This window comes from Balaenoptera musculus, chromosome 2 (genome assembly GCF_009873245.2).
Source record: "Balaenoptera musculus isolate JJ_BM4_2016_0621 chromosome 2, mBalMus1.pri.v3, whole genome shotgun sequence".
In the NCBI taxonomy this organism is placed as follows: domain Eukaryota; kingdom Metazoa; phylum Chordata; class Mammalia; order Artiodactyla; family Balaenopteridae; genus Balaenoptera; species Balaenoptera musculus.
In genome coordinates this window covers 12,787,573-13,075,930 of record NC_045786.1, presented here as the reverse complement: position 1 = coordinate 13,075,930, position 288,358 = coordinate 12,787,573, and the positions used below count along the sequence as shown (strand labels likewise).

At 41.7% G+C, this 288,358-nt stretch overlaps 1 protein-coding gene and 1 non-coding gene across 2 annotated transcripts; one reads left to right on the top strand and one right to left on the bottom strand.

Annotated features, from left to right (window-relative positions):
- Nucleotides 1–46,042: 46,042 nt before the first annotated feature.
- PIP4K2A (phosphatidylinositol-5-phosphate 4-kinase type 2 alpha) lies at nucleotides 46,043–221,885 on the bottom strand. The gene is given in 13 exon segments (XM_036843779.1): nucleotides 46,043–48,245; nucleotides 50,789–50,808; nucleotides 50,811–50,888; nucleotides 52,249–52,281; nucleotides 52,284–52,455; nucleotides 52,457–52,492; nucleotides 60,917–61,030; nucleotides 85,907–85,945; nucleotides 90,098–90,244; nucleotides 104,222–104,374; nucleotides 118,163–118,259; nucleotides 119,487–119,584; nucleotides 221,487–221,885. Coding segments are annotated over 13 exon segments (1,212 nt in total). The 5' UTR covers nucleotides 221,631–221,885; the 3' UTR covers nucleotides 46,043–48,164.
- Nucleotides 221,886–287,761: 65,876 nt separating this feature from the next.
- LOC118891398 lies at nucleotides 287,762–287,867 on the top strand. Its single transcript, XR_005018981.1, has one exon. It is a non-coding gene; the product is annotated as a U6 spliceosomal RNA (small nuclear RNA).
- The last annotated feature ends 491 nt before the right edge of the window (nucleotides 287,868–288,358 follow it).

Genomic DNA, 288,358 nt, shown 5'->3' with positions numbered 1-288,358 from the left:
TATTCTTCCTTACTTTTTAAAATTTATTTTATTGAAGTATAGTTGATTTACAGTGTGTTAATTTCTGCTCTGCAGCAAAGTGATTCAATTATACATATACATATTCTGTTCCATTATGGTTTATCACAGCATATTGAATATAGTTCCCTGTGCTATACAGTAGGACCTTGTTGTTTATCCATTATATATATAATAGTTTCCATCTACTAATCCCATACTCCCAATCCATCCCTCCCTCACCCCCCTCCCCCTTGGTAACCACAAGTCTGTTCTTTGTGAGTCTGTTTTTGTTTCGTAGATAAGTTCATTTGTATCATATTTTAGATTCCACATATAAGTGATATTATATGGTATTTGTCTTTCTCTTTCTGACTTACTTCACTTAGTGTGATAATTTCTAGGTCCATCCATGTTGCTGCAAATGGCATTATTTCATTCTTTTTATGGCTGAGTAGTATTCCACCGTATATATGTACCACATCTTCTTTATTCATTCATCTGCCGATGGACATTTAGGTCGTTTCCATGTCTTGGCTATTGTGAATAGTGCTGCTGTGAACATAGGGGTGCATGTATCTTTTCGAATTATAGTTTTCTCCAGATATATGCCCAGGAGTGGGGTTGCAGAATCATATGGCAACTCTATTTTTAGTTTTTTGAGGAAACTTCATAATGTTTTCCATAGTGGCTGCACCAATTTACATTCCCACCAACAGTGTAGGAGGGTTCTCTTTTCTCCACACCCTCTCCAGCATTTGTTATTTGTGGACTTTTTAATGATGGCCATTCTGACCAGTGTGAGGTGGTACCTCATTATAGTTTTGATCTGCATATAAAATGGTATTCTTGATACTGAGAGGTGTGTGTGTGCGTGTGTGTATGCAGCTCATTATTAAGGGATCTGAAATTCCAGCTCAGCTAACTGACTTCTTTGCCATCATTGAGAAATTGCTTAATTTGATGTGGCTTGCTTTAATCTGTCAAAAATGGGATAACATATGAGTCTTCATATATTATCATGCTTAGGAAATGCAGACGTGTCTAGGCAGTGATTCAGTGTTCAACAAATATTTATTTGTTAAATATTTACTCTTCTGCCTCAAAAATAATCATAGACGCTATTCCAGGTTCTGGGACCCTTTACTTCCTGACCCCACACCCCCTGATTCTGAACTCTGGGGTTCTATTTTAACTCAAGGGCAATAACCAGGCAACTAAAAATATGTATACTGAGCGCACAAGAAAAGTCGGGAACTGCAGAAGCCATAGTGACAGTCTCGTGTGTGAGAAGAAGGGGAAGCTTGCCTGCTGCCTCTCACAGGCCCTGCAGGATGCGTTGCTGTCAGAGAGCTTGAGAACAAAATTCTTGAGCTTGAGAACACTCCTCCTGGACCCTACACCCCAGGGTGCCCTCCTGAGCCTGGCCCACACTGGAAAGGCTCTGGCTTCCGTTGCAGAGTGGTGGTCCTCCTACAAGGCACAGCCTCTCACTGGCCTTGTCCCCAGATGTCTTCGCTCCTAGGCGTGAGCAGGCAGGGACTTTGGCCATACGTCATTGTTGCCAAATGCCAACTTTAACAAAATTGTTAATTGTGCTTTCCTTCGAAGCAGAGTTTTAGTGTGTCAGTGTCAGAGTTCAGAGAAGCAGCGTTTATACTTGTGTTTAACCAAAGCTCATGATGCTGCGCAAGTCACTGACACAAGCGCTGGCCTCACTTCCCAGTCTGCAGAGTTCACCCTTCAGGCCTTTTTCAGAAACATTGGGAGAGCAGGTGGAAAAGTCAACCAAACTGAAAGTCAGAAAGCATGGCCTTCATCTGAGAGGAAAAAAGCCTTTTGTTGCTGCTGCCATGATAGCTCAGGAGAAGCGTGGGGTAAGGTCTCAATTTTACCTAAGAAATGACACCTAAAACTTTATATTTGTTTTTATTGATGTAAAACTATAGTCTCTGAAATTGGTAAGGCCCTTCCTTCTGGTATCATTTATTCTAAATGCAGGCATAGGGACTTCCCTGGTGGCTCAATGGTTAAGAATCCACCTGCCAATGCAGGGGACAAGGGTTTGATCCCTGGTCCAGGATGATCCCACATGCCGCGGAGCAACTAAGCCCGTGCCCCACAACTACTGAAGCCTGAGCTCTAGAGCCCGCGAGCCACAACTACTGAAGCCCGCGTGCCTAGAGCCCGTGCTCCGCCACAAGAGAAGCCACCGCAGTGAGAAGCCCGCGCACCACAACGAAGAGTAGCCCCTGTTCGCCGCAACTAGAGAAAGCCCACACGCAGCAACGAAGACCCAACACAGCCAAAATTAAATAAATTTATTAAAATAAATGAATTCAGGCATAATTCTATGGACAGTAAATAGCAATTCCTGGGATGGTTTGTTGGAAGAAACCAGACTTTGAGAAGTAAAAAACCCAAGAGGTACCAACTTATTCTAAATAAGACATGACCCCAAGATAGTTAAGTGGGTCATCCGTAATAGCTAAATTTATTGAGACGTACTATGTTGCAGGTACTGTGCTAAGGCTATGACATGGATTACCTAGTTAAATCTTCATAATAAGTAGGAAAAGTACTAGTGTGGTATCCAGTTTTTAGAGGAGGAAACTGAGGCTTGGAGGTATAACCTTGCCCAAGGGCATACAGCTAGCAAGTAGTAAAGCCTGCCAGGATTCAGATTCCCCCCTCACTCTGTTGCCCAAGCTCTCACCTGCCGTGTCACACCATCTCTCTCTAGGCTATGGGTTTCTCTCTCCATCAGCACCCACCCCAATCAGGCCATCTGAGTCAGTAAGAGTGATTTCTTTGTTCACAGGTATTAAACTTAATACTTTGGCTCTTAGTGTGCCCAGAAGAATAAGCAAAGAAATTGGCAGGAGTGAAATGTATTTTCTATAATCCATTTTCACAATTCTTAAAACTCCTTGAGAAATTTTATAATAGTTAAACATCTTAAGCTAAATGAGGTAACTAATTCTGCACATACTTTATTTAAGGATTGGAATGTGTGTTCAATTTAGTTGTAAAGTGACGTTCCACAGAGTGAATGCTATTTTCCCACCATTAAGTCTATTTTTCACAGGAAATTTTCCTGACCTAAAAGTGTTAAGATTATAGGAATGATCATATAGGACACCCTAGAAAACCTAGAAATCACGCTTTCATCATGCTTCCAAGTTGGGTATCACCCAAGTATCCATCTGTAGACTGGAAATCTCCAAATTCATGTCCCCTGGATACCTCAAACTCTTGTATCTGAGATCAGACAAGACATCTTCCTCCGCAAACCTGCTCTTTCTCCAGGGTTCCCCCTCGGTCAATGGCTCTACCATCCATCCAGTCCCCCAAACGGAAACTTGGGGTCTTCCTTCCCCCTCATCTCTCCCTTACTCCCCACATCCAATTGCTGGCCAGGCTTTGTCTCTTCTTCCTCTGGAGCCTCCCTTCTCTCCGTCCTTCTCAGCTCAGCTCTCCTTATTACTCACCTGGATCAATGCCACATTTTTCCTCAATACCCACATTAGGCATCTTCTCTGGGAGGTTTTTTTGCCTCCCCGCACCCCTCAGTCTGGGCTCCGGTAAGTTCACTCTGCCTCTTGTGCCCTCCTCTATCAGCACTCATCCTGTCCCCTAATTGCATGTTTACTTTTGTATCTTGCCCCAGTGCACTGTAAGCTTCTCGAGGGTGGGGACTGTGTCTTATTTGTGAATAGCCAGCTCTGAACAGAGCCTGACACTTGGTCATTACTCATTAAAGTCTGTTGAGTAAGTGGAGGAGACTTTCAAGTGGTCCTGTCTTCAGCGTTCCTGGGGGAATCTTGTCAGGATCAGTGTGTGATCACACAGCTTATCCACTTGGGGCTTGGGGTAGGCTCGCCAGGAGTTAGATTTCCTTTTCGTTTATATCTCTTTTGTGATAATAAAGAAGAACACAGCAAAATCAACGGCATTTAGGACAATGTTATGAATATTATAGGCCAGAAAAAAGAGCTTGTTAAAGAACAATGGACAGGTCAAACAGGCTCAAACCTAGGGATTCGGTTTTTAGTCTTCATGCAGTAACACATCTGATTTTTACATTACTGAAAACCAGCATATAATACACTACCTGGCTACAGCAGCTATTCAAAAATTAATAACGATAAAAACAATAATAATAATATTTATCTCTTACTAAATGCTTCCTATTCTGAGTGTTATGTGCATATGTCATTTAATCCTCACAACAATTTTATAAAGCTCGTATTAATATCCCCATTTAATAGTTGAGGACACAGAGTTAAGTGACATGCTTAAGGTCACCTGCAAGTCAGTGGTGGCACCAGATATGGACCCAGCTGTCTAATTTCAGAGGCCACTTTTGTTAGTCACTGCTGCCTGACCCACTGCACACAGGACTCTGTAGTTCTACTCAGCCAAACTCTCAGCCATGAGTGACAGCTGCTGAAATACAATTTGTAAGCATGTAGAAAAACACAGACTGTTTCTGACATCCTTTCTGATAGTCACAGCTTACCCAAACTCAGGCAAATAATCAAATATCACACATGCTAACTTGTTCAACATTATGTCATTTCTTAGCTGTAAGTAAAGGTAGACTTCATTAAAAAGGCATTACTCCTCAAAAAAATTCATTCTCTTTCTCCACAGAATTATCTTTCTGGAAGATATTTGTTCATATTACTTGGTTTGGGTAGGAACTGAAATTTATTTTTTTTAGAATGGGTGGAAAATATATTTATGCTAATTACACGGATCTTTGAACCTTCTTTTTTCATGGTAAAGAATGAAAATCGAAAAAAAAAAAAAAAAAAGAATGAAAGTCATCTGCTCGCTGCTACCCACACCTTTTGAACAGTCTTCTACCCTAGCTGGCTTGGTTTTTACTTGTGGACTGGGAAAGATAACATGGGCCAGAATTGTGTTGGCACAAAATGGCCTGACTCTAAAAGCTATAATAGCCAACAATTTCTTCTGAAAGGCAGCTCCTGGAATTACTAACAGAATCATCCTCTGACATGACCAGCTTCAACTAAATGTGGTCAGGGCTCCAACCCCACTGGGCTTCTTAAAAATAGTCATGCATGAATAGTGAATAGCAAAGAGGAGAAACACAGCCATAAATTTTACATTTTCTCTCTGATGTCCATTCCTCTGTATTACCAGCCATAAAAATATGATCCACTGAGCCTGCTAGCATGAAATACCACTGAAACGAGAGGAAATTAGATTCTATTACAGGCATACCTCAGAGATATTGCAGGCTCAGTCCCGGACCACTGTTAATAAAGCAAATAACGCAATCAAGCGAATCACACAAATTTTTGTTTTCCCAGTGCATATAAAAGTTATGTTTACACTATACTGTAGTCTATTAAGTGTGCAATAGCATTATGTCTAAAAAAAAATGTACACACCTTAGTTAAAAAGTACTTTATTGCTAAAAAATGCTAACCATCATCTGAGCCTTCAGCAAATAGTAGTAGTAACATCAAAGATCACTGATCACATATCACCATAACAAATATAATAATAATGAAAAAGTTTGAAATATTGTGAGAATTACCAAAATATGACACAGAGACACGAAGTGAGCAAATGCTTTTGGAAAAATGGCACAGATAGACTCGTTTGATGCGGGGTTGCCACAAACCCTTGATTTGTAAAAAAAATGCAGTGGTGTCTGTGGAGTGCAATAAAGCAAAGCACAATAAAACGAGGTATGCTTGTAACTGAGTGCTTCACTCACCTGTTAACTCGCCTGTTACATGTTCTGGGTTATAGGGTCCATGCTCACAAGGGTATAAGACCTTTATTTCCTTTACCAGTTCTAAGTTTGTTAACATCACTTAAAATATATGTATTTGGGGGTTATACCATGTGTCAAATTCTCAAGGACTTAAATATGAAACACCTTTTTTTTTTTTTTTTTTTTACAATTAGGAGGATCAGTGAGCTATGATAAAATTGCTTAAATGTACATAAAAACAATTCCCCGAAGAGCTGTGCATGAATGAGTGCATTAATTATCACTTCAATATTAAGAACTTAAAAATGAAGAATCTGTTTTTTAAAATTGCTAAGCCACCACAGTAAGCGTCCTCAGATTGACTCATTGCCCCTCCCCTCCCGTTTGTCTGGTTTCTTAAGGAGCATGCTAGACCACTCTCCATAGAGAAGAAAACGTTCTAGAATAAAGAACAATCGGTAGCTTAAATTAAGATTGTTGAACAAACGGATCAACAGCTCATTAAGATAACAATAGGTAAATAACTCTTTAATATCCTTTGGAACTGAAAATTTTAAAATATTAAGTTGGAATTGAAAGATTTGGGGAAACATTTAGTAAATTGTGTATATATGTGGGAGAAACTATATATCGATGATATTTGTGTGACAACATTTCGAATGTAAGATTAGATGTTTTCTATGCAAAAGTGGATTATATTAGGTATATGCAATTGTCGAAACTCATAAAACTATAACTTGGGGTCTCTGCATTTCACTGTATGTAAATTACAGTATACCGCAATTTAAACAGATCCTCAGACTCTCAAGGTCATCAAAGACAAGGAAAGTCTGAGAACCTGTCACTGCCTAAGGAGATGTGAGGATTAAATATAATGTGATATCCTGGATGGGATCTAAGAACAGAAAAAGGAAAATTTAAAAATGAATGAAATCCAAATGAAGTATGTAGTTTAGTTAATAATAACGTATTAGTATTTGTTCATTAGTTGTGACAAATGTACCTCATTAATGGAAGATGTTAAAAATCGGGGAAACTGGGGCTGGGTATAGGAAAACTCTGCCACTTTTCTACGAGCCTAAAACTATTCTAAAAAATTTTAAGCTTATTTTTAAAAATAGAAAAAAAGCAGGATGAGAGGGAGTAGGGAATGGATAATATATATGGCAGTCACCCAAGACCCTACTGGAAGGTCAAGAAAATGAAAATGAAAACGTCTGTATACATTATCTATTTCAAGCAGTAAATTAGCCATAAAAAGCAAGTGTTTTTATTTACTGGACATTAGCATCGAATAGATGCCCTCCTACCAGATTTACTTTCCCATGATAAAACTGAAGATTATCATCATTACCATTATTTTTTTTAACTGGACTAACGTTAAAAAAGGTTGTACACATACAAATGGCAATGGACTGGATAAACACTATAGCTTCTATTTTCGATGTAGCAGATTCGTCATTGTAAATTATCTAGTGCCACTGTTCCGTCCTGTTTAACTCCACCACCCAAGACTTACACACATTCTTTATGTGGGTAAAGAGAAAAATTCATTTCGTGCCTGCCAAAACGTTTTCTTCTCAGGTGTGAGTGTGTATATAGAGAGAGATTGTGTGTAAAGAAAACTGGCTTACAATGCCATCCGTGTCTCTGATAAATATGCCTTTATGCTATAATCCATTATCATTATAATAAAATCCTGTTGATCACCCTTTTAATACGCTGTGAGTCTTCCTCATTTTTTGGTGTCGATGCTAACCAGCCCTAGAAGCCAATCGGATGGGCCGAACCCAACTGTGAAGCAATGTCTGGTGTCGCCACATCTGGGCCTGGGTGCCGGAGGCGAGGACTGCTTTGGTACCCGTAGGATGTAGCAGGTACCTTCCTTTGTGGCGCGCAGCTCCATCGGGAGCACCCCTTGCGACGAAAGATTCCTTTTTTCAGTTAACAGTTCTGGTACAGAGGCTGGTGGAGAGGCCCAGAGCCGACGTAGACCGAGACGAAGATGAGGAAGACCAGGCGCAGGAAGAGGCCGGCCCCCGCGGCGGCCCAAGAGAAGAGCTCCTTACGCAGCGCAGCCTCCCGCAGCCCGGACTGGCGGGCTGTTGCGAGCCCCCGCGTTGCCATGGGAACCGCGGCGGCTCCCCTGCGGAACCAGACGTTTATTACCTGAGAATCCGCGCGCGGACGCCGCCCCCACCCCCCGGGCCGGGGGACTCGCATCTTCCCCGCCCGCGTCAGCCTTGCGGGGAAAGCTGAAATCGGACGCGGCGCGAAGGACGCGTTGCAAACGCTTCGTAAGCGTTGCTTGGTGGCCTGGCCGGACGCCCCGGGTGGAGGCCCATGCGATATCGGCCCGCGCAGCCCCTCCTTCCCCGCCATTCCGGCGCGTCCCCCAGGTCCGGGGCGCGACGCGGGCCTCAGAGAGTCCCTCTCGCTCCGCCGACGCCCTGGGACCGGGCCCGGGGGAGGAACCGCAGCGCGGCGCCCCGCAGATGGAGACAGAGGCCCGACGTGGGCGTTTTAGCAGAACCGTCCCAAAGCCAGGCCGCGTATACTCCTCCTGGCCCTCGCCCCGCAGGCTCTCCAAGGGGAGGGAGGGGGCTTAAAAGACATTTACCCCCGAGTCCTAGCCTAGTTATTGGAACACTTCCCTAACACCCCGGCTGTCCCGGGAGCTAGAAACAGAAGGCAATGTGTGGGTAATTAATAGTGACAACAACGGGGCCCCGGGAACGCTCGCTGCCCGGGGCCGGGCCGAGGGCTGGGCGGGAGGCCCTGCGAGGTGCTCGGCCCGGCAGCCTTCGGGACGCACGGACAGCGGTTCCCGCGGGGCGCGCCCACACCCAGGCCCGACTTCCACCGTTCATATAATTAGGAGAAACGCAGAAGGCGGACGGTCTCCATTTTACCCACCACACTTTTTCCTCCCGGGTCACTGGCGAAGCCCCTGGCTCCGGAGACATCCGGGCTCCGCGCCTGGGCCTGAAAAATCCGCCTCCAGGGAGCGAAGGTCTTGTCGCTCCAGGCTATAAATATTAATAAGCTGAGAGGCCCGGTCATAATTATCTCCCATTAATTGCAACTCAACCAAAAATCCAGCCTCCTGCCACTCAGGGCCCACTAAGTCGGGGTTGCTGGGTTTTGGTGTCAGGCGACTTCCTCGGCGCAAAGTCGTTCTTTGTATCCTCCGCCCAACATGGAAACCGTATGCTGCGCTTGTCGGCGTGTTAAAATCACCCTCGGAGAGATTCGAGCCGACGGCCCTTCGCTAGCCTGCCTCCCCGGCCGCCTCGTGCGCCCTATTTGTCTCCCTGCCACCAGGCGACCTGGCCTCTATCCCCACCCCCGACCTTACGCTACTGAAGCAATAGTGTGAGGGATTTGACGAACGGGCGGGGCCGCTCCGGATCTGACCCGAAGGCACCTGTGGCGGCCCCGGCCCCGGGCGAGGCCTGCGGGCCGCGGAAGGGCTCGGCCCCGCTGCGCCTAGGAGGGCAGTCCTAGTGACCCGGGCGCTCCTGACGGCAGTCCCGGCCACACGGTGCCCCCGGGCGTCGGAGTCCTTCCGCCCCGCCAGCCCGCTCCTTCCCCGAGGGCTCCTTCCTGTACCCCCAAGGAGCCGAGTGCGGTGGCGAAGGGGCGTCGGGCTGCTGGGGGCTGCTGCTCCGTGGCTCAGCGCGCGCTCCCCGGGCTTGGAGGTTGGGGTGAGTACATGGGCTGCTGCCATTCACCGCGCATACTCTCATCGCGCCGCCGAAGCTGAGAACTGGGGTTTCGGCGCGACGCCGGGGATGCCCAGCCCCGCGCTGGCTGCGCCCATTGCCCAGGCCTCCCGGCGGCGGGCTCGCAGATGGCCGGGCGCTGGGAGTCGCCAGGAAAGGCCCGGGGTGAGGGCTCCCGTCGCTTCCCGGCCCGCGGGCCCACATTACGGCCCGTGCCTCCGCTCGGTGTCCCGGGGGCTCGCGGAGCCGAAAGGAGGCCCCTCCTCGCTCCCCAGGCGCAGGAACCAGCAGCGGGAGGAGGCTCTGCGGTACCCAAAGGGTCCGCGGCGCGGGAGCAGCGTAGCCGCGCTTCTCCTGGGAAAGCGGTGGAGGCCGGGCGCCCTGTCGGGAGGACGCACCACCCATCGGTGCCTCGAGGAGGCCCAGCCATCTGCGCGTGGATGTAGTCAGATTTCTAAGGCACCATGGTAGTCCAAGAGGAGCTGCCGCAATATTTCTCGTCCACTCATTTCCACTTATTCGAGGAGTTGTGTGCCAGCAAAGAGCTACCGGTGACAGAGAGGTGCGGTCCACTTCCCAGCGAGGATTATGAACATTTAAAAATATTAATGGTCATTTACTCGATTTATTCTCATTTAAACTGCATCAAGAGGAAAGTTCAAGATGTAAAATAAGGATTTAGGCAAAGCAACTACAGCAGTTAAATTAGTACCCATTTTATTTTAGCAATAAGTAAAAATGCAGACCCATCAGGGAGGCCCAATTAAAAGACGCTCACTACCTGTATGTGCTATTCAGCCGGAAGTGTCGATCAGGGTGACCTGTGGTGGTCACTGAGTTTCATGAATGTTAGCTGTCCACTACAAGGACAAAAGGAAATCCACCTCGGAGGTCAGATGCTTGGACTCTATTTGAACTGTAGGCAGTTTCTCCAAGTCACTCCAGAGGCAAGATCAGCTTTTTTGCTGATCAAATCAGTTTCCTGTAACAGTAACATAGGCGCCAGGGTCTGGCAGCAAGTAGTTAACTGAGGCTCAGCGTTGGGGAGGATCCCATTTTGGTGGTCAGGGCAGGGGGGTCAGTGCTACCACCATTAACACTGTGGTTTTGCATCTTCCCCTCTCTGCTTCCTCCATCCAGCACCCAGGTCACCTGTGTGGGAAAGTAAGCCTGGGAGGAGGAGGTGATGAGGGCACCGAGCTGCCAGACAAATGGAGGGGGCAGCAGTGGGCATCTGGACAGGCGTGGGTTTTATTATTATTCCTGCCCCCAGCAGGTGGCGAGTGATTGTAAGAGACACAGAGCTCTGTGAACACGACGTGCGGCTGGCCTTCTCTAAAGAGAAACTTTGCTTGAGTTGCTTGGCTTAGAATCAGGCCTAGAGGCTGCGCAGGGTAGCATTCATTCTGTCTTGAACTTTTCTTTCTGCTGTGGTGGGTGGAGGCAGGCGGTGGTGGGAGGTGGGCAGCTACAAGGGCCACCTGTCCCTAGAGCGCAGGAGGCCACCCGGAACTCTGCTAGTGGGAGTCTTTCTCCAGTTTTCTTGGAAACTCATCTCCACCAAGAAGGGTTTCACGAGGCTGAACAATGGGCATTTTTGACATTGTTCTTTGCTCATGGCAGTTTTGGAATCTTTCTTTTAAATAAATTTATTTATTTTATTTATTTTTGGCTGCGTTGGGTCTTTGTTGCTGCACGTGGGCTTTCTCTAGTTGCGGTGAGCGGGGGCTGCTCTTCATTGTGTGCGCGGGCTTCTCACTGCAGTGGCTTCTCTTGTTGCGGAGCACCGGCTCTAGGCATGCGGGCTCAGTAGTTATGGCACGTGGGGTCAGTAGTTGTGGTGCACGGGCTTAGTTGCTCCGCGACATGTGGGATCTTCCCGGACCAGGGCTCGAACCCGTGCCACTGGCAGGCGGATTCTTAACCACTGCGCCACCAGGGAAGCCCCTGGAATCCCTCCTCCTCTCTCTGTTTCTCTCACCGCTATGCCCCTACACTCACAAATCTGCCCTTTTTGTATTTTGTGGTAACTTTGTAGCTTGCTAAAGATCAAAGTCATGTACCAACTTGTCTGTCTGAAACCCTACACACAACTCTAAGTCCTCTCTGGCAGTAAAAGTCTGGAAGCTGTTTTTGAATTCTGCTGGCTCAGCCTCACCCTGTTCCTCCCAGGATGATGCAACACTAGAATAGGGCCCAGAAAGCTGCTGGTCTGTCACCAGCCAGCTGAGTCTGGCTTCGAGGTGCCAGACTGGACCAAACAAGAACTCTGTTGAGTGATCTTCCCTCAACCCCAGAGCTGTGACAGGAATCACAATATAACACCTTCCGTCTTTGTAGGGCTTTAGAGCCGACAGCATTCTTGCTAGTTCCTTACAACTCCTTATTATCTCCATTCACAGATGGAGAAACTGAAGCCCAGAGAGGTTAAGTGCTTAGGCCAAGGCCACATGGAGAGAATAGGGATCTTGTGAGTCTGACCTTGGGCTCTTGCTACCACACCTGTCACTTTAAAATCAGCAGTAGACACTGTGAACTCTAATCAGTATATCACCCTGGAATTCAAATTGCATCTCCGCTTTGCTTGGCAAACACATCTCTTAGCGGCAGAGAGACTAGTGGGTGCCTAACAAGAACCAGGGTGCATGCAGTGCAGCCAACAGGGCCAAAGACAAGCGGGAGCCAGGACTTTCCACAGTACGTGGCCTTCCAGCTGGAGGATGTTCCCTGAGTAAGAGGAAATCCCTTTTTATAAAGACAGCGGCAGGACAGGGGATTTCCCCCTGGTGGTGATGGGCCCCCCTGTTTCTCCTCTTCCCTCACCTCCACCCTTGCCTGACTCAGTGGACACTGGCCCGGGCAGCTGGCCTTGATTATCAGTGCAGGTCATGGACTGGGACTTTTTTTTCCTTCTCAGAAGTTACAGCGTGTGACGTTTCTTAGCACCAGACATTCAACAACCTCAGAACAGTAATGCGTCCTGAGTTTTATATAGCGTAGACACTGGGACACACCCGCCATTCCCAGTCTTGAATACGCAATCTAATCTACACCTCTCACCTGGCTAGGTCTTGAGACAATGAGACTGGGATCTACAAGAAGTGAATGTAGTCTTTCTCTTTTTTGCTTGGATTTCATATTTGCTACTTAGAGTACCTCATGTCCTCAGCCCAGTGGCATGAAAAATATTGAAATGAGGTAGGAAGGTGTATTGGAAGAAAGAAAATGGCATTTTTTGATGGATAGGGCTGGGGTTAATGAGCATTTGAAGATTTGTGTAAACTACTTATAAATGTATGAAAATTACAGCTCAGCTGCTATTCACCAAAGCAGTGAGCCTAATTATCTGGCAACTGTGCTAAGCACTTGACATGTACTGACTCATTTCACCTTCATGACCACCCTACAGGGTAGTGACTATGGCTGTACCCACTTTACAGGGGAGAAAACTGAGGCACAGAGCCATTCTGTAACAGTGCTGGTAAATAGCAGAGTCGGGATCTGACTAAATTTGGTTCACCTGTGAATTAATGCGAGCCATCAATCAAACAGGTTTAGCTGGTTTATCCAAAGCTGTGGTCACTAATGCCAAGTGGCTTCATTTGGAAAGTTAATTCTTCACTCTCTTAGCAAAAACACATTTCAAGTTTTCTTTCTCCTCCTTCCTCCCTGCCCCTTCCCCTTCCCCCTTGGAGCTGAGATTCCTGTGGTTGAGCCTGGAAGAAGGTGGCAAGTTGTTAAAATGTGATGATTTGTTGCCATTCATTCCTCTTCTAACCTCTGCCCCAAATGGCTCCAGAATGCAGCTGGGCTTAAGTGTTCAAAGAAAATACATGTTACCAGCCATTCAACATCCATTGTGCCTTAGGTCAGTGGTAACAGTGTCCTTTACACAATTGCATGTATCAATATTTAGTCTACAAAGCATATTCTCCCCCGGCCTCTCATTTTAGATGTTTCCTCTTGGCACTTGGGGCCTTATCTCGAAGTATGGAATGGAAGGCTGGTTCCCTGAAAGATCCCAGGCTAGGCCAGCCTGCCCCAGATAGAACCCAGTGACTCACTGTGCCCTCGGAAGGAGAAAATGTAAACGAGCCGGCCTCACAATCGAAAGGAGGCAGTTTTACCCAGACACTTTCTTCCAGGGTTTTCCCTTCATTACAACTTGTACTATCTGTTCACATTTCAACACGTTTTCCCTAAATTGTTCTTATCCTCTCCCCGCAAATCAGAGTTTGGAAACCCTACCATCCATGGTGCAGAGATGCTTTTCTGCCTCTTCATCTGTCCTAACAATCCATTTTGCTCTTGGGTGACATTCAGCCAAGAGACTGAATCCAGGATGTCAGAGTAATTTCTCCAGAAAGGGATGTGGGTTTGTAAAAATTTCAGATGGCTTTTTTCTCTTTCCCTCTTTATTCCCGTCTTTGGCAAGACAGAAGGTGGGATGGTCCACATGCAGGTTTCTTCCTATGAGTAAAAGAATCAAGTTAGGTTCCCATGTGCCTATGCGCTTTGCTGCTGTGTCTGCTCTATTAGGACAACTTCTAGCTTTCTGACCTCCCCCTGCCTTTTTTGCAGGGCTGGGACGAGGGTGAGGTGAATGAGGTATGTGCCTTGGGCACAAAATTTCAGGAGGTGCCAAAAAACTCAGTGATCAAGATGCATATTTCAATGCAACATTAAAATCAACATCAGCACAAAAAATCCACGATGAACAAATAATAAAAATTTTCAATAAAAACAGTATGACTGACATTTCCTTTTGCCTCAAGCTTCAGTCCATCTTGTCAGTGCACTGCTTTCTTATTTATCTTTCTCTTAAATCAGAGGAAATGAGAGAGGCAGCAGGGATAAAGCTGACTGAAATTGATGTAATAAACCAGAGAAAGGAGATGTGGACAAAATGAAACCAAAAGTAAAATAATGCGTTGAAAACAAGAAAAAGAGAATGAGAGGGAATGCCTAGATTAATATACACACAGCTTTTTACCGATGCCAATTAAAGATTTTCAGAGAGAACTGTTTGACTCTCAAGCTATCATCTTGTTTCAGTGATTATTAAAAACCTTGCTGTAGTTTAAAACGTTTTAGACACGTGTGTATTTTCCCTAGTCCTACGGACATATTTTTTTAGTAATAATACTCTGTGTTTTTAGAGTGCTTCTTTATTTTTCAGAGCACTTTTTTGCATATTATTTCATTTATTCTTCTCACATCGAAAGAGTTAGATAGAGCATGTTATCCTTTCTCAGAAAAAATGAGTAGGTGGGATTGGGGAGGAAAAGGAAAAGTTGTTTTCTGAGTGCCAGGCATTGAGCTACATGCTTTATGTATGTTTTCTTATTTATTTCCCATTTAACCCTGAGGTATGGATATGATCAGCTCCTTTTTACAGATCAAGAAGCTGAAATCCAGGGGGACTGGTTAATTAACTAGTAATATTCTCAGAATATTTATTTGCCAAAAAGCATATGGTATCATATTCTCGTGCTTTTGGTTGTTAGTAAAACTTTTAAAAGGCTGATTACACCAAGAAGTTACTGTCTAATAGCTCCAAATAATGTATAGCTCCAAAAGCTTTTTTATGCCTCTATATTTAGTAAGAGTAACTCTTAAGATTTTCTCTTTGCTTCTTCTGAATAGTTTGTATGTATCTATGCCAGAATGAGTCAACCTCTAAAGTGCTAGTTTGATAGAAATACAGAGACTCTCTTAAAGTGGAAATATTTTGAACTAAGTAGATGTAAATGATTGGTTAGGAAAGTGATTTAGTCTTTTCTCTTCTCTACAAAGTACATTTGGTTGATTTACTATGCTAAGTATAAGCTGAAGTATGGAATCATTCTTGTGTGCCCTGATCTTGGTATACAATTTATTTTATAAATAGAAGTGTGACAACATTAAAATCATGTTTAATTAACCACAATCCCCCTACCCTTATACAACTGTTTTATTTTTGAACACTGCATTCACATGAAGAATTTCAATAAGAGTAAGCATATTATTTTAGAGTTTATTTAATATATTATTGTATAAATATCTCATGATTTCTATAGACTTCATACTCAGAAAATATACACTTTAAAGTATATATGATTTCACTTTAGGCTTACAGAAGCCCCAGAAGATAGGTTTTATTCATCTTATTCCACAGACTTGGCATCTGAGGCGTTGAGTGTTGGCGGCAGACACAGAAAGGGGCTGAGCTAGGATTCAGTCGGCTCAGGGCACCCTCCCCGATGGGTGCTCAACCACTCTGTGACAGTCCAGGCTGCCACACCTCTACCTTTAGTCTTTTATTGATCAGTTTCAAGGCAAGGAAAACATCTTTATGGCGCTTCGTAGGCCCAGTCATATCGCTCTCTGAAGGGGTTGCAAGAGTATATAATCCTTCTAGCAAAGAAGAAGGGGAACTAGCCTCAACTTCACCCTGATAACCTTGGATGTTGTTATTACTTTAAAAAGATGCTCCCCAGGCAGGTGTAAAAATCACATTGTGGGGTTGTTTTAATGTGTATTTCTTTGATTACAAATGAGGACAGGTATATATACATATTTTTTTTACTCTACTTTATCTTTTTTTTTTTGAATTTTATTTTATTTTTTTATACAGTAGTTTCTTATTAGTCATCAGTTTTATACACATCAGTGTATACATGTCAATCCCAATCGCCCAATTCAGCACACCACCATCCCCACCCCCCTGTGGCTTTCCCCCCTTGGTGTCCATACATTTGTTCTCTACATCTGTGTCTCAACTTCTGCCCTGCAAACCGGTTCATCCCTACCATTTTTCTAGGTTCCACATACATGCGTTAATATACAATATTTGTTTTTCTTTTTCTGACTTACTTCACTCTGTATGACAGTCTCCAGATCCATCCACGTCTCAACAAATGACTCAATTTCGTTCCTTTTTATGGCTGAGTAATATTCCATTGTATATATATATATATATATATATATATATATATATATATATATATATATATGTGTGTGTGTGTGTATATATATATATATACACCACAACTTCTTTATCCATTCGTCTGTCGATGGGCATTTAGGTTGCTTCCATGACCTGGCTATTGTAAATAGTGCTGCAATGAACACTGGGGTGCATGTGTCTTTTTGAATTATGGTTTTCTCTGGGTATATGCCCAGTGGTGGGATTGCAGGATCATATCGTAATTCTATTTTCAGTTTTTAAAGGAACCTCCATACTGTTCTCCATAGTGGCTGTATCAATTTACATTCCCACCAACAGTGCAAGAGGGTTCCCTTTTCTCCACACCCTATCCAGCGTTTGCTGTTGGTAGATTTTCTGATGATGCGCATTCTAACTAGTGTGAGGTGATACCTCGTTGTAGTTTTGATTTGCATTTCTCTAATAATTAGTGATGTTGAGCATCTTTTCATGTGCTTCTTGGCCATGTGTATGTCTTCTTTGGAGAAATGTCTACTTAGGTCTTCTGCCCATTTTTGGATTGGGTTGTTTGTTTCTTTAATATTGAGCTGCATGAGCTGTTTATATATTTTGGGGATTATTCCTTTGTCCACTGATTCGTTTGCAAATATTTTCTCCCATTCTGAGGATTGTCTTTTGGTCTTGTTTATGGTTTCCTTTGCTGTGCAAAAGCTTTGAAGTTTCATTAGGTCCCATTTGTTTATTTTTGTTTTTATTTCCATGACTCTAGGAGGTGGATCAAAAAAGATCTTGCTGTGATTTTATGTCAAAGAGTGTTCTTCCTATGTTTTCCTCTAAGAGTTTTATAGTGTCTGGTCTTACATTTAGGCCTCTAATCCATTTTGACTTTATTTTTGTGTATGGTGTTAGGAAGTATTCTAATTTCATTCTTTTACATGTAGCTGTCCAGTTTTCTCAGCACCACTAATTGAAGAGACTGTCTTTTCTCCAGTGTATATCCTTGCCTCCTTTGTCATAGATTAGTTGACCTTAGCTGTGTGGGTTTATCTCTGGGCTTTCTATCTTGTTCCATTGATCTATGTTTCTGTTTTTGTGCCAGTACCATATTGTCTTGATTACTGTAGCTTTGTAGTATAGTCTGAAGTCAGGGAGTCTGATTCCTCCAGCTCCGTTTTTTTCCCTCAAGACTGCTTTGGCTATTCGGGGTCTTTTGTGTCTCCATACAAGTTTTAAGATGTTTTGTTCTAGTTCCGTAAAAAATGCCATTGGTAATTTGATAGGGATTGCATTGAATCTGTAGATTGCTTTGGGTAGGATAGTCATTTTCACAATATTGATTCTTCCAATCCAAGAACATGGTATATCTCTCCATCTGTTGGTATCATCTTTAATTCTTTCATCAGTGTCTTATAGTTTTCTGCATACAGGTCTTTTGTCTCCCTAGGTAGGTTTATTCCTAGGTATTTTATTCTTTTTGTTGCAATGGTAAATGGGAGTGTTTCCTTAATTTCTCTTTCAGATTTTTCATCATTAGTGTATAGGAATGCAAGAGATTTCTGTGCATTAATATTGTATCCTGCAACTTCACCAAATTCATTGATTAGCTCTAGTAGTTTTCTGGTGGCATTTTTAGGATTCTCTATGTATAGTATCATGTCATCTGCAAACAGTGACAGTTTTACTTCTTCTTTTCCAATTTGTATTCCTTTTATTTCTTTTTCTTCTCTGATTGCCATGGCTAGGACTTCCAAAACTATGTTGAATAATAGTGGTGAGAGTGGACATCCTTGTCTTGTTCCTGATCTTAGAGGAAATGCTTTCAGTTTTTCACCATTGAGAATGATGTTTGCTGTGGGTTTGTGGTATATGGCCTTTATTATGTTGAGGTAGGTTCCCTCTATGCCTAGTTTCTGGAGAGTTTTTATCATAAATGGGTGTCGAATTTTGTCAAAAGCTTTTTCTGCATCTATTGAGATGATCATATGGTTTTTATTCTTCAATTTGTCAATACGGTGTATCACATTGATTGATTTGCGCATATTGAAGAATGCTTGCATCCCTGGGATAAATCCCACTTGATCATGGTGTATGATCCTTTTAATGTGTTGTTGGATTCTGTTTGCTAGTATTTTGTTGAGGATTTTTGCATCTATATTCATCAGTGATATTGGTCTGTAATTTTCTTTTTTTGTGGTATGTTTGTCTGGTTTTGGTATCAGGGTGATGGTGGCCTCATAGAATGAGTTTGGGAGTGTTCCTTCCTCTGCAGTTTTTTGGAAGAGTTTGAGAAGGATGGGTGTTAGCTCTTCTCTAAATGTTTGCTAGAATTCACCTGTGAAGCCATCTGGTCCTGGACTTTTGTTTGTTGGAAGATTTTTAATCACAGTTTCAATTTCATTACTTGTGATTGGTCTGTCATATTTTCTATTTCTTCCTGGTTCAGTCTTGGAAGGTTAAACCTTTCTAAGAGGACAGGTATATTTTTGAAACATTTGTTAATTTGTTTTTCCTCTTATATGTAAATTGTGGTTAATATACTTTGCCCATTTATTTACTGGGGTCAATTTTTTTAATGAATTTGACTGATCTTTTATATTTTATACATAATGATCCTCATATTTCAGAGCTGATTAAAACATTATCCCAGCCTGTGGTTGACTTTGTGATTTTTTTGTAGCTGCATTTAAAAAGGATAGCTCCATGATTTAAATGATCAATTTTGTGGCACTGCCAGATGACTCAGTGGTGATTCTATTACACAGTATTATTTATCAAAACTAACTGAAGTTGATCATTTGAAGTTAATTAGGGGTGAACTTCCTCAACTCTAACAGGTCAAGCTCAAGCTTGGGTGGAATACAGAACATACTTCTGCCATTTTTTGTCCCTGAAACCAGAGGCCCTTAAATAGAATCATGTAACAAGTAAGCATATATAGCCTCTGTGTTTTTCTTTAAAAATAATAACTTACATTTATTTTAACAGAAACCTGCATAGCTATCTCTGATTTTTATGTTTTTAGCTGTAAAGACATTTTAAAGCAAAGAACAGAAACAGTATTTCATTCAGGTCAACATGACTGGCCTGAAAGCTTAGATCGTGTTAACTCAGATTGAGTCTTCACTTCCCTCTCCCTGTACTTTCCCAAAATGGAAAAGAAAAATTTTCTGTAATCTTACTAGGTAGTCAGACAGCCTCTGGGGACTACACATGATCGTTCTCCCCTAATTATATAGGCTTTCTGACGTGGAAATACCATGTATATCAGAGTTATTTTTCCCAGTTTAATATAATCTCTGCCTACATACCTTATATATGTGCATTTTAGCAAGCATCCTTTTCCCCCTGCCCCGCCCTCCCCACATTGAATCTTTTAAGACGCAGTCACCAAGGTTTTTTATTTTTGTTTTCATTTTGGTTTACAGATCTGCTCATGGGTAGTTACCAGGGCCCAGGAGCACACCCATGGGGTGAAGAGAAATGGCCTGACCGGAAGGTGTTACTCTCCCCAGCCAAGTTCCCCCTCCCTCCACACCTCCACCACACACAAACCCCCTGTTTTGTGAAGGTTCACCCCTGGATTATTCTCAGTTCTCCAGGGTCCCTAAGAGCAACACCGGCAGCTGGGCTCTAGCCACAACTGCACCAGGGATGAATCACAGTCCCTGTCTTTTTCCTTTTTAAGGTAGGAGAATCTGTGTCTGTGGCCGTCTTGAAAGTTTTCTTTTTTTTGTTTATTTGTTTTTTCTTCTTTTTTGTTTATTTGTTTGTTTTTTCTGCAAATCTAAGCATAAAAAAGAAATCAGGAAAATAAAACATTTCTAGAGCAGCACCTGTACTTGGTGGGGTTTCAGGCAATCATTGGTCACCGTTAGCGTTTGCCCAGCCACTCTTCCTTTCCAGAGAAGTGGCTGGAAGCAGGGGCCTCTTATTTCTCTTGGAGACCATCAGCTTCTTACCAAAGCTCTGAACCCAACACTGGGTTATGTACTCTTAGAACATCTGAAGGGCTTGCTGAGGCAAAGTTAAAGAAATACAAGTTAGTTGGTACAGGTTATATTTTACTTCCAACGGATGCTACAAAATTGTTCAAAGCACAGTAGCTTCAGAAAACAGGATATCCTTGAACCATGAAGTTAATTTGACCCATGTGGTGTCCAGACTACCAAGGAATCGTACTGAGGCAGGTTTACTGCCAATGTTCATTTCCCAACCGCTCCCGCTGCTGCCCCGTATTCTGATATGCTGCACTCTGTAATCTATTTATCCTTTGGCCTTCCGTTTGCAATTTTGATATCTTAACAGATACTTTTCTTCCTGAAATGTGTCAATGAGCTGACTGTATACCTGGGGCTTGAAATGTCTCTTTAAAATTCTCAACATTCGCCTATCAAAGCAGCTTACAAAGCCCTTCTTTGAGAAATAGGAGTCAGAAACTGTGTCCTCTGCTGGGTGGTGCATCTTCCTTTTAAAGAAAGCCAATTTATTTTAAACCAATGCATTGTTTATATTTTTAAAAACTCACCTGATCTTCTTCTTACATGAAGGGAGGGGGAGCCATTTATTGTAAAGACCCAGAAAAACGCTATGGGAGGAAAAAGGGGTTTAACTCATAATTCTTCAGGTTTGAATTTGGCGGCCAAATACTTGTCATATTAAGATAGTGGCTACGTTCTCTTGACTGCATTCCAGCTTCTCATGCTCATGGAAGACCTCTTCAGCAGTGCTTGGCAATTTGGGTAGAAGACCAGAACTATTGACTCATCTTCTCTGAGGTCAAGTAGATAAGAGCATTTTCTGTCACAGGTGTTCTTCAAAACAATTAAGCTCAAGGGTCACTGGAATATAAAATGAATGCCACATTGATTTAATTGTTAGAAGCTTTTAAATGGAATGGAGGAAGGGCCTTTGTTTCATGAGTTCAGTCATTCATTAAGTAAACATTTAGTACATGCCTGTCGCATGCCCCCAGTGAAAGAAGCATCTTTCTGACACTCCACTCTTGCTGCACCAGAGGAATCAAACCACTGTGGCTGCCATTTCCTGAGCTCATACCAAGGACTCCCCACATACAATTTTATTTAATATTCTGTACAGTCTGTCCAGGTGGGTGTTATGACCCTCATTTTACACACCAGGGAGCTGAGTCTTACACAGCTTACCTCTCTCAAGCTGGTAACAGTGGAGCTGGGTTTGGTCCTACTTGGCCTAACTCCGAGTTTGAGCCTGGAATCACTTTAGGTCCCTGACAAGTTCTCCTTCAAAAGAATACTGAGAATGGAATAAACATAAGATGGTTGAAACTGAGGAAATCAAGGAAAGTGCAAACTAAAGTCACTGGATGGCCTTTCCTGTCTGTTTGATGGTGGCTGTGGATTTATTTTAGGTCATGTTATTTCACCCTGTTGTTGCCTGTTTATTTACTAAGTCATCACTCTTTAATTTAAAATTGTAGTAAATGTATCATTCTAGGCCTCTGGTCATCAGTCGCCACTGGTCTCTAACACCTTGCAGCTTCGCAGGGCTTAGGGAAACCTGACCCACCTCCCCCAAGGAGCCCTCCTGGATCACTCAGCCTTTTACCACATGCTCCTCCTGAACTATTTTCCCCCTCACGACCAGGGCGGGCCCTCTCTCCTCCACTGATTTTGTATCCTCTCTGGTGCCTTGTGCATGGTATGTTCCTAATAAATATTTGCTAATATTTGCTAATAAATATTTGCCGTAGGAACACCACTTAACTGCTTTTGAGCAATCACAGAGGTGAAAAGGGCTGAATAGATTCATGGTGTGTCAAGTTCTCTGAGAATAGTAAGACCTTGGCAGGTGGAAAGGCTCTACCAAAAATCACTGTCAGTTTGTTGATCCCCCAAAGGGACTGGCCTGGTAGAAATGAAGTCCATGGTTCATAAAGACCAGATAAATGTTTTATATGGAAAATAAATTAGCAAATTCACTGTCAAATTCCAAATGGCCAGGAAGAACTGAAAGTCACAGTTTAACTTCCTTAAAAATCCTGTCACCAGCAGCCAGATGACAGAACCTGTCAGAAAAACCACGTGTCGCTTTGGAAACAGGTTGCTCTCTGATACACGGCATTCTTTCCTGGGCCCATCCCTGAAGACTGGAAGAAGAGTGAAATCTCGCAAAACCATTTGTCATTTGACTGTACAAAAGTTTCCCTTTAATTCTGAGGGTATTTTGAAGCTAGGTAGATTTCCATCTATGAAGAGGAGTGTCTGTCATGGGAGTCTTTTATAGGAAGTAAAATATATTTGAAAATTAACTCCGATTACATCATTTCATGTAATTTGGGGTTTTGCTCATGGCAGACATGTTATGAGTCAGATAGTGCAGACAGAGCTCATTTCTTTGTCATAAAGACTTCCCAAATCTGGCCCTAACTGCTAAGCGTATCACTATTTAATCAACATAATGGGGAAGTAAGAATTGCCGCACTAAAAATATGTCAAAATATTCCAAGAGGCTGATAGAGCAGTGATGAGAGAAAGAAAACAGTATGCTGGTAGAATGAAATGCCGGGTGGAATAAATGAAACTTGCTCACAGCCCATCTGTTCAACAACAGGCATCTATTGGGCACCTCCTATTTGCCAGTTGCTATGGTAGGTGCAAAGAAGCAATATGAAGTTGATCGACTGATTGATTCTTGGTGATGTTATCTTTCTTTTCTTCTTTCTTGGCTGCGTTGGGTCTTCGTTGCTCCTCGTGGGCTTTCTCTAGTTGCAGCGAGCGGGGGGCTACTCTTCGTTGAGGTGTGCAGGCTTCTCATTGTGGTGGCTTCTCTTGTTGCGGAGCACGGGCTCTAGGTGTGTGGGCTTCAGTAGTTGTGGCACATGGTCTCAGTAGTTGTGGCGCATGGGCTTAGGTGCTCCTAGGCATGTGGGATCTTCCCGGACCAGGGATTGAACCCGTGTACCCTGCATTGGCAGGAGGATTCTTAACCACTGCGCCACCAGGGAAGTCCGCAGTATGAAGTTGATGTAGCTGCTGTTCCCAAGAAGATGGTGGTCAGCAGAGCACGCCCTGCGTCGTGAGAAGTGCTTTGATGGATGTAAGTGCCCCACGGTCCTTTAAGTGTTCCCTAAGTTCACTTCTGGAAAATCAACTTCCTTGAGTCCCTCATTCATGATACCTCACACTGAAAAATCACATGCAAATAGAATATTGATCCTTTTAGTGCCGAAGAAACGGCACCTGGTGTCTCTGAGCAGCCCTATTTACTAAACGGAGCCCTACATTTTGGGTTTTTTGCTCAAATGAAACATCAGCTTACTATGGCTCATGGGTGAAACTCAAGGGGGACAAATGTCCAACTTAAAAATAAAACCTTACTAATACAAAAGAAAGCAGGGCATGATAAAAAGAATATAGGTATTAGAGGCCGACAGATCTAGGCGCAAATCCTTGCCTCAGCTGTGTGACAGAGGGTGGATTTCTCAGCCAGGCACATAGTAATTCGTAGCTAATGTTATTGATGATTGTATTATTAGTAATGAAAGCACTTAATTTATAGGAGCAACTGCCCCCAGAAGGAAGGGACTCAAACTGCTCTGATGGTACGTCTGGGGGCTCGCAGGGAAGCAGCAGCGCTGTGAGTGATTTGGAAGAAAGGATTTATTACAGAGATTAGACAATGGCAGGCTGCTGCCGCCCGAGCCTGCGGCGACCCCGAAGTCCATGAGGTGGGCAGGGCTGGCAGTTGGGAAGAAAATCTGGAGGCAGATGGGAGAGAGTGAGGACTGACTGGAACCCACAGGGCTCTGGAATCTGCATTCTCTCTCGCTGATGGAAACCTTGAGTCCCAGGAGGCCTGCAGAGGAGCTGGTCCTGCATGCACAGCTGCCCAGGCCCCAGAGGAGTGAGGCAGGAGCTGCAGGAGCTCAGTGGGAGCCGCAGGAGCTGCCGGCCCGGGGCTGCTCCACCCTGACAGGCCAGGCAAGCCAGCAGGTCACAGGCAGGCACTGCAGGGCCTCCGCTGTCCTACCCTGACCTTCAGAGTGTCCTGGCTGCCACTTCGCTCCTGCCTTCCAAGTCCAGTGCAAATTTCTCCTGGCCGAATCTCCTTGCTGGGGAGAGGGTTCAGGGGGACAGTTTCAGCTTAACTCAGGTGACGCAGAACAAACCTCCCCAGGTGGGAAACGTGCGTTGCCCTGCGGCTGCAGAACGGGCTTCTCCGCCTTCCTCCGGTTTCCTGTCCCTCCTCACTCTGCCCCCATCCCCCCCCCCGCCCCCGAACCCCGACCCTTCACACTTTCACAGGTCTCTGTGGAGGACTCACTTTGTTCCAGGGACTACATTAGATTCAAGGGATAAGATTGTGAGAGAAAACAGCTGTGGTGCCTACCCTCGTGACTTACCGCTGAAGGGTGAGAGACATTAATTGTATAACCACACACCTAAATGTAAAATTTCAACTATGGTTAATGCCAAGGAAGAGAGGGTACATGGTCTCTTGAAAAGGCACAAAAGGAGGATTTCCCCTAACCTAACAAAAACACCTGAAAACTCAGTGATTAAAGTATCACTTCTCTAAAACCTCCAGATTTATCTAGAAGCGCTGATAATGCTATTGATTCTCATCGACTCCTAAGGCCAGTCTCAGACCACCACCATCACTGATACACAACCATCATAGTGGACCAGAATAAGGGACGCCGAAGATGATATCAAGATCTGGAGAGGTTTCTCGAAGTTGTGTTATTTGGCAAGCTAACTTTTTAGGGAATTCCAGTTCATGTACCTACAGAAAGCTGAGTCACCGAGAAGGGGACTGGAATGGAAATTTCATGTAGCACCCCCACCCCCGCCATGTTGCTTACCCAAGGTGCCAGTAGGACATCCCATTGACTGAATCATTTTGCAATGGTAAGACCTGGTACAACTCAGATTACTGTACAAAAGTGGCACCTCAGTTGCTAAATGGACAATTTAAATGTGCTCCAACTTTTTGCAAATGATGAACTACTTTTTCCGAGGTAGCATCCAAGTACTGACATAATGCATGTCAGCAACTTGTTTTTCTTGTTCTCTAACTGCAGCACCAGGCATAGTCCCTGCCTCATGGTAGGTGCTCAGTATGTGTCCTGGTAAGCTCGGGCTGCTCTAACAAAATACCATATTCTGGGTGGCTTATAAACAACAGGAATTTATTTCTCACGGTTCTGGGGGCTGGCAAGTCCAAGATCCAGGTGTTGGCAGATTCAGTGCCTGGTGAGAGTCCACTTACAGGTTCTCACTGTAACCTAATAGGGAGGAAAGGGTGAGGGATCTCTCTGGGGTCTCTTCTGTAAGGGCACTAATCCCATTCATGAGGGCTTCACCCTCATGACCTAATCGTCTCCCAAAGGCCCCACCTCCAAATACCACCACATTGGGGATTAGGTTTCAACATATGGATCTGGGGGGAGAGGGACACAAACATTCTACAGCAGTAAGTATTAGCTGAATGAATGAATCCATCCAATGATTGGTTGGATGGCAGGGTCTGCCTGGCATGTCAGGTTGCTAAACTGTAGCAAGTGTTTCACCTTCTTCCAAAAATAGGAAGAGTATAAAAGTTTTCATACTTGAGTCAGGACTTGCCCAAATCAAGATCTTTCTGTGTCTGGGAACTACCTTTGCCCTGATTACTAATTTGTCTTTGACCTTCAGCTCTATAGTGGCCTTTGGGTTCTCTAGACCTGGGTGGGGAGAGTTGTCCAGTGTTGACTCACCCCTTAATCACCACCTCTGATTCTTTGTAAGCCCCCCAGCCTAGCTTGTCCCTTTGGTTTGCCCTGCACTCAGTTTGCAGAGATTCAGCTTTCTGTTTCTTGATTTTTGTTTTATCTCTGATTTTACTCCTGCTGCCCATTCCCCATGGACTACAGTTGTCAAACTTCCAGCATATGAGGACCAGTGTACCAGCTGAGGGCCAGCAGGCTGAAACACCACGTGTGGGTTGCCCGATGTCCACAAGGCGGCCACCAGCATGGTAGGTGCTGCCGAATGGTGCTATCACAGACGTCCCAGGAGTGATTTTCCAGAGCTACACTAGGTGCAGAGTGAAGAGGCTAGTCCTGGTCCTTAAAGTTCTTTTGAAATTTGATGCTAATTTTGGTAATATTTTTGCTTTAAGAAGAGAGAGAACTTTTCTGATTATAAAAGTAAAACATGCTCATTATAGATGATTTGGAAAACATAAAATGTTATAAAGAAGTCACATCATCCTTGACTTACTATCCGGAGATAATCACCGTTAACACTTAGACTTGTTTAGATGCCACAAGGTAGGAGTCTTGCCTTTTGGTGTACATGTCATACAAGCCACGGGGACCACTTCCTTCCTAATCAAGGGCACTGCCCCTCTTGCCTCCTGCATACAGCCCCAGAGCTGGGCATTACAGTCCCCGCTGCTGTCAGAGCATCTTCCTAGAGCACGAATCTCATCTTGTCACTCCCCTGCTTAGGTCTTCCGGTTCTTGAGAGGAGGACTTGGGCAAAGTTCTGCTCAGCAGCTCACAGATGCCTCGGTAGAAACTGGGTGAGGGCCGGGGGGCTGGGGCAGGGGTCTTTCCCAATGAGAGAACAAATGGTACCCTCCGCATCATTGCATTGTTAATCTGCCCTCATAGGACACAGGCTTCCTCTCCCAACCTGCCATATTCTCAGGGAATAACCACCTTCACATCTCACACTAGGAAATCCCCACCCAAAAGTCCCACGTGTGGAAGATTCTATGATGACACCTCCCACCCCTTAAGGCAGTGTGGGCTTTATTGCTTGTTCAGACAGCTGGAAACAGCTGTGAGTGGGGGAAGCAGAGCTGTCGGCCTGAGCAGCATATTCTCTTGTTTTGATGGTCATCACCATTGTCTTTTGTTTATAAACTGTTAGAGCCAATATAAAACACTAAATTCAAATCAACTAGAGAAGCTTCCTAGTCCAGGCAGGGATTCAGAGTCCCCACACAGAACCCTGTGTCCGGAGGGGCCTCATCTGGTCCTTGTGATGGGGACTCATCAGCCTCCTGGTGAGGCTCCCAATGAGGCAGCACAGCCTCAGACCCAGACCTGGGTTTCCTGGCAAGTCTGTCCCCTCTCTCAAGGTCACTAGCTCAGCTTCTTCCTCTCTCCTCTGGCCTCACTCAGAATGGAAAAGAGCTGGCCAACCTCCTTCCTCCTTGAAGGTGGTTATTGAGTTCTTTTGCGCCTTCCCTCTGTAGCCTGTAGCCCTTCGTCACTTACTGGGCATCTGAGGTTCCACGTCAGCATGAAAACTCATTACCTGCCCACCTGGTTCCACTGGCTCAGCTCCTTCTTGGAAGCAGGTGGCGTCTCCATGACGAATACATTAAAAAGAAAAGAGAAAGAAAGAAAGAAAACATTCCGGGTTTGTTGCTAGACCGGCTTCTTATTAGAGACCCAGTCCTCATTCGAGGTTAAGTAAATCCTTAAACCACGTGAGGGAACTTCCTAGGCAGAAAATAATCTTTCTTGTGAGACTGTCAGAGGCAGAGATTGAAAAAGTGTACGTTGCAGGATAAATTAATTAGGCAGCTAAGGGAGATATAAATATTGCTTAGTTACGCAGATGCAGAGGTGTTTCTTCTTCCTGGGTGGCAGAAGTCTCGGATGGTGAAGGCAGGGGTGCAGAGAGCTGCATTGGTGAGACCTGTGCTTCCCCCCCGTCCCTCCCCCCTGGGCAGTGCTGGCCTGCAGCGGAGCTGCTGAGCTGCTCTGGGGAGGGGATGTGCATGGAATAGTGACCACTAGTAACTCAGGAAGAAACCATCGGCAATTAGTGGTGTGGGAGTGCTCGTGACAACACGAGGGCCTGGCAGAGATCTCTGAGGGGAGGGGTTTAGGGTGAAGAAAGAGCATTTCCAAATGTGGTCTCCAAGTTAAAACATTAATTTCAATGCCTTTTGATTAATTGCTACTACGTCGCTTGGGTCAGAAAGAGGATAGACTTAGAGTGAAAGGAGGAGAGAGGAGTGAGAAGTGAGGAGAGAGGGTAAAAGGACTCAGACATTTACAAAGTAAATGAAAAATTGCCGGGTGAAATTAGACCAGGCCTGCAAGGTCTTGGACTGCTGGGAAACACCAGTTCGTACCAGGTTGTTTAGGTTGTTAAAACAACTGTCACTGGACAGGAAAGAAAGAGCTGGTTCAATTTTGGCAGCTTGATAGACTTTTTAAAAAACCTCTTTTGCAAGGTTGATTTTAACATAAATCTTGAGCAGGCAGAACATGTAAAACACCACTCAGGCCATTACAGTTATGTTAAGGTTTTATTTTCTCCCGCCAACAGGATCTCTCTCTCTGCTGATATTATATGTGTCTGCCAAAACCATATAAAAATCATTCATGGAGAAAAGTTTCCAGTGCCAGCAGCCAATCCAGTCCTTTCCCAAATCTGAAGTTTAGCACTGGCCTGGAGACTGGTAGGAAATAGATGTTAGGAAAGATGCTGAGTGAGGGAAGCTTGAAGGGAAGATGAATACATTCAGTGTCCAGTGGTCCCAGCCTCAGGGGAAGGATGCAGGCCCTTCAATTCATCACAGCTAAAGCTGAAAAGAGACAGAAGTTTGCGGTGTTTCTCAGTGATGTTTATCTTCTCATCTGTCAGGAGTTGTTTTCTGCCAACAAGGAGAAGCTGCTTAAAAAACCCAACCCAGGCCAACCCTGCAGTTTGCAATAATCAATACGTACATTTGCACTTTCCCCATACATTTCCGCCTACACCAGTCATCCTGTTTCTCCTCCCCCTTTTAAAATCAGGATGTATAGAGAGGGTCATAGGGAAAAAATGATGGTCTAAAGTAAGTAATGGCTTTGATGAAACACACACATACACACAGACGTTTCCCGTGGCATTTAGAGTAACACAAACTTGCCTTGAGCTGGCAGTCATATTTTTATACTGTGGCGTGGGCCATATACTCAGGACCGTCGAGACAGATAAGAATTCTGAAGTCCCCGGTGATTACCCTGCGAGAGGAAGCCTTTGCTTAGCTCGTGGCAATGTTCACAGGACAATGGACTGCCAGTGATATATGCAGATGTGTCCTTTTCCCATTACTGAAAGTGACCTTTATGATTAGATTGGAATAGCAACATCAATTCCTGGGTTAATATGACTTATTGGCCTAAAGGGAGGGAGTGTGTTCTCCTAGTAAGATTTCAAAGTTCAGAATCAGACCCGTCCAATTCTAACCTTCACCGTGGCCCCAGGATTCTTGCGTGGCTGGGGACATCCTGCACCTTCCGTGCTGTGTTTGTTCTTTGGAAATCAGGGGAAACCACCTTTCCCAGGAGTGTTAGGAGCCTTTAGTAAGAGTTTCACATAAAAGTCAGAAGAGATGGATTAAATACTATCATGACATATCGGATCCCCCTACAGGACCCTTTTCAGATTACTTCTAAGCCCCCGTGCCATTACCTGATTCAGGCCAGATTTAGCGACATGCATGTCAATAAAAATGATTATGAAACAGAGTTAAGAGTTATTGATCATCGGCAAAACAGTCCCACTGTTTTGTGTTTTGTGGCAAAACACAAAAAATGCAAGAAGGTGATTTTCCTGGAGGGGCAGTAAGGCCTCACCGAGCACCCCTCCCCCTCCAGCCATCTCCAAACGGACTTTCCTCTCACTTCAGGGGCAATGGATTTAGCTGTAACGTTATCGCTCCTTCCATATTCATCATCAAACCGACTTTCCTCTCACTTCAGGGGCAACGGATTTAGCTGTAACGTTATCGCTCTTGCCCTGTGATGACACTTTACGTTTTTGAAATGCTTTAAAATAATTTGACCAGTTTCTCCAAGTCAACATGGATTAAGAATCAAGGGGAGACAGACTGACTTAAAGACACAGCAGAACCAGCGTGTGCTGACAAAATGCCTGCAGTCACTGGCAAAGCTAGCGGAGACGAATGTGGATGCACTTTTTACTGATTTCAAAAAAAAAAAAAAATTAAAAGTAGTGTTATCATGTAAGGAAGAGAGCATCAGCTGCTGTTAGAAAGAGGAGATTCCTGACACAAAGTTAAAACAAAAGGTAAAGACAAGGTTTGCAACTGTGTGAACATTTATACAGGTTACACTTACTGTTTGCAAATAAAGAGCCACGTTAAAGCTCTACTAAAGTGTATCCATCGAAAGAAGTTGCCCTCACCTTGTTAAAATATTGTTCTGTGTGAAAGAGACATCTGGCTGGGTTTCCCATCCATAGGGCTAAAACGGTTAAGCATTTAATTGCTTAGAAAGTAATCCTATTATTTCAGATTTCGTGCATAATGAATTCTTTTCTTCCTAACTTGAGGACTTATGAAGGGAAATTGAGATTCTCTGGTAAATTTATTTTTGAAAAGGCACTTGACAGATGTTGTAACATCTAAGCAGCCCCAGTCTCAGGAAAAGGCTCTTAGCCGCAGATTGATGATCGGGTACCAGAGGGTGAATGTGTGAGACCCACATGACAGTCAAATGAGGTGATGTCTGCCTTCGGATCTCAGCATGAAATCACCATAAAAACAAGACTTTTGAGAAGCAGGACATAAATGAATACTTTGTTTCATCAAAACATCTGATATTTCTCAGAGGAAGGTGTGCATTTGAGGAAATGTCTCAGTCCCGAGCATTTAACAGTCAACTTGCACACCTATGAGAAGTTTGGGGGAAACAGGGCATGCCTTTCTTTCACAATTTCTGTCACAGATGACTGGACCAGCAGGTGATTAGAAACAGAGGAGGGGAGAAAAGGACAGATCGGTGAGCGAAGGTGTTGGGTAGAGAGAGGAATTGCAGGCGCCACAGAGCTCCTGTGACGTAACGCAGGTGTCAGTAGGGATTTGTTGTTTGCATGGCTGGGGTGGATGGAGTGAAAGCTTTTGTGATCCCAGAGAAGGTCAATCAGTGCTTTTCCTGTAGACTCCTGACCCCACCACCTTGGATCACTGGGAAATGGGGAGTTCTGATTCAGTTGATTAATATGCCCTAAGTGAACCACTTAATTTCAGAAAAGTGTTCAAAGGCCCTAATAACATTCACACCACACAGACCCATCCAGCCATGATTGATGCGACTCTTTGGTGAGTCATAAAGCCCTTTAGGATAGTGCAGTGCCCAGGCATCATTTATCATTGCACAGTTCAGCAAAGGCATCTGCCAACTCTTGTTTTCAGATAACTTTGATTCTTGAAAAATAGGAATTTATTTTACTTACATTTTTATTCTTGCTTTTAGATAATGAAACATGCTATTATCCAATCTGTGCTTAAAGTTTTGACAGGAGAATTTTGTAGGAGGGGGCCACCACAGCGCTGACCTTTGTTGATGGGTTTGACCTTTGCTAAGTGGGATTCTGTTCAGTGGGCTGCTGGCAGCTCTGAGAACGGGATCCTCTGGAAGCGAGGATTGGCTGATTTAAGCCACAAGCAAAAAACTGAGATTTGGGAATTTATGTCATTGAGTTTCTCTTTGTGACCTTGCCTATACTTACAATTTATTGAGACTGACATCTTTTTTTCTCTTATACTTTTTAAACTTTTTCATTGCTCTTCAAAAACATTTTAGGAAGTTTTCATTATTTCGCTTTCAAATTTAGTAAAACATCTAAGGATCACTTAGTCACAACATTCAAGAAGCTGAGATTTATTCTCGCTCACCAGCCTCGTGCCTCTGACTTCTCAAGATGAGAACACACACACCAACATGCTTTCCCTGAATACCTACTACAATAAAGCTTATTTTTTTTCTGAGTTGCATCCTAGATCCTCTAAAGAATACTCTGACAGAGGGTCTGCACACATTTTACCTAAATCAGGCTGGAAGTCATTAGCCAGAGAGGAAGGTTTCAAGAGGATGTTGAGCAAGGAGCTGGGTGATGATGAGGCAAGTGAAGGTGAAGAAACATATGTCTAAGATGTTATTACGACGCCTTCAGATACAGTTCTCGTCCCAGCAGAAAACCCATCAGAGCCATGTGTACACCAGGTCCTGCAAAGCTGTTTTTCTGTCGCTGGAGGTGAGAGTCTGTCACATCATCTGCCTGGGAGAAAATTCTCATCGGAAGGTTGGTGTGTGGGGTGAAGAGTCAGCCTCCTTCCTCACCTGTGTTTTCCCTTCCTTCCCCCACAGAGCCCAGGCTCCTGAGGCAGATCCCCAGTTCTATGCAGTTATAGCCCTCTCGTTGCTGTGTTGCTTGCTTTCTTTTTTTGTTTTGTTTTAAGGCCTCATGCCGTGCAGCATGCAGGATCTTAGTTCCCTGACCAGGGATCAAACCTGTGCCCCCTGCATTGGGAGCTCGAAGTTTTAATCACTGGACCGCCAGGGAAGTCCCAGTGTTGCTTTCTGTAACTGCCTGAAAAGACATCACTTCGTCTAGGGCACAATCTGATCCTGTTTGGTGACCCATTTGTTCCTACTACCTTGGAACCTACCTTGTCGTACCTACACATCAAATCATAACCCCCAAACGTTATCCTTGCTCTGACATATTAGACGTGGCTGACCTTGCTCTAAGACATCATAAGAACACCTAAGAAAGGAAGTTTGAAAGGAAGAATGAACAGAGGGAAGGACCATTTTCTGATAATTTGATTCATAAATAGAAAGGAATGGAAACTCTGGATGAGGACTGAACGCTGACAGATCTCTTACAACCATCCAGCATCTGCTGTATGGTACTCATCTGTCTTGTTAGATGACTATATGGAAATGGATTCGATTATTCCTTCTAATTAATAAATTAGCAACATCTGATGAATACCCAGAGTCCTGAGCAATGTGGGACACACACACCTACTATGTGCTAGGTCCTAAAACCAGTGCATAACAGAGGTTATCTCCTTTCATCACAAAGCAACCATGTGAGCTATAGATCGTCCACTTTCTATAAATGTAAAAACGGAAGCTCAGAAGCCTGCCTGGGGTCACGCAGCAGAGCCGAGATTCAACCTCGGATCTGAGTGATTTTAAAGTCTGTGCTCTTCTCACGATGGGATACGGAAGAAGAACCTTAAGCTTTCCACTCAGAAATTCGGAATGTGCAAAGGAGACAAAAGATCTACCCGCAGGCAGCGAGCAGAGAACAGGGGCCCAGACCCTTAGCATAATGGTGCCCAGGGCACGGTCCCACCTCCTCAGGAACCCTAGTCCTCCAATGCTGGCAGGACATTGCCGTTATCTTTTATGCTGGGCCGCAAGCTCCTTGATTTTAGTTCATTTACTTTTACATCATCAGTGTCTCACACGAAGCTTAGCACATAGCAGGAGGTGCATACAGTGTATTAGATGAGATTATGATGTCAATTCTGTACTGTCAAATCCTAGAGGCCTTTTCCGTTCGTCCACAGATCTTGTTTCTTGGCAGCGCCTTCTCAGGCTCAGACCCGGTTTTATAAGCGTCTGGGACCCAGTCCGCGCATGCAGCCCCATCCCTTCCTTTGCTGACTGTTAAGGCTGCTCCCTGCACAAGTATCAGGGCTTGCTGTTGACATCTGATTCACATGTTTCAATTGTTTTTGCCTCTGCGAGAATTCTGGCTGGGGAATAACAAATACATGAGAATAAGTGAGGAAATAAAAAGGAGAAAGAAGGCGGGGGGGGGGGCGTCACGTCCTATTTTTCACAAGAAAAGTTATAAATGCTGAATTGACATTCACTCAAAGAATAATGAGGTAAATCTATACGCAGCTGGTACCATCCCTGACACGTGTGATTTAATTCAGCCACGAGAAGGCCCAGCCAGTCAGCACCTAGGTGTTACCAGACTTATGAAATCTGCTCGGGGGTGTGGAGAATGTGGAAGTGCGAATTTAACTCAAGGTGAACTCACAACTTTCTCTGTAAACACAAGGGCTTTAAAAGCTGCCATGCATCACCCTCTCTGCTTAATGTGCAAGCAGATATATCTAGGCTCGCAGCCACCAGGAGTAAGGAGAACTAGCTGTGTGCTGGTCCCACTGTCTATTACGAGGGCCCTTTGAAGCACAGACACCTGACTACGTCCCCCATCCAGAGGAAGCTCCAAGAAATCAAACCTTAAACCAGTCTGAGAATAAGTTGTTGGTGACTAAGGTTAATGATACTGTATCGTACATTCGAAAGCTGCTGAGAGAGTAGATCTTAAAAGTTCTCACCACAAGAAAAAAAGAATTTGTAACTGTGTAAGCTGATGGATGTTAACTAGATTTGTTGTGGTGATCATTTCACAGTGTACACAAATATCAAATCATTATGTTGTACACCTGAAACTAATATGTTATATGTCAACTATACTTTAATAAATTATTCTTTTGAAGGAATAAGACAATAATAAATAACAGAAAAACCCAGGCAGGGGCAGGTATGGCAGGCCATGTGAGGAGGGGATCTTATTCTAAGTACAATGAGAGCCACTGAAAGATTTTATTTATGTGAGTGATATGCTTTGATTTACCTTTCAGGAAGAAGAGAATATACCTTTTAGCAAGAAGGTGCTCAGTGAGGGATGATGGCAGCCTGGACCAGAATGGTAGCAGTGGAAACAGAGAAGTTGATGGAACGAGATACTGTGAAAGAACAGCCAGCAGGATCTGCTAATTGATGTTATGGGGTAATAAGGGAAAGGAATGAGTAATGGAAGTTCCCAGGTTTGTGGCTTGAGCAACTGAATGAAGCCTGGCGCTTAAACAGGGTGGGTGGATTTGGAGGAAGTGGGTGAATCTGAGGGACATTCAGGAGGGAGAATGAGGAGGATGTGATATTACTGGATGTCAGAGGGGTGATGGAATTGAGGTTGGGGAGGAATGACTCCTAAGATATTGGCTTATACGCCTAAACAGATGGGAGTAAGATAGGAAACACCGGAGGAAGCCTGGGTTTGCAGAAGATAATAGCATGACTTTAGTTTGGTATTTGCAGGATCTGTAAATTAAGGGCCTTTGAAACATTCAAATGAAGAGGATGAGTAGGCAATTGGCTAAAGTTTTGGATCTCAAAGGAGACGTCTGGGCAGGAGATATATATGTGGGAGTTAGTTAATGATGTACAGTTGGTAACTGGAGTCATGAAAGTAGTTGAGATTGACTAGAACTGGTTTTATACAGTGAGCAGAGGACCCAGGTCCCAACCCCAGGGAACACCATGTAAAGCTCAGAACTTTCAGGTTTGGAAGACAATGGTGGCTGTCTAATTCTGAATCTTCCCACTTCCCCTCCCCAAATACCTATAAATCCAATAAGGAGAGCAAATAAAACCACACATGACCCACCTCTTCAGCAGTAAGAGGAGACAGAGAATACCATGACGCTCAAATGACCTGTAAGTAGAAAACTAACCAAATTCCAACAGCTCCTGTCCTCACCGCATCCACTCACCGCTGCAAACCTATGGGTGAGGACAGCAGGGGAAAGGAAGCTTAAGAGACTCAATAAAAAAAGAGCAGAGGGGTACAGAAGACAGAAAAGTTACCCCCAGAAAGAAAAAGTCCAATACAAAATACAGAATGCAAGTCAGGACTTGGTAATTCATAGCACTGGCTACAGGAAAGCAGCTGGAAAGTGTGTAGGAAAGGAAGTGGCCTCTTGGAGAAGCTGCCAAGTCTCCTCCTCTCTTCTGGAGGAGACTCAGCTCTACAGGGAAAGAAGGTACCTATTGGAGATGTGGCAGTGAGGAACAGAAGGAAATGAGGAGAAAATTACAGATCCTGCAGAAACATAAAGCATGCCAATGCCTCCTCCCAGCCTACTGAGGAAATGCGAGCAAAGAGGAAAGCCCAGACCACATCCATACAAAACTATTGTAAAATTAGAAAACAAAGTATTCTGACAGTGAACATTCTCTCCAGAAAAACAACCGTGAAGCTGAAGAAAACTATAATGTAATACTTCAAACTGGATTAAATATGTTCAAACAGCATTTGGAGATTTGATGAAACATCTTGAACCAGAAATACAAAAATGAAGAACAAAAATGAGAAGAAAAAGATCAGATATGAAGCGGGAATACTGCACTCAGGAAAACAATAGGAAAATACAAAATCTTCTCAGAAACGAAGGTTCAATTACAAGGTATCCAAGGGAGAATAGATTCTAATGAAATTTTAATAAAGGATATTGAAGAAAAACATAGGGAAAAAATCAAGAGACAAAAAACTAGGTAAATTAAGATGTGAAATGGATCATAGAAAAAGTGGTTGAAATGGAGGGCGAAGTAGGTCCAATATTGTTATAGTTGGAGACCCTGCAGAATATCAAAGCAATGGAACTAAACTAATATTTAAAATTATAATCCAAGAAAACTTCCTGGAAAAAACCAAACAAATCCTGAATCTATCTATTAAAAGGACCTACCGGCATCCATGTTCATAGCAGCATTATTCACAATAGCCAAACGGTGGAAGCAACCCAAGTCTGTCAATAGATGAATGGATAAATAAAATGTGGTGTATACATGCAATGGAATACTGTACTTAAAAGGGAAGGAAATTCTGACATAGGCTACAACATGGATGAACTTGAGGACATTATGCTAAGTGAGAGAGGCCAGTCACAGAAAGACAAATACTTTATGGTTCCACTAATATGAAGAATCCAGAGTAGTCAAGTTCATAGACACAGGAAGTGAAACGGTGGTTGCCAGGGGGAGAGGTGGGATATGAGAGCTGTTGCTTTATAGGTATAGAGTTTCAGTTTTGTGAGATGAAAAGAGTTCTGAAGATAGTTTGTACAACAGTGTGAATGTACCTAACGGTACTGGACTCTACACTTAAAAAATGATTAAAATGGAAAATTTTGTTATGTGTATTTTCCCACATTAAAAAAAGCTGGGGGGGGGGTAACTAGGCACACTCAAAATGAACCTGAGACGATCAACTTTGAGATATCCTGGGGTATTTGTTATCTATTTTGGTATAACAAATTACCTCCAAATTTAGCAGCTTAAAATAGCAAACAACTATTATCTCACAGATTCTGTGAGTCAGGAATCTACCCGCAGCTTAGCTGGGTGCCTCTCCCTAAAGGTCTCTCATGAAGCTGCAATTAAGTTGTCAGCACTGAGTCTCACTTGAGGCTCAGTGGGATGAGACTGACCTAATAAGAGATGATTGGGGAAACTTGGGTAAAAGGACGGATGGTGAGCATGTCCCATATTTAATTGCAGATCCATGGCTAAAATAAAGATGAGATTATGGGTATAATAATAACATAGAAACATGTATGTTCTGAGAAAGTAGAAAGAATGCAACTCAAAATGGGAAGAGAAGGGAGAGAGAGAGAGGAAAGTAGAGAAAGCTTGTACGTTGCTGTACACAATGCGAGTCAAAGGACGCCTATTAAAGGATAGTGAGAGTGCGCATGTGCGGGTACAGACGCAACGGCACGCCGGGTCAAGGGTCAGCCTAGCAAGATGGCGGCGGTGGGAGTCTGTCAGCTGCTGGCCCGGAGCTCTGTGGCGCCTCTGAGCCAGCCCCAGGGCACCCGGTGTTTGGGAGTCACGCACACTCGCCAGGATTGTGACGTTAAAGACTATAGGAAAATTCGAATTGTACGTCATCAGAAAGAGGTGAGTGAAAACTTTGCCATTGATTTGATAGCAGAGCCAATCTGAGTGAAGTTGAGAGTGATAGTGTGCGACGGCGGTGGGGGGCGCTTGGTCACATGAAAGTGTGTAAGCTGAACAAAGCAACAAAAACTGGGAGGTACAGTTATTGTGGGCTACAGTTCAGACAATATCACTGACAGAGTGAATCGCGCACGCTGGCTCTTTGAATCCTTTGGATGTATATCAAACACTACTCCCTGCTAATATAGAATATACCTTCTTTTTAAGTACATATGAATAGTCCTGAAAAATTATCGTATATTAGGGCAGAAGAAAATCATTGACAGGCTTCATTAAAGTCAGATGTTACTAACAGTTTCTGAACACAGTGCAAGAAAGCTAGAAATTGAAAACGAAACTAAAAACAAAAAAAAGGCACTTATACCTGGAACCTAAAAAAAAAATTTCTATTCGACAACTCTTGGGTTAAAAGGGAGTTAGAAACAGAAATTACAGAATTTCTGAAAAGTTATGATAATGAAAAGTCCATAAAGCAAGAGCATATTACTTCTATTATAAGGATCAATGATCAGAAAAAAATTCATAGCCCTAAGCACCTATATCAAGTAAAAATTTTAAATGAAAATAAATGAATTAGATTCCCAGTTCAAAAATCTAGAAAAAAAGGAACAATAAAATGAACTAAAAGTACAAAAAGATAATAAAGATAAATGCAGAGGTTACTGAGAGTGAAAACAAAAATAGTAGATCAAATCCATTAATCAGAATTCTGGTCCTTTGGGAAAAAAGTACAAAATGGACCACTAGCTAATTTAATCAAGAAGGAGATGTGATGACAGAAGCAGAGTCAGAGAGAGAGGTGGGGAGAGAGTGGGAGGGAAAGAGAGAGAGAGAGAGATTGAAATGAAGATGCTACACTTCTGGCTTTGAAGATGAAAGAAGGGGCCACAAGCCCACAATGCAGGCAGCCTCTAGATGCTGGAAAAGGCAGGGAATAGATTCTCCCTTAGGGCTGTTAGAAGCAATGCAGCCCTTCTCTGGGGTATATACCTAGGAATAGAATTCCTGAGTCCTATGGTAACCTATGCTTAACCATTTGAGAACCTGCCAGGCTGTTTTCCAAAGTGGCTGCACCATTTCACATTTCCACCAGCAGTGTTTGTTCCAGTTCCTCCACATCTTCACCAATGCTTGCTGTTGTCTTTTTTATTTTATCCATCCTAGTGGGGGTGAAGTGATCTGTGGCTTTGATTTGCATTGCCCTAATAACTAATGATGTTGAGCATCTTTCAAAGTGCTTATTGACCATTTGTGTATCTCCTTTGGAAAAACGTCTATTCAAATTCTTTCCTCGTTTAAAAATTTGTCTCTCTTATTGTTGAGTCATAAGAGTTCTTGATGAATTCTAGAGACAAGTCTTGTTCCTTTGTTTTGAACATCTTTGCCTGATTTTCATTTTCCTTGACTTTCTGTGTTGGTATCTGTGCATTGGACAAAACAGGTGCCTCTTCCAGTCTTCATGGACTGGTCTTGTACAGGAGAAAACCCCCATCAGTCAGCCCACTTAGAGATTCTGGGGGTCTTTATCAACTCTTTCCCTCCTCAGGGAGAAGCAGATAGCTATTGTTTTTGTCAGCTACTCTGTGCTGTGAGGGGGCTGGGGGGAGCTCTGGCGTCTCAGTCCAAACTGTTGTCTCTGTTCTCTCCCAGGCAACTAGACTGTGCACGCTTGTCAGATTCAAGGCTGGTAAGACCGGTGCTCGTGCTTCGGACAGTCCTGGAGAAGTTTGGGTGGTAGACGTACACATCAGCTCTTCCCCTCCCTAGAGGGTGCCGACAGCTGGGGTTTCTCATCCACTCACTCTCTGCTAGGCAGGGGAAAGGTCTGTGGCATCTGCCAGCCCAAGCCCCAATTCTGTTTTTCCCCAGGCAGCTAAGCTGTTCCAGACCTGTCAGAGCTCCAGGACTGGCAAGACAGAAGCTAGTCAGGAATTCCCTGGTGGTCCAGTGGTTAGGACTTGGCACTTTCACTGCCGTGGGCCCAGTTCAACTCCTGTTCGGGGAACTAAGGTCCCGTAAGCCACGCGGCCAAAAAAAAAGGCAGAAGCTAGTCCTCTGAGGAGGCCCCTTGGAGGAGCTGAGGGGGTGCTGGATGTGTAAAGCAATCTCTTCTTTCCGCTGGGTTAAGCAGAGAGCAAGGGGGTCTCTTCCTGATGGTAGGGTGCTGTGCCAGGTACAGGGACTCCAGCGAAAGGGAAACCTGAGTCTTCCTGCTGACTTCAATGAGTCTAGTTTTGTGTTCTCCCAGGCGCAGGAGCCTTTCACTTGCTTCCTGGATGTCTCAGAAAGAGACTTTGTCTGTGAATTGCCGCTGAGTTGGTGTGTTTGTAGGGGAAGGAGGGTCTAGGGCCTCCTACGCCACCATCTTGCTGACTTCACTCTCACTTCAGCTCAAAGGACCTCGTTTAATATTTACATAAGGTAAAAGATAAAACACAGAGAGCTCACTGTTCTTTCCAAGATCCACTTATTTTCTTGAGTAAAGTCTCTTTCGGCTCGTGTCCAGAGTTCTGGAAAAGTTGGGTATGACAGTGTCTGCTAGTTCTGATTGCTTTCATGGAGGAGTGGATTTTTCAGAGGTTTTCATCCCACCCTTCCAGAAGTGCCTCTTCCCCTTGTTTTTGAAAAAGCTCTGGAAGATCTGTATGTCAGGGTTCCATCAGAAAAACCCATCTAGTAGGATCTATATATTAAGACATTTATTGCAAGGCATTGGTTTATGCGATTGTGGGGACTGTTTATGTGGGTCCAAAATCCATAGGGCAGACTCCCAGGAAGGGTGGGCTGGAACTCTTAGGCATGAGCTGGAGCTGCTGTCCGCAGGTAGAATTTCTTCTTCTGGGAAACTTAAGTTCTGCCCTTAAGGCCTTTCAGCTTAATTGAATCAGGCCCACCCAGGTTGTCTATAATAATCTCCCATAGTTAAAGTAAATTGATGATAGACTTCCATCCTATCTACAAAATACCTTCACAGCAACACCTGGATTAGTGTTTGATTATTTTCATCTGCTCTCTAGGGAAGCCATGGGGGTAAGTCTCAGAAGGCACCAGGTTTAAAGAGCTGTAAACAAGGCAAGCCAGCTATGACTGCCCAAATCGGATGAAGTACAATACAAAGTTGTAGGGAGCAGTTTGACTCCACATGCACTAAGTGGAAGGAAATTGGATAGGACATCTAATAGTTTGGGAAACATGAAAGTAGAGGTGATGGGATGTAGTGCCAAGAACACTGGACACAGTGCAGAGAACGCCAAGACCACCTGGCTCTGTGACTCACTACCTCAGAGTTAACCAACCTGTCTGAGCCTCGGTGTTCTCAGTTATGAAAGGAGAATAGTAATAAAAATAAAACCATGGGTATGAGATTTAAATGAGAGAAAGTGAAGGAAAGTGCTTTATAAACTGTAAAGCATAATGTAAACACCTGAGTTAATATAAAGACTGTCAGAATTAAGTTTTATCACATTGATGATGTAAACCCCGTTTTACATAACATAATTTAGAATAGCCAAGAAGACTGGAAGAAGCCAAGAACATCTATACATCAGTGGCATATGTATCCTTCACCCACATGGGAACAGTGCATGTGAGCCCAGTCAGCAAATCCCAGAGGCCCCTGAGTCTGGTCTCTAGAGCTGTGATCAGTACACACAATTCATTTGTGTATTTTTAGCATTTTTGCTGCTTCTTATTTTTGATCAGAAGAGGCGATGCTCAGTTTATGGCATTTTGTTTAATTAAAAACTAAGTAAGCCCATGTAGGAAAATATTAAAGGAAAAAATGAATGACTTCACAGTTAAACGCTCAGTGTTTGATTTTGGGGGCCTTGTGTTTGACAATGTGAGGATATTCTGCTTTCATGCCCAGCAGTGCATCTGCATTCACTGCAGTAACATGTTTTATTCACTCTGATTATTCATTTATTTTTAGAGACTTAGAAAGACCTGCTAATTTTTAGGAAATAAACTCCACAATCTGGGGGGGGAAAAAAAAAAAAGAAGAGGGCAGGATGGGAGAAGGATGGTTTCAATTTTCAGAATTTAAATGGAAAACTCCCTTATTTTGCCTGGTCAAACCCTGGTTTGGAGATATATAAGTACAACCAAAGCCAGAAGAAGGTCCTTTCTGGAATTTTGGGGGAAACTATCTGAGGTCATTTAAGGCAACGACAGCCCCCCCCGCCCCCCCCCCCCCCGCCCACCAAGAAGCTTAAGAGGAAAAAATACTAGGTAAACACAGTGCAACCAAATTCTTATATTTTAGTACTATAAGGTTTGGTAAAATTAAGTAAAAATAGCAATAGCATGCATTAGTTGCCACAGAGCCCTTAACTAATAGTACCTGAGGCCAAAAAAAATTTTTAAAGTGTGTATGAAGATATTAAAGTTGTTTCTTAAGAAAATGCCACATATGTTGAAGAACTTAGGCCTCTTTTTTTTTTTTTTTTGAGTTTCTTTAGGAGTTTTTGTTTAAATTCCTCTACTTTTTTTTAAAAAATTTATTTATTTATTATTTATGGCTGTGTTGGGTCTTCGTTTCTGTGCAAGGGCTTTCTCTAGTTGCGGCAAGTGGGGGCCACTCTTCATCGCGGTGCACGGGCCTCTCATTATCGCGCCTCTCTTGTTGCGGAGCACAGGCTCCAGACGCGCAGGCTCAGTAATTGTGGCTCACGGGCCTAGTTGCTCCGCGGCATGTGGGATCTTCCCAGACCAGGGCTCGAACCCGTGTCTCCTGCATTGGCAGGCAGATTCTCAACCACTGCGCCACCAGGGAAGCCCAGGCCTCTTTTTTCACAGGACTTTAACCAACTGACCGAATGACTTGAAGTTATGACCCTTTTATAAATGAGTTTCTCAGACAGTCAACTCCACTGGTAACTGTGATGTTAATTTAAATAACCACAGCAATTTACTAAAAAACAAATTCAAAGGACAGTATAACTTCTTTAAAAACCAAGGGCAATCATGAAATCGCAACAACTTTAGTAAAAGAATGAAAGAAATCTCAGTGTCTCCAGATGGGAGGTGAAAGATCTATGTAGATAATATAGCGTTGTAGCTGACATCCATGGTTTTGCAGAAACTACATTGTGATACTAAAACGAGGCTCTCTTTCAGGGGTCAGCGAACTTTCTCTGAAAAGGGCTACATAGTAAAATGTTTTAGGCTTTGTGGGCCATCAGTCTTAGTCACAACTCTACAAACTGCCACTATGGTTTGAAAGCAGCCATAGAAAATATGTGAATGCATGGGCATGGCTGTGTTTCAGTAAAACTTTATTTACAAAAATCATGTGGTGGCCTGGATTTGGCCTTCAGGTTGTGGTTGGCTGACCCCTGCTCTAATCAATAAGAAACTACTTTGTTCATATATTACAAGTACAGAAAAAGGGGGAGGGGGAGAGGTAGGAAGGAAGGGGAGGGAAGCATATTACAAAAAGTATTTGATAAAAAAAAAAAAGAAAGAAAAAAAAAAATAACAACAACAAAAAAAAAGTATTTGAAATTAGTGATCAGTTCATTGGGAGGGAAAACACAAGACAGTGTTTTCCAGACCAGGTCATGCATCAGAAGCACCTGGGAAACATTTAAATTATAGATTTTCAAGGTCCACCTCCAGAGTCTGCCATTCGGTAGGTCTAGGGATATTTTTATATTCCCCAGGGAGACCCTTTGATTTAAAAAGTCAAGTGACAGTAATAAAATGCTGTTGGACTAGGAGAAAATGATAAGAAACTGGAATGATATAGATTGACTCTCATAAAATGAAATGTGTGGACCATTTGCTATAAAATTCCAGAGGGTGCATGCCAGGCAGGGCTCTCCAGAGGCAGTTGAAGGGACAGGTGAAAGAAGAGCTTTGACAGAGGAGGGGTGGCCGTGAGCTCTGGAGCCCCAGGGGGTACCAGGTCCATCGCTCACACATTCAACTTTCAATCTTGAGTTGCCGCAGAGCCCAGTCCCAGCCCTGGCTTTGCTGTCAACTATCATGTGACCTCGGACAAGTCCCTTAGCTTCTCTGGGCCAAGGTTTCCTCATCTGGGACCCCTCTCCCAGCAGCATGTGTAGGATTCCATAAAACATAGACATATCACGGTGGATTCAGAGAAATCCTAACCTTTATCCTTCTCTTATGAAGTTAAACTAAACAAGTATTTAAGAGTGAGAAAATTATAGACTATGCCACGTTAATGGCCCTTTGGCAGGATTTTCACAGAATCGCAAAAACAGGACTAAACTTCTGAAGAACATTTGGTTTAGATGACGGGGTTTCCGTTTATGAAGGAACTTTCAATAATCACTCAGGGGACTTGTCAATTCTACTTTTCCAGACACTTTGCCGGTTTTCTGGGCCACTTTACGGTGCGCCGATGGTTGCAGAGCCAGGCCAGTCGCGTGTGAAGAGGGGCTGCAGGCAGGGCCGGGGCCGAGCAGGTGAGTCCCGTAACTCCCGTTCACGGGAATCCAAAAGGCGGGCAGGTTTCTGCCCTTCAGAGGGTAACTTTTTTATTTTTAACATAGCAGTCACATGATTGGAGCCAAGTAAAGTGCTATTTAAGATAGGGAGAGAGGAAGAGATGGGGTGTGATTTTAAGAGCTGGAAGAAGGCTGTACACGTGCAGGACACACATTGTGACCACTGTTTTCGTGTTAATTACAGAATTCCTGGAGAGGCCACGTGCAGTGGCGCTGGGGCCTCCAGAGTCCACGGATGCTAAGAGCTCCAGGGCTTAAACCTCTCGGCCGTGCCTTCTTTCCACTCCCCCACTTCATTTCACACACTTATATATTATATGCATTACCACTTCATTATCATTATATGCAGTTCCTAATCTCTTGTATGTAACCCTTAACCAGTGTTTCCATAAGTGCCCGCATGAAGGATTAATGCTTCAGACCAACTCTGGTCATTCTATGAATTAGCAATAACCAATTTTCTGGGACTAATGTGAATTCAACCCACGAAATTAAATAACCAAAATGAAAATGAATGTCTGTGTTCCACAAAGAAAATGGAATTTAAGCTCCCTGCTGACCACAGTCAGCTCTGCTGTAGTGTAACATATGTTCCTAAAAATCCCTGCTCTGTGCAAAACTGCACAGTAAAAACCACAGAGCTCATGGGAATGATGGAATTGGGGCACAACACCCGAAAGTGTCATTAGTGATACACTGAAAAAAAAAGGAGCCTATTAATACAAACAGCACAGTTTTAAACATACTAAATGGTCAGGAAATATATAAATACCACAATAAATGTGGCACATTATCTTGAAAAAGACCTGGAGGATGCCTGTGGTTATGGGTAGTGGGTGTCAGAAGGGCTGCAGCTCTTGGGTTGTTGGAAGTGAGGAAGGGAGAGTGATGTGAGGTCAGAGGCAGAGCCACAGCTCCAGGTCCCAGCCACTGTGCCCTCCAGTGTGTGGAGCTGAGGGAGATGTTTGAGGGTGTGTCTGACGTGTTGATACTGGCGCAGTTCAGCTGGGTGCAGTCTTCCGTGTTCATCTAATGTTCCGTGAGGACCAACATGCATGCAGCAGATGTGAAAAGCGCATGACGCTCAAATGATTCCCTCACATCTCAATCGCATTCCAACAGTTACACATTTTCAAAACAAGTGCTACAGCTGAACTGTGTTTGCTCACCTGGCACCAGTGACAGTGGAACGCTCTAAAAAGCCTTCTAGCCACCAATGGTGTCCCAGTAAAGTTTCAAAAAAAACGCTGACACACAGAACTATGGTTGGTAAATTTTAAAAGTAAGACTGTGTAACTTTAAAGGGTATTCAGTGAAGAGATTTCTTTTCTCTGCCCATCTTTCATTAAGTTGATTTTGTCATGGAAGTCTCTATCATTTATACTAATAAAATAGTTCACAGGTTGAAGGCTAAGCTCTAGTTCGTGAAAAGATTCAATTTTACTTTTACTTCTTCAGGGATCAGCTAAAGACACTCTGAGTACCGAGTATTTAAACTTTGTTTGCAATAGAGACACACAATTGAGAGAGAGGCACGAAGGCTCCACCTTGTGAGTCATCAAAGTGCTTTATTTTGTAAAGCCTGGCTCATGACTGGAGTGTACTGTTAGCACTAGGAGATACAAGGCAAACTTCCTCACTCTGTCCGAAGAGTTGATCAACAGAACGGATGACAGAGACTGTTACAGACAAAAATAAAGCATTCTGTAAACTTCTAAAAGCATACACAGATTGGCCACATAGGAAAACAGTTACTCAAATAATGTATAGGTACCTTCTTTTTACTTCAGGGTCTCGCTTTTGTAATCCTGGATCAAAGAAACTACAGCATAACTTCAGAGCACTGAAAGGGACTCAACGCCAGAATGAATGGTGGGGGGGAAATACTAAATCACCATCTCAATTAATTTAAACACATAGAATACAGATTTGTACAACAAGGTCACAGTGCTGTTGACATCGTCTGTTGAGGCTAACAAATCTCTGTGAAGTCAGTAGATGTAGTAGAATGGCCTTGCTGCTGGCTTTCCGGGATTTCGGCTGCTGTCACCTGGTGTTTTCTGAAGTAAACCCACATACGTTGGGCACAGTTGCAGACTTGATAAGCCCTGAAGGAAAGTCACTGGCAGAGGCAGTATGGTGCGGGGTATTTGTTGAGCTGTAAGTAATTACTGAGGGGTGGATTTTTTTTTTTTCTTTTCTGAACCTGCCTACAAAAGTCATCTCACGTTTTAAACAAAGAATTTCAAAGGCACAGCTTTAGCACAGTGTATAAGTTGATAACCTATTCTAAGCAAGTCTAATATTTTAGCTTGACACCTTTCAGAAAATGCCAGGAAGTTGGTAAATACATGATCGATGTTGGAAATTTATAACTTGATTAGACACAGTCAGCACAGTTTAGGGCAATGAACTTGCATAACCAGATCTGGGTTAAACATTTTCTTAAAAAAAAAAAAAATCATTAGGTCGATAAATGTGCATCGGAGGAAAACCCTTTTCCTTTTACTGTAAAAGACCGCCTACCATTAAAATGTGACTGCAGGATACATTTCAAAATATGACAAACATTATTTCACCTACACTGTAAAATGACTTTACATGTAAACTTCAAAAATCACATGCTGTACATTAAATTTTTAGATTCAAAAATATCCCTGTTTTCCTAATAATGTAAACAGTAATATTGAGGGTTTCAGTTAAGGGCAAATTCATAACAAAATACCACTGTTTAACTGGAAAATTGAGAGCTCTAAATGCTTTGCTCACCTTCCCACCATGGGAGATGTAGATGCCATTGCCCAAAACTGCACTTTTCAGGTAAGCTTTATTTTTATTTTGTAGCATTAATTACTATATTGCAACGTAAGAGTGTGTCAGTGAAGAAGCTCCAGGCAAGAAAAGAGAAGTAAGCAGTTTTCCTGGGCATATTTACTGAGGTGAAAATGTACAGAGAGAGACACTAGGGGCATCAGCTTCCTGCTGGAGGAGGGGCATTTGTCCCCAGACACTGTTGAGTCCCGACACCTGAACCAGGATGCGCGGGAGATGCCAGCCTCCTCCGTCCAGCGCCCGGGGTGCAACTATTAAGGAGTGTCAGCGTGCGTGGTAGAAGTGTAACATCTGCAGTAAGTTCTTTTTCCTTTTAATCACCATCATTATTATTATCATCATCATTATTATCTACATTATTATTACGATTACCGTCTCACATCTTTCAACTCCAAAAAATAAACTGATCCACAGTTTATCGTGTGGTGCCAACCTGGTTGGTCTGACATGCATTGCCTTCTCCCCTCCCCCCTGCATGTGCTCACTCATTCATTCATTCATTCATTCGTCCACAGCTGGAATCAGAGGGTTACTGCCCCAAACACACTCTGACCAAAGTCGGTTTCCATCAACCAATCAATCAGTTTTGAAGATGCTCACGTGCGCGTGCGCACGCACTCCCCCCCGCCCCCCCCTATACACACCCAAGTCAGAAATAGCTAGAGTGATGCTGGGAAATATCAGGTAGCTGTTAAAGCAAGTAGTCCCCAAATCAGTCATCTTGGCCTGAAGATGTAAACGAGGAGGTGTGCTTCACTGAGTTTGGTTTTCATTTTTCCTGTGCCGAAGCCACCTCTGTCCTTCCCACGCTCACGTCCGTCTTCGGCCATGCAGGACGTTACGTCAAGATGTGGCCAATAAAGTCCAAAAAGCGCTTGGAATACTGTTCTGGGTTCACGGTGGAGATCTCCGCACCAGCCTGGGCAGCGTGAGAGGGGAGGAACAGTGACAGAATTACTATCAGTACCTGCAGGAACTTCCACTTCAGCTGAATATGAAGCCAGGCATTTTCAAACCTGTGCAGCCTCTACTCGTAATTCAGAATATCTTGGATATTGGTCTGAATAGCCAAGGCTCTTAGGAATCTGTGTGTGAAAACGAGGCAGAGTCATAGGACCAACAGATGCCATTGTCACACACACTGTGACTGCTGCCACTAAAAAAAAAAAAAATCCAACCAGCCACGTTTGAGATGCTCCCATCAAATGTGGAATCTGCGTGGCCAACATTCAGAAGCCACGGGGAGGGTGCTTCTGTTTCTCAAGAGAGCAGATTGGAGACACCTTGAGAATGACACAAACAGCAACGTTTGGCCAGAGGGAAGCTCCAATGACAAGGACACAAGGACCGTGTTCATTTTTCAGGACCGAGGTAAGCGGCTGGGTGCTCAGAAATGAGGGGCGACAGCCGCAGCAGCAGGGGCGGTGTCAGCTGCCGGGACTCTTTCCTGGCCCCGTAAGCAGGCGAGACACAGCGCCGTGACTGCGTCTCCCCCGGAGGGGCACGGGCATGGGGGTGCCATCGTCCCCATTCGCAGAGACCTGCTTGGAGCTGGGAAGCCGGCCCCTCGCAGAGGCTCAGTGGGGGGTTTCCTAGGACAGGAGCACAGTGCGGGCCAGCAGAGCCCCGTGGTTACCAGCCAGCCTCCTGAGCTGCAAAGGGCAGGACCAGAGTTTTACTAAGTCACCAGATGCTATTTTTACACACGCAGCTCACAGGGGAACCTGTAATTTCCATGCCTGGCCTGGGCCCCTGGGATCTCCACGGAAGAGCCCCGGTTTTGAAGGCAGAGAATGGTTCCCAGCAGCAGCTCGACACAACATTCCTTTGCAGAGGAATGTCTTGCTCTTGCAAACTGCACCCAATTTTAGGCCGTGTGCCATATCATGGAGCTGAGCTGGTGACTTACAGGGGAGATGCAGATGAAGCCATGTTTGCTATGGCCTGTTTCCAGTTTCACGTGGTCTAGAATATCAGCAGGTTTGAGGAGGGGTGGGAACAAACACGGAGCATCCCCCCACTGTTCAGTCTATTCACCACAAAAATCTCATCAATAAGGCATTAGGACCCCTTCATCAGCTGGCAGAACTGAAGTGCCAGAGCACTTCCTCCAGGTCACACACTGGAAAGGTGAAATAGGATTCTGGCCCAGCTGTGTCCTTGCAATACACCCAGGTTGTTCAACCAGAGATGAGCATCAGAATTACCGGAGCCTCTTAGAGGCCCCTCCCGCAGCCTCCTGAGCTGGACTCAGAATCAGGGAAAGGGGTGGTGCATCTGGCAGGCACACAGTTTGCAAACGGTGCTCAGAAGGCTGCGGTGCCAACCCCCGCATGAGAACTACTGTGTACCCTTCTCTCTGACTGATAGAGGATTTTTATCGTGTTCGGTGGGCCGGGTAGGTCCTGGTCCGTGCGCTGCACACAGCGGGAACACCAGAAAGAGCTGACGGTGTGACTGAAATATTTCTGTGGCAAATGGGGTATGGTGTTAGGCTGGTTCCATTGCTGAAATGACAGCCTGCTTGATTTTAAAATAGAGAAAAAGAGCCTTTAGAAGAGGTTGATGTTCTGCTGGATCTTGGTTGGCTCCACACTGTGGGGAAGCATCTCTCCTGCCAGTGTGAACGAGCCAGGGCACAAGTTCATCCCTGTGCGATGGGCTCTGTGGCCTTTTTGGCACGCCTGAAAGCCAAAATGGGTCCCTACAATGCAAGCACAGTGGAGACTCACGACTTGTGAAGTCCAGCTGGCCAGGCGGGCCTCGCTGGGAGATCGGGGGGCGGGGCTGGGTCCTGAGGAGCAGTCCTCTCTCTACCACTGCCTAGGACGTGATCCTGGCTGGCAAGTTACTCCGTAAGCTCCCGTCCTCAGTTTCTTCACCTGGTAAGCAGGAGTGCCCTGGTTATCCCTCACAGGCTCGTCCCGGGGATTCAACAAGTTACCATAGGCCGGGAATAGTGAGAATTCTGAGCAAGGACAATAAAGGTGAGGGATTCGTATTATTAAACTTTGATCCTGCACTCAAAACATTTCTGTAGTAGAAAAAATTACAATCTGCTGTGCGGAAAGGAATATAATATTGTGTATCTTGGAAGCACGTGAAGCAGAGAATAGTGCTTCAGTTCTGAACATCTCAAATTAAAACACTCAGTTGTCATCATTCAGCCCTTTTGTCTTTGAAACATTTTTTGAACAAAAAAGAATTTGTGTAATATTCTCATGATGCATGTGTCTGTTAATAACCCCGGTGGGTAAAAGAAGAGCCGCGCCGGGTTTAAGTGACTTGGGAGTGGCGGTCCGAGCGCGTGCTGGCTCTGACTCTGCATCAGAGCGTGACCCCTGCAGGGAACCAGAGCCAATGAAGGACTGTGGGCAGCTCAGCGGAAAGGAGCGGACCTGAGCTGGTCCCTGCACGACAGGAAGCAGGGAGCAGAGAGGGAAACCAAACGGAGATACTTACGCCGTGTTTAACAGTTTTGCAGCGTGGGCAGCTTCTTTTTGCTCATAATGAGTCAGAATGTCAATAATTGCCATAAAGTACACCTCTTTCCTAGGCGAATCTGTAAAGGGATGAGAGCGATGATTGTGGGACACGTGATGACAGCACCTGGAAAAGTGCGAGCTGCTGATGGAGGAAGAGGTGAGGGATTCAGTGGGATGGGGGTCGAAGGGGTCTGAAACAAAGGCAACAGAGGCTTTTAAAAGTCTTGCATATCCCTATGAAACAGCTTAACTTTCTGTCCCCAATTCTCTCTCAATTTAAAAAGTAAAAAGAGGATATAACCTCAGGATATTGCCAGTAGAGGTGCAGGGGGTGAGATTGTTTTGTTAATCTTCATTTTCCTTAGTGACTGTGTATTGCTTTGGTATAAAGAAAAATGCTATTTAAAAAATACTCTCTAAAACAAGTAGAAGTAATTATGCTCCCTAATACTTTCTACCATTACATACTGTTCCTAATTAGCTGTTCCTAATTCTCATTGGATCTAGTATCAGAACTGGATAAAGGCATATATCATCTACAGTACCCATCTTCTACATATTTCCACAAATATGATGATGTTTCAATTATGAACAATATGAAAAAGTACATTTGACTATATCTAATTTTCTGTGTTGAAGAAACAATTTTGGTGAGCAAAATAAAAAACATAACTCAAACTCACCTGGCTGCTATGCCATGAGATTTTTTTAAACAATGATGAACCACAATTTTTATTACTCAAAAAATCAGAGGCCTGCTTTTATCTCTAAATTTTTTTTTCCATGTATAAGTAGCTACGGTAGCATGTAATATTCCTACAAATATCTCATCACCCAGATTTTGAGGATTAAGATGGATCTCACTTTAGAGAAGAGGGCCACAGACACCTTAATGGGGGAAAGAGCAGAGGACAGACACAGCAGCAAATCGGAGATTCTCATCCCACACCCTGGGCCAGCTTCAGCACTCCCGAGAAGGAAAGGGCTGGTAGCAATGAGATGCCTGCCCTACACGATGTCCACAGGGGGTTTGGAGTGGACCACGTATGTACCTAGCTCAGGATAGACTTGTGACACTTGAGATCCACATAAAAGGTAACTAAGAAAAAGAATATTTTAAAACATTTCTTATATATGGTATGGACATTTACACAAGCATGTGCATATGTGTGTTGTATATGTACAACACACACTTGTGTGGTTTCACTCTGTTCCCTCAACATCACACAGTTCAAGGACCTCATCACATTACAGTTCAAAACCAGAGGTTACAGTTACCTTTAACATACTTTGTCCCGAAATCAATCGATCGGGACTCTTGAGAAGGAGTCTTACAGGGCAGCATGCTTTAACCGGGGTTGATGATTACCAGTAGATAACAATGCAAAAAGAAAAATCCAACTAACGGTAAAAAGAGTTGATAGTAACTCAACTTACTTTCATGGCATTTAATTCCATAAACATCAATGTTGGATCAAACTCGCCCGGAGCCAAGGGCGGCGAGCTGTTGAGCGTATTTCCAGGACTGTCGGGAGGGGTTCCGACAGGGTGGTGCCGTCGCTCTCCCCCCTCCTCCTCTCCGTCATTCTCTTCACACTCCACTTCTTCCTGTTCGGCTCTCTCCACATCGTGGATGCCCACCAGGGAGGCTGTAGTCCATGAGCTTCAGCTGGGCAAGAAACTGGAAGGGGGGAAGCGACGTGGTCAGTTATATCCTAAACACAAGCCCAGATTTAAAGGACCGCAAGCTCACAAAAGGGCGGTAGAGGCGAGAGATTTCCCCAGGAGCAGCCAGGAGCCTCTTTAATGGTGCTGTCACGGTCCCTGGCAGTTTCTCCAGCCAAAGCTGTAGCCTCACACTTCAGGCTGGCTCAGAGCTGGGATTATTTCCCTGAGATGCAAAGCTGGAAGCTGAGAGGGATGCACTTATCACATGGAGGCTGTACTGCACCAAAGAGCAGAGAGCATGGCTGGCAAGAAGGAGACACAGGGAAGAAAACGTTTCTCCGAACAATTAAGACTGGCTAATGGGGAAACCAGGGACCTCCCACGTAGCTTCCAGGGGAGCCTCTCTGAACGGCTTGTGAAAAGCACTTTGAAATGCAGCACACTCCGTGGAGGAGAGTATTATGCTGTCCATCACAAGTAAGCACAAGCACCAGTGTCCCAATCAACCAGCAAATGCCTGTGTCGCTGCTCAGCACTCTCCTTCAGGCCTGCCTGGGGGTTTCCTTCTGATGGAAGCGGGAGCCGGACACGCTCCTCCATCGCCCCCTCCCATGCCTAGCACAGTGCCTGCCCCAACCGACCCCTTTATCTGGGAGCTTTCTCTGGCCCGTTCCCCTCGCCCCCACTGCGTACCCTGGATGCCCTCCAGAGGTCTGGGCACAGCTGGAGAAGCTGGATTGCTGGGTGGCAACATCTCCCACCCACATGTGTGTAGTGGGTGCAGCGTGGGTGGGGCGTGGTCGGGCCAGGTCCTGCTCCGCGTGCAGGGTGGCAAGGCAAGAGCCCCCTCGCCCCATCCCTACTTCTCCCTCTGGGCCCTTGGAAGGTCCCTGGGAAGTGGCAAAGGTTGGATGCTGCCCGAACTTCCCCTTCTGGTCCTTTGGCAAGGGAAGAATTTGATCTGCTCACGCCCCTACTTAAGACCTTTCAGTGGGGTACCGTTTCTTACAGGGTGGAAACAAACTCTCACACTGTCCACGGGACCTGGGTAGTTTGGCTTCACCGCCTCTCGGACCATCCTGAACCCTCTTCTGGCCTCTGGCCCCCTCACTGCGCCCCTTCACCTCCCACTTGACCTTCAGGTCTCAACTGCAGGGCACTTGCTCACGGAAGCCTGTCCCGACTCCTGCCGGGCATGTGTGCACTGCACACTTTCCCCTAAGGACACCTGGTTTAGCTGCACACTCATCTTATTAGATTACTTGAGTAACTTCTATCTTCCCCAAACACTGCAGCCCCATGAGGACAGGGGCTCTGGCTGATTTTGCCCTTGAAACTGCCATTATTAGTCAAATCCATCTCACCTGCCTTCACTAATCAAGGTCTTTTAAGACTTGCATGTCCTTCAAGGGGCACGTAGCCTAAACAATGATATCTGCCCAGCTGCTTGCTAGGAACTTGGAGTCAGCTGTGTCTAGTTTGAGCTGAGTTGGTTGAGACTGGATAGGACCACTGACCCTCCAACTGGGCATGCGTGAGTGTCTTTTTACACGTGCAGAGGATGGAAAGCTCCACCCTTGGGTCGTGCAGAAGCCAGTAGCCTAGTTAAACCTGTGCAGAACGATGATTCCTGTTCCTTTTCCCAGTCGCCTTTCCTCACGCTCCCCACGCCTCAGACAGCACTGCTGCTGCTTATCCCATAAACACCTCGAGCCCCTTGCCTTGGGGAGGCGAATTTGAGATTTGCTCTTCCCGCTTGGCTGCCTTGTGAACAAACCCTCTCTGCTGCAGACCTCAGCGTCTCTGCGTTTGGCTTGCTGCACGTCGGGCACAAACGAGCCTGGTTCGGTGACACCCTCACTGCGCTCCTGACTCCCAGGTAAGTGATGTAGCTACTTGGTATTTATTGAACAAGAGAACAGGATGCCTGCTGCTTCTTCCCCAGTCCCCCTTACCTCTCCCTAATTTCCCCTGACCCCTTCCTCTAAGAAAAATAACTACCCAAACCAAATAAAAACGAAGAACAAAGCAACAACAAAAAGACCTTCCTTTGAGACTGCAAGAGGCAGCACCTACTGGAAGCAAAATGAGACCATTTACGATATATCTTTGCTCATCTTTGCTCTACGTGCTCTTTAACACGTAGGTCTGTTTGACCTTCAGATGGTTGACGTACAAATACACTTTCAAGTGTGCTTTATGTATGAGAGTACAAAAGGGGCTGCCTGTAATTAACCTGCCAAAGGTTAGGCAGGGAAGGGGTGATGACCAGGGCTGAACTGCCACACGAAGTAGGGTGGGTCTCCAGGCCCACGTCTTCCTCTGGCACTTGTGCTGCTCTCACAACGTCGGCCAGGCCCAGAGCTTTCCTGGGTCTCTGATCTGTGGTCAGACCACTGCTTAGCCTCCTCTCCCAGTAAAGAAACATTTGTATTCAGTAAATAAAAGTGAAGTTAGCTCCCAGCATCACCCACTAAACTATAAGTGAAATGAAAAATGCATCTCTTGACAAGAAGTTGTTCTGACATACCCAAAATCAAGGAAACCAATTGCAGCCCCAAATGGGGATTATATAAGAAATGGGGATTATATAAATCTTCAAATCTGTGCGGCTGAGACAGAAATGGAAAAGACCAAGGACAGCACAGTGGTTAAGAGTATGGCTTTTGCTGATAAGGGTGACCCATTAAAGTATCAGATAATCTTAAATAAAATTAAAAAAAAAAAGTTTTGGAGTCAGGTGGGCAGTTAAATTTTATGTTACTAGCTCTGTGCCTTGATGATAAATTCACCTCTCTGAGCCTTAGTTATTCTATGAAATGGGACAACACCACTAAACTCACAGTGGTGTGGAAAGGATTAGAGAGAATGTAGTGGAGGCAATGAAAAGTGCCTTGCGTGTAACAGTGGACGTGGTTTTATCATTGTCCGTGTGGTTATTGTGGTAAAAACCTTTTTTTCATCAAGTAGGTAACTTAAACATGGGGAGAGGTTCAAGTGAGGTGGGCCAAGAGGGGAGATGTGCTGAAGAGCCCATTGACTCCTCAGCTCTTATTGTCATAAAACGTCATTTAAAATCTCTTCTAAAGTAGAGGGAAACACAAGGCAGCAGCAGACCTGAGATTCTTGCTAGAGAAAGTCCCTGCTGGGCATCACAAAACTACTGTGGGCTGAAGATGACAGACCCCAAAGAGAAGAGGGGTTTGGGGCTCCCTGGAGGGTCTACCTCCAGCTAACATTAGGAACTTAATACACATTTGCTATTTTCTGTCATCCCTTTAAGCTTCTAACTCAAATTAGTGATTTCTAAATACATAAGATTTCAAAGCATGAAGATTTTAAATCTTTATAATCTCTAGGTCCCATGCTTTCCAACTTCTTAATAATTATCCGCCAGACCTTGATCAGCCTCTTTTTCCCTCAGAATATCCCACCTAATCTGCTTCCCTCATAATTAATTCCTCATTATACCAAATCTGAGCTAGTATCTTCCTCAAGGTTTTTATGAGCCCTGTCACACACAAACCCTTCTAGAAAACTGTGGCTAAAGAGCTGTTAATAAACTCTCCTTCTATGTGTCGTCTTTGGAGAAATGTCTATTTAGGTGGTCTTCCCATTTTTTGATTGGGTGGTTTTTTTGTTGATGAGTTGTATGAGCCGTTTGTATACTTTGGAAATTAAGCCCTTGTCGGTTGCTTCGTTTGCAAATATTTTCTCCCATGGGTTATCTTTTCATTTTGTTTATGGGTTTCCTTTGCTGTGCAAAAGCTTGTAAGTTTGATTAGGTCCCATTTGTTTATTTTTGTTTTTATTTCTATTGGCTTGGGAGACTGACCTAAGAAAACATTGGTATGATTTATGTCGGAGAATGTTTTGCCTATGATCTTGTCTAGGAGTTTTATGGTGTCATATCTTTTAAGTCTTTAAGCCATTTTGAGTTTATTTTTGTGTATGGTGTGAGGGTGTGTTTTAACTTCATTGATTTACATTTGGCTGTCCAACTTTCCCAGCACCACTTGCTGAAGAGACTGTCTTTTTCCCATTTTATATTCTTGCCTCCTATGTTGAAGATTAATTGATTGTAGGTGTGTGTGTTTTTTTTCCTGGCCTCTGTATTCTGTTCCATTAATGTCTGTTTTTGTGCCAGTACCACAGTGTTTTGATTACTGTAGCTTTGTATATTGTCTGAAGTCTGGGAGGGTTATGCCTCCTGCTTTGTTCTTTTTCCTCAGGATTGCTTTGGCAATTCTGGGTCTTTTATGGTTCCATATAAATTTTAGGATTCTTTGTTCTAGTTCTGTGGGAACTGTCATGGGTAATTTGATAGGGATCACATGAAAAGATGCTCAACATCTCTAATTATTAGAGAAATACAAATCAAAACTACAATGAGGTATCACCTCACACCAGTCAGAATGGCCATCATTAACAAGTCTACAAATAACAAATGCTGGAGAGGGTGTGGAGAAAAGGGAACTCTCCTACACTGTTGAGGGGAATGTAAATTGGTGCAGCCACTATGGAAAACAGTAAGGAGGTTCCTCAAAAAACTAAAAGTAGAGTTGCCATATGATCCAGCAATCCCACTCCTAGGCATATACCCAGATAAAACTATAATTCAAAAAGATACATGCACCCCCTGTGTTCATAGCACTATTTACAATAGCCAAGACATGGAAACAACCTAAATGTCCATCAACAGATGAACGGATAAAGGTATGGTATATATTTATATACAGTGGAATACTACTCAGCCATTGAAAAGAATTAAATAATGTCATTTGTAGCAACATGGATGGACCTAGAGATTATCATACTAAGTGAAGTCAGAAAGAGAAAGACAAATACCGTAAGATATCACTTACATGTGGAATCTAAAATATGATACAAATCAATATATCTACGAAACAAAAACAGACTCACAGATACAGACAATAGACTTGTGGTTGCCAAGGGGGGTGGTGGGGGAGGGAAGGAGTGGGAGTTTGGGATGAGCAGAGGCAGACTATTATATAGAGAGTGGATAAACAGCAAGGTCCTACTGTACAGCACAGAGAACTACTGATATATTCAGTATTCTGTGATAAACCATAATGGAAAAGAATATGAAAAAGAATATATAGGGCTTCCCTGGTGGTGCAGTGGTTGAGAATCCGCCTGCCAATGCAGGGGACATGGGTTCGAGCCCTGGTCTGGGAAGATCCCACATGCCGTGGAGCAACTGGGCCTGTGAGCCACAACTACTGAGCCTGCACGTCTGGAGCCTATGCTCCGCAACAAGAGAGGCCGCGATAGTGAGAGGCCCGCGCACCGCAATGAAGAGTGGCCCCCACTTGCCGCAACTGGAGAAAGCCCTCGCACAGAAACGAAGACCCAACACAGCCAAAAATTAAAAAAAAAAAAAAAAAAGAATATATATATGTATAACTGAGTCACTTTGCTGTACAGAAATTTACAAACAGCATTGTAAATCAACTACAATAAAATTAAAAAAAAAGAAACTTCTTTACAACAGATTTGAAGTTACTTTTTACTAAGTTTATTAACACACTTGTTCTACTGAATCACCACCTCCCAACACATCTGTGATGGAGGATTAAAATTCCAACCATCCCTATTTAGGTTATATTTAATCGCTTGTTGAAAGCCGCAATAATCCTCTCTTGGAGTACTTTATCTGAAAACAGTCTCAACTGTGCTGTCACAAACATCTTTAATCTGCATGTTATATCAGCAGTTTAGGAGTGTGGCTGCCAGTGGCCTCAAATCCCAGTCTGAATTTAGTAGCTGTGTGTCTTTGAGCAAATTACATAGTGTCTCTGGGCTCAGTTTTCTCATCCATAAATTGGAATAACAGCACTCAGCCTCAAGGAGTTAGAAGAATGAAGGGAGACAATGACTGCGCAGGAAGGACTTATGCTCTACATGCTCTGTAAGTGTTCGCTGCCAACCATCCTGCTGCCCGCAGTGCTCCCTCCCCTCCCCACCCCCGACCCAAGACGTCAAGGATGAGATTCCCTGTGATGGGGCGGATGCCACAGGACACAAAGCACAGTTTTGCGTTGTGTGAAATTTGGATCCCAGTGTGAGCCGATGAGAGATGAGCGTGGGCCCTGGTCAGAGCTGACGAGAAGCAGGTCAGAGGGCAAAAGTGACTTTTCACTCTCCATAGAGTGCTTTCTTCTGGAGAAAAGGGTTCACATATACTCATGTGTAAAGCTATCAGAACTAAAGTACTTTGAGCGACATATGAATAGAACAGAATTTCAAATGCAGAAAAAACCCCTAGGTTCTAATTTTCCTACAAAAATATTTATTGAGCTGTAGTAAACTCATCTTTTACTTAAAGCATTGAGTCACCCCCGCCAACCCCCAAATCCTGTACTTAGGCCAGCCAGCTAAATTAGAAAGCATGGACCTGATGGAAAAATGAAACGAGATTACATTCTAGTCTCATTATCAAGATCAGATGTCAAGCTACTTCACCATAATTACCTGCTTAAAAATTTAATAATGCTTCTGCATGAATTTCAAAACTAGACACTTACCAACCATTGAGAATTTATTAAAATGAAAGAACGCCTTATGCCCTGCCTCCATTTCAACAAAACAGCTAAGTGCGAGAGCCATGGATGGGGTTAAAATTATCCAAATCCTCTAATCAAGACACTATTAGAGACAATGAAAGGGCAAAGAGAATCCTTGTGTAATTCAACTGTAAATTTGAACGGCTTCAGTTACATTATTTGTGGGGTCTAAATATCATAGTAATATACAGCCGACAGAAGAAAAGATGAAAACCATCTTTCTAGCAGATCAGATAACCCTAAGGGCTATTTACCATAATTGCTAAAACAATATTATTCTTGGGATCAAAGACTTGCAGAATAATGAATAAAATTCTCAAAGAGCATGTCTACCTGTGTCACTTTGTTATCAGATCAAGTTGACCCCAAAGTAAAAGGGAAATACTTAGCTAATATGCATTTTAATAAAAACCACTGACAACTGAGGAAAAATAAATGCTTAATAATGAGAAACTGGAGAAAAACTACTTTTTAAAAAAGACACTTGTATCCTTCATAAATAACCAATATCTAGGTTCTAATCAAAGCATATACATGATGTAGGTTAAAGTGCAAAAAAATTTCTTAAAATAACTTATAACCTAAAAATAATCATGAACTAATTTGGTCAGTCTGCATGTCTTGCAATGAAAGATGTTAGAAGATTAAAAAGAAAATTATAATACTGCTCTTACCCTCATGGGGGATATAATCTAATCCATGACATTTGTTCTTTGGCCCAAGTCATTTTGTTTGGGTTTTTTTTTTTTTTTTGGCCATGTGGCTGGGCTTGCCGGGGGGTGGCATCTTAGTTCCCTGACCAGGGATGGAACCTGGGCCCCGGCAGTGAAAGAGCCGAGTCCTAACCACTGGACCGCCAGGGAACTCCCAAGTCATTTTGTTTTTAATGACACAAGAAAATCTTTCCGCAAAGCCTCTCTGAGTAGCAGATCTGTACTGGTATGTGGAGAACTGTACTTCAAAGTTAAAAAAACCAAAACAAAAACCGCACACACATGAACAAAAGTAACAGCTAAGAAAAACATAGCTTAGTAACTGTTTAAATTAGAACTCTCTTTGCACTGTTTTGTAACCTAACAAACTTCAAGAAAAGAACGGTTTTCCTGAATTTATTTCTAGAAGAATTATATATAAGGAAGTTGAATGGGAGAACTGCAATGCCATTACAATAAATAGAAGACAGGGAAAGGTGTATTTTTAATTCGTAAAACAGCATTTACAAAGAGAGCTCCATTATAGACTCAAAGCCCATTTCCACATAGTATTTTATTTCTCACAACATCCCCCATGACCCTGGTGTCCTAAACTGCCTTTGTGCCGTTCCCATGCTGTGGCAAGTCTGTCTTGATGGGCCCAACGTCACTAACTTCACAGAGGCTGGTGGAAATATGAAGCATTAAGCGACTGAGGCTGGGTTTTGCAACACCAAGATGTGGTTCAGATGGAGAAAACCCCGAATTCAGATAGTGACTATCCACTTGTCGACACGCTCTGCTCTTTGACAGGATGCACTCAGTCCCCTGGGCCCCGGCCCTGGCTGCCGTGGGCAGTCAGTCTACCCCCCTACCCAACAAGGAAGATGGGAAGTGGAGGGAGGGGAGGCCAGCAGAAGAGGCCGCGTGCTTGCTTTTGTTTGTCCTCTAAAGGGGGAGCTGCTGAATTGGCACACTTCTCTTTTAAACCAGATCACATATGAGATATACCTGTTTATATCTGCTTTGGATAATGTACAGCGTATGTTTTTGCCTTGGTTGCCGATTTAAATAGATGGTTTTAAGAGCTCCTGAAAACCCAGTACTGCTGACATTCATACAGTGGGCCGTCCCTTATACTGAGTTCCTTTTTCTTACCTCCACATCCTTCTTCAGTTTTTCCAGGAATACCTTTTTGTTATTGTCATCAATATAAATCTTTTGACCCTCGTTAATGAAATCATTATCCTTTAAAGTTGGCAGTTCTTTGGCCTAAAAAAAAAAAAAAAGAGAAGAAGAATAAGAAAGAAGCTTGACTAAAATCTAAAAGACATGTATGCCCTCCAATCCTGGAGGTTAAGTTTCCACCCCTGGAAGCTGAGTTTGCCCTGTTCACTGCAGAGGTCTTACCCAAGGCAACGACATGTGAGGTGGCTTGAGTGCCGCAAGGGGGCACCAGTGAGCTATGACCACTGGAAGCATTTCCACTAGGAATGGAGGGTCAGGTATACTCCATATTACGAGGCTTTTGTAACAGATTTCATGGTTTTCATATGAACGAACCTGACTGCTTTCTTAAAGAAGATTCACAAGAAGTCTCCTAGGTATAGAATTCATATCCTTGGAATTCTTTGTCAGGAACCCTCAATTTTCTTACTGGTATAACCCAACTCCACCCCTCCCTGACAACACACACACACTTCTGGGATAGCTTTTGCTGGGTTCATGTTACAAATAACATGTTACCTTGCTCAGAAAAGCACCATCCATAATCATATCTAATTTCTGAGTCAGGGAGAATATGCACCCAGAGGTTAGCTATCTGCCCTTCTAAGCTTTCCTGCACACCACTCCAAGAAGGAAATTCTGTTTTCATTTGGGCAATGTCGAAGGAAAATGTCTTCTAGCATAAAGCATATTAAGATGAGAAATTCTACCCTTTAAAAATAAACAAGAGGGTAGTGAGCTGGCAACTAAACTATGCTTAGGCTGAGCAACACAAAGTAATGGGTGATTATCAAAATATGGGTCACAAGCAAAACAAACAAACAAACTAGCTTGTACTGCAGCATATAAGATAATAGAGGCATATAGCTTTAACATAGCATGGATTATTCAACTTCGTGCAACCTGCATTCTGGGAGAGTTCAAAACCCCTCCCCACACCTTTTGGCTGACCTTATAAGAAATAACCACTCCTGCTTATTTCTTCCAGTTGAAAGGAATCCAACATAATACATTGCCTTTCTTAGTATACTAATGAATGCCTCCTTTCCATAAGTGTGAACTAAATGGGGAGGGGAAAAAAAAGGAAAGAACATACTGTCCTTCCTGGTCTCCACACTACCTCCCCCTCATTCAGAGTGATTAAAAGCTCACTAGGTACATCTCTCTACTGAACCACCTTCCAAATTCCTAAACTGCTCACTTTTTCCTTGCTATTCTGTAAGGTACACACATGTATGTAGACTACTCACATCCATCTGTACACACACACACATGCATGTATATTATGCAATTCTAAATTAGCAGCTTTGCTACTCATTTTAACTTTGAGAAAATGTGCAGTTTTGTGAGTTTTGAATTTGATATAACTATTGCCAAAATAATTATCCTTACAAAGCAGGTATAGCAAAGCTCAGAAATCCAAAGATCCCATTCAATAAGCGGTTACTGAATGACTGTCACGTATAGGAATATAAAAATGAATAGGTCAACATTTCTATCCTAAAGGAGTTTGTAATCTTGTATGAGACACACCAAAGCAAGTAGGTAAGAAAACAAGGCAGCATGAGTTTGTAAGGCCTATAGATAAATAATACGGTTCTTAGGGAGAGACTGATCTACTTTCAACTATTTTATGCCGAGTCAGAGTCTGAGGAAATGAAATGCAGTGCCATTCTACACAAAAACTAGAGAGGGGCCTGGTAGACTAACTCCGTAAGTTTGTCATTAATCATTAAAAAATGTAAAATGTGAAAGAAAACCCTGAATGCGAAGATGGCGTCTTAATGTTAAATGTTTGAGTCAAGCACACAGACCCGAAATTGTTCTTTTCTTAGAACTGAAACATAGTTTCACAGTGAATGAAATGCAAGGATCTGAAGTTTAAGAAACTCAGAGGCCAGTGAGAAGCTTTGTCAAAGGTACAAAACTGGGGTGCTTTAGAAAGCGCTGAAGCCAGATGTATGCGCAAACACAGGAGATGGAGAGGGTCGTGATTCTCCAAGCAGACAGCTCGGGCATTTGTCTGTTTAGGGGACGGTGGTGTGTGGTTGGGTGCATTGCGGATTGAGAGCTGCCTGAACTCTGCAACTCATTTTATATGTGCAAGCAAAGAAGGGGAGAGGGATTTTTGTGCGTGCGTGCGTACGAGAAACCTGAAGGCAGGGATGACAGGCTACAGACAGAGCGGTAAACGACCCGTGCTGATGATACCTGTCTCATTAATGCAGATGAATGCCATTTCAGGGTCACCCCAGCAGAATTACCTCATGTGACAGGGAGAGTATAATCCTACCTCATAAAACTCTGGACACCCTGTACTTTATTACTAGGCTTACTTGTGAATTTCGCAGGCACTAGGGATGAATTTAGATTGGATCAAATTCAAAAAAGGGCAACCAGATTGGTTAAAAGACTTAAGGGCGTATTGAAAGGCTCAAGAGGCGCAGGCCGGTCCTTAGGGCAGCTGCTAGAGAAACCCAGCGCTGGTCCACCAATGCCCACCCCCCGGTGTCAGCAGGATGGTAGAGCCTTTAGGAGCACAGGGTTTTGGAGACATGAATCCTGAGGTTCCCACCCTCCATCCACCCCTGACTTGCCAGGGGCCAGTTCCTGGACCCCCTCCAGGCTGTTTGCATATGTGTAGAAAGGGGGAGACCCTGCTAAGCCCTTGATGTGCATCCATTTATTTAAGTGCATTATCTCATTTACTCTTGAAACAACCTTAACTCTTACTATCCACACTTCACCAACAGGGAAACTGGGTTAAGTGAGATAACACAGCTAAGGTCTCAGAGCCTGGTAAGTGGAGCTGGTAAGCCGGCTCCCGCGCTGAGATGCGGACCCGGGCTGCCTGACTCTTAGTACAACTCGACCTTTAGCTGAATGAATGACTGAGGATTCGACCAAAACCCCTGTGACATTTAAATAGTGAGGCGAGTGGCACTTAGTGTCATCGTCATTGCTGTGAGCATTCAGTAACTTGTATGGATTTAAAACTGGTCTTATAGGTTGAGAGCCTGCATAGAAGATGTTTAAAAACAGAGCTGAACTTTTTCTACTAAAAACTGAATGACGAAGATGAAGTCACCTGACAATAATGCACCCTCAAGAAAACCTTGTTGCCTGGCTTCTTAAAAATTTCAATATATCCCTCTGATAATGAGTAGCATTTATATTAAAGACACACTTTTTTTTTTAAGTGAGGGCAACCATTTTGCTATGAATTAATGAACATCATAAACTCTCAGTGTGACACTGCCCACAAAGGTGATGTCTGCAGAGCAGCACAGAAATAATCGTGGGCAGCAACCGATCCCACCCTTTGCTTTGTGACACTGAATTACTTGCACTTAGAGGGGAGTTTTGAAAGCCTCCGAGTCACTGGGTCTGGTTCCTTTAATGGGCATCTTTCATACCCTTTCTAGCTCAGTGCAGATACCAGCCAGAGGGCAGAGGAAAACACCAGGGCTAAAGACATCAGCTCAGAAACACTTCTGAACTGTGGACTCGGATGCTGGCTTCCAGCCAGCGGTCAGCCGCCTTTCTGAAGTGGTCGTAGGTTAAGTCTTCACTTATTAGCTCTGAATTAAGTTTTCCTGGCCAGTTTCATGTAGACTGGGAGCCTCCAAATGTGATGGGGAATTGCAGTACCTCACGTGGTACTTACTGGGAGGCAGCACCAAGGAGGATGCGCCACGGGATGGGCCTGCTCTTCCTACACGGCCCTCCCCAGGCTGTCCAGCCTGGCCAGGGGAGTGAGGCTGTGTACAACCAAACCCAGGACCGAGGCCAGCACAGCCCAAGCCTAAGGCTAGTTCCCTTTTGCAGGAAGTGATTGTACTAGGGTGGGTTGGACTCATAATGGCATTCATCTCTACTAATGTGATGTGTCAACGTACAAACACAGCTAAAGGCATAAGCAGAGCGATGCCAGTCCCCCTGCAACCGAGCTATCCTTATTTTGTTGTGTGGATAAAATTGGCAGAGTGAATATCCCTGGCACTTTCCTGCTGGGTGATGCCAGACCCCAGGTAGATTCAGTATGGCCCAGATTTCTCCTTGGGACACTGAAGCATGAGCTTCTGAGCACAGACTGGACCCAGGCCGCCAGGGTTGTACCTCAGCTGCTCCAGTTATTAGCTGTGTGACTTAGAGCAAGTAACTTAACCTCTCTGTGACTTGGCTTCCTCATCTTTAAATGGGGATTAGCAAACCACACTGTTGTGAGGATTATACCCATTTATACACCTAAAAAGCTTAGGGCCCTGCTTGCCACGTGGAGAGTTATATATAAATATTCTTGTTATTTGCTGGTCATATTCTCAAGTATGGCGTGTGTATCTAGAGAAAAGTTCATCACTGATAAATCCAGAGCAAGATTTTTTTTTAAAGTTGCATATTTTTAAAGGATATTTAACACTTTTATAATAGTTGGGGTGGTTAGACCCAGCTGTTCAATCTGTCCAAACCTCAGTTTCCTCATCTATATAGTGGAATATTAATAATACCTATCCAATAGGGTTAGCGTGTGAATGAAATGACATGAAACACACAGTGCTTGGCAATGAGAACTCACTAGATATTAGTTTGTGTCTTAGTTACACATTAGCTTTGACCATGACCAATACTGTTACATAGTGTTTCGAACTACTAAAGAATACAGACTTGCCCATCCTCTTCTGATTTTCTAAAAGAAGTAGGCTCTTTAAATTTGGGATATCAGTAACCTAAGCCATGTTTAAAATTGCCTGTGTTTTCAGGTTTTATCATTAGGCACAAACCTCACGTGACTTTTCTACATACAGCCTTTAAGTTCTGAAGATACTTTCCTTATTGCGCACACACCTAGCACACACAAGTGCAAGGTTATTTCACTTCACTGTATCAGACAAGGTGCATTAGAGGCGACATTGGCATAAGCCCCTACCTTGCCTGCTGTCCAAACCTTGACTGTGAATTCTCTTGGCCAGAAAGACCTCTGGTCACCGCAAAAGTTCTCCCTAGCCAGAAAACCTCACTGAAACCCAAGTGAGAATAAAATGTTGCTTTATAATAATTGGGTAAGTTAAATTTTTAGAGTAATAAAGTATATTTTATTACTATGGAATAAAAATACTTCGATATCTATGGCCAAAGACAGAAATTTGCTGACTTTTGTCTTACCTTAATTTTTCACGTGTTTAGTTTTTCTCAGCGAGTAGGTGATAATAGTGGGTAATTTAGTGAATGTGGTTTTGCTGACCTAAAGCAAAAATTCACTAGTTGGAATCCCAGTAGCCAGAAAACAACCCCAAAACTAGAAAGTAACAAGCTCCTTGGGAACACTTCACTTGCTATGAGCTGTAAAAAGAAAATTGTTTCATTATAAACATTCCCTCCCCTGCTTTTTGTAACTACACTATTGGGTGAAAAGTCTTTTGTTTTTGGGGGTTTTTTTGGCTGTGCCATGTGGCTTGTGGGATCTTAGTTCCTTGACCAGGAATCGAACCTGCGCCCATGCAGTGAAAGCACTGAGTTCTAACCACTGGACCCCCAGGGAATTTCCAGTTTTTAGTTTCTTTTAAGGCACAGTGTTATATAGGCTGTCGCTCGGCAAGTCCACATTCTTCAATAGTAAGAAACACACTATTAACAGTGTCAGTCATGGTCAAAGATGCTTTATGTGCAACTAAAACACAAATGGACGTGAGAGTTGAGGTATACACACAACTGCATCAGGGCTTGAAGATAACCAGTGTGTGGATAGTATTCTAAATGTATAAATGCTTCTGAATATAAGTATTCCCTAGGGTTCAATAAAAGATATAAATGATCTCTAAGGAGAGATTTGGCTAGGGGTTTGAGATTAAAAAAGGAAAAATATTCAGAACGAAGAGCTATAAAGTCCAGAGCTTTCGTTTCTAGAACTGTGCCTCTGTGGCCAGCTCAGCAAAGACCCAGGCGTAAAGGCAGTGGCCAGAGAGAAATTACAGATTCCGGGAGGGCAAAGGAAGCACGGGGCTCTGCTTCCTCCCGTTAGAATGGTAGACAGGAGATTTTTAAAGAAGACAAGGCATTAGAACTTCCCTTCTAATATAAAAATATTTAGCACTTTTTATAAACTTTAAAATTTTAAATTACTAAATTTTGCACATTCTCTGAAAACAAAACATAATGCTTATCAAAAGGATTTAAATCTTCTGTTTCAAATAGAAGTTAACTTGTTTGTAATATATAATTATTTCATTGGGTTCTGTGACCTGTGCATGATTGCTGTCATTTGCATGGAGTTTAGTAATATTGAATGTGTTAAGAGTTAGTAAAGCCAGAAATTACATGGAAATCTTAATTAGATCTTTAATGTCACTAAAATATCTTTTGGATGACTCAAACATTTTTAAATCAAATATTTAAAATCTATATTTACAGCCAAAAACTTCAAATACAGAATTCAAACTACAATGTACTGGATTTAACATCATTATACAATTTACTTTTACAAAGAGTCTATTAAATTGCCACTAACAGGAAAAAGAAAAAAATACATGTACTTAAAATGCACAGAGCCAAAATTTACATAATACAGAGTCACGTTTAAGCATGGAAACCTTAACAGAAAGATGGAATGTACTTCTGTCACACTCGAGTGTTTAATGCAAACAGGATTCTGGCACCAGAAGGTTTCAATGCAAAGGATAATGCATAGCATAGCACTCCGTGATTAAAGGACTTGTATTTCAGAAAGAAATGAATTTTTCCTCAATGTGCTCACTTGACAACCTGTTTTTAAAAAGTCTAACTGTAAGCTTCGACGTCTAAGATTGCTGCCTGGTGTCCCTTTGATGGGCCATATTATGACACTCAGAGCTGAATGCACAACATAAAAAACATGTACTAATTATTGTCTCAAGTTAGGGACTGCTTATTATGTTCCTAATTTACTTCTTAGTCCAAGCTCACCTAAATAAAAATAAACTTGCAAAGAAAGAATAAGCCCCTTTTCATCAGGCTTGCCAAAGTAACTTCATAAAAATCAGAGTCTGGAACTGCTGAACAATCATCGACAGGAAGACACTGGAACTCACCAAAAAAGATACCCCACATCCAAAGACAAAGGAGAAGCCACAATGAGACAGTAGGAGGGGCACAAACACAATAAAATCAAATCCCATAACTGCTGGGTGGGTGACTCACAAACTGGAGAACGCTTATACCACAGAAGTCCACCCACTGGAGTGAAGGTTCTGAGCCCCACGTCAGGCTTCCCAACCTGGGGGTCCGGCAATGAGAGGAGGAATTGCTAAAGAATCAGACTTTGAAGGCTAGTGGGATTTGATTGCAGGACTTTAAAAGGACTGGGGGAAACAGATACTCCACTCTTGGAGGGCACACACAAAGTAGTGTGCGCACTGGGACGCAGGGGAAGGAGCAGTGACCCCATAGGAGACTGAACCAGACCTACCTGCTAGTGTTGGAGGGTCTCCTGCAGAGGCGGGGGGGTGGCTGTGTCTCACCATGGGGACAAGGACACTGGCAGCAGAAGTTCTGGGAAGTACTCCTTGCTGTGAGCCTTCCCAGAATCCACCATTAGCCCCACCAAAGAGACGGGTAGGCTACAGTGCTGGGTGGCCTCAGGCCAAACAACCAGCAGGGAGGGAAACCAGCCCCACCCATCAGCAGACAAGTGGATTAAAGTTTTACTGAGCTCTGCCCACCAGAGCAACATCCAGCTCTACCCACCACCAGTCCCTCCCAACAGGAAGCTTGCACAAGCCTCTTAGATAGCCTCATCCACCAGAGGGAAGACAGCAGAAGCAAGAAGAACTACAGTTTTGCAGGCTATGAAAGGAAAACCACATTCACAGAAAGATAAGACAAAATGAAAAGGCAGAGGACTTTGTACCAAATGAAGTAACAAGATAAAACCCCAGAAAAACAACTAAATTAAGTGGAGATAGGCAACCTTCCAGAAAAAGAATTCAGAATGATAGTGAAGATGATCCAGGACCTCGGAAAAAGAATGGAGGCAAAGATCAAGAAGATGCAAGAAATGTTTAACAAAGACCTACAAGAATTAAAGAACAAACAAACAGAGATGAACAATACAATAACTGAAATGAAAACTACACTAGAAGGAATCAATAGCAGAATAACTGAGGCAGAAGAACGGATAAGTGAACTGGAAGACAGAATGGTGGAATTCACTACTGTGGAACAGAATAAAGAAAAAAGAATGAAAAGAAATGAAGACAGCCTAAGAGACCTCTGGGACATATTAAATGCACAAACATTCAAATTATAGGGGTCCCAGAAGGAGAAGAGAGAGAGAAAGGACCCAAGAAAATATTTGAAGAGATTACAGTCTAAAACTTCCCTAACATGGGAAAGAAAATAGCCACCAAAGTCCAGGAAGCACAGAGAGTCCCAGGCAGGATAAACCCAAGGAGAAACACACCAAGACACATAGTAATCAAATTGACAAAAACTAAAGACAAAGACAATTATTGAAAGCAGCAAGGGAATTCAGCACCACCAAACCAGCTCTGCAACAAACGCTAAAGGAACTTCTCTAAGTGGGAAACACAAGAGAAGAAAAGGACCTACAAAAACAAACCCAAAACAATTAAGAAAATGGTCATAGGAACATACATATCGATAATTACCTTAAACGTAAATGGATTAAATGCTCCAACCAAAAGACACAGGCTCGCTGAATGGATACAAATAGAAGACCCATATATATGCTGTCTACAAGAGACCCACTTAAGACCTAGCGACACATACAGACTGAAAGTGAGGGGATGGAAAAAGATATTCTATGCAAATGGAAATCAAAAGAAAGCTGGAGTAGCAATACTCATATCAGATAAAATAGACTTTAAAATAATGTTACAAGAGTCAAGGAAGGACACTACATAATGATCAAGGGATCAATCCAAGAAGATATAACAATTATACATGCACCCAACATAGGAGCACCTCAATATATAAGGCAACTGCTAACAGCTATAAAAGAGGAAATTGACAGTAACACAATAATAGTGGGGGACTTTAACACCTCATTTACACCAATGGACAGATCATCCAGACAGAAAATTAATAAGGAAAGAGAAGCTTTAAATGACACAATAGACCAGATAGATTTAATTGATATTTATAGGGCATTCCATCCAAAAACAGCAGATTACACTTTCTTCTCAAGTGCACAGGGAACATTCTCCAGGATTGATCACATCTTGGGTCACAAATCAAGCCTTGGTAAACTTAAGAAAACTGAAATCATATCAAGCATCTTTTCTGACCGCAACTCTATGAGATTAGAAATCAATTACACGGGAAAAAATGTAAAAAACACAAACACATGGAGGCTAAACAATACGTTACTAAATAACCAAGAGATCACTGAAGAAATCAAAGAGGAAATAGAAAAATACCTAGAGACAAATGACAACGAAAACACGACAATCCAAAACCTATGGGTGCAGCAAAAGCAGTTCTAAGAGGGAAGTTTATAGCAATACAAGCCTACCTCAAGAAACAAGAAAAATCTCAAATAAACAATCTAACCTTACCCCTAAAGGAACTAAGATGAACAAACAAAACCCAAAGTTAGTAGAAGGAAAGAAATCATCAAGATCAGAGCAGAAATAAATGAAATAGCAACAGAGAAAATGACAGCAAAGATCAATAAAACTAAAAGCTGGTTTTTTGAGAAGATAAACAACATTGATAAACCTTTAGCCAGACTCATCAAGAAAAAGAGGGAGAGGACTCAAATCAATAAAATTAGTAGTGAAAAAGGAGAAGTTACAACAGACACCGCAGAAATACAAAGCATCCTAAGAGACTACTACAAGCAACTCTATGCCAATAAAATGGACAACCTGGAAGAAATGGACAAATTCTTAGAAACGTATAACCTTCCAAGACTGAACCAGGAAGAAATAGAAAATATGAACAGACCAATCACAAGTAATGAAATTGAAACTGTGATTAAAAATCTTCCAACAAACAAAAGTCCAGGACCAGATGGCTTCACAGGTGAATTCTATCAAACATTTAGGAAGAGCTAACATCCATCCTTCTCAAACTCTCCCAAAAATTGCAGAGGAAAGAACACTCCCAAACTAATTCTACGAGGCCACCATCACCCTGATACCAAAACCAGACTGACATACTACAAAAAAAAGAAAATTACAGACCAATATCACTGATGAATATAGATGCAAAAATCCTCAACAAAATACTAGCAAACAGAATCCCACAACACATTAAAAGGATCATACACCATGATCAAGTAGGATTTATCCTAGGGATGCAAGGATTCTTCAATATATGCAAATCAATCAATGTGATACACCATATTGACAAATTGAAGAATAAAAACCATATGATCATCTCAATAAATGCAGAAAAAGCTTTTGACAAAATTCAACACCCATTTATGATAAAAACTCTCCAGAAACTGGGCATAGAGGGAACCTACCTCAACATAATAAAGGCCATATATGACAAACCCACAGCAAACATCATTCTCAATGGTAAAAAACTGAAAGCATTTCCTCTAAGATCAGGAACAAGACAAAGATGTCCACTCTCACCACTATTATTCAACATAGTTTTGGAAGTCCTAGCCATGGCAATCAGGAAGAAAAGGAAATAAAAGGAATACAAATTGGAAAAGAAGAAGTAAAACTGTCACTGTTTGCAGATGAGATGATACTATACATAGAAAATCCTAAAGATGCCACCAGAAAACTACTAGAGCTAATCAATGAATTTGGTGAAGTTGCAGGATACAAAATTAATGCACAGAAATCTCTTGCATTCCTATACGCTAATGACGAAAAATCTGAAAGAGAAATTAAGGAAACACTCCCATTTACCATTGCAACAAAAAGAATAAAATACCTAGGAATAAACCTACCTAGGGAGACAAAAGACCTGTATGCAGAAAACTATAAGACACTGATGAAAGAAATCAAAGATGATACCAACAGATGGCGAGATATACCATGTCCTTGGATTGGAAGAACCAGTATTATGAAAATGACTATACTACCCAAAGCAATCTACAGATTCAATGCAATCCCTATCAAATTACCAGTGGCATTTTTTTACAGAACTAGAACAAAAAATCTTAAAATTTGTATGGAGACACAAAAGACCCCGAATAGCCAAAGCAGTTTTGAGGGAAGAAAATGGAGCTGGAGAAATCAGACTCCCTGACTTCAGACTATACTACAAAGCTACAGTAATCAAGACAATATGGTACTGGCACAAAAACAGAAACATAGATCAATGGAACCAGATAGAAAGCCCAGAGATAAACCCACACACCTATGGTCAACTAATCTATGACAAAGGAGGCAAGGATATACAATGGAGAAAAGACAGTCTCTTCAATTAGTGGTGCTGGGAAAACTGGACAGCTACATGTAAAAGAATGAAATTAGAACACTCCCTAACACCATACACAAAAATAAAGTTAAAATGGATTCGAGAACTAAATGTAAGACCAGACACTATAAAACTCTTAGAGGAAAACATAGGAAGAACACTCTTTGACATAAATCACAGCAAGATCTTTTTTGATCCACCTCCTAGAGTCATGGAAATAAAAACAAAAATAAACAAATGGGACCTAATGAAACTTAAAAGATTTTGTATAGCAAAGGAAACTACAAACAAGACAAAAAGACAACCCTCAGAATGGGAGAAAATATTTGCAAGTGAATCAACGGACAAAGGATTAATCTCCAAAATATATAAACAGCTCATGCAGCTCAATATTAATAAAACAAACAACCCAATCAAAAAATGGGCAGTGGCTTCCCTGGTGGTGCAGTGGTTGAGAATCTGCTTGCCAATGCAGGGGACACGGGTTCGAGCCCTGGTCTGGGAAGATCCCACATGCCGTGGAGCAACTAGGCCCATGAGCCACAATTACTGAGCCTGCGTGTCTGGAGCCTGTGCTCTGCAACAAGAGAGGCCGCGATAATGAGAGGCCCGCGCACAGCGATGAAGAGCGGCCCCCACTTGCCGCAACTAGAGAAAGCCCTCGCACAGAAACGAAGACCCAACACACCCATAAATAAATAAATAAGTAAATAAATAAAAATTAAAAAAAAAAAAAAAGGGCAGAAGACCTAAATAGACATTTCTCCAAAGAAGACACACAGATGGCCAAGAAGCACATGAAAAGCTGCTCAACATCACTAATCATTAGAGAAATGCAAATCAAAACTACAATGAGGTATCACCTCACACCAGTTAGAATGGGCATCATCAGAAAATCTACAAACAACAAATGCTGGAGAGGGTGTGGAGAAAAGGGAACCCTCTTGCACTGTTGGTGGGAATGTAAATTGATACAGCCACTATGGAGAACAGTATGGAGGTTCCTTAAAAAACTAAAAATAGAATTACCATATGACCCAGCAATCCCACTACTGAGCATATACCCAGAGAAAACCATAATTCAAAAAGACACATGCACCCCAATGTTCACTGCAGCACTATTTACAATAGGCAGGTCATGGAAGCAACCTAAATGCCCATTGACAGACGAATGGATAAAGAAGATGTCATACATATATACAATGGAATATTACTCAGCCATAAAAAGGAATGAAATTGGGTCATTATAGAGATGTGGGTGGATCTAGAGACTGTCAATACAGAGTGAAGTAAGTGGGAAAGAGAAAAACAAATATTGTATATTAACGCATATATGTGGAACCTAGAAAAATGGTACAAATGAACCGGTATGCAGGGCAGAAATAGAGATACAGATGTAGAGAACAAACGTATGGACACCAAGGGGGGAAGGTGGCAGGGGGGTGGTGGTGGTGGTGGGATGAATTGGGAGATTGGGATTGACATGTATACACTAATATGTATAAAATGGATAACTAATAAGAACCTGTTGTATAAAACAATAAATAAAATTCAAAAAAAAATCAGAGTCTGTGGGGCTGAAGATATACTCCAGAAATATTTCTGTAAGCGGGAGACTTTTTAGGTAATCCTTACATTGGAGCTAGGTTAAAGATAATTTGCTTGAATAACATCACATATGTGGTATCAATTTTGGGGTAATAAGAGATGTTAAAGATTTTATAATAAAATCAGTTCTGCTTCTCAAAACATCCAAGCCACAAATTTGTTACATGAAAAGGCAAATTAGTGAATATGGGTAAAGTTCAGACAGAAGTAGCAAAGATAGCAGGTGTTTTCTTACAAAAGGTACATATAACCTTTAACAACGTAAGCAGAGTGTCTACACAAGTTCACAGCTTGGGAAATGATCCAACATGTCATTAATAACTAGTTAGTTCCACAATGAGAATGTACACATTTGTGACCAGCATCTGGATACGAAAGTCTCATAATTTTTATTCTGAATCTCTTTGTGTAAATGTAGAAGGAGAATATACCTCAACATACGTGTAGAAATAGCGCTGCAACTAAGAAGCACAAAACCGGAAAAGCCCTATCATAATTCTACAATTTAGAACGGTTATGCCTGGTGGAACCCAGCTGTTGGTTATCTATTTTCCCTAAAAGCTGATATTTAGAAAGTGAAACTTACTCCTTTTCTAATACTGTCAGACTTTTCAGAATGGCCCTTTAACTCTAAGTGACATGGTGACAGTTTGGTTTTCCTCCATGAGCTGTGATGTGACAGTTAAACCATGTGCAAACCCTACAAAATAGATTTGTTTCCATCTGATTGGAAGATTCTGTTGCACGGATGTTGATGGTGATAATCTCAGAAATGTCAAAATCTGAAAATGCAAGAAGTTTGCTAAATCGTATAGTTTCTGGTTTAATACTAATCTAGTGAACATCATAATTTTATTGTTTTATTATACATCTGCAGCAGGTTGGCTTAAACTCAAGCCACATACTATATTTTGGAAGTTGTGTCTCCGCCCCAACTCTTTTTGAATCCAACTGCGTAAGTTGTCAGCTTTAAAAAAAAATTCCCACATCTAACAACACTGCTTCTGTGTGCTTGGGATAATTTGCGTTCAGTTCATTCCAGTGAAACTGAGTTTATACACTGCCATAAACCAGTCTGGCCTGAGGACTAATGCTGTCATCTGGGAGATGCTCACAGGAATTACTTCATGTTATCTTTCTTCTTCACATGCCACTCTTACCAAAGTCCAAAGGAATCAAACTTTAAAACTCCACTTCCCAGAATAACCTCCATGGTTTACATTATAGGGTTCTTAAGGCTTTGCTCAGACATCTGCAAACTTACGTAACAGTTCAGACGATTTTTTCCATTAGTAATAGCAATCACCTTAACCCATGCCTCAAGCAGACAGGATTTAAGTGATTGTCAAGTCTGCTGAAGTGCACCTCTGTGGGAGGGAAAGCCTCATCTGAAACAAGGGATTCTTGCAAACACTAAAGCATGAGGACCAATGAAATCCTTTAATAAATGAAGACTAAGTCAGATGATTTATCCCCAAACCCCAAACTTCCATTAGTGCCAGAGCAGGGGCTGGGACTCAGATTTGCTAGGGCTCTGGTTGGTGCTTTTCCCCTCCAAACCCCCTTTTATAAAACATGTCCGGGCCAGGAGGCAGATGGCCCTGCTTCTGCCCGGATGGCCTGTTTCCCCCTGCACTCTGGGCGCCGGGATAGGTGTGTCTAACACTGGCTGGCAAAGGGAAATGATTCACAGAAGAAATGAACCTTTCTTCATTCACAGAAGAAATGAATTTTACAGGAGGTTAAAGCATTAGCTGAGTTGAGGGCCTAAAAACCTTGACAATCTCCCATTTACTGATCATCCACTGACAACGGAAAAGGAAGCGCTTTTTAACTGAGCAAAGGAAGATTCCCAGAAGGACACACTGCTGTTTTTGTACCTTATGCTCCAAGCTTACCATCTTTTGTTACCTTGCCTTTAACTCATCCTAAAGAACCAGATGGAGGTGGTAATTAATTATAATTCGTTACAATTTAAAGATCACAAAAGAAATGCTGAAAACTGGTTTAGGAAAGCATTGTTTTGTTTTTTTTTTTTTTGATGTGAGGGTATTAATGATGAATTTTCCTGAACCTTCAGTCAGTAATAGGTAAAATGTCAGAGATGGTGACAGTCACTTAATTGCCAGTGCAATTCACAATTCCTAAGAATCGACCAGGCAGCTTTTTGTAGCCCATTATCAAAGTGTCCACAGTGATTATTGCCAATATAGTTATACAAATGCCAACTGCAGGGCAGCTGTTTTCTTTCAAACGGGTTCCAGGGAGAAGGTTAGATGTTAAAAGGAATCTTCTTATTGTGACACAATGACTCCATTATACAGGCTTTATTTACTTTACTTAATAAAACCAGACATGAGTTTTGAGAAGAACTGCATAGAACGATGAACAAAATGCATATCTGTGTAAATCCCCAGGACTCGCTCTCTCTCCCTCTCAAGAACATGGACTCTTTAAAGAGTCAGGTCAAATCCCCCAGAAATCAAGTGAGTCCAGTTATGTTTTCTTTTACTTGCCCGGATTCCCTGCTGGGTAGCTTGCTTGCTGGCAGCATGCTAAGACTGTCATTTGTAAAAAGCGGTCCGCTTAGCTATAATTACTAATTTGATGTCACACTGGAATTGCAGTGCAGCTGTGAAAAGATGGACCACCAGGGAGATTCACATTTCTGTCTCACTTAGAGGGGGCGATACTGCTGGAGCCATGAATGTAAGATGCCCTTCCATTAATAAAGGAAAGAATTAAAGTATAAAACAAGTCATAGCAGCTGTCAGAATCTGACAACGGTTTAAAAAAAAAAAACACACACACCGTTCTGCTCTTTTTAAAAAAAAATTCAAGACATCTGTACATGCATGTTCTGATACTTGTTGCCATGAAAGCGATTCCATTATTGTTGGAATATAACTTCTTTATTTCCTTCAGTTCCATCTTCATTATTATGCTAATGCAAATCACACTAATTACGTGTCAAGCTCAAATCGTAGGGGGGGGACCTTTCTGCACCTATATCATGAAATATCTGAAATGACAGTTTTAAAACTTACCATCAACAAGTGAAAAGTATGTGAAATTAAAACAGCTACAATGATGCAAATGAAAGAAAAACTAAGAATTCAGATTACTAATTAAGCCACATCAATGGAGAGTCTCTGTGAAAATTGTTCTTTGCAATTTCGTAGAAAATGATTATACAATGATTGCAATGAAAATATTCTTGCAGGCCATTTGGTTTCATTTATAAAAGGCTAAAATGTAGAAAATAAATATTTTCAGCCTTCTCCAATTATTTCTAACTAGAGATAACAGTGATTGCTTTGATAATTTATGGTTTTATTCGTGAAGACAAAGAACAGCATGCTTTTTGGAAGAGTCAAAAATATTAACTGATCATGGAAAGAAAGCCTGAAAACTGACAGAAAAAGGAAAGCAAAGAAAATTTTTTGAACTTAAAAACCCAAGGGTTTTAAGAGTTCAGCTTCATTAATACATTTCATTTACTGTTATGTGTTACAGTTTAGTAAATGTTACCTTGGTTGTCGTCAAATTATAAACAAACTGCCATATCAGAGAGACATCATGTCCTGTTGTCAAGGCAGGCACAGTCTCCAAAAATTACCAGTTTTGATTACTTTCACATCCCATGTCTTCAAGCTACTTCCTCTTGCCTGTGCCCAGTGAGTGCCAGTAAGCTAAAAGGGCAGGTGGATGGTGCTTTGGAGCTGCTCCTCCTGGAAGAAGAGCTATCAGGAACCCCAAGCCCAGAAAGAAGTAGAAAGCATTGAATTCTTCCTAGGGGCTACTGAATAGACAATCCTAATGTTTACATAGTGTAAGATACAGTGACACAGACTGTATTTACATAAATACCTGCACTTCTCAAATGGAGGAAATATGAATTGGTGGTTTTTGTCAACATGGTATGAGGCCAAACGATTTATTTCATTACTTTTTTTTTTTTTTTACTTTTAAATCAAGACTCAATGAACTGCCTTAGTACCATATTGTTTTGGAGTTACATGTTTTTGTCAATGAAACACTGTAGTTAAATGTTTCCTTGTTCATCTTCATGATTCATGAGGTTAATATGAATTTTTGATAATAAATCCTCTTTTTTTAAAAAAAGAAAGAAATCTCTCAAACATTTTAGAAGGTTAGAAATGTGCGCTCTGGGCTGGAACCCCGGCTGGGTCATGTCAAAACTGTGGTGCAAGTTACAGCCTGTCTGTCAAGTAACTTCATGTACGCAAAGGAAGTAATAACAGCCTCCACCTTAAAGGTGGTGGTCAGGATGACATGAGCAAATTTGTGTAAAATTTACAACAGGCTTGGCATATAGTATACATTCCGTTCAACAAACGTTGGTTACTATTACTTACCTTTTAAATCCCAGTACATCGAGATTAACAATAAAAAAAATAACCCGCAGTTAAGGTAAGGTTTTGCCTCTGCCACCGACTGTGTGATGCAGTGTGGGAAAGTAAGCTTCTGGGTCTCAAATCGATCACATGTGAGGTGGGGAAACGGGACTCTGACCTCTTAAGGTACCTCTTGTCTCTGACGTCTCTAAGTCCACTTCCAGGGGTGATGTTTTGAGGAACAATTTGTACACATTCAATAGACGATAAAAGCATCCTAGCAGCATCCTCAGAAAAGTGGGTTTCTGTTAAACACATTCTGTAATTTCATGTCTTTTTCACAGAAACCTACACCAATGAAGGGCTAAACATTTTTGGTGAGGCAGGGAGTGGAACTGCGGTAAATGCCCTGGGTTCCTGGAAAGTGTCTAGAGGCAGAGCTGGGGAGGGACAGACGGGTAACTGAATGTTCTGCTCCTGATGATGAGCCATCAGAACCACGTCAAATACTGTGGCTTTCCTTCCTATGTATCCTTGTTTTAGGACTTCGGATTCTGCAGCAATCACCCCATTGGCTGTAACTGTCTTTCTTGGCATTGTTATTGTCATAGCAGACCAAGCCCCTGGGGATAGAACCTGAAGAAATCAAAATGAACAGGAAAAAAAGGCCACTAGCAGTAGTCTCAAGAGACTTGGGAACGAAATAAAAACAGAGCAACCCCTGTGGAGTAGCACACAGCATCAGGGCCACAGCTCTTACTCCGGGGCTGCCTTCTTTTGATGATGCTGAAAAAACCTTCTTTCAATGCTAGCGTGTGGTTCTTTAAACAGCCCAGATATTTTCTCCTAGCAGAAAATCCCAATGATACTAAGCCTCTGAGTTTCTCATGGACTAAAACTCAAACACCCGCTTGAGTCTTTGGCACCTGGAAAAAATGTTTACATAGCAACATGTAAACAGAAGTTGACAGTCTGTCATTTCTGCTGCTTTTGGCCAAAGCCGGTGCCTTCACGGTGATTTACACAGAGGTTGGAAGTGTGAAAATAGAGTCTCTGGTGCACAGTAAAAATATAAACTGTCAAAGGAGCCACCGTTTCCTTTTTCTCTGCCTCACTTCTTTTTTTAAATTTTTATTTATTTTTTAAAATTTTATTGGAGTATGGTTGATTTACAATATCATGTTAGTTTCAAGTGTACAGCATAGCGATTCAGTTATACATATAGATATATTAATTCTTTTTCATATTCTTTTCCCATATAGGTTATTATAGAATATTGAGTTCCCTCTGCTATACGGTAGGTCCTTGTTAGTTATCTATTTTACATATAGTAGTGTGTATGTATGCTAATCCCAAGCTCCTAATTTATCCCCCCACCCCTCACCTTTCCCCTTGGGTAACCATAAGTTTGTTTTCGAAATCTGTGAGTCTGTTTCTGTTTTGTAAATAAGTTCATTTATATCATTTAAAAAAATTAGATTCCACATGAGTGATATCATATGGTATTTGTTTTTCTCTTTCTGACTTACTTCACTTAGTATGATAACCTCTAGGCCCATCCATGTTGCTGCAAATGGCATTGTTTCATTCTTTTTCATGGCTGAGTAATATTCCATTGTATATATGTACCACATCTTTATCCATTCATCTGTTGATGGACATTTAGGTTGCTTCCATGTCTTGGCTATTGTAACCAGTGCGACAGTGAACATTGGGGTGCATGTATCTTTTCAAATTATGGTTTTCTCTGAATATATGCCCAGGAGTGGGATTGCTGGATCATATGGTAGTTCTATTTTTAGTTTTTAAAGGAACCTGCATACTGTTCTCCATAGTGGTTGTATCAATTTACATTCCCACCAACAGTGTAGGAGGGTTACCTTTTCTCCACACCCTCTCCAGCATTTATTGTTTGTAGACTTTTTGATGATGGCCATTCTGACCAGTGTGAAGTGATACCTCATTGTAGTTTTGATTTGCATTTCTCTAATAATTAGTGATGTTGAGCATCTTTTCATGTGCTTTTTGGCCATCTGTATATCTTCATTGGAAAAATGTCTATTTAGATCTTCTGCCCATTTTTTTATTGGGTTGTTTGTTTTTTTGACATAACAGCATGAGCTGTTTGTATATTTTGGAGATTAGTCCCTTGTCGGCTGCTTTGTTTGCAAATATTTTTTCCCATTCTGGGGGTTGTCTTTTTGTTTTGATTATGGTTTCCTTTGCTGTGCAAAAGCTTTTAAGTTTCATTAGGTCCCATTTGTTTATTTTTTATTTTATTTCCATTATTCTAGGAGGTGGATCAAAAAAGATCTTGCTGCAATTTATGTCAGAGTGTTTTGCCAATGTTTTCCTCTAAGAGTTTTATAGTGTCCAGCCTTACATTTAGGTCTTTGATCCATTTTGAGTTTATTTTTGTGTATGGTGTTAGAGAATGTTCTAATTTCATTCTTTTACATGTAGCTGTCCAGTTTTCCCAGCACCACTTATTCAAAAGACTGTCTTTTCTCCATTGTATATTCTTGCCTCCTTTGTCATAGATTAATTGGCCATAGGTGTGTGTGTTTATTTCTGGGCTTTCTATCCTGTTCCATTGATCTACATTTCTGTGTTTGTGCCAGCACCATACTGTTTTGATTACTGTAGCTTTGTGGTATAGTCTGAAGTCAAGGAGCCCAATTCCTCCAGCTCCGTTCTTTCAAGATTGCTTTGACTGTTTGGGGTCTTCTGTGTTTCCATACAAATTAAAAAATTTTTTGTTCCAATTCTGTGAAAAATGCCACTGGTAATTTGATAGGGGTTGCATTGAATCTGTCGATTGCCTTGGGTAGTATAGTCATTTTGACAATACTGATTCTTCCAATCCAAGAACGTGGTATATCTTTCCATCTGTGTCATCTTCGGCTTCTTTCATCAGTGTCTTATACTTTTCAGAGCACAGGTCTTTTGCCTCCTTAGGTAGGTTTATTCCTAGGTATTTTATTCTTTTTGATGTGACGGTAAATGGGATTGTTTCCTTAATTTCTCTTTCTGATCTTTTGTTGTTAGTGTATAGGAATGCAAGAGATTTATGTATTACTTTTGTATCCTGTAACTTTACCGAATTCATTGATTAGCTCTAGTAGTCTTCTGGTAGCATCTTTAGGATTTTCTATATATAGTTTCATGTCATCTGCAAACAGTGACAGATTTTCTTCTTCTTTTCTAGTTTGGATTCCTTTTATTTCTTTTTCTTCTCTGATTGCTGTGGCTAGGACTTCCAAAACTATGTTGAATAATAGTGGTGAGAGTGGACATCCTTGTCTTGTTCCTGATCTTAGAGGGAATGCTTTCAGCTTTTCACCATTGAGAATGATGTTAGCTGTGGGTTTGTCATATATGGCCTTTATTCTGTTGAGGTAAGTTCCCTCTATGCCCACTTTCTGGAGAGTTTTTATTATAAACAGCTGTTGAATTTTGTCAAAAGCTATTTCTGCATCTATTGAGATGATCATATGGTTTTTATTCTTCAGTTTGTTAATGTGGTATACCACACTGATTGATTTGTGGATACTGAAGAATCCTTGTATCCCTAGGGTAAATCCCACTTGATCATGATGTATGATCCTTTTAATGTATTGCTGGATTTGGTTTGCTAGTATTTTGTTGAGTATTTTTGCATCTATGTTCATCAATGATATTGGCCTGTAATTTTCTTTTTCTTGTGGCATCTTTTTTCTGGTTTTGGTATCAGGGTGATGGTGGTCTCATAGAATGAGCTGAGTGTTCCTTCCTCTGCAATTTTTTGGAAGAGTTTCAGAAGGGTAGGTGTTAACTCTTCTCTAAATGTTTGATAGAATTCGCCTGTCAAGCCATCTGGCCCTGGACTTCTCTTTGTTGGAAGTTTTAAAATCACTGTTTCAATTTCAGTACTTGTGATTGGTCTGTTCATATTTTGTATTTCTCCTTCCTTCAGTCTTGGAGGTTGTACCTTTCCAAGAATTTGTCTGTTTCTTCTAGGTTGTTCTTTTTATTGGCATATAGTTGTTTGTAGTAATTTCTTATGATCCTTTGTATTTCTGTGGTGTCACTTGTAACTTTTTTTCATTTCTAATTTTATTGATTTGAGTCCTTTCCCTTTTCTTCTAAAGGTTTATCAATTTTATCTTTTCAAAGAACCAGCTTTTAGTTTCATTGATCTTTTCTATTGTTTTCTTGTTTCTTTCATTTATTTCTACTCTGATCTTTATGATTTCTTTCCTTCTGCTAACTTTGGGTTTTGTTTGTTCTTCTTTCTCTAGTTGCTTTAGGTATAAGGTTAGGTTGTTCATTGAGATTTTTCTTGTTCCTGAGTTAAGATGTGTTGGTATAAACTTCCCTCTTAGAAACTGCTTTTGCTGCATCCCATAGGTTTTAGATTGTTGTGTTTTTGTTGTCATTTGTCTCTGGGTATTTTCTGATTTCCTCTTTGGTTTCTTCAGTGATCCATTGGTTGTTTAGTAACATATTGTTCAGCCTCCACGTGTCTGTATTTTTTACAGTTATTTTCCTGTAACTGATTTCTAAGCTCATAGAGTTGTGGTTGGAAAAGATGCCTGATATGATTTCAGTTTTCTTAAGTTTTACAAGGCTTGATTTGTGGCCCAAGATGTGACCTATCCTGGAGAATGTTCCATGTGCACTTGAGAAGAAAGTGTATTCTGTTCTTTCAGATGGAATGTTCTATAGATATCAATTAAGTGCACCTGGTCTAATGTGTCATTTAAGGCCTGTGTTTCCTTATTGATTTTCTGTCTGGATGATCTGTCCATTGATGAGAGTGGGTGTCCCCCACTATTACTGTGTTACTGTTGGTTTCTCCTTTTATGGCTGTTAGCATTTGCCTTTTATATTGAGGTGCTCCTATGTTGGGTGTATATATATTTACAACTGTTATATCTTCTTGGATTGATCCCTTGATCATTATGTAGAGTCCTTTGTCTCTTTTAACAGTCTTTAAAGTCTATTTTGTCTGATATGAGTATTGCTACTCCAGCTTTCTTTTGATTTCCATTTACATGAAATACCTTTTTCCATCCCCTCACTTTCAGTCTGTATGTGTCCCTAGATCTGAAGTGCATCTCTTGTAGACAACATATATATGGGTCTTGTTTTTGTATCTATTCAGCCAGTCTATGTCTTGGCTGGAGCATTTAATCCATTTACATTTAAGGTAATTATTGGTATGTATGTTCTTATTGCCATTTTGTTAATTGTTCTGCATTTGTTTTTGCAGGTCTTTTTTCTTCCCTTCCCCTTTTGTTCACTTCTCTTGTGACTTGATGACTATCTTTAGTGTTGTGTTTGGATTGTTTTTTCTTTTTTGTGTGTGTATCTACTGCAGATTTTTGGTTTGTGGTTCCCATGAGGTTTTTGGTATAGCAGTCAATATATATACAAGATTGTTTTAAGTTGCTGGTCTCTTAACTTCCAATGCATTTCCTGCATTTGTACTCTCCTGTTCTCATGATTGCTAGTTTTGACATCATATTTGTGTGTGGATGATCCCGTACCTTTATTTCATGTTTGCCTTTACCAGTGAGCTTTCCCATTCATAATTTTCTTGTTTCTAGTTGTGGCCTTTTATTTTCTGCCTAGAGAAGTTCCTTTAGGATTTGTTGTAAAGCTGGTTTGCTGGTGCTGAATTCTCTTGGCTTTTGCTTGTCTGTGAAGCTTTTGATTTCTCTGTCAAATTTGAATGAGAGCCTTGCTGGACACAGTATTCTTGGTTGTAGGTTTTTCCCTTTCATCACTTTAAATATATCATGCCACTTCCTTCTGGCCTGCAGAGTTTCTGCCGAAAAATCAGCTGATAACCTTATGGGAGTTCCCTTGTATGTTAACAACTGTTGCTTTTCCCTTGATACTTTTAATATTTTTTCTTTGTCTTTAATTTTTGGCAGTTTGATTAACATGTGTCTTGGTGTATTCCTCCTTGGGTTTATCTTGTATGGGACTCTCCGTGCTTCCTGGACTTGAGTGTTTCCTTTCTCATGTTAGGCTCATCCTAGGTGACCTCATTTACACTTCCCTGTCTTTGGTCACCCTTCCCGGCAGGTTTCCCAAGCCCCCTTTTCCAGCTGAAGCCCTCTCTGCAGCCTCTCATGCCTACTGGACATCTCTGTTCTGATGCTGTGCTGACAACTCTAACTACTCCGCCTGCTCCCTTTTTCCATGAGTGGAATCAGCACCTACCCCACTGTCCAAACCAGAAAGTGTGCAGTCACCCTCCCTCCACACACACTCCCTGGCACTGTTCACCTCCCATATTCAATCTCTGAGTTCTGTGGATTCTTCTTCCTAAATCTCTCTATACTCTTCCACCACCCCAGGTCGAGCCACCATCTATTCTGGATTATTTCCACAGCCACTCTAGATGACTCTTCCACCACCCCGGGTCAGGCCACCATCTATTCTGGATTATTTCCACAGCCACTCTAGATGGCCCTGCTTACCTCTGTGGCCTCCTCCCACCCTGCAAGTGCTCCCCCTCTGCACACACTGCTCCTTCTCTAGCTAACGCCTACTCATCCTTCAGGTTTCCAATCATCTCTTCCAGGAAGACCACCGAGCCAGATTTAGGTGCCCTTGCTATGTGTTTCCTATCAAAGAACTTACAACACGATACTGTCATTTCCTATGTAATGTCTGTATCGCTTTGCAGGACATGTCTGTGTGGTTAATTATTTTAGCCCCTGAAGCTAGGACAGTAAGCATAAAGACATTCACAAACTTCTGGATGAATAAGTAAAAGGAGATTTCCAAATCTATAAAATTCAAACCCAAACTGAGTGATATCATCCTAAATAATTTAATTGAGAAACAAAAACCTTGAGCCCAGCTTTCAGATGGTTTGGTCAAGAAAAGGCACCTCAACATGATGAGGAGTAAGCTGAGAGTATAGAGGTGCCTTTCCTGTAAGCAAATCCCCATTTGGGGCAGTTGAGGTTTGCACACAGAAAGCTGCCTCCCAAATTCTTAAACTGATTCCAGTTGAATCTGTTTATAATCCTGCATAATTAACAAAATGTGGTTCAAGTATTACCTAATGTCCAGTGACTCAGAAAAAAAGAGTCTCCTCGTCCATCCCTAAGTCTTTACACACAAAAAATACTCTAATTAGATCTTAACATTTTACAGTTGGAAAGGAGTTTGAAGCTCATTAAGCCAATATTTTATTGGTGAATTTGAAGCTCAACACTGTCATTTTACAGGTGAGAAAACTGGGGCTCAGGGAGGCAGAGAAACTGACTCAAGGTCACACCTGGCCTGTTAGTCATAAAGTGGGGTTAGGACTCAGGTGCTGGGTTGTACCTGCCAGTTTGGAGCGTGCTGACAGCAGAGGCGGCTGTTTTCTCAAGATCACATTGATGGGAAATGTTTCACACACACCTCAAACTAATAACTACTTCACTGTCCAACAGGGCAGCCAACCTGAGGGAGAGAACTGGAGGGGAACGTTCCTCAGGCCCGTGAAGAGCTTCTCACTGTAGTGGAGGGGAAATGGCTAGAACCGCATGCCCGCGGGAGTGAGGTGAGAGAGCCGCCGGGCACTTACCTTTTCTTTGTCACTTGCTTCCCTAGCCACTGTAGAGCCCTGAAAGAGAAAGAGATAATGAAAACACGCGCATGCGAGGTATCAGCTTCACGTGAAATATGCAAATGCTCCAGGGCAGAGCACGGAAATAAATGAGCACCGACTTTGCTCTGGCCCCTCCCCGAGTGCGCTGCACCCTCTGCAGGGATTTCCGTCCACCTGTCTCCAACCCCTTCCCTGCCGTGTCACCTGTGCTCTCTTCTCCCTGGTTCCTGTCCTCCTGCTGGAAATCAGAAAACCCAACAATCACGTGAACAATGACTTACTAAACGTGGAGTCAAACATCAATCGCCACAAATGGTTGGTTTGAGGGTCTGCAAAGTGAAGTGGGCCGTCAGCTGGCCGCAGTGACCACTGGGGCATAGAGGCCTCTTTCCCACGCTGCGTCCTCTAGGTGGGGGCGTGCCCTGGGCCCCGACTGCCCGTCTCCCCTGGCTTAGGGTTACTGACGAATGTGCTTCCTCACTTACCATGACTAAGACCCAGTGGGTACTTCCCGGCCCCTTTCACTTTGGAGGTCCCTTCAAACACACGTCTCCTTGCACCGCTTCTGTGTCAGAACCTAGGCTGAGCACAGAGGTATAAAGTAGAAGAAAACACAGTTCTTGGTCGCAGCAATTTCTACTCTACCGCACTGGTTTTCAAAATGATGCCCTCGGTTCTGTGTTGTCTGAAATGACCGAGTCCTCCTGATGCCAACAGGGGTGCTTTGGGGTAGAGTTCAAGAACAGAAACTGTCCTTTGTTTGTGGAAGATCTTAACGCAAAAGAAAGATTAGGAAACAAATGGCCAGTGAATTCCTAACTTTGTTAATACAACAGTGAGCATTTATCCTTTGTGCTCCGTGGTGACCATCGCGGTGTCTCACCCAGCAACGCCCAGTGTTTGTTTGCTGAGTAAACGGCTGGAGGAGGGTCACAGCCCGACTGACTGCTCTCCCTCCCCTCCCAGCACTGGATGCCCAGACTATGACTAGGTCAGTGGAGCGATCCATTTACCTGACTATCTTTTAAATAGATATTTATTGGCCTGGAATACTTGCATTAGCCAATCATTAAGAATGTGTATGTGACTTGGGAAAATTTAAAGTAGCTTCTAGGTTGGCCACTCTTAACATTTTTGCTGTATGACCATCTTGCCTTCGAGCAGCTCAGGCATGAGTCAGGGTGTGTGTAACGTGCTCACAGATGGGGAGCCTCCTTTCACTGCGGAAGGGGGCTGAGCCCAGGCCAGGGGCTCCCTGGGGCCACTTCTCCATCTGCCCCACACTCAGCATTCCCAGGTCTGGTGGATCCGAAAGACCCTGCTGCCAACCCAGGGAAGATGCTCGAAGCTTCTGGGGGATGTGTCGGAGGAGCACAGAGCTGACCCAGCAAGTGAAGATGAACTGTGTAAACTGTTCGTGAAGGAAAGCCCTCTGCCTGGCTGAGCCCAGCAGCTGTCACTTGCAATGGTTTGTTTTTTCCTTTACAGATTCTTGAATTCGGGCCATAGTATCTTCCTCTATACACTGACTGCTAACAAAGAATGTTCCCAAATTTAAAGGGGAGGGGGGGCTTAATACTCAAGTATTAAATACTTGTAATACCTGGGTCTCTGTATCTTTAACCAAGTTTTTTAGTCTCTGTGTGTGTTTTCCCTCTAGGATATAATTTACTCTGCTCCTGATTCTCACTGAAGCTTCGTCTCTATGTAAAAATGCAGAGCATTAGCCTGGAAAAACTCATCCAAATTTAAATTCATTCAGAATTTTAAAATTAAAACAAAATTAGAAACGTAAGTCAGTCAAGGCTGAGAGTTTGAGCCATGAAATGATGCCAGATGCCCAGGTTCCCTCACAACGGCAAGTACTGGCAAGAAAAGTTTATTCTACAAGCTAAAAAGGGAGATGAAATCATGACATCCAAGGTTAAAACTATAACATCCAGTCTATAAGCATAATTTACATCAGGATATGCTTGAACAGGATATGCTCAAGCAGGATATGCTTAAGATAGAGGCACTACCTTAAGCATTTCCGGGGGATAAAAAAGTAGAACCAAAACAACTGCCTTTAAGGGATTATTAGTAGAATGGATGAGACAATGAACATTCATCCACTCCTCCCCATATGCCGTGCGTTATGCTGGACGTGACACATACGTATCTCATTAATCCTCACAGCAGCGGAGGTAAGAGCATCTCTGTTCTACAGATGAAGAAACTGTGGCTCATAGAGGTTCAGCGTCTTGCACACAGCTAACAAGTAGTAAAACCAGGACATGCGGCTTCAGAGGTCATCTGGCTTCTTACATGGGAGAGTCAGGCCAATGAAAAGACCTATAATACTCAGCAGAGTGAGCTAAGTAACACTGCAAAGGGCCTCACGAGAGAGATGGTTCCAAAGAGCCCCGTAGCCCTGTAGGCTGGGATTTCCACCTATAAAATAGCTACGACTTGGAGGCAGGACAGAGCAAAGCTGTATTTGGGAAGCTTATATAGTTCATCTGAACTCCACAGGGTAGGAGATAAGCCTAGAACATTCCCCCTCCCTTAGACTAGCATTTCTCAAAGCATAGTTCAGCACCCAGGGGCCTGCAAAGTCAAAACTATCTTTATAATAATTCTGAGACACTATTTGCCTATTTCACCATCTTGATATTTGCATGGATACTGCAAATACAATGGTGGGTAAAACTGTTGGCAGCTTAGCACAAAGCCAGCAGAGGCACCAAATGGTATTAGTAGAGTTTGTCATAAAACATATGAATAGCCTTGAGGAAGCAGTTCACCTAACTCAGTGAATCCATCATTCCAAATAACCAAAGCATCATGTAGCCAGACCAATGCGTGCAAACAGACTGACGGATCTTAAAAAGCTCACTGATGGGATTTCAGATTCCACACTGTAACTCAGCCTTGAGAAATTACCACTTGTCAGGTTAAGGTGTGATATCAAAGGAAAACATCCACAAATTTCTGAAAAAGTTATTAAAAACTCCTCCTCTCCTTTTCCAACTACATATTTGTGTAAGGTCTGATTTTCTTCATACACTTCAATCAAATAACTTGGCAACAGGTGGACAGCCAAACCAGACAGGATGTTCTAACTGTCTCACCAAACCTGACATTAGACTTGCAAAGATATAAAACAATGCTACCTGTTCCACGAAACTTTTTGATTTGGAAGATATTTTTCATAAAGATATGCTAACATGTAATGGTTTTACTATTTTAAATAAGTTTTTTTCAATGATGTCTCATTTCTAATATTGTAAGTATTAGTAGACATAACCTACATAAGCAGAAGCTTTTTGGGGTCCTCTTTTAAGGGTGTGAAGGAGTCTGAGGTCAAAAAATTCGAGATCCACTGATGAAGACCAAAGGTTGGAAAACTTTTTCTGAAAAGGGTCAGAGGGGTAGTGTTTCGGGCTTTGTGGTCCAAAACGGTCTCTATGGTAACTAACTACTCAACTCTGCTGTTGTTATAGTGCAACCACATACGATACACAAACCACAGGCATTGTGGGGTTCCAATAAAACTATTTACAAAAATGGCCATGTTGGCCGTGCCATGGAGGCAGGTCACAGTCTGCCTGCTCCTGACCTGGACGTTGCCTATGTCGGTGATGCCAGAAGTCAGATCCCCTCACTCCACAATCAGAATTTCCAGTGGTCTGCCTCTCACTTGAGGTCTCTGAAACAGCCTGTCTCCAGGCCCGCTCCTCAGCCTATCCCTCACCTCCTTCAGGTCTGCTGAAGCAAAACCCTGTTCAAAACTGCATCCCTTCCCCGTACTTCCTGTCTTTACTTCTGCCCATGGCACTGATCACTTCCTAGTATACTCCATGATTTACTTACTCCTTTTACTTATTACCATCGTCTTCATCCACCAGAATGTCAGCTCGTTGAGAGCAGGTTTGGTCTGTTTTGTTCATCAAACTATTCCCAGCACCTAAAGCAGTGCCTGGCACATAGCTGGTGTTCAATACATACTTGTTGAATAAAATAGACGTGGTATCTCTCGTAGGTACAAGTGGTCTTCGCTTAACACAAAGGAGCGCTCCTGGCAGCTTTGAGCTCTGGGTGCCTCCTAACTGCTCAGCGTGATCAATTACATACAACGTGGATGACCAAGCTTAATGAATAGAAGTTAATAAAAATCAATCTTACCTTTAAGTCATATTTCCTATATACAGATAAACGGTGGCTGAACACATTTCTTGTAACAATCACATATATTTCAACTCCATCAACATTAAGCCGGTACATGCCCAGGAACTGGGGAAGAAGGGTGATCCCATGACATTCCACTATATACTGCATAGGAGAGAAAGAAAAAAGGGGGGGAAATGATCCAGTCAAAAGGTGTTCATTCAGATGTAAAATGTAACTCTTCTGCTATGGTGTTTATACAAAGTGATAATGGTTTATACAACTATTAGCGTCCTGTTTACAGAAAATGACCATGTTTGTACTGCCTTCAGCAGTACAGGTCTGCGTCCACTGTGCAGACACAGATAAGAAAATTCAACTCTATCTCGAGAGATATCTTCTCCCTAACAAACATTCCAAACTAATTTGTAAAGTCAAAACTTGGATATAATGGCGTAGGGTGAGAGGACAAGTGATTGGTCCTTTCTGTAATTCCTTTAAAGTGAAATCACACTCTACCTGGGGCTGCCATCTTCCTCCCTAGAAGCCTTTACGATGATTTCATGAGGTTGAGGCAGCGTGACTTGGCCACTAAAATCAACTCCTTTAACGGTGTTGAAGTCGAGGTTAAAAAGGAAATTGTGGAGAAAGGTCAGTGTTAGAAGCTGGGAGAGTCGGGCTCCAGTCCTGGTTTTCCTGTTTCTTATTGAGACTCTAATGTTTAAAGTGCCCACTGGTCTCGCAAGGCAAAAGGAATAAAAACAAAAATAAACAAAAGGGACCTAATCAAACTTACAAGCTTTTGCACAGCAAAGGAAACCATAAACAAAATGAAAAGACAACCTACAGAATGGGAGAACATATTTGCAAACGAAGCGACTGACAAGGGCTTAATTTCCAAAATATACAAACAGCTCATACAACTCAACAACAGCAAAAAACCAACAACCCAATCGAAAATTGTTTTTTTGAAAAACACTTCTCCAAAGAAGAAATACACATGGCCAACAGGCACATGAAAAGATGCTCAGCATCGCTGATTATTAGAAAAATGCAAATCAAAACTACAATGAGGTATCACCTCACACCAGTCAGAATGGCCACCATTAAAAAGTCTACAAATAACAAATGCTGGAGAGGGTGTGGAGAAAAGGGAACCCTGCTACTGTGTTGGTGGGAATGTAAATTGGTGCAGCCACTATGGAAAATAGTATGGAGGTTCCTCAAAAAACTAAAAATAGAGTTGCCATGTGATCCAGCAATCCCACTCCTGGGCATATACTGAGAAAAAATGATACTTTGAAAAGATACATGCACCCCTCTGTTCACAGCAGCACTAGTTACAATAGCCAAGACATGGAAACAACCTAAATGTCCATCCACAGAGGAATGGATAAAGAAGATGTGGTGCATATATACAATGGAATATTACTCAGCCATCAAAAAGAATAATGCCATTTGCAGCAACATGGATGGACCTAGAGATTATCATACTAAGCGAAGTAAGTAAACAAGAAAGACAAATGCCATATATCACTTATATATGGAATCTAAAATACGATATAGATCAACATAGCTATGAAACAAAAACAGACTCACAGCTATAGAGAAGATTTGTGGTTGCCAAGGGGGAGGGAGGGCAGGAATGGGAATTTGATTTTAGCGGAGGCAAACTATTATATATAGGATGGATAAACAACATCATACTGTATAGCACAGGGAACTATATTCAATATTCTGTAACAAACCATAGTGGAAAAGAATATGAAAAGAATATATATATGTATAACTGAGTCACTTTGCTGTACAGCAGAAATTAATACAACATTATAAATTAACTATACTTCAATAAAGTTAAAAAAAGTAATTTATGAAAAAATATTCTTCTTTTTTTGGACACATTAAAATGAATACTTTGTATATTTACAAGTGACATTGAATAAAAAATTCATGTCAATGAAGAAATAAATAAACTGCCCACCAGAGCAGCGGTGTGAAAAAGGGCTTGCCCTCGCTCTACAGACAGATGGACACTCTCTGGCCCCATGTTGGATTCATCAAATCCACTGAACAAGTCCCAGAACCGACACCATTTCCAAGGAGAGTTGCAAAAACACAACATGACTTTATCAGTCTTGAATGACCATACTCTAAAAGGCCACAAGATGGAGACACTTCTCCTCAAAAGACCATCCTTACAAACTGGGTCCCATTGCACCTTCCAAAGGAAAGTTAGGTTTTCCTTTCTTTAAAATGAAGGGGAAAGAAGATTTCAAAAAAGCTCTTTTATGCCCATGACATGTGTGTGAACTCTCTAGGATAACTGAACAGCATGAGTAACATGATTCCAAAATTGTAAAAATTGGACCTATTGTGCCTATTTACAGAGATGTGTCTGGAAGAATGGTCACCATGGTAATGGTGAAATTTAGGGTAACTGCTTTCTTCCTTTTTCAAAAAAACAAAAAAAATATTCTCGAATTTTTCTGTTGTACAGTGAACATTTTATAAAAATATGAAAGTAATCAGAATGCCCTTTCAGACTTCTTAGTGGTAAATACTGTAATAACCATCTTAAGATTTTTTTTTAAAAAAGCCTTTAGTTTTTATCATTAAAGAAAAGATGAACAGCATCAGTAGAGGAGTTTGATTTTTGCCACCCAGAGTTTTGGAAGACTTTAAAGATGCTCCTGCCCTTAAAAAAAAATCTTACTGACCATAATTGAGCTACATATTTTAGTTTGATGGATTTTTCTGAGTTTCACCCCCAACCTGTTCTTAATGTGAAGTCTGATCAGAGGAACATTATCTATTTCTCGCCTTTCAAAAAACAGTAAATTAACTTGATTTTCGCTAATGCAAAACAGGTGGTAAAGAGCTCTTGGCTGAAATGAAGATTTCTCACATCTGATGTAAAGAAATAAAGAGTGGTTGTCTGGTACCTCTGAAGAGAGATGGTTGGATGGGCCTTAAACACATGGAGGCACACAGGTTTCCGTTTGGCTGTTCAAGTCCCCTGCCTTTGTGCCATTCTGCTCAGTTATTCTCATCATGGCCTATCTTTTAAAAGTCCTGCTGGCAGAAGATGTCTCTTAGATCAAAATCTTGGTACAGAGTCACAGAGCACCCGGAACAGAGCAGACACTGACCACTATCCATGTTGATGAGTATGTTAAGGAAACCTGACTACTACACAGGAAATCACCGACAAGCTGTTTTCTTCCCCCAGGGGAAAACACACGTACAGATTACATTCCACAACTCCTCTATCTTTAAGATTAAATCAATTACTCCATGTTAAAAAAATAGATCAAATTTGATCCACTTCATCAGCAAGTTTCTATGTGCACTTGTTCTCAAAGGCAAGGCTCACCTATGAGGCTCTCTGATGAACACCTTGAAAAATAGAGATTTAATAAACTTAAAACTCCTGAGTTTATAAATATGTACAAAACCACAACCACAGAAAGCCTATCGTGTTAGAGTCCAGTATTGACAAGCAGCGGTTGGTAGCAAAGGTTTAGAAAGCATTTATGCGTCCAAACTTTGCAGAAGAGAAAACTCTCCCAGTGAACTGAATTTCTGGGTGCGGGCACTGGGAAGACACCGTTTCCTGTCAGTGGAGGAATGTCTCACTGGGTCTGTGAGCCCCCGGCTGGGGCACCACTGCACAAGGAGTCACTGCGTGTGGGAGTTGACACAAACAGGCCCAGATATGATTCCTCTCAGATTCTTCACCAGCTGACCCGGGAAATGCTGTGCACACACCCCTACACCAGTGGGCACATCTATGAGGGTTCCCCCGCCCCACAAACTGCTGGGCGTTATCCCACATCTAGGGAGACCGTAAACTCATCGCCACACCACGCTGCTCGAGCCTTCCTGACCCAGCTCCACATTCACTAGCTGTGTGACCTTGGGGAATTATTCAACCTCTCTCTGTCTCTGCATTTGGAGATGACGCATAATATTAGTAGTTAGAGCACAGGGGTTTTGTGAAGGGTGTGAAGATCAGGGAAACAGCACTGGAAGGACAGCGGTGATTCAAGCAGGAGCCGATGAAACCAGGACCCTGGGGCGAGGGGTGGGAAAGGAAGTAGGGAAGGAGAGGGCGAGGGAGGCGAGGCTTCCACCTGACGTGCTCCTCAAATGCTCCCTGAGAAACGGATTCTATTTAAAGGTAGGATGGGAACTCCCAATTTCAGGGGATCTCCACAGAACAGACTTTCCAAAAATGAATAATGTTGCATGTGTGTGTATTTGTTTACAAAGTGAGGCAATATTTTTGTAAATATAAAAGAAACACTAAACAATTCTATTTCTCACTCATGTTGCTTTTGGGATGAGAACTCTAAGCACTTCCCCTTCAAAAGCTTGATCGCTGACAAATTAACAAAACCGCCTGTAAACAAATGCTGCAAAAATTATTGTAAAAGCGTGTACTGGTGGCACTACAGTATCATGATCAGTTTTTTGGCACGAGCAACCTTTTCTTAATAGTTAAAAACATCCTCAGCATCTATTAATTTCTTTTTAACATTGTTGATTTGATTGCAGGACAATCTAAGGATGAATCTTTGCTTCCTCCTTTTTACATGCTTAATTTCCAATTCTTGTAATTATGAGAATGGAGAAATAGCGACTTAATCCCGAGGGTCACTCTTTAAAAAAGGTGTAGGGGAATTCCCTGGTGGTCCGGTGGTCAGGACTCAGCACTTCCACTGCCAGGGTGCAGGTTCAATCCCTGGTCGGGGAACTAAGATCCCACAAGCAGCTCGGCGTGGCCAAAAAATATAAAATAAAATAAGATAAATGGGGACTCCCCTGGTGGCGCATTGGTTAAGAATCCGCCTGCCAATGCAGGGGACACGGGTTTGATCCCTGGTCCAGGAAGATCCCACATGCCGCAGGGCAACTAAGCCCGTGCACCACAACTACTGAGTCTGCGCTCTAGAGCCCGCGAGCCACAACTACTGAGCCCTCGTGCCACAACTATTGAAGCCTGTGCGCCTAGAGCCCGTGCTCCGCAACGAGAAGCCACCGCAATGAGAAGCCCGCGCACCGCAAGGAAGACTAGTCCCCACAACTAGAGAAAGCCCATGTGCAGCAATGAAGACCCAACGCAGCCAAAAATAAATAAATAAAATAAATTAAAAAAAAAAAAACAAAAAAAATAAGATAAATGAAATAAAATAAATGAAATAAAATAAAAAATAAAATAAAAATAAAATAAGTGTAGGTATTTCTTTCACTTTCAACCACTGTCCTGATGTGGCTACGAGGCAATCCTGCCTCATTGGCAAAGGACATAACGCAGATGTTCCTTGTCTGCCATGTTAAAATCTCAATTTACAGACTCAACAGGTGCAGTGCCCTAGTGCTGCCCAGTAGACTCTTTCCTAGAGGTCAGATGAGTCTGTGGACTTCTGCCCTCTGCCACTCTGAGGTCCCAAGGGAGATAAGAGGTCACAAGTGTACCAAACACTTGGCAAGGCTGGTCCTCCACGTGTGGATCAGGAATTAAGAGCGCACATCTGCCAGAGGGATGACTGTTATGAGAGCCCCAGCTGTGTATGTACGAGCCTGCAGAGCCTTCCTTTCAGCGGCTCCTTAGATTCGGTCCTTTCCCAGAGGCCTTCCCATCTGCGGCCCAAAGCTGGCCCGTTATTTCCACCCCTCCAGGCTCTCTAGGTCACCTTCTCTCACATCAAACAGGGAAAGTCTTGTCTGGCACACGAACTGGCAGCTTTCAGATGCCTGCAATTCAGCGACGACACTGAGCTTCCATCTGAATAAGTCATGGAATAGTTAGTCCCAAATTTTTAACAAGTGACCTTGATGGTCATCAATTCTTCTTACACTTACTGTATGGAGCTAAAACCATCACAAGTATTCTTGGGATCAGCGTCCATATTCTCAGTGTTAAACTCACATTACCTACATTTGCATTTTAATAATATTGCTTTTTATTAAGTATTTTTCACTTTTGCATTTTCATAGCCGGATGCCTCGTGTCACCTTGCGTTGTCATTTATCCTGCGGTGGCTTCTGATTTTTCCAAGAGTGCTTCTCAGACACTTGTATTTGCTGGCAATGTTCATCTGTAACCAATAACAGTTTTTACTTTTTTCTGTCTTCTTTTAAAAAATATCTTCTTGTACAAAACTCCATGGTGGCACCAGTAAAGGCAAATTTTATCTCTTCATTAGTCTCCCTTAGAGCTTTTTCCTGTATAACAGCTTGTCAGAACTGTAATGTAATGACAAACTGACGTGGTGAAATAGGAATTTTAAAAACATAAAATGCAATAGCCACAAGATCTCGGTTTCCTTTGCTCTTGGGTGCTCAACAAGAATAACAAGTATTATGAATCCCTGATTTGTTGCTTCTTCTCATGCAAAATGAAATGCCATTAAAAGATTCACAGCTGACTGAAGGTTTCAGCAGAGAGGATTCTAAGTGACGTACTGGAACGGATAAATATTTATATCTCCGCATGATAGTGTGAACCTGGGCTCCAGCTCTTGGAAATTGCTGTTATTATCATGTTTCACTCATTTTTTTTAGAGGCTTGAAGTGACAATTTAATATAGCATCAAATTAATACTTCAATGTAAAGTCTTGCTTCAGTTAATGTTTTTGAAAGGTTAAATTATTTGTCATCCTTATTGTGCCTCTGCCTATGTTTATAGATCGTTCCAACAACATTCTTTTCATAAGGGTGGGGGGGGAGAGAAAGAAAGAAAAAGGGAAAGAAAGAAGGAAGGAGGGAAGGAGAGAAAAAGGAAAGAGGAAAAAAAGGAAGGAAGGAAAAAAGAAAGAAAAGAAAGAAAGAAAGAAGCCAGCCTGAAATTAAGGATTGGTTTGCTTTAAAAGGACCGAATAAATAAATAATCCAAACATTCCTTGAATATTTTGAATTATCCTTCAAAATTCCTTGAATTTTGGGATAATGGTCTGTGTCCGTTAATATGATATCTTTTGGTTTCAAATAGTTTTAAGTCATAAAAGAATGTAAGGATGACTCCATTTAAGCTAATGTAAGTATAAAATTTTACTGCTTTTCTTAAACTTAATAAAAAGCAGGCTTAAAAGGAATAAACATTCCTCTGCAGTATTTACAAACATTCTTAGTACTGAGATATTGCAGAATATACCTGAATGCAAACATTGGTGCTCCTAACTCTGTTTGTTATGCTGTTCTAAAGACCCATACATAACATCACCATTAAAGATGAAGTGACTTTGTAAAAAACACCTTATCAGGGACTTCTCTGGCAGTCCAGTGGTTAGGACTCTGAGCTCTCACTGCCACGGGCCCAGGTTCAATCCCTGGTCGGGGAACTAAGGTCCTACAAGCCGTGCAGTGTGGCCAAAAAGACCAAAAAAAAACCCAAAACAAAAAAACTCACCTTACCGTAAGTACAGATGGAGTTGACTCAGCGGTTACAACTGAAATGCAGACGGACTGCCCCGAGCATCCCGGCGCTACGCGCTCTGGGAGGCCTGGCTGCCCGGCTCTGGAGCGCAGTCGGCAGCCTTTGGTTGGCAGCTCCTTCTGGGCCTGCCTTCCTGTCCCTTTGGCCCAACATGGCAGCATCTGGGTAGAGGACCCCAAAGGGCCCCCCCAGGTTGGCGGTGTCCTGGGGGGGCCTGCCTGGCAGCCTGCCCTCCCCTCTGTCCAGTCCTCCCCCCTTCCTCTTCCTGCACTGGCTTCCATCCCCAATTGGTATCCTGACTCCACATGCTGTGGGCTTTCTGCTCGGACCAGTCACTCCCGAGCAGCAGACACAAGAGGCAACAAATGCAGGACCTCCAGGGACGGCAGAGCTTAGCACTACCGGAAAGAGAACTTGAAGAGTTAGGCATAAAGCGTTTGAAGAAATAAAAGGATGCAAGTTCAGAAAGGAGCATATTATATAATGAAAAACGATCAGGAGTGCACTGGTGGATTTTTTTAAATGGAACTTCTAGAAGGAAAAATATGATCTTTGAAATAAAATATCATTGGACGGAGAGGCAACAGATTAGAACAGCTGAACAGAGAATTAGGAGTGGGTGACACAGTTGAGAAATTTACCCCAAACTGAGCAGAGATGTTTGGAGACGGAAAACGGGAAAGGAAAGTGAAGTGCCGTGCAGGCTAGAATGAAAATGTCAAATCCGTAGATGTTGGAGAGAGGCGGGGAGACAGGCGATACATGAAGAAAAAAGAACAACGGGAATTCCAGAAACTGGAGATAACGTGCTGCAGGAAACACGTGCTGATGAGTGGGCCGCGCAGCTGGAAACCTGGGGAACGACGGCTGGGACGCTGGGAACAGGCGGTGATGCCCCCATCTGCAAAGTGTCTGCAGAGTGGAACTGGAAGGGGCGCTCCCCAGGCCACAGGGACCCTGGAGGTGGCAGCGCCTTCCAGACTTTACTAAGAGAGAAGCAAGGAAAGTATGTGCAGCTTCTGAAGGCACAGAGGCTCTGCTGGGAGTTGCCCTGAATCTCATAGTTCCAGGTGCTTATAGGGCTTAAAACTTTAATGTGTTTTTCACATTTCGACTGGCCTTTCCTCCAAAGAGAACAAAAAAGCCAAAGAGCAGACTCGGAACCTTTCTCCTGCTCTGGAAAGCTGGTCCTGTGCTGCCACTTACAGGGGCTTCGTCAGCATCACCCGGGAGCACGTGAAGAACACAGCATCTCAGGTCCACCCAAGATCTACTGAGTTGGAATGTAAATTTTTTACAAGATGCGCGGGGGTTCCGTCTATAATCGGCAGTTTGGGAAGCGCTGACGGAGTGTGTAACTTCTTCTCTTTGGGCACCACGCCCTCAATTTTTAAATTTTAATTTTTGGCTTTTATGGGACCTGTTTTCTCAGTTTCTCTGTTTGTGGCCAATGTGACTGTCCGTGGGAGGATAAAAAGATGTACTCCAAGGAGGTTCCAAAAAAGTCAAGCATTCACCCCCAAATCCTTTACTGAAACTTGAGGTACTAGCTAGCTTTTTCAACAAGGATTTCAGATTTTTAGGTGTAACTTCTAGATTTGGCTCAAGTTACTGTCTCCCAAATAACAAAGGATAAGAAAGGATTTTTAGGTTACTTTATCAACTTTGTCAATTTGTCAACTCAGTCACTTTGAAATAAAAAAATAAATTTAAACACTACATTTCAAAAACATAAAAGATATTCCTAACACTATTTTCATAAGGCATTTCTTGATCGTTTGCATTGGCATTGGAACTTGTTCCCTCCCCTAAAATTTCTAAAATTTTATTGACATCGACTCTTAATTAAAGCTGAAGCCACACGATACCAAAACTCCCAATGAATTCAGGTCAGTCAAAAAAAAAAAAAAATCAGTCAATTTAGAAGAAATAAGACGTTCAAGAAGGTTCTTGACCATTTTTTCCTTTTTGAATGCTCTTCAGCATTGCTCAGCTAATCAGGTGATAACTGTCATTCATTTATTATATTTTTAAATTTTTATTGGAGTATAGTTGCTTTACAATGTTGTGTTAGTTTCCGCTGTACAGCAAAGTGAATCAGCTATACGTATACATATATCCCCTCTTCTTTGGATAATCGTAATTTATAAGACCTGAGTTTGTCCTAACCTAACAGAAATTTGAAGAAAAGGATATTTACACCAAAGCACTAAGTTATTTTCCCAACCATAAAAAAAGAGAAAAACAAAGGAAAAGAGACATAAAAGTTTACTCTGCTTAATATAAATTTTCCACTGGTCTGAAAGATGATGCTACGCTTTCTTAGCGAACAGTGGAAATTAGGGTAGGATTTGGGCAGCAAATAAGGACTAAGGCAAGATGCTGGAGCTTGGGGAAAAAAGTCTAACTCCTTATGCTTTGAATCTTCAGGTTTTTCTGCACCTGTGCCACTCTACCAGAAACCAGGCCCCCTAGTGGATTCAAAGAGCAAATGATTTCGACACCGGGACTACGGCGACTAAGTATGCGCAAGAAAGGTATTTAATGATCTTATTCGATCATTTACATAGCACTTATCATATACCAGGCACTGTTCTGAGCAGGTTCTATAATAAATATCAATTCACCTGATTAGTACAACACTGGATGAAGGAGGTACTATTATCCAAATTGTACAGACAGAGAAGCAGGTGCAGAGAGGGTAGGAAACTTGACCAAGGTCACACAGCAGGTTGGGAGCAAAGCAGCCAGCTGCAGAGTCTGTGCTCTGGAAACCACCTGTCACACAGCACTGCTGGTGAGGTTGGCTCATCAGAAAATTAACCCCAGGAGGAATTTATTTAAATATCTAGCAATGTTCTACTTCTCCAGAGGCTGGCCTTAGGGTAATTTTAACCTTCCAGAATACAGCTGCACCTCTGGATATATCTTACTAAAACAAAAAAACAATGAAAGAAAAGAAAAAAGAGACGTCAAGCGCCATAGAGTAACCAAAGCTGTCAGAAAGCCCATCCAATTTATTTCGCAGGAGCCGCCCTCTCTGAGAGCCTGTCCATCTACTGATCTGGGATCTGAACACGCCTACTGACTTGTCCAGACAGGGGGGTTCAGAAGCAAAGGCACATTCGAAGGTAAAAGCAACAAAAAGCAAGAAGAAATAAATGAAATGACAGTCCCCACCGAAGCAGGAGACAGAAAAATTCTGACTAGACATAAATCCTAAAAGTAGGCTAGGCCACCTTACATCCTCTCTGGAATTAGGTCAAGAGTAAACACATGGCACAGGGAATACAGTCAATAGTATTATAATAACTTTGTGTGGTGCATAATCTATAAAAATATTGCAGCACTATGCTGCACACCTGAAACTAGTATAATATTGTAAGTCAATTATACTTCAATAAGAAAAAGGGTAAATACATGCACAAACGAATGAAAGGATGAATGAAATGCAGATGGGGAAACTGAGGCTCAGAGATCGCTTAAGTAACCAGTTTGTGACAAACTATGACTTAGGTCTCCTGACCTTCAATGTAGTGTCCTTTAAATAAATCATATTAACAACGGTGATTCTCAATCACTAAGACCCTTTACCTCTGTTTATTTAAAAGTTGTTTTCTCCCAGTTTCATTGAATATAATTGACATACGGCACTGTACAAGTTTAAGGCGCACCACACAATGATTTGACTCCCACATACGTCATGAGATGATGATCACAGAAAGTTTAGTGAGCATCCAGCATCTCACAGAGACACAACATTAAAGAAATGGGAAAAAAATATTTTCCTTCTGACGAGAACTCTTAGGATTTCCTCTCTTAACAGCTTGCATATATAACCTAGAGCAGCATTAATATTTATCATGTTGTACATTGCATTCCGAGTACTTATTTATCTTACAACTAGAAGCTTTTACCTTTTGACTACCTTCATCCATCCAATTCCCCCACCTCTGGTAACCACAAATCTGATCCCTTTTTCTATGGCTTTGTTTGTTTTTCAAGAATAATTGACCTACAACACTCTGTTTTAAGGTTAACACTAAGACCCTTTATATTTAAAATACTTTTTATAAGAAGCAAAACACAGATGCTGAAGAAATGAGAAATGAGCTTTTTCTGGATAAAGAATATACCAAGAAAATACCCATTCTGTAGCACTGAAATGAAATATTTAGTACTGTGACAGCCCCTGGAGCATGTTAATAGACTTATTTTGGTCCCCAATGTATTTTATGTAATAATGATGATATGTCAAATCTGCATGTTTGTTACAGTAACTACCCCAGAGGAAACGTTTCAAACTGTAATTTCTGTAAAGTCAAAAAATTCTGAACTCAAAGATGTCATCAAGAAGTTGATATTTGAATTGCATGTCACACTGTATTAGAATAGTATCATAGTCACTTATCAGAATAATATGTTTTCATCAGTCATTGAGGTATCACATTGCTTTGAAAGTTCTGAGACAATTTAAAGAAAGCAAAAAGGAATGCATCAGCGCGACATTAAGTTCCTGAGAGGAGTGAATGGCTAAAGCTGCATCCTAGAATTCCATTTATTCAGAAGCCAACGCCTGAGCGTTTTTACCCTCATAGGTACTAACCCAGCACTTTAAAATATCCTTCACAATCGGCAACAGCGTAAGTGCTGTACGACAGATTTCAAAAGGAATAGATGTTATAAAAGATTGATTAGATGCTTAATGGACTTAGAGGCTGACCAGTGTTTTTGAAAAAAACAAATGAGGGGCAGTCCAAGTTTCCAGAAACAGAAAGTAGCTTGTTCATAGACCTCACTGCAAGCAAAATGCAGTTGATCAAGCTCGGTGCTTTGTGTCCACCTAGAGGGGTGGGATAGGGAGGGTGGTAGGGAGACACAAGAGGGAGGGGATATGGGGATATACGTATATGTAAAGCTGATTCACTGTTACACAGCAGAAACTAACACACCATTGTAAAGCAATTATACTCCAATAAAGATGTTAAAAAAAATAAATAAAATTAAAAAAAATGCAGTTGATCATATTTGAGAAGAAGAAGCAACTGGCAAGAAATAATTCCTGGGACTTCCCTGGTGGCGCAGTGGTTAAGAATCCATCTGCCAATGCAGGGGACACAGGTTCGAGCCCTGGTCTGGGAAGATCCCACATGCCACAGAGCAACTAAGCCCGTGCGCCACAACTACTGAGCCTGCGCTCTACAGCCTGCGAGCCACAACTACTGAAGCCCATGTGCCACAACTACTGAGCCCGCGTGCCACAACAACTGAAGCCCACGTGCCTAGAGCCCGTGCTCTGCAACAAGAGAAGCCACCACAATGAGAAGCCCGCGCACCGCAATGAAGAGTAGCCCCCGCTCGCCACAACTAGAGAAAGCCTGCATGCAGCAACGAAGACCCAACGCAGCCAAAAAATAAGTAAATAAATAAATAAATTTATAAAAAAAAGAAATAATTCCTGATGTTACAGCAGAAAGCGTGACAGTAAAGGAAGGAAGCTGACTTTTACAGGCACCTCAGAGCCTACAAATCCAACCAAGCAGTGCCTTTGAAGGAGTCACTTTGAGAGGCTGGTACTTGATGTGATGGTTTAAACACTTGAGAAGCCTCTGGTTAACAGCAACAGCGTGTGTGTATGTTTGTGTGAGTGTGTTTCAGCGTGTGGTTTAAACACCAGTTCTCAAGGTGGCTGCTGCGATATTGCCATCAATGGTCACATTCATGCCATAAGACTACACTTTCTCAAGGTGACACAGTTGTTACTGGCCACTGTTGTAGGACTTGATGACCGCTATGACCCCACCACGTGTGGAGAGCCTGGCGTGTGGCAGACACTGTGCTGAGTACCTGCCCTACAATCTTCAGGGCTCCGGAGTCAGCTGATGTTTCCATCTCCACCGTATAAATCAAGAATCTGAGGCTTTAAAGTCCAGAAGTCATGTGGCTATTAGTAAGTGACAGGGCTGAGATCTGAACCCAGGACTGTCTGACGTGGGACTTCATGCTGTTACTACTTCACAGTACGACCTCATACAGCTCTAGCTGGGGGCTGGGACCGTGTGCTCTACCAGGCCTTTGTGCTGGAATTTACTGAGGAAGAGAGTGGGGGAGGGGGGTTTGGGGGGTGGGAAAGAAACAGAAAGAGACGGCTGTTCCCAAGGGTAGTTTCACTTTATCCCCAGGTGATGATGAGGGGATAATGCTGACGTGAAAAGGAGGTAGTGAGTAGACAAACACTTTCTAAAATCAGAAACTCTTCTGGGCAGGAGACTGTGAGTCGGGGGGTGGGCCTTTCTGGGGCCAGGACAGGAAGAGACCAGTGAAAGCAGGAGAGGATCTGTAGGTGTAAATGTATAAATACTCAGAGGTCAGCACCTCATTTCCAGCACGTGCAAAATAACCTCCGAAATGTTGCCAAACCTTAAGCAGAGTGATTTTAAAATCAGAATGGTAATCATCACAACTATTGTACAGAAGGGTATTTAGATTAAACGTGTTACGTATATTAACTACCGATCTATCATTCCTAAATGTTAACTGTCGGTAATCCAGCCACAGTAATTTTTAAAAACACAGCTAGAGGGAATTTTTGTGTCAAATGTGTTCTAGTCATGTCCTAACTATATATTTAAATCTTTGGCCTTGATGATAATTTGTCACAAATGTCAACCTTCTCAGAGTTTCACATAAAGATAAACATTACCTGGTGGTATTTCTTTAGGATGTTGTGCATTTCGGCCACATCTTCACTCGTGATGGTCTTGATGATGTACCTCTTGTCGTAGGATGTGTGGAACCGGGCTCCGCTGCGGGCTTGGGAGTCGTTGGGAAGGGGTGCACTCCTGGTCAGGGAATTCTTCCCGTGGGATGACAGGGGAGGAGGGAAGAGAACCGGTTAAAGACTAATTTCCAGGTCATTTGTTGTCACCACAAGTTTTCAAAAACATCTGTGTTTGGAAGAAGTTGATAAGTAGGAGGACAACATTTTCTATTCATTGTAACTCAAATGGCAAGTCCTTCAGAAGAAATGAAAACAGCGATTCTAATCTAATGTCTAGAATTATAATCAGAGTTACTTTGTTCACCTTGTTCTTTTGAGTTGGACAAGAGCTGAGATTTCCCTCTCAATAAAACTAGGTTCCAGCCATGAAAGGACATTTTACTTTCCCTGAGTGTTTCCTTATATGACAGGTATTCTGCCAAGCGTTATACACAGAGGACTTCTCCCAACTCTGATAACATTCCCATGAAATGGTTACTATTGATATCACCATTGTTTTACAGATGAGGAGATGGGGATCAGAGAGGTATAATCATTGGGGGAAAGTCACACAGCTAGTAAGGGGAAGAGCCAGAATGCCATCTGCAGTGTGGCTGGCTCGGAACCCAAGTTCTCAACTAGTCAACTACTCAAGTAGTAAACAACTTAATTACTAAACCCTGTGGCCCATGGCTGCCCTGGGAGGGCCTGGCCTGGGCAGGTGTGCTCCAACACAGCTCCAGAAGTTTCTGACCTGGTCCAGCCTCCACCCCACTTCAGCCATTTTTGAGGATGATTCATCTGGAGAGGATGGGGCAGGGCTCTGAGTGGGCGCTCTTCTGCAATCACTTCACTCCAGGATCTAGTATTTCGTTCCATACTCACTGTCACTCCCGCTAAGTCTCCCCTGCTCTCACCTGTGACTCCCCTGTTTGAATCTGTTTTCCTAGACCCTCCAGGAAGTCTGTCCCGCTTTCCCCCAACCGTCTTACGCTGGTCACCAGACTAGTGGATCAGCAAACCCCCAGCATCTGAGGAAGTCTGGTCTTCGCCTCTGCTAACTGTGCCCTTGAGAACTGACCTCCATTCCCTGCCCAGCCCCACTGGACGGCGTATGAGGGATTCACAGGGAAAGACAGTCCCACTTCACCTTCCTCTCCCAAAGTGGGCATTCGAAAGCCCCAACGAACCAAAGTCTGTCTAGTTAGCGGGACACAGATGTCTTTAGAGAGGCAGGTGGTATCACTGCATCATGATTGTCAGTGAGAGTTCCCCATCAGTCTAGAATGTTCAAGCCTCCTTAACCTTTCCTTCTTTTCCAGATGAAATCCACCAGGACTGAGCCGTATGAGGTCTTAACGACACTGCGGTGGTGCAGCAACTCGTGGAGGGCGTCCTTGGGCTGAGGGAAGGGAGCGCATTCTCATCTCCAGGACCAGCCCTGGCACCTCGGCTGCTGTCTTTACATCCTGAGACGGCACATCCTTATCTGAGTGCAACCGGCACAACTGCCAAGTGCAGAGCCGCTCCTGCCAATTAACTGAATTTGCTTTCCTTAGCTTATTAGAAAACGTGAGAGGAGGGGGAGAAAAAAATAAGTGTAACTCCCAATGATTTTAAATAGCAGGATCTGGCCATGTTCAATGATGACAGCTGAAATTCATCAGATAGACTGAGAAGGAGGAAAAGGATTTTCAGGATGAAAATGGCTATATCAACAAGAGTTTGATTCTTACTTATATTGATTTTTTTCCTCAAACATAAAAATCCTCCTTTATACCACTTCCTACTAAGAACAAAAGGGAAGAAAATCAAAGTGAATGCCCTCTTTGGGGGTTTTAAACACTGGCCAAAAAAAGCAATCATTGCTCTTGGCTAACGGTCTTTTTCCTCCCAAACATTAATTTGTAAAAGGTTATTCCAAATAAAACAAGAACACTAGGAATTGTAAGATTACAAATTACTTTCAGGCATAAAAATCAAAGCAGGAACAATCAACTTAATGAAAGACAGACCAGGACCAGGTTATAAACTTTGTAAAACTGACAACACATGTAAAATAACTTTTTTGGGGGAGGGGGGAATAGTAAAGGATAATTATATTCAGCAAAGGACAGAATTACAGCAGCATCAGTTTCATAGACTGTTTTCTTAGGCGTATTGGATATGAATATGTAACATTCTGTTACGGACCAGTGGGAAAGAACAGAATTGAAAGCTGCAGAGTCAGTGCTTCTCAAACTCTAATGAGCAGCGGAGTCACCTGGGGATCACGTGACACTGCAGCGTCTGACCTGGCAGGTGTGGGATGGGGCGTTCGAAGCAGCAGAAGATGCTGATACAGCTGCGGCGGGTCTGCGGACCACACGTGAGAACCAAGAGTCTACTGAACTGTGGCTACGATGGGATTTGTCTGGTGCAGAGTGTGGAGAGTCTAGTGTATTAAGTGTGTTATAATTACAAACGTACCTGCCTGAATGCCTGTCCCATTATAGTCTGTCCAACCCTGGTTTGATTAAAATGTGAAACTTTACAGTGAAGAATAATTCATTGCATTCACTATTAATTCATTAATGAAATGTTTAATAATACTACGTTCAAAGCAACGTATGGATTTACAAACTAAAGGGCTAGAAAGGCAGAGTCAAAAAGGTACTAACTCCTTAGCACAGATGCTATCTCCTTCCAAATTCTTTGCCTTTCCCTTCAGTTTCAGACATGGATAATTATTCATTACAGATTTTGTATAAGGATACAGGCCCTCCCATAATGGCCTGGCCTATAAAACTTTACAAATTCTCATCTTGATTCTGCCTTAACTCAATTTTTCAATAATCACATAAGTAGTCCCAACCCACAATATCTACTTCCAATGTGTGGAAGAATTTTTTTAAGGCTCATTGTTTTCCAGTAACCAGTGAAATTAGGAACAAGCACACTTTGTCAAAATTCAGAATGTACCTTTTATAATCACTATGAATATAAAAATATATGAATCAGATTTACTGAAAGCCTTAGACAAGCAGACAATCAGAAGAGTGAATGCAATTTTACACAAAATGTGTGATCCTTGGAATGACTGTAAAGCCTGGAAAAATCCATATTCATATTTATTTCCACAACATTCCTATGTGATAGAAAGAGCCAGGTGCATTTTTCCACTCGAAAATAATAAAACTGGGGTACAATGGAGCCAAGTGACGTGCCTAAGGTTCCCGCCTAAAAGCTTCCTCTGAGGTAACCAAAAGGGGCAATTTACAAAGGCAAGGCTAAACTTTTGCCATTAATTAATACCATAATCATTGACTTTTTGTAACCTTTGACATGAGATAGAAGTGCGTGTGTGTTGGTAAGGGCAGTACTGAGTAAGGCAGGGTGCTGGTCTGGGACCTAGAACATTCTCTCCACTCACCGACCCTTGGATACGGCATTCAGCATCTTTGAGCCTCAGTTCCCAGGACTATAAAGTGACAGAGGATAAGCCCAGGGGAGGGGGCAGGCTGAACTAGGTCTCTCCCTCAGACCTCCTATGACTCTAAAAAATGTATTTCCTCGAAGATATGGCTCTAGGAAGTGCAGGGCAGCACAGGCCTCAGAAGGTGATTTGATGTTTTCCAGCAGATGTCCAGTCAGAAGAGAGTCCAACCACCATCTGAGCAGGGGCATGATGATGGCTTAGGACATCTGGGCCAGGATTAAAGAGGGATGGCAATAGTTCTTAGAGCAGCGTGGAAATAACACATCAGAGGTTCCAGATGTACTTGGACAATTTCAGCAAGAACCAGAGGACGAGCTAAGGGAAGGAGTTCACGGACACACATGGAATGTAGTCAGAACAGTCTGCTATCTAGAAATTGAATATTGAAATTCCTCAGTGTCCCTTGTTGTGTCACAAAGGAAGAGTGAACCATAGCCTCATACAGGATGCCTGGGCAAGTCTGGGATGCCAGGAGGAGAAAGGCCTGAGAGAAACAGAGCTGGGGAGTGACCTCCAGAAGCCTCAAAGGGTCCCCTTATGTGTAAATAAACGTCATAATCAAAGAGCATGACAGGTGGAGGCAACCCTGGAGATTATTCCAAACCACCCAATTTACAGATGAGAAAACAGAGGCCCAGAGGGCAGAAACCACTTGCTTTGAGACCTGAGTGGGACGGCGTCCGTGGAAGGCCTTGCAGAGGCCTCCACCCCCTGACTGGTCTTCTGAAATATCCTAATAGAGCTACCCAAGTCTAGAAGCCATCAGAAGAGCAAACATTCTAAGCCCACGACATACACACTCATCAGAGGGTTCTGAACATCAAAACTATCTCTCTGTGTTACATTTAGTTTATTCATACTCTTATTTAGTTTATTCATATTCTCTCAGGTTCATATTGTCATAAGCAGAGGTCTGATGACCTTTCAAGTTCCAAATAGCACTGATATTGAAGCCAGAAGACAGTATAAGCATCACACACAGGTGCTCTACGTCAAGATTGTGTGACTTTGGGCAAGTTATTTAAGCTCTTTGTGCCTCAGTTTCCATACTAGTAGAAAGGTAATAATGATGAGAATCATCATCATTAAAAGTTTGCCTGGGGGTTAAATTAGATAAGACAGAGTTTTGATAATAGTGCCTGGAACAGTAGCACTCCTTAATGGTAGCTATTATTATAAATAGCAAATTTCAACCTGGAAGACAGTTAGAGGTGCAGATCAACATTAGCCAATTACTCTGTAAGTTGGTGAGTCAAAAATGAAGGACTTACAGAATGGGTTCTTCCTGTTGGCTCCTTTTTTTTTTTTTTTTTTTTTTTTGGCTGCACAGTGTGGCATGCGGGATCTTAGTTCCCTGACAAGGGAACGAACCCGTGCCCCCTGCAGTGGAAGTGCAGAGTCTTAACCACTGGACTGCCAGGGAAGTCCCTTCAGTTGGTTCTTGTTCCACCCTGGCCAAGCCTCTGGTTTGTACCCAGTGAAAATCAAGAACCACATTCTCGCCACTCTCATACTCTCCATTTCACGGCTTACTTTCTACAGCCCTCAATAAGAACCACTTGTAGTTTGAAAAAGAATTTAAAACATTTTACACAAGGAAGTTTCAAGTCAAAAATTCCTACCCCACTAGGTCTCCCTTCTATCCGTGGCCCCTGCTCAGCTCCCAGCATCCTCTCCAGCCAAAGGGCAGGAGGGATGGCAGAGGAGTGGGCCAGTTCTCTAAAGGATGGAGAAAGCATGGGGGAGGTAGCCCGGAGAGCTGGGGTGACCCCTTCCCGAGGAGGAGGAGGGGAGGAAAGCAGGCTGGCTGAAGATGCCAACGGACTTGAAGGTACAGGGGAGGGAACGTCAGGGAGCCTGACGACAGGGCCTCGGGTGACCTTGAGGTGGCAGCAAGGGCAAGGAGGGTGAGCAGGGGCGGGCTGTGGGAGGGCTTGAGGGGAGAGAAGGTTTGGAAAAGCAACCTTGGGATGCCGGTCTGGAAAGTCATTTGTGTAACATGCTGGGCTACCACAAAATCCACAATCCCGTTCAATGCAGAGCTTTAAAAGGCTTAATTCAACACTGAAAATACAGACGTAACAGAAATCTGACATACCGTCTGCCCACAACAGTCACTCCTTTACTACCTTTCTATCCTTTTCAGGGTCTCAGCACGTATGGCAGAAAGAGAAGCAGTGAGAAGTTGAGGGCAGTCAGACCCCCCACTCCTTACTCTGTTAGCTGATTATCTGCAAGGAAAGACAGTTGGACTTAATGGTCTCTAGGTTTCCTTCTTGCTCTACTAATTAGGAGCCATTAATGTGTTACCGCTTTCAGTTTGTGGAGACTTAGCAAATGGACTGTGATTTGCTTTTAGTTTGGGGGGAATCTAATGATAAATGTACGCAAACCGCAACAAACTTGCTTTTATTCATTGGCTACCCTTTTCTTCTATACGTTTGATAGTTGTATATTATAAAGTATGTAGTTCCTTAAATTCACTTGTTCTAAGTGGAAATACTATTAACATAAGCCCCTACATCAAGAAAAAGGCAGCCAAAATCAATGGTGGAGGGGGAAAAAGTTCTCATATTGAATATAAACTAATCTTAAACTCCAAACATTCTTCCCTAATGGCTTTACTGAGATATAACTCACACACCAGACAATTCACCTATTTAAAGCACACAAATCATTGGTTTTTAGTATGGTTACAAAATTAAACAACCATTACCACAATGAATTTTAGAACATTTTCATCAACCTCAAAAAGAAACCCCATACCCATAAGCAGTCCCTCCCATTATCCCTCCACCCCCCACCTAGGAAACCTCTCATCCGCTTTCTGTCCTAGAGATCTGCCTGTCTGGACGTTTCCTACTGCACAATCATCCAGCACACAGGCGGCTGTGGTGGGTCCAAACATTCTTCCTCCGAGTCCCCGGAGCACAGGCGTCACCCCGAGGGGCCCAGCTGTAGACCCTGGGCGGTGTCTGGGCGAGCGAGGCGACATCGCGGGTGCCCCCTATTCAGTCCAGTGCGGCGGACGCGTGCCAGCCAGCCCGTGCTGCTCCAGAGGATGCTGCCAGGCTTGCTGCGGAGCCGGGGATACCGTAAACCGCTGGGCCAAAGTGCAAGTTCTAGGGCCAAGCTAGTGGGTGCAGGGCACGTAAGACTAGGGTAATTTAGTCCATTTTGCCGGACGATCTTGCCTCTGGATAAGTAAGCTCAGTGTCCACCACTCCTGTTTTCCACAGCCAAGTGCATCACAGATCTACAGAGACAGGCTGGGACCCGGGACCCTCCGCTGCACTGCTTGCCCCTGGACAAGCCTCTCCTCCAGCAACCGATACAAGGAAACTGTAAGGGACTAAAAACAACTGCATGCAGTCGGGGCAGACTGTGAACAAGATAACAAAAAGACCAAAAACCCAACTGCCACTTCTGAGGTGTCGGGAGAAAAGCAGGGTCCTGCACACGATCCCTGCACCCAGCACCAGCGGGGGGGCGAGGGGGGTGACCACCCTAAGCACCCCCTCCATCCTGCCCCCACCCTCACCCCGTTTAAAGGACCGGCTTGCCCACTCAGTGAGTGAGCATGGGCACCTGTTACGTGCTTTCGCTCCCTAGTGCTGCGCTACGAGTCCCAGTAAAGCCTTGTCTGAATTTCTCGTCTGGCCTCTTATCAATTTCTGCTGATTAAGGAGTCCAAGAACCCTGGTGGGTAGCATTACAACACCCCATCTCAAACCTCAAGAGCTGTGTTTGAATCTCTAGTGCCATGTCAGCCCTCAATGAGAAATAAAGGAAGATAATGAGAGATGAAACTCACTCCTGAATGGCCTTCCTACATTTATAATTGGAAATTTATTCTCCTTTCCCCAAAGAAAGGGATTAATGGTGCTCGCCTTCCTCCCCAAGCCTCTAAAAGTCTGCATTGAAGATGTTTATTTCCACAGTGGGAGGTCCAGGATTACTGGGGCCTCTAGGGGGGTGGAGGAAATGTCAATTTAATTAGCTCATCTTTGCCACCAACCTTTCTATACTTCTCATAAAAATGCCATGATTTATCAACATCAACCATTACGGTCCCCTACCCATTTTTTAAATACCCAAGCATTTTGAACATTTAGTACCCTTGAACTACTCATATAGTCTTACAAACATTTGGTTTTTTTTTTCCCCATTTTGATATGAGTTTGTATTTCTGCTAAAAATAATGTATGAAAGTTTTCCCATTTAGTCAACAGGAAGGCCATGTACAATCAATTCTGCCATGCTCAAATGTGTAAAAGCCAGCACCTTACAAAGGAGACACGGCAGTATCATGTACAGGAACCTGAGTGACAGTCACCTATTGGCCGTGACTTAATAACAGATTCAGAAATGTGACAGCTGGGAGGGCCTCAGAGAGCATGGAGTCCTTCTCCCTCATTTCAGAGATGAGAAAATTGAGACCTACCAGAGCTAAGCGACCAGATTAAGTCACAGTATCCGTCACTGAAGATCCAAGACGCAAACCAGCTTCCCAACTCGCAGGAAAATGTTCTTTCTCCCAATTCGGGCTACCTGTTTCATGGACCTGACACCTGCCCTGCTGACAACTCAGGATTACGATTACACGCCTCAAATCACACGGCCCAGGAGCCGGGAGCCAGAGCCTGGACGAGGCTGCTTTCTGGGTTTGCGTTTGACGGACCTGAGCGAGCAGATGGTCCTCTGACCTCATCAGGGAGGGAAAGACCAACGTGGTAACATCATCATCAAGGATTTATTAAAAGCCCACTGTGTTTAAAGCCCTGTGTTATGCTCTTGGGGAATTTCAAAGAAAGTCTGAGCTGTGATCCCAGGCGTGGAATGGCTTTCATTGCAGAGGGGGGCAGAACACAGTGCAATTGAACACTTATTAATAATGAAACAACTTACCAGAAAAGAAGGAAACAGAAATGAACGGTAATGACCAGCAGAGAAAGAAGAAAAGTTGCAGGAACGTCACTGAGCGCCGTGAGATCGCCTTTACAAAGCTCAGGTTGGTACTTGACTCAGATTAAAATACCAGAGGCCTGTGTCCGAGGCTCCTGATAAGCAAACGGGCAGCACCTGACCTGACAGGAGCTCCCTGGCAGGGATGATTGTCAGTGCTCGGCTGAAAATGACGAGACTTAACCCAACGTGGGTTCAGGAATGGAAAACGAAGGCAAACAGCAAGCCTGAGTTGTCAGGTGGGGTCAGTTTGTGGTGGGGCAGTAATTGGTTCAACACTTGAGAAACAGCAGAAAAAGCACATGAAAAAAATCTGAGGGTGCTGATGGGCTGGGAGGGAGTTTTCCCAAAAGTCTGGCAAGAGAGTTGTCCAATCTGAGGGGTGCCCTTCGGTTTCCAGCCCAGGCAGAGTTTCCGTCTGCTATTCATCGTGAGGTTCCCAGTAGCTAAGCTGAAAGGCCAACACGTGTGAGGAGAAACTGTGAAAGAGCAGGCAGGGCAAACCCAAGAGACGACAGACAGTTACACAGGAATAAAAGAGCTTATCTGGCTCGAGTCAGCAAATTTGAGACAGTACAAGAACCTCTGTGCCCATCACTCCCAGATCTGGGCCTCTGCTCCCGACCCCAATCCTGGGATGGCCAACTACACGCTGACCAGCCTCACACAGGCACCTCAAGGTCACCTCCACACTCACAGGCTAAAAACTCAACTTCCTTTCTCCCCTCTCCCATCCCCACACTTCCCTTCCCTGGTGACTGGCACCTCCACTCTCCCGCTCTCTCAGGGCCCGGCACCTCGGCTCCTGTCCTTTGCTCCTATGTTTTCCCCTCTCCCCGTCCCGTAAAGCTGCTCTCAGCTCAACCCTGTCAGTGCCAACTGCCCTGGTTCATGCCTCTTCTTCACTCGTTGGGATATTTCGTAGCCTCCTAATTTCTTTACCTCCCTTTTATGCATTCTACGCATAACCGCCTCCATTTGCTTTTATAAAATCCAGGTGTCATCACATCACTCCCCTGTGCAAAATCCACAGGGCTGCTCTTGGGCTGAAGAGTCCGGCTGAGGTTTTCCACCCAGTTCCCACTTTCTCCACGTTCCCTTCTTTAGCTCCCCACAGCCCGCCACCATCTGGTTCTGGCCTCCATGCTTTGGTGCAGAAGGCCCACTTCTCCGGGGATTCTCCCCTCAGCCGTCCCTCCCTTTCTTCCACAAATATTTCTTAAGTGCCTGCCCAGAGCAGGCTGGTGCTAACCTTTGGGCCTGCAGCCCCGGTAAACAAGCTAGACACAGCTCCTGCCCTTAGACAGTTTCCATTATATTTGGGAAATCTACATTTGCGAACACCATGATAGACTTTAGAGATACTGGCAGAAATTTTTTCCCAAAGTTTAGTATACTCTAAAGGTCTTTAACACTGGAGAATTTTATTTTTAAACTTGAAACAAGAACATCAAAAGTTTAAAACGTTAGCTTTTAAAATTATTTTAAAATTAGAATGCTCTGTTACCAATACAAAGAAGAAAATGCATCAGATGTGAATAACAAGGGATTCTAATTCAGGAGATGCGGCAGGGGAAAAGCAAACCTAATATTTTCCTCCACAAAGAACCAGAGGGCTGAGTTTCTATTATATGGTGTATTTAGCTTTAACTGCATCATCGCCATCCTGTATAACTTTTTTGGTTTCTGGTGGGCAATCCTTCCTGCAGCTCAGAAACTTCAACCGAAGCCTCTAGTTGACTTCCCAGGCCTGTCATAAGAGGTTCTGATACTATGAGAGACTGGAAAGAGAGATGCGTTTTTCTTGAAGAACATTAAAAATCAAGATGCCTGGGTTTCTGTAAATCTCATTAGCATCTAATACAGAATCTGTCATGTAATAGTTAAAAAAAAATTCCTTCATCCTTTCTTCTCTTCTGCATTCCCTATAATGTCTACCACAGAGCCTTACACACAGTAGGTGCAAATAAAAACACACTGGGTTGATAATCGTGCATGAAATCATCCACCTATGGGGAGCGGAGCTTAAAGTGGCAGAGGAGATGGAAGAACAGAACTGTAGCAACGGTAACAGCCAGGCCTCTGGGGGAGCATTCATCTTGAAAGACATCTTAAAAAACGGTCATGGGGAGTCACATTGTCCCAACAATGATCAATGTAATATGCACAGTTCACCTCTGTGCATATTACAAACCAGTGAAGTGACTTTAAGAAGCACTAACAAGTTGGAGAAGATTTTGAATCTGAAAGCACTGAGCATACACGCATACACATACGCACACAGGTTTACACATGCATGTTCAGTGACACTGCTGTTAATAATGAGTATTCTAGAACTGTTGCTTGAATTTATCTTTAACAGCAAGAAAAAGAAGTTGTTTTTAAAAGACATTTTCAAGAAATCAAAACCAGAGGAAAGATACAAATGTTTACGGAGACAGCAGGGATGTTTCTCAGTTCCTTTCAAGAAGTTTAAGTTGGCTGACGGAGGTCAATTAAGTTGGCTAATTGCTATGTTCTACTTTGATCAGATGGATCGATACTGACTTTTTTCAGGTGCAGCAAAACAGCATTCACACACACGCAAGGCAGGTGGCGAACATTTATCCATCTGATATAGCATGAAGGTTTGAAGACTAAATGAACCGCCCGGTGGAGGCTCCTTTTCGCCACAGAGATTTCAAAGTCATTTGTCCAATAAGCAAGCGCTTCAGAAAATTAAACAGAGCAACGCAAGGGGAACAGTGAGGGGCTTGGGCCCCTTCAGCAATCCAGCGCCTCCAAAGATGATGAGACGCCGGGTCATTGATCCCACTTTTCAAATCAGATTGAGAAAGAGAGTTCAGTTTGGCACTAGGTGTCAACTGATACCTGTTACCTGTTCTGGCCATGGTGAATGAAGTGTCCGGGCAGTGGTGAGCCGAACAGCCGAGACCATGGCCCCGCCGGCCCCCGCAAGCGCACAGCACTCCGCCTCCCTGGCTTGCGCTGCGCAGACACTCAGACGCACCAAGCCAGAGCCACTGTTGGCACAACTTCCTCCGTTTTCCAAACCAAGCAGCCAACAAGGTGGGTTAAGCCCCATGTGTACGATGTTACCTTCAGTTTAAACTCAGGGGCCCTGCCCCAGCTGAAAAATTTTTAAGAGGTACAGACATTGGGAAAGGAACATAGAAATGGGGAGGGAAGCCAGTACAGTCGGCCCTCCGTATCCGCAGATTCCGTATCCGCCGATTCCAACTGCAATTCGATCTGCAGTTGGTGGAATCTGTGGATGCAGAGGGACTGTGTATGTCTGGTTTACTAAAGTTACTGTAAACACCCACTTTATTTTTAAATAGAAATACAGTTGCCAAAGAGAAAGCAACAATCTAAATGTCAAAAGCACCTGGCTGAGGGAAGGAGTGGTGTTCAAATGATTAATTACACTCACACCGGTTCTCCCTTGTACTGATCTCTCACGCTAAGAGCTTAACTTGCCGATTAGTTCCGTGTGAATCATCCTCCACTCGCCTAATTGGCCTTCAAAGTTTGTATCAGCAATTTGCACTTACTTAAATATCAACTTACATGGTTTTGTTTTTAGGGGGAAAAAAGAGAGGGAAACCCGGTTCGTGTCTTAGTATTTCAGCAACTAAGGATCTAATGGATCCATTTTGGATCTCATTTAAGAGGGCTGGTTCTCAGAAGAAATATAAGGACTTCACTGTGGTAATGACTTGAGGAATTTAACAAGATCCTGTAGCACAGGGCCTGAAAGTCAGTTTCTGTGAAACGCCAGTGTAGCTATTTTATTTTTAAAAATTAAAAAAAAAAAAAAAGGAGGGGCACAAAGGAAGGAACACACTTGAATGTAGCAGCAGAGTCAGAGGAGATTTTCTTAGGGTGTCAAAGTTATCAGCTGTTCATTCTTTTCAAAGCACACTATTTTCACATGGCCTCTTGAAACGTAACAGTTCTTACATAATGTAGAATTATTCCTTTTTATTTTATACAAGGCTTTTTCACTATTCCAAAATTTATTCTTTAAAGGTGACTTGGCTTTTGCAGCAGTAAATTCAAGTCCAAGTGTGATCGAAGTTCTTTCTCTCCTACACATGAAGCCCACACCTGAACGCTGGCTCCATCGCAGTTTTTAAAAGCAAACCGAGGGCTCACATCCTCCCCGCCCGCTTCCCCTCAGCCCTCCCCGGGGCGCACCCGAGCCTCTGCTCAGAGCCTGGACCTCCGTGGAAACCTCGGCCACGTCCACAGAGGAGGGAACGTCACCGGCAGCCTGGCCAGCATTGCTTTTTCAAAACGTGGCAGCTTCAAGGCTTCTCATGCCTGAGTGAGCCTGTGAGAGATTCTTGGAAACTTTCAACAATGGGGCAGGGCAGGGAGGCCCACAGATGTGTAAGAAAGCATGCTAGCTAAGCTTGATTCGCCTTAGGGGCCTGTTCTTTAAGGGAAAGTACAGGGTGAGCTGTGCCAGTATTCACCTTGTAAGGTCACCCAGGGCGGCAACAGGACACGTAATGCAGGAGAAGTTAGGATTTCTGGTTTGGGGCAAACGAGAGAAAGTGTTTACCGGATTTAAAATAAGTCAGTACTCTTACAGTAAAGTGAACGGCCTGCCGTAAAAGACTAGAAAGCAGCCCTTGTATCTCCTGACTTAGATTTCTGCTTTTAAAAAAATCCTTGGCTTTTACGAATCTGGCCAGCTCTGTGAAAATCAGGTACCTGACGCCTGGTCCGTTCTCAGGAGAAATGACCAGGGATCAGCAGATCTGACGGCGATTTTAAAAGTCGAAACTGAGAACTGGGCAAACGTGGGGAGAAAAGCAACGGCGCACATCTTTACACGGTGGGTCGCAAGAGCAGGAGACGGTGTTGCACAGAAGCGTCCCCGGGACTGGCGGGCTCCTGACGGTGACGGCGGTGCTGCAGTCCCCAGACCGCGGGGCACTGCGGGCTCTAAGGGGGCCTCTGACAAATACCGCGGCGAGGGCCAGGGTGGGCCAGTTCGAAAAGCGGCAAATCAGCAAGAACGGAAACAAATTTCTAAGATTCCTAAGTGGCCTCTACAAAGAAAGGAAATGCGAATTCAACACACAGACACAACCCTAGGGGCTGCCAACCCGTTTGAGGGCAGAGAATCAAAAGGAGGCTCTGCGGCGGGCAGAATCCTTTCATCTGTAAGTGAGAATATTATATAAAACTCACAGGCTTGCTCCCTTCCCAAAGAATAATTTCTTCTGCGGACTACTGAAATCATATTGTATAGTGGTCCCTGACTGAAAGAACCCATTATTTCAGAAAGAACACTGAAAAATTCTCATACAAAATGAAAATTACTATTATCTAATTACTTGTCATGACAAAAACGTGAATCCTATTTTACAGAGCAAAAGGCACGATGAAACCCATGTGAAACGAATGTTGTTACGAAAGCAACTCACCTGGAAATCCTGATCATCGATTCCAAACCTCTCCCGCAGGTTACGGAAAACCATCGGGCAGTATTCCTTAAACTTGAAGTGGCTCGGCATGTTTTCTCTGAAACAGGTTGTGGAATAAAGTTCAGACGTACGAAGAGTGAACCAGACTTGAATTTGCCACCATCATGCTCTCCTGCAGCCAAAGAAACGCTTGGGGTTCCCGACCCGACCCACAGAAGGCACACGTGGGTTTCATGGGGCCAACCAGAGCCCACAGTAGGATCCGGGGGACAGGAGGGACAGACACGCAGGGGAAACGGTGAAGGAAAAGCAAAGAGCTTGGCGAGTCAGGGAAGGGCAGCACAGAGAGCCACTAACAGTGCTCCCACACTGGTCCTGGGTTGCCTGCTGATGAAAGCTTACAAAACAAGACTGCTCTCACTCCTGGATCGACCTGTTTTATATTTTATATAAATACCACATTCTATATTCGCATAGAAAAGATCACCTCAAAAGGTCAACCTTTAAAGGGCATTATGAGAATAATTAACACATCAGCTTCACATTAGAACAATGGCCCCATTAAGGAATTTCACAATTGATCTTCACGTGGGAGGGATTTCTCTGGGGCTCATCCCACTCATTCAGAATTGCTTCCCCCTTTGTGTTCACACACACGCAAACACACACCCCCTGCCCCCACTGTGGTACTCCACACACTAAGTGATGGTAATTTGTATATGTGTCCATTTTCAACCACCCGCCTGACTGTGAACCCCCGAGGGCAGGACTGTTTCTTATACATCCGTGTATGTCTGGCTCTCAATGGACTGCCTGACACAGAAGGTGGTCCATAATGATGTCTAAAATGATATTCAAAAGAGTGAGAAATAGTCTCAATGCCCAACATGGCATCCAATTATGTTTTATAAAAATGCACCTTCATTCTTTATTGTTTTAGGAAGTAGTCATTTCTGTTCATAAAGGAATCATCAGGAGAGTTTTGTGTAAGAGAGCTGAGGTCCATAGCTGCCCAAAAAAAAAAAGAATCCAAGCAATTTACAGCTTCAAACACTTAAATAGTAATGAGAATATCACTTTTAACATATAAGATATTCATAGAGAACAATATGCCATATGCAAAAAGATATTACCCAAGAGGGCCTGCTGTTGCTTTTCTGAAAATGACAGATGGTTATGTTTATCACAGGATAAACTTTATCAGCAAAACTTCACTCCCACCCATTGAAAAATAACGTGATTATAGAAATTCACAAAAATTCAAATTCAAATTCATACTCCTGGCAGCCACGTCAGTTCTACAAAAGGTCGTGCTTCTACTTACTTGTTAAAAAGGTGATTGTCCACCTTTATCTTTGAATAGGCCTTGAAGTCATCTGGCATCAACATAACAGGGATTTGAACATGGCTCAGTTCATTGATCTAGAAAAATATAAAATAAATGGCACAGGTTGTAAGTATCTAGGTGGGAAGTGCTTGACTTAAACATGTAATTTACCAAGAAAACCTCGTGGATGCTTGCACTTCCTGGCCCACCTTCCTCCCTGTTCCGGTCCCGAATCATCTCTTCTGCCGCTTTCCCCACTCTTTTCATCAGCCGTCACCACTGCCCCCCAGCACACATCGGCTGCAACTCCCTGGCTCAGCCCTGTCTGCCGCTGGCCCCCGGGATGGCAGGGGCAAGGGAGGGGTTCTGGAGGGTGAACCCTCAGGGCCAGCGGTCCCTGCTTCTCCCCGTCCACCCTCCCACTGCCCCTCCAGAGCCTTGACCCAGAGCTCCTTTGATCCCATGTCCAGGTCAACTTCCTTCTGTAAAGAAAATATTCTCTGAGAAAGAGGGCTTTTTAATTTCTGATATAAATATTTGTTGAATTAATCAATAAGACTATTTCTTTACACTTTGGGGTACTAAAAAGGAACACTGCCATTCATGTGGTCTTTACCTTTCTTGTGGGAACTAAGTTAAAAATAAGTATTGGGATAGGGCATGAATTTACCAGAAGAGGAACCTTCATGAAGGAAAGGAAGGAAGCATATGGCCCTGGGATTGGATGAGAGGGAGGTGGGTTGGCCAGGGGTCAAGACAAAGGCACATCTTTATGTGGTTACAGAGAACAAAAGGCTAAATTCATTTCGGTTTACATTCCAGTGAATGGCAGGGACAGGGACGGCTTTTGACACCTGACTTTGAAAAAGTTGAACCTTCTCTTGGTTAATTATTTTTGCATTTAGCGCCCAAGTGATAACTCCCTGGTTGCTAGTAATAAAAACCACTTTAAAGGTTTATACTTCCAGTAAATGTAAGATACTTGGAAGGGTTCTCAGTTACAAAAACAAACAAAATGAGTTTCTTGATAGAGCAGAGTTGTTAACCCACTGCTGGGTTCACAGAAAGTAGAAGGAAATTTTCAAGACCTTCTTTCCCCTAAAGTGAGTTTAATCGTCCATAGGGCATGTGGTGACCATCAGGTAAGTGTGAAAGGAGGGGCTTCTCTGAAGGTAGATGCCAATTTCACACTTTGGGTCAAAGGATAACTGCGGAGCTCAACCCAAGACTTCAACATTAAACTAGGACCCCTGAAGGAAGTGAAAGTGGTCCCAAAACCCAGTGGAAGTAAATGTAAATGGGGCCTGGAAGAAAACACCCTTAACGCAGACCTCCAGGATTCCCACAAATTAAGTTCAACCAAATATGAGTTCACAAAGACAACAAGAGTGGGAGTCAACAGAAACAAAAACTGATATTATTTTCAAGGCTTCAGCTGGTAGGACAATCAGATACAGAATAAAAAATAAAAACTATGAATAAAATGTATGAAGATAGTAAGAGATGGACTAGCAAAAATGAGTAAACTATGAGACTTTCAAAATGACCAATCAGACTTGAAAAAGAATCAAATAAACATTTTACAAAATGGAAACTATAATGGTTGACTTGAAAACAAAACAAAAAGCCTCTCACCTAGTATTTACACAGCAGATTGGATAACTGGTATACCAGACGGTAGATCTGAGAAAACTACCTAGAATACCACAGACAGAAAGAATGGAAACGTAATATATGAGAGAATGGTTTAAGACAGGGAGTGGAGTGGGTTTAAATGGAATCTTAGAGGAAGAGAGTAATACAGAATATGGGGAAGAGATAATATTTGAAGATGTAATGGTTGAGAATTTTTCGCGACTGTGAGAGTTCTAAATCTGTAGATGCATAATACCTAATGTACACAGAAGAAATCCACACCTAGAGACACTGCAGCTAAACTAAAGGACACCAAAAACCAAGAGAAGAAAAGTGGCCAGAGAGAAAAGACAGAACACAACAAAGAAATGACTATCAGACTGACAGCTTACTTCCCAACAGCAAAACTGGAAGCCCACAGACCGTAGAATGATATCCTCAGAGTGGAAGATTACTGTCAACATAAAATTGTATACTGTGCTATAATAAGAAACATATTTTGATCATTGTCCGGGTTCCTGGCACAAATCTCCTAAAACCCTTGCAATTTCCTAAGTGACAGGAGTATCTTTTGTCGTTCACCAGAAGCCCTTTCGGGGCATACCTGAATTTATGCTAATGAGGTGACTTAGGTTTAGACCCCTAGATGGCCTCAGGATGGGGCTGGTCACCAGAAAGACCAAGTGATTGGATGGTTGGAACTTTCAGCCCTACCCACTGACCTCAGGGAAGGGGAAGGGAGATGCTGGAGATGAAGTTCTATGTAAACTTTTGAACAATAAGAGTTGGAGAGCTTCTGGGTTGGTGAACACATCCATATGCCAGGAGGGTGGTGCACCCCAGTTCCATGGGGACAGAAGCTCCTGCACTCGGGACCTATGTACCTCTGCATCGGTATCCTTTATAATATCTTTTATGATAAACCGGTAAACATATATAAATGTTTTTCAGAGTTCTGTGAGCTGCTTAGCAAAATAATGGAACTGGAGGAGGAGGCTGTGGGAACCTCTGATTTACAGCCAGTTGGTGAGAAGCCCAAGTAACAACCTGGACCTGTGAGTGGTAACTGAAGTCGAGGAAGGGGCAGTCTTGCGGGAGTGGGCTAATAACCTGTGGGGTCTGATTCGATCTCCAGGAAGACAGTGTCAGAACTGACTTACTGCTTCAGGATACTGGAAAAAAACACATGTGGGACAAACCCATTAAAACTATCTTTCAATATACTGGAAGATTGGATTGGGATTGACATATACACACTACTATATATAAAATAGATAACTAATAAGGACCTACTGTATAGCACAGGGAACTCTACTCAGTACTCTGTAATGGCCTATATGGGAAAAGAATCTTAAAAAGAGTAGATGTATGTATATGTATAACAGATTCACTTTGCTGTACACCTGAAACTAACATAACACTGTAAATCAACTGTACTCCAATAAAAATTTAAAAAACAAACAAACTATGTTTCAAAAAAATGAGAGCAAAATAAAGGCTTTTAACTGAGAACTTATCTACAACACACCTCCCTAAAGGAACTTACAAGCTTTAGAAGCACATTATTTAGACTCTATTACCTCAGAAAGAAGGTAAACATTGTGGGTGGAAGGTCTGAGATAACAAAAAGAATTAGTAAGTAAATAAACTGGTAAATATGAGGACAAATATAAGTAAACATCATCTATATAAAGTAATAATGCCTAATTTATGAGATTAAAAAGGACAGAAATACACACTGAATAGCAACAGGATGTAAGCTGGAAAGTAGATGGCCACGGTTATAATGCTCATGTATTGTTCAGGAGGAGAGGTAAGATATTAATTGCAGACTTTCAGTATTATGCTACAATTTCAAGGGCAAACATTAAAAGAATAAGAAACACAGTAGATAACTTCCAAACTAGTAGAAGGGGAAAAACAGAATAAGAAAACAAAACTCAATTTTTAAAAAAAGGAACGTGGGGCTTCCCTATTGGCACAGTGGTTAAGAATCCACCTGCCAGTGCAGGGGACACAGGTTCGAGCCCTGGTCCGGGAAGATCCCACATGCCGTGGAGCAACTAAGCCCGTTCGCCACAATTACTGAGCTTGTGCTCTAGAGCCCGCGAGCCACAACTACTGAGCCCACGTGCCACAACTACTAAAGCCTGCGCACCTAGAGCCCGTGCTCCACAACAAGAGAAGCCACTGCAGTGAGAAGCCCATGCACCGCAACAGAGAGTAGCCCCCACTCGCCGCAACTAGAGAAAGTCTGCGCACAGCAACAAAGACCCAACGCAGCCAAAAATAAATAATAAATAAATAAATAAATTTTAAAAAAAGAAAAAAAGAAAAATGAAATGCAAGCAAGAGAAAAAAAATTTGCACAACAAAAGTGGGACAAATAGAAAGTTAGTGATATAAATAAATCTGGATATATACATAATCACAATAGGCATAAATAGGCTAGCAGTTAAACATAAAGATTGTCATAATGAATTAAAAACTGTAAGCTATGTGCATGAGACACACCTAAAACATAAGAACTCAAATACATCAAAAGCTAAGGGACAGAAGAAATATATTAAATAGTACTAAAAATTACTGAAAAGCTACCTACTTTTATTAGTATCAAATAAACTAATAACTTTAAGACAAAGGATTACTAAGGATAAAGAAGGTCTGTGCACAATGATAAAAGGTTCAATTAGCCAGGAAGACAGGATTCATATTTTATAAGTACCTAATTAGCCTGAAAGTATAGAGCAAAAATTGTTAGGACCTCAGGGAAAATGGGCAATCCATCATTATAGAGGAACATTTGAATGTGGTTTTATTGACAGTTTAGACAGACACAAAATTAAGAAAGATACAGATTTTTAAACAACATATCGAAGTCAATATGTTGCATACCTATTATATTATGGCCAAGTATTCTTCCAGATGCTTGGGATACGTTGTGGAACAAAACATTAAAATGACTGCCCTCTGGAGCTTCTGTTTTAGTGGAAGAGCCAGAAGATAAAACAATAAACTTAGTAAATTACTGTGTTAGAAGTAAATTATCTACTATGTTAGAAGGCTATGGAAAAAGGAAAAAGAGCAGGACAAAAGAGCTAGGGAGCGCCCATCAGTGCACAGGTGAGGGTCACTGAAGTATTTAAAATAGGGTGGATTCAAGTAGGCCAGAGTTTGGAGGAGATGAGATTTAACATTGCAGTGCAAAGGCCCTGGGGTAGGGACATGCCTGGTATGCTTGGAACAAGGAGACCAGTGTGGCCGGAGCAGATTATGTGAGGGGAGAAACAGTAAGAGCTGAGATCAGTGGTAAAGGCAAGGGGTTCCAATAGGGCCTTCCGGGTCACTAGAAAGACTCACTTTTACTCTGAGAGATATGGGAGCTCTTGCAGCTTCTGGGTGATAAAGAGATGATATCAATGAACTCAGGGCTTAGAAAGATGACGGGGTGGTGGGCACAAGCATAGAAATAGGGAGACCAGTTACACCAAGTGTAGTATTAGCCTGTTTGTTTGTTTGTTTTGTTTTTTGGGTTTTTTTGGCCACGCCTCGTGGCCTGTGGGATCTTAGTTCCCCGACCAGGGATTGAACTCGTGCCCCCTGCAGTGAAAGCGCGGAGTCTTAACCGCTGGACCGCTGGGGAAGTCCCGTGATACCCTGTTTTGACCAGGACAACAGCAGTGTAGTTAGAGACGGGGAGTCAGATTGTGGATATTTTCGGAAAGTAGAGACATGATTTCCTGGAGCTCTGAGCGGGGGTGTCAGAAAGACAGAAGCTCAGGCCCACTCACAGGCTTCGGTCTGAACAATTAGAAGATGCAGCTGCCATCAACCAAGACGGGGGAGACTTCTCACCGTGTTTCTCTTTACGCTTTTTGATTTTTGAATCATGTTAAAGAATTGACTGGCCTAAAAATTTAATACTTCTTTAAAAACCCTATGACAAAAAAACATACATGCAAACTATCAGCTACAGTTATAAAATATATATTACATTACTATATTCATACAATACTTACTACTTATAATAATTAGTATAGAATTATGTTGAGCACTGCACAAATTTTCAGATTGGATACCACCACCCTCATTTCTGGATCCACGTTGACTTTCGCGTGGTACTTGCTTTTTTCCCACATAACCGTTGAGATTCCAGCTTCCCAAAGATTATCACTGTGCTACAGGAAGCAGTACAAAGTTGACATTGTGAACTCCCTCAAAGTAACAGTTTGCATGGTGTCTCACGGATGCAGAGAGCGCCATGTTTCCCTTGAAATTTTAAAATCTCCCCCCGGTACTCCTTGTGAATTTGCTGCAGTGCCCCAGGGCACCGTTTGGGGACCACAGCTATAAACAGCAGCAGATGTTTAAAACAGCAAATGACATAATCTAATTATAGAATAAGATAATCAGAATAATCCCCTAAGTGCATTGTACTGGATTATAACATATAACCACTTTATATTCATCTCAAACGACCTTCATTACAACCACCAGTTAATCCTCAGCCCCTATAAACTGATGATCTCTATAACCTTCCCAAGCAAACAGTTTTCTTGGGATAACGCTATATCAACTGCATTTGTGCAAAGCCAAATTACAATTCTGTTCCTATCAAATTATGGCAATAACTTAATCAGGCATCACTTTTAGCCCATTCTATACTATATTATTAAAATCTCCTTTGTGTTATGGCCCATAAAAATGTACGAAACTTCCACTTAACCAAAACACTAGACTGATTTAAAATCATATAATCTCTCCCATTCAGTTTACTCAAGTATCTTATAATATTAAATAATTCTCAGAGTATATTTGTAAAAAATTAAAATCTATATCTCTTTATGCTAGCACTGGAATATCAAAGTTTGGGAAAAAAAAAAAAGAGAGAATAAGAACTGGAAACCAAGACTTGTGACAAGTACAGTTAGAATGAAGCTGGATGGCAATTAAATCCATTTCTCAATATCTTACGGAAATAGAAGAGAATAAATAAAAACAAAGGAAATGTACAGGGTAAAAGTGAAAGAGCAGCCAACTTCATGCTGCTTTCACCAAATTATACAGAAGAAAGTTGGAGAGAGCATAATGAGTGATTCCTGTCACATCTCTGCTTCCAGTGATTTCTGAGAAAGCAAAACCCCATCTGGGAGCAGGAACATGGAAATCCAGCCATTCCACTCTTGTGCTCCTGAGATCTGTGTTGGTAACAGTATCTTCCTTAGAAAGCCAGCAGGGAAAGAGGAACTTTGGAGATCCTGCTCTGAAAAATGTTTTGTTCTAAAAACATGAAAACCTTGCAGCCCAGATGGAATGTGTGATCGGTGAATTTCCCTCATCGATACGTGTTCCGTACCCATCCTTGTTATGTGAGCATCCGCTCTGCTGGGCGCCGTGCGGAGACCGGTGTTCACCAGGTCCACAGGCCAGAGGGGCCCACATGTTAGTTGAAGAAGTGCACAAATGTAAAGCTCCAACAATGACAAGTGTCAGAAGGAAGGAGGTCGTCAGGCTATGAGCAAGTGGGACGGAGGCGTGGCCCAGGGCGGGGATGGAGGTGACGGAGGGGCCAGCCTGGAGCAGGAGGGGGCAGGGGACAGGGGTTCCAGGAAGCAGGGTCGCAGGTGCAAGGCCCTGCAGCGGGGTTGGGGGGGGTGGGTACAGTTAACTGGAGAGACGGCAGCTTAATGTGTTAGGAGTGCAGGAATCCAGGCGCACGAGACGGGATGGCGCTGAACCGCCTAAAAGGGCTGTAAGAGGCCACAGGAGCGCTCCAGGAGAGGACGGACGGGGCGGAGGGGAAGGGAGAAGGTTCTGGCGATACAGCACGGGTATAAACACGGGCTTGTGGGACAGGACAGCGCAGAGCATCTGTCGAGAGGGCGCACTTCAAGGGAAGAGTCCAGTTTTGAACTTGTGAAATTTGATGTGCTCTTGAGACACCTTAAGTGTGTCAGGCAGGCAGGTGGACCTGTGGCTCTGACATTCCCAGGGGAGGCGAGGAGTGGGGTGGGAGGGAGGAAAGCAGGCACATTGTGTGTAAGACACAGGTTATCCACAGGGGCAGCCCCGGAGAGCACCGGGGTTCACAGCCTGGAGGAGGAGGAGGAGCCTGGGAAGGCCAACAGGAAGAACGCCGGCGAGGGAGGGAACGAAAGCAGTGTCAGCCCGTGGGCAGGCAGGAGCGCGTGAGTCGGGAACAGAAGGGGGCGAACAGTGGCGAACGCTTCTGAGAAGCGGAGCAGGACGACGATTGTAACATGGCCGCTGGAAGCGCCTGGGGCCCTCGGGCTGGGGGCTCTGCTGGAGGACGGCGAAGGAAACCAGGCTGGGGAACGCTGAGGAGAGCAGGGGCAGGTGGGAGAAGGCAGACCCGGATCTGGCTAGGTTTTCAGAAGTCTGGAAGGAGAGAGATGCGGAGGGGTGAGGGATGGAGGAAGGGGCTGAGTCTAAAGAGGGGATGTTCCTTCTTGGGGAGGTGCGGGCTCCGGGCTCCCAGCCTGCCTGGAGGGAATGGCTTTCGGGAGGCAGTTCCTCCATCAGGAAGAGGGAAGGGGGGCAGGAGCTGTGCAGCGTGGCAGAACCTGCCCCAGGGGAGACGGGGTTCCCTCCACTGGCTCCTCTTTTCTCTGGGAAGGAGGAGGGTGAGAGGCAGGCCGAGGGGTGCGGGGGCTTAGCGAGAACACAGAGAACCGGAAAAAGTGATTGCAGGATGTGGGAGAACAAGTCTGAAGAGAGAAATGGGCTGGGCTCTGGGGCAGAGCTGGGAGTCCGTTGGCAGCGATGGTTAGTGTACAGGGCACCAGGGGGACCCGAGGAGTGGCATTCCCCAGAGCCGCGCCGCAGGAAGAAGCTGCTGATAGAGGAGGATTCGGCTTCTTCCGGTCTGAGGTTTTTGCTGGTCGGGTGTGCCAGAAAGATGACACGAAGTGTCACGGAAAGAGCAGTGGAATTAATTCTAGGATAATCACTCAGAAATGGAAGGTCAGTACAAAGCACTCATCCCTGACCACAAAGGGTTTCCCACTGTAGCTGATGGGGCAGCACATACACAGTGTGAAGGACAAAGCAGCAGAGAAGGAAAGCTGGAGTCCAGACAGTAAGTGTCCCAGGAACTCAGGGCAGGGACCTGTGACAGGTGTGCGGAAGGGCTTCTGGGAGGGAGTGAAGCCCGATGTGGCTCTGGAGGGATGGAGAGACGTGACTAGTGTTTCATTTAAATACATTTCGACAAGTTCCATCTTCACAAACCAAGAGCTCCCCAGGAAGGAGGGAATGTTTGGCCCTCGTTATTTGAGAAGAAAAGAGATGAGAAATCAAAGCCAATTATGATGAAATTAAAAGAAACCCTTAGCAAAGGAGATATTTTCATGAGTTCCTGCCTCATCTTTTACAAGCACCGCCAAGTTAATAGCTCTGTATCTTTTTGGTGTTTGCACTATGTAATGCTTTTAATACCTGTTGATTCTGTTGTGCTTTGTGTATTAAATATTTTTCATCTTGCCAAATAAATAAATAAATAAACAAACAAACAAATAAATAAATAAATAAAATAGCAGAGACCCGTAGCGATCCCCGAGTCTAATGCTAATGTCTCACTGTGCAGATTACAGCACCTCCTGGCACGGCCGTGCCTTCTATTATGAAGGCAACATTTAAAGTTCCTTCAGGTTGCAAATATTTAATAAACTCTCACAACAAAGGTGCAATACCACTTTATACTTAATAGTTGTCAAACCACTTGGGCAAACAGTTTTTCATTTTCTATTGTGCTAATGTCTCACTGTGCAGATGACAGCACCCCCTGGTACGGCCGTGCCTTTATAATCGAGGAGGAGCTGGTCACTGAGTTGTACTAGACAGCGACTGCATCCGCATTTCTTCCGCACTGCCCTTCCTTCACAATGCCTTCATGTTTCCTTTGGGTTTCTCTCCATCCGCCCGCCACCACCCCCACCCCTCTCCCCGCACCCCTTGGTCAGGTGAATAGCTAGATTTAATGACTTGTGAACAAACACTTCACAAACCACAGGCTCTACCACTTAAAAGAAGCTCTTAAGTAGTGAACAATATTTTCAATAGTGTATCCGTGAGCCCCCTTTTTTTTTCTATAAGCACATTTTTTTTTTATATATATAGGGCTCACCAGTCATTCATAAGTTTTACCAAAATATTAATAACAGCGCTGCCTGATCATTGAAAGGCCTGGATAATTCTCTCCTGTAGCCCATTACTTCGACATCACACCAACTAAAATATATCCTTGTCTCTAATTCACATTAATGAGCTGATGCAGATAATGACAATGAGCTATCATCTTGAATAAGGCTGAGTTGATTCTATTTGTTAACTTCTGTCTTCCACATAGGGCAATGGGCTGTGAACTTTCAGACTTTAGGACAAAATTCTTGGGTTTCAAAGTCTTCAGTCTGAGAAAATTTTAATTTATTAGTTTGGCATTCTACCTAGCTCAACCATTCTATTGCTATATGGCCTACCTCGAAACTGGTAGCACAACTAATAATGGTTTATTATCATTAGCTTACATCAGTATTTTAACAAGGCATTTATACATTTCTTCCTGTCTTTATAGATATTCTATACATATAGGAAACACACACACATATATAGTTTCATTTATATATGCTGCATAATATTCATGAAAGAAAACAAAAAGATTTGTGTTAACCATTACTATTTTGAAGGGAAAAATAACACACCCCACAGGAATAAGCATGCATCATGAAATCCAAATAGTTTTTAATTTATGGAGATAAAAGTGCTTTTGGAGTTTACTTATTAAACTTTTATTAGGTTAGTTAAATAATAAATTGGAAGCACTAGTTCTATTATGAAGGCAACATTTAAAGTTCCTTCAGGTTGCAAATATTTAATAAACTCTCACAACAAAGGTGCAATACCACTTTATACTTAATAGTTGTCAAACCACTTGGGCAAATAGTTTTTCATTTTCTATTTGTGCTGACAGTCACATTCATAGTCCTATAAAGCTCATGATCGTAAAAGTATACTGTAGATACTCCCACACAGAGAAGCTGTAGGCTTCTCCCCGGTGCCCTGGGAAGGGCCTCTTGTTCCTGTTTATACTGTGCCAGTCCAACAGACTGGTGTGGACCAGCCCAGACTTTCCGCTGAGCCACTGGGCATCAGTGTGGACAGTGCCGGAGCCCAACATAAGACATTAAATAAAGAAGCTTTGTTGTGAATGTCAACAGACACAAGGGCAGAGTGGAGGGTGGGAGGGTGAGTAAAAGGTTTAGTACAAAGTGCCCAAGTGTTCCTGATTGTATTACAATTCTAGAGTCGGGGGAGAGTGTGTAGAGGGGAAGATATTGTTGACATGGAGGATGGTAGAGGGAGGAGGATGGGGGGAGCTGGTGAGGTCTAGGCTCCCCTTGGCCTTGACTCACATTAATACTTGGCATTAACCTTGCTGCTCATACTTAGTGGACACCTGCCAAGCATCACATTCAACATTCTAGACACAGTATCTCATCTGATCTTTAACCAAATGGAGTAGCTACTATTATTATTATCTCCATTTTCCAGATAAGAAAATTGAGGCTTAGTAAGATTAGGTAAACTAGTCCAGACTAAACCTTCCTCAGCCAGGCAACTCACATGAGTTACCTCAAATATGCAAGTCAGAGAGCAAGGCTGGCTGACCCTAAGATCCTTTGGAGATCCTGACAGCCTCTGAGGCAAGAGTCACAGCAACGTCAGAAACCGTCCACCTGAAATTCAAGTTTTCATCATGTTAAAAACTTTTAAAGGAGTCCTTTCCTTTTTTTTCTTTAAGGAGTAATTAAATAGATGTTTAGAATAAATGACTAAATGCATATTTAATTGAATATGCGCCATAATCTACAATGACATCAGCTGTGATTTTAATAAGTGCAATCTAAATTTGGAAAGACCTGTATCACCGAGAAGTTTTCATTTCTCTGACATCCCTTGTCATTTCAAAAAAAGGGAAAATACTGTAAATTAACTATATTTCAATAAAAAACAAAAAAATACACAAAAAAGAGAAAATAAATATTCCTCAAAGTTTCATTAAATCCTAATGAATCATAAATAGTATCCTTAAAGGATATGAAATTGATTTCCAAAGCAATTATTTATTAAAGCAAATTGCTGAGTTTTCCCTTATGAAAAGTATGATTAACACATGGTACAGTAAAACTCATGTGACTTACTTTTCCTTTTATAATACTATATGACCCAGCTCACAAAAGGTATCTTGATCGCTCTCTTCAGCAAAACATTCAAACTTCTATCCCACTCAAGTCACCTCCAATGTTGCAAAACATGGCTTTTGTTTATTTGTTTTGTGTATTAAATCTGCTGATTGCAACGGGTGTCATTCCTGCAGAGGTAACACTGAATTCACACTGGCAAGAAAACCGAGTTTGCAGTTAAGCTGCAAAAATGGGAATAATAAACAACTACTGGACAAGGAATAAATAAGCGAGACCCAGCTGGTAATGGTTCTGAAGTGAAGGCATACAGACATGTCACCACATAGCCATTTCACACTGAGACATTTAAAAAATCAGCTTCACTAATTTATATGACCTTTTTCAGTCAAAAACATGTTTATAAATTGTGAGGCGTTATTAATGACACTTCATTAATTCAGATATATGCACCCTAGATACTATGTTCCCAGACGAATGCAGAATTGTATTGGTTTTCATTCAGCCAAGCTTACACAAAAAGGACTGAAAAAAAACAGAAAAGGAAATCTCTCACATGTAGTAGACACTGAGATATTTAATCTGATTATAATAGACAATTCACTACAAATTATGGCACATTCAGATGAAACAGGAGGCATCCAGCATGTCAAGCTGCGGGGTTTGGTGCTGGGTATGGAAGCTGGTACAGGGGCGCTGGTGGGTGGAGCACGTCCCAGATGGGAGCAAGTCAGACATGGCAGGAGTGGGAATTATCTTAAAAGGCCTACTTATTCCTCAAGATCTCAAGACACAGATTGAACCAGGCGTATTTTATCTCCTGAACACTTCCTACCACTTAAATATGAATGCATATTTTAAAACACAACTTGATGATAATAATAATAATAAAGTGGGTAGACTGAACAATGAGAAAACTGAGCAAGATAAGCACAAAGGATTCAAGATCAGTAACGACCCAATGGGAAAAAGAACTACAATGTGTAACGTGACATGACTGTAATTTTGGATACTATTTTAACTTTAATTAATTTCTTAGGGAAATCAATAAATATGTCATACCAGATCCCCTAGACTTTACAAGTTTTGCAATTGCATCTAGCTTCTACAAAAGAATCCTGACTTCACAATTTAAAAAAAAAAGGGATACAAATTCACCATTAACGTTAAAAAAAAAAAAATCTCTTTCCTCTCCGTATCCCTTCATATCAGTGTCTGAAAATAGATACTTTCCACTTACTGGACTCATCCTAAAAAACACCCACAAAATTCCTTTGTGACTCTATGGTAGATAAGCAGAGAAGGATTCCTCCCACCCAATAATTTACTCTGAACATTTCTGCCCCAGGGTTCATTGGCTTTAGGAAGTGAATGAGTCGAAACTAAAATTACTACTACCAAGAGATAATAGTTGAGGGTGTTCCAAGAGCGATTGGAACAAATTACAGCTGGATGGTCTAATGCTTTGGTCCCTGTTCCACAAACAGCAGGGGTCGTTTAAATGTGAATGGGAACTTTCCCTGGTTCTCCCCCAAAGGTGTACAAAATGACCTCAGGCACAGTTTTAAGAAAATAGTTTCCATAGCGTGACCTAGAAAAGGTCACCAAGATTGTACAAGTCTCTCCATGCTCTTGTCCAGACCATCTGCCTCCCTATTTCTGGAAAGGGTGGGGAGCGGGAGCTTGGGGAGGAGCCACGAAGCAAAGAGATATAATAACATTAAGGGTTATAATAACAAACTTTAAGAAATTAGGTAGACTGCCTGGCGTATACAGAATTGTCCAAATTAGGTGCAATACCTATGACCACCCCTTCCAAATACCTTCTAAAGAAGACTTCTAAAAAATTCTTGAATTATATCTGTTTGTTTGTAAAATGGGGATACCACCACCAATTTATATACTGAAGTTTCTGTTTTATGATGGTGGTAGTAACCATAACAATCTTAGAACAAAGAATATCATAAAAGGACTTTTTTCTACTAATTTTCTTAACAAGTTTGTGGCAGTGGGAGAAGATCACCTAAAATTTTTTATCTTATTTTTACTTTTTGATACCGAATTTCTTATTCCATATTTTAAAATATATATATTAACTTGAACATCAGCTCTCATTTGGAAATAGTTTTATAATCTTGTAAAGAATATAGGTTGAAATAATTAAGAATTTAAAACACTGATGTCTCAATATGATTCTAGCATGAAGCCCGCTCTTGGAAAGGTGTGGCTCTCATTACAACTTAGACTGCAAATTGAACAGCAATTTGAAAGTTCTGAGGTTTCAGAGGAGCAGACACAGCAAATTAGAGTCAATTACAGAGGTAGGAAAAAACAAGCAGTTAAAAATGTTTGTGAATTGTGTTTTTATCTGTCCTGAGGCAAGAGGTCAATTTTCAACAACTGCTCCATCAACACTCATTCTCTAAGACCATATTTTAAAAGTTAATATCTTTCTGTGTGCAGATAAGACAAAAGCAAAGATACAAGTATACTTCAATTAAAGCCTTCTTTTGAAATGTGAGCTACCTTTAGATGTCTAGAAAAGGAATGTTTTATTTTGACGAGCCAAATAAAAGTGTTCCGATAGCAAAGCTGGATAGAGATGTGAATCAGAGTACAAAGGTCTGCGGTTCCAGCATCTATGAACTCAAAAGCCCAAGTTAATAGCCTTAAGGGGATTTTTCTGTTGAACAAGGATCATTAAATCAATCTTTTGATTAATGGCTACTTGACTAAAATTAAAACATCATCAGGAATACTTAAACTCTTGCTTAGAATCTTACTTTAAATTGTATCAGAGACGTACACTCTACCGTAGACCATCTGTCAACGTGGTATCTTCAAGCTCGATCAGACACTTCTGATGGGTGTTTCTTACTGGTTGGCCTCTGGCCAACTTCAACCAAAAGAATGAAGTCACATTAAAATTTTACCTCCCAAAGACTCTGACATGAAATTACTGAAATAGACCAAAGATTTAGAGGCTATTACAGAGGTAATACAGGCTTTAAAAAAATTCAAGAAAAATTTGCTGATGAAAACAATGTGAATGTGGTCCATTCAAAAGGAACCCGGGCTTGGAGTCAGGAGACCTATGACAGAGCCCTGGTCCGCCTGCCACTTCATCACTGCCTACCCTTGGGCAAATTGTTCCAACTCTCTTGATCTCGCTTTATACTTTTAAAAAGTGAGTTGGAGAAGAGAAAGAGATTGCAAATGATGTACTGTTTGGCCTAGACTGTGACTTAGAAAATATCTGAATTAATCGCCAATTTTTTTCAGACTGGAGAAAATTTACATACCGATTTAGATTTCTGGCTTCTTTGAAAAAAGGAAAGATCTGGCATCCTGCCCAGCATCACTCAGCCGGCGCTGAGTAGTGGCAGGGATGCACCCCTAGTTGGGCACAGGCCCCACCATTCCCTACAGTCTTCGGCCTAATGTCTTTGCTCATCCCAGGGTTTCGGCCACCCCTGGGCTCCAGTGCCTGGCATGCAGGAGACAGTCTCCCAAATATAAATGAATCGTGAAACAACTGTCCACAGAGATTCTCTTAATCCTAGAAGAAATAGAAGACCTCATGAAGTGTGGCGTTAATATGGGTGGAGGAGGGCAGGAACAAGGTAGAAAGATAAGCCACAGCTCCAGTATTATGATCAAGAACAGGCATGATCTTGGGCCTTCCTTGAAATCGACGTAAAGACGTGGAAGGGGTGCTAAACGGAGAGGTACGCCTGCAGCTGCCTGTGATTATGTCTCCAGAGGAGCATCAGGGTGCTCACAGGAAAGTTGGAATGAGAAAGACAAGAGCCAGGTGGAGATGAGAGGACCCAGTGTACCTTGAGGCCAGCCTACCCACGCCGTCCCTCCCAGATACGCAAACCAACCAACCCTCGAAGCCAGCGGAAGTTAGGTTTCTGACACTTGCCATCGAAGACATCCAAATACAACACTCAAACACTTAGTGAAGATAGAATGAATATAAACCTCCTTCATGTGGGGGAGATGAATGCCAGCGGCAAGGACACAACACTTCCGGAAACTGATCCTGAAAGTTTCAAATGAACATATTTTACTTTTCATAGCCAGAGATCTAACATGCCAAAATAATTTAATACTTCCTGATGGCTTTCTGGATATTCATCCTGCAATGAGGTCACCCTCAAAGGAGAGTCCCCCAGATGGATTGTGAAAGAGAGGCTTCCATAAGGCACTGGAAGACCCGATGCTGGCAGCAATTCTGGCAGGGGTCCCTAAGTCCCACAGCCCTCCAGGAGTGGGGCCTGGCTGGCTACGGAGAAGACAGGGAGGAGTCCGGTGTGCAAGACAGCTATCTCCCCGGTACACCCAGGGGACCACATCTGCTGAAAAACCAGTGAGAGGGCGCATGCATTTAGAAAACCTATCACTCACACATGATCAATAAAACCTACCAGATGATGGAGAAGGGGATGAACATGTATAGTTCAGCATTTTTTTTCTTAAAAAAAGGATTTTTTCAGCAGTTGGGACCTATATTAAGATTCCAGAAGGGAAGCACTGAATTCCTGATTTGGTTAGGGCTGAACTTTTGTTTTCCTTTCCATCAGCAGAACAGAGGGGCGGCTTGTTTTATTGCACAAGAAAGAACAATATGAGGAAGGTTACCATTATGCAGTTTATATAGCTTTCCCGGATTCCCGTGTCAAGTGATGAATTGACCATGCATTTTTATCTCCTTCCCTTCCAGAAACCCTGCTAAAATGACAATAAAGGAAGCTTGTGATGGAAAAAACAACCCTAACAAAGAAAACTGTAACACAGACAACATAAGAGGAGTAATGTCAAAGAATCTTTAAGAGACAACAAAATAAAGGGAGGATTGTTAACTGATAGAAGAGGAGAGAAAGATGCTACTTCAGTGCCCATGGCCACTTTGCTTCAGAGATGCAGAGGCCAGGCGCCCAGGGTTCAGGTAACAGAAAGTGCATTGGCCGTTGCCAACCACGGCTCCCCGTGGGAGACAGGGGATGGATTCTTTAGAGAACTGAACCCAGGAGGCTTCAGAGTTGGGAACACCAGGCCCAGAGCAGGGCTGGGCTGGGGCACGGGAGGAGTGGAAATCTCCGCTGTCACCCCTGGGACCTCAGCCCTTGCTCCCTGCTCTGCTCCAGACACACCCGAATCCGGTGGCCACGCCTTTCAGAAGGAAAGACCCCAGAGAAAGGCTGTCCCACTCCCCACCCACCTTCATGTAAAAGCCCAGCAGGTCAGGCGCTGCCACGTGTCCAGAGGGCGGGATCTGTTTTCCAACATCTCATTCTGAAATCTGAACGGATAGCAATGAACCACCAGATATAGAAGGAAAGCTTCTAATATGGAAGAAAAGGACTGAAAGAAATCCACAATTTTTAGTGATATTTAACATCACATAATATTAAGTCACCAAATTCAGTACTTCACAAAGTACTCAAAATAACTGAGGCAGGGAATTCCCTGGCAGTCCCGTGGTTAGACTCCGTGCTTCCACTGCAGGGGGCACAGGTTCGATTCCTGGTCAGGGAACTAAGATTCCCACAAGCTGTGCAGTGCAGCCAAAACCCACCCCACCCGGCAAAAAAAACAAAAACAAACAAAAAAATCTGAGGCCTAGTAAGGCGAACACTATTCCTTTAACCAAAAGCTGTGTATTATTTTAGCCAAAAGGAGGGAAGGAAGGAGAAATGAAAAGGAACAGGAAAGCTATAGCATCATCTATCATGGCAGAAAGTCAACAGGTGATATCTATAATTGACAAATTCATAAACAACAGGATAAGCTTATTACCTATAAATATAGGGGTAAATACCAGGGGAAATTATTATTATGAATATCTGTGTGTGCTAATATGGAAAGTTCTCTAAGAAACAGTATGAAATGAAAAGAGCAAGATGCCTTTAATACACCCCCATTTCTGTTTTTGAGAAATGTTATACATTCATATATTTGTATATGAAACTTATAGGAAGTACCTAAAAGCTAGAGGAGCAGGTTTGGGGGTCTGGGGTGGAGGTGAAGTTCCTCACATGGTTATTCTCATAATAATGATGGAGGGGAAAACCAAAGCACTCGTGAAGTTTCTACCTCAGGGGCATATCATGTAACTCCAAGTCAATGGTTCCCCGCAAGGGGGGCATGTTCCCCTGCAAGGAGATTGGAGTATTTCTATTTCTATTTATCTTTTATCTAAGAAAATTAACCTTCGCAAAATTTATTTTACAGTTTGACATATGGCCTCAGCAATCCATATATCAAACTGTCATGAGCTGTATATTGTAGGGGAGATAACCTGAAGAAATAGTAGGAACCCACATCTTGGCAGTGGAGGGGTTGGCAGTGGGAAACACCCCAGCTTTGTCCATGACTGGTGTGTTGCAATGGCTTGCATTTTACATGTGCCCACCTGGGTGGATTTACAGAACATACCATCTGGATTTAACTAAGCTAAATCAACCCTCGAAAAACAGACCTGTGCTTAAGAGGATACCTGAAAAGAAACCACCAAGTGAAACTAATACTAAAAACACAAGCACCAGTTAACAAGACTCTGGCAGCGCTAACAGAGAGCTGAGCTTCTGGCACATTCTCTCCACTGACTATTTATGAGGTCAAAGAACTGATGATTTAATCAGATAGGACAAGAATAGTTCGAGAACAACTGAAATTATTGAGAAGACTTTAAAATGTGGACTCCCATACATTTTGGTTAACTGATATACGTGCACTTCCCTAAGTCTTAGTGTGTTGTACCTTGAGACATTAGCTGATGACAGATGGAGGACAGCTATCAAAATGGGCAAGTCGTTTAAAAACTAAGCACTCAACCAAAGACAAACAGCTGTAGTTTTTTCAATGATGTTTAACATCATGTAATACTAAACTACCAAGTTTAGCACTCCACAAAAATGTTAACGAATTTAATGATTAACATACTGAAGCTACTTTCTAGGTTCCTTTAACAGCCGAGGATTAAAAACCACATACCACTCATTATTCCCACTTAAGGTAAAAATGGCCAAAAGTACATGAAAAACCAATATGGCACTAAATTCAAATGAGTTCCTTTGTCAGCAAATACTACTGGCAGACACATAGAAAATACTGGTCAGTATTTTAAGACTTGAGGATGAGAACAAATTATGCAGCCTGCGTGATTTGCTTTATAGCTGCATCAAAGTGAAGAGGATTCTAACATGTTTCTGCTTTTGGTATTTGCTAAATTATCCCATATATTCAAAGAACCACTGTGTGTGGTTGAGAGGGAAGCAGAGCCCGTGTACTTTAAAAAGTTGTGGAATTTAAGGCACGAGTCATACACTTTTCCTTCGCAAAAACACAAATGTTCCAAATTCATGGACCTTTGCAGGGGTGGGAGGTGCCTGTCAGTAGCATGCTACTGAGAAGCAAAAAAATAAACACGTGTTAAGCTTCCTTTCAAAGTAAAGGTAAGACTCAACATGGGGTAAGAGAATAACTGCTTTTTAAGAGAAACCAAAGCTTTGAAAAGAGAAGATTCTAAGAAAACAGATGTTGGGAAATGTTTCCACTGTTTTGTGATCTTGTAGCCAAAAACAATGTAACTGTGCCATCTGAAAACTCCTATATCAGCACACTCAAAAACTTGGAAGTAGAATATTCTAGCCTATTAGAAATCTTGCCAAAGAGTTTCAAAGCTTATTTGTTACTGGGTGCTGAACCCATTTGTTAAAACTTTAAAAACAACAATACCTTCCAGTAAACTTAAAAGTTTTCAGGGAAATTAAAATTTAACATCTGAAAGTCAACTAAAAGCTTTGTCAAGTCAACTGAAACAGGCAGGATGGGCCGAGACAAGGCATATGATGATTTAGTGACAATGGCTAGTGATACACCTCTTCTTTTTCCATTTATAAATCTTTGTGAGTATATTTTTCAGCCATTAAAAGCCATTAAAACCAAGAAGCGGGGGGCGGGGAAGACTGGGAGTTTGGGATTGACAGGTACACACTGCTATATTTAAGACAGATAACCAGCAAGGACCTACTATAAAACACAGGGAACTCTGCTCAGTATTCTGTAATAACCTAAATGGGAAAAGAATCTGAAAAAGAATAGATACATGTATATGTATAATTGAATCATTTTGCTGTATACCTGAAACTAACACGACACTGTTAATCAACTATACTCCAATAAAATCAAAATACATGGAACCTTAGAGGTAGCTTTAAAAAAATCAATATTAAGACAAATTTTCCTTCAAATACACACAGTATACTTCTCTCACTAAAAAATTAATCTTTTATAAAAAATTAATTAATTTATTTATTTTTTTGGCTGTGTTGGGTCTTCATTTCTGTGCGAGGGCTTTCTCTAGTTGCGGCAAGCGGGGGCCACTCTTCATCGCGGTGCGCGGGCCTCTCACTATCGCGGACTCTCTTGTTGCGGAGCACAGGCTCCAGACGCGCAGGCTCAGTAGTTGTGGCTCACGGGCCTAGCTGCTCCGCGGCATGTGGGATCTTCCCAGACCAGGGCTCGAACCCGTGTCCCCTGCATTAGCAGGAAGATTCTCAACCACTGCGCCACCAGGGAAGCCCAAAAATTAATCATTTTTAATGAGGGCAAAAGACCTTTTTATAGTGTTAAAATTATTTTAAACTATTTAATCTTACCATTTTTCATTTTTGGAGATGCTGTAACATGTACACAACATTAATATTTGCATACGAACATTATGTATAAAGAAGTATAGATGTTAGCATGCTTAAATTTCATCCACATGAAGTGTGATCAAAAATAGCTGGAGTAGTACATCGTTGTATGGGGGATTTTTCAAAATGCACCGATCTTTACCCATCCACTAGCCCTGTGGTGGGGAACAGGAATTTGGCTGTGTGTTCTGCAGAATAAAAAGTCCCCAGGTATTTTTGACAGAATCCTCTCCCCCTCTTTTCCCCCGCACCCTCCCCCCAGGAAGCCAGCGGGCCCTCTGCTGCTGGAGCACTTAGTGATCACGAGTGAGGAAGAAGCTTGATCCTGATACATCTGTGCTGGCCAGAGGCAGGTATACGGCTCAGCACTCGCTTGGCCATGGCAACAGCTCATTTTAAAAACTGTCCCCACCAAAACCTTCTTATATACCTGCTTTTTCCCTCGTAACAATGACGTAGGATTATTCTCACTGAGCAGATGAGAAATAAAGTTAAATAACTCAGCAGAGAGGGTGAACGGCCTCCCTTAGATCATGAGAAAAGGTAGAATCAGACGCCTCTCCGCTAAGCCCTATGCTCGTGCCAACCTCGCACACACAGTTCTGACACTGGACCCTACGGTCCCGAAGGGGGTGCCCCATGGAAAGAGATGGTATTGCAGCCACCCCTGTGGCCCCATATTTTACAGAGGAGCAGGGGTCCAGCTGAGCCCCTTCTGTGGGTCTGTGGGAGGAGGCACGCAAGGAGTTTGCACAAACTTTTGAAAGTTGGGAATATAAATGTATATCAAATGACTGCAAGGGATTAACCGCACTTTTGGTATCTAATCTTCTAATCACAATCTTCTAGGTTAATTTCTCCTTCCCCCTCCCCCATTTCTAAAATACATTTTGTTCAAAAACTTTAGAGTAACTTGCTTCTGAGCTTTTTTTAATCTGATGTGCTGAATTAATCATGTTTTCCTGGTGAGTTACATTCTTTAGCCTAAAAGACTATTTCAAGCATGTGTAAATGCATTTTCTAAAAAATGAAAGCCAATAGGCCACTCAAGTTTTGTCCAGAAAAGAAATAATTGTTTAGCAAACAACAGTCCAAAGCTATTTTATTCAGAACAAGAGGATACTGTTTCTAAGACATACCAAACTACATTTCTTACATAATTTTCTTTTGTCACTGAAAATGCTTCTGAAATTTGAGGATAAGCTCAACTTAGATTTCAGTTAAAATACCTACACTTCCATCACACTGAACTGCAGAAAATCACTTTTTTGTACAGAGACAAATTTATTTTCCATTTGCTGTAAAGCACAGGGGTGTGGTTTAAAAAATAATCATTAGCTCGGCTAATTTCTTTTTCATGGCTGAAAATAGGATCTTTTTAACCCTTTACTTAGATGCATATATACTCACAAATAAATGTCCTGAAGTGTTTTACAAATAATACAAGTAACAAGCACTTTTATTTAACCTGGTTTAAAAAAAAAAAAAAACTGTCACCATTTCATGATTCATTAATTTTCAAAAAGATGTCACACCAATGAATATAGATCTCCTATCCACAAATACTCCTAATTCATAAACTATCAAAAGAACAAAAAATGCTGTTTGTTTTCATTATTTTAGGAAAAAGAGTACTTGTCATCACATGAGTTTTGCATAAATTAATCTCTCCTTTCCCCACCTCCTCCCACTACATTCTATGTACTCTATCAGCTATAAAAATAGGTAAGCAAAAACCCCCAGAGAATTAGATGACAGAGAATCTTAATTCCTAATTAGCTCAACCGACATTAATTTCTCATTCTCCACATGCTATGAACGTGAATTAAGGATGCAACACACCAGATTTAATCCAGGCACTGCTCATTTGATTTTTTTTTGTCTTCTTTCTTTTTCTTGTTTGAATTTTATTTTATTTATTTTTATACAGCAGGTTCTTATTAGTTATCTATTTTATGCATATTAGTGTATACATGTCAATCCCAATCTCCCAATTCATCCCACCACCACCAGCCACTTTCCCCCCTTGGTGTCCGTACATTTGTTCTCTACATCTGTGTCTCTATTTTAAACCTGGAAACTTCTAAAAGTCTGGACAGGGAACTGTACTCTTAGCTGTTACAAAACATCCAAATGTTTCTTTCCTCATTATTTTTCTTTTTCATTTTCTTTTTTCTTTTTAATTTGGCTGTGCTGAACGGCTTGTGGCATCTTAGTTCCCTGACCAGGGATCAAACCCAGGCCCACAGCAGTGAAAGCACGGAGTCTTAACCACTGGACAGCCAGGGAATTCCCCCTCATTATATTTTGATCATCTTTTTTCTCAATCATTTGAGGCTAATAGTGTCCATTAAGATAAGGAAAAGACTGCAGGAGGGCATTTAATCCACTCCCTGCGCCAGCATCACAAATATATTCCCAGGAACAACACAGGACACAGGGCTGCCCTAAATGGTCTCTCCAAGGTAAGGTATGAGGTTTAAGAGGCAGATCTTAAAATAGTGCATTAGTTTCTTTAATATTTTCTCAGGAACATCTTCTTTACCTTAACTTCAGGAGTCAACTTTTGCATTCACATATATTTTCCTCTTTGATCTTAAAGGCTAAAGGTTCAGTGTCTGAAGCATGCTTGCCTTTGGAAAACATGACTTAAAGAGCTAAACAAAGTTTATCAGTCACTTCTCAGGTAGAAGGCATATTTACGAGAGAGAAATGTGACGTAACTCCAAATTCATGTGTTGTCAGCTCTGAATAAGTTCATTCCTGGTAATTTGTTTTTTTCTATTGATATCTCTGAACCTACTTAAGGTAAAATCAAGGAAATGCTGTGTGAAGTTCCATGAGAATCATGAATATTTTTTAATTCTAGTAGAGAAAGACCAAAATTTTATTGTTTCATTGTTAATTATTAATTTTTCTCATGCTCTTTTTTTTTCCCCTTTTGTCACAGGTCATCACAGTATCTCAGGAGAGGCCAAAGGACTTGAATTTTCCTATGTTCCTCAATAGCAGGAAAGGACACTTTTGGCCACAAGCAAGTCATTGTGGCGTGATGGAAATGTTCAGTGATGACACACAGGAACCACTTACACCTTTGAAAGTGAAGAATGAGAGTTTTAACCAATGCTCACTGGTACCAATTCAAGATAAAAACAAAAACAAAACTCAGACTCTCTGTGGTAGACCATGAACAGGAAGGCAGCCAAAAACTACTGTATTGCGTTTTTCTGCTCATTGAGGATGTGAGATCTAAGAAATATTTGAAATAAACCTGCATTTGTTAAACCAAAATCTAATATGTGAACAAAGAGAAGGAAAGCCACTTAAAACCCTGCTACAATACATGACAAATTATGCTTTTCATCGCTGCCCTCTAACTATGATCAAGGCCTTTTACTGTTGAATTTAAGAATCCCCGTGAGGGCTTCCCTGGTGGCGCAGTGGTTGAGAATCTGCCTGCTAATGCAGGGGACACGGGTTCGAGCCCTGGTCTGGGAAGATCCCACATGCCACGGAGCGGCTGGGCCCGTGAGCCACAACTACTGAGCCTGCGAGTCTGGAGCCTGTGCCCCGCGACGGGAGGGGCCGCGATAGTGAAAGGCCCGCGCACCGCGATGAAGAGTGGCCCCCGCACCGCGATGAAGAGTGGCCCCCACTTGCCTCAACTGGAGAAAGCCCTCGCATGAACCGAAGACCCAACACAGCCAAAAATAAAATAAAATAGGGCTTCCCTGGTGGCGCAGTGGTTAAGAATCTGCCTGCCAATGCAGGGGACACGGGTTCGAGCCCTGGTCTGGGAAGATCCCACATGCCGCGGAGCAACTGGGCCCGTGAGCCACAATTACTGAGCCTGCGTGTCTGGAGCCTGTGCTCCGCAACAAGAGAGGCCGCGATAGTGAGAGGCCCGCGCACTGCGATGAAGAGTGGCCCCCGCTTGCCGCAACTAGAGAAAGCCCTCGCACAGAAACGAAGACCCAACACAGCCATAAATAAATAAATAAACAAATACTTTAAAAAAAAAAAATAAAATAAAATAAAATAAATAAATAAAGTAGCTATAAAAAAGAAAAGTGCTTTAAAAAAAAAAAAAAAAAAAAAAGAATCCCCGTGATATTCAGTGATAGCGATTATTCAAGGGCCCCAATGACCCCTTATATAAGGACAAACTAAGGAGACTATGCGGCTATAGGCATTTGCTGTAGCAGCAGAATAAAGCAAAATTTCTCATATTAAGAAAAGTTGGCCCATAGTCATCTTTTTTACCCTAATAGATTATAAGCACGTTAAGGGTGGAAACTAGATTTTATTCATCTTTGTACATTCCTGCCCACCCCAGGGACCAACTATAAGAAATAGTTGCTGAACAAATTTTAAGCTAAATCTTTCACTTATAAACTTAAAAGGGACTTTACTATTTTATCTAGCAAAGACAAATCCTGATATTTGTATCAATCCCTCAGAAAACCAAAACCTACAATGCCAATTACCAATTCCTATTTACCAAGTTATCAAAGTTTGGGCTGATAGAATGCAAGATGACTTATGGAAAGATCATTTTACTGGCATAAAATAAAGTAAATTAAATATTCTCCAACCCTATCTAATTCTACCAGCTGAGCAATTCTTGAGGAAGATAACGTTTGTTTTAGTATATCTGCATAGCATTTCAAATTTACAAAGAATGTTCATATCTCTTATTTAAATCATCATTATACTGTATGAACCTCTGACATCATCCAAAGGCCCAGAAATCACAGAAAAAAATGGTACCCTAAGTCAGGGGTCCCCAACTCCCAGGTACTGGTCTGTGGCCTGTTAGGAACCAGGCCACACAGCAGGAGGTGAGCAGCGGGGTGGGCGAGCGAGCGGGTGGGCGGGCGGGCGGGCAAGCGAGCGAAACTTCATCTGTATTTACAGCCGCTCCCCATCGCTCGCATTACTGCCTGAGCTCTGCCTCCTGTCAGCATTATGGTGAGTTGTATAATTATTTCATTATATATTACAATGTAATAATAATAGAAATAAAGTGCACAATAAATGTAATGCGCTTGAATCATCCTGAAACCATCCCCCCACCACCACCGGTCTGTGGAAAAATCGTCTTCCACAAAACCGGTCCCTGGTGCAAAAAAGGTTGGGGACCACTGCCCTAAGTACTATAAAGTGTTACTTTACACTAGGGAAACAGTAATTCCTCACACTAACAAAACAAAACAAAACACAAATTCCTCTCCCACTCCCATATAATTTGTTAACAGCAAATCAAAAAGAATAGAGCATTAATCGAACTTAGTTCAATAAAGCTTAAGAATGTATTGTTTTAATACACAAGCACCTTTAATCTCACCATCTCTAAATAAACACTATCGAAAGCCTGAAAAAGAAAAAAGAAAAAGAAACCAGCTATTATAAGCATGCTTTACTTAATACTTTACTTAACACGTGGTTAAATGTTTCCTACTTGAGTTCTTTAAAAATGTGGATTCATAAAGAGCTCAAGAGACCCTGGATTACTCTAAGACAAGGACAGTAATATCCCAAGTGACACAGTAACCTAGAGGAGGATGACCATTTTTATTTTAAGGAAAGCAAAATATCAACCGAGTTAACTATAAAAAAAGGCTGTCCATTAAAAAAAAAAAAATTCTATGTTATATTTCAAAAAGCAAGAGTGACTTTTAGATAATAAGTAAACAACACTGTATATAAATTTAAAATACAAATAATAACATAGCCAAATGTAATATTTGAGGTGGTTTACCATTTTCACTGAGAAGATAGGCCTAACCTCACCACAGCTTTAGAAAATGTCATTTTCCTAATTTGTTGATTTGTTAACCCAATCTCACCATTTTCTCCTATCTTTTTTTATTTTTTTAACACCCTAGAGGGATATATACTTCCTATGTAAAGTATTACTTCACAACAAAGATAACAGAGCCTGTAATTATTGATGGCAATAAATATGCTCAATTCTAAAGAGGGGGGAAAACCTTCCTTTCTAAAAGATTTCTTTCAAAATAGGATTAAGAAAAAAAGATATTTTACCTTCACTAAATGATGGAGAACAGAAAGAGGTATTAGGTATTGCTATAGTCTGAGTATTTGTGCCCCCTCAAAATTCATACGTTGAAATCTTAACCCCTAAATATGCTGGTAGTAGAGGTGAGGCCTTTGAGAGGTGCATAAGTCATAAGGGTGAAGCCCTCATGAGCGGGATTGGTGCCCTTATAAGAGACCCCATAGAGATGGCTACACCCTTCTGCCAAGTGAGGACACAGAGAAAAGATGCCAGCTATGAACTAGGAAGAGGGCTCTCACCCAAACGTGACCATGCCTGTGCCTTGATCTTGGACTTCCAGCCTCCAGAACGTGAGAAATAAATTTATGCTGTTTATACGCCATCCAATCTGCGGCATTTTGATACAGAAGCCCAAATGGACTAAGACAGATGTTCTCCCCAAAAGTCTGACCTTTTAGTTGATTGAACTTGATAAGCAGGCTCCTCCTGATTAACTGCTTGCCCACTAGGGTAGGCTTCCAACCAGAGGCCACAGCATGAATAGAGTATATAGGACAGACTGCCCTCTTGTTTGATAGGAAGCTGTTAATGATACAATACCATTTCCTCCACCCAATTGCCAATTTTAACAATGACTTATAGTACATCGATGATTGCAATAACAGTTTAATTATGCAGCTTATACTCTTTCCTCCAACCCTACGACACAGAACACTAAACACTAAAACTGAGAGTCCTGACTGTGTATTATATACCATGATGTTACAAAGATTGTTTCAAATGCTCTACTTTGCAGCCATTCAGAATATGTTACACGTTTCTAATTAGATATTAAAATACAGAATTACTAAATGACTGTTAAACATCTACCTAGATAGAGATGATCTTTATAACACATGGAATGGAGTTCTGCTTTACCTTGTAAATGTGAGTCCCCCAAGTCAGCAGCTTCTAGAACTGCTGCATTTATTCACTTTACACCAGTGACCATGGTGTTCTGTTTTTAGACATTGGCAACTGTGTGATTATCAGCAAAATTTTAGAAAGAGCCAGAGAAGAGAGCAAAAGACTCGAAACGACTAACAGAAAACTCATGTTCTACAAGTCTTACTTTCAGGAACCACAACACCCACTAAAGCTCAGACACGTGCAAATTTGAGGTCTGACTCATCACCTGCCAGTTACTGCGATGTACCTGAGTTCTGAGTCCTCTCACCTCCCTCTGTCCTCCATCCCAATTAAGCCAAAGACTCAGGCCAAGTTTGACACATCAACTCTCTCACTCTTTTTACAAGAGTAAAACACTAGTGAATGGAAAGAAGGTTGGCAGGAACTAAGATGCCAACTTCTCACAGGTCAGGAGCCAAGTCGTGTACACTGCCCAGATAAGACCATGGTACACTCCCCACACCAAACAATGTGCACTTGAACTTGGTATTGATAATCCCTCTCCCAAATATTTTTTTTAAATAACCTTTTTGTAAATAACGGTAATAATAGATTGTAACCCAAAGGATAAGAATCTGTGAGTTCATGCTAAGGTAACAAACAGACAGAGGAGAAGAGGAAGTGATTCCTTACAATACAATTTCAACTAATAAATGTAGAAGGAATGACAGCAATTTAAAAAAAATCACCAATTGGCAAATACTACAGTAATAACTGTTTCAGGCAAGAATCATCAATGGATGCTAAAATTAATGAGAAAAAGTATGGTGAGAAACGGGATATTTACATAGTCTCCAAGTATCTCCCCACAAAATGCTTATTAAGAACAAAGGGAAAAATAACTAACTGTACAGTGGTGGAAGCTGATACCACTATTATCAAGAGATCAAAGTTAACATCACCAGTACTGAGATAAATCAACATCACATGTCTTCTGATATGATGCACTGAGATGGACACAGTATCGATAATCTGGTATTCTGATGAAAAACACATAATCTGAATCCAATCATTAGGAAGCAAACCTTAACTGAGAGCCACTCTATTAAAAAAAACTGGTTAGTGTTCTTCATCAAAAGCGTAAAGATCCAGAGAGACACAGAAAGATGGAGAAACTGGTCCAGAAGGAAGGAGGCTAAGGAGATAAGACAAGCAAATGCAACATGTGATCCTGGACCAGAAAGGAAACCAAAATGGGACAACTGGGGAAATGTGAATAAGATCTATTAATTTCATAATAACATCGTATCAGTGTTAATGTTCTGATTTCATTCATGTATTCTTGGCTACGTACGATGGTAACATCTGGATGAAGAGTATATGGGAATTCGTTGTACTATTTTTTGCAATGTTTTTATATGTCTGAAATTATTTTAAAATAAAAAGTTAAAAAAAATTAAAATTGTGTTTTTAGTATAGAACATCCACTGTTTCTCTCCTCAATCATCTGCACCCTGTTCACTGAAGTTAACTTGGTCTTACGTCAATTTGCAGCTCTTATGCCACATATGCATTTTATATAGTATTAACTGGAATATTTCTCTCATGCCCCATTGGGATAAGAGTACCATCTGTTCTATTCCATGAGCAAGAAGCATGTCCCTCAGGGGTAAGACATGTATCTACAGCCCAGGCACCAGGCTCAGTGCCTGGCTCAGTGTCGAATGAATGAATCAATGAATGGATCCTTAATGCTTGTATTTTTAAAAATTAAAATTATGGGAAAAAAGTCAAGGGGAATAGGAAATGATATATTCTTGACTCTGTTCATTATCAAGTTTTATGACTAATTCCCAGTCAAGAGGGGAAAAAAAAAGCCTTACTTTTGGAAAGCAGTTGGGTTTTATTTTTTGTTTTATTTTTATTTATTTATTTTTTGGGTTTTCTATCTATGAAGCACCTTTTCATCCTCGGCATTCATCATTTCTAAAAATTAACAACACCACATTCTCAAGGCTAACATTTATTTAGGGCTTACTATGTGTCAGGTATCTGCAAACTGCTTTATAGTCTTTCTTAGGTAATCATTTTAACAACCCTGTGAAATGAACAGGACTCTTAGACTCCCCAGCCCTCAAAAGATAAGAAAACAGAGGCTGAGCAGTTCAGTGACTGGCTCAAGGTCACAGTGACCTCTACACAGTGTGGCCTGATTCTGCTCAGCCGGTCAGAGCAACTCCAGAACCTGGGCTCTCAGCCATGGCACTCAACTGCCGCTTGTCTTATATACACATAAATAAATAAAAAGGACACAAATTTAAAAAAGAAACAAACAAACCAAAAAACCGCCTGTTCAATTACTTAAAGTAAGCAGAGGAAAACTGCTTAAGGGGCAGATGGCAACGAATTAAAACAAACCAAATGCTCTGTGTAAAGTACACTTGTCCACTTTAAGTTTACACAGTTTTCTGCTCTTTTTAGGTTACCCAGTCACCCACAGTAAAAATTCCTCATGGAAAAAAATCCCAGCTCTGCCTGGTCTGCTGGTAAAGAGAGGGGAAAAAACAATGTTACCCTCATCATTCAGTGTAGGCTGCGGCTTCTGGGTGCTCCTCCGAGCCCGGAGGAGAGGATGCAGGGAGAAAGGGGTGGGGGGTGGGGGAGGGGGAGAGGGACATGGGGCAAGAAGCCCACGAGGGAAGGGGTGCCGTGGGGGCCCAGGGCAGGCCACCCCCAGATGCGCCTCAATGGCATAGTGACTATTTTGAATTAAAGTGACTTAAGAAACTGCCAACCCAAGACGGACACTCTGACCCTCCTTTCTGTCTCCCTGAAAGCAAGAAATAAATTCCCATGAAAGGTGCCCTCCTTGCCTGTGGAGGTGGAAGGACACCCTTATCACCAAAGACAGGGAGTTGCGGCCAGAAGCCTATATAAACAAACCTGGTTACTTCTTTCATTGACGACCCCAAGCCCAAACTCTGTTCAAATTCTTCACTAATTGGGTACTCCAAACCTAAGTTTCTTTGTCCCATCAATTCCTTGCAAATCGGTTTCTTTGTCTAAAACATGTAAAAGCTGCCTGCTTTGGCCCCTCTGTAGGTCCCGTTTCTGTGAGACCTCCGTGCGCATGAATTAAAATGTGTTTCTGCTTCTCTGGTGAATCCGTCTTGGGTGGATCTGATTCTTAATCCAGCTACGTGAACTCAGCAGGGGGAGAGGGGGAGAGGGGGAGATTTCCCCCGCCCGGACGGCGCTGATTCCTTCGCAACTGGGCTGTCATTCCGTGATGCCACACCCAAAAGCTGTTCATAATTTTATGCTCTAAAAACACTTCATACAAGTGACAACCGAAGAGGTGAGACAACAAATACTAAGCATTTTAGGGTAGTTTTGTTTTCTCAAATTCTCGCCCCAGCCTGGGGACAACTGGCCATAGGAAGTGAAAGTTCTACACGTAGACAAAGGTAATGTATCTCTTCGAGGCATCTCAGACGCAGTGTTCGGAGCACGAGCCCATGTGCTCGGGGTTGCTGGGAGGACCCCACTGAGTCTACAACACTGCCTGGCACTTGTCAGCGAGCCTGGCTGTCACTGTCATCAATATCCCCGGGACGCTGCTCCAGAGAAGACCCTTAGTAAATCTTTGCTCACTTTCATGTAAAACAAATTGTGGTTACAACAAAATGCGATTATTTAGATAAATAATTACTCGGGATGCCATGTACAACATGATAAATATAATTAATGCTGCTGTGTGTTATATATGAAAGCTGTTAAGGGAGGAAATCCTAAGAGTTCTCATCACAAGGTAAAAAAATTTTTTTTCTATTTCTTTAATGTTGTGTCTCTATGAGATGATAGATGTTCACTAAACTTACTGTGACAATCACTTCATGATATATGTAGGTCAAATCATTACACGGTACACCTTGAACTTATACAGTGCTGTATGTCAATCACATCTCAATAAAACTGGAAAAAAGAGAAATGCTTATTTGGCTTAGAGACCTGATGAGCTTGCAACTAAAGCGAGAAACTACAGCGGACATTCCACAGAGCAGATGCACAGCAGCTGAGAGTCCAAGGCAACCCCGAGCGCCTGGAAAATTTCTGGCCACAAATTACAGCCCGGACCAAAGAACTCAGTCCAAAGAGGATGGGGGAAGGAGGCTTGACCGAAACAGGATTGTGTTCCAGAAGTTACGTTGCCTGTTTCCTTCATGACCATTAGCAAACCTAAGACAACGGTACATCACACCTTTTGTTCTGAGAAACTGTGATGATGTCTTTCTCTGGTGTCTCCCCTTCCTTTCCTATAATATCTCTTGTTTACTGTGAACCTTCATTTCCTTAGTGGTTGCAGATTTGCAGAACATTTAGACACTTGCTGACAATGCTGTTCACACAACTTTAGAACTCGGTATATGCTTTTGTTGAGCTCTTTGCAGCAGTATCATGCTCTGCATATACTACTGCTAACCTGTTTGGCATTTACTCGCTTTTTAATTATAATGAAACACCATCTTGAAAAAGTCTGAATTTAGAAAGCTAATTAAGAGGTGCTTATTCCACATTAGAAAAGGAGGTGGCTCTAAAGAAGGATTCACTGAAGTGTTCTTTTCCACGGCCCAGCTCTCTGTCTCTGTCTCTCAATTCAGCAGAGTGCAAAGTTTTTAGGAAGCATAGATTTTTTAATCGGTGGAGAAACCATTGAGGAAGGAGCACAGCTGTTACACGAAGCAAAGATTATCTCTAATTTCACCAAATACTTGTTGACCTGAACTAAGCTGAAGAATGTCTCCCTAACTGTCAAGGTTCATTGTTCTCTTCCAAAAGCAACCTCGTAAACTTGGTGCTGTGTTCCCCCCCAAAAAATACCAACTTGTGTAAAATCCAGACCTTCCATAGGAGACATTTACTGCTCTTTAAGTGAGATTTTAAAGATGTAATCTACGTATCCATATTTTTTAGAGATCTATGTAGTGAAGGGAGACTAAGGCGAGGGGGTTCAAAACCAAGTGACAGAAACAGACATATGTAAGTTGAGTGAAAACTACCAGCTTTGTGGGGGAGAGAGGGAAAAATAAGTGGAGCACAGGGGGTTTGGGGGGGCAGTGAAAATACTCTGGATAATACTATAATGCTGGATACATGTCATTGTACATTTGTCAAAGCCCATAAAATGTACAATGCAGAGTGCACCCTAATGCAGACTGCGGACTTGGGTTGGTAATGAGGTGTCAGTGCTGGTTCATGGACGGGAACGGAGGTGCTGCCTGCATGTGCAGGATGCTGATGGTAGTGGTGCGCCTGGGGGCGGGGGGTGGGGGAAGAACTCTGTAACTTTTCCCTCGACTTTGTTCTGAATCTGAAACATCTCTAAAATATAAAGTCTATTAATTAAAAAAAAAAAAGTGCTACCAGCATCAAGCAGGAAGAGACTGTTATCCACGGAGTTTGTCTGAGGCAATGCTGGAGCTGGACCTTGGAGGAGGGAAAGGACTTGGGTTTGGATAAGAAGAGAACGCGGCACTGACTTGGGAAATGACGTGCAGTTTTCTTGTTTTGTTTTGTCTGCGCCACGCAGCAGGCGGGATCTTGGTTCCCCGATCGGGGATCGAACCTGCGTCCCCCCGCCGCCGGCAGTGGAAGCGCGGAGACTTAACCACTGGACGGCCAGGGACGTGGAGGACTTCAAGGGGCCAACTGACAGGACTCTGCGTGCCAGGTCGAGAGGGCTGGTTTCTGTCCTGTGGGCAGTGAGGAGTTACAGAAGGTCCTGGGCCAGAGGGTTACAGGACAAGGACCATCCAAGGATTCAGCTCCTTACTATGTGGGTTGGAACCTGGAGCAAGGATGAAGCCTGGAGGCCTCAGTGCGCGGCCTGAGGCAATGAGCTGGGGCACAGGATGTGGCGGCAGGGACCCAGGAGGGGAGGGGGGAAGGGAGGGGCTAAGAACGCTTAAGAGGTTTTTGAGCCTTTGAGACTAGAACAGTGAAGCCATTACCGAAAATAGGAAACACAGAAAGAGAAGTAGACTTAGGGTGCATAGAAGATGTATTATTTTGGGTGTGCGCAGATTATTCATGTGGAGAGGTCTAACACGCAGCTACAGATGTGGTTCTGAGGCCAAAAATATTTAGAAGTAACCTGCAAAGAGATAGTAATTAAAGCTTTCAGAAGAACCGCCGTTACAGAAATTGATAACATCGAAAAGGGACTCATTCAGAATAAAAGAAGAAAATGGCCAGAATCTTCAGGAAGAGGAGTCAGCAAAGGAGTCTGAAAAGGAGTACTTAGAGATGGAGGAACCAGAAAGCAGCAGGGAATGCTCCCTCCTGGCCACACTCGGGGATACAGACATCTACCCCTATCATCACAAATCATTCATATGCCCCCTCCCCATTTCACTACAGGGCATAGATATTGTTAAGCAAAACCTACACTGTTACTTCCTGAAAGTTTACTATCTAGGACAAGGAATACAAATGTGTACTTCAAATTTGAAGTACAGACTTCTAAAATATAAGTTCAGGGGATAAATATGTGGTAGACTGCACATTAGTGGTCCCCAGTGGATCCCTTCTCCCACATTCACACCCTCACGTAGCATCTGCCTCACTGACTCTGGTCTTGGCCTTGCACGAGGCTCGTTTTGGCCAGTGGGACATCAGCGGAGGAGACAAGACCATAAGCACAAGCCTGACAAGTTTCTGTGCCCTGGGCTTGTCCTTCTGGGCTGCCGCTGCTGTGACAGCCTCAGCTGACCGCTAGACACTTGAGAGGGGCCATCAGGGACCAGCCAGCCTTGGTGGGTTCCCCAGGTAACGGCAGCCGCATGAGACCAGAAGCACGGCCCGGCAAAGGCTGGCCCAAACTGCAGGATCATTACCAGATAAAGAGTTGTTGTTTCTAAGCCACTGAGTTTTGGGGTGATTTATTGTACAGCAATAACGAACTGTTGCAGAACATTTTAAAGATGGGGGCAAAGCACCTATACGTGGGGAGACAAGAAAGAGCAAATGTGGAAGAAGCTTGAGGTTCAGAATGAAAGGTTAACTCTCTCTCGCTCCACAGAAGATTGAAAATGGCCCCATGATTTGAGACTGGGGTTCATCCCTCTGGCACTGAGCACCTTTACCAGATGGCTCTTTTTATTTTTTTAATTTTTATTTATTTTCTGGCCGCGCATCGTGGCTTGCAGGATCTTAGTTCCCTGACCAGGGATCGAACCCACGCCCCGCAGTGAAAGCACCAAGTCCTAACCACTGGACAGCCAGGGAATTCCCAGATGGCTCTTTTTAAACTGTTACTTTCTCACCTGTTCTTTCCATCCATAATAATCTACAAATATGGATTTCAGAATTTAAGAACAGAAAGGTTCTAGAGATGACCAAAAGACAAGGAAATTAAAACCAAAGAAGTGACTCATTTCTAAAGCACCGCAAATTAATTACTTCTAGCGTCAAAACCAGAATCCAGAGCTGCTACCCCTCAGCCCGATGTGCTCTGGGCTGTACAAACCTGCCCGGTCATAACCAGATTCTAGGCATAATTTACTGTGTAAGGACTCTATTCATAGACTCACTGTCCTCAAGACAGCCAGCCTTTTTCATGCCCTAGTGCACACGGGGTGCATGGTCTTTTCCTCTTTGTCAAGTCAGGCTCAATGGTTGGATGGAATCATCCAGGTGGTGCTCAATGAAGTAACACGGAGCAAGGCAAGGAGCATGAAGTGCACAGGCTAAAGGGTGGCAGTAACCACGGGGCCGAGACAAGCCCAGACTCTGGCTGCCACCAGCACCAGAGCAACTGAAAACCACGCTGCTGCAACAATTAGCCTTGATGCACACTGAGTCCCAGGACGTACAGTACTTGTTTACTGAAAGGGTTTCACAATACACTTTGAAACAGGCATTTCTGACTCACAGGATTCACAGGATGATTCGAATGGATAATTTGAAAATAAGCGCAAAGGCAGTTCTGTGATGGCTCTACAAACAAACATTGTCTCTGGAAAACCTGCCCTTTGGTGACCCAGCGCTCCGCAACTTGGCTGCCTTATTCTCTCCTCACCCCTCTTCCTGAACGGTCCCCCGGGTTCATTGTAAACCTACAGTGGAATTTGCACTAATGATCTCCATCGGGGCTCCAGGAGGGCTGCATTTTGGGTAATAACCTGCATTTTGAAGCAGGTTTCATCTTCCTGGTTGACTGTACTTGCTAAGAATAAGTTAATATAATTAAAGTAAAAAGGATTGGGACTTCCCTGGTGGCGCAGTGGCTGAGAATCCGCCTCCCAATGCAGGGGGCACAGGTTCGAGCCCTGGTCCGGGAAGATCCCACATGCCGCGGAGCAACTAAGCCCACGCACCACAACTACTGAGCCTGTGCTCTAGAGCCCGTGAGCCACAACTACTGAGCCCATGTGCTGCAACTTCTGAAGCCCGCGTGCCTAGAGCCCGTGCTCCGCAACAAGAGAAGCCACCGCAATGAGAAGCCCACAAACCGCAACAAAGAGTAGCCCCCGCTCACTGCAACTAGAGAAAGCAGCAACGAAGACCCAACACAGCCATAAATAAATAAATAAATAAATAAATAAATAAATAAATAAATGAAATAAAAATAAAAAGCATTAGGTTTTGACTTTAAAAACACTATATGATATAAAGTTAGGTGTAGAGATATTAAAAGCACATCATATTAAACGAACTCCCTTGTTTCTACCACACTCCCTTTTCTTTGAATAATCTCTTTATAGCTCCCTGTTAAGTTTCTATATATGTGTGGCCATGTTCTTTGGTTGATTTGACCTAAACTTATAACCTCTCTCAGTAACTTCTCTCCTCCCCTCTCCACAGAATCAATTTTCCTGACTTCCTGTCTTCAATTATCCTTAAAGGATGTCTTGAAAGTATCCCATATTTAGGTGTGAAACCAAAAGGAAGGGCAGGAAGAGTCCACCACAACTCCTGTCCTTCCTTCCCTCTTCTTTTTTTCCTACTTTCTCTTGATCTCATCTAAACATTTTTCAAAATAAACATTTAAAATAGAAATTGTCTGCTACCATTTCCTTAAATGAAGAATTTTTTTAAAGGGAAGGAAAAAGAAAAACAGTTTTCTACTATTATTCTACGTTCAATCACAAGAAATTCTGACACACTTTTTTGGTTTTTGTTTTAGAAGAATTCTGTGGGGACTTGAAGTTCAAAGAAGGAGATGGTCTAAAAATCACAGTGTCTTGGAATATTTATTATAGTTTTTCTCTAAAAGATTAGCAGTGGTATACCCAAGTAAAAATCTTTCTTTTAACTATCCACATTTTTTAATCTTCACTGATCTCCGGCATCTGTTTGAAAATAAATAAAAGTATTTTTGTTAACAGCACCCTGAGGGTGTGCTGTGACTAACAGGGTAGTTAAGCTGGCAGGTATATTCTTGAGGCCAGAGCCAGATGCACTAGCCCGTATCTTCAACCAGAGGCAGCAAAATCAAATTAGTCTGATTAACAGACAGAGAAGACAAACTTACAGTTACCAAAGGGGAAAGGTGTGAGTGTGGAGGGGATAAACTGGGAGCATGAGATTAACAGATACACACGACTATACATAAGATAGATAAACAACAGTGACCCACTAGATAGCACAGGGAACTATACTCAGTGTCTTGTAATAATCTATATATCTATCTATCTATCTATCTATCTATATATATATATATATATATATATCTGAATCCCTTTGCTGTATACCAGAAACTAACACAACATAGTAAATCAACTATACTTTAATCAATCAATCAATCAATCGTCTGGTTATACTGATAGGAAAAACAATTACTCAAACATGTGATCAGAGTTGGCAGGGTGGGGCGGGGGGAATCCTTAGTAAAAGGACACCCATCAAATCGAAGATATCAGAGAAAAAAAATAAAGTAAAAGGCAAATACAGATAATCCAATGAGACCAGGAAAAAATACCTGAAGCACATTTAGATCACTGTCAACTTTTACCCTGAAAGGAAGCAAACCAAAAAGTGCTCACAGAAACCACAGCTCAGCTTGCCAAAAAGCCCTCCTGGGCGCCCCTGTTTATACTTAAGAGAAATCAAAGGAGGTTTAAAAAGAATTAACATTTTAATTAATTGAGAGACACAAAATAAATGCCTTTCTCTTACTTTCACCATTCAAGGGTCATGATCAAGAACTTTTTTTAAAAAGTATGTATAACCTCAACTTTTATCAGGTCCAAATAGACTTGGAAATGAGTAAGGAAAAAAGTGGATAACACACCCAAGAATGCAAATCGGTAAAAACACAGAGCATGCACCATCACAGACGAATACCATATCTAAAATTTCTTTAAAATTAGAGCACAATTTTTCCAAGCCCAAAATGCCTCTAATTTTCCCAATCAAAACACTTATTTGCTATAGCTATAAAAAGAAGTACCTATAGCTTAAAACTGAGCATCTTTTTTAGTGATCTCTTACTTCAATACGCATAAAAGGACTTTTATGAACACCGACGAAACTAAAAAGTTGTATTTAATTCACAGAAGCGGGAACAATTAGTCGTGCGATGTCTTCATCTACACAAATCCACAATCTCTCCAAGCAGAACACACAGAACACGAGAAGGAAATTACTATGCTGAATTTCATCCAACTCACAGCTGTATTCCAATTTTCAAACTTAATTAAAACTGGCAGTTTTACTGAGAAGAATCAAATTTCAATCAAATGGGTATGTTGTCTTTTTTTTTTTTTGTAAGAAAAAGCAAAAGAAAAATCAAGATGTCCCAAGCAAAGGATTAACAGAGCTTTGATTAGAATTGAGAGCCACGAGTTAAACAGGTGTTTTGAATTACCACTTTTATTAAAACACAATCCTTTACATGAAGCTCACTGGATTTTTCATTAGTTCTAGAATACTGAAAGAAAATGTTTGTTTGGCTTAACATAATAGGGACTCATAAATCATGGAAGAATGATGACGGTATTACATCTGGGAAATTCACGCCTTCAATATCTCCCTTGGTAGCAGCACCAGGTATTTTAGAACCAAAAGAAACCTTGGCAACAATCAAGTGCTCTTTCTACAGACACAAGAGGATCCCAGTCCTGGGGCGGGGCGAAATGAGAAATGAGATTCATCCCGTAGATGTGTCAGCTTGTTGGCCAACGCGTCTTTTTCATGGGAATAAAAAATTAGGGGAAAGCGTTTAAGCAGCAGCAGAATCGGCTGGCAGGACGGCAGCTGTGGCAGGCAGACAGGCTGGCCGAGACCCCCTGCCCCACAAGGGACCCCGCGAGTGGATTATGCTGATGCTGTGTAATAAGGCAGCACTCCCAGTGACCTGGGCACCGCCTTGGGGACTTGCCTGCCCTCTTCATGGAGTTCTGGTGAAAAAGACAATTATGGGCACATCCTAATATTCAGGCTTCTTGCTCGATCCAATTTATTTACCTTCTTCTCAGCCTGTGGGAAAATGGAATCTAGACTCCAGTGACTGACACTAAGTTGCTTAAACATGGCTCCGTTTTGTATTCCCTATTGCAAAGCAGAAGTAAAGTGCAGCTTAGATAAAGGAGAAGCAGTTATAGTTAGATGAAAGAGAACGATATTTAAGACTCTATATAAACATGTAGCAAAGAGGTGGATCCCAATGAGATCTAGAGGAAAATTATCAAACAAAAAGGCAATACACAGTTCCAAGAAGCAAGAGAAAGATTTGGGGGAAAAAATACGTAATATGTTTCACATTCCACTTTGAAAAAAATATTGTAATGCCTCTATCATATCAAACCTTATCAAATAGACAAGTGCAACGTATGCTTGTAGGGCAACAGCACTTTTAAATTTTATCATCAAATCTCATGGTAAATTTATGATATTCTGTAACAAATGATGCTGCAGACAGAAAAGCAGTTTTAGATTCAGAGGGTACCCAGTACCCTGCAGACCCCCTAATATAACTCCCTCATTTTATAAACGAAGAAACAGGGTCGAGGGCATTCTGAAATGGTCCTGAGCTTACCAAGGCCACTGTGTCACGACAAACACAGTCTGTCTCAGAAAATGGATCCTCAGAGATCACATTAAGCTGATGACACTGGCATAAAAAGTGAACTGTTATTGTCTTCAAGAGACCTCATATTTACTCATCTAGTGCACACTCAGCCCTCTCTTTTGAATGCCCTGCTCACCACCCACATCTCTCCCCACACCCACCTGTTTAACACAGGAGTAAGGACTCTACTGACATATACTAGGACCCTATTCCCTGGTCGTCAGACTTCCCCACTCCCTGCCAAAGCTGCCCTGTTCAGGGCTGGCCCCAGCCCCACAAAGGTGCAACGAATCTTCTTCCCTGGGTTGGACTGGGGACCTTCACGCTGGCCTCTCCCTGCCGCTGAATGATGAGATACAAAGAATGGAGGCTGTCAGCATCCTCCACAATTTGGCCTGGAGGAGGACAAAGCAGAAGATGAAACAGACAGGTCCTAGCAGCGTCGGTAGCCCTGGTCCCTGCCATGCTGCAGGCTTTGGCCTCCAGAAAGCACCCTAGTATCCTAGAGACAAAGCCCTCTTTCTGCTCAGCTACAATCGGATATAATATTTAATAATATAATTAACCCAGTTAAAACACTTTTCATTTCATGATCAACTCCCCTAGGAGTTGATAGTGCACAGCACTAGGAAACTGATAGTGCACAGCAGTCAACAAATAGGACCACATCTGAAAGCTAACTTTCCATATGCACTATAAAGAAACAACTTCTCTGTTTTCTGCAGGCTGGCTCTCTGGTCATGAGGGACCCACCTCTGGGGTCATGATGTGTCTCTCAGTGAAGACAGGGCCTGTCCCCAGATGTAGCTGGAGAAAGAGCCAAGAGAAGAGAAGGGAAGGTTAAGATTTCCTTGGAGTTCCAGCTCTATTCTTACTTTAAAAAATAATTTGATAAACAACAAGGTCCTACTGTGTACCACAGGGAACTATATTCAGTACCCTGTGACAAACCATAATGGAAAAGAACATGAAAAAGAACATATATATAAAGCTGAGTCACTCTGCTGTATAGAAGAAATTAACACAACATTGTAAATCAACTACACTTCAATAAAAATTTTTTTTATTTAAAAAAAATAATTCAAACAGTCTGATACTGCATTTTTATTCTTTCACCTCACACAAAAGAAGTTAACTGAGAACTCTTATTTTGCTTGCATTTTGCTTCTAGGTGGGTTTAAGTACACACATTTTTCTTACTAACAGCCTTGGGCTCTGAGAGACAGGAAGCAGAGGAGTTTGGATGTCAGGAAATCAAGACCACCCTTACTTCTGCTGAGAATAATTGTTGGGAATGCCATCTGTTTATCAGAGTAAAAGCTACAGTCTCTACACTGAGTTTCTAACTTAAGAGGGACATGTTTTCCTCCCCTTGTGAACCCGAGCAGGGGTGAGAGCCAACGTGATCTCCCTGGAAGAATCTCCAGGAAGCTGCTCTCTTTATAACCCCTACCTGCAGAGTTAGGACCGACCCCCAAGTGTTAGACGCACACATCAAAGAAAGATCATGATCATTCTCAAGATAAATTGGCTGACATAGTCTTTTCTTTAATTACTGCCTTCTTTTCTGTAAGAAGACTGAGTCTTCTTACAGAAAAGAATCAGCAGGAAAAAAACAAACAGGATGAAAGTTGACTAGTCTGTCAACTCGGCTGACCCCCATGGATGTTTTCTCTCCTTAAAATAAATAAACAATATTGTTTACTTACACTACAAAGTTTTTTCAAAACAGGATGGATACCCACTTTCTAAAAGAGGCTTTATGGCTCTCTGGCAAAGGCAGAATAAATACAAGGCTTTGGGACTTCCCTGGCGGTCCAGTGGTTAGGACTCTGAGCTTTCACTGCCGAGGGCGCAGGCTCAATCCCTGGAACTAAGATCCTGCAAGCCTCGAGGCGTGGCAGAAAAAAAAAATCCCACAAACAATACAAGGTTTCATAACTCCCATTGTCATTATCCTTTTCATTGTTTCCTGAGCTCCAAGAAGCCTATTAAGAGTGCGTATTTGTGCCCACATGCCTGTCATTCAGTAGTACCAGCAGGGAGGCAGGATCACATTCTAAGTCTTCCCAGATAATTCGGTGTCTAAATACTGTGTGTGTGTTGCGTGTGCGTTTTCCTGCTTTGTCATAAAGGAGATGTGCCATTATTTTGTGAAAGGGTTTAGGATGTAGGTAGAGGCAAGGACACAGACAAGAAAATGAAAGGAGCACCGGGAGGTTTTAGTTAGAGATAAACACGCGCTCGCACAATTCGATGGTTAAGGCAGCCCCTCTCAAACCCCACCTGAGACCCATCACAACGTGAAAGACAATAACAGAAAAAAAGTGACAAGTATTCAGTGTGCCTTCGACTATACGGAAAAAACGAAAAGTGACTGGTGCAATGGTTGACAGGGAATGCTTCTTCCCACAACTAGCCCTCGCATCTGTGTTCCAAGTAACAAGGGAATCGCCCCTGAAAGGTCACAGAGGATGGGACTGTGGAGACTTTCTGCGCATCGGGTCCATTGAGGAAGCTGGCAAATTAAGCCACAGTGACCCAATGAAAATATGCTACTGACAACAAGCATATGCAAAGCGACCCTTTGGGATTTCATGCAATAAAATCTCCAGTGAGTAACAGAAGTCAGCCTTAGCCCTGGAAGCAGAGGGCTGAGAACAACAAAACAAATACAATGTGAGAAAAGAATTAAGATTTATGTTCCAAGAAAAGCATTTAGAAGATAAAAATAAAATATCAAGGAGAACATCTCAACCATATCTTTTACTCCTGGGGGATCATTCTAAAAACCCTCCCGAATCCTTTCCTACATCTACCCATCCTTGAAGGCTGTTCAAATGTGATCTCTCTCCGCCTCAAAGCCATCCTGGGATGTTCCAGCCTGACAGATCTTCCTGCCATTTACTGAGCCTCTGCAGGATATTAACAGACCATTCAGTGTTTACACATATAGTTTTCTCTCTCTTTTTCTGCAAAGGTTGTATCTTAAAATAGACTGAGTGAAGTAAAAAGAAAAAACAATATTAGGCACCAAATAATCAGTGATGTTATGAATAGAAAATATTCGGACAACAAAAACGACTAGCACTCATTTAAATGAAAGGGCAGATCTGCATAATGCAGTCATTCTGTGAATATTCTGTTAGCCAACATTAAATGGCCATTAGGTTATTACTGTATCAAAGAAGAGGAAAAGTAATATCAAGGAATTTTCTTCCATGGAACAGCTTCTTTTCATTATTCCTCTTATTCAAATTTTTATGAATATCTTTGAAGATCTTTAATCACTTGTCCCAGACAATGAACTCTCTGCGTCTTCTAAGTATTTTTCCTCAGACTGAAAAACAATCATTAATTTGAGTTTGACTCTTTTCGGTCATTTCATAAATCTCTCTGATTTTATGGGAGGGGATCCTGGAACACTTTTTTTTTTTTTTTTTAAATGCAGTTTAACTCCAGGAAGAACAGAAGACTGATTAACCACAATCAAACATTACAAAAATTTCTTGCTCTTTGTGGTCTGAAACAGGCGTGTTTCTTCCACTTGCTTCAAGGCAACAAATATAATTGAATGTAACTATTTAAAACCTACTCCAAGCCTAACTAGCAAGAAGTGTCTTTGCCAGACCACAATGTCTATGGGAGATCAATTTGGCCAATAAAAGCTGGAGAAACACATTCCTGAAATAAGAAAGGAGAGAGATGTTTCTGATTATGAGAATGTAGCCCAAAGATATTTGCTTAGGGGCAATAAGCACATTCTTGATACCAATACATTACCATCAAGAAGTAATCTCAAAATCTCATTTTTACAAGTCGGAAAGCCCTGATTTAAAAAAATCACTAACATAGGCACTGGGATATTTTCATTCATAGTGCTAAATTGGAGTTTAGCTTATGTGTCATTCAATTTTTCAGAAAATTTCTCCAGAAATTCTTGCAAATGTGAGATTGAGCACGCACGCATTTGTTTAATGGAGTCTCTAGAAGGCTTTGCCAAATTCTAAATGTTCCGTCATGCATTTATTCACCAGTTAGCAAGCAACTTATGAATAATTTAACATTTTCCAGTATTCCACTGACTATCAGATGAATCTATGATGTCTCGAAGTTTCTTTCTCCTTCGAATGTAACTTTTCGATTCAAGAAAAGTTTCTTTGTTAGGTTCACATTTTGAAAATATTAACTTGGCTATCAAATGATTCATGTTCCACATATAAAGGGCAGAGTGATGGGAGTCACTGTGGAATGTGAGAAAATATTCTGAGCCACAATACATGCCAAATTGCCATTTCTTTTCTACGCAAGTGCCATGTTGCGTCTGATACCTTGTCTAGCCATGGGGCCCATGGCTACACAACGGAACAGGGGATTAACTCGATAGGAGGAACAAAACATGACTCCTTGTGCAGTGTAGGAGGGAGGTCTGACCCTGGACAAAATTCTTAAGTAGATTTTTTCTTCAGCAAACGACCACCAGCCACTTCTTTTCTGTGTTTCCCTTACGGTCATTCACACCACCCTCCCCTCCTATCTGGCTGCAGGAAACCAACAAGAGCACCCCGGGTCTCTCTGTTATCTGTACTTGTTCATCCCTTGGGGACTTCTCAGGTGACAGACAGCTGACCTGATGATCCATCAGAGGAATTTATTAGGGGGTGTCAATGTTCGGCTGTCAGGTCACTCTTTTTTTTAGCCTCAGTTTTCTCAACTGTAAAATGGAAACAGGCACCATGAAATATCAGGGCACACTATAACAGTGCTCTATCGATGTGAGGCCATATTTGAACTGGATTTTGTTAATAATCGGGATTTCTGGTCTCAAAAGTATAGTCTTACATTTAGGTATCATTCACGGTATGCCGTGACAGTTAACATGACAGAAATAAATTCATTATTTTATTTTTGTAATATTTATTTATTTTATTTATTAACATTGTTATTTGGCTGTGTCGGGTCTCAGCTGCGGCACACGGGATCTTCGTTGCAGCATGTGGGCTCTTCGTTGCAGCGCGCGGGCTTCCCTCTAGTTGTGGCATGCGGGTTTTCTCTCTGAAGTTTGCGGCACGCGGGCTCTCTCGAGGCGCACAAGCTCAACAGTTGTGGCTCGCAGGCTTAGTGGCTCCACAGCATGTGGGATCTCAGTTCCCTGACCAGGGATCAAACCCACGTCCCCTGCATTGGAAGGCGGATTCTTTACCAGTGGACCACCAGGGAAGTCCCAAATTCATTATTTTAAAGGCACTTTTCTAGGCGTGGTCTAGCTGCTAGCAGAACTGGACATATTGAATTCATCTCTCCAGTTTTTAGAAGTCGTCTATTCCAAAAAATAAAGATTCCCCACCAAACTTGATGAAGGTGTTTCCTCTTTTTTGGAAATACACTGATTTTGCTTGAATTTTTTTTTCCATCTTTTACTGGCTGTCCCCACTCTGGCCCATTTCTACATGTCAGGGTTGGCTGGGCTCAGGCCCTCTCGTGCTACATCCTCTCCCAAGGCTCCCTCTTCCGCTGCTGGGTGTGACAACTTCCGAGTTATAACCCCAGCTCACACTTTCCTCTGATCCAGTGGCTTTCCCGACAGCTCCATGGAGATGGGTCAGAAGCACTCACTACGCAGTTAATTATGGCAGAACCCAGGAAACTTTATTCTTGACACTTCTTTCACACTGACCCGTGACACTCAGTCACTCCCTGAGTCCTGGAGAGCCCGTTTCCTAAATATGCATCCATATCTGCATCTCTCCATCTCCACCACCGTAATCCAAGCCAGCCCCACCACCTGGTCTGTCTACCACACCAGCCTCAAAACTGGTCTCTGCTGGCATCATTTAAAAACACTCATCTGCGGGACTCCCCTGGTGGTCCAGTGGTTAAGACTCTGCGCTCCCAATGCAGGGGGCCCAGGTTCAATCCCTGGTCAGGGAACTAGATCCTGCATGCCACAACTAAGAGTCCGCATGCCGCAACTAAAAGAGCCCGCGTGCCACAACTAAGACCTGGCGCAGCCAAATAAATGAATAAATAAATAAGTAAACAAATATTTTTTAAAAATCGGGGGTTGTTTAAAAAAAAAAAACAACTCATCTGCTATCACTGTATACTCAAAAGATGACTTCCGATTGCTTTTAGGAAACAATCCTTCTTGGGCTCTCAAAGCCCTGCCTGACAGGACCCCGCCCCACTCTGCAGCCCTGTCACCCGTCACTCCCCCAGCTGGCCTTCTCGCCTCCTTCCAGTGAGCCTCAGGTCTCAGGCGTGCTTCTCTGCCTGGAACTCTCTTACCCACCCCACTTCCTGCTTCACCTGGCAAGCTCACCTCCATCTTTAAGGCTTAAAGGCATCTTCCTTAAGAGCCTTCCTAGCACCCCACCCCAACCTCCAGTTCAGATTAAGTCCACTTATTATTAAGTTACATCTTGTACATGCCCTTTTCGGCCTCATCGTGACTGTCCTTATCGCTACTGGTGTCATGTGTTTAGTGTTTGTCTCCCCAGGAGAGCAGACCAGGACCCTTAAGTTTAGTGCCACCCAGGAGTCCGCTCAGGTTCAAGCTCAACGGATCGGACAGCCTGGCCGGCACTCATTCCCCATTTTCACTCCTTCTTGTGTGCCTTCCTGTACTGCCAAGGCTGGGGGCTAAAAACTACATTTCTCAAACTTCCTTGACAGTAGCCATCTGGGTATAAAACCAGAATCCCAACCTCCAGCTCAACCTAGAGCCGCTTCTTCTGCATTTGCAAAGATTCTTCGAGTCAATGTTAATACCCACTAATCCATTTGCTTACTTATTATCTATCTATTTATCTTTAGCAGCGTTGGGTCTGGTCTTCGTTGCTGCGCGCGGGCTTCCTCTAGTTGCGGTGAGCGGGGATTACTCTTCGCTGCGGTGCGCGGGCCTCTCATTGTGGTGGCTTCTCTTGTTGCGGAGCACGGGCTCTAGGCGCACGGGCTTCAGTAGTTGTGGCTCATGGGCTCAGCAGTTGTGACTCATGGGCTCTAGAGCTCAGGCTCAGTAGTTGTGGCGCACGGGCTTAGTTGCTCCGCGGCATGTGGGATCTTCCCGGACCAGGGCTCAAACCCGTGTCCCCTGCATTGGCAGGTGGATTCTCAACCACTGCGCCACCAGGGAAGCCCCTTTATTATCTAGTTATATCAGCTGCAGTAGCTTCTGATTTCCGTAACTGAACTCTGACTCGGACAGTGCTTGACGTGGGTTGAATGACCACTTGATATTCATGAACAAATTTATAACCTACACACATGGTAATTTTTAACTATCCACTTTAGCGACTGTCTTATAGACCGCTGAACTGTGATATTTTGTGGGATGATTCCTTTGGCAAAGCAATGTCTTCAGAGTGATGTAACACTGTGGTTATCTTTCATTAAGAAATAATTAAAATCAGAAAGTTTAAATATCTGTGATAAAAAGTCATCAAGCCTATTATTTTATGGGTCGAAGGTGAACGATTGCTTTTAAGATAGTCAAATGTGTCTTAAAACTCAGAATCAAAAAAGTCTGTCACTTGGATGAAGAATATGTGGTACATATATACAATGGAATACTGTTCAGCCATAAAAAAAAAGAATGAAATAACGCCATTTGCAGCAACATGGATGGACCTAGAGATTATCATACTAAGTGAAGTAAGTCAGAAAGAGAAAGACAAATACCATATGATATCACTTACATGTGGAATCTAAAATATGACATAAATGAACCTATCTATGAAACAGAAACAGACTCACAGACATAGAGAACAGACTTGCAGTTGCCAAGGGGGAGGGGGTGGGGGAGGGAAGGAGTGGGAGTCTGGGGTTCGCAGATGCAAACTAGTATATATGGAATGGATAAACAACAAGGTCCTACTGTATAACACAGGGAACTATACTCAGTGTCCTGTGATAAACCAGAAAGGAAAAGAATATGAAAAAGTATGTATATGTATATCTGAATCACTTTGCTGTACAGCAGAAATAAACACAACACTGTAAATCAACTATACTTCAATAAAAAATTTTTTTTTAAAAGTCTATTACTGTGTGCTAAGTTCAGTCTTAGAACTCAGGTTATATTTATTATGTGCGACACAGGGAAATGGAAAATGATAGCTGGTTCAACGAACAGAAAACAAATAATTCTCAATGGAAAATGCTGCTCTGTGCTCTACTTCAAAGCTGCTTTAAAATGTTCATGAGAAAGGCCACCCCTGGGGGTATGAATCAAACTGGATGTAAGTGAAGTTCAGGGCCTCGCCAAAGACAACTCTGAGAAGGAAAACCTTTTAAAGAACAGATAAGGAAGTATGTATGGAAAAGGAGGAGTGTCCTCCCCTCTTGCCTCAGACATGGGGGTGTGGGGTGGTGCGTGGGAGAGAAGGAGGGGAACACGCAGACTGTTCTGCAAAGCAAAGCCCTTTCCTCCACGTCCTCCCCACCCAGTCACGGTAAGGGGTCCCCCGAGACCCTGAGCCAGGTTGATGCAGAAACCTAACTCTCCAACTTCTCAATCCTTCTGTCTTCTCTGCACAGCCCAGTGTCGCTGGGGAGGTGAATTGCCAGCGCCAGCAGGCTGCAGGTTCCACCCCGCAATCTTCACCTTTTCTCAGAGACTTCATTCAGCAGAGACACTGCGCACGCTGCCCTGAGACAGAGAGAAGAGGGGAAGGTGCTTTCCGCCCATCAGCAGCTTCTAACGTGGTGGTGAGAAAACGACTGGGGGTAAACCTGCAGACACCTCTTCTGTCGGCTTAAAGAATCCTGCTGGGAGGCGGTGCTCTGAGATTCCCACCACAGCTCTGACAAGATGTCAATCTGACACTCCCAAAGTTGGCGGAGACTTTGGTGAAGGTCTGCAATCTGAATAACTGTAGGTCAGAAGGACCTGTAGGTCAGTATTAATGCCAAGACCAAACAGCTGTAGCCTCTGAAGAGACCGTACGTTTGGTAAAGTTGGATTTTTGGGCAAGTGCATCCGTGTCCCTGCTTGCCAAGGGGCATAGATTTTAATAACTCGGAATAAAGGAAATCCCCTGGCTAGGGGTTCTGGAATGGTAAATGACTTTCTGCTGGGCAGAGATGCCCAAGGCCATTCCTATTTCCAATTTAATTTTGGAAAACAGATGTTTCAGGAAATTTTTCAGGAAAATTTAATCTCGTAATTATTTCCAGAAATGCCATGAAAACGTTCCTGAAGGATGAAAATGATTTGATTTCCCCAAGGTCGGCTGGTCAGTTACTCAGCACTTCTTGAACTTTCCCCTAGGAGAAACATCAGCTGTTAAGGAAATGGAAAACACAGCTCTTGCTTTCCAAGAACTTACAGTGTAAGGAGGAGGGGAAAAAACAGAGAAACACAGATCCTTAGTGGACAAATGATTCCAATCACAAAGTACAAAAAATTACAAACTAGAGAATTCTATTAACAACTACATCTGTGAAAGGTGTTCTCAACACGGGCTAAGATTTCAGCATTTAAAAGGTGTTGGGAGGGATGGTGGTTAGCTAGACTGAAGAGAACTAATTTAGTTGTCTCTGAGAAGTAACACCTTCAAATGGTGGTAACTTATAAAGAGATGCAAGGGGTGGGGGGGAGTCACCATGTAATTCCCAGCAAAGGATCTGGTCCTTCTGCTGGTGAGACTAAAGCACTCCCTAAAGTTTGAATCAACCCAGTGCCATAGAAAGTAAACTGATCTGGAGCCACAGGACCTGGTTACGTAATTCCAGGCGAGTGAAAACACCTTAGCCATCTCCTCACACTTTGAAATAGGGGTTAGAACATTGTCTGGCTGTATCACAAGGCATCCAATGAGATGTGTGAGACTGTTTTGAAAACTAGGAAAGGTTATGCCTGCGACTCTTCAAGTTAAAGCCAAAGAGGAAGGCCATGGCAAAAGCAGGTCTGGAGCTTCGCCGAGGAAAAAGCAGGGGAAAGAAATCAGAGGATGAAGGAAACAGTGCCTCTTAAGAGGGAGGAGATGGGGCGCATGCAAGATACGTTGATGGAGGTCTTGGGGTACCACCAGGTGGAAGAATGATTGGACCCAACGCCAAGGAGGCAGAGCTCCCTAGATTTCTAGGGAAGGAGGAGTTCTTAAAGCAATGGGACAGGCACTGTGGAAAGTTTCGCTATCACTGCGCCTGTCTCTGCACACCTGGACGGCATCTTCCAGGCTGGAGCTCTTTGCAGGAGTGGAAGGCCTGTCTGTGACCTCTGCCCTGACCTTCACGGCTGCAGAGATTCCTGCTCTGCCTCTGCAGAAGCCTGATGCTCCATGTTTCAGACACCACCACCTCCTGATTTAGCTGCTTCACAGCTGTGTGGTCCGTTTTATTTGTTTTGAAAATACAGGTGAGTCTCAAGAACAGAGGCAACCACATATCATTTTGATGGATTTCCTTCTACGTTTTTTGGGTTCAAAGTCGTTTGCAGATGGCTGAGCCCCTAACTGTAGGGGTTTACTGAAACCATCCTGCAGCCTACTTTTCTCCTTTAAAAAGTCTTCAAAATATTTTGGTGCATAGGTACTCAGGAACTATTTATTGGAAGGTAAACATGACTAAATGGCTAGAAAATATTCTAACATGCATCTGAACCATAATTTGTCATTTTTTAAAAAAATACTGTTGACCCCCATATTTTGTCACACCCATGATTTGCTCAGGTGGAGGGTTTAGTTTCTCAGTTCCTTTATCAGGCTAATGGCTGGGTCTATTACGTAGTGCTGCGTTGTTCCACTGGAGACTCACAAAGGATTGGAAGGGACACCATTAATTCTGACAGCATGAGCATCCCTGCCATCAGCCTCGTCAGCATCTTGGGAGAGTCAAACCAAGAATTCTACCCACCTTTAAGGACCAAGTTCACGTTCGTCTGCTCTAAGAAGCTTTAATGCCCTCATCACTCCAGCCCTCAGTTGAGAGCCCTACTCTCAACTCCTATAGCACATTTGATGAAATAATTATATAATCGCCCCCAACTGTTTAATGTCATGCTATTTTTTTTTCCTCTTGGATTAGTCCTGTCTCCCTGTGATGGACACCTTCTGTTCTTGCCACTCAGCATCTATTCAGCTCCTGGTGACGGCATCCTGTGTCCTTACCTGGGGCAGCCAGCCCCTCTCTGTTTTCCAGCCCAGCCCCAGAAGTGGAACACGTGAACGCCATCAGGGATAGAGGACCCAGTCTGAACCAGTGACAGACCCAAGACTTTTATGCAAACTTTTATTAGGGCAAGAGACACTTTCCTGCTGGACTCAATGATGAAAAATATAGAGCTGGGGCAGTCCAAGCCATCTTGCCACCACCAGGGTGAAGATAAATCAAACACCAAGCAAGCGGCGTTGAGATAAAAAGGAAGACGCGGGGAGAGGTGAACTCTGGGAGCCTCTAGGCTGAACGACACCTGGATTCTGTACATGTGGGTCAGGAAGTGCCCTTCTTGATCAAGCCAGCTTGAGGTATTAAAACTGATCTTAGAGTCCTAAATTATTTGCCAATTGGATTTTAAACTCCCTGAGCCTAAGTAAGTATCCTCTGGTTCCCAACAATATGGAGAACGGTGTTCTATGTTTAATGTACACCTTGGGTCTACGAATATGTTTTATTTTGCTTTGTTTCTGTCCCAGCACCTAATGCTGCGAAGGACACACCGAACATCTGTTTGTTACTTTTCAGAACTCATGCTTCCAAATGGAATAAGACACTCTCGTAAGTATCAACCCCATCACAGCCTGCTGGTGGAGACGGTGCTGTTGGTAACGCCGTGCTTCTTGCCCTCTGCCTATCCCTCTGGGCGTCCAGGAAGAACAGGTGAGAATAACCCCAGATCACTTAGGGCGATGAGTGATTTTTTAGGAACAAAGCACCAATCTTCTGTCAACACCTCCAAATTTCAAGGGACTAACACTTGCCTTTTCAAGGAACTTCTTAAATTTTATTTTTTACTTCTGTGGGGCTATAACAATTCCTCCAAGAGCAATTTCAGATTTCTCTCTTCACCTGAAGGATTCCAAAAGGATGTCTTTAATCTCCACACTCCAAAGCAAAGACAAAGACCCATGTCACTGAAAGAAAGACTATTTTTACAAAAACAAAACCAAAAAAGACTAAAAACTAGAACTAATTTAGAGTCTATAGCACTAAACGTTCCGTCCTTCTTCCTTTTTTTATATTGTGGAAGGAACACTTAACATGAGATCTACCCTCTTAAATTTTTAAGTGTACGATACAGTATTGTTAACTTATAGGCACAATGTTGTACAGCAGATGGCTAGAACTTAATCATTATTTACTTATTTATTTAGTTTTGGCTGCATTGGGTCTTTGTTGCTGCGCACGGGCTTTCTCTAGTTGCGGCGAGCAGGGGCTACTCTTCGTTGCAGTGCATGGGTCTCTCACTGTGGTGGCTTCTCTTGTTGCAGAGCACGGGCTCTAGGTGCATAGGCTTCAACAGTTGTCTCTCGCGGGCTTCAGTAGTTGTGGCTCGCGGGCGCTAGAGCGCAGGCTCAGTAGTTGCGGCGCACGGGCTTAGTTGTTCCGCGGCATGTGGGATCTTCCCGGACCAGGGATTGAACCTGTGTCCCCGACACTGACAGGCGGATTTTCAACCACTGCGCCGCCAGGTAAGTCCTGAACTTAATCATCTTGCTCTTTGTTCTTAATATAAATGTGTTCTAAAAGAATATACCCACCAAGGAAGACATGACTTGATGACACAGCTTGAATTTTGGAAATGTGTTCTCTACCACGTGTGACTCTTTGAAAGGCATATAGTATAGCTGGCCTGTCTACCTGCAAAGCTTAAAGCCCAGGCATGAGACAGGAGATAGTTGATGGGAATATCATTATTACTATGACTTTTAAATTTTAGAACCAGTACCCTTTTTTTTTTTCTTTGATGGATATAAGCTGGCACTATTGTGAAATCATTTTCAACTGGACTTACAAAAGGGACCAACCTAGTTTGGGGGTTACAAACCATACTGAGGTCACTGCTACAGAACTATGTGACACCAAAGGTACAGACAGAAAAAGAAACGTGTAATTTTTTTCTAAGCAATCAGCTATGAGTAAAATACAAAAATACTTGACTCAACCCAGAGGGAAATTGTTTTCGATAAACTTTTGTTGATCTTTTCAGAATTAGACTTTCAAGGCTTTGCTCTAAGTTGAACATGTGGCAACAAAATGTCATGCCACAATATAAATCATTTTAGAAAAATATTGCCAATTAGAAAATGCAACAGTTATGAAAAATGACTCCAAGTGTTGAATGTGACATAAAGTACAATGAAAGAGATTTTTTTCATTGTTGGAAAGAATTGCAACACTTTGCAAGTAATACTATCTTTAACACTTGAAGTCCATGCTCTGGTGGAGAAATCAGCCATGATACGTTAATGTTTTGCATACATATAGGAATCTGAGAACTTTAAAAAAAATTTATGTTGAACTGATGATGCAAATACACTGAGAAGAAAAACAAGAAGGATAATCGGTTTAAACCACAAAAAGGTCGAAATACAGTGAGGCAGTGAAAATTACTCAAATTCAAGAATCGCAATTAGAAGAAATTCCATACCCATCTGTTAAAAAAAAAAAAAAAAAGAAAAACCTCAAAAAAAAATGAGAAGCTTCTTTCACTAGATTTTTACCAGATCTCTATCTCATCAACCCACAGGGATTATATAGTTGCTATGTAGTGAAAGATCCCAAAGGGATTTAGATGAGAATGTCCTTCTTTTTAATTAACTCTAAGCCGCTATCCTAACCCCAGTAATATCCTAGGCATTTTACATATATTATTCCCTAATGTCTGCAGAACAATTCCATTAGATATGAATTTTTATCTCCACTTGAAAGAAGAGGAAACTCAGTTCAGAAAAGTTAAATAACTTACCCAAGATCACAAAGCCATATTTAATCCCACACAAAACCCAAAGCTTTTCAGGTCCTTTTGATAAGGGCTCCAGAAGGCCCCAGAGCAGATCTCCAGGCTCCTGGAGGCTGCCTGGGGCAGCTCAGGGCTGAGGAATGTGCACCAACCAGAATCTCAGAGATCTGGAGCTGTCCCTGGCTCCCCTCGGGCCAGACACAGCACCAGCCCTTGGGCCTCAGCTCACGAGGAGGTTGGACGGGGTCGGTCCTGGCTCCTTCTCATTCTAACAGTTGAATTCAGTTTGAGAAATCTAGCTTTAACCAGGTGTCAACGACTTTCTTTTTCTTTTCTTAAGCATATATCACCTAATATACGCACAATACATGTCACTCTACACCTTTTAGCCACAAAATGACTCACCCTAAGGACAAACTGGACAGAGGTCATAAAGGACAGATCTATTGGGGATCTATTGGGGATCTTTCTAGAGGCTGTTTTCAGGGTGACAGGGCTGTGGTAGGGTTGGTGATCTCACATAGCTGAAACGTCCTAGTCTTAAGCAGCTTTCCCTCCCAGCCCACATACCTCCCACCCACAGAAGAACTCAGTCCCTCCCAGCTGCAAAGTGCGGACAGTGTGCCCTTATCACACCCTGCAGCAAGCTTTGATGGTTGTTTCCATGACTGTCTGCCCTGCAAGATGTGGGCTCCTTGACGGCATGAACACCATCTCACTTATCCCTCCATCCTCAGCACCTCCTCCTTGCTACAATGCTGGGCACACAATCAGGGTTCAATAAATGTTCACGTGAATATTGAATTTTCTTTCTTTTCTTTTCTTTCTCTCTCTCTCTCTCTTTCCTTCCTTCCTTCCTTCCTTCTTCCCTCCCTCCCTCCCTCCCTTCCTTCTTCTTTTTAAAGGCAGGCAGGAAGGCAGATGAGAGAAAAGAACCTAGGTGATCTATCTGCTTTATGACTCACAGATCCCATTCAACACACACCCGAGTACAGGCCTGTCTCATTTTGCACAAAAGACCTATTCCTGAAAGACAAGGAGATTTATACATTGAACTCATATTGCTAATAATTTCCAAGAATCTTAACCTTAATTTCAGATGGAGCATTTCCTTACATTTTTCTTTAATAATCTGTACATCTTCCATCTCCTGACAACAATAAATACTTAAATATACTTGACAGCCTCTATCACTCAAGAAAATTTGCAGGATTTTTTTAAAGCAAAAAATGTGCCATGGAACCTGGACACCACCTCAGTTAATCTACGCTGTTAAAGACTTGAGTGTTTTAACTGAGACCCTTTGTTTACACCCACAGTTGCAAACCACAGCATGACAAAATCATTTGTTATCTGCAAGCACCTAAAATGAATCAGATGGAGTTTTCCCAGGAAAGATACATGCTTATCCTCCAAATTCATCTTGTTTTTAATTCGGACTTGTGTATATGAGGGTATACTATCTGTATGAATGCTTTTAATACATGAGAACAAAGACAAGCAATGTCACTTGTTCTGAAGCGGGCCATGGAACCCCCATCCTCAAGGACACCTTCCTCCCTCCAGACCCCGTCCCCAAGGTGGAACCAATCAATAAGCCTTCAGAGGAGGCCATTTTAATCCAAGTTTGAATCAGAAGGCAAGAAGGAGCAGACTTTGAGAGCGATGTTTCCTAATAATGGAAGAGCAGGGCTGACAATATTAATGAGGAAACAGAAAAGCAATGTGCCTGGACAGCAAAGGGACTCCCTGCCAGAAATGGAAAATCCCACCCACAGGGTGATGAGATCACCTCATTCTAATTGTCGAAATCAATGGTCTAAATCGATATGTTCTTTTAAATTAAACCATAAACTCCTTGAGGGCAAGGAACTTGCTTTTCACTGATGTTCTTCCCCTTCCCCTGACACCTGGTATAGGCAGTAGGTACCAAACAAATGCTGTTTGAATGAATCAGTCAATAAATGAGTATATTCTTTTTGGTATTTCTGAGCAGGGAGTTACAGATACTTGATGCAGAATCTAGGGTTGAAGACCAGAGAGAAGAGGCTGAAAATGAGAGAACAAGTCACAGGAGGAAAAGCATAGATGAACACTGGGGAAAATGAGGAAAGGGGATGGGATGTGGAAAGAATCCTATGAAATTCAGTCAGAGGCCAAAATGGAGCTCACAGTTTGTTAGAATAAAAATTCCTTAACCAGCAGAGACGACAGCATCTGACTCGGAAACATCTGACTCTGAAAAGCTGGGCACAAGCCATGACAAGAGGAAAACCCAAGTAAGTAACCACGATTACTCTGGAGGAAGCAGAAATGAAAAGCTATCTAGTCTCCACACCAAATCAGTATCAGGTCAATATCAGGTATCTAGTCAATACTGGATCTGCACCATTTCTTATCTACTTACATTCTCCACTTTCCTATTCCACCACATTTTCATTTTTATAGATAGATTAAAATCGTTTAATCTCATTTTTCTATCAGATTTCATTGTTCCATCAGTTCTATCTCCTCTCTTCCCACATTCCAAATCCTTTCCTTTTCCACTTTCCTAAATATAACTCAAAGATCCAAGAGGCTTTTGTGAGATCAGAAGCTTTCTCTCTGGTTTGGGTCCAACATTTCAGTGGGATTCTGCTGAATGCTGAAGAGGATTTCTGAAATGTAACGCTGTGAGGTTTCCAAGAGGCAACCTCAACTTGATACTTGCGAGCATGCCAGCAGATGCAGTTGAAAACATTTTACACATAATTAAGGATTCTTGCCTTCAGTGTTCAGCTTTTGCCCTTTAATATGCAAGGCACATCATTGTTCATCTGGGGGGAAAATACACTCCTGAGCCAGATTAAAAGCTTATTTGACAAGATGTGAAGTCAAGCAACATATAAGGAACCTTTGGCCTGATCTGATGACCACCTGAATGGCTTAGAAACGAACAGCACCTCCGCCAGGAAACAGAGAAATTATACTAACAGTGTATCTGGACTCAGGGAGGTGGGGAAATGGCTAAAAGCCAATGGCGGGGACATCTAAACATGGTGATGCAATTCTGACCAAGTGACCACGCCTGGACACAGGGTGGAATGCACACATGAAGGAAGGTCTGGGACAAGCAGTGTAGCCCACATGCGGTTCTCCAACATCCAGAATATGTAGCCCAGGATGAGAAGAAAGGGGAGGCACCTGGTAAACTCCAATATTCTGGGATCACCCTGGAATTAGGATGCATATTCTGCTAATCCTACCAACAGTCTGGTGACCACTGGCAGATTAACCATTCGGGCTTCGTGTCAGTGGTAAATTGAGAGGATCCTGGCGATTCTAACTGGATGTCAGCCCTTGGCTTTCCAGTTAACGTGCCATATGATCTCCAAAGACATATTTCTGGGTCTATTTCTTTTTCTGTAAAGAGGTCTGTTTGTTGTGACTGTAACACAGTAGTAGGTGTTTAATATATATTTGCTAAATTAGTAAATAAAGGAATACTTAACTGAAATAACGTATGCAAAGAACTCGCACACAGTTGGGGCTTAATAAATGTTCACTACTTTGACCCTCCTCTTCCCCTCTAACTTTGAACTTTGTGTGTATTTTCCATGTGGTTTTCCACTTGGCTTTTTCTTAATCTATCAAATGAACAAAATCACTTTATTCTAATTAAGTAAAATACACGTTCACTGTAGAAAGTGAAAATATTACACGCTACATTTATAAGTCGAGAAATGCACTTGTATGTAGGCACCACATTTCATTAAAAGTTTGAGGTTATCTCAGAATGCTTAAAAAAAATACAAAGAGAAGAAGATAAAAATCACTCACTCTATCATCCAGGGATATCACTGTGTTTTGACATATATTCTTCTGGACTTTTTTCCATGCAATACTCTATAAATATTTTTTTTTACAAAAATGGAAATCAAACTATATATATTATTTTGCAAATTTTTGTACTGATTTTCCATATAAATACAGTTACATCATGATTAGTATTAATAAGACTCAACTATGTATAGCCATACCATAATTTAACCATCCTTACTGTTGTGCATTTATAACTTTCATATTTGGCCCTTATAACAGAGCTGCATAATAAAGATCACTGTACATACTTTTTTTGGAAGATGTTTCTAATTAGCTAAATCATGATAAATTCCAAGGAGTGGAATTACTGGGTCAGAGATATGCATAATTTGAGGCACTAAAAAATATATATATATATATATAATTTTATATACATATATACCAAACTCTTGCCCGGAAAGACCTTATTATATTCTTATCAGCAATATATAACTGTTGTTTTAATTTATCTTGCTTACTACTGTAATTGAACATTTTTGTGTTTACTGGTTGTTTATATTTCTTTATCTCTGGTTTTTTTTGTTCATGTTTATCTTGTTATTTTCTACTGAATTGTTTTTTCTTGATCACACACACAAAACAGTATGCTTTTATGGTTGCCAAGTTTTCTCCATTGTTTTCTTTTGATTTGACTATAGTAAGCATTGATGATAAGACATTTTCATTTTTATGTGGTTATATCTATGTTTTTCCCTTTATGTTTTCAGTCTGGTGTCCATGTGTTTTTAAACAAAAATTCTACAATTTTGAAACTTTTACCTTTTAAGTTTTAATACTAATAAATCGTATTTATTACACAGATTTAACACAAAAGAAAACAGCTTTATGATGTATACAAATTACTATCCCAGAGCCAAAGATTATTTTCATTTGAAAAGAAATGTATTTCTGCATAGGCAGCACATTTCATTAAAGGTTTGGGGTTTATATCATAATGATAGGAACACACAATTGAACATTAGACATCATTGTTCACTTGTTCCCTGCTGTAAGAAGTTTTATTTTTGTTCACATTATATAGACATGGGGTTCTTGGAAAAAAAAAAAATTCAAATAGAGAAAACTTAGGAAAAAAACAGAAAAACATTACTATAATACTAATACCTAAGGTAACCACATTAATATTTTAAACATTTTTATATACATATCTTTATGCATATACTCAATACATTCATATAGAGACACATATACATACATATACACACATAGATACTTCTACATAAACAACTGGCTCTATAGCTGTCTTATCACTTCACTTTTTTCCCCTAACCTTCCTGCCCCTCCCAAGATATGACAGTAAAAGCACTGCAGAGAGGAAAAAAAAAAAGCCACACATTAAAAAAAAGAACGCAATGCAGAGAAATATTCTGTGTCTTTAAAATACGGAATCTTATTACATACACTTCTCTGAAATTTCTTTCCCTTAACTACATCATAGAGTTCACCCAACTGATCTAACTCTTACCCAATTGGTCTAACTCACTTTTAATAGCTGCCTAATATCCCAGAGTATGAGTGTATTACAGTTTATTTGGTCATTCCACTCCTGAAGGTTATTCACTTTGTTTCCAAAATTTTGACACTATATACAATGATGCCATAAATGTACTTGTATATATAAAACCTTCCTACCCAGTGCTTTTATTTCTAGGAATAGACAATCAGGAGTGAGACTGTGGCTATGGTCTATATATACTTTTAATGTTGATAGTTATCTCTAGATCATTCTCCAGAAAGACTATAAACATATAGCATTCTCTTACAATGTTTGAGATAGGTTTCTAATAAACTTGACCATGTAGAGATTGACTTATCACTTATATCCTGAGGAAAAAATTAAATACCCACTGACCACATTTTAATTATTCTCCCCAAATTCTAATGATACGGTTTGTGCTACTTTTAATACTGTCTTTGTTTGCCACTAATACTCTATTTTCTTTTTAACATCTTTAACACTCTAATTATTGATACTACTTAAGGAACACAGAAAATAAAATTTTCCACCATGAATTTCAAAATCAACATCTGAAAAATGTTGAGCGTTATAATGACTTTAAAATATATTGACGAACTTACTGATTATCAACCACAGTTTTTTATGCTGGCCATCTAAACTCCAGGGGGGAAAACACTAAGTATATACAAAAGTCACAAAGGAAACCAGGACCTTTCAAGTCCTCTCTCCCCAGTTTATCAAAGAACAGCTTTTTATGCAGCAGGAAGGCCTTAATTTAGAAGTCTGTTTTGAAATTTTATCAATCCAAAAAGATATACTCAAATACTTAGGGAGAACCAAGGAGCAGCTCTAAAATTCTACGCAGAAGGCAACTCCAAACCCAAAAACATCTTGCAGCTGGCTTATCATCAGACGCTTTGCTTCAGTGGCCACAACCCCCAGCTGCAGGTCTGCTCAAGGACCTAAGCGCTCACTGCACTGTTTCCGGGCACTTACTTTTCCACAGGCTCCGTCAGACACGGAGTTGAAGCCCCATCTGAAACAGAGCTGCTCAAGCAGTCACTTGCATTTGATAAACGCTACTCCTTTGCTCCCCAAATACATATTTTCCCACTACCTTTGCAAAGAGGTTTTAATAGTTCTATGCTGATGAGTGATATGCCAGTACAGCATCAGAATAGCCAGCAATCGAATCTCTACAGGAAAGTTCATCATTGGCTGATGCCATTCTATGGGCCATATGTAAAAAGGGCAGGTGAATCCAATTCACTACTTACTTTAGGAAAACTTACTTTTAAAAAAGGAAAAGACTTTGACAATATTAATAATTATACCAAATAAAATGAGAAGAAAAAAATACTCATGCTTCTAACACATAGACTGTAACTTTGTAAAATAAAATAATAATAATAATAAAAATAATGTGTAACTGGCACAAAAATTCTTCATCAGATTCAGAATAATATTTTCCACATCATGTAAAACACCTTATTTTACCATGTATGAATGTGGGTACTAATGGTTTCACATGATGCTTGAAAGAACAAGATCTCAATCAAGTAGCAAGGAAATTAAAGTAACTATACAGTTCAATTACATTCCATTAAATAGTCTTAAATTAAATTTCCCATCTAGGAAAAAGAAAGTAACCAGCAAATTTTGATGTGTGTATTCAAATACAGCATGCTACTCTTGAAATACTGCGTGATTATTTCATAGAATATCAAATCACAATTATGGTAGCAAATACCTTAAAATCTCATTATAAACTCCTTGGCTTTGAATGTGTTGGCTTTCATCCAAAAGTTTTAAGTGGGAAAGTCACATCTATGTGGTTTTTAGTCATTCTTCAACAAACAAAGGATCATTTATAAAACTAATGGTCATAAAAACAATTAACACCTAACAAAGGAATGAATTCTCATGTTACATGTTTCCCTGGACACACATTTTCACATCAAAACATTAATATGGGAGGGTTATAAGATTAAAACTCTCTTCTAAAGTGAATCCTTTACTTGTATTTCTTAATTAGAAAATATATGTGTCTTTCAGACACTTTTCCCCACTTGTAGAAAGAACCTTGGAAAAAAACTTTGAACACCAGTTTTAAAACCCCTCTGAAATATTTTAGAAGTAGGTCATGCCTTCATGATTGATATGACTCTTAGCCATGGAAAATCCTGAAGTTTTCAGTGGACTTACATAAGTAATATTTTTAAATTGTTCTTTTAAAATCTCTGCATTAAAATTTTCAAAATTCTCTAGAAGTTTCTCCGTAGGTGTTTTTCATCAGCGAATTAAAAGACAATGGGTTGTCAATGAAAACTACAGCCTTTCCTGGCTAATTACCAACAAAAGCTTTCCTTCTGCTAGATGAACTAGATGCTTCTGGGTCGCGTTTCAACATGGTACAAAGTAAAAGCCCTTTGTTGGCTTACAAGTTAAGTAGCTCCCAATTCAAAATGCATTTTCCCTAAAATTTAATGTTATAAATAGAAGTTGGTTTTCTAAACGAGTCCACAAAATTCTATGACCCATATGTAAATGAATACTATTACATGGGTTTCAGTGCGGAAAATACCAGAAAATAATTTCCTTTGCAATATCCATTCTATCATCAACATTAGACATTAAACAACATCGAAACACTAATGGAAATTATATTAGAAATTTTTACTCATCTTGAAGCCTGGTGCTTGAAGCAAGACATAATTTGGGCTGTTTTTGTAAAACAAACAAACGAGACAATTTAATAGCAAAAATTTAGTAGCAAACTTTGGGGATGTATCAAGTCTGGCTTCTGTTGTGTTTTTTTTGAAAATCATAAGTATTTATGAATTTGTAATGCATATATATATTTAAAAGTAATACAGCAGAAATTAATACAACATTGTAAATAAACTATACTTCAATAAAATAAAAATTTTAAGAAGGTAATACAAAATTATGGTGGGAATTTAGGGAGTTAACAAAGTATAGAGAAAAAACCATTTGTAATTCTGAAGTCTGGCTTCTGTTAACTTCTGTTTTACATGTTTCATTTTTAGTGAAACTCTGGTTTCAATACCCATTCTTTTCTTGCTAGTTAATAATACACTACTATTATATAGAAAATTATCAGTTTAAATTTATTTAGGAAAAACATGTTTAACTGGAGAGAAAGACAATTTAAACATTTCTACGGAGCTTTCAAGAGCTCGGGAGACAGAGGACACTACTTAAGCCTCACTTTAATTCAGAATGTATGGTTCTGAAATTCTCTAATAGGCGTCACAAGTGCTAACCATACGTTTTTCAACTATAATTAGGGGAGACTTTTTTGGTACACAAAGAGAAAGAGGAGAGGTTGAAGATCAAGAAAAGAGGGGGGGGAAGGTATGTTTATATAAATGATAAAAAAAAAACCCAAAACTCTGAAGTGGAAACTAAGTTATGAAAGAAGGAGAGAGGACAACCCTGGCCCATAATTCATCTCCACTGAGTTAGAAGAGCAAGGCTTGTGGTGGAACGAGGCAAAGCTCTGGCTGGAAAGGAGGTCACAGCTCAGAGAACAGCAACGATACCGATGGTTTTCAACTCACGAAGTTCCAGGCGTAGGTACCAGGGCAGTGCAGGACTGGAAGATTCGGCACATTCACTTTTTAAATTTTTACCAAATAATCATTGCTAGCAAAAAATAGGACTGGTTTTCTGATTTCTGATCTGCACAGTTGTTTATGTGCAGAAGCGCAGTGTAAATGAATGTGATCTGTTTGCTGACATACTGACCATGGTTACAGAAAGGGAGGTTGTGCTAGCTGAGGCTTCATCACCGTGTTGGAGGGGGTCTCAGCATGTATCCAGGTATAAATGATTATGCAACATTACGATGACCTATACTGTCTCTTAGTGCTTTCATCAATTGCAGTCTTAACAGAGTAACCATAACAACACACATAATGTAACTCATTCTGACAATTAAAAAGACTGCACACCCATTCTGCAAGTTCTACCTGATCGATTAATTTCTCCCAGATGTAAACAGCTGTGCCCTTATTTCCTCTGCAGGCTCCCTTCTATAAAGTCCAGGGGTTCATTTATTCATCCTCTCATTCAACAACCGCTTATTGCATATGTATTGTGTTCCAGGATCTATTCCAGGGGCTAAGCAGTGCAATTAATAATGACTGTAATTTTTATATTTCTTGCTCATCCATATTTTCTGCTTTTACCATAAGATTATATTGCTTATATAACTTTCAAAGCTAAATCAGTAAGAACTCACTTTTATACTTCTCCATGGTACCTAAAAACAGTTTACTTCACACCACTGAAATCTTAAAAAATACATTATAATATGACTACTTGACATAATGAACTGGTATTTATCATTAATCATAAAAATGCTGGGTTATCTTTTTCCACTAAAAATTCTTGCCAGGGATAGTAATGTAATTCTAACCTTTAATTAAAAAAAAAAAAAGGCAAGACAGTTGATTAGTTTCACTTCTAATATAAGTGTGACACTGGAAACTATGATTTGATTGCAAGTATGGTTGTAGCTGCAATGAGCACAACGGTCCTGAAATGAATGGACTCCAAGTGAGAGAGAGCGGGAAGGAAAACATCACACTGGGCATCCAGTGACTAATGACTGTTACGTGAATGCCCTTCCCTTTACTGAATACTCACCAGGCACTGTGGTGAATTCTGGTGCTTACAGTAATCTCTTAGTGAAGAGTTGGGAAAAACATTTTATATATACCTATGTGTGTATATATAATACATGTATATACATAATACACATATATACACATATGCATGTATATATAATCATATATATTTATAAATATACACACATATATATGAAATAAGAATATATTGGTCTAAAATATTATCAAAATAGCTAATTCAATACTCTCTATTTAATGTCCTTGGTAATAAACAACTGTAGAAATATGAATAAAAATGCAAAGAACGAAGGGGGAAGAAAAACCGAGTGAACCTTAACTGCTGGTCTCTTCTGGACGGAGACAACGCGCTGATTAATTTTTAACAAGAGTTAATATTCATTGATTACGTACTATGGTCAGCCATTGTTCCCGGGTGTTGACCTAAACCATCTCATTTCATCCTCAGGACCATGTGACTAGGGCACGCAGCTGGAAGGGGGCAGCCTGAGTCCTGGCACTGCTGGGGATACAGCGGTAAACAAGACTGCAAGGTCCCGCTGCGTGGAGCTTCCACGCTGTGTGAGGAATCATGGGCGTGATGTAAGCAATTACACACGCGGTGCCGGGGGGCAAAGGGGTGCAACCAGATCTAACAAGCCAGGGCAGGACTTCTTGAGGAAATGTCATCTGAGACTTGAAAAAAGGTTACTGAGAAAAGACACTTCTCACTCTTATTTGCCTTAGTTTCCAGATTTAGTTAGAATCTACACATATACGCACGCACGCACACACACACACACACACACACACACACACACACACGAATTAGCGGTCCAGGACTCTCCTCCAAGAATCTTCTTCTAGCTCAATGCAAAAGAAAAGCTGTTCTTTCATGGAGGATGCAGGCCCATTACCATTAAGGAACATAAAAAATGTTTGGACTAGCACCCACTGGGAAGAATAAATTATCAAAATAACTAATAACATGTTAATATGAAATAATTTCTTTCCGCAACCAAAGCTCCAACGTAGATCAAAATTATTACAAAAATATGCAGCTACGTCTTACATATATTCTAACAACGAAAACCATATAAGGTATATCTCAACCTAAAGCAAAGGTTCTCCCTCAGAAAGACTCCTTGTAATTCTAATTCTTTTAAGGATAAAGACCAATCAACAATATGCAGTTATTGTTAAAAAAGAAAAAAGGAGCCTAGCCATCCAGCACCCTTAATTCCATTACACCATGGATAATATATTAGCAGGAGCACTGGGAGACCAAGTTTCCCCTGGCTGCCCCAGTGGCCCTTAGGGGAGGAAGGGGGCTAAAAGCACAGTCAGAACCAAGGCACTGTCCTCAAACAGTGAATCTATTTACACCTTCACATCTGCTTCCAGAGAATTTCAAAAATGGATAAAGAGATCCCTTGTCCACAGTGATTTAACCTTAAAAACATGCTCACTTCAGTTTCTTTTTATGCATATTTCTCACTAGTGCAAATATTTGAAAATACAAAAGAATACCTGAGGATATGCATAGGGACAAATCCAGCCAAATGTGTGGGACAGCTACATGTATGGGGGATGGGAACTGGGGAAGGACTAGAGAAAACAGAAACAAACATTTAAGTCCAGAAGAGATGGATGCAGGGATAAATTCCAGAAGAGATTAGGAAGGGGCAAAAAGAGACACATGGAGACCTATAGAACAAGACAGACATGGAGATAAAGACCAACAGATACAGACAGGGAAACCTAAGGAAGAGTCTGACATCTCAAACCTGAGTCATGCCAACCTTGATTCAGGATGTGCTTGTTCAAAGCATTGCCAAATGCCAGACAGTAAATACCCAGCCCTCAACGTCCTAAAAAGGTGGGCTGAGGGTTAATATGTTATCAATCAAGAAACAGCAAAGGCGATCAAGACATGATACCCCAAAATATGCCACTTTGACATAATAATTATTTAAAGCTGAAAGGCATCTAAGTTCCTGAAATCCTGCATCTTCTGCAGCTTCTGCTTAAAAGCAGAAGCTCTCAGAAGAACTCACAGTCATAGACCCCCATCTCTGGCAGCAGCTCTGATCTTCCCTTCTTGGGAAAAAGAAGCCAGCACCAAACCCAGACAGATTTTGTTGTCACAAACTCTTACATCGCCCATCTATTCTTCTAAGGGCCCATTTCCAATGACTTCCAGTGACTTCCAAAAGGTCATTCGCTTTTCCAAAAGTACCTTCTGTCCCTCCCTTTTCCCTTCTAAACTAGGGGTATGGACCCCCAATTCTCACCAGCCCTCTGAATTACTCATCACTGGGTACTCACAGGTGTGTGCACCATGCACATGTTAGAAAACTTGTATTTGTTTTTCTCTTGCTAATCTGTCTTTTGTCAGCCTAATTTACAGGGCCCCAGCCAATGAATCTATCATGGCCAAAGGGGAAAAAAAGACATTTTTCTTCTCCTATAGGAGCAATGTAAAATTTTTCAAGAAAATTAATGAGTTCTTTAGAAGTGTTCTAATATTAACTCAGCCTCTTTTTCAGGCGCAGAAACAGATCCAGGGATCTCATGTCCTGCCTCCTGGTCTGGGAGGTGGACCAATAACTCCTCTGAAAATACCCAGATACTATTTGACTTGCTCTGCGACTGCCTCTGGCCTGAATATCCTACAAATCGCCTGATCCCCCAGGGTGGCAAATTCCACTGAGTTCAGGTATCACCTCCTCCAGGAAGTCTTCCCCACTGTTCCCCACCAAGAATGGTTTGGGTTCCTTCCCTACATCGCAAAGTAGTCCATACACATTATCATCATGACTAAACTGATTTTTTAAGGGCAGGAACTGGGGTCCAGTCCTTTGCTTTCCCAGAAATTAATGCAGGAACATGCAATCAATGTTTATGAATTAATTAATTAAAATGACCACAAAAGTCAAAGGCAGACCTAGAACTAGAACCAGGTGTCCCCGTTCTGGTCTGGGGGTCTAGTTTCAAGTCGAGGACATATTAAACTAAAAAGTAGCATGCAATACCCACAAAGAAATTTTGAAAGGTATACAAGTCACTCTAACAGCACTCAAACATATACCAAACACAATCCCAAAACAACCATAACTGCCTTTTCTGGTCCTGTAGCATCTCACACCAGACCCTTAAGAAAAAAGGGAAAAAAAAAAAAATCCCACTATTCACCTAATTGTGGACTATTATGTAATAGGGAGATAGAAGACACTGTTCCCAACCCAGCCAATAATAAACTAGACCCTTACACAGAATGATTGACAGTCCTTTTAATTTTTATCCCAGGGAGAACAATAATAGATACTATTTTTATTCATACCAGTATTTAATCCTTTTTCCTCAGTAATATACTGGATGGCACTAATTTCTATGGGTTAATTATATATTCCCTCAAACAGAATAGGTTTTTCTTTAGCTTTGTTTTATTGAATTCACAGAGCCATCCCAGAGGAATATTACAGCCAAATGAAGTCATCTCACCAACTAAAGACCAACTTATTTTCTGCAGAAATGTGCTGTGCAAGCAAACCTTCTCTACTCCACCCTCTTGGTTCTACACAGAACCTTTGTTTTGCTTCTGCTTCTTCCTCTTTCTAATGTGGTGTCATGTCTATTTCATGCATGCTGACAACGAAACATTTAACCACCGGCACGCCGACTCTCACTTTCCTTAACATCTTAGACTTAAAGCAACTGGAGATAGTGCCTTGTTCATCGTGGGCACTTACAAAATGTTAACTAGCCTTGACATCTGTATCGACACTTGTCTCCCTAGTAATCCCTTTCATCTCACATCACTTTCTTTGGGTGAATCGTCCCTTCAAAAGCAGTTTCTATGCTTCTTAGACACCTCTACTCCTAAGAATCATGCTACAGCAAAGAGAGAGAGATAGACAGACAGACAGATAGACTGACAGACTTGGAAGCAAAGAAGGGGAGGCTAGCTGCTTTTCACAAGTTACTTACATTTCTCTTTGACATACTAGTTAGGGCATTCTGTTCATTTTTTTTTAAATTATGTGTGTAGATTGTTTCTGTAATCTGAGTTTCACATCAAGATAGCAAAGGAGATTACAATTATGTTTTGCAAAAAAGGAGGTGTCGGATCTACCTGGGTTGAACATTCCGACCATGGAGCACTCGCTCACCGGGTAGTCACCAGCGAATCACCTGCGTGTCCATGCCCGGCCCCCCACCTCCTGCAAGTTACATTACTGTGGGAAGTCAGACTGAAACTTACCAAGCAAGTCAAACAGTTAAATAACCACCAGCTGTAAAGTTGTGGTTATAAAGGAAACAAACAAACAAGGGGTTTGCAGGGAAAAGGGGTGAGGGAAGGTTAGTTTAGATATGGGAGTCGGGGAAAGATTCCCTGAGGAGGGAGGGCAGAATGTCCAAACGGGCTGTGAAGCGGTATTTTACACTCAAGGCTCATCTAAATTCAGACCTGCCACAGTCCAGGTGTTCAAGAGCCACAGCCCTAGTGGCCGCCATGCAAGATGACTGCACAGAACGATGAGACAGAATTGGCTCCAAGATGCTAAATGCTGAAGATGAGGAACAGGTTCATGGGGGGTCAGTACACTATTCTCTCTACTTTTGAAAAGTCTTAAAGTTTCCATTAATAGAAAGATTTTTTTTAAATGCCCTCAAAAGCACCTCTAGTTGTTAGTTTCCTACAAATGATTTACTTAGTTTAACTCGTAACAGGCAACAACAGATTCTAAAACCATCAGAAAAAAATTTTTTAATGAAGCTAAAATATAACTCTCAGCCAGTCACTGAGGCATCAAAGTGGCCCTCTCACCAGAGTCTAAATAACAGCAATGATACGAAGATTTATTAAAAGGACGCTGAGTGTGTCCCACGGTAGAGTCAAATACGACAGGCCACTAAGGGCTCTTAAAAGAATCTAAAAATACTAAAACACACCCTGCCACTCTGGTACTTTTAAGTGAAAAGCTGACCAGTAATTATGTTAAAATAGATTTTACAGGGCCAGGACATCAGTTAAAACTCCTCTAGGTTTTTCACTCCTTTTAAACCAGTAGGAATAAACGATACAAAAAATTATATTTGATTTTAATTGCTTGACTTTCATTTCTAAAATGTCTTTATTTTGTCACAAACGCCTGAAAAACGTCAGGTACATCCTTCTTAGCCCTGCCAATCCCCCTTTCAACAATACATAAGAAATTAAATATCAGTTACAGGACCTCAGCAAAGAACCAGCATGGGCTCCACTTTCCCAGAGCAATCCCATTAGTTTATACATCAACATACGCTGGGTATGTGTGTGTCCTTATGTGGACCACCAAAATAAATCCACATGGAAGATGGGGCACACTGAGATACTGTTCTTAGTGGCTACTGCCAAACCTTTCTGCATCTCTTTCACTCTGTTGCACTATGGAAAACAGTCTATTCTCCCACCATAGAATATTATGAAGCTATTTTTAAAAATGTGCTTCATATGTATTGTCCTGGAGGGGGTCTGCATTTAAAAAAAACAAAAACAAAAAAAACCAACCCCTGTCAGTACTAGCTGTAGAGTTGAAAATAAATGAATAAAATAACATACTTTAAAATTCTCTAAAATCTTTGTAAGCTTGGCTTAGGCAATCATTTCTTAGATATGACACCAAAGGCAGAAGCAACAACAACAAAAAACAGATAAACCAGACTAACATCAAAATTGAAAACATTAATGCTGCAAACAATGCTATCAAGAAAGGGAAAGAAAACCCACAAAATGTGAGACAAGATTTGCAAAGTACATCTCTGATAAGGGACTTGTATCCAGAAAGAATTCTAACTCCATAATGAAAAGACAACCTAATTGAAAGATGGGCAAAATATGTGAATAGAGATTTCTCAAAAAAAAAAAAAGATATAAAAATGGCCAATAATCATATCAAAACATGCTCAACATCATTAGCCATTAGGGGAGTGTGAATCAAAATCACAGTGAGATACCACTGCACACCCACTAGGATGGCTATAATCAAAAAGACAGTATTAAGTGTTGGCAAGGATGCAGTGAAATTAGAAACCTCATACACTGGTAGTAAGAATGCAAAATGATACAATTGCCTTGGAAAACCGTTTGGTAATTCCTCAGAAAGTTAGACAGAGTTACCATCGTGACCCAGCAATTTCACTCCTAGGTATATACCTGAGGAAAACAGAAAAATATGTTCACACATAAACTTGTACGTGAATGTTCAAGCGGCATTATTCGTAATAGCCAAAAAGTGGAAACACCCAAATATCCATCAACTGATGAATGGATAAATAAAATGGGATGTATCCATATAATGGTATATTATTTGACCAGAAGAGGAATGAAGTACTGCTATATGCTACAACATAGATGAACCTTGAAAACATTATGCTAAGTGAAAGAAGCCAATCACAAAAGGCTATATGAATCTACAGACAAGAAGGAGATTCATGGTTGCCTACTGCTGGGGATGGGGGTTGGGAGGGTGATAAGGTTTGGTTTCTTTCAGAGGGGATGAAATTAGATTGTGATGATGGTTGTAGAATCCTGTGAATATACTAAAAGACACTGAATTGTACACTTTAAATGGTACTTAAGTTGTACATTTGTATGGTAGGTGAATTATAGTTCAATAAAGCTGTTAAAAAAAAAAGTCTGCTGTAAAAAAAATTCTCTAACTAGCAAACCTAGAAATAGAAGATGAAGACCTTGTAATAAATACCTTTGAATTATGTGAATTTTTTATAATCCACTTAAATAGGCTGCTGTGGTCATTAAAAACCATGTTTTTGAAGTATATTTAATGATGGTATAATAGTAAACAAATACAGCAGAGTACAAAACTACATATATTTATAATTTTATAAAACAAGAATATATTTGTAAAAAAAAAAAAGGCTGGAACTAATAGGGATTCTCTCTAGGATGGCAGAATGGTGAGTAATTTAAATACTGTGCTTTAGAATTTTCTATCCTTTTTCTAAATTTTATCCAACAAGCATACATTATCCTTACAATCATAAAAACAGCTATTTAATTTTTCAGATGAACCACATGCACCAGGAACTCAAGCATGTGACTGTAGTTATTATTTAACTGCAGATCCTTCATTAATATCGCGTATTAGAGAATATTTTTCCCTTTCACCTTTCACCGTAAAAAGTCGCATATATCCCCCAGCTTTTCCCATTGGCTAATACTGCATAACAAAGCACTCCAAAGCGTAGTGGCTTAAAACCACCACCATTTTGTTGGCTCACAATTCGAGAAGGGCTCCACTCAGCTCTCCAAGGTGACCCCACTCTGACTTCTGGGTCTTGGTGATGGCTGTCAGCTGGAGGGCCTTCCTTCTCCTCCACATCCCTCCTTCCCCATGGGAGAGTCCAGCTGCGGCCTCTTTTCCTGGAGGCTGGTTGTCAAGAGGGCGAAAGTGGGCTGCAGGAAGCCTGTACCTGCAGCCATCCAGCACCACAATCCCCATATTTCACTGGTCAGAGCAAGTCAGATGGGCCAGATTCAGAGGGAAGAGCGGCAGACTCTGCCTCTCGAGGAGAGAAGCAGTAGGTGACGCAAGAATGGGAGGGATTGTTGGGGAACCTGTCTGCAGGCAGTTTGGAGACACACCCAGAGAAACCCATTACCAGTAGAGTCAGCCCTAACACAACAGATAAACTTTGTATTTGGTGAAAGGTTGCTATCTGGCCCCTATTTTCTACTGTTCTTGTAAGAGATGCACTCTACTGAAAAAATGCTGGCCCCTTCATTTGATAAAGAATCACACTCCATTTGCTAAAACTTCACTATTTAAAAAAAAATCACAGAAAAAAAGAGGGAAAACTCGATTTTAGTCATATTTGGCTATAGCAGAGAAGACAGTAAATATTCTAGGCTTTGTGGGCCATACAGTCTCTGTCTCGACTAGTTGACTCTGCTTGACTGTTAACACAACAGCAGCTACAGGCAGTATACAAACGAAACAAGTGTAGCTGTGTTCCAATAAAACTCATTTATGGACACTGGAATCTGAATGTCATATCATTTTCACCCGTCATGAAATATTCTTGTAATTTTTTTAAACCATTCTTAGGTTGTATGCAGAAACCATGCTTGGCTCAAGGGCCATACAGAAACAGGCAGGGGGCCAGATTTGGCCCACAGGCTATAGTTTGCCAACCCCTGTGCTATAGTTAATTCAAAAGATATATTAAAATGCCAAGAGAGGAAATACTCCGCTGAGTACCTTATACACACACAGCCACATGCATTTCCTGTGTAGAACCTTCAACCTGCAGCTACCAAATTTCTCACTGCCCTCAAACTGCTCTACCGAAGAGCCGTTTTACCTTCCGTTCAACTTTTCTCACTACTTCAACTCTTGGTTTCTTTTCCTTTGTTTTGCTACTGACAACAGTAAGGCCTGTGCTTTTCCTGTGTCAGCCTTCCAACCTCAAGTGAGCCCACTTTGCCTTTATTTACTAGAAAATGCCAGCAACCTAAAAATGACAGAACTACCCTATTCTGGTTATTTTATTCCTAGTGTAGTGTTTTATTCAAATGATTAAAAAAAATACTGATGATCACATTAACAGTATCCAGGAACATAAAAAAAAATGTGCAGGCAACTAGACACTTGTCAGTTTAGCTAAAAACATACAAAAGGAACAAACAACACTCTTGGTGATGGTATGGTGGCAGGACCAAGCTGCCAGGTACAGAGGGAATGACAGCCTCTGAAATACTAAGAGAACCTGCCTAGTCTGTGAACTCCTCGCATTTGAATTTGGCTCTTAGTCTTTATTCAGTGAGGGACAACTCGAACCTGACGTCAGCTAAGGGGTCAACATACCACATTAACCCTTGTTTGGAACACTTGGCGTTCTCACCAGGCATCTGAAGAGGCACAGATGGTCCGGTAATCTTTAAATACGCATGATCTGCCTCTGAAAACGCTGCCATTGCCCCTGCCCCAGGAAAGGAGCAGTGTTCCATCATCTCCCGTGTTACCTGCAGTCCTTTTTTCAAACAAGACTGATCTTTTGGATCCTTCAGCTTTTTTTTTTTTTTGCCTAGCAGAGGCCATCTCTGATACCAAAATTAAAAAAACAAAAACAAAAACTTATTTTACATGATAGTACAGTACAAACAAAAATGACAAGACTTTATATTGGATCAAGTCAGTAACCTTATCCTATTCGGTCCCCAGCCTTTCACCAAGGGAGCTAAGAGATGACAGGTTACTGCCTATGACCTTGACTCTCCAAAGTGATGCTAATACCACCACAGAGTCAAGGCTTCCCTTTAGGATCTTAATACTATCCACATTTTACATTTGCAATTCATTACCTAGAGTCTGCCATCACATTTTAAGTCACCGAAGAGACAGGCTCCACATGTGGGGCGTATTGATCCTGAGTTTTTCCAACACGGAGGTGGGACCACTGCCCAGGGTCTGAGTCAGAGCTGGGTTTGCTCCCACCCCACTCCCCAACAGTGTCTGCTCAGCCAACTGGCTCCCTGGGCTGTTTTCTCATCCTTCAAACGTGAATGATGACCCATGCCCTCTGACCTCTCAGGGCTGTGTAAAGGTCAAGCCAGTGACAAAGGTACAGCTGCTTTGTAAACACTAAAACAAAAGCTATTTTCTTTTATTATAAACCTTCTTCCTCAAGCATCAACAACTAACTTTTGTTCAGGTCTGCAGGGGCTGGGAAAGAAGTCAGTTGAGCCTATGTTTTTGTTTTGGTTTGTAAGAGTCCTTTTTGATTTTAATTTCTTCTCCCGGTTTGGTAGGTCTTTTAGTTGGTCCTCTTAACTCTTTCCAGCTCTCTTGTAGCCCTTCTACCAAACAGCAACACACACACACACACACACACACACACACACACACACACACACACACACACGGCGCATACACAAGCGTGCACACGATTCAAATCATAAGATCTTGAAATATTTATAACTGTCCTGGAACCGCCCAGCATTTCCTGGACATCATCGGCTATAACAGGCAGCACATCAGCCAAATACCTGTTGGAAACAGCCTGAATGATCCTGAAATACAACTCTGGAGCCCGATAACTTGCTACATATAACGTAGGCTCTTTTTTTGTAGTGGTTCTAAATGCACTACTTTACAGTTTTCTTTCTGTACACGACCTAGTAGGCTGGCTTGCCCACTCCTGCAGCTTCAGAGCTGGGACAGATCACCTTCAGCCTTATCTTCCCCATTGGTTTGCTGTTTTCCTATCTGCAAATGCTTAATATCAAAACGTAAATTCAGGCAATCTCAAAGATATTACAGACTGGGTCTCCTTTTATTAAAAACCAGCATCAACGTCTGTGATATTAACAGTCAACACTAAGTATCCCTTGTCCTGTCCCTTGTTTCTTCTCTCACAGCCAGTCCCTCCACTTCTTTTGCCAGAGAAAGTTGTTGAAAAACTTTTAAGCCTCTCTCTCTGTGCCCCCCACCCAAACCCCAGCTTACAGCCAGTGTGTTTACCATTATTCTTTGAACTGTACTTGTTCGTGTCATTATACTCTTCTGTATACATATGTTTATAATAATATATAATTTTATATATATATATATATATATATATATATATATACACACCAGCTCTATTTATCCCCTTAAAGATATTTCCTACCTCAAAAGGAAACTATATTAGTGAAACATCATTTATGTCTATCAGAAAACTGGAAGCTCCCTCCCAATATACACTATCAGCTCAAGCTCCCTGTTATCAAAGGGATTCCTGGTCTACAGGACACCAGAGTCACCTGGGGCATCATCCTTGGAAGCAGAGTCACCTGCTGAAAACTGTTACGATGTCTCAGGTGGATGGCAGAGGGACTTGTAAAAATACCCTCAAGTTCTTTGAAAACTTCTGGGAAAGAGCCCGGTCTATTACTGCTGTTTCCTAGCATTTCACTGCCCAGCCAAATCATTTCAAGTTGTGCTTTGGTGGGTCCTTAGAGCATTTCTTATGCCCATCTTGCTCGCAGCTGTTTCTCTTTAGCCCAACATGTACAGCTGCTTGACTGCTCGTACTGTCGGCTGTTTTCGGCAAGTGTCCAGCCTCGTAAAACAGTGGGTTAAGAAGGATTACTTTCATGCTCGTGCAACAGATGCAAAGGAAAAAATCCTCATTACTGGTGACAATCTTGTCATTTAATGTCAACTATGGCAGATAGGCCATGTGTACTTTTTTCTGGAATTCTCAGGTTTACATTTTCAATAGGATTTTGATTCTTAAAATGGTTCTGCTTTCATTTGAGAGTGTTTAAAGATATGGAATGAAAATTATAATGTATAATGACATAGCGTAAGAGATTTTATGCCTATAATTTTTAAGAGGAGTTTAACAGAGTACCTGTGCATATTCTTCAGTTGATTTTCTCTTATTTACCCAGTGATTTGTATATTTAGCATTGGGTCAAGTACTTACTGCTACATAGGTACATAGGCAGAATGGGCTAGGACATAAGTCTCTACTTCTCTGAATCATAATGTCAACGGTAATAAATTTCACAAGAAAAGTGAGTCATTAAAATAAAATTTTCCTTGTGAATTTTTGGTCATGACACAGAATCAAAGCCCCAGGGCCAAGAAAGTTAAAACTTGACCCTGTACAAACAACGATATATAAAATTAGATACAGGGCTTCCCTGGTGGCGCAGTGGTTAAGAATCTGCCTGCCAATGCAGGGGACACGGGTTCGAGCCCTGGTCTGGGAAGATCTCTCGTGCTGCGGAGCAACCAAGCCCGTGAGCCACAACTACTGAGCCTGCGCGTCTGGAGCCTGTGCTCCGCAACAAGAGAGGCCACGATAGTGAGAGGCCCGCGCACCGCGATGAAGAGTGGCCCCCACTCGCCGCAACTGGAGAAAGCCCTCGCACAGAAACAAAGACCCAACACAGCTAAAAATAAATAAATAAATAAATAAATTTATTTAAAAATAAATAAATAAAATAAAATTAGTTACAAGGATATATTGTAGAGCACAGGGAGTACAGCTAATATTTTATAATAACTTTAAATGGAGTATAATATATAAAAATATTGAATCACTATGTTGCACACCTGAAACTAATATAATATTGTAAATCAACTATACTTTAATAATAAAAAAAGAAAGTTAAAAGCTACCTAATCCCATCACCTACGTGGTGCTGGCACCCCTGGATAAGGACAGGCCTTGGGGGCAGCCGCTGTCAATTCCAATGCTGGAAACCGGGCAATGCTCAGTTAGCAACTGTGTTCTTGGTCATTTGACACCAATAATAATTACAGTTTTGTAATAATTCACTTTTTTTAAAAAAATTAATTAATTTATTTATGGCTATGTTGGGTCTTCGTTTCTGTGCGAGGGCTTTCTCCAGTTGCGGCAAGCGGGGGCCACTCTTCATCGCGGTGCGCGGGCCTCTCACTGTCGCGGCCTCTCCCATTGCGGAGCAGAGGCTCCAGGCGCGCAGGTTCAGCAGTTGTGGCTCACGGGCCCAGTTGCCCCGCGGCATGTGGGATCTTCCCAGACCAGGGCTCGAACCCGTGTCCCCTGCATTGGCAGGCAGATTCTCAACCACTGCGCCACCAGGGAAGCCCAATAATTCACTTTTTATCTAGGAATGTGAGTAGATTCAAGACCACTGTATCTCTTTTCCTCTCGCTTTGATATTCATTCCTGACCGAGGGGTAAGGGGTGGGCTTAAGGCTGGGGGTCAGGAAGGCCACCCAAACCCAATGTGCCCATGGGAGTTGCTCCGGGTGTGAATGTTTATGAGTCTTGTCTACCACCGTGGAAAAAACTGTGAAATGTGCTGACCCAGCAGTGTCGGAGAATTTCAGGAACAGGAAACTCATTATTCCCAGGCAGCTGACTTCATCCTTGGACAACTTGACCTCCTAGACAGTTGTTCTTATCTACCGAAGGAAATCTAATCTCCAATCAGCTCTGCGTATTACATCTTAATCAAACACCACAAAGGAATGGAGGGAGAGGACACTGAACCCCTGGGTTCCTTTCAGAGACTTGAAAAGTGATATTAATAGGTGTCAAAGACTATTTTCTTCCTGGCAGTTATTCTAGATTAAAGAGACAATCAGTAATTGAAGCAAGCAAGCAAGCAAGCTCTTCTTTCTGTTTTAATCTACGGATAAAGGCCAGTGTGGTAACGAGTGGGTTAGCACCATTTTAATATTTTAACTTTGAAAATGAATACAGTTCACATCTTATTAGAGAGGAGTAAAAGGGCCCACCAAAATCAAAACAATATGAAACATTTTCCAACTACATTAAGGAAGCAATATGAATAGAAAAATTTGAAATTGATCACATAACACGCAAGAGTTAAAATATGGTGTCAATAGAAAGCAGGATTCTGTACAGACTTAAAACAAAGGACTGCACAGTAGGAAGCTATGGTTTACTGCATACATTTAGTTTACATACTGTCGTTTTGTATGAAATAAACACTTTAGTTCTCTCTTAGTCTCTTTAAAAAAAAATTAAAAAAAAATAAAATAAAGTAAAAAATAATTTAAAAAAAAGGACTGCACCTAATAAACCTGTACACAGTCTCAAATATCAAGCACAAAGTTAAAAACCACCTTATAGAATTTACTTTTATATTTCTTCAGTTGTAGTGCTGGCATATGATAGGAAAACTGCACGGTTTTTAAAAGCATGAAATGTTTTACTCACAAAAGCCGAGGCACTCCTATTTCCATTCAGTTCTTTACGTATGTGCATGCCCGGAACCCAGAGCAAAAAGATCTGGGCTTATGATAATTTATCCACGCATCTCCAAATAATCGGTTACATCAAGACTTAGATTTGAGAAAGGAATCACGTAAGGATTCGTCTACATGTCTGTCTACAACTTGAAAGACACCGACCTACCCTTTTCTCCTTTCTGGGCAAGGTTTTTCTTCTAGGAGAGTTCACAAAGCGGGGCTTGCTGGAACCCTTCACGGGGCTGCTAGGGCAGGGACCCCCTGAGCTCCAGGTCCTTCCTTCCTTCCACCCCCCACTCCCCACCCCCGCCCTTTCTCCAGGCCGCTCCACCCAGAGCCCTTCTTCCCCTTTCACATACCTAGAAATGTTAACAAGCCGACTGGTCTGCAATGTCACTGATCCCTCAGATGAAACAGACACAGGCATTCCTCCCTGAATACCACGAAAGGAATATATGGCTTTGGTGTATCTACCTTGGGAAAGTGGAACCCGAGGAGAGCAACTAACAAAGCGTAACCATGGCAAACGGAGGGTGTTGGTACAACGCCCGGTAGGGTCTTCACTGACAGCTCAAGCTTTACCTTCGCAAAAGCTTTCATGTCAAAAAAAAGATGGATCACTCTAAGGACAGCCCTGAACGAGGCCCAAATTTGCTTACTACTCTTTTTGGACAATTGAGCCCTGAAGAGTGTGAAAAAGAAAAGAGTCTTGTAGTAATTGCTTATCCCTAGAAAATATTTTATTCTAATTATTTTTTTAAATGTGTATTAATCTTAACCTTATTAGCATTACATCAGTGGCAGCAGTAGAATCATAACAACAATAATAATAAAAAGCAGTTAGTGCTACGCACTGTCCTAGGAGTTTTATGTATACGAACACATTCAATTCTCAAAACTACCCTATTTTGGGGGGAGGGGAGAAGGACCCTATGAGCTAGGTGCTAGTACTATCCCCCACCATTGTACAAATGAGGAAACTGAGGCAGAGAGAGGTTAATCAACTTGCCCAAGATCACAAAGCTAACAAGTGATGGGGTCAGGATTGGAACCCAGTCAGTTTGGCTCCTAAATCTGAACTCTTGGGCACCATGTGACTGTCTTTCATAAGTCTTCAATACAGGATCAGGTCCCATTTAAATGATTAGGGTACCCCCTCCTTGGAAATCATTCAGTTTCAAAGATTTCCTTAGATTATTTACCATCGTAATGTGTAGTCCACGAACTAGAAGATTTTAAGTAAAAATTTGAAAAATTTCCATTTCTGCCCTGGTGGAAGAGTGATGTAAAACTAAAGTTATCTCCTCTTTCAAGAGAATTTTTCTTCAAAGAGCACAAATATGGAAGAAAGGGAACAAAAATGAACCTTTACTGAGAGCACTACGGCTATTAATACCACCAGACACTTTTATATTCTTTATCTCATTTTGCCCTCAATAGCAACACGGCAAGAAGTATCAACCCCATTTTACAGATGAGAAAACTGAGCTTGAAAAGATAATTAGCTTGTCCAAGGCAAATGGAAGGGCGAGAATTTGAAACAGTCTGGTTCCAAGGCCAACCCTTTGTTTATTACGCAATGCTGCCTGGATTGTAAAATCAATATATATGTATTTCCTCCAAAGGAGAAAAAAAATTAACAAAGGGATTCAATGTAAACACGAGAGCAGTGGGTATAAATTGGCTGTGGGGTGCTCAAGCAAACACTTCTACCACCCCCGCCCCTTGGTCAGCACTTGCTCATGCTAAAGGATTGGAAGTGTCCTTAATCTCCGAGCTCACACCATCTTATGTGTCCCCACAGAACATACTGGGAGAGGCAGAGGAGGTGATGGTACTCACACTTGACAAATAAGAAAACCGAAGAGTTCTGGGGAAGCCTGAAGAAGACTGGAGGCTCAGACGACGCTGATGTTTTGTACCTGTTGCCAAATGACAGCCGCCATCCACACTGCCCACGACACTCCGTGTTCACTAGCAGCGTTCAGGATGGTGGCTGGGATTCAGCTGAACCCTGAGGTCTTTCCCTGGCAACCTGCCCTCGGCCTGACGACATCAGGCTTGTGCCCTCCTAAGTCCTTGTCATCTTCCCTCCTGCTCTGTCTCCCAGGACCTTGGAGGTCAAAAACCGGGAGTGCTTTTCCAGATCCATCACTTTTTTCTTCACATCTGTATATGATGGAGCCCCAGGTTTCTTCTCATTCTCTCACACCTTCTCCTCCTTCTTGGGATGACTGACCTCTATCCCAGTGTATTTCTGTGTATATGCGTTGTCGCATGAGAAAGAGGGGGCTGGGCTTTTATTTCCTCCAGAAGGACTTAGAGAACTTTTTGGTTACTGAGTTTTAAAAATTTTTTACTCCTTACTTTTCATCATCATATATAAGTCCTTACACCATCATTTGTACAAAATACAAGTTCTCTAACACTTAGAATTGTGCTTTATTTATGTGTGCCCCACCTGATGCCACAAAGGATGAGGTGGCTTATCCATGACTGTGACAGGGGGATGTCATTTCCTGCATTTTCAGTTGTGAGCTCCTGATAGAAAGGAAACGCAGCTCTTGGCAAAGGCTGGACCCACAGGGCTTTCGTAAGTGACTTTCAAGAACACACTTCAAAGCAGCACACGGCTAACGTCTCAGAAATAAGCTTTCTTCATCACATTTCTAATAATTACTGAAAATGAATTACTGTCATTGTGCATCTGGACCATGTATCAGAAAACTGTCAGTTTCTTAGACAACAGAAAATAGTCTAAAATCTACACCAGATCATTTGCGGAAGAGCGTAGGGTAGAATATGCTCCTAAATAAGCATATTACGGAAGCTGTATTTGGATTCTTCTCCTGTAAGGTAGGTACTTGCTATCTCTACCCTAAACATTGTCTTCCCTGCTCTAGAGCTCAGAATTTGGGGGCTTCAGCTCAGTATTGCTACTGAACGCTTCTGAGAAAGATCCAGGTCCTGCCTGTGACCTTGCCTTAGACAGAGATGGCCCTTCATTATGACGGGTCCACAGTCAGGTTCTCATTTTACATGGTCTTCACTACCTACCTACCAACATACCTACAGTATATGAAACTTCTCTCAGTCAACGATGTAGAAAACATGTCCTTAGCCACTCAAGAATGATTTCATATTGTCACCAAGCCAGACTGGAAAAACTGATTCCTTAAAGCAATCATTTATTCAAGCTTTATCTCTGTATAAAGCCAGACAAGGGGAAGGCCATACACTTGGCCTACATTACTAAGTCCCCATGTCACATTCTGCCCTTGGCTTTCACTGAAGTCAGTAATAAATAGTTATGCATATCCAATAATTTTAATCCTCTTTTACTCAATCGGGGTCATTCATTTTGTCATTTAACTCCCTTCATAGCAAATTCCCCTCAGAACCAGGGAGTGGAAATAAACTAGTATTTGTCTTCCCATTAGACAAGAATAGTTATATAATAGCTTTCTCAGGGCTGCTATGAAATTCAAACCTAAGTCTCAAGTTCAAACGTCCTAATGTCCTTAACCAAGACTGCAAAAATTTATGGTAAATATATATGGCCCTCTCCTTCTTTCCAGCTTGATATTTTCACCCCGCTTGCTTTCTGTTTTATTTTACCTATATTTTCATTGTTAAAAGCCTCAAAGGTTTTTGGAGAGCTGACACTTACAAGGATTTCATCTTCATCAGGAAAAAGAGTCAGAGTAATGATACACTGCATCTTGATTCACTTAGAAGCCTACTTCTCAGGAAGGAAGACTCAGTAACATCTAGACGAAGCATATGTGTCTATGATAAAAGGAAGGAAAAAGAGAAGAATGAAGATGATTTCAAGGCCATATGCTTGGGAAGCAAAAGAACACAGCAGAGAGATTTGGGAAGGAAATTAGTCTTTAGGAAGCTAGTTATCAACAGATCTTCACTAGTTCACATCTGGGTAGCTGTTGGTCATCTACACACTCTCCAGAGATAAATTTAACAAAAACTAGCCTGGTGCGAAGTCAGGAAACGTCAGCTCTATCACTGAGTGTTGCCTCTTTATTTCTGTGTCTGCTTTCTCATCTGTAAAATGAAGCCATTAGGGGAAAAAAAAGTCGCAAGTACTATCCGGTTCTCACATTTTATGATTCTTGAGATGGAATCTAAGAAATGAAAAGAATCTGATGAAAGAGATGTAAAGCTGGAGTCACTCCTTCATTTACATACTGTACTAGAAGAATCTCCTTAGGGGTGTGTATGGGGGGGAGGAGTAAGCAAGACAATCTACTGGTGCAAGAAAAAACGACCAGAACATCAGTTCATAGTTCTTTTTACCTTAAAAGGAAAGAAATGCATCTTAGATCAACATCAGCGCCCTCATTTGGGTTCAGTCGTTAGATGGCCCTATGTCAAGCGTCTGGTTTATTTACGGTAGGGGGTCATCTTTGTGGTTTTATTAAAAAAAAACAAAACAAAACCTTTAAGCAATGAGGTGAAGAGTGACCACAAAAATATTTTGTACTATACAGAGGTGTTATAGTTACTTTATGGCAAAATACATAGAAGAATTTGTTCTAAATTTACTGACCTATTCTATGATCACAACTGGACTGGCAGATTTTTTTTTTTTTTTTAAATGAGCTTACTTAATCCCTTCAAGGTAAAGATGGGGTTTTAACAAGTGCAAGAAAATAGCTGCCTTTTGGAAAGAAACATACTATGGAGAAAGCATTTTGAAAAGAGATGTACTTTTGTATCTACAGAGAACTTAGAAATACTTTTCTAATCTATTTTAACATTTTCAATAAATATAAAAAGTTTTTTCTTATTTTGAACTCCCTCATCCTTATTAATATAAACTCTAATACCTTTTGTGAGAACATAATGAAAATAGAAATTTACCAGATAGATTTTAACCAAAACTTTTGCATAACTGGTAGATTGTTTAAAAATGAAATCACTAGTTAAAAAATTTAGCCAATAATGCTCTTCATCCATTTGGATCAATAAACCTTTGCGAGGTAACCTTTTTTTCAGCTATTCTAAGTTTTAAAACCAAACAGCAAAATAAATTGAATGTAGGACTAGACTTTCAAATTGCTTCCCTGCTAAGTGTTTACCGAGATTTTTAAAGACAACGGTATAAATTCATCCATAGTACCTTCATTAAGGTAAAAAAAAAAAACCCACAACATATCAATGATAATTTTTAACAAGAACAAGTTCTTAGCTTTAATATTTATTTTATCTTTAGTGCATCCTTTTAAAATTCCTGTAGATTATAAAACATAAAATAATGCAGTAGTACACACATGACACGTATAAATTAAAATGCAAATGTTGAGAGCATGTGTTTCAGATTTTTTCCCTGATGTGATGCACGATAAAACTTGGACACCTAGTAATCTGTGGTAATCACACCAATTTATCTTTGTTTTCCCAAGCTCGCAAAAAGTAACAACCTTTAGAATCATTATTTACTTAATCATTTCTCCCAATACAATCAATAACGCCTTAAATCAAAGGATTTCCTGGGATGGCTCCCCAAAGAAAAAAATCCCTTGTACCAAGCAAGTATATCTATTTCACAAACAGAAATTTACAAGTTATTTCTGCCTCATCAAATTCAATATGTAAAAGATTTCTTTCCACCCATCACACCTTAGTACATGTCTTGTTTTTCTAAGTGTAAAAGTACTGCAATGAGTAGTAGTGGGGAAAATAAATCAAACTATAAAAAGACATAAGTAATCACACACAGAAAAAGATATAAGTAGAAAGTGAAAAATTATCTATATTCCCTTCCCTCCTCAGAAAAGCATGTAATATTTTTAAAATTCACTGGCTACTTTCTCACTCAATATTCAAAGTCACTTCTCCATAGCAGAACATTCACCTCCATAAACATGTTTAATAGTTTCAATGTATTTCAATATACAGATACATCTTATTTCACTTAGCCCAAATATCACACTAACGGATGTTCATGTTATTTCCAATTCATTTATTACTATGAAACATCTGTGTTTTGGTTTTTGTTTTTTAACGAAACACAGGGTAGAAGGTCTCTCCTCAGTTGGTGTATCCAATAATTTTAGGTAAATATTTCTAGCTTATAACTCATTATTTAGCACTATTCTGCATATCATCAGAACAGTCTTTTCTTCTCATAAATAACCAAGTTGAAATGAATTCTTAAATGGTCTTTTGTTTTGGATTTGCAGAAATGGGGATGAATTTGTTCTGAAATAGTATTTGGCCGCTCTGGTTAAGTGGAAAACAATTCCTTTCAAAATGTTACTGTGCACTGAAGCTTTTTCGAACTCTTGCAAAAATTTTTCACATGAGGAAACAAGGTAATTTCTTTAAAACAGAAAGAATATGAAAGATTTATATTCATAATTCTAAAAGTCCTTATTTTGAAATTAATGAAAAATTGATATTGTTTATTTAACTGAAGTCATACTATGTTCTCATTCAACACACTTCCCAAAGCCTATTCAGAATGGTCTGTGGACTCATAACACATGAATTAAAGAGATTTCTTTAATAAGATATAGAATATTTCTGCTTTTTGTGTCAAGCATTTAATATTTTAAAATAATAATAGGATAGGAATATTTCTCTCTTAGGTAATCAATCACTCAAGTTAAATATATATTACCATCTTTCATAAAAGGCCCTTAATTTTCTTTCTAATTCAAGCTTAAAAAAATAAAAATCAATTAAGGTTCATTTTTTAAACAAATGTATTCTCCAGGGCTAATTTTAAAGCCTGCATCCATCTGAAATAGTCAGTAATTAGGCCTCCCGAAAATTGGTAACTGTATCTACTACTGTCACAACAAAACACATCCACATAAAGTGGAAATAACAGCTAATCTGGATGGCTCTGGTTTATAAGCATTCCTTTCTTTCTAAGAGTTCTACCTTTGTTCCTTCAATTTTCTTCAATGTTCTCAGTTCTTTTTCTTCAGCAAAAGAGAAATGTCACTTTTTATATTGTGTAAAAGAATTAAAATAGGTAATTTTATTATATTACGAAAATACACAGTATACTCATTCATTTCTGCCGAAAAGAAAAATTACCTTGCTTTCTCCTTTCTGTATACCAGTTATCTAAATAGTAAGGAGCCGGGCACTCACAGTTAAAATCGGCTAAAGGTTCAACCTCCCCTCCCCAGCCTTGCCAGGCTGCAGGATGGCTGTAAAGTCAGCACAGGTGACTGACATGTTTACATCGGATAAGGCTGAGCAGAGCAGACAGCACACAGAATCAAGCTCCAAGCCAACAACAGGACTACACACGGGTGATAAAAAGCAAACACATACACTCTGATTGTGGACTCCGGTGGACGCCCATGACATCTTCTGAACAGATTCATCTGAATCATTCATAAGTCAAGTCCGATGTGAAGCAGCAAGACTAAATAACTAATGACAAATTCCTGACTAGGATACTTCTAGCTGGAGAATTTTGCCTGCTGATAAATGCCATTGGGTTGGGTGTAAGCATAAGTTACGTCGGATAGGACCAGTTAAAGTGAGTCAACCACAAACAGTGGATACCACATTGCTTCTGAGATCCAAGGACTCTGCCTGACAAATCACCAACTTCCAGTGACCCACACCACCACTGTCCCACTCTATCTCAGAGCAAAGAGGAAGGGAAGGAGTGAGGAAGGAAAGAAGGAAAGGAAAGGAAGAATGAAAGAGAAGGAGGAAAGGAAAGGAAGGAAGAGAGAGGGAGGGAAGGAGGAAGGAAGGAAGGGAGGGAGAGGGAAGGAAGGAAGGAAGGGAGAGAGAAGGAAGGAAGGAAGGAAGGAAGAAAGGGAAAGGAAAGAAGGAAGGAAGAAAGGAAGAAAGAAAGGAAGCTAGAAAATTATCAAGCTTTATTTTCAGAGAAACTGAGGATTCTAACGCAGAAGGAAGAACGAAATTGTGAGAAGTGGGTCAGCTGAAAGCGGCTCTCCTTAGAGGGCAGAGTCCTCTGTCAGTCAGCCTACCTGGCAGCCGGTCCTCCATCCCCCAGACATGACGCCCCCGTACTGCCCATGCGGGCACCCCTTTTATTATTCTGCCTAAAACTTCTCTAAACACAGCTTGAAAAAGTTAGCATCCTCTTAAAAACATATATGTAAAGAAAAATGTATCTTTTTATTCCAATCTTTCCTGTTCAACTTAGAAATACTCAATCAAGAGTAGGAGATGTGCTAAAGGGCTCTCACCCACACTGCTGGGGACTACAAAACTGGTGCAGCCCCTCTGTGAGGCAACCTGGCAACATGTACTGAGAGCCTTAACACAGTCATACCCTCTGAACAAGTAACTCCCCCAAAGGGGAGTCCGTTCTGAGGAAATCATCCAATATAAGAAAAAGTTTATATAAAGAGATGTTGACGACAGCATTATTTATGGTAGCAAAGAACTGGAACCAATATATAGGCTATTAAAACTTCATTATGCTTTTAGGCAGTCATTAAAAATTGTCACTGTGAAGAATACGTAATGATACGAGGAAATATATAGACAGTATAATCTCAAAGAGATTTTTTTAAAAAGATATTGGAAAGATACCCACCAAAACACTGACATTGATTGCTTCTGGATAAAATGATCATGGTAATTCTTCACTATATTTGTCAATATTTTTCAAGTTTTTCATATAGAAACTATACCACACACACACACACACACGTCTCTCCTCTTAAATGCCACTGAAAACCATGAACAGCTCTAGTTCACCTAAACAGACATAAGAAAAAAGAAGTTCCATATAACACAAAATAAAAATATTCACTGTGGCCTATTTACTGGATCAAATTTTCACTGACATGTTTTTAAATCTGTGAATATCTGATGCTGAAACTGCAAAAAGAAAAGTAAGTCAAAGGGGACACACTAGCTTCTCCTAACCTGTATTTTTCATTTAAAATGCCTCTTAAATTTGCCCCTGTCCTCCTACTTTGGCTCAATGTGCCAAAAACAAGAAGCGTCTTCTGGGTTTATCACAGTTGTTTCTGAACAGTGCTGGCTATGCCAAAGCATTTGAACTTTGCATCTGTGTGCAGGCACAGTCTAGTTTATGAATGGGTTGTGTTCCAAGTGTTCATTTGGAAGGCGGCTGTTTGTTTCAATGGGGAAATGTATTCCAATTCCTAATGGAGTAAAAGCCTGGGGTCTTGGTTCTATGAGGGAGGGGTTAGTTGACGAGAAAGTTTCTTCTCAGGCTTCTGGGCACAGAAGAAAGCTAGAGTACAGTTTCAAAAAGGTAAAGGTGATTGGCAGCACAGTGAAACCGGTCATTTTGGAGCATGGAAACTTCAGGAGCCAGGGCAGACTTGTGAAAGACGCATGAACCCCCCAGACCCTGGGTGTGTGAAAGGCGGAGAGGGCAACGTGGTTGGGCTGGAGGAGGATGACTCAGGAAATTCAAGAGTAAAGAAATTAAGTTTCTGCTTATTTAGATGAGGGTCTTCAAATTTTTTAAGACTATGGATGACTCAGTCAGCAAGGCTTCCAGCACCATTCATACCTGGTTATCCCTGGAAACAAAACAACGACAGCTGGGCTTCCCTGGTGGCACAGTGGTTAAGAATCCACCTGCCAACGCAGGAGACACGGGTTCGAGCCCTGGTCTGGGAGGATCCCACATGCCATGGAGCAACTAAGCCCGGGCGCCACAACTACTGAGCCTCCGCTCTAGAGCCCGCGAGCCACAACTACTGAGCCTACGTGCCACAACTACTGAAGCCGGCGCACCTAGAGCCTGTGCTCTGCAACAACAGAAAGCCTGCTATGAGAAGCCTGCTCTCCACAACGAAGAGTAGCCCCTGCTCAGCACAACTAGAGAAAGCCTGAGTGCAGCAACAAAGACCCAACGCAGCCAAAAATAAAAATAAATTTATAAAAAAAACCCAAAACAAACAAACAACAACAAAAAAACAATAACAGCGATTGTGTGTGTGTTTGGGTGTAGCGGAATTCCAACCTGGGTGTACGGGTATGCAAAATAAACTGTAAATACAAATGTTTCTATTTATAATGCGATAGGTGTGTTCTTGAAAAACTTTAGGTTCTGCCTATCACTAAAACAGATTTTAGGGAGAACACTCAAAACCTGTGGAAGGCTTAAAAAAATAAAATGTTAAAAATATACATGTCAGTCTTCAAAACTGTTTAATTCCTAAGAAATAGAGAAGGAATTTTACCTTTAAAAATACAATTGTGAAGATCACTCAACGCAAATAATATAAGGAACGATTGAGTTCATACAGACTAGAACCGAATGCACATAGACTGGACAGAACCATGAAATTAGTTCTTCCGAGACATTGGACCTGGCCACCTGAGTCAAGCAAAGAGCAAGGACACGGGGGAGAGGTGTCCCGCTGTCCTACCTGGTCTGCTGCCTCTGGCCACGTCGGGTATTTTTGCATCCAGTCACTGTTATCTGGAGGCATTAAACAGTGATGTGCCCAAGGAAAACTGTGTAGGGACCAATTTCTGCCACGTATGCCAGCACTCCCCATTGACCAAACTTGTGTAAACTAATTTGTGTAATGTAAACACGCACATAGCAGAAAAGCCTGCATGATTACGCATTTTCTAAAGTAGATTCAAATCTGTAAAGGAAGCCCTACTTTCTTTTCTTCTATCCAGCCTGACCACCGCCTGAAAGCTTCCTCCAGGATACCAACACTTAGGAATTCCAGATGAGAAATCTGGGATGCATGACCTGAGAAGAGCAGAGTAGCTGCTAGCACACAGGGCACCTCTGTGCACGTCAGAAGATGAACTTCCTCTGTGCAGGCAGACTACAAAAGGGAGCTGTGGCCCTCTGCCGCGGGTGGCTGGCAGTATCCGCCCTTCCACCCAGGTGCCTCTGTGCAGGTCACGTGATAGCAGTGCCATCCAGGTCCCTCATTCTGGGGTTGGTTAATACAGAATACCTTCCCTCAACATGCAGGTGGAAACAAAAACAGAGCACTGTTTATTACAATTACAAATAGCACTAAGCTCTGAATGTTAGGAGGTTCCAGCAACTTGCAGATAGGATTTGAATCCTAAGTGACCAAGCCCAAAGGAATCAATGTAAAACAGAAGCAATTTAAATAGGAATACGTGGGACTTCCCTGGCGGTTCCAGTAGTTAAGACTCCATGCTTCCACTGCAGGGGGCACGGGTTCTATCCCTAGTCAGGGAACTAAGATCCTGCATGCCGAGAGGCACGCCCAAAAAAACAAAAAACAAAAAAAATAGGAATACATGCGAGAGAATGGAAACAAACAAAACTGTAAAAAATAGAAGATGGAAAGCATAATGGCACGTGAGGAAAGCAGGTCCCTGAAAATGACACAGGCCCTTTATGCTTTTTTTTCCTTTCTTTTTAATAAATTTATTTATTTATTTTTGGCTGCATTGGGTCTTCGTTGCTGCGCGCAGGCTTTCTCTAGTTGTGGCGAGCGGGGGCTACTCTCTGTTGCGGTGCGCGGGCTTCTCACTGCAGCGGCTTCTCTTGTTGCGGAGCACGGGCTCTAGGTGTGCGCGCTTCAGTAGCTGGGTCTTGCGGGCTCTAGAGCGCAGGCTCAGTAGTTGTGGCGCACGGGCTTAGTCGCTCTGCGGCATGTGGGATCTTCCTGGACCAGGGCTTGAACCCGTGTCCCCTGCACTGGCAGGCAGATTCTCAACCACTGCGCCACCAGAGAAGCCTCCTTTATGCTTTTGTACATGCTACTTCCTCTGCCTATGACCGTCTTCTCCAGCCTCTTCGAATGCCAACTCATTCATCAAGATCCAACTCAAATAGCACTAACTCTCCCCGGGCAGTTTATGAAGCCTCTGTTGCCTGTAGATCTGTGCACACAACCTGGGGAGAGGGGTCCCTCGCCCAGAAGGATTCCAAGGCTTGAGAACTATCACTGCCCCTCCACCCAGGTGCCACCCAGCAGCCAAGCCTGCACTGCAGGAGACCCAATGGCCGCAGCTGTCAGATCTGATGGCCGCTCTCTTTTTTGTCTCTCCCCTTCTCTCCCTCTTAAGAAATCTGAAATTAGGATGCAGGGTGGCTAAATGCCATCTGAATGGACCTGGATGTGGGGGCAAATAAGCACAGTTGCCGTGTGGGGTCTACTTGTACAAAGCAGCTGAGAAAAGACAATATTATTAGAGAAAACGTTTACGAAAAGCGATGCAAAGATTAGCAAGAAAGTGAGGAGGGAGGAGCTTTGGATCTTGGTCTAAGTTTGACTCTCAATGCCCATCTGTTCCAGGAGTTACCCCATCACCCCTCCCTGTTTTTTCTTTTAGCTAATCTGACTTCCACGACTGTCATTTACAACCAAATAAACCTTGAAGGCAGTTCTGTTAATTCACCAATTTAGCACCTTGCTTACATAATTACATGCCTATCTTCCCACTAGGACTAGGAACTCCTTACAAGCAAAAACTGTCTTTCTCATAATTCTTCCTCTAAGGCCTTAAAGAAAACACCTCAAAAAAAAAAAAAAAAAAAAAACCCTAAACCAATTACAGGTTATTGGTAGTAGAACTTTAGATATGAAAATGACACTTTTTACAAAATGAAGTACATCAAATGCTGAATTATTCATCAAATGCTGGATTTACCTATAAATTGGAAGATTTGTGAAAACATCAAAATAGGAAATAATATCATTTCCACATATGAGTAACCTAAATGCAGATAATAAGAACTCCTTTTGGCTAATAGCCCAAAAGATAACCATTAATGTAATGGAGAGTATGAATGGAAGAAAACTATTTAGCTACCCAAACTAGAAAACCTGGGGTCCCCCTCGACTCCTTCCCATCCATTTCCCCCAGGTAGTTACCAAATCCAGCTCAGTCAACTTCCCAAACATCTCTGGGGACACCCTCTCTCTGCCACCACGGAACTGCCCTAGTTCAGACTCTGGTCGCCTCTTACCCAGAGGACAGCAACGGATTTCACAGAGTCTCCTCTGGTGGCACTGAGTCCCGTCACTGACCCATCCCTGGGGTGGCCACAGACATACCCGAGCACCCCGGGGCTCTGACTTCTCCCTTACTTGTTGCTTGCCGCTCCCTCTGTTTAGAAACGTTGATGCTGATTTCCATTTCCGCTAATAGGGTGGAACTAGGTTATTCAGATCAACTCTGCCACTGAAAACAGCTAAACATCCTGAATAAAATATTTTTTCAAACATCTTCTTAAAGGCATCAAAGCGCTGAAGAGGCAGGAGTTACCTTGCCAAAATCTGAGTGAAAGCAGAGTGCGAGAGCCGTCAACTCCCACGGAAACCACTCACTCTGACGGCTTTGATGGTCCCGTGGGTTGGGAGGAACAGAAGTCAGATCCCCAAGGTGGGGATCTAATAGGAAACCCTTTCTCCATAAGGGTAGGATCCGAAAGGGTCACGGCCTCAGCGTAAAGGTGATCCCAAAATAAACCCATTCCACCACCAGGGGACTGCAGCCCAAATGTATATCACCAGCAAGTCCAAAAAATCCCAAGCTGTGAGTTTAGTTTAAAATGGCCTTGGTCTGTAGTGCCCCTAGCCATCTGGCCACAGGAGACAATTCTCTCTAGAGGGACACACTTTCACTCCAAGACTTGAAAATCCTCCTCGAGTAATGGTTCAAGGGAAATGAGCAGCTCATGGCCAAAATTACCAAGCAAACATGGGAACAAGGCACCATGATTAAGAACCAGCAGAAACGTAACATGGTAGAAAGATACCCAGGAAGATTTGAGGTACTAGTATCATCGCTATTCTCACAATGCTTGAAGAATCTTAAATTTAACTTATGGCACGTTTCTGAACACTAGAACTTTGAGAGGCGTACCTGAAGCTGTTAACAGACCCCAACTACGTGGAATAAAGCAGAAATGACATTGCAGTGCACTCTTCTATAAAATAAGGTCTCGGATTGTTCAGAAAGGCTTTCATAGCCTCCACACAACTGACTTGGTGAGGTTCTAGGAGAGAAGCTGTTGACTCCCTGAAACTTCTCTGCCACGTTCACAAGGCAAAGTTCTCGCAGGCGGCTGTGGCCATCAGCTCTTGGTTTGTCATCAGCTTGTGGTTACCCCACATCTCTTATCACCGGCTTGCAGCGAGTCCTCCCCTACTCTCCCAGGCGTTGCTCAACCCGCCCAGCAAACCGCTCTGAGCACTCTGCTCAATCCTAGCAAAAACAGAGCTTACATGCTGATGAAAATTCAGCGTGGAAGGGCTCACAGCACACCCGTGGAGCACTCAGTGGCTCCACTCAGTAATTCAACAGTATTTATTGGGTGCCTACCACATGCAAGCACCGTTCCGGGTGCAGGGAGGTGGCAGCAAATAGGACCTGGTCTCAGCTGCTGGGGAGCTGAAGCTAACAGGTTCACAGCCCAGCCGGGGGAGAGAAGTAACAAACATGTAAACACCTCCTTTTCCGATAGTGGCAAGTGTCACAGAGAGAATAAGAGCTGTGTGAGAGTGGAGGGGCTTCTTTAGATGTGGTCAGGGAAGCTCTCGGAGAAGGCAAGCCTTCAGCTGACAAAGTAAAATGACAAGGGGCCCGAGGGAAGAACTTTCCAGACAAAGAGAAAAGTAAATGCAGAAGCTCTGTGGCTGCTCTGAACTTGGCTTGTGTAAGGAACAGAAGAAGACTAGCATGGCTGGAAGGGAGAAGGCACAGGGGGAAGTTGGGGCCAGGCCAGTAAGAAGTCTAAGCCACTGAAAAGAGCTCGGGTTTTTTTTTTCCTCTTCAAGTTTGTGTTTTTTGTTTATTTGGTTTGAAAAAAAAATTTTTTTTTTATGTGGACCATCTTTAAAGTCTTTATTGAATTTGTTACAATATTGCTTCTATGTTTTGGGTTTTTCGGCCGCGAGGCATGCGGGATCTTAGTTTCCTGACCAGGGATCGAACCCTCACCCCCTGCATTGGAAGGTGAAGTCTTAACCACTGGACCGCCAGGGAAGTCCCTCAAGTTTGTTTTTATTTTTTTACTTATTATTTTTTTTTACAATGTTTTGTAAGTTTCAGGTGTACAGCAAAGTGATTCAGTTATACGTATATAGGGAGGCCTCTGGAAGGTTTTCTCTGAAGAAGTGACAGGACATCATTTACGTTTCAGAAAGATCACTGCCACCACTGTTGAGAATTGGGACTGAGACAGGGCAAAGGGACCACCGGGGGACCTGAGGGCCCCTGCCATGTTCTAGAGGAAGAGAATTCATATGGGAAGAGAGAAGTATGCAGAGTCAGAACTCAGAAATGCAGTTCGGAAGGGAGAGGTGAGGAAAAGAGAAGGATCAAGGTTGGTTCCTGAGTTTGGGGCTTGAGCACCTGGGTAGATGGTGGTCCACTGACTGAGATGAGGGAGAAATTAGTTTAGGGCATGATGGGAGGTGGGGCAGGGCAGGGGGAGGAAACCAGGAGTCCTGGTGGGGACACATCTGAGGTGCCCGTGAGGTAGTCAAGTGAAATATCAAATAAGAAATTGAAATATGGAGCCCGGCTGGGAGGTCAGAAGGGAAGATGTCCATTTCTTAACTATCAGCGTGAAAAGCCACGGGACTAAATAAATAAGGTCATGCAGATGAAGTACACTCTGTAGTTCCAGAAGAAGACCCTGGACAGAGCCCTGGGGCACTCTAACATTTAGAGGCTGAAAGGAGGATGAAGAGCTCGATAAGGCGCCTAAGGAGTGAAGGAAAACAAGAAAAAAACCAAGAAGGTGGCCTCTGGATCTGAAAACATGAAGGTGAGGCTGACAGGAGCAGCTTCCTGGGAGTGGTGAGGATGGAAATGGCAGGTGGGAGGTGGGGGAGGGGGAGGGGAGGGGGAGGGAGGGGAGGGGAGGGGGGGGGGGAGGGGAGGGGGGGGGGGGGGGACAGCAACTACAGACCACGGGACACAGCGGCTTCAGGCGAGGGTTTTCAACTCCTGCTCTAACAAGGAACAGAGAGGCAGAGTGGACGCCAACATGAGAGATGTGACACCCAAGGAGGGTTTCTGCTGTCAGGGCTGTTTATTCTGTTTCCGAGATGGGAGGTCCCAGAGCCGGGAACGCCGTCCAATACCAAGTGAGACAACGATGGAAAAAGTCTTGTTTTCCAATTCGGTGGCCACCACCCACGGGTGGCTATCGAGCACTTTAGGGAAATCTGAATCTTAAGATTTAATTGAATTAAATGAGATTTAAATAGCCATCTGCGACTAGCAACCAGCAAACTAGACAGTGCGGTGCTCCAGCGCATCTGCAGGCCGATGGATTCGGTGTCCAAAAGCTGGCGGACTGGGTAGCAGGGAGAGTGGAAGGCGATACCTTCTACTTGTTCAACGCCTTCTAAAGCCTTAAAGGTAATCAGCTGGGGGGTGGAGGAGACAGAGGGACAAAACACCAGGGGGAAGTTCAAGGAGAGTGGAAAAGTAAGAAATAGATTCAAAGAGCAGAGAACACACTGAGAGAGAACAGTACAGTTCCAGGGTTGAGTACCACTTGCTTTTTATGGTAAATTTTAAAGTGGCCCTTGTCAGAACTGTTAAGTTTTTCTCTGGCAAACAAAGGCTACTTGGCCTTTGAAAATCTGCCCTCAAACTACCTTTTCAACCATCTCCTAACACTCCCCCTCATTTACCTCTGTGGTTTTCGATCTCCTTGGTGGCAGAACCTTTTTTCCCTTGTACCTGTACAGTATGTATTCCGTGCCCACAATTAAAAAAAAAAAAGCTGACAACGATGAGAACAAAATCAAGCTGCTCTGGATGAGGCTGAGGCGAGGGATGAATTCCCCCACCAGCTCAGCCCCCTTCCACCAGCCTCAGAGGCACCTCCAGGGAACCCCAGGGTTTGAAACCAAAGATTTACCCCAGGCAGTGCTTCTCAAACTGGAAGGTGCTTCCAAATCACCTGTCTTATTAAAACGCACACTCTGCCCCAGAAGGTCTGCAGAGAGGCCCACAGTTCTGCCTTTCCAGCAGGCTCCTGGGTGACGGCTGTTGCCAGGCGTCTGTGGATTACACTTGGAGTGAGCGGCAAGGCCTGAGGCCACGGCCACAGCAGAGCCCTCAGCATCACCCAGTCGGTCGGCTTACTTTTGCCAGTATTGTCCCCTTGGCCACACACACCCTTCCTCGCCTTCTCCAGCTGGGAGATTCTATTCCACCTTCAAGGGCCGCTCAATGTCAGATCCTCTTGAACCTTCTCCAAGAGTCCTGGGAAGAAGTAATCATGACCCAGTCCCCCCACCTCCAACCCCCCCAGCACTTTCCCCCTTTCTCACTCTGCTCCAGCCACACAGGCTTCCTTGCAGTTTTCTAATCATGCCAAGTCAGCACCAGCCTCAGGGCCTTTGCATGAGCTATTCCTTCTGCCTAGAATGCCCTTCCCCCAGATATCCTCACGCCCAACCCCTTCATCTCCATCTCTTTACTCAAATGTCTTCTTCATAAGGTTTACACTCGGACCACCCTATGTAACACCCTCCACCCCAGCATTCCTGATACTCCAGCTGCTTATACACATGTTTATGCATATGTCTGTTTCCCCTGCAGTTATGAGCAGTTTGAAGGTACGGTCTACAATATATTCATTTTGCATCCCAAGCGTCCTGCACAGTGCCCTTATGTTAAAAAAAAAAAAAGGTGAAATATCAAATTAATATCTGACACAACTTGTAACTAATGAATCTGAATTAAATTTTTGACACGTTGAACAACCTGATCAAGGCGTTAAAGATACAAAAAAGAACATTATAACAAAGCAGATAAAGACATCAAAGCAAGGGCACAAAGATAATTCTAAAATGATTAATTTATAACTCAAAGATGCACAAGCATGCCAAGTGCAATGGTGATGTTTTGTCTGTGAAGCAGGATAACAGAACAATTAATTTAACATGCACTCTAGTAATTTTCCATGTTTTGTCATTTAACATACTTCAAAAATGATAAAATGAAGGCTAACATTTATTATGAACTTGCCATGTGCCAGCAACTCTTTAGGCATCTTACAGGTACCAACGTATTTAACCCACATAACAAATCTCCATAATAAGCACTATTAATATCTCCTTTCATAAAAGAATTGTGACTAAGGTCACACAGCCAACTAGACAGTGTGGCTTCAGAGCCTGAACTCCTAACCACTGCGGACCAGTGAAAAACTATGCTTACTTTGAATGTCAAGGCTTATCTTTAGGTAGGTTACTGTTTTTAAACTCCCTACAAGACTTCTCATAAAGAAGTTTTATATATGCCCTCTTCCTACGTGCTTTGAATATAAGCAATGCTCTTCTTTCTGTAAAGGAAAAACTGTTTTCTGTTTTTCTCCATATTAATAGCTAATACTTTGTCAAAGCCTTTAAGACTAAGGAAGGAAAGAAAAGATCTCCAAGAAATGAATAACTCCCTGGCCTGGCCCAGGTAGCACAGTTCCACGGTTAAGGGTACGGGATTGAATCCCACCACCTACTAGCACTGTGATCTCAGCAGGTAATTAATTCAACCTCTGCCTGTTCCTACTATTCTTCCGAGCTGCTGGGCTTCCCACCCCACACCATCCCCAACCCATTCTTGCGAGGGTTCTTAACTGGGTTCCATGAACCCTCAAGTGGTCCGTGGATAGAATTCAGGGAATCTGAGAACTGGGTAGGATGTATCCTATGTGTTTTCATTAATTTATTCGAAAGCATTGTTCTAAGAAGGGATCCACAGCCTTCACTGGACTCCCGTGGGGTTCCTGGCACAAAAAGCGGAAATGTGGTTAAAAGTACATACCGAGAAATAAGCTAGGAGGTATTTTTAACAGTTCAAGAAAGGAAATAAACCTGGTTTGGTTGGTAGAGGTGAGAATGTTAAGATATGGAGTCAAGGGAAATACCTAGGTATCCCTAAATAAAACGGCATCTTTTACCTCCCTTCTAACCTTCTAGAAGAAGCTGCCCCACTTCTACGCATTGGCTCCATAAATCTTTAAGCTCTCACACCTGCACACACACATCCGAATCAACCACTGTCTCAAAAGTACATCCATGAATACCGTGGTCTCTGGCACATCTAATTCTGCTAACCTTCCAGCTGACTTTTCTCTTGTCTCACATTTCTTCCTTCTCCATCCCTCCCTCAAAGCCAAGTGTCCCAGGTGTTCCTATTTCTCCCTCAGAGATTGAATTTACCCCCATGGCTTCAACCACCGATCCTGCATGGACAACTATCAACTCTCCATCCCAGCCCTAACCTTCTCCTGAGCTCCAATGCCACCTTCCAACACCCTGCAGGTGGGCACAGTCATTAGAATGTCCACTCACCATCACCTGCAACTCAACACGTCTCAAATCAAAAATCTGTGTATCCTTTCTCCACACACAATTCCTTCTCTTAACTTTTCAAACTCAATCACATGGTCACCATTCTTCCAAAGATTCATCACATGCTGTCAGAGGACAAATCCTGAACATTTTTCCTTATTTTTAACGATATTCCTTCCACTGTGGCTACTCAAAGTACAGGCTGTAGACCAGCAGTGTCTCATCACCTAAGAGTGTGACAAAAGCAGAATCTCAGGACTCGCCCCAGACCTGCTGAGTCAGAATCTGCATTTTTAAAATGTCCCCAGGTGATTCAAACATACATTAAATTTTAAGAAACACCTGTCTAGCTCTTATTAATATGCTACCAGCCTAACAGCATCTGAATTTGTTCATTTTAGGTATCAATTACTGAATCCTTATTATGTGCCAATTACAGTGCTAGGCTTTAAATACATTATCTTACTTACCCTCAAAATAATACTGCGAGGTAATCATCATCATCTCCATTTGTAAGAATGAGTAAATTGAGGCTCAAGAGAATAAATCATCTATCTGCTCAAACAGACCATCAAGATGGAGGCAGCATTTGAACCTAATCTGTCTGAACACAAACCATTTGGCCAAATTGCACCAATTCCCTTAAATTCCAAAATTTGTATCTCCAAGGGTATGTTGGCAGATTTAATTACTTTGGGTGACTGCATTTTCTAATCAACATAAGGTAGATTTTGTATGTTTATTTACAATTCTTGCTGAAAATCTTTCTAAAGACATAGAAGACAGCAGACAATCCTATCATAGAAAGAGAAATCATGGTCTTGCCGAGGGCATCATTCTGAATATTCAAGTTCATTCTAAGGTAGTCAATAAATGGAGAACAAAATGTATTCTGTTCTCAGGATGTAATCCCAAGTTTTAGGGGGTATGAAAATATTTCCCTAATAATAAACTTCGTGTGTGTGTGTGTGTGTGTTGTGTGTTGTGTGCTTGGCATTCTTCTTTTCTCTAAAGTAAAGGGAAGAAAGAAAAATTGTGTGAGACTAGTTCTTGAATGAATGGTTATTTGGGTTCCATTCACTGGGTTCATCTAATGTCTAGCTCATTACTGTTTTCATTTAATTGCTTCATTACATTCCATTCAGTCACTATTTCATAGTTATTTCATTTTTAAACCCTAGTTTCCTTCTTTTACCTTTTTCAGTGCCCAAATATAAACCCATGAACCTAAAAGACATCACTATTTCTTCAATATTATTCCAATTCCAGGACCTTGTTGAGAATATAACAAAGGCTACGATGCTCAGCTCAGAAAACCGCGTTATCTGCCAAAACACACAAAACATGGCACATGGGCACCAAGACAATCTTAGACGAGTACTAGATAAGTACTAGCTCTAATACTAGGATGGATACCTGCCTGATGTCGCCTGTCCCTTCTCTGGGAACTGTTCTTCCCCAGCTCCAATGGGCAAGAGCTGCCACCTTTTCTCAGCGGCTTGGTCTAGGGAAATGCCACAACTGATGGAAGCCAAACCAGTCAGAATCCTTCCATGGGACTTTTATAACTGAATCGGAGACAGAAAGACCCTTTTGGGGGGTGGAAATTACAAAATGTGAAATTCAGGAAGCATTAGTTCCCTGCCCTGTGGAGGAAACCAGACAGCAATGAGCAAGAATATAGCCAAAACGGACAGAGAAGTCCCAACAACACCCAAGCACCTGGTTCCAATCATTCCCAAAGCCCAGCCCCAGCCCTGCTCTCCTGGTCTGCTTACCAGTTTGTCCTTCCACTGTGACCTCCAAAACCCTCCTAATATTTACAGATTTTGCCTATGCTCACCCACATTTCCACAGCTTGCAACCAAAAAAATGAACACTAATGTTGATTACTTCGAAACACTACGTTTGTTTTAAACAAGTTTTATGCCCTTTAAAGTTTTTCTATGCAAAGGTCTTCCTTTAGATATTTACATAGGCTTTTAAATACTCATTTCTAAAGGCCCCCATTTCACTCCGCATAAAAATCTTTTAGAATATCTATTAAAACAAGGCTTGACTCCTAACATTCTACATGCATGCTTCACAACACTATTAAAATATAATTGTAAGAAGCTAACTGCCTGATCGTTTTAGTTTAATTCCAAATGTAACAAGACAAAATTGCCTTAAGTCATCTTTTCCTTTATGTATTCAATTATATTCTCCGCTTAAAATACTTAAAATAAAAATTGTCAGTGATCCATTCGCTGATGGGTAGTCTAAGTCAGAAAGCAGTAACATATCGAATTAACCACACAAAGTCAAGCTTATTCTTGTCATTGAGAATTACCACCACAATGGACTTGAAATTTTCCACCTTAACTGCAAGTTTCTGTATTTCAATCAAATAGACTTGGACTTAATAGAATGCAACGCAGTCCGACTACAATCAATCCCACAAACTCTTAGTTCACACATCTCTTGCAATCACCACAGATTTCCTTGCCCCTAACCATGGCCTTGAAAATTCCCTGAGTGTGGCTGCATTTGCAAGGTTATAATAGTCACGCAACTTTTGTTATATGCTATTACTCTTCCTAGTCTGGGGCTCCTAACTTAATGGTAGCAACCTACTCGACTGTAAAAGTAGTCGAATCTTGAAGTTAGAAAAAAAGTTGGAAATCATCCAGTCCAATCACCTTACTTCACAGATACAAATATCGATATAAAAATAGTTAATAGGCCCAAGGTCAACAGCATTGGAGAAAGAATTAGAACATGGATCCAATGAGCATTTTACTATGGTATGTAGATGACTCCCAATCTTGTAAAATGCTTAAATGATCCTCCATGTAGTAGATGACTATGGTTCCCCTTTAGTGCTCCAAATATATGGTTATTTCTAAATGTCCTTAACACAAATGCACATGAATTTTAAAAGCAAGAAATTGCTATGTTCATGACATCTTTTCCCATTAATCCTGATCACATTAGAAATGTAGGGAAGGACTGATTTGAATGATCTCTTCCTGCTCTACTAGGCTTTCTCAAATGTCTCCATTCATATACAATACAACTGACAAATTTATTCTCATATTATACTGTAGACTTTGGTGCATACAAGGTCATATGAAAACATTTATCTAAGACTTTGTTACCTAAAATGAAATCAACCAGAAACACATGGCATCTGGGTGTAGATTTCATCTTTATATACCCCCCCGCCGCCACCACCCCCCCGTCCTTTCTTTAAAAAAAAAAGAAAGAAAATAAACATTTTTAAAAAGAAGCCTGTGAAACAGACCTTTCTTATGTCAACTCGAGCCCTAAAAATAAAGATATTTGGACAAAAATATGAGGGGCATTTTTAGCAATCTTTTGCACAGAGGCTAGCACAATGTACCTGATATATATTTGTTGAATGAATAACATGGTTATACTGCATACTATGGAAACCTGACTCCTCTGGATGACTACACTTAGACTGGCTAACTTTTCTTAAAAGCAAAAGAAAATGCACTGTCTACAAATCACATTATTTTTATAAGCTTTAAGTAGTTTCAAAATATTTCCAATTAGCAAGAAACTCTAAAACAAATGTAGCGATTCAAAAGTATAAAGTAGCAACAGAAGTGGGTACAGTAAAACACCGCACAATTACAAGGTTTTCTAAAGTAAACTGGAGTTGGGACTAATTCCCAGACAGCACACCCTTTCAGTGGCATATTATCACCACTACTTTACTAGATTAAACGCTCAGACACACTCTCCTGACCAAAACACCAGAACTTCAAAGGAGATAAAAGCACTCATACATACAGAACTAACAACATTACTTTTTTTAAAAAAGCAACTAACAGCAACATAATAAAAAAAACTTAAATTTAGAACATAACTCTAAACTGTACACTTATTACACAGGAAAAATAACATTTTATTTACTTTAATAAAACGTAGCGGGGTTTTGATGCACTAGTGTCCGCTGTTGCAAAAGCTTGCATTCCTAATTGCTCAAGAAGTTATCAGGAAGTTAAAATGAACTCCAGGCGATCAGGCATTAGGCTGATAGGAATAATCATGTCTCAACCTTCTTAAAAACAGTCACTCCTTGCAAGCACAATCGATCAATCCTGATACAGTTTCACCTTTTCCCCAGCTCAGCCTGGGAAAGAAAAATACAAATACGATGCTTTTGAGCCATTTCAACCAACTTCATTACACCGAGAATGTTCTTTCAAAATCCAACATGGTTTTCTGTCATTTCTATTATGCTGAAAAGGGCCCACAGACATCCATCGAAATCAAAAGTACGGAAGGCAAGCGTACACTTCTCCTCAGACGCTAATCGACTGCAGTGGGTAAGGCCACGGTCAAAATTCACAGGCTCATTTAAACTTTCATGGCTCAGCCAACAGCTCCTATCAGATTTCCTGATCCTAAGGAGATGAAAACTGCAAGAGTTTCTCGCTGGAAGATCAGCAGTAAGCTATACCGGACCCTCAGACCGCAGTCCGCAGAGCCCGCAGCGGCGCATCTCCAGCACCTCGGGCTAGTGGGTTACGCTAACCTTTCCAAGCCGTCTCCTCCAACCTTTGAAACAAACCCCCCAAACGGGTGCAGTCAACTCAAGACAGCCGTCCACCGCGCCCGCCGAGACCCCCTCCCGCTGTCATCCCCAGGCCGCCCTTCCGCAGTCGGCGATTTCGGCCTGGCTCCCCAAGGTGGGGGAGGAGGTCTGGGGAGCACGACTCCCCGCCAGGCAGCTCTTCAGCGGGCACAGCGGCAGGGCGATGCGCGAGAGGGGCAGAGGAAGATGCTAAACACCAGAGCCATATTTACATTGGCTTTATCTTTGCCAAAAAGATTCCTGGCGTCCAAGAATATCGCCTTTAAAGGGAAAAAAGGACCTAAGCACTAAGCCGCTGCCCAAAGCTCCGCGATCTCCAGTATTCTCACCCCTGTGCCCGGTGCGGGGAGGCTTCGTACGCTCCCATCCTCGGACAGGTACACCTGCCGGACGGCGGAGGACCGCCCCCGCAGAGGAAGCAAGCGCCGGGACTCTCGCCCCAACAGTCCCCGCCGGGGTGACAGCCCAGGCGGAGTCGTGCCCCGCACAAACTTCCCAGTTCCCGGGCTGCGGGGACAGATCGGCCAGCGAGCGGACGCACGGACCGGGGGCGACACTGGTACACGCCGCAGGGCTCCAGTGCAAATGGGACCCCCTCGTCCTGCATCCGGCCCTAGGTCCCTAGGGGGTCCAAGTGGCGCCTGGGCGGCCCCGAGGGGCGGGCGCGCGGCGCGGGGCTGGGGGCACCGAGGCGCCGCGGCGAACGGGCAGCCCCGGAGGGCAAGCAGCCGGAGGGCCCGGCCCCGCTCGGGCTCCCCCGCCCCGCAGCAGCTGCAGGGGGGAGGAGGGGGAGGAGGGAGGCGGCGGACGAGGACGACGACGACGAGGAGGAGGACGAGGAGGAGGAGGAGGACGAGGACGAGGAGGAGGACGAGGACGAGGAGGAGGAGGAAAGGGACCGCGCGCCGCAGCCCGAGCCCTTACCGAGTGGTTTACCCCCCACATCAGGACGCTGAGCAGCGGATCGCTGGCCCGAAAGAGCTTCACTTTCTGCGCTACGAAGTGCTTCTTCTTGGTCTTGGTCTTGCTCGCCAGGACGGAGGACCCCAGGTTGCCGGGGGTCGCCATGGCCGCCGCCTCTGTCCCCTCCACCGCCGCGCTCCCGAGGCCGGGGACCCGCCCTCTCTACACGCCGGCCCGGGGAGGCAGCTGCATCCCCCCGGCGGCGGCCCCGGCGCGCCGTGCCCCGCTCCGCCTGCCGGCACGCTCGTTCCCGCTCCGCCCGCGGTGCCCGCTCTGCCCGCTGGCGAGGGAGGCTGCGCTCGGCTCGCGTCCCTGCCCGCTTCCCGCGCCCGCCGCGGCTCCGAGCTCAGCCCGCGGCTGGACCGGGCGCGCAGCGAGCGGCTTCCGCGTTGGGCGCCGGCGTCATGACGCAGGGGGCGGGCGGGCAGCAGCTGCGGCGCCGCCGGGCGGGGCGCGGAGCGCGAGGCGCGGCCGCGGGACCGTTAAGCTGCGCCCTCGCGCTCCGGCTCCGCGGCGGCCCGGCCGAGGAGGCCGCGGGGTGGGCGTGCGGCGCGGGGAGCGTGAGGACTCCCGCAAGGTATCCCTTCTGCAGCTCAGGAGAAAACAGGGAAGGATGGGGAGAGCAGGGAGATCGGAGGAGAGGAGCCCCCAGAGACGGTGGTCAGGCGAAGGAAGGAGGCTCGGGGCACCGCCGCTTACCGGTGCCAAGAATCAGGAGAGCTAGTGAGACTTGAAACGCTGCGTGGAGACCAGGGCTTCCCTAGCACCGAGGGAAAGGACCTGGGCACATGGTTGGCCGCCTCCCAAAGTAGCCCTGCAATGAACTTATTAATCCTTTTGTGCCTTTAACCATCGGGCCTTTCGGACTCTGAACTTGGGCCTTCCACATGCATGCAGAAGGGAGACTCCCACCTAAGCCGCTGGGCTGTCATTCCCACCACCACTAACGCCCTCCCTAGATGGGACCCTGATTCCTCATCTAGAGCCCTTGGTTTGGCCAGGAGAATCATGCCCCAAGTTGCACCTTCTATGTCATATCCTCCACGACGTTTCCATATCCGTTTAATTCATCTCACTCACCTTCCGCGGAAAACTTTTCACTGTCTTCATCCACGTACACCTAAATGTAGCCCTTCTTAATGCTGGGAATACCTGACCCACCTCAGGAAGCTGCCATTCCAAGTATGTCTAACAACCTGCTGTCCCTGTATCTTCCCCAGTAATCATAACCCTGTTCTAGGCACTTACTCTACTCAGCCCACTGGGCAAGTCATTATATGTCTATTATCATTAATACTCCCCTCAAGTATAGTGGTCTCCTACTGTGTACCAGTTAACCTGCTTGGTTCTCCCAGGGAAAGAAAGCATGACAGATCCTGATCCCTTAAGGAGCTTGATGAGTCTCACGGGGTGGGAAGTGACAGGTCACGTGGTCACCTTCATTTGCTCCTTTTTTCTTTGACTGTTTTTTAAACATAAGGGTTGCCCCAACATCCTCTTATTCTTTCTCTCTTGCTTCATACTATTGTCCAAAATGTTATCTGCTCCCCCAGCCTCAACCATCACCACTCTTAGTGGTTAAAAGAAAGAACAACCTGAATTTGCAGTGAGAAGAGGTGGGGTTGCCCAGTTCTCCCACCTACTTGAGCAGATAACCTCTCTGAGCCTCAGGTTCTTTGTGTTAATAATAGAATAATCAGGGACTTCTCTGGTGGCGCAGTGGTTAAGAATCCGCCTGCCAATGCAGAGGACGCGTGTTCAAGCCCTGGTCCGGGAAGATCCCACATGCTTCGGAGAAACTAAGCCCTTGCGCCACGACTACTGAGCCTGCGCTCTAGGGCCCACGCACCACAACTACTGAAGCTCGCAGGCCTAGAGCCCGTGCTCGGCAACAAAGAGAAGCCACTGCGATAAGAAGCCCACAGCACCTCAACGAAGAGCCGCCCCCGCTCGCCGGCAACTAGAGAAAGCCCACACGCAGCAACGAAGACCCAATGCAGCCAAAAATAAATAAATGTATAAAATAATAGAATAATCAGACACAAAGGTCACTTTAGGGGCTACTCTGGGCCTGGTAATTATCATCCTGCCCTACCTACTTTATAGGATGTTCGTTAGAATCAAAATCAACAGTAGACAATGGCTCTGAAAAGCACTCTATGAATCATACAGCACTGTATACATACAAGATGAAATGGAGAGTACTTGTAGATAACCCACAAACTCTCCCCTGACCTCAGAGAAGTGCCTGGTTGAACATCTCTACATCAATTGCCCACAGACAGCTTAAAAAATTGTCTAAAACCAAGTTCAACATTGTCCTCCATCTCACATGTTGGTTCATTTTTCTATTATATTGAAAATGGCATTCATGTCACTGCGTTACTCCAACCACAAGTTCATTCGTTTAACAAATTTTCATTGACCCAGGCTTCAAAGCTTAGGATCATCACTGATTATTGCCTCTCATCACCCCTCCACATAAACCCTGTTACCAGGTCCTGTCCATGAAAAAAATTGTGCTCCAATATTATCTCTTCCCTGGTGCTCTCACTGGTCCCCCTAGTTGAAATTAATCCATCCACCTCAGTGCTTCCACAGCACTTTATTCTATGACGGCTCTATTGGGTTTAACTGTATATTAATAATGGAAGACGACAGGCTAGCTGTGAAGGCTTAAAAGCTGCATTTAGTGATGACAAAGTGTTGAATGAACCTACAGGAAGGGAAGATGGGTGTGTGTGGGCATTGTCAGGTGAGGTTTCACTTAGGAGGGCGCAAGGTCTGGAGGGCACACAGTGTCATCCCTGTTAGGGGCAGACAGAGGCGCAGGCATGGAGATGAAAATCCACGTGGTATTTTCAGATAGTAATGAGGAGACGTAGCTTTGAAAGGACAGAAATATTTTTCCAACCTTATTAAGATATAAGTGACATATAGCATGGGGTAAGTTTAAGGTGAACAACTCAATGATGTATGTATGTATACATATACAAACATATATGTACGTGTGTGTATATATATATATATATATATGATTTCCACCGTAAGTTTAGTTAACACATACATCACACATAATTACCGTGTGTGTGTGGGTGTGTAAGTGTGCAGTGAGAACATTTAGGATTTACTCTCTTAGAAACTTTCGAGTTTGTAATAGAATAATGTTAAGGGACAGAATTTTGGGTGATTTAACTTACTTTGAATGGCATTTACGATAATGCCATTCAGGAATAGGTCATGAGATGATTTTTGCCAATGACCTTTCACACTACCTTTGTACTCTGCAGAGGATGTATGTGGTGTAGGAGTTCTAGAGTCGCAGAAATGACCTCAGAAAGTACCTAACCCAGTTCTCAAATTATCTACATTAGACAATGGAGATCTAGAGAAGTTTAAGTGATTTCCTGACTTGTTGGGAGACAAACTCTTTGAAGGCAGGGTCTGTGTTATACTCACTCTGTATGCTTCCAATGAACCTAACATACTCCCTTTCCCATAGCACCTATGGCAAACTTTTGATGAATAAATGAAAAGGAAATTTTTATCTCTCACATCAAAGTTACAAGATTCTACACCCAGGAACTGTGAGTGGAGGGGTCCATTTAGAAATACTTTATTGGGAAATTAGGTTAGGTTAGACATAATATTTAAACTTGAGGGTTAGATACATTTGGATTTAACAACCTAGCAATTTGATCACTGTTTTCCTTTGGAGTTTGTGTGGTAACAAAACAATACACATGTCTTTGGTTCAGCATCTAATTCAGGCTGCTTATATATCAAGGGTGGAAGCACGCCAACCATCAACAATCAACAATGGTCTTGATGAGGGGTGTGGCTAGAGAAAGGAGAGGAAGGAAGTTCCATCTTAGGATGGGCATGTGGTCATGTCAGTCAAGGAGAAGGCCATTCCCACCTCCTTGCATTTGGCCTGTTGGGCTGTTCATCCAGCTTCCAAGGCCATCACAGCTGCCAGAAATGCTCCAGCAGCCAAGTTCACCAAGAAGAAGGAAAGAAATGTTGGGGAAGATTGAAAGTCTCCCAATACTGACTTGCTTCTGCTTGTTGTTACTTTTTAAAAAGAACTTTCTCTTACTGTAATCAAGTTTATTTACTGTCCTAGAAGAGTATGGTGAAAGTGTTATGTTAACTAAGGTATGCAATACCAGAAATGGAGGTTGAAATAGGGTGGAAGCTCTGACTTTTTACTTTATTACCCTTTTCATCAAAAAAATACTTCCTCAATTGAATAATTCCAATTAGAATTCTTCCTTGAGAAAATAAATTCAGTAACTTCCTTAGTGCTATTCGGAAGCTGTTATGCTTCCATTGCTCTCTGAAGAGATCAGAGCAAAACGTGGGACAAGGACATTCGATCTTCTGTAGTGTCATCCAGAGCCTTGCCATTAAAAATGGTATTATTTTAGAAGACCATTATTAAAGTGCATATACAGTCAAACTCAGCCAGAATGCCAGCCAAATAAATGGGACCCAAGAATTCAATTGTGACATATGAGTTACTTTTGTGGGGGGAAGGTGTTGACGTGATGCAACACAGCTTGCCATCTGGGAGTTCTGAGGGTCTAGCCGTGCCGTCCAAATGCCTCCTGAGCTGGCTGTGGTTTGGCACCAGCTGGCAGGGGTTGTCCACCCATTTGAAAATGATGGTGATTCTTCTGGCTTCTGCAGCTGGCTGGCACTTCCAGGACAGTGGCAGCAATTCCAGAAATCTTCCTCTTGGTTGGCAGCTATTTTGTTGGCCTGACTTGGGCAGATTGGACAGGGAAAAGACAGGATATAAAAAAGCCAACACTAGGGTGACCACTTCCCAGCCTGCTTTGCCTTCCCCTCCACTCCCCAAGCAGATAAAGAGGACTTTAGTCGCTCCCTTGGGAGACAGGAAGCTGAGTGGAGGACAGGAGTCAATCTCCAATATCATCATATCTTTATTATGTATACCTTCATAACAGAAATAGAAATTTCCAACATTGACAGAGCAATGAAATGTATTACAGTAGATCCCTATGGCAGACTATAATGCAACCAATAAAAATGGTAATTTCACATAAAATGTAATGACATTAATCATGATATTAAAATAAGTGAAAAAATAGGATACAAAATTGTATATTAAGATTAGAAAATGTATTTGTGTATGTATACATGTAAAACACTAAAAGAAAATACATCGCACTGTTGTAAAAATTCATGTCTTTTATAATAATTTTTAAATTATTGTCTAAATTCATGTCTTTTATAAAAAGATGCAACCATCTTCCCTCATTAAATAAATAACACAGTAATGGCATTTAACACAGTAGCTCAATTTTTATAAGAGAACAGCTTTTTAAGTTACTTCTTGCTATTTATCATAGTTATTGTTAAAATAAGTCTTAGTGGAACAGGCCATTTTTCTACATGTAGAGGGGAGGGAAGCTTCCCTGAGTTCACAAAAAGTCCTTAAGAGAAAGGAAGGCTACAAATACGAGGAAAATAGAATAGTGTTGTTTTTATCTATTAGACATCATATCCCCAATGCATAGGGTCTATGAATTTTTATTTTTTATTTTTTAGAAAAGTTTGAAATCAGGAAAAAAAATACAGACTCCAAAAGAAAACTGCAAAATTAATATTCTAATAAACATTTTATTAACTGTACACAACACATAACAATACTAACAAGTTTTTAAGATTTTATATAAATAATATCATGACAGAAGCTGTGTGTGAGTTAGGTTTTGTGTTACAAGTATACATAATGATTGCCTAAAAATATAATAGCCAATCAAAAATTAAATGTCAGTCATAGCCAAAAATTCTAAGAGTAAGAATGCGGGGCACTTAGTTCTGGGAAGAAGGGAGGTTCCATTCTTTGTTGATCAACAATGTCCATACAAATTGGTGTGACCTTCAGAAGTCAAGGTTGAATGAAAAGACCAGAATCAGAAGATTTTAGCCTGAGATTTTGGTCCCGGCTAAGGGAAAAGTCCACGGTGTCCAGATGCAGAAAACACGGGAACCCTAGCTGTCGGGAGGCTGGTGAGGACCCTACTAGGAAGATAGGAAACCCTGCAGGGTGCCTGTGACTTTGCCCCAATCCCTTATGGCTGTGGCATGAGTTAAGTCTGACTGTTGTTAAGGCGGTTGGTATTTTCCTAATTTATTTTTTCATTGACGCTTAAGAAAAACTGTGTTCATGCAACTACTATTTATTGATTGCACCTACTATGTGCCAGGTACCATTGTAGGTACTGCGTATGACCTCCTCCCTCATAGAGTTTACAGATCGAGAGGATAGAGTAGAAGCAAGTAAACAGACAATCCTATAATTACGGATTGTGATGAGGGTTCTGAAGGTAATAAACCCGGCACCTTGATAGAAAATAGGCAGAGTGTCAGGGAAATCCTCTCCAAGGAAAAGATACGTAAGCCTGAAAGATGAGGAACAGTCAGCCATGTAAAGAGTGGGGTGAAGAGCAGCCTGGACAGAGGGGGCCATTAGGCATGAGAACTCCTGTTCTAGAACCCCCAGGAGGCCTAAGTTGGCAAGGCAGGCAGGGCTCAGCACCGAGACCCTGGCAAGGATTTGAATTTTACTCTCAGTGCAACGGGAGCCCTTGGGAAGCTGAGGATTTGTTTATAAAAAGATCCCTGTGGCCCCAGTAGATTGAAGGAACATAAATGTCAAAATGGAGAGGCAAACAAGGTAAATATTACAGGAATCCAGGTAAGAGATGATGGGGAATTGGACTAACATCTTGACAGTAAAGATAAGGGGAAAGTGGGCAAATTCATCTAGGAGGGGCAGTCGCGTTTTAACGTGGATGGGTGTGGAGAAAGTGCTGACTTGGCATCAGCTTAAAGGGGCACATAGTGGGAGATCTCAGCCACTGCCTCGTTTGCCCTTTTTAACATTCCTGCAACCAAGGGGCACCCTGGTTTAAGTGCCTGCTGCTCTTCACAAAAAGGCACCTAAAGAGAAATCTCCCCTAAAGTCTGCTTTCACGGAAGTATTTTTAATTATCATATCTAGTATCTGCTATACTGATGCTACACTAAAGAAACCCTAGAGAGAGAGTTGATGTGTATATTTGAAACACATCCAAAGAAATGTAACCTGAAATCAGCATAAAGAAAATGATCACAGCCATCTTCACGCTGCTGTGTCCAATAGTCAGAGATGGGATGGTTCCCATAGTCTTTGCTGCGCTTGAGAACCAAATGGAAGATAGAAAACAACAGCCTTGAGAGTTAACAAAGGACAAAAGCCTTCCTATCCTGGTAGCAGCCAGGGTCTGAGCTGGTTAACCCCGGGCGGGTCTAGTCCTTCAACCCAGGGAGGGGAAGAACTGAAGTGGGAAAGAGGAACAAGGGGCTCCTGAGAGATTCCCAGTCCTACCCAGGCTGTTTCCACTTCCTCCTCGCTGCTCTCAGTTCCTGAACTTAGCTGTTCCTGCTTCCTGCGTAAGCAGAAGCAGCTCTCAGTCAGGAGGTGTGCTGTAAAGGCATCCCTTAGACACATCAATGTTCTCACACCACTTCTCCCAAACCTGGGGAGCCTCCATTTTCGCACCCCAATTGTACCCCTGAAAGTTATATAGAAGTATGCAAAACCATTGAACCTTCCCTGTTACCTGTACAAAGATTTCAGAATTCTATACCTGAGTTTTCTCACTGTTTTGGGTTTGGGTGTCTAGCCTGTAAAGTGCTGGTTAATTTCAGTCATCATTATCTGGTGTCCATTCTGTCACCCCAGACATGCCTTAGTCATGTTTCCTAAATTTTAAAGAGGTGGGGATGGACTTCCTGGGTTGCTTAGACTCAGAAGAGTACCTTTTAATTCCCCTAAATATTTTTGTGCCAGCTAATATTTAAACGTACTAAAAGGAGGCTATAGATGAAATCATTATTACGTAAAATTCTAGGCCTGAGTTTTAAAGATCGGAGATTGCTGATCATTCATTATATTCATGGCCTTTATTCGTGCTTTCATCTTAAATATGACTTGGCTCTTCCTTAGAGAGTTGGCAGAAAACTAACTTTCAACAAAGAATGCTGCTTTCCCTTTATTAATTTAGGCTTTTTATGTTTTAGCTTTCATATTCAAATTTTAAGTAGATCATAACAGTAATATTTTAAAACCTGATAAAATGGAACTCAGGGACAAATCTGAAGTCAGAAATAGGTTTATGATAATTTTTTTCCTCATTCATCACATATGTGTTGAGGTCCTAGAAGATTCTGGGCACAAACATGACTAAGATGCATCCTCGCTTTGAGGAGCGCATAGTTTAGTGGAGAAGATAAACCCATGAGCCAACTGTTTCCAATGCTATATACATGCTATAGTGAGACTATAGGGGTACATGGAGGAAGACCACTGGATCAGGTAGAGGAAGGAGGGAACTGGGTGGTCAGAGCCAGAGAGGGTGGTCCTGAAATGATGGTGCTTGAGTAAAAGAGAAAAAAAATGCAGCATAATCATTGCATCTTTTTTATTTCATTGTTGTATTTACATAAAAAGTAGTTAAGTGCATTTCTGTAAAAAGTTCAAGCTGTATAGAAGGTCATGAACTAAAAAGAGAAAGTCTCCCTCCCACTCCTCCACCACATCCCCCTCTCCTTTCTCCTTCTCCCTCCCTCTCCTACTCCCTTCCCCCTCCCACTTCCCTCTGCTCCCATTTGTATAGAGTAATGTGCCCTTATGCTGGGGGATGTGTTCCAAGATCCTCAGTGGATGCCCGAAACAGTGGAGAGTACTGAGCCCTGTACATACTATGATTTTTCCTACACATACATACCTATGATAAAGTTTAATTTATAAATTAGGCACAGTAAGGGATTAGCAACAATAACTAAAAATAAAATAGAAATTTCAGTTGCAAAATAAATGAGTCACAGATATGAAATGTACAGCATAGGGAATATAGTCAGTAACTATGTAATATCTTTGTACAATGACAGATCAAATCTAGACTTACTGTGGTGATTATTTTGAAATGTATAGAAATATCGAATCACTATGTTGTGTACCAGGAACTAACATAATTTTGTAAGTCAATTATACTTCAAAAACAAACAGACAGGGACTTCCCTGGTGGCACAGTGGTTAAGAATCCACTTGCCAATGCGGGGAACACGGGTTCGAGCCCTGGTCCGGGAAGATCCTACATGCCGCAGAGCAGCTAAGCCCGTGTGCCACTACTGCTGAGTCTGTGCTCTAGAGCCCATGAGCCACAACTACTGAGCCTGTGTGCCACAACTACTGAACCCACGTGTCACAACTACTGAAGCCCACGTGCCTAGAGCCCGTGCTCCACAACAAGAGAAGCCACTGCAATGAGAAGCCCGCGCACTGCAACGAAGAGTAGCCCCCGCTCACCACAACTAGAGAAAGCCCGCATGCAGCAACGAAGACCCAATGCAGCCAAAAGTAAATAAATAAAATAAATAATTTTTTAAAAACCCAAACGAACTCATAGAAAAAACAGATCAGATTTGTGGTTACCAGGGTTGGGGGGGTGGGGGGTGTAGGGGGTCAGGGGAGGGAGAATTGGATGAAAGTGGTCAAAAGGTACAAACTTCCAGTTGTAAGATAAATATGTACTGGAGATGTAATGTAACATGATAAATACAATTAACACTGCTGCATGTTATATACGAACATTAAGAGAGGAAATCCTAAGAGTTCTCATCACAAAGAAAAAAATTGTTTTCTATTTCTTTAATGTTGTGTCTCTATGAGATGATGGATGCTCACTAAACTTACTGTGACAATCACTTCATGGTGAGTATGTCACATTACTGATATTACGCTGTACATCTTAGACTTACACAGTGCTGTATGACAATTATATCTCAACAAAACTGGGGGGAAAAGCATTTGAAGAGAGAAAATATTTGCAAATGGCACATCTGATTAAAGACTGTTATCCAAAATACGTAAAGAACTCTTACAACTCAACAATAAGAAAATAGACACCCCGTTTAAAAATGGGCCAAAGACCTTAACAGACACCTCACCAAAGAAGATATACAGATGGCAATTAAGCATATAAAAAGATGCTTCATAGCATATGTCATCAGGGAAATACAAATTAAAACAACAGTAAAATACCACTGCACGCCTATTAGAATGGCCAGAATCAGGAACACTGACAGACCCAAATGCTGGCGAGGATGTGGAGCAACAGGAGCTCAAAATAAATGAATAGGTAAATAAATACATTTTAAAAAAACAGAACAATTACAACCATATACTGTAAAAAAAGTTATGTGACGGTGGTCTCTCTCTCGAGAAATATTAGTGTACAAATTTAATGCCTTTTCCACCTTAACTAAGCCCTTATCACCCACTGTGTCCTTAACTTTGCAGTTTGAGGTGCAACAGCAAAACTAGCATGAGTTTCTTTTTTCTTCTTCACAATTTCACAGATAGACTTGTGCTTACCGTAGACTGTAGCAACCTCAGCATATGATATTTTTCTTTCCTTATTAAGTTGAGAACTTTCACCCTCTCACAGGAAGCACTTTGCAGCTTCTCTTTGGCATAATCCGAATTGCCAGCATCCTCTTTTGCTCTTTGGGCCATGAGTAAGTGAAATAGGGGTCACTTGAACACAAGCACTGCCATATGCAACAGTCAATCTGATAACCAGGATGGCTACCAAGTGATTAGCTGGCCGGATATGCTGAACAAAGGGATGATTCAAGGCCTGGGCTGGACCGAGTGGGAGGGCACAAGATTTCATCATGATACTCAGAATGGTGCACAATTTAAAACATATGAATTATTTCTGGAATTTTCCATTTAATATTTTTGGACCCAGGTTGACCATGAGTAACTAAAATGGCAAGAAGCAAAACTGAGGATAAAAGTGGGGAAGACTACTGCAAAGGGGAATATACCTTACATATTGTTTTATGACTTGCTTCCTTTCTTCTTAACACTATGCCTTGGAGATCTTTCCATAGGTTAGTAACAGGGACTGATCTCATTATCAGAAATCTCATGTATACAGAATTGTCTTTTTTCTTAATCCATTGTGTACTTCATTTAGCTTTTAGCTCAGTTCTTAGCTGAACAGCAGAGAACTTGGTCGAGTCCCTTCTGGATAAACTCGGTCAACTCTGAGTTATTCTCCGTCTCCAGTACGTAAATCCTCAGTGAAAGTCAATTCCCCTCTTGCTAGGAGTGACCTGGGATGGGGACAGGGGGCTTATGCGCTGTGGCCTGGGGATGGAGACCACTGATGCATTGTGGGCATGCCCTTCTCCTGGGGTCCACCGAGATGACCCCCCTCACCGCGCAGTCTCTTCTACTTAGGCCCCTGTGGTCAGGAAACTTCCCGGCCCAACTCCAGTTCCTTTCACACCTACCCTTCCCCCCTCAGCCACCCAGGCTCCCTAAGAGAATCCCCGGGGCTCTGGGCTACCGGCCCTTCCACCTGGAGCCTCAACCAGTCAGCACTGCTCCATGCCCTGGTCCTTCCCTGGCTGTTCTCTGTGAGGCTCTCAGCCTCCTGGGACACACCCAGTCATCAAGGCCTGGATCTTCTCTGATCTGGGACTCCTACCCCTTACCAGGGACAGATTCTGCTTCTCTTCTACTCTGAGAAAATCTCCAGGCTACACGAGAAGTGTTTTTACCCATCTCTCTCTAAAAGGCATATGTTCATCCCCAACTATCATTTAAGGATAACCTTTATGCTCAAATCCTTTGGGTACTTGGCTTTTGGTTACATGAAAAACTCACATTTCTTATTTTTTAAAGTTCAGCTCTTGCAAGAAAATGCCCTGGCTTTCAAGATGATTACTTTCTCTGAGTTTCAAGGACCTATTCTGGAAGGAAAAGTCAAGGAATTTCGGTTTATACTTTCTGCTCTTTGGCCTTTCTCTGTGGAAATAAGTGCCAGCATTGTCCCTTCCCAGATACAGATCAGAGATATAGTGGTACCTACTGTAGATGGTCGTTGCGAGGATTAATGTAATGAATAAAGCACTTTTCACAGAGCCTGGCACAGAGTAAGTGGTCAATAAATGGTATCACTTTTATTCATTCATTTAACAAATATTTATTGAGCATCTACTATGTGACAGATCCTGTTTTAAGCATTGGAATAGAGAATAACACAGAGTAAAAGACCTGTCCTCATAGAGCATTCAGGGTAGAAAAATATAGAATATGTATATGGAGAAAATAACTAAGGAGAAACAAAGCAAGGGAGGAAGAAAGGAGAGTGCTTGCAATTTTAGATAGCACTGCCAGGGAAAACCTCCCTGAGGAGACATTTGAATCATGACCTTGAAAGAGAGAGGGAGCCAGCCAGGCAGGTACCTGCAGGAAGACTATTTCAGGGAGAACATCTACAAGTGCAAAGGCTCCAATGCAGAAAGGTTAAAAGGAATTACTGAGAATGAAAAGCTATGGGTTTATGACACAAAATATTATCCTACTACATGAGTATCTATAGAAGAACATGACTTTTTAAATACTTCATGGTTCCATGGTACAGTAAGTCTTGGCACACTGTTTCCTGAGGGCCAGATCCAGCTGCCACCTGGTTGTTTGTTTGTTTGTTTATTTGGCTTCGCCGGGTCTTAGTTGCGGCGTGTGGGATCTTTTAGTTTCGGCATGCAAGATCTTTTAGTTGCAGCATGCAGGCTCTTAGTTGTGGCATGCGGGATCTAGTTCCCTGACCAGGGATCAAACCTGGGCCCTCTGCACTGGGAGCATGGAGTCTTACCCGCTGGACCAGGAGGGAAGTCCTGCCACCTGGTTTCATGAATAAAGTTTTATGGGAACGCTGCCACTCTTAACATTTACATCTTGTCTGTGGCTGCTTCTCGCAATAGCAGCAGAGGTGACCACAGACTGTATGAGCTGCAAAGCCTAAAGTAAAATGATTACTCCCTGGCTCTTTACTGAAAAAGTTTGCTGACTCCTGGTACACAGGTACTGTCACTTATTTAATGTGTCACCTAATTATGGTCATGAATGCTCAACAAATTATGTTAATACTCTTTTGGTTGCAAGATTTACAAACACTTTAAACCAGTTTTAGCAAAATTAGGGGAACTGCTGATTTTTTGAAGTAGAAGATTCAGGCATAGCTGGATGTGGAGACTGAATGATTGCTTCAAAGATCAGTGTTTCCGTCTCTTGATCAGCCTGTGTGGGTGTGTGTGTTGGTTTCATTTCACCAACAGGCTTCTTCATGGGCCAGAGAAGATGGTCCCTGACAGCCCCTGGCTTAACTCCTCTGTACCAGTGTCTATCCATCAGTTCCAGACCAGGTCTCAGATTGGCCATGGTGGAATCAGGGTACCCCTCTGGATCTGTCACTGGTGCAGGTGAATGAGATGCTGTGGTTGATCAGGACCCAGTTCTGTGCTTGCCATTGTGCCTAGATAGAGGAAGGGGCTTGTATTAATCAGAGTTCTCCAGAGAAACGGAACCAAGAGGATAGATACAGATATAGATATAGATATAGACATAGGTATAGGTATAGATATAGATCTACAGAAAGAGGTTTATTATGAGAGAGTGGCTTATGTGATTATGGAGGCTGAGAAGTCTCATGATTGGTCTAGGAAAGCTGGTGGTGTAGCTCTAGTCTACACCCAAAGGCCTAAGAACAAGGGGGCCAATGGGGTAAGTCCCAGTGTGAATCCAAAGGCCCAAGAACCAGAAGCACTCATGTCCGAGGGCAGGAGAAGATGATTGTCCTAGCTCAAGCACAGAGCAAATTTGTCCTCCCTCTACATTTTTGTTCTATTCAGGCCCTCAATGGATTGGATGATGCCCACCCACGCTGGTGAGGGGGATCTTCTCTGCTCAGTCTACTGATTCAAATGCAAATCTCTTCCAGAAACACCCTCACAGACACTCCCAGAAATAATGTTTTACCAGCGATCTGGGCATCCCTTAGCCCAGTCAAGCTGATACATAAAATGAACCATCACAGGCCTATTGTGAATGACAGCTACACCTGCACTAAGTGAGATGCAAAGAGGTGGTTCCCCAAAGGAAGGAAAGCTGAGCAGATTATAAACCAGCACGCATACGGTTGTTTGCAGTTTTTCGCTATTAAAAATGTTTCGATGAAACATTTTTATATATGTCTTTTTATACAAAGGTACTAGAATTTCTCTAAGATAGGTACCTATAGGTGGAATTAACAGGTTATGGCAAATTGCTTTACAAAGATAATGTACCAGTTTACTTTCTGATAGTGTATGAAATGTTCTTTCTCCCACACCCTCACTGACCCTGATACTATCAGTTTTTGAAAATGTTTCCAATCTAATGAGCAAAATAGGATCTTTGATTTAAAAAAATTTCTTTTTCATTTCTCGAATTAGAACTGGGGCAAGACGTCTTTCCATGTTCACTGACTGTTGCAGGTCAAGTTCTAGGAAGACAATGCCGAGACAGAGATTAGGGTGCAGAAAGTTATTAGGGAGTGCTCTTTTGATTACCATCCATGGGGGAGGGGAGGGAGGCAGGAATAGGCAGAGGGAAAAGTTGGGCTGCACAACTAAGGCCTCAGCTGACCTCTTGGTGATCTCTGAAGTCAGGATGGCCCTTTGGAGTTGTCCTGAGTAGCACATGGTGCCAGGCCCTTACACCCCTGTGCTGCCCGGTCCTTGGATGAAGACTGCCCTGGGAAGGCACATACCCTTGGATGAGGCAACTATTTTCCACTGCGGGTCATTTTCAGAGAGGCTGACAGCTGAGGGCAGTCAGCCAGTAACCCTCTCAGCAGCTGGGGGAATAAACCCTTCAGGACTAGGCACAGCACAGCACGCATTACACTGACTGTATTTATTAATTTGTGAATTGCCTGTTCAGAGTCTTTCTGATTTTTTATTGATTTGTAGTGGTGCTTTATTCTGGATATTCATCCTTTATATATTGCATGTGTTGCAAGTATTTTATCTCAGTCTACTGCTGATTTTCAACATTAAGGGGTCATTCATTTTGAAGATCTATTACATTTTTAGATAATCAAATTTGTCCATTTCTCTTCTCCAAGATTATAAAAATATTTATATTTACTTTGCATGGTTCCATCTTTTTAAAGAAATATCTACAGCTCTTTAATTCCTCTGGAGTTTGTGTTCATGGTAAGAGGCGGTGTCCAACACCATGTATTTAGTAGACTATTCTCTATAGATAGATGTAAATGGGTATACATACTAGGATTAAAATTTTCACTTAAATGGGAATATTTTTTGACTCTGCAATTCCAGTAATCCGTTATCCGTACTTAAGCATTTTCCCTTTCTTATGAACTTGAGAATAAACTTGTCTTATTGATTGTATTAAATGTGTAGACTAAACTGAAACATTACAACTTTACAACATTGAGACTTCTCACCAAAGAACACCTCTCTCTCTCTCTTTTTAAGATTTTTTTAAAATTACCTTTAGTAAAATTTTATAATTTCCTTCATATAGAACTTTGCATTTCTTGTTAGGTTTGCTTCTAAGAATTTTGCTTATTTCCCCCCCTTTTGTCAATGGAATCTTTTTTTTTTTTCTTCCAGTGATGTATTATATTACATATGTAACAATCTGCTGGTTTGGTTACTAACATTTTAGTATATCTATGTCCATAAGTGAGACTGGTTTATAATGATATTCTTATTAACAAATCTTACATAGTTTTGGTAACAGATAAGTTTGAAACTTTACATGTTTTTCTTGTCACATTTAAATAAAATATGAGCCATCTGTTCATCTGGTATAGCAGAAACCACTCATAAAACCCTCTTGTCAGAGTGTCTATTTCTGGGTTTGGAGGGTAGTTATTTACCTGTTCAGTTTTCTGGACTCAATTTTGATAAGATACACGTTTCTAGAAAATTATCCACTTAGGTTTTATATTTTATTGATATAAATTTCTACACAGTAATCTGTAAATTAATATCTTTTATACCTGGAGTTATGTACAATTTCAAGTTGTATTTTTTTTGGTTTTTTCTTGATCTTATTTGATAGAATTCCAAGTGTTTTATTCTTCTTTTCAAAAAAAAAAAGTTTTATTGATTAAAATAATTTTATAGTTTTTAAATTTCTTAATTACTTTCTGTGGATTACTTTATTCTTTTTCTAGATTCTTGAATGATTAGATGTTTTGTTTATTAATTTCTAATCTTTCGTCTTTTCTAATATATGCCTTTACATCCATAAATTTTTTTCAGAAATTCCCTGGTGGTCCAGTGGTTAGGACTCCGTGCTCTCACTGCCAAGGGCCTGTTTCAATCTCTGGTTGGGAAACTAAAATCCCACAGGTCTCACAGTGCAGCCAAAAAAATTAAAAAGGACGTAAATATTTTCTAATTACCACTCTGCCTGCATCTCACAGGTTTAATGTTTCCTCATTTTTGTTCTTTTCCAAATAGTCTGTAACTTTATTTTGAATGTCCTTTTGAACCTAATATTATTTGGAAATGCAATAACAAAATATAACAAAAATATTTTTAGTAAGTAGCTCAGCAGAAATAAAAAAGATACCTTAAGAAGCCAGAAATAAAGAATGAAATGATATAACTAGGTGAGAATGATGCCATGTTTGCCCTGTTTCCTAAGGCTGATGGGAAAAAGGCCTGAGGGGCCATCTGCTAAGGTTTTCAAATCCTAGGAGTCATGACCTAGGTTCTGCACAGGTTTGAAAGCTAGAACTGAATCGTGTGCATAAACCTGAGCTCAAAAGTCAGCCCCACCCATGAAGAGAACAATAGAAAGAACTCGGGCCACTTTCCTGGTGAAGGGCCAAAAAAGTTTGCCATTCATCTTGGTAAGTGCTGGGCAGGCTACTTTCTGCAAACCGACTAAGTCCACGGGAAAACTTAAGGCTTTTTGCCAGACTTTTAGTTTCCTCCTGATGCTGTAACAAATCACAGTAAATCTGACAGAACACTGTGACATGTCAGGGGGATGCTTCTCCCTCAAGCCAGGGGTCTGTCCAAGAGAGCTTGGATTGGGAATGTGGGCAGGGGAGTTTAACAAATGCGTGGCTTAAAACAACAAAATTTATTATCTACTGGTTCTGGAGGTCGGAAGTCTGAAATGGATTTCACTGGGCTAAACTCGAGGTGTTAATAGGACTGTGTGTTTGGAACTTAATATTTTGGCATTCCTTGGGACCTATGCTTAAAGTATGTTCCTTTAGAGACGATGCCAGCTTGGACCTTTTTTTGCCATACAAATAGTGTGACTCTGGCTCCCCAAGCTGCGTGAGTACACACTGTGGCTAAAGTGCTACAGACTTGTCAATCCTCTCTTATTACTCTACCCAGAGTCAAGGCCGACACAGGCAAATACTTTTTTTCAAGGTATATCTTTTCTAGTTCATCCATTTACAAAATCATCTTTAGCGGAAGGTTCTGGCTTTTGTGGGCCTCCTCCAGTCTGCCCTTTACTCTGCTTGGCCTTCAGATTCTGGGCCATCAGGGATCTCCAGATGCCCTCAGGTTAAATGCTGGTTTGAGTGATTTGAAATCATGCTTTCAAGTGCTTTACAGCCTGATTGTTTTCCCTTACTTTCTCGACAGCAGAGAAACATCTTTTTGAAACATATTTTTTCCTATTTTTATCCATAACTTAAAAAGGGTTCTGTACCTGGATGGTTACACCAAGTTTTACCAAACTGCTGGAAACAGAAGTCAGGAGACAATGTTTTAAAAGATAATGATTGAGAATTTTTCAATCATGACAAGTTATAAAGGCTCTAATGTAAGGACACCTAGTCTAGACCAGAATGAACTAAAACATCAACACCTAATCATGTTATAGTAAACTGCCTAATGTCAAAGATAAAGAAAAATATTAAAGATAGAGAAATAAGTCACCTAAAAAGGATGACAGTTAAACTGATATCTATCTCTCAGTTGCAACATTAGATGCCATGTGACAACAGATTACTGAGTAATCTAGAAATCTAACCTGAACTAAACTGTTCCATATCTCTTCCATCAGATTGGCACCGATTTTTAAAAATCTAATTATGCAAAGAATTAGTCAAGATGTGAGGAAATCAGAAATCTTAGCCACTGCATTCCAGTAAATGTAAATAGGTGGAATGTAAATTTGTGCAACTTCTCAGCACAATCTGACAGTATCTAGGGAAGCTGATGATGTAAATTGCCTATTCCTCAGCAATCCCACTTCTCTGGGAAATGCCTTTACATATTCCTACAAAAGTGCATACAAAGGTGTACACTAAAGAATTACTGTAATGGCAAAAAATTAGAAGCAACCTAAATTTTCTCAGTGGGAGAATGGATGACTGAATTGAAGACTTCACAGCAGCTAAAATGAACGAACTTGATCTTATGTGTTTAAATGGATACATTGCACGTCAAATACATCTCAATAAAGCTGGGGAAAAAATAAAGGGATACAGCTTGGCTACTTTATTTTGAATTTAAAAAATATCGCAGAAAGATACATATTTAAATAAATTAAGAAACAGCAGACAGGAAAAAAAAAAAAAAAAGCTCTCTGCCCTCCCCGTCTGGCTAAAAGCAGGACATACATTTCCATTTGTAAAGGAAATGTACTCTCTCCAGTACCAGGAAGAGGAGAACTTTTTGCTGTTGGTTTATTATTTTTAAAAATTTCCATTTTATTGAGCTACAATTGACTTATAACATTGTATTAGTGTAAGGTGTGTACAACATAATGATTTGATATATGTATATATAGTGAAATGATCACCACAACTTTAATTAACATCCATCATTCCACATGGATATAATTTTTTTTCTTGGATGAGAAATTTTAAGATTTACTCTCTTAGCAAATTTCGGATACACACTACAGAACTGTTAACTGTAGTCACCGTGCTGTACATAGAGGAGAACAACTCATTATCACCTGATCACTCTTCATGTCCGGGGATGACTAGAGACTCGATCTATCAGCCTGGAGAGGATTTTGCCTGACAAATCTCACTCAACCGCCCTTGTCTTCTATTAGTTTCCCCATACATTTACCTTCCCACAGTTTGCCACCCCTAAAAGCCTAACCACCTTTTCCTTTGTCTTGTCACTTCTCTACAAATGTATTATTCTTTGTTAAGATGCTATATAAACCCCAAGTTCTAACGCCACTTTGAATTACTCATCACTGAGTTTCTACCACATGTGTTAATAAACTGTGTTTTTCTCTTGTTGATCTGTCTTTGTCAGTTTAATTTCCAGGGACCCAGCCACAGAACCTAGGAGGATAGAGGTAAAGTTTTTTTTTTTCCTTCCCTACAGTGTATATATTAAAAATACATAAAACAATCCTATATATTACTTATGGAGACATATATATGTAATAAAAATATAAAAACAGGGTGGGAAATTCACCATTGTAGTACAGATAGTTGTTACCCCCAGAGAGGAACAGAGATAAATGGGATAAGAAAGTGTTGCTGTACCTGCAGTATTTTATTTCTCAAAAACAAAAAAGTAAGAACTGCTTTAATATTAAAGGAAATTTGACAAAACACCTTAGAAGTAAATAGATTAGAAAATGTTAAAATGTAGATTAAATTTACATAATCAATAAACTTAATCAAAGAGTTATATTTTAAGAAAATCTGTACCAGACATATGGGAAAATGCATTTAAATAGTCTTTAGTTATTCTCATTTGTACATACTATTTCCAACATAAAAAGTACAGGGTGGGCTTCCCTGGTGGTGCAGTGGTTAAGAATCTGCCTGCCAATGCAGGGGACACAGTTTCGAGCCCTGGTCTGGGAAGATCCCACATGCTGTGGAGCAACTAAGCCCATGAGCCACAACTACTGAGCCCGCGTGCCACAGCTGCTGAAGCCCGCGCGCCTAGAGCCGTGCTCTGCAGCAAGAGAAGCCACCACAATGAGAAGCCCGTGCACCACAATGAAGAGCAGCTCCCGCTTGCTGCAACTAGAGAAAGCCCATGTGCAGCAATGAAGACCCAATGCAGCCAAAAAAATAAAAATAAATTAATTTTTAAAAAAAGTATAGGGTACAGCCTTGTACATGCCAATGAGATTTTTTTAAAGTCTAACTTTTAAAAAATATTTGTTTAAATCTTTTTGTATTTGGGAAAATCCCTACACTTGGTGTCAAAAGCACTGAGAGTGTAGTAGTAGTGTGTGGGGAGAGTCAGGGAGAACCAGAGGAGGAAGACAGTTTTTCCTGAACAGAGCCCCATAAAAAGATAAATGGAATATATGGAGATTCTAGAAAACTCAAACTATCAGTAAGGAAAAACCTCCATATTCCCATTCTAATTCTGGAACAATGAAAACTAAAGTTTAGTCACTCTAAATCTCGTAATATAGCCTCCCACAACTAAGGGAACATTCTCTTTGATTACTTTGCAACCCAACTGGCTAGAGCCTAGATGATCTAGAATTTTTAGTTATAATAGTGATCAGCATACCAAAATCCAAATCAGCTTTTAATCTGACAGAACAACAGTACTTGGAACAATTACAGAATAGTAATTAGAACACAGCTGGTACGTAACCTATTTTGATTGTTTTTGTCCATAATCTTCATTATATTAAAAATGTGACCTTTGAGAAAGTTGTGGGACTTCATTGTGCTTTAGTTTCTTTTCTTAGATAAAAAGGATAATATTCTTTTCTTTCTAACTTAGCTTTGTTTACCAAACATTAATATGTCTCTGATGGTTTTTGTTCTCTCTCCCTGAATGAGCTAGGTTTTGCTGGGTAACAAACCACCCCACAACTCAGTGGCTTCAGTTAGCTCACAAGTCTGTGGATCAGCAATTTGGACTGAGCTCAGTTCTACTGGTCTTGGCTGGACTCACTCATGGATCTATGGTCAGCGTCCAGGTACAATGGGAGCTCGTTAGTCTTGGAGGCTCAGCTGGGATGGTTCACCTCTTAGCTGGGACCACATCACCTAGTCTCTTATTAACCAGTAGAAATCCCAGCCTTTTCCACACGGTAGTGGAATCCCCAGGAGATAAAAGAGAGCAGGCTCTAATGTGCAAGTGCTTCAATCTCCACTTGTGTCACATTTGCTGATGTTACATTGGCCAAAGCAAGTCACATGGCCAAGCCCAGAGTCAAGGAATGGAGAAATAGACTCCATCTCCCCAACAGGAGAACCTGTAAAGTTACTTCACAAGGGAATGCATGATGGGAGGGAAGAATTTGTGGCTATTTTCACAATCTATCCATTCTCTTTAGATTAACATCACATTGATATGAAGTATTATTTACCACAGTGTAGCACCAAGTTCTCATTAACATTTTCATTGTTAAATGATGTTATCAGAACCTCTGGTTGAGTGTAAATATTGAAATGTTTTCTAATGAACTCCTTGAAATGCAAATACTATGTAATCTTTCACTGACATACCTTATTAAATAACACAACAAGAACAAGATAGCAACATTTTAAAAGGTTTCTTTGTTTAAAAAGTTATTCTTCTTAGATAATGTTATCCTGCTAGATTAAAATAACATTTGATTTTTAAAATTTATTTATATATTACTATAAATACTTATATAGTAGGGTGGGGAAACCAGGAGGTAGAAGACTTGGGGGCTAGTCTTAGTTTTGCCTCTATCCTTTGCCATCTTAGGCAAATCATTTGATCTCTTGAAGGCTCAGTTTCTTTATTTATAGAATAGATGCTCTGGGGAACAAGATCACTGTTTTATTTCAGCAGTAAAATTACAGCTTCTTTTTTGAGGAATAAATCTATGGCAAAACCAAAACCCAGGTATCTATAAGAGTAGAAATATCAAAGTCTTTAGTTAGAGCCTCAATTATTGAAAATTATTGGAAAAATTTTTGTGTAGCTACCTGGTTGTAGGTAGAAGTCAGACTATTTCTCTTGCACTACGTATCCCATTTTGTTACAGCTCAATTCTATTTAAAAATATAATAAAATAAAATAATGGATCTGAAAGCCTTTTGATAAAATAACTTCTAAAAAGCCTTTTTTTAAAAAAATTGCTGAACAATCATGCTTCTGATTAGTTCAACATTAGAAAACAATCTACAAAGGAAGAGGTGGGCTTCCTCAATACTTGGAACATTCAGTTATTTCTTGCTTAATATTTCCTCTCTTTTCATCGATTTTATAATCTAATTGTACTGTAATTCTCTGAAAAGACAGAACTTAGAGGAGAATTCTATACATTTTTCAGTTGATAGCTCAACAGCCAACATTTATTTAACAACTGAATGAATTTGTACCAGCTCTGGCAATAGCCTTCTCACTTGCTGGTAGAGATCGAACATGTCCTATTTGCTTTATTAGACAGTCTTTCTTTTTTAAAAAAAAATCTGTTCTTAGAGGTATTTTGCCACAATGATATTTAACTGAAGTTAAGTGGAATATGGGAATAAATTATACTTAAGCTATACTGGTATTTTTTACTGATGCAAGTGGCAGTGAACATTATCAAAATAATTTCACCTATGCATATAAATGAGAGGCCAAACAGCACAGGGGGAAGGGAACAGGAATTTGAACAGGGCTTACCTAATCAACCAAAGTAGAAGTCCATCCACAAAACGGACAATATGTGAATTGCAGTGCTTGTAAATTGTCTTCTTGCAACTTACACAGTATTTAAGACTTTTAGAATATACGCATCAGTGGAAATAATCCTTTGAGGGAAAAGAATTCATCACCTTAAAGCGTTTGTCGTTTGGAAACCAGTCTTTCTTGCATCTTATCTTCTTGCCCTCTCAGCTGCATTCAGAGCTAGTGGCGCTTCCTTCTTCTTGAGGCCCTTTCCTCCTTTAACTTCTGAAGACTGGCTGTTTCTTAATTCCGCTTTCATTTCTCTGAGCGTCCCTCACTGCTCCTTGCTTGTTCCTCTTGCCTCTTAAATAGTATTGTCCTTTGGGTTCCACGCTTAGGCTCCTCTTCTTTCCCTGTCCAAGCTCATCTACTCCAATGGCTGCAGTTACCCACCAGTGTCTACACTGTAAACTCCCCAGCCTCCTCAATCTTGAGCTGTCTCCCAAGTGTTAGATTCACGGATGTTCTCTGGACACCTTAAACTCAGTTAATTTACAATGGAACTCATTTTCTTTTCCCAATAACCTGCTGCTTCTCCTGGGCACGCATGTGCATGTATATGTGTGTGTGTACGTGCATGTGTGTTGCCTCAATTAACGAGAAGACCCTAAGAGTCTTTATATATTAAGTTCTGAAGCTACTGTCCAGCCCCCAGTGGCTCTCCATGCGGTTCTTTCTTTCTTGACCACATGTCCCAAAGAGGCGATAACTCTCACTTTATCACTTGGAGGGTCTGCTGTGGACAGGACTCAATATCCTCTGGCTCCCTCCCCCATATAAGCAAAAGGTCACTTTTTTTTTTTTAAGCATTTTATTAAGAGACAGGGAATCTGTTCTAAAAATAACACAATGTAAAGTAAAATAATTCATTAAGCAAATATTTATTGAGTACCTACTGTGTGCCAGGTGCTGGGGATACCAAGGCGAGCACGAATGGACATTAGCTTTTTATTGGCCTCTTAAGTCTGGGAAGAAGCAGGGTGGGTGGGGAGGGTAAGAAACAGACCTTAAGCAAAAAAACCACACAAATACATGTGGAATTCCAACTGTGACAAGTGCAGTGAAGGAGTGGTTCCTGGAGCGAGTCCGTAATAGTGTGATTTAATCTGGGCTTCCCCCAAGGAAGCTTATCCAGAGCCAAAATCTAAAAGATAATGTGGTAGATGATTGCAAAATTGTCCCAATTATTTCTGTCCTTTCTCAAGGTGACTTGCGACTCCTACCATCAGGGGAATCTATTCCATGACCGTTTTTATCTGGGCTGACTCTGTGATATACCTTAGCAGAAGAAGTGATGGTGAGTCAGCTCTGAACTTAGTCCTTAAGAGGGTTCACGGTTCTCCCTCTGAAAATTCCGACACCGCTATATGCATAAGCTGAGCTAGGCTGCTGGATGTTAAGAGACACATGGCCCAGTCGCCCCTGACCCCTTAACTAACAACAAGCTAACTGCCAGACATGTGAGCAAGGCCATCCAAGACCAGCTAGGCCCCAGCTGACCTGTTAAGCAAGCACAGACCTACGAGCGAGTCAGCTGAGATCAGCCCAGCCTGGCCCAGAGCAGCTGAACCATCCAGCTGACCCACTGATCTCGAGCCACGATCAAGCGATTGTGGTTTTAAGAGACTGAGTTTTGAAATATTTATTAGCCATAACATCTAACTGATACAGATGGGTAGGGATAAACCAGGCAAAGAGCTTTATTTTATAGACAGAGGGCCACACGTGCAAATCCCAGTGAGAGGAGGGAGCATGGCAGTTCCTGGGACTGAAAGAAGGCAGTGGGGATGCATCAGAAACAGCTCGGGGAAACGATGTGAGCCGGGGCTGAGTGGGGAGGGGCAGGGCTGTGCAGAGCCTGGGAGGCCCTGTGAAGGACTTGAGTCTTGATTCTAAGAGCAATGGGACACCACACGAGAGTTTTAAGCAGGAAGGATGCATAGCTAGATGTGGGTTTGGGAATTTGTCTGCAGCACGAAGAACAGATTCAGTGGGGCCAGAACAGAACAGGGAACGTGTTGCAGCAATCAGGCAAGAGACCATTAACAGTGTATGCTAGGCTGGTGATAGTGACAGGGCCATACCCTTGCCCAACCCCAGGCAGCTCTGCTATTCACTCTGTTGTTTACGACAGTGGCTGTCCCTAGATTTGTGCAGTGCATCCCTTGGGAGCAGGGAGAATGGATGGATGCAAGGGAGAGTTAGGAAGTAAGATAACAGGTGTTGCTGACTGATGAGCTATTGCAAACAGCAGGTTTCTAGGGACCTATCAAAGGTGACTGCTATGTTTCTTTTTTATTTTTTAATTTGAAAATTATTTATTTGCATACCTGTAAAGTCTAAAGAGCATTACAGTTAATTCTGTTATTTTTTAAAATTTGTTTTAGGGTCTATTTTTTAAAGAGCCCTTTTAGGTTTACAGCAAAATTCTTTATGCCCTCTACCCCTACACGCATAGCCTTCTCCATTACCAACACTCCCCTAACCCGTGTAGCACATTTTTCACAATTGATGAGCCTACATTGACACAACATAATCACCCAGAGTCCATAGTTTACATGAGGGTTCATTCTTGGTGTTGTACATTCTGTGGGTTTGGACAAATATGTATTGACATGTATCCATCATTATAGTATCATACAGAGTATTTTCACTGCCCTACACATCCTCTGTTCTCTACCTGTTCATCCCCTCTCCCATCCCAACCCCTGCCAACCAGTGATCTTTTTACTGTTTTCATAGTTTTGCCATTTCCAGAATGTGATATAGAAGGAATCAAATAGTATGTAGCTTTTTCAGTTTAGACTGCTAGGCTTCTTTCTTGGTGAATGAAAAGAATCATTGAGAGAGAGAGAACAATGAAAGAAGATCAAATTTGGAGAGAATGATCCTAAGTTTGGATTTAGACACGTCGATTTTGAAATGCTTTTGAGATTCCTGAGAAGATATCCAAGTAGGCAGTGGGGTAGATGGGCTGGATCTCAGATGAGAGGTCTGGTTGGAAACATACTTTTGAGCCATTTGTGTATATGGGGTCTAAAAGTTCATACATCATCTTTCTGACCAATGGTTGGCTACTGTCTCCTTTTTGTATTACTTAATCCCAAATAAACAATAAAAATGGTGCTGCGTTTTGAAACCACGGGACTGGATGCCATTCATCTAACTAGAATTGGGGGATACACCAAAACGATCACTTTTGTACTTTTCCCTACAATGATACACTTAAAAACTCAGTAGTTATTTCCTCTCCAGCTTGTATCTCCAAATGTTAGGAGTTGCCCTTCTCTTAAATATATCCCATTCCCTCGTATCTTTCTTCGTCTATTTCTGGTCTCCTCATTTGCCTCTTTTTATTTTCCCCCAATACATTTTTTAGACAGCTGTCAGAGACCTTTTTCTAAAATGCCTATCCAACCATATCACTATCCTAAAGTACTCTCGGGAGAAAGTGCCAACTCCTGCAGACAGCTTTCAAAAGCTTTCTGCCTACAGCCATGGACTTTCCCAATCTTAGGTCTTGCCACTGACTTCCTTGCTCCTGCCCAAATCTACTTCTAGCCTTGTAGAACTGCTTTCATTTCCTCGACTGTACTGTGACTCTTTAAAATAAGTTTTTAGGAAGAAAAGCATATAAAATGGCCTGCACCTGCTTTAGTGATTGGCCAAATCAAAGCGATAAATAATAGCTCTGAGCAGGCACAAAACCAGTACAAGAAAAATTATGTTAAATAAACAGCCAGGGTCACTGAGGTTGATATCATGGTAGGTGAAATTGAGCTTTTGGTAGCTGCATTCAAACTGAAGTTCTAGGATCACATTTGCCTCATGCTTGTAAAATTGTTATACATGTTTGTTTATTGCTGTATTTCACGGCTCACTCCATTTAAATAGTGAACCTAGAATTTATTTCATGTCGCTATAATTGTTCTCTAAAAATATTTAAATTCCATATGATAGTACCCAGTTCTTAGTTATGACCAATAATTTTATTCCACTCTTCCTATGAAGTAAATAAAATGTTTGATACAAATAGCCATTATCTATTTTTCTTAGAATTTTTCTTTTCCTTTGAAAGGAAGGGTTTATTTAACTTTGAAACTCTTCAAGATGATTTTGGTGTTATTCACTGGTTCTGTTCCAAATGATTTTAAAATATCCATCATTTCTCTCAGATGATAACAAAATATTGTTTTAGGTTTAGAAGACAAAGAAAAATATCTTTGGCTTCATTTTCAAGTTCTTTAGAAAGACTTTCTGTAATGTTAGCACATAATAAAAATTTGGAAGCAAAAGATAAATCCAAATCTGGAAGGAATTATCAGCCAACCACTGGGTTCAATGCACACCTGTGTGAAAAAGTCTATGACACAATTCCCAGGTTTTTTTTTTATTTTTATTTTTTTTTCCAGTTTTTTAATAATCTCCAGAAACTTCTCAGTCACAGCTAATAAAACATAATAGTGTCCAATATGCTTTTTCTAAAGTATACAGCATTTTTATATCTATATTCCACATATAATTACCTTAAAAACTTGATAATTTCTTTGCAGATGGGTGAATGCTGTTGTATGTTGAAAGTATTTTTAAGTCTTAAAATATTCTCACAAATCCTTGTGATCATTAGACCCATTGATTGACAATGTTCATTTAACATTCTTGTTTCTTCTTCTTCACACTTAATTCTTAAAATGTTCCCTCTTGTTGGCATTGCCTTCATTAGGCTGGCCATCTGTTGTAATTCAAATCAAGTCTGATTTGCTGTCGATGAGGTCAAGCCTTGTAGGGCAGTCACATCAAGATGCATTTAAAATCTGAGCTTTATTGCATGAGGCCTGGGATATTTTCTGGGTGTGTATTACACACATCAACAGCTGTTCTTGCATTCTGCCATTCATCTCTCATCACATTTCTTTGAATAAGCTCAGGAACATTGAGTTCATTGATGTTGCCCTGTGACATTTCTGTCTTTACTATTCCAAATATTTTATCTCAAAAATTCATACGTTTCAATATGTAACTGTTTTTACTTTCTTGATCATTTCCAAGTCCCCAACCTATCACTTTTATTCTCAGTAAAACACTGGTTTAAAATAGAAAAAGGTTTAGCTCTGATTTTCAGATACTCTAATCTCCAAATTTATCAGTCATGTTTCGTCACCACCTTCTGGCCAACAATGCAGTAATTTCAAATAAAATTCACTGCTTTCATGGTCTCTGAATGTTTTCATATTTTAAAGCCAGAATTGGTAAATAGTGTAATGGTTAAGCCGGACCTGGCTACCTAGGTTTGAACCCCAGCTCTATGCTTACTGGCTGTGTGCTCTTGGGAAGGTCATTTATTTAACCTCTCTGTACTTCAATTTTCTCACCTGTAAAATGGGATAATAACAGTACATGCATCTCAGGATTCATTTTTAGCATTTGTCTTGAGGATGAGAAAAGCACTGAGAACAATTCTTGGCATGTGGTAAACTCTATGTAAGTGCTGGTTTTACGTATAATATTGTAATTCAAACATAAAAATCTTAATACCAAAGCTTTTAAAAACTTTCTGAGCTGCAAAACCCTTTTGTACTTTGTAGGTAACTTTTGTTTGATATTACCCATCACTTATTTTAATGCATTTCAAACTGTGGACAGGCTCCTGGCTTTAAACTGCATAATTCTCTAATACATATTAATCGTAAATGTACAATGATTAGTTATTGAAGAAAATGAAATGCTAGATTATTCTATGGTCCTACTATTTGGAATTCCACCTGATGGACAGAGGGGTGGGATAGAGAAGAAATGCTTAGAAATTTTGGTGGAAAATGGGTCAAATCATTTCTTTAAAAATAATTTTCAAAAATTTGGGTTACCAATAAAGAAACCATAAGAACCACTGAAGAACAGTAAGAAATCTGTGCGCCAATAAGTGCCAGCCCTGTGTGTACCAACATGAATCAACAAGTGTGTGTCTCGGGTTGGCAGAACGCTGGCTGGAGGGAGCTGATGCAATTGAAGTGCCCTCAGCAGTTGAGTTACAACAAAGGGATCAGGTTTTCCTTGCTTTGTTTTCTATCTTCATGAAAAGAAGCAAAGTAAATTATCAGAGAAAAGAGGAAAATTTGCTATTTTCCACATATAATTTGTTTCCCATGTACTTTGGAAATTCTCTTTCCCTCTGCCATTTTTTTTTTTCCATTTGGGATGTTGGAGTGACTTGTGCCTCGTTCACTGAAGCTCTCAATTCTGGTTGTGTATAATCCTTGGAGTGTGTGCACGCATGCGTGTGTGTGTGTGTTTACATCTATTCTTTAAAAGGAAGGAAACAGGAGCAGAGCTTATGATACAAAGTTAGCTCTCTTAGAGAATAATGAAATATTTTAAAGTGATGTATTATAATTAGATATTTATTTATTCAGCAAGCTTAAAATTTTTTTGATTGCTTACAATGTGAGAAGTGCCAGGTGATGGGGAACTCATGACAAGAAACAAAACAAAAATCTCTTTCCCACATGAGGGTCATCCTGGGGGAGACACAGGCATGAAGAAACTGCTAAAATAAAGACTTAGGTGCCCCTCAGCGTGGTGCACAGGACACAACGAGAGGACAGAGCAATTACACACTTATTTCTAATTAGAAAAAATACTTTCTCATTTAGCATGACATCATAAGGCTCTAAACATGCTGTCAAAATATTTTTTAAAGGAAATCATTATTTTGGTAATACAAGCATTCTAGCAAAGCCAAGAAAAATTCCCAAGGAGAAATAACAAGGCAGAATTTGCTGTGTTCCTATATGCGCTTTTATGATGAAGCTGAAATAATTTAACCTGGGGCTTCCCTGGTGGCGCAGTGGTTGGGAATCTGCCTGCCAACACAGGGGACACGGGTTCGCTCCCTGGTCCGGGAAGATCCCACATGCCGTGGAGCAACTAAGCCTGTGCACCACAACTACTGAGCCTGCGCTCTAGAGCCCACGAGCCACGACTACTGAGCCCGCATGCTGCAACTACTGAAGCCCACGCGCCTAGAGCCCATGCACTGCAACAAGAGAAGCCACCGCAATGAGACGCCCGCACACCGCAGCGAAGAGTAGCCCCCGCTCACCACTAGAGAAAGCCCGTGCGCAGCAACGAAGACCCAATGCAGCCATAAGTAAATAAATAAATAAATGAGGAAATTGTTCATGTTCAGAGTAATAAAAAAAAAATAGTATTTAACCAGTGGTACTGGCACAGTACTAGCCAGAAAGCTCAATTAAACAGAGTAAGACGGCATAAAAGTCCAAGGAAAATGATGACTTTCCCATTGATCATAAAAAGATGATTTAAAAAAAAAAATCAAAGTGTTACAGCAATTGGCTAGCTATTTAAGAAAAAAATGGTTCTCAACCTCACACTAGATGCCAAATTGATTCCAGGTGGATTAAGAAGCTAACTTAAAAAAAAAAAGAAAATTTATGTAGAAGGCCTATTAAAGCATAACACAAAAGGTTAAAGGATAGATTTGGGTAATGAGAATAAAAACTTAGTGTACATCAGGGACTTCCCTGGTGTTCCAGTGGTAAAGAATCCGCCTTACAATGCAGGGGATGTGGGTTTAATCCCTGGTTGGGGAACTAGGATCCCACATGCCACGGGGCAGCTAAGCCCATGCAGCACAGCTACTGAGCTTACATGCCTCAACTAGAGAGCCTGCGTGCCACAAACTACAGAGCCCACACGCTCTGGAGCCTGTGTGCCACAACTACAGAGCCCATGCACCCTGGAGTCTGCACACCACAACGAAAGATCCCACATGCCTCAAAGAAGATCCCACATGCCGCCACTAAGACCCAATGCAGCCAAAAACAAATAAAATAAATAAATAATAAATAAATCTTTAAAAAAATACAAAAAAAATTTTAAAAGAATTATGCAAGTCATACACATATACTCTTTAAAAAAAACTTAATGTACATCAAAATATACCACGAACAGAACTTAAAGGATAAAAAAAAAACAGGAAAAAAACTGTAACTTGTGTTTTGTAAAAGGGCTTCTACAAATTCACAAGAAAAATAAATACACCAAAGAAGTAAAAAAGCCACAATATACACATTGATATGTAAATACTTATAAAGACTGAAAATATATACAGCAAAATGCTAACAATATTTAATCACGTACTGAGATTATGAAAATTTTAATTTTTTCTGTTTGCTTATGCTTTCTAAGCATTCTTCAATGAATATGTTATAGAAATATATAATAATAGTAAAACAAAAAAGAGAATAGAAGGAAATAGGCACTCTAATAAAATACTAATGAAAGCATCACTTTGGCATATCACCTCAGAAGGGGAATGTAGCAATATGTACCAGAAGCTGCAATATTTTACACATTCTTTGAATCAGTAATTCTTTTTCTAGCAATTTATTCTAAAGAAATAACCAGGACTATCCAAGAAAAATGTAGCTGCAAATGTAGCTGCAAGAATGTTCATGACATTACTGTTCAAAACAGAAATAAATGAAAATAAACAAAACATTTCACTGCACAGGCTAGGCTGAATAAATGTGGGCTGTATCCTCAATGAAATATCAGAAAGCCATTAAAAAGGTATTGCAATGGCATGGAAATATTCGGGTTGAATTATTGAACAAAAAAGTCATATTATGAGATAAATAAATTCAGATAACATTTTAATAAACTCTATAGCCGTATTTATATTTCTCTATCTACATATATATTTATATATAAAAAAAGACATGAAATCCTGTAACCTAAAACATTAATAATGGTTACCTCTGAGTAGTGAGATTCCAAGTGATTTAAAAATTTTTTTGCTTATTTGTATCTTCTAAAGTTTCTTCCAAAAATACGTGTATGTATGCTTTTTGAAATAAAGAAAAAAGCATTTTTAAAAAGGCAATCATTTTGACTAGCAGTCATACTCAATGAGTTCATTATTGGGTTTGTATTAATTATTTTTAAAATTCAAATATGAAAAAGACTTCTTTCACATGGCATGGTAAATAAGAAGAGCCTTCCTAATACAATGATCCTAATCCATATTCCATAGCCCCTTAAAATGAGGTGAGATATTTCTTTACATCAATTATCTTTGATGAGCTTTGAGAAAGATCTGGCTTATATTAAATTCCGTGATTAGGGAGTAATTTTAAAGCAAGGTTTGAATATCATTGCCGAATGACTAATTTTTGTTACAAATGTAATCATATTTGTTTAGAACTGTACAGCTTACACAGCTCTTTTATCTACAATATTTTATTTTAACGCTCATAACAGCCCTGAAATATGAGTAAGGCATTTTTCCATATGAGGAAACTGAAATTTCAAAATGTAAAGGAACTTGTTCTGCATCACCCTGCTAATAGCTGGTGGAATTGGGCTTAAACCCAGGACTTCTAATGGGAGACAATCAAGAGGGAACAAATTCCATACTCTTCGCCATGCCATTTTGCTAACATTTAAAAGTAATTTATCAGGTGAAAGTTCAAACCTAATATTACATTGCCTCATTCCTATTCCCAGCGCTGCTTGTTTGAAGAGCCTATAAAGGGCACCGCAGTTATTCCATCATGTGACATTTCACCAGAAAAACAGTCCTATGCACAAAAGCCATGAAATCCTCACAGATTATAAAAGGTAGATTAGGGTACATTAGAGCTCTTGTGTCATTGTATCATGGCCATTCTAAGAAGAACCACAGCCACCATACCGCTATATGCTAGGTGCAACACGCACATTAACACACCAACAACCTAGGAGATAGGCTCTCTTATCCCCATTATACAGATGAGAAAACAGAGGCTCAGGAAAGTGCCCTTGGTCACACAGCTCATGAATGGCAAATGTGGGATCTGAATTCAGTCATCTCTGACTCCAGACTCTTTTTGCTACCCAATTCTGATGCCCTGGATCCAACCTGTGTCTGGACTGTGCAGAGAAAACATGTGCCTTCCTAGTGCTGACAGTGTGGATTTCAGAGCACATGGCTCTGCTGAAGAGGAGACTGTGTGTTTGTTAAACGGTGATCTAGCCCAAAGCCAAGGGGAAGGTTACATCACTAGAAAAAAACAGCTTATCATAGACAAAAGAAAGCCTTGGGACCTTTTCTATTTTCCTTTGCCCTTTCGTACATTTTTGTCTCACTAGTTACAATTTCCTAAATCTCCTTAATGTAGCTTCTATCATTGAGGATGAGATCCTACCAAAAAAAAAAAAAAATCAAGAAAAAACTATATTGTCTTTTCTTAAGTTTTTGATGAAGGCTCTGCCACCTAAACAGCTTTCCTGTCTAGCAACTTTAGCAAGTTGACCTTTTGCTGATCCAGTGAAAAAGGACCCTTTAACAGTTCAGATTAGTACAATTCCAAATATTTGGAAACACAATATATATGTTTGGTATTCTGGTTATTGCTCCTATGGTCTATAATAGAAATAACCTTTGCTAGAACACAGATTGAATCAGATCTCAAATCATGTCCACGTCATGAGCAAAGGCAATTGCATATTTTATTTCTGTTGACAGTTATTTACATAACAGCTTAAAAGTTTTGGTGTTAATAGAACTGTGTGATAAGGATGAAAGCTGCAACTTTCAGTTTCAGCCCAGTGTTAAGCATATTTGCTGTTTTTGACCTCCTATTTTAAAACCAATAGCTTTAAAATGTTATTATTCTAATGCAAAGGATTACCAAATGATGTTATCAATTAAAATGAGTGGGGTGAGCTGGAGGATAAAATATACAGATTTAGAGTAAAATCCAAATATATTTGTATGTGTGTCTATGTATGTATATACACACAAATATATACATATGTATACATATATACCTGCATATATATATATTCACACACATATACTTTCTGTGTGTGTGTGTGTGTGTGTGTGTGTGTGTGTATACATATATTTTTTCGATATTGGGCAATTTCTAGAAAATTGCAGATCCTGTTTTCATTACTTCCAAATCACTTTTATAAATCTCAAAGGGACACAGAAACATTGCAATATGGGTGGTTTCCCAAATTGTGCACTTGTTAATTCTTAACTAATCAGACACCAGGAATCTCTTTTAATTTCTGTGTTTTTTTTCTTCTTCCACATTTGAGTTTTTCAGAAGATCAGAAACAGAGTTAAAAGCAAAACGGTTCAAAGAGGGATGATTTCCATTTCTTGAGTTGCTTTTTAAACATTAACATGATATTTGAGAAAGGAGTTATTAGTCACAATTTTAGAAGTGGAATTTTAGAACGCTTATAAACAGTTCCTGACTTATAAATAACAGACAATTGCAAATGTTTATTCTTTATCTCCATGCTGGAGCCTCAGCTATTCCCATAAAAGCTGTCAAGCAGCAGGGAGGAGGTCAGGAAGGAGCATTTAGAGCCTCTCCAGTTTCGGAAAAGGAGGAGGAAAAGGGACCATGTAAAGCAGGTATAAGAATCTCCTTCAGTAGATCTCGTGCATTCACATGCTCAGATCTCTCTCAAATTAAGGCTTTTTTTTTTCTCTTTTAAAATCTCATTTTACTTTCCCCAACATCCTACCTGTTGAAAAGCTGGCTTCCTCTCCTCTCTCTTTCTCTTTCTCTCTCTCTCTCTCCAGGATATTGTTAAAAAATGCAAATGCCTTTGAATGTTAAAAGATTCTTAGTCATTAATAACAGTGTAAATTGGCTCAAGAAGGTTGCTTTTCTTAAAGTATCTAAAAAATAAAGGGTACCAAGTTTGCTGGGGTTATGGAAGAATTTTGAGACATGAAGCAGTTCAGAGGGCTGGGCTTGCTGAGTCTGCAAAGTCCCAGCCATGCTTTCATGGGGGGTGAGTGGGAAGGACTGGAGAAAATATATAGCCAGGAGGCCCCAAAGTTGGGACAGAAAGGCAGAGAGTAGCATGGTGCCAGGAATAAACTGCCTACTTTGAGAATTTGTCTCAAGGCTTTAATTTTTAGTTTAGAAAAGAAAAAAAAATTATCCACTCAAACATCCAAATTCCCCCGCCCCCGCGACCCCAGCAGCCCCGCAGACCAGCTTCTAGTCGTCCCCTTACTTCAGGCAGGGAGGGGTGGAGAATAACCTCATCTGAATTGGTCCAGCAGTTTCCTATTTCCTGTTTTTGTTGTACCACTGGAAAATTTTCCATATGTATCTGCAGTACATTACAGACTCTCAGAACACTAGAAAAACTGGAGAGCCCTGTTAGTTCCCTTCATGTGTAAGAGAAGTTCTTGAGTGTTCAAAGCAAATTGGTGGCAGAGCCAACGCTAGAAAACGCCTTGCTGGTGGTACTATTAAGTAATAGACGCTTTGCATAAAAATGTGGAAAGCTAAGTAAGAACAGTGAACGAAAGTAGACTAATTTAACTTGCCAGTTTCACTTTCCTAAAGTGCTGTCTTTTGCAAACCAATTTTTTGCAGTTTTGCTAACCTAGGAATGTGTACTATGTCTGTAGAGCTGATTACTATGCCCCACCTTATTCACCACCATCTTTTTTTGTGGAGGCTGTCTTATTGTCTCAATCTGCTGGCTCACTTTTCTCCTGTGCTCTTTTAGCTGCTTCTCACTTTTCGGGGAAGAGAGGCAGTGGTGGGTGGTGCAGTCCCTATTCCACTCACAACTTCCTTCTCCCTTGCGAGAGGGCCAACTAGTGCATTCAATGCTTGGGGGTTGTCCGGTTTTGGACCCTTGGGCCAGGCCTGCCCTGTCATGTACTAACTTACATGAAATAATTAAGATGTCACTTCATGGGGCTTCCCTGGAGGCACAGTGGTTAAGAATCCGCCTGCCAAGGCAGGCGACACGGGTTTGATCCCTGGTCCAGGAAGATCCCACGTGCCGTGGAGCAACTAAGCCCTTGCGCTACAACTACTGAGCCTGTGCTCTAGAGCTTGCGAGCCACAACTACTGAGCCCATGAGCCACAACTACTAAGCCCGCGCGCCTAGAGCCCGTACTCCGCAAGGAGAGAATTCACCGCAATGAGAAGCCCACGCACCGCAACGAAGAGTAGCCCCCGCTCGCCACAACTAGAGAAAGCCCGCGCACAGCAACGAAGACCCAATGGGGCCAAAACAAAATTAAAAAAATAATAAAATAAATAAATTTATTAAAAAAAAAAGATGTCACTTCATCTAACAGGTGAAGGTGAAATTAACAACTGAATTTGCATTCACCCTGGGGTATATTTCGCCAGAGCTTTGAGGGCCGTGATACTGTCTTTACATGCCAACAACAGCTTACCTATATGGCTCCCTGCTAATGTGGTTTCTTTAAGATGGATGGATTTATGGTCCAAGCCCCAAGTTAACACTTGACATTGATGGGTCCAAAATTATGCAAATCACCAATGGTCCACTCAAAAGTTGTACAATCACTAATAGTCAAGTTCCAGGCAATTTGTTTTGCAGAGTACATAAAATTATCTGAAAAGTCCTTAATTTACATGCATAAACATTATCACATTTAAATGCATTTTACACTCTGAATAATATAGAGTGCGGGTTATTAACCCAAATACTTGAGTGGTGGTCCTTAAGCCCTACGAACATTTGTGTGAATATGCAGCTTCATAGTCGTCATCAGACTCTCAAAGGGTCCTATGATCCAAGCAAAGATAAAGAACCATGAATGTGGATAATAAATGGGTCATTTAAACCAACTCACCAAATTTACTGATTTTTTTTCTCTGTCCCATTTGGATGCATTTCCTCATTGATTTTCTTTAACTTATGGCTTAGAAGACTTCAATTTCCAGGATTTTCTCACATCTGTTCTTTCATATGCTGTTGATTGATTGGGGACGACAATTGAGTAAAATAACAGGTCACAGACAGAAGAGGACTTTGATGTTCTAGCAAGATGATTTCTGTCAGGGGAGCATCACAGGCTTTAGAATGAGCACACGGAGCTCTGCTGTGGCACAAAAGGCATGTAAGAGCTATTTTATCATTTCTTTGAGTCTCAGTCTCTGATCTGTATATTGAGAAAGGGGCAGCTATTTCACAGCGTTGTCATGAGGATGACATAAGACAAACATGGAAAGAACCTACTGACCACAGTTTGTGACAGCCAATAAATAGGCCTTTCTCTCTCTTCAGTTTGAAACAGACTACTGGACTTGGTTTGGTTTCTTTAAGTTACACCAGATGCAAGGACCCTACCCCTGTTGATATTCGTAACATTTACTTCTGGGTTGACCTTTTATTTTTAGGCCCAGAAACTTTACCTTCCACTTTCCCCATTCTTGGTCTCCTACCTCTTATTCCTGTCACCTTCTCACTTTCTGCTAATTGTGTCCCCCTTCCCAGCATCCACAGGAAGAGTCAATTCATTGTTCATCTCAGTGTTTCCAAGGACCTCAGAGAAAAAATGGTATTAAAGGGAAGAATAAATATAACATGTTTAAAGCATGACAATAAATTACTCAACTTCATCTCAAATTTTTCTCTGGGGAAAGGCTGATATGAAACGTTTGAAGAAACATGAAACAGATCCTAAAGACAGATGATTTTTCAAAGTGAAAGGCAATTTTTTTTTTCAAGCTTCAAAGCAAGGGTTCCTTTTGTCATCTGCTTGATAGGTTATTTTTGACAGGATTTAACTTATGAAATTGTTCCAATGCCCTTTAAAAGGGTCTGGACACACGAGTGTGCTAGTGAAGATGATGAATGTTAGGTCTTTATTGAAAATTTTAAAATATCCATGTGGCAAAAGCATAGTAAACACATTTGCTCTTTTGTGAATTAAAAAAAAAAAATTGAGTACCTTTTATAGCACTGTGTTTACACTCAATAATCAATAATAGGATGATCTGAGGAATAAGCTAGGGAAAAATATATCTTCTGGATCAGTATTCTTCTTAATGCGCCCCTTGCAGCTTTGATTCGTCAAACCCTTCAAAGATTTTTTTCTCTATTTTAGACATTATTCTTTATTATTTAAGAACCTTAACATATTACACCAATAAAAAGAGTGAATTGGGCTTCCCTGGTGGCGCAGTGGTTGAGAATCTGCCTGCTAATGCAGGGGACACAGATTCGAGCCCTGGTCTGGGAAGATTCCACATGCCGCGGAGCAGCTGGGCCCGTGAGCCACAATTACTGAGCCTGCGCGTCTGGAGCCTGTGCTCCGCAACAAGAGAGGCTGCGATAGTGAAGAGGCCCGCGCACTGCGATGAAGAGTGGCCCCCGCTTGCCGCAACTAGAGGAAGCCCTCGCACAGAAATTAAGACCCAACACAGCCAAAAATAAATATAAAAATAAATAAATAAATATTTTTTTTAAAAAAGAGTGAATATACCTATGGAAATTACTAATAATTATTTATAGCAATAGAGAAACCTTTTTTTTTTTTTGCTACAGAATAGTTGCTAAATTTTCAGCATCACTTACAACTTCAAAGGAGCTTCATAAAACTGTATTAACAAGAAATTTAAGCAACTTAACTGTGATACAGGCTGAAGGATTTTTCCAGCCACATAATAAGCTACACTTTAGCTGCATAAACATTAACTAATAAAATATAGTTATTACAAAAATTTTAATAAAATAGAACTTTGAAAGTATTCAGAATTTCAAAAAAAATTTAATTTTGGAGCAACACTTTTATAACCACCATGTCAGATGACAATTATTTCTTATTCCAACAATATCTTAATTTTACACAAATTATGTTTCTGCAAAGTTGTCTTTATGTTTTATAGTTATAAATTGAATCACACAGCTACACTAGAGAAGTTTGTTGTTTTTAAGACTCCATAGTACCTCCTTTGGTAAAAGTGAATAGCTACTACCTAAATATCATTTTATGATTCTGAATTTGTATATAGCATGGGAGAGGGGGGAGAAAAGTGGAGGGTAGGGCACTAACATTGATTGAATACTTCTTTTGGGCCAGGCATCTCATTTAATCCCCAAAACAACCTACAAATTGGATATTCTCACCTCATTTTCATAGAAGAGGAAATCGTTCAAGTCCACTTAGTTAATAATGGAAAAAACATATTGGCACTTGACAACATGATTTGAATAATTACATATGACTATATTTATCTTTACTATGAAAAATTTCAAATAATTACAAATGTCTCTTTATCACTCATATTAAACAATTATCAAGACCGACGTGTTTGCTTCATCTCTCCCTTTTTTCTTTCACTTTTTCAATTTGCTGAGGTATTTTGAAGGAACCCACCAGATGTGACATTTTACCCCTATATATGTCAGTATCTGTCTCTAAAAAATATGGACTTTAAAAAATAACAGCAATGTCATTATCATACCTTATAAAGTAACAATGATTCCTTGGTATCATATGAGTCAGTCCATAATTAATTTCCCTAATTGCCTTAAAAATATCTTTTTTCACTTGATTTGTTCAAGTCAAATTATGAGCATTCATTTTAACAAGATGTATGAGCAAGTTCTTGTGATTCCAGAAAAGAGAGCAATGATAAAGACATGAGGTCTTCAGTCTAAATACCTAGTGAAGGTTCTGCAAACGATGCTGTAATATTCTTAGTTTTCTAGTCTATCAATTAAAAGAAATAATCGGCAAGATCCATAAGAGGTTTTTTTTTGTTTGTTTTTTGGTTTTTTCTCTTTAAAAAGAAGGAAAATTTACCTTCTACTAATACCATGTTATGAACTGAATGTTTCCTCTCAAAATTCCTATGTTGAAACTTAACCCCTAATGAGAGGGTATTAGGAGGTGGTGCCTCTTTTATAAGGGCACTAATCCCATTTATGAGGGCTCCACCCTCATGAACTAATCACCTCCCAAAGGCCCCACTTCCTAATAGCATTATGTTAGGGGTTAGGATTTTAAAATATGAATTTTGGAGGAACAGAAACATTCAAGACCATAGCACAGCCTGAGACCATTATTTCATTTTTCAAAAGGGCATTTAATACACAAATGTAGAAAAGATGTCATCTCAGAAGGACAGGCTTTCCCAGGAAAGCACATTTAGTAAATCCGTAAATGCTTTTTAGAATATGGATTTGACAACTGAAAAATACTTCAAAATTAGTAATATCAAATGTTGCTCAGGAGCTCAGGGCAGGCTACCCAAAAATATGCCACAATGGCAGATTATTTTGAATTAAAGTTACTTAAAAAATGACCAATGCAAGAGGGACATTGTGACCCTCTTTTCTGTCTCCCTGAAAGCAGGAAATAAATCTCCCATAAAAAAGGTGCCCTCCCTGCATCTGGAGGTGGAAGGACACCCTTAATGCTAGAGATAGGGAATACAGGCCAAGAAGCCTATATAAACAAATCCGGTTACTTCTTTAATTTACGACCCCAAGCCCAAACTCTGTTTAAATTCTTCACTTATTGGGCACTCAAAAACTTGAATTTCTTTGTCTTGTCAATTCCTCACAAATTTATTGCTTCATTGTCTAAAAAGTATAAAAGCTGTCTGCTTTGACCAATTCCTAGGTCCTATTTCCCTGAGACCTCTGTGTGTATAAATGAAAATTTGTTTCTTTTTCTCCTGTTAATCTGTCTTGTGTCAATTTTATTATTAGTCCAGCCACAAAAACTCAAGAAGGGTAGAGGGGGAAATTTCCCCCACCCAACACACTTATACACTAAAAAAATAACATTATCCAGTATACTTAGGAGCAAAAGAGGCAGCATAATACGGTGGTTGAGCCAACAGGGTCTGAAGTCAGACAGACCTGACCATTTACTCAACCCTTCTACACCTTAGTATTTCCTCTGTCAAATGGGATAACCATAGTTCTACTCGTAAGGTTCCTGTCAGTAGACATGTAATGTAGCTAATGCATTATCTGGCACATAAAATGTACAGATCTTCCTCAACTTACCACGGAGAAACGTCCCAATAAACCCCTCATGAAAGTTGAAAATGCACTTAATACACCTAATGTCCAGGGCATCATGGCTTAAACTAGCCTGCGTTAAACATGCTCAGAACACTTATGTTACCCAACAGTTGGGCAAAATCATCTAACACAAAGCCTATTTTATAATAAAGTGTTAACTATCTCATGTGATTTATTGAATACTGTACTGAAAGTGAAAAACAGAATGGTTGTCTGGGTCCAGAAGGGTTGTAAGTGTATCGGTTGTCCACCCTCGTGATCCTGTCACTGACTGGGAGGCATGGCCCCTGCCCAGCATCATGAGAGAGGATTGGACCGCATATCACTAGCCCAGGAAAAAGTCATAATTCAAAATTTAAAGTATGGTTTCTACTGAATTCGGATTGCTTTTGCACCATTGTAAAGTCAAAAAAAGCACAAAGTCAAACCATCATCAAGTTGGGGACTGTCTGTACTAAAATTCTAGCTAGTTGTTAGCTTCTAAATTTTCAGACAATTGGCCAACAACACCACAAGCTCAGCCTCTCATCTGGATTTCACAGGAACTTGGAGGGTTGACGAAGAAACTCCAGTTTTATCTCCTCAAGGCAGATGGTCGTCTTCTCTGCCTGCTGATGTGTTGAGCAGCTAGAATGAACGCTATCTGTAGGGAGAAGTGTTTGAAAGAAGTTAAGATTAAGTGTGGACAGGGTTATTTTTATCTTGTTTGTTAAACGCTTTGGTGACTATGAAGTCTTTCTCAATACGTCTCCCAAGTTGACGTTTTAGTTCATATTTTCCCAGCTTTTTCATACCGCAATTTTAAAAATGACCAGTTGGTAAAAACAAATTCAAGTTTACACATTGAAAAACCAAGGCCCAAAATAATTAAGTATCTTGCTTACCATAATAATAGCTACCATTTCTTGAGAAAATCTTCTGAATGCTTTCTATTTTATCTTAACTCATCGTTATCCTCAGAGCAATCCTGGGAGGTTGGTGCAATTTCACATCCATTTTAAAGATGAGGAGACTGAGGCTCAGAAAGGTTAAGAAACTTGTCCAGGATCTCTTAACTGGTAGGTGGAGGTGCCAAGATCCATACTAGGCAGTCTGGCCCCAGAGTCACTCTGCAATATCAGCAGACGATTTTCTAAATTGAATACTCTTGTATTTAAAGAGCAGCCCGTCATCATGGGCTGGGATTAGGGTTTGATGGGGGGAGGTGGGCAGCCCTGCTCTCACTCCTGTCAATGGCTACATCTCTTCTCCTTCTAGCCCCTGAGCCAGGAAGGCAAGCAGACACAGTCTCCGCCCTCTCCTCCCACCTCAAGACCCCACTGTTCCTCTTTGTTTCTTCTTTGTTGTCTCACAAAGATCTATTTGTTTGATCTTTCCATCTCTTCATTGTTTCAGTCTAAATTGAGAGACAGGGATGAGGGCAGAGGAGGAACTGAAACTAAACCCTTCAGAGGGTGAGAGATGAAAATGCCAGGGTATCTATCTGACTTGTCAACTAGACATTTCCTCAAAATGCCTTCTAATGTCATACTTTTTTTTCCTTCTTGTGTCCTTTAATCTGATTGATTGTTTGGATATCAATTGCTTGTATATCTGGGGGGAAAGGTCTGTCCATTCTGAATTCATTTTGGCCATATAAAAGCTGTGACTGTGGACTTGCTGTACACACAAAACCCAGATTGATTGAGGACAGGGTGAAAAAGTATTCTTCCACATGGTTATCTTGCAGTCATTAGGGCTGAGAGAGGCACTTTCAGGAGACAGAAAGAGCCGGAGAGATAGTCCAGTAGTCATTCGTTTGAACAGAAAAACTAATCTTGAGAGGCTAGAACTCAAAAGTTCCAGTTCTTTGAAAACCTTATTTTTATTCTTTTACTTGCTTTAAACAATAGCAGCATCTCTTTCAGATTAGATTTTGATGGTGCCATGTGTTTTCTTCAGAATTTCTGACAGTTATACCAGCTATGCACACCCCCCCGTCCTACCTTGTCTCGATGACTCTACAGTGTGACGCATGCTCTGGTAGTTGCAGGACGAGGAGCAGGGTCCCAAGGCCCAGCGAATGCTACATACAAAAGAGCAAGTGCCCAGGGCTTCCCTGGTGGCGCAGTGGTTGAGAGTCTACCTACCAATGCAGGGGACACGGATTCGCGCCCTGGTCTGGGAAGATCCCACATGCCACGGAGCAACTAGGCCCGTGAGCCACAATTACTGAGTCTGCGCCTCTGGAGCCTGTGCTCCGCAACAAGAGAGGCCCATGCACCGCGATGAAGAGTGGCCCCCGCTTGCCACAACTAGAGAGAAAGCCCTCGCACAGAAACGAAGACCCAACACAGCCATAAATAAATAAATAAACAAATACTTTAAAAAAAGAGCAAGTGCCCGAAGGAAAAGAGCGAGTTCAGAGCCTGTACGGGCAGGGGCCTGGGGCATAAAGTGTTTTGCGTGGGTGTGGTCGAGGCATGACAGGGCAGGGAGGGGCCGGGCATACTGGAAAGATGCTGAAGGGCACACCCAGCTGCATTAACATCCTTCTCGATGCCATGGGGAACTGCCATGGAGAAACAAGGAAGGACTCTCTATCCTATCCAGGGGCATAGGTATGATCGCTGTTTTGTTTTGGGGCGTCCCCACCTCAGCATTCTGGAGAGGCGGGGCTGGAGGGGGAGCATGCAGAGATGGCTAGAGAAGACCCTGTGCAGTTATCCAGGTAAGAGGTCATTAGACCCTAAGGTAAGAGGACGGTGAGCCTGGAGCCCCGAGGGCAGATTCCACGTGGGCTTAGGAAGTGACAGGCCGGGGAAGAAAGAGGTCTAGGGTCATTTGTGTGATTAAGTTTTGGTATTTAGGATTCACTCTGTTATTGCCAGTTTGGACCTACTTAGCAAATCAAAATAATAGCATGGAGAAACAAGCCCACAAAAGTCCAAGGTAATGGCTGCAGGCAATGATCCAGGACAGAGGGGTCTGGTTCTGAGGATCAGGAATCAAGGAAAACAACTAGAGCACCAGGAACAGGGACTCTGGCTTCCAAGACCAGGGGTTCCTACCAATTCTGCTGAACACTGTCTAACTCGCCCTGGACTGTTTTTAAGATGGTTGTACACCCATCAGTATAACCGCTTCACATACTCAGGCCACTGCCCAAAACTGGTCTCAGGCAAGAGCTTCTGAAAAATGAGACAGTAGACACATGGACAAGGAAGCTAGCATCATTCAGGCTGGCATCACACATATACACACATACACACACACACACATGCACACACACACACGTGTGTCGTTTGAAGTTAACTGGGAGAAAACAAAGTGTGTGTAACACTTTGAACCAGATGCTGATGTTCTCACACTCGGGGGCTTTTTGATACCCCAAGATGTTTCTTTTTCTCTCTCTGACATGTGTATGTCAGTTCTAACATGTTCTCCATCTATTCCACACAGAATGGGAAGTCTGAGACTCCTTTTACAGAAGGGAAAGACCTCAGGATAATTTTTGTCCTGGGATTGGTCCTGTTTCCTTCCTGGTCCGGTTTAATGGAGAGACAGTAAACGTCCAACTCAGATTTCTCCAGAAACTGCTCCTTTCTCACTTCAAAGCATAAGACACTTCAACTACATTCATCAAATAAAGACATGATATATTACCTTTACACAGCCCTTTGAAAGAACAAGCTAGACTTGCTACCAACAGATAAGTGTATCAACATAATGCTAAATAAATAAACTGATGCCAGTTGCATGATGTATCTTAAATGCAAGTATCTCCCAGACCAAAATTACTAGTGTCTCTAGGGCCATGATATAAATAACCTGTGCTTAATACTCAGCTCATGAAAAAGATGGCAAGAGTAATGAGTTTTTAATAGTTTCATAAATACTATGTCTGAAAATAGCTCACAAATATTTGGGACTCATTTATGAAATGCTAACATGTTATTTCAATAAAGGAGATGTTTCGTCACATTTTAGTGGCTGGCAAAGAGTCTGATCAATGGTGAGATTAAGGAGAAGTGTACAATTTGCATAGGCTTCGATTTAGGTAGCAGAGAATTCTCACATGTAAATTGTCTGTAGTTCTGACATCTTACTGTATTTGCATGAAATGAACCCAAAAAAGCAAAGGGCGACATATCGTGTAAAATACAAGACCCCCTTAAATTCCCATTTGGTTGCACACTGTTTGTTGCTACATCTGAAGATGAAGTTGTCCTCACCACTTCCTTTTCCTTTGTTTCAAATCTGTCCTCTGAAGACAGGCTACATGTGCACCCCTGAAGGAAGGGCATATTTGCAGCCCAGGCTGCTGCAGTTGCTGTGTTAAGTGGTCAACACTTTTTTTATCCAACTGTACTGAAGTCCTATGTTCTGTGTAGGACGCAAGGAGGAAGTAATAACAAATTTTAATGTTGTGACTTCTTTGAAGTCAATATTTGCATGGGGTAAGGTGCTTGGCAGTTATTAAAATATTTCTGTCACATAAGACATTTTAGCTCCCATAAAAATTCCTCCTTTTTTTCCCTCAGTTGATTATTGTTCCTCATTCTGATTCTAGGCAGCTGTTGTATTTACTGAAATACATAGAATCAATGTTTCAATGATTTTAGACTGTATTCATAATACAGTGGATGTTTTAAAGTAGCCCAGAGGACTTCCCTTGTGGCGCAGTCATTAAGAATCCACCTGCCAATGCAGGGGACATGGGTTCGAGCCCTTGTCCGGGAAGATCCCACATGTCGCGGAGCAACTAAGCCCGTGCACCACAACTACTGAGCCCGCGTGCCTAGAGCCCATGCTCCGCAACAAGAGAAGCCACCGCAATGAGAAGCCCGCACACCACAACAAAGAGTAGCTCCTGTTCGCCGCAACTAGAGAAAGCCCGCGCGCAGCAACAAAGACCCATGCCAGCCATAAATAAATAAATAAATTTTAAAAATAAATAAAGTAGCCCAGAAAGTTACTGAGATCTCCAAATTTTCAGTCTAAAACTTATTTCCTGAAAGGTCTGCCAAAAACTGCAGAGAAGACATGACAATTTTAAATGGGAGAAGAAAAAAGACCTTTTCCTCTTTCTGTTCAAGATAAGGGCATATAATCGGTCACAGTTATTCTGGGATTTCCTTCACTAGAAACTGACAGCCCAGAAAACTCATGGCCGCAGTGGGAGGGCCTTGAAATCCAGGAACCTGCTCCTCTAGTGGGTGAGAAGGGGGAGAATTAAAGAGATTTCTAACGGCAAACTGATGGCTTCTCTACACACATCTCCTAGGATCGAATGCCTGCTCATAAAGCTGGTTTCACACATAGAGAACAACATAAAGTGTTTGTAAAAAATAACTTCCTTCTTAGCCTGCTGAAGAGGTTTTTACTACTGTTCCTCAGTGGAGGCCATTGGTGGAAGCATCAGTATATCCACTCAACGAGAAACCAGTCCTCCCTTTAGTCCTGCCTCCTAGTCTCAGGTCTCTGCTGCAGTGAAGGCATCCCTTTTCTGGGCTCCATGTAGATAGTTGTTCATTCCATTTATTTGGCAGACAGCGTATGCTGACTGGTGTTATTAAATATTTGTAGGTTCTTCTTTGCCATTTACAACAACATGGATGGACTTGGAGGGCATTATGCTTATTGAAATAAGTCAGACAGAGAAAGACAAATACTGTATGGTATCACTTATATGTGGAATCTAAAAAAATACAACGAACTAGAGAATATAACAAAAAAGAAGTAGACTCATGGATATAGAGAACAAACTAGTGGTCACCAGTGGGGAGGGGGAGGGGCAATATAGGGGTTGGGGAGGAAGAGGAACAAACTATTATGTATAAAATAAGCTACAAGGATATATTGTACAACATGGGGAATATAGCCAATATAGCCAATATTTTATAATAAATATATAAGTTATATAATAACTATAAATGGAGTATAACCTTTAAAAATTGTGAATCACTATATTGTACACTTGTAACTTACATAATATTGTACCTCAATAAAAATTAAAAAAAAATATTTGCAGGTTCTTGTTCTGGCTCCATAACTGAGTTGTAAGTTTAGAGCCCAGTGGTCAAGAGTAATGGCTCTAGTCCCAACCACCTTATTCAACTTCCCTAAGCCTCAGTTTAGGCATCTGTAAAATGGGGCTCATCATAGCACTTCCTTTCAGGGTTGTGAAGATTAAATAAAATAGCACATACAGTGCTTAGTAGGGGGCCAGGAGCCTTAGACACCCTCAGCAAAGATGATCTACTATTAGAAAATGTGTTCTTTTGATAAGCAACATGTTTTTACTCAATCAAGAGGCAAAATACCTATAAAATCAGATTATACCAGATAGCTAACCATCTTCATTTTGGTGACTCAAGTTAACAGCATTTAGGAGAAGATAGCAATGTTGGCTTGAAGCTGTTTCCCCGCCCCCCCATCTTTAAAGGGAGCAGAAAAAAAGAAGTGTGGTCTCGTTCTGAAGAAAACCAGGTCAAGCTTTGTTTCCCTTTCAGACGGTTTGTGTATAAATGCATATCATGATTCCCAGAATTCCTTTGTGACAGCTCCCTTAGTTAATGGGCAAGGAGGATTTTCTCAGGCTAGGCTTACACAGATCTGCCTCAGAAGAGAAAGCCAAATAATTCCTATTTTTTGGCCTTGTGCTTAGAAAAAAGGGACAAACTGCTTGTTTCAAAAAACTTTCTGGGACATTAAACAACAGTTGGTTTTTTTTTTCCCCCCTTCTTTTTTAAAGGAGGGGAGATCATTTAAAAAGGAAACGACCTAGTAGGCTCTACAATTTCACTCTTTTAGGAGAAAAAATTTTTTTCTCTCATGGGCTCAGTTTTAGACATTATTCTTTCAATAAAACACATCAAAACTGGGTAATTTGCAATGCTTTAACTCAAACCAAGGGCTAATTTCCTTAAGGAGGGCTTTAGCCACTTCGGAGGCTTTTCTACCTGGGTGTGATATGCTTCTATCCATCCTGAAAAAGTGTCCACAGACACTAGCAGGTATCTGAGATTTCCTGCGGCTCGAGGCCTTTGAGTAAAGTCTATTTGTCAGTCCTCAGTGGGGCAAGTTCCTTTGTGTTGAGTCCCCATCTGGGAGGTCTGACAGCAGTCTTTGGGTTATTTTTAGCACAAATCATGCAATTCTGAGTGTCTCGCTGGATGGTCTTTTGTAAGTTAGGCCCCATTATGTACTTTTGAATCCATTGTATGGTGGCATCTCTCCCATAACGGGTACTGTTACGAATGTGCGTAGCACAGTATCTAAGACTGCCTCAGGGATCAAAACAATTCCTTGCACTCTACGTTTCCAGCCAGGCGAGGTATGATCAAGAGTGAAACCCTACTCTTTGGGCCTCTCTTTGTCCTTTTCTACAAAGAAGATCTTGGCTCAAAAGAGGGACTGGACACTCTGGCATATATAAGAAACTATGTTTCAGGGTGAGGTCTCCTAGTTGGCATTCTAGAGGTTGTAAGAATGAATGATCTTCTACTCCAGAGACTCCTGTGACTGGGATGGATTGAGATGCTTTCTGCACCACCTTGGTGTTTACCAGAGTATATTGCGCCTGAAATCTATCAGAAAGTCAATCAGCTCATCCAAAGTCCCTGGACCTCTTCATTCATCAGAAGATGAATGTATCCCTCTCTTTCTACCATATGAGATGCTCCTGTCTTTTATTGTTTTCCTTCCTATTTAGCCTAGGGCAATCTCTTTTCCAATGTTCCTCCTCCTTATAGTGGGTGCTTTGTTCCTTCCCCAGTGGTGGCCTCACCTCTCTTTGGGTTACTTGCCTTCTGGGAATCCAATGCCAGAAAAATGGTGTTCCATTTTGCATCTTCTTTCTTCTGTCCTTGTTCCCTGTTGTTGAACGCTTTAACAGCAACATCTACCAATTGAGAAGGGTTCATTCCAAATGTACCATCTCATTTTTGCAACTTTCTCCGGACATTTGAGGCGCTCTGAATTTACCATTCTAGTATTTTCAGGGGCCTTGGGATCTGCACCAGTATAACATCTGTAGGCCTGATAAATCCTTTCCAAAAATTCAGAGGCATCTTCATTTGGTTTTTGCTGAATTTCCTGAATTTCGTTCAAACTCTTTTGCTTTGGTTCCCCTTTTCAAAGCCCTGCCAAGATGCACTTCTGGTAGTGCTCTAATAAGGACATTCCTCCTTCACTGGGTCCCAATTTGGTTCAGCTATGGGTACTGCCAAGGGGGCTTCAGGTACACCATTTGGATCTGTTAGGTGGAGCTGGTATGCTTATTCCCTGGCCTTATCAACAACCATTCTCCTTTCATCTCCTGTAAGCATCACATTGACAAGAATGTGCATGTCTGTCCATGAAGGCTGGTGGGTAGTAAAAATAGAAGTGAGTGTGGGGGGGGGATGAATTGGGAGACTGGGATTGACATATATATGCTATTGATACTATGTATAAAATAGATAACTAATGAGAACCTACTGTATAGCACAGGGAACTCTATTCAATGCTCTGTGGTGACCTAAGTGGGAAGGAAATCCAAAAAAGAGAGGATACATATGTATAGCTGATTCACTTTCCTGTACAGGAGGAACTAACACAACATTGTAAAGCAACTATTCCAATAAAAATTAATTAAAAAAATTTTTTTTAATTAAGAAAGTAAAAAAAGAAGTGAGCAATTCTATCGTTCGGAGAGGATCCTCCCTATAAGGGGGGTTTCGATCTTTCCAATTAAACAAGACTGAGGTGGGGAAAGGACTATGCACCCATAGAAACCCAGCCGGCTGGCTGTTTGCATTTAGGCTCCCTCTGGGATACAGCATACGGGAAATTGCCCTGCCTCGGGAATGGTTCCTGGCCCAAACTGGGTGCCCTGCCAGGTCTTAGACAGGGATACCAGACCAGGCCCCTGTGCCCCAGGAACTAACACAGGATTTTCTAGTTGATCCTTATAAGGAAGGGGAGCCAGTTCAACCACTTCCTGAGCCCCGGTGTTGGGAACTGGGGCTGGCTGGGAATGGGAGGTGGGGAAGGGCTTGGCCGGAGGTTGGAGCAACATAGCCTCACCCTCACTCCCTTCTTTTTCCTTCCTGTATGACAGATTTTCCCTTGGGTTCCTTTTACCATAAGGTGACAACTGTCTGACGTTTTCCCACCCTGATGTAACAGCACAAATGCTTGCACATAGAGGATTTCATCATCCTTCACAGAATAGCTGTTGAGCCATCCAAAGGCCATCATAAAACCATAAATAGCAGTTGATAATCTCTAACCATTAAAAGGATGCCTTTTGCCTTGGCATCAACCAACCGGGCTGAATTCTGGGATGCGGCTTTTGGTGATTCTAGGAACAAAGTGGAACCTTTCTCTTGTCCCTGAGAATGTCCCACTTTCAGACAAGAACAGACAGGGTTTTTGGTACTGTTCCTTTCCTCCACTTGACATCAGTCTGTAAATGGAGAAATGGTACTAAAACAAAACAGAAAATCCTAAATAAACCCTCAAGTTTGGTCTGAGGGTTTTACATATCACAAGAACCACAAACCCAACCCCCATGCAATGTGACTCCTTGGAGAGCTATTGGATCCAGGCCAACAACACAGGAGACCGCAAACAACGTAATTAACACAGCAAGGGTGACAGTACATGGTCCACAGGGTCTCAGGATAACCCTGCCTAAACCCCTTGTGGAGATCCTAACAGGTACTGTGGCCAAGCATTGTTAAATACAAGACAAACAAAGCACAAACGGCACACAAAAGTGCTAGCATCCAAATAAACAAACTGGTTCACAAATCGGGTGAAAGTCCGGCAATCATTTCCTCTCTCCAACAGGGTACCCCACTCAGATACAAAACAAATCGGTTTATTCCAGAGAATAAAAGCCCCAAATGGAGAAGAAATAAAGTTTCTGGCTGTACACACTGGAGCGACTTACCCTGCTGTATGGAACCTGTCAGCTCCCAGATGTCAATTCCTTGCTCCAATTGCCAAGTACTGGGGCAGCCGGTGCCACTTCGGGTAATTTTGAAGGGAAGATCCTCCGGACAAGAGGTCCCAGTAGCTGCTAGGGCCTTACTGGAACCCAACCAGGGCAGACTGGCCACAAGCAGCAAGGCTCCTGGCTGGCTTCACCAAAATTTGTTACCAAGTCTAAGTTCATACTGCTTGCCACACGACAGGTTAATCAATCAAGAAATGAGGTGTTGGGGCGAGGAATAGCAACTTTTATCTGGAAAGCCAGCAGACCGAGAAAGTGGCAAACTAATGTCCTAAAGAACCATCTTCCCGAGTTAGAATTCAAGCTTCTTTTATACCAAAAGGCAGAGGGTAAGGTCCTGCTTCCGGCCAGACTCTGGAGGGAATGTGTTAGTTTCTTCCATCCTGCAGTCATTCACAGGTGGGCCTGGTCAGGATGTTTCCTGTGAGGTAAACAAAGGTATTTTAGATTAAAGCTCATTACCTGGGAGGCAGGGTTCCCAGAGATGGGCCATTTTGTATAATTTAAACTTATAGGCAACATAATTTTAGTGATTAACTTGTAATAGAATACAAAGTTTCTTCACTATTACATAAATTTATCTCCCTGGAAAGTTAAACTACATATTGGAAGGATGTATAGTATCATATTTAAGGTTAGCCTTTGGTACCAAACCCAGTTAGTTTTTTTTCCCCATATTTAAAAAATTTATTATTTTTTAAAAATTGAGGTATAGTTGATTTACAGACCCCATTTAGGTTTAACTCCTGCCTTAGCTACTTTACTTGCAGTATAAACTTGAACAAGCCACTTAACTTTTCCAAACCATCCTCACTCCTAAAATGTCTTTTCTTTTTTTTTTGTGAGTATGATACTGTGATATATAATGAAAAATATGTTTGGTTTTTGTTCAGTTCCTGGCACAGAGCTCCTAAAACCTTTGCAATTTCCTGGGATGAGAGCAACAAAGGTGTCTTTTGTAATGTTAATGAGGTGATTTTGGGACTGCACCTGAGGATGGGGGCTGGTTGCCAGGAGAAGTAACCACGTGACTGGTGACTGGAAAGTCTGACCGTTCAGTTGTGTCCCCCCCTCCCCCCCATGACCTCTGAGGAGGGAAGAGGGGCTGGAAGTCAAATCAATTGCTGGTGGCCAATGATTTAATCAATCATGCTGATGTAATGAAGCCTCTATAAAAACCCAAATTGATGGGGTTTGGAGAGCTTCCAGATTGGTGACCACGGGGCTTCAGGGAGAGTCGTGCACCCAGAGGCCTTGGAAGCTCTGTGCCCTTTCCCCATACCTTGCCCTAAGCATCTCTACCACCAGGCTCTTCCTGAGTCATATCCTTTTATAACAAACTGGCAATCTAGTGAGTAAAATGTTTCTCTGAGTTCTGTAAGCCACTCTAACAAATTAATCAGACCAAAGAGTAGGCTGTGGGAACCTTGGATCTATAGCTGTCAGAAGCACAGGTGACACCTTGGGCTTCAGATTGGCCTCTGAAGTGAGGGGCAGTCTTGTAGGACCCCTTAAGCCACTGGATCTGACACTATCTCCAAGCAGATAGTGTTGGAACTGAGTTGAATTGTGGGACACTCAGTTGGTGTCTAATAATTGCTTGGTGTGGGGTGAGAACCCCACACATCAGAATTTGGTGTCAGAATTGTAGTGAGTATTAAAGAAGAAAATATATGCAAAGCATGTAATATAGTTCCTGGTTCATAGAAGATGCTCAATAGAAAATGATACCTATTTGTTGCATGCCTAGGATATACTAGTCCCTGGGCAAGGCACTGAGGACAAAATAGACAGGGTCTTTGTTCTCATGGTGCTTATAGGCTGGTGGAACTGGTGCAGTTAACCAATGCTTGGGAAGAAGATCTTCCTCCCTTGTGTCTATCTTACACAGCACAAAACAAAATAAAATGAAATATTGGTAATTATCTGGAAAGCTGATCAAAAGAAGAGGGCCAACCTTCTTTCTTTGCACACATTACACTCAGACACCTGGAAGTTACGTTTGACTCTCGCTCCCAGCTCTGCACTTTATCAGCCCCCAAGCCCAGCCTGTTCTGTCTTTCAACCCAGTTTCTTCTCCAGTGGAGTTTTATACTTTATAGCAACATCATTTTGGCCTGATTTACCAAAACACCCTCCAATCTGTTTTACCTAAGTTCTCTTATTAAAAAACCTATTTATTGAACACCTGCTCTATGCCAGGTGCTAAGAAAAAATTAATAAAAGAGAGGTGCTGTGATAAAGGTTTACCTAGGAAACCAGGGTGGGGTAGGAACACCTGGTTACATGGATGTTGAGGTCAAAAGAAATATCTGGGCTGGAAAGAAGGAATTGGGAGTGGAGGAGGCTCCCTAGGAAAAGGCTGTAGGATAGGAGTTGACCTGGGGCGGGGGAGGGCAGGATAGAAGTTTAGGAGCAGGCAGCCAAGGAAGCTGAGGAGATGGGGGAGCAGCCAACAATAGAGAAAGAGAAACAGAAAACGGGGAGGGGCCGGGGAAACCAAGGGAAGAGATTGTTTCCAGAGGCGGAGAGGGGTCGGAAGTTTCTGACGCAACTGAGAAGTCAGGGAAAAACAGAAAAGTGTTGAGAACCTTCAGGTCATTGGTGACCACTGTGAGTGTACAGCTGTTCCTCTGTACCCCCAGGAGGGTTGGCTCCAGGACCACCACCTCCTCCCCGCTCCCCCACCCCAGGATACCAAAGTCTGCAGATGCTCAAGTCTCTTATAGAAAATGGCGCTGTATTTGTATATAACCTACGCACATCCTGCCATATACTTTAAATTATCTCTAGATTATTTAGAATACCGAGTACAATGTAAATGCTGTGTGAATAGTTGCCGAGTGAGTGGCAAATTTAAGTTTTGCTTTTTGGAACTTTCTGCGTTTTTTTTTTTCACATATTTTTGATCCTCGGTTGGTCAAATCCTGTGGACACGCTGGAATCTGTGGATACGGAGGGCCAACTCTAGTTTCAAGGGAGTGGTGGGGGCAGAAGCCAGATCCTAATGGGTAGAACAGTGAGTGGGAGATGAAGAAGGGGAGAAAGCGAGTGTGGGCGACTCTTCCTTTGGAGGAAGGGAGAGAGGTGAGAATACAAACAACTCAACACCATGTGCCGAGTGATAACCAGTGATTCATAGAAGAGGCAGGACATACACCAGTTACCCTGGGGGGTCCGGAGGCTGACTGCTCAGCTGTGTAAGCTGACTCTGCCACTTGCTCTCTGTGTGACGCTGGGCAAGTTATTTTACCTTCAGTACCTCAGTTTCTGCATCTGTAAAATGGGGAGAGTATTCGCGTCTTGCTCGCTGAGTTGTTGTAAAGATTAAAGTGCCTGGGGTATAGTAAGGGCTAAATATGTACTAGCCTTTATTACCTTATTTGAGATGCTATGGAAACACAGGATAAGACTTGTTCAATTCTGTTAGGTGAGCAGAGTCAGAGAAAAATTTGTAGAGGAGTCTTCGAAGCTGGATCATAAAGGGTAAGATTTTTTTTTTTTTCAGGTAGAGGAAAAGAAAATCAAAAAGCATACATGAGAGTTGAGTGCAAATTAGATAAACGAAGGCAAGTAAATGTGAAATCACAGGGTGAGTTTCGTCCACAGTCACACCAGGAATTTAGAAAGATCCATTTGTAAGATTTTTTTTCTTCCAGTTCTATTGAGCTATAACTGACATGCAGCTGTATAAGTTTAGGGTGGACAGCATAATGATTGGACTTACACATATCGTGAAATGATGAGCACAGTAAGTTTAGTGAGAAGCCATCAACTCATATAGATACAGAGTAAAAGGAAAAGGAAAAAAGGCTATTGCTAAGATGTAAACTTTCTTCTCTTAAAATCTTTTATTTTGAGATAATTGCAGATTCACACCCAATTGTAAGAAATAATACAGAGAGATCGTCACCCAGCTTCTTTCCCCAAGGGTACCGTCTCGCAAAACTACAATGTCACAACCAGAGAACTGACATTGGCACAACCCACCCACCTTATTCAGATTTCACCAGTTTTGCATGCACTTGTGTATGTGCATTAATTTTATGCTATTTTATCACATGTACATATTCATGTCACCATCACCACAGTCAAGATACAGAACTGTTCTATCACTATAAATGTGTCTTTTATGCTACCCTTTCTCAGATTACTTTTATGTTTGCTGCTTAGAAGAGAAAGAGGAGGACGGTAGAGGAAAATATCTTTTTCTCTTTTCCTTGGGTGAAAGAAAGGTCTGCCTTGGGAAAATTCTGAAATAATTGGGCACCCGCCTTCTTCCCTTTTGGAGGCCTTGAAATACCTTGTGTATTTGTATTTCCCCAGGAAAATCTCCTTTGCTAAGTGATAGAAGGACAGTCATTGATTAAACTAATTCATACTTAGATAGAATGACTTAAAAGATCATTAACTCAGCCAGAAGAAACTGTAGTTTTAAAAAGAGGATGCTTGCTAGCCCCAAACTATTTCTCCTGGGTATTTTTTTGCAGTCTAACAAGGTGAAATGAAGCAATTCAGATAGTGTGGGGCAAGATAATCTGGGGACAAAGATTATTATCATTTTTTAATAAATTTATTTATTTATTTATTTTTGGCTGCATTGGGTCTTCGTTGCTGTGTGCGGGCTTTCTCTAGTTGGGGCGAGCAGGGGCTACTCTTTGTTGCGGTGTGCGGGCTTCTCATTGTGGTGGCTTCTCTTGTTATGGAGGCATGGGCCTCAGTAGTTGTGGCACGTGGGCTCAGTAGTTGCAGCACATGGGCCCTAGAGTGTGCAGATTTCAGTAGTTGTGGCTCGCGGGCTCTAGAGCGCAGGCTCAGTAGTTGCGGCGCACGGGCTTAGTTGCTCTGGGCATGTGGGATCTTCCAAGACCAGGGCTCGAACCCGTGTCCCCTGCATTGGCAGGAGGATGCTTTTTTTTTTTTTTAACATCTTTATTGGAGTATAATTGCTTGACAATGGTGTGCTAGTTTCTGCTTTATAACAAAGTGAATCAGCTATACATATACATACGGCAGGTGGATTCTTAACCACTGGACCACCAGGGAAGTCCGACAAAGATTATTAAAAAGACCAGCTTTGTCTTGAAATCTGACCTTTTGATACAATCTCATAAGCAGGTTTTTTTCAACTGATTTTTATAACTTCTTTTTTGTCTACTTCTGTACCTTCAGGTTTTCTAGAAGCTCCATATGGTTTTCTACAGTGTTTCCTGTCATGGTAGCATGGAAGAGACAGACAAGAGAAGAGGGGAATGTGTAGCAGCAGATATAAAAATTAGGTGTTTCTAAGTCATGGATACCTGTAAAGGTAACCACACGCTATTTTAACTCCCTCTTGCTTAAGATATCAATTCTATGCTTCATTACTTGTACTTCTTGAAAAATATTGTACATATATCACAACTGCAGACAAAAAGCTGTTACCTTTAGTGAGGGAAAACTTGGCAGTAAATTTATTATTTGTGTTTTGGTTTCGATTTCTCTTTGAAAAGCAAATTGTTTGGCTTCATAAGTGTCCCGGTCTTGCTGATGGCCCTTGCATATCCGGGCCGTGTGGTGCTGGCTTTCTGGAGAATTGCTTTAAATGAATTGTGCTATTTGCCTGTGTTGGCAGAGCAGTAAGAAAGAGCCCTGTGAAATGCACCATCACATTTACTGTAAGGATGCTGTTGAAAATGGACTTCATTACATTACGTGGTGTTCTGTTTATGAGGATCCTTAAGAGGCTGTCTTTATCGTCAGACTATAAAGAATAGTTGTGCTTCTCTTAATCATATAGTTTGGTTTGATGATATAGGCCCCATCATTGTGTTTGGTCTCTGCAAAGACTGCTAGAAAGCGTAGAATACATCTGTGGTTCAAGCTAAGCAAATCCTGTACATTTCACGTACTGGCCTAATTCCTGGCTCCATTGACATTCCTCTTCTCTAACCTCTTTCTCATGTGCTCCAAATTCATGTTCTTTTAATATGTGGTGTGTATCTTTCAAGTTACCTTAAAATTTTTTTGAGGTAGAATAGTAGTTTAAGACCATGAGAGCTGGAGTCGAAATGTCTCATTTCAAATCCTTGTTTCACCATTACTGACTGTACAACCTTGGGCAAGTTGTTTAATGGCATGAAACCTCCACTTCCTCATCTGCGAAATGGGGATAAGAGTGTTTACTTCGTAGAATTTGGTGGATTAAAGGAGATAAACCATGAAAAATACTGAGCACAATGCCTGGCACATAGGGGGCGTTCAACAAATTCACATTGTTATTGCCATTCCATTATCTTATGTCAATAGTAAACATGATATAAACATACACATATATGAAAACATCTGATTGTAACTCTTAGGAAATTAAAATGAGTCTGCCTCCTCCATGTTTATTTGAGATTCACATGCCTTGATATTCATAACAAGAAGCCAATTTCAGGAAATAGATTTTCAAGTGTTAACAGCTCAAATCAAGACAAAAGATTATCCCCGATAATTAGCATCAGCCTCAGATGGCTATACAGAAACACAGTGCTTTTTCTATTTGTGTCTCTTACTACTCCTATGAGCTAGTGTTCTGTCTTTAGGCTGATGTATCTATATACATAGTGGTTCTAGAAATGCTAGTGAAATGCAGAAGATTATCCTATCTTGCAATTTAAATGAAGTATGGCACAGATCATTTCAGAAAGGAATTTTCCAGACAGCGAGAAATAGTTCTTAGCAACATGAAAGACCAGAAACAATGGTAGATCTAATTCTGCAAAGAGCACAGCCATGTGCTGAGTACACCATTTCATTTTTAAGAACATAGATTTAATTTCATGTGACAATCTGGCATCTTTTTCCTCTGGTCTTTTTTTCCAAATAGCCTTGTAAATATGAAAATGCAACTGAATAGGAAAAGATTAAATTTGTGAGACCCTACTTGCAGGGCACTGTGGTTATTATGAAGGCAGTAAATGAACAAAATAGATTAAGGAAAATGCCAACAATAGTTGTATGATCTAAATACATCTAACACATAACTAATGAGGATTCTATGTGCACAATAAAATGTCACCCTATATATCTAGCTTATTGTTTCCGAGACCATTTCCATCTATCATATTTATCAAAGAAATGTAATAATTCTTCAGGGTATCATAGTCATGTATGCGATATTTCCCTCTCTTTACCAAGGTAAGAAGGAGAATTTGCCTTAGGTTTTTTTTGAATACTGTCTATCAAATCTTTTGCAACAGTCCTTTATTTAAGATAGTTAAAGTTAGCACATTTACTATATAAATAAATCATATTTATTATATACAATATTTATTATATAGAATTTATAATATTTATTATATATAATTTATTTATATAATAAATGTGCTTTATTTATATAGTAAATGTGCTATAAAAATAATTCTCAGTGACTTATACCTAAATATTTAAAGATTTTTTTGTTGCTTATAAGAAAATAATACTACATTGTAATTTACTGTGCAAAAAATGTAATAGGAAGGTTTATCTCATTCAGATTCCTACTGAATTCATTTATTGCATTACACAGCTCATTTTAGGTCTCATAGTGCTTTTAAAAAATAGAATATATATATATTTATTTTAATCATACATGATCATTGATTCTTCTTTTAAATGTCATTTGATGATACAGAATTTCATATTGTGACTTAGAAAACATAAGTTAGAGATTGGAGGTCCAATGACGTTTTTTTCCTTCCCTTTTTTCAGTCTTCTTGTGCAGTAATCTTAAAAAAAGACACTCAGGGAGTCTTTGATCATCTGTTCCAAATTGTCAGTCTAACACCAGCCTTTATAGATGTGCTGGTTTCTGTGACGTGTGGAAGTCAGGGCCATTAATGTTCTTATAATGGCCAGCTCAGTGGTTACTACATCACCTGCGGCAGGTCTGCCTGTCCCTTTTCCCTCGTATTTCTTGTCTGTTCCTGGGAGAAGAGAAATTCTCATTCTATCAGGATGGTGCTCATCAAACTTCTGAAATGCACTTAGAAAACCATGGTCAAGGATGGTACACAGAGCAGTCACTGATGCATGTCTAAGTGTCTTTCTTTCATCCATTTATTTCCATAAGGAGTCAGTATTACTACTGCAACTTTTGGATGGTAAGACCACAGCACAGAAGGAATTAATGAATTTCTAAAGTAGCAGGGGAGTTGAAAACAGAAATAAAATATCCAAAATCTTAATCATCTGTTTAAATGTTACGTATTTTGACTTTCAGATAATTCGGTGAAGAATTCTGTCTGATTTAGCAAGACTGATTTTTTTTCTTTGCAATTTGTCTAAATTGCACTTAGATGCATCTATGAGAAAGAACAGATTTCTGTGGGGTATCCATTATTGCCTAATACTTTACATGAGCTAATTCAATTTAGTCCTTATGTGGCAAATGTTTTTGTCCCCTATGTGGCAAATATTTTTGTCCCCATTTTATAGATTAAAACAAAATCTTTGAATCTGTATTCAAAGAGATTCAAAGAGATCTAGGATGAATCGCAGCCTTCTGGGTTAGATTTAGGATCACCAGCCCAAAGTGGGGAGGAAACCATTGTAAGTGTTGTAGAATATTTTCAAATTTCACTCTAAATTTTTTGTACTTACTGGTGGCTTTTATGGTTTTAAAAAAAAGCACTGTGTAATGAAAAAGAGTGAAAAGGATTCTCTTGCTCTGGAGCATGCAGCCGGCTCATTTTCCTGGAGCATCAACTATTCAAAGATTTGAAGACAAATACAGTTTTTCTTTTCTTTTATTTTATTGAGGTAACATTGATTTATTACATTATATAAGTTTCATGTGTCCAACGTTACATTTCTACTTCTGTATACACTACAGCGTGCTCACCACCCAAAGTTCAGTTTCTAACCCATCACCGTACAGTTGACCCCTTCTTACCCATTTCGTACTCCACCTCTGCCCCTCCCCCTATGGTAACCACTGACTACTCTGCCCTCTGTATCTATGTTAGTTTGGATTTGTTCATTTATTTATTATTTTTTTAATATTCCGCATATGAGCAAAATCACATTGTCTTTCTTTGCCTGACTTATTTCACTTAGCATAATACCTTTAAGGTCCATCCATGTTGTCACAAATGGCTGGATTTCATCTGCAATATACTGTTTTCATATTAAAATAATCTCTGATATGTTACAGAGTTAACACAAAATTCACTAATGTTGGTATAACATTTTAAAATGAAACAAAAAACTTCGAAGACCTTCCTGAGAGCTGTAAGGATGTTCCAAACTTCCAGGGGGCAGGGTTTGACTCCCCTCTGTTGTGGGAGCACTTGATGAAAAGTTGGAGAAAACCTGAAATACTGTCTTTAATTATTGCAATTGTTCCCCGGGTTTTGCCAAGTCACTTTGTGGTAGGCTTTCAAAGTGGATGAGAATTCACTTCTTAGAAAAATCAACTTCGGAAAATGAATCACTCTCCCTGGGAGGATGGCAGATCCAATATGTGAAAAAAAATATGATATTTAGGGAAAAAAAGGAAACTTCTTTTAGCAATTGCTTAATGTAATCAAGCTTCTATAGATCAAAGCCAGTTAGCGGGGGGGTTGATGTTAGCAATGAGAATAAGAAACGTCTTGGCTCTGCATGCCTACTAGCAGAAACGCCAGAACCCTGATACTCCCCTGGCCTTTGGTCCTGGTGCCCCTGAGAGCTCATGAAATTTTTTGATGGTCACTTAAAATGTCCTGGGATGAGGACAGACGGGGCTCTCCTCAGCCCCCTGTGTTCTTAATCTACCTCTCCTCATCATTGGGCTGATGCTGGTGTTCGCCTTTGAGCCTCTCCAGTCTCCCGACCTTGACCTTGATGTTACTTCTCAGTGGGAGACAGTGTCCTCCAGGGCCCATGCACCCATTGCTCCCAGCACTTCCTGTAGCATTGCTCTCAAGGCACCTCATTGCTCATATAACTGCCATCTTCTCTGCCAGACTGTAAGCTCTATGAAGGCAGGGTCTGTTGCTGCCTTTCTCTCCCCCGAAAAGAGGTGCTTAAAAATATTTGACGAACGAACGAAGGAGTGGATCCTCCCACTGCTTTCTCAGAAGTCAGGAGGGCTCTCTTCCCAACAGAGTTACAGTTTTTCACAGGCTCCTAGAAAATCACTACTCCCCTTCCCACCTCAAGGAACCGCGGTCAAGTTCCCGTGCGTCTAGGTTAGAGGATGTTGGAGAGACACCGAACAGTCCCTTCTGCCAAAAATTAACCAGCGCTGTTAGTCAGGGTCCAGACACTCGGGCTTTTCCCTTTGGGCAGAAGGTGGCTCATCCACAGCCAACAATATAAAATTAGAGTTGGCTGCTGTCCACCCTCTTTATCTGATGGTGTTATTCCAAGGGCTGACCCATCAATCTCAACATGTGGCGGTAAAAATAATGGTTCTGAAGCCAGACTGCTGAGGTTGAAAATCAGCTCCATCACTTCTGGAGGTATGACTTTGCGCAAATTACTTCACCTTGATAAACCTCAGTTCCCTCATCTGTGAATTGGGGCTAAGACTGGCCTACCTCACATAGTCCTCATAAGGATTTAAGGAGATAAACCTTGAAAAGTATTTAACACAGTGCCTGACACATAGTATGTCCTATATATCTGAATACAAACATTCCAGTACTGTCATTTTACTACAGCTAGCAGGAGGCCCTCATGTACTGGAACTTCCTGAAAGTGTGGCCCGTCTAGGTAAGGCCCCTAAGTTGTTTACCTACACGTGTACACACGTATACATGCATGTGCACACACCAGTTAATGAACTCAGTTGAGGAGCTAGAGTGCTTATTCTGGAAAATGGCTTAATTGAATTAAGGGAAGCAAAAGCGTGCTTGTATTATGAGTCTATGACCTAACCAGAAAAAAAAGAAATCGTAAACTATTTCAAGAAAAAGCAATCTCTTCGGCTGCTGGCCCATGGAACTGCAGCAACCTCTGCCACTGTGGACATTACTCTCTGCTCTGGCGTTCCTTCTTAGCTGCTGTGGGACGCTGGACCTGGGAACACATTTTTAACTGAATCAAATACACATCAGGGTCCCCAAGAAGTGAAAACACAGTCAGTGTCTTCCAGAGCGACATGGGCTTCTGGGTATTCATCTCTGGAGGCCAAAATACCCAAAGCTCAAGGATGAAAGATCTGTTCCATCTGGACAGGGACTTAAGGAATCCCTCCAGAAGCATCTGGGCTATTCTCAGTGGGCACAGCAGCCTGGCCAACATCACAGGGAGACCAGGAAAGGGCCCTTTGTCCACTGCCCAGCCTCCCAGTGAGATGGGTCTCCTGTTTGCAAGCTCATGAATATCAATGAGCTCAAACCACATGCGAAGGAGTCAGAACATATTGCAACGGCCAAATTGCAAGTTGGCTCTTAAAACTTGGCCAAAGGAGCATATGATTCAAACACTGGGGCTGAGGTTGGCACTGTGCCTGAGCCCAAAGGAGGGATGGAAGAAACCTTGGCTCAAACCCCTTGAGGATCAAGAGGAAAGACTGGAGCAGGAGTGCAGAAGCTTCCATTACTGCCATTGTCAACTCGGCTGACCAGTCATCTGGAAGTCAAAGTGGACGGTGTGCTTCACCAAACAGAGTACACGAGAAAAGAGCCCAACGCCCCAGAATATGGAAGCTGCAAGCTGACTCGGCATCAATAAGAACATCATGAACACTGAAAAGCAATAATATTCTTTCATTCAATACATAATTCCCAGGCATTCACTACAGGTCAGGCTCCGTGCTAGGCACTGGAAATACGAAGGAAAAGAGGAAACAGTTCCTGATCTCAAGGGGTATATAGTGACAGAGGGTGTGTGTGTGTGTGTGTGTGTGTGTGTGTGTGGTGGAGAGGCAGCTAAGGGAGTGAAAGAACAAACAAAACCGAATTTCAGTGTGGCATGTCATTGCACATCTCAGAAGTTTGTCCCTTTACATTGCCAGGGAGTGATCTATAATTTGTTCTTCTATTCATCTGTTGATGACGTGTGGTGTGTTTCCAGTTTTGGACTATTATGGAGAAAGCTGTTATGAATATTCGTGTCTTCACGTGGATGTCGATTTTCATTTTGCTTGGTGAATATGTAGAAGTGGATTGCAGGTCATATGGTAAATGTATATTTAACTTCATGAGAAATTGACAAAGGGTTCTCCAAAGTGGCTGTACCATTTTGCATTCCTATCAGCTGTGTATGAGGGTCTTAGTTGCTTCACATCTTTGTCCACATTTGGTATTGCCCATCCAAAAAAAATTCTAGTCATTATGGAGGGTATAGAGTGGTAGCCCATTGTGGTTTTATTTGCATTTCCCTTATGATTGATGATGTTGAGCGTTTTTTTCCCCCATGTGCTTATTTGCCACTAGTATATCTTTTTCGGTGAAGTGTCTGTTCACATCTTTTGCCCATTTCAAAAATCAGGTTGTCCTATTATTGTTTTGTGAATTCTTTACAAATTCTGATCAACTTAGTTCCAAGTTATAGTTGCTTTTTGGTAGATTCCTTAGAATTTTCTACATATGCAACCACATAGCCAGTGGATAATGACATCTTCATTTCTTCTTTTCCAAATAGTGTGGCTTTTATTTTGGTTTCTTGCTTTATAACATTGACTAGGAACTCCTGTTGAATAGAAATGGCAAAAGAGGAATTCTTGCCTTCTTCCCAAACTTAGGGGAAAATAATTCAGTTAAAAATTTTTTAAGTATGGTGTTAGCTGTAGGTTTTTGGTGGACTTACTCTATCAGATTGAGAAAATTTCCTTCTATTTCTAGCTTGCTGAGAGTTTGACTTTTTAATCATGATTGGGTGTTAAAAATGTGAAATGTTATTCTGCATCTATTGAGCTGATCATACAGCTTCTTTAGTCTGTTAATTTGGTGGATTACATTTATTAATTTTTGCATGTTGAATGAATCTCACATTCCTGAGATAAACCCCACTTGGTCATGATGTGTTCCTTTTTTATATACAGCTGGATTTGATTTACTAAAATGTTGTTAATGATTTTGTGTCTGTGTTCATAAGGAGTATTGGCCTGTAGTTTTCTATCCTTTTAATTTCCTTTTTTAGTGTTGGTATTAGGGTAATACTAGCTCCATAGAATAAATAGCAAAGTCTTCTCCGCTCTAATTTTTTGTGTAGGATTGGTTTTATTCCTCCATTAAATATTTGGTAGAATTTACCAGTAAAGCCATCTGGACTTAAGGGTTTTCTTTGTAGGAAGATTTATAACCACAACTTCAATTTTTTTAATATAAATTGGGGTATTTAAATTATTTCTTCTTGAGTGAGCTTTAGTTCTGATTTTCCAGGAATTTTTTCTGTTTTATCTAATTTGATGAGTTTATTGGCTTAAAGTTATTCATAATATTCCCTTATTATCATTTTAGTGTATGTAGAATTGTTCACTCTTGATATTGGTAATTGTGCTCTGTATACTTTTATTATTCAGCCTGGCTAGAGATTTACCAATTTTATTTTCAAAAGATCAGCTTTCGCTTTCATTGGTTTTCCCTATTGTTTGTTCATTTATTATTTTATTGATTTCTGGTTATTTCTTTCCTTTCACTTTGGGTTAAGTTGCTCTTCTTTTTCTAGTTTCTTAAGGTGGAAGCTTAGATTTTTGATTTTGAAGTTTTCTTCTTTCCAATGTAAGCACTGAAAGTAACAAATTCCCCTTATAGCACTGATTTAGATGCATACCACAGTTTTAATACATGCTGCTTTTGTTTTCATTCAGTTCAACATATTTTCTAATTTCACTTGTGATTTTCTTTTGACCTGTGTGTTATTTAGAAACATGTTGTTTAATTTCCAAACATAGGAGTGTTTCCAGATATCTTTCTAGTATTGATTTCTTTTTTTTAAAAACACCTTTATTGGAGTATAATGACTTTACAATGGTGTGTTAGTTTCTGCTGTATAACAGTGAATCAGCTATACATATACATATATCCCCATATCTCCTCCCTCTTGCGTCTCCCTCCCACCCTCCCTATCCCACTCCTCTAGGTGGTCACAAAGCACTGAGCTGATCACCCTGTGCTATGCAGCTGTATTATTGATTTCTAATTAATGTCACTGTGGTCAAAGAATATGGCATAAATGATTTCAATCCTTTAAAATTTATTGGAGCCTTGTTTCATGGCCCCTAATATGGTCTATCTTAGTAAATGTTCCATGTACCCTTGAAAATAATTTTATTCTGCTGTTGTTAGATGGAATGTTTTATAAATGGCAATTAATTTAATTTGGTTGATATGTTATTCAAGTTGTTTGTATCTTTACTGATTTTTTTGCCCACATATTTTAATAATTATCGAGAGAGGAGCATTGAAATCTACAATAATAATTTTGTCTATTTCTTCTTCTACTTCTATCAGTTTACTTCATGTATTTTGAAGCCCTGTCAGCATTGTTGTCTTTTTTTTTTTTAAAGTCCTTCAATCAGTTATTTATTTATTTATTTATTTATGGCTGTGTTGGGTCTTCGTTTCTGTGCGAGGGTTTTCTCTAGTTGCAGCAAGCGGGGGCCACTCTTCATCGCGGTGCGCGGGCCTTACACTATCGCGGCCTCTCTTGTTGCGGAGAACAGGCTCCAGACGCGCAGGCTCGGTAATTGTGGCTCACGGGCCCAGTTGCTCCGTGGCATGTGGGATCTTCCCAGACCAGGGCTCGAACCCGTGTCCCCTGCATTGGCAGGCAGATTCTCAACCACTGCGCCACCAGAGAAGCCCAGCATTGTTGTCTTCTTGATGAATTAATCCCTTTATTATTATGATCCCTTGATCTAAAATCTATTTTGTCTAATACTAATAGTCAATTCCCTTTCTTTTGCATAGAGCTTGTGTGGCATATATTTATCTTTTTACTCTTTTTTAATAAACTTTTTAGATAACTTAAAAATTACCCTTTTGTTTTTAACCTGCTCATGTCTTTATATTTAAAGTCAGTCTCTTACAGACAGCATATAGTTGAGTATTGTTTTTCCTTATCCAATCTGACAATCTCTGTCTTTTAATGGAGTGCTTTTTAAAAAAATTGCATTATACTTGATATATAATATTGTATTCGTTTTAGGTGTACAACATAATGATTTGATCTATGTAATAATGGAGTGTTTAGACAGTTTATATTCAATGTAATTATTGATGTGACTGGGTTTAAATTTACCATTTGGGCACTTGTTTTCAATGGGTCCCAATCTATTCTTTGTTCTCTTTTTCCTTCATTTCTATTCATTTGTAGTAATCTAATCTTTTCATGATTCCATTTTATCACCACTATTGGCTGACTAGCTATACCTCCTTTAAACATTTTTTTAGTGGTTGCTCTAGGGTTATTCGACTGATCATAAATAATCATAGTCTACCTTTAAATAATATTTTATCATTTCATGTGACATGTAAGAACCTTACAACAGGATACTTCTATTTTCCTCCTCTTGTCCTCTGTATTTGTTGTCACACATTTTGCTTCTACATATGTTATAAACCCCACACACTTTATTATGTTTGCTTTAAACAGTCAAATATCTTTTAAAGAGATTAAGTAGGTGAAAGAACGCTTTTGTATTTACCATTTTTACCATTTACCACATATTTACAATTTCTGGCGTTATTTATTCCTTTATGTGGATTAAAATTTCCAACTGTTATCATTTTCCTTCTGCCTGAAGAGTTCCTTTAACATTCCTGCAGTTCTGCTAGTCACAAATTTTTTGTTTTACCAGGAATGTTTATCTTTCACCTTCATTTTTTTCTTTTTCTTCCTTTGTACAGTATGATTACATTTATAATGTTGGAACATGCGCGTTTAAAAATGCCTAGAGCGCTTGCTTCGGCAGCACATGGACTAAAATTGGAACCACACAGAGAAGACTGGCATGGTCCCCGCACAAGGATGACACATAAATCCAGAAGCATTCCACTTTTTTTCACTTAATGCACTGAACTATACATTTAAAAATGGCTGGGCTTTCCTGGTGGCGTAGTGATGGTCCCCGCACAAGGATGACACATAAATCCAGAAGCATTCCACTTTTTTTCACTTAATGCACTGAACTATACATTTAAAAATGGCTGGGCTTTCCTGGTGGCGTAGTGGTTGAGAGTCTGCCTGCCAATGCAGGGGACACGGGTCTGAGCCCTGGTCTGAGAGGATCCCACATGCCGCGGAGCGGCTGGGCCCGTGAGCCACAATTACTGAGCCTGCGCATCTGGAGCCTCTGCTCCGCAACAAGAGAGGCCACGATAGTGAGAGGCCCGTGCACCGCAATGAAGAGTGGCCCCCGCTTGCCGCAACTAGAGAAAGCCCTCGCACAGAAACGAAGACCCAACACAGCCATAAATAAATAAATAAATAAATAAATAAATAAATAAATAAATAAATAAAAATTAAAATGGAGATTTCTTTAAAAAAATGGTT